Source organism: Hemiscyllium ocellatum, chromosome 3, assembly GCF_020745735.1.
Source record: "Hemiscyllium ocellatum isolate sHemOce1 chromosome 3, sHemOce1.pat.X.cur, whole genome shotgun sequence".
Taxonomy (NCBI): domain Eukaryota; kingdom Metazoa; phylum Chordata; class Chondrichthyes; order Orectolobiformes; family Hemiscylliidae; genus Hemiscyllium; species Hemiscyllium ocellatum.
In genome coordinates, this window is record NC_083403.1 from 109,495,152 (window position 1) to 109,783,509 (window position 288,358).

The following is a 288,358-nucleotide window of genomic DNA, read 5'->3' on the forward strand; positions in this document are numbered from 1 at the left end:
CATATGGCGGCCAGGGCAACAGCAAATATACTGGTCTAGGCCATAATGTAGTGGGGTGTTTTGCATTTTCAGTTATCGTTTTCTGCATTCATTTTTGTCTCACACTCCTGTGTGCAAGTTGATGTTATAATTGACTATTGCTAAACTCAATTGGCTGTTTGGTTCATTGTCTATTTCACATTTGACCATTTTATAATTATTTGCCACCAGAAGTTAAAAACAAAATGTTAGACTAAGAGAACTGTTGCTTTAATCACAACCAGGGTTTCTACTCCAAACTTCATAAAGAACATAGCTTTTGTTTTGCAAATGAACCTGGAAAGATACTGAACAAACTGTGGTTGGATTGCCAGAAAATTCAGGCTATTTCTCCTCACCTTACAGTACAGTTTATACATTGCTTCACTGTATCAAATGGTACATTAGCCTCCAGTGCAAGACGGTTGGTGTACTGGATCAGGGAACTCCTATTCTAGTATACAGTGCCTTGGTGAGAGCACATCTGAAATATTACGCTCAGTTTTGGGTCTCCTTTCCAAAAAAGAGATTTACTTCATTTAGAGAATGCGGAGGAAAGGTTCACCAAAATGATTCCTGGCATGGCAGGTTTGTCAAATGAGGAGAGGTTGGGTTGACTGGGCTTGTATTCACTGGAGTTTGGAAGAATGAGAGGGAATCACACTATAACATACAAAATCGATACTTGACTGAGCACGGTCAGGTAAATTGGCCATGCTAAATTGCCCGTAGTGTTAGGTAAAGGGGTTATGTAGGGGAATGGATGGGTTGCACTTCGGCGGGTCGGTGTGGACTTGTTGGGCCGAAGGGCCTGTTTCCACACTGTAAGTAATCTAATCTAAGTAATATTGGATGCAACAACGGATGGTGCTTCCTCTGGCCAGAGGAAGGGGTCACAGCTTCAGGATCCATGGTAAGCCACTTCAGACTGACAGCAGGAGAACTTTCTTCACTCAGAGGGTGATGAACCAGCGGCATTCTCTATCACAAAAAGGCTATGGAGGTAAATATGCGTAAGAAAGACATCAATAGATTTCTAGATGCTAAAAATGTGAAGGAGTGTGGGAAGAACACTGAAGTATGGCACAGAGATGGAGGACATGTTGAAAGACAGAGCAGACTCAGTGGGTTCACTGGCCTTCCCTTGTATCTATTTTCCATATTCTCTTCATTTCAATGTTTGATGTTCCATCAAATTAGAAAGCAAATATAACTACTCTATTCAAGAAGGGAGGCAAGCAGAAAAGAAGAAGTTAAAGGCTAGTTATCTTAATGTCTGCTGTGGGGAAGGTGTTAGAGTTGTTCATTAAGGAGGGTATAACTCAGGGCAAATGGGAATATTAATTATGTGAAACAGAAATCATGTTTAACTAATTTGATGGAATTCTTTATGTACTGTGGGTAAAAGGGAACCTGTAGACTAGATCCTGTATTTGGAATTCAAGAAGACATTTGATAAGGTTTCATATAAAAATTCATTGTGCAAAGTAGGAGGTCAAGGTGTACAGGATAACCCACAGGCATAGAGAGAAGATTTATTGACTGGTAGGAAACTGAGCTGTACATGAATGGGTCTTTTTCAGATTGGCTGACAGTGATAATTGGGGTCCTAATTAGGTCTGTGTTGGCCTCCCAAATGTGTACAATTTAAGGTGTGGTTGTTAAATTTCCAAATGACACAAAGAAAATGAGAAAAGTCTGTTATGAGGATGACATAACAAAGCTGCAGACAGATGTCTATAGTCGGAGTGAGTGGACAAAAGCCTGGAGTGGAGAATAATGTGGCAAAATACAAAATTATTCAGCAGAAAGAATTTTAAAAAGCGGAGCGTTATTTAAATGGTGAATAACTGTAGAAGAGACCAGAGCAGTCTAGGTGTTCCAGTCCATGAGTTACAAAATGTATGCACACAAAGCAAGTGATTAGGAAGACAAATGATAATGACAAATGACAAATAATCTTTTATTAAGAGACAAAGTGAACATGTAAGTAAGATTATGCTCCAGTTACACAGGTCATTGGTGAGCCTGTATCTTAAATACTATATGTAGTTTGATCTCATTATTTAAGGAATTATGTGAATACATTGGAGAAAGTTATCTGGATTGATATCTGGAATGAACATATTGTTTCATAAGCAACGATTAGACCAACTGGCCTTGTTTCATTGGTGTTTAGAAGAGTTTGGGTGATTTGTTTGAAGTGGTTAAGATCTTGAATGGTCTCGACAAGATGAACATGAAAAGGATGTTTCCTCTTGTGGGTGAGTCCAGGACTAGGGTACACCATTTTAAAATTAATGGTCTCCCCTTTCAGACCAGAATGATGTCATTTTTGTTCTCTCAGAGTCGGGAGCGAATTTGGAATTCTGTGTCAGGAGATGGTCGAGGTGGGATCAGTGTGGTATTCAAAATACAAACAGATCAACCAGGAACAGGCTTGAGCAACTGATGCCCCAACATCTTTGCTTGTTTGTTTATATTATTGTTGTCCTGTATGAAGCAATTGCTGGTTTCCTTTCTCTCAAAAATGCCATAAAACAAATTTATGTAACTTCACAATACTTTAGTTCAATGTGGGAGATGTGAAGTTACAAACCATTAGATTTCATTAAATATATACATTCTCTTTAAATAGCTGGTGCATGATGGAAAATTAAATTCATAATGTCAGTTAGTGACATATTGAAATAGTTACACTGAAATAGTGTAATTATTTGCTGATCTGCTCTGAGAGGCTTCTACATACCTTCAAAGATCCTCTGGATAAAACATCACTTTCAAGGTACTTTAGCACGATTTACATACCCAAGGTATTGCAGTTGATGTTCTGTATATGGACTTTCAAAAGGTTTTTGCTAATCTGCAATGAAATCAACGTTTAGCAAAATTAAAGCACTTGGAATCGAAGAGCTGCATATATTTTGGCACGGTGGCTCAGTGGTTAGCATTGCTGCCGCACAGCACCAGGGTCCTGGGTTCAATTCCTGCCTATCTGTGTGGAGTTTGCACATTCTCCCTGTGTCTGCGTGGGGGTGCTCCGGTTTCCTCCCACAATCCAAAGACGTACAGGTCAGGTGTATTGGCCATGCTAAATTGCCCACATTGTTAGATGCATTAGTCAGGGGTAAATATAAGGTAGGGAAATGGGTTGGGGTGGGTTTCTCTTCGGAGGGGCGGTGTGGACTTGTTGGTCCGACTGGCCTGTTTTCATACTGTAGAGAATCTAATCTAATCTCATACGCCATATTGGATAAGGGACAGGAAGTTGAAATGAACAGTTGTACTATATGCTGAAGTGGAGTTTGGAGTGTTGTCCTCTTGGGTATCAATATGAGAACCTATTGCAATATGAATGCTCACCACTGCTCACTGTGTTGCATGAGCTAGCTGGTCTTTTTTTTTGCCACCATCCTCTTTGCTGGTAAGACCTATAAGGTCTATTTTTTGTGTGCTAGAGGAAAATCAGTTAGTTGTTTAATGAGAAGAGACTCTTGTCTTAAATAAAATATGGTTTACTGCATAAGACCACCTAGGTACAAGCCACATGAATGTAATGGATGTTATTGCAGAGACTTTGAAGATGAACAGGATGGTGGGGCTTACTCTTTCAAAATCCTTAGTTGTTCACTCACAAAGTAATGGGAGGTGTTTAATGTGCTGCTGTGCATTAACCCTTTCAGATCTTACACCCTTATGCCACATGCTACCAAGCTTTTTCCCCATTATTAATATTTATATATTTATGTATGTAATTAGTTTTACTGCTATCATATCTCCTCCTAAGCCTCTGAGTTTACAAATCTGGGTGGTTTGGAGGTACCACTATTTCCCCAGAATGTGTTCTGTTCAGATTTGGAAGACTGATTGATCTCTTGGTGAACATAGCTGAATTTGACTTAGTTCTTGACTAAGTCTATAGGTCCCTTTAAATTGGAGCACCTTTTATCTCTTGAATTTCCTTCATGGAGGATGTATTTTCTGCTGAACCAGCCAATTACACTATTGCAATATCTGAAGGATCTTTCATCTCATGAATTTCCTTTGCAGAGTACCTCTGCCTTACTGAAACAGGAAATTTCTGTTGTATTCTGCAGTTCTGGATCAGGCAATTTCTTCTTGACCAGTTCCTCAATCTTTGGACAGTGGTCTTCCCATCTCAGCAGTGGCTTCCATGGAGTTATATCTTTGATTAACACTTACAGATTTATAAACTTAATCTGCTGGTATCTGTGCTAAAGTATGTAGCTTCTTTACTGCAATCTACTCGTTTGGTTTGGATGCTGTAATTTGCCCACCATAGTTCCATTATTGGTGAAAGCAATGTGTTCATTTCCTCAGTCATACCACTTGAGGATTGCTTCCTGATGAACATGACCTCCGTCTGTCGTTCGGATGATTCTTCCTGGGAAGGTAAAGAATGAAATGTTCTCCTTGAATCTTACACATTCTCAGCATTTGACTTCAGACTGAAATCTGCCACGACAGTTTGTTGGCCAGGCTATGTTAAAGTCTGAACAACTTCAGTTCATGATTTATCCATCAGCTTCAGTGCGATATATGGCTAATTTGTTGCCTCATCATTCCTGTTTCCTCACAGGCTTTGCAGGTTATTACAATCTGAACACTTTTCAATAATGAGAGAAATGGAAGAGCTTTTCTGGCAGCCCTATATAGTCACAGGTTTCCATTCAGCTAACGCCATAAAACATCACTAAGCTCAATTGATTTTACCTTCTGTTTGAATTTCACCAGGAAACTAGGGAGCCCTTCAAAATCTTCTGCCAGTTGTCCTTTCTTGTTGCCCCACTGCCAAATGTTCAATAAACAAATATTTTTAACCTTTTGTTTCACGACTAACTGTTCTTTGTCCACTGGCTTCCTGTCTTCAACTAATTTCATTATTTCCACCATTTAAAGAAGATTCAGATCAAAACATGCATTCATGTTCAAGAGCAAGAATTCTTTCTTGTGAAGTACACATAAATTCTGTGCTATCTGACACTCCCTGTGTTGCAGAATCATTTATAATGTATCTTTAACCTTCAAAGTTATATTTCCTGCACTGTATGGTTCCATTACTATAGATGACATTGATGGAACAGCAATACATTTTCAAGTCAGGACAGTGAGTGACCTGGAGGGGAATTTGCAGCTTTTGATGTTTTCATGTAACTGTTGCTCGTGCCCTCCAAGATGGCAGAGGCCATGGGTTTGGAATTTATGCACTTATTAGATTGCACAATTGCTGCTATTGTGCGTCAGGGAGTAGGAATGAATATTTGAGGATATGATGCCAATCAAGCGGCTGCTTTGAGGATATGATGTCAATCAAGTGGCTATTTTGAGGATATGATGTCAGTCAAGTGGTTACTTTGAGGATATGATGCCAGTCAAGTGGTTACTTTGTATTGGATGTACTGAATGATACAAAGCTCTGAGTTTCATGGCAGTGCACTCATCTGGCAGGTGATGGCATAATGATGTTATCACTGCTTATCTAGACAAACCAGGTAATGTTCTGAGGACCTCGGCTCAAATCCTGCAATGGCAAATGGTTTAATTTAAAATTAGTAAGCATATGGAATTAAGAGTTTAACGATGACTGTTTTGTCAATTCTTGGAAAAGCTCATCTGGTTCACAAATATCCTTTGAAGAAGGAAACTGGTGTCCTTGTCTGGTCTACATATGATTCCAGAACCACAGCAATGTGGTTGATTCTTAACTTTGGGCAATAAATGCTGGCCTGGACAGTGACACCCCCGTCCCATGAATGAATTTAATAATATGGGAGTATTCCATTGCTCTTGTGACTTGTGCTAAAAGCCTTGTAGATGGTGGACAGACTTTGGCGAGTCAGGAGTGTGTTACTCGCAGCAAGATTCCTGGCTCCTGCCCTTTTTTTGTAGCCATAGTATTTATATAGTTTACCTGCTTTATTCAATAGTAACCTGCAGGGTGTTGATAATGGGGAATACAGTGATTGTAATGCCAATGAATGTCAAGGAGCAATAATTAGTTTCTCTCTTATTAGAATGAGAGAGAAAGAGAATGAAAGAGAGTGAGAGAGAGGGATAGAGTGTGTGAGAGGATCTGTAAACATGGGGGTGCCTAGTGGGCATTCTGCAGCTGTGACCTTTACAAAACACACCAGCCCTGTAAGAACAGGTATGGTAGCTGTGCATTATTCTAAGTGTTTGAAAGCCTGGAATATTATCGAGATTAAGGAGGCTGTGGAAATGATTTTGCTTTATTTGCCAATTGGTGTGAAGTGTTTGAAGTGTCAGGTTTGAAGAGACTGAGTTTGAAGTTGTGGAGAGCAAGGGAAAGACATTCACTGGGTTTAAAAAATAAGATAACTACACAGCCAAATAATGCTCTGTTTACATGGATTTCTTACAGCAAAGTAAAATTCTAGATGGTATGTTTTGAAGTTCAGCACATTAAAACATATTTAGGAGTCAAAGTAAGCTTTAATTTCAGAAGTGAATTAGTGTAAAGGAACAATTGCATGGTGTGACGAATGCAATTCTGTAAAATCATTTTGTGAGTGATTTAAAAAGTGTGCAGTACAGTTGGATGTGGATAATACTGGGAGATAAGCAACCGTCAGCCAACGCCACGTGCAGTAGGATTCTTGTACCACTAGAGGGTAGTGTTGTCTCTGTATTTTATTTTATACTGCCTTCATTCAGTCACTGTACTCACACATCCTCTCACTTTCTTCCACCCCATTCTCCTGCAGTCACAAGATTGTCAAGTGAGAAAGGAAAACAGAACTTGGTTGCATAAAAGAGGCAAAACGGGATGTATTTGAGTAAAAAGAATGAAACCAAGCAATCATCTAATTCATGGTGTCTGATAACAACTAACATAGGAAAACAAACAGCAATTCTCAGGTAGGAAATATCAAGGTCAATAGGCTTTTGTTGCCATGACAGAAAGATCTTACCTCTGTGTTTTGATGTAGCCTTCAGCAATTATTGATCTGAAGAGATTGCAGGTGTAAGTAACAAAGATGCCCCACAGTGTCAGTAACTTGCAAAAACATTTAAGTCAGACTGAAGGAGTGTTGGGATGGAGCGGTGGGGGTAGGGAAATCTCCAGTGGGCTGTTGGGTGTGGTAACCGACTCTTCATGAAAACATTCTAATTTTCTCCAAACATTATTAGGAATACAATCAACCCTTCCTGGAGATCGTGAGGCACAGTCCTCACTGGAAGTGCTCAACATAGAGTTAACGTAAACTGAATGAAGTTTTCAAAATCAAATAAAGCCAGAAGGTGAAGGTATACCCAATGCACACCTACAGGTTCTGTGAATGAGAGACGGGAAGCATCAACATTGTGTTTTAAAGAATGGGCTAATGAAAACATTGGCTGCAGTCGCTAAGTGTTTATAGAATCCCTAAGTGGAAAAAAGAGTCCATTCAGCCCACTGAGTCCACACTGACTCTCTGAAGAGTATTTACCCACACCCACCTACCCTACCCTATAATCCTCCACTCCCCATGGCTACTCCACATAGCCTGCACACTACGGGCAATTGAGCATGGCCAATCCACTTAACCTGCACATCTTTGGACCGTGGGAGGAAACTGGAGCACCCGGGGGGAAACCCACGCAGACAAGGGGAGAGTGTGCAAACTCCACACAGACAGTCACCCGAGACTGGAATTGAACCTGAGAGCAGTGAGGCAGCAGTGCTAACTACTGAACCATCGTGCTTTTTCTGGTGTTACTGCTACATCAGCTCGATGCTGTGTGTACCCAACATAGGAAAACTTTCAGAGCAGACACAGAGGAATAGGATACATTTCATAATGGAAAAGAAGGACCAGCTACCATATACATCATGAATGACCTGTCAAATTGTTCCATGTTCATTAGTAGAACATACTGAGTTCATAGAAACACACAACAACAAAGGTGCAATTGCATAGAAGGAGGCTGTTGAGCCCATCATGTTTGCACAGGTTCTTTAAATGTGTATCATTGCCAATCTCCTTCTTTTTTCCCACATCCTTGCACATTATTTGTATCTAAATAATCATCCAATGCCTACCTGAATGATTCAACTGAACCTACCTCCACCACATTTCCATGTAATGCATTCCATATCCAGACTATTTGCTGTGTGAAAAAAGTTGTCTTGTCACAGTTCCCTCGTTTCTATTGCACATTGCTTTAAATTTATGGACTCCTTCATGTTCATCTTATAAGGGGAACAATTGCACCCTATCTACCCTAGTACATGAATCTGAAACTCTTCCTCTACATCTCGTGAATACTCTTGTATCAGGACAGCACAGCTTCGAGGTGCAAGCCAACTCTGTATTATTGAGACTCCTTGGTCTGACAATCAAAATCAAACTGTTTCATTATCATATTGCCCAATATCACATGCTAATCTCCAAATCAACAATGTCAACATAAAAGAAAATATTGCATTTATATAGCCCCTTTCACAATCACTGAATATCTCAAATCACTTTACTGCAAAGTAAATACTTTTGAATTGCAGCCATCTGTGTAACAGCAGTAACACGGCAACCAATCAGCATATAGTAAGCTCCACAGTGAGCAATGTGGTATTGACCAGATCACTGTGTGTTTGGAATGTGGATTGAGGTAAACTCGAAATAAATCCCCTACTTTTTTTTATATAGTGCAGGAGCATGTTTTACATCTAAAGCCAAAAAGGGCTCCCGTTTAAGATCTCAGTTGAAAAACAACACAGCATTCACTAAGTACTGTACCAGCAGCATTGACTGCTATGCACTAGTCCTGGAGTTGAACTTGAACTCAGTAACTTGAGTAAGCATGTTTCCTCACTCTCTCAGCGGAGCAGGTAAGGGCTGTTTGGCAGTGGCTGCTTGAAGGCTCGGTGATATTTGTTTAACGGTTTAAATTTGAAAGTTTTTTTTAAACAAAGCGCGGAGCGGACCTGGAAGCTGGTGTAGTGCAAGCTTACCTGGGTAAGTTGTTTTCCTATAAAGGCGCGCAGGCGAGGAACCCGAGGCACTACAGAGGTAGAGCCTCCCACCCGCCCTCCTCCTCTCACCTAATAATAAGACCCGTTGTGGTAAGCAGGTAAGTGCTGCATTTTGCTTGTTCTATTGTTTAGATCTAGTTTTTTTTTAAAGGTTACTTTTAGAGGGATGGCAGTGAAGGCAGTGCAATGTTCCTCTTGCAACATGTTTGAGGTGAGGGATGCCATGGTCGTCCCTGCTGATTACACTCGCAGGAAGTGCACCCATCTCCAGCTCCTCCAAGACCGTGTTAGGGACTGGAGTTGGAGTTGGATGAACTTAGGATCATTCGGGAGGCAGAGGGGGGTCATAGATCAGAGCTTTAGGGAAGTAGTAACTCCAAAGATTGCAGTCAGATGGGTGACAGTGAGGGGGAGTGGGAGGAAGCAGCCAGTGCAGGGACCCTCTGTGGCTCTTCCCCTCAAGAACAAGTATACCGTTTTGGATACTTGTGGGGGGGACGACTTACCAGGGGTAAGCAATGGGGTTCAGGCCTCTGGCACGGAGCCTATCCCCGTTGCTCAGAAGGGAAGGGTGGAGAAGAGCAGAGCAATAGTTATTGGGGACTCGATAGTTCGGGGCACAGATAGGCGGTTTTGTGGGGCGAGAGAGACTCACGTTTGGTATGTTGCATCACAGGTGCAAGGGTACGTGATGTCTCTGATCGTGTTTTCCGGGTCATTAAGGGGGAGGGGGAGCAGCCCGAAGTTGTGGTCCCCATTGGCACCAACGACATAGGTAGGAAGAGGGATGAGGATGTTAGGCAGGCTTTCAGGGAGCTAGGTTGGAAGCTCAGAGTTAGAACAAACAGAGTTGTTGTCTCTGGTTTGTTACCCATGCCACGTGATAGAGAGTTGAGGAATAGGGAGAGAGGGCAGTTAAATGCGTGGCTACAGGGATGGTGCAGGAGGGAGGGATTCCGGTTTCTGGATAACTGGGGTTCTTTGTTGGGAAGGTGGGACCTCTATAAACAGGATGGTCCACACCTGAACCTGAGGGGCACCAGTATCCTTGGGGGGAGGTTTGCTAGTGCTCTTTGGGGGGGTTTAAACTAACTCTGCAGGGGCATGGGAACCTAGACTGTAGCTTTAGGGTGCAGGACCTGGAGTGTAGGGAGGTTAGGAACATGGCATCGATCTCGAAGGAGGGTGCCTATGAACAGGAAGGTGGCTTGAAGTGTGTATACTTCAATGCGAGAAGTATACAAAATAACGTATGTGAACTTGCAGCGTGCATTGGTACCTGGGATTTCGATGTTGTGGCTATTACGGAGACATGGGTAGAACAGGGACAGGATTGGCTGTTTCAGGTTCCAGGGTTTAAATGTTTTAGTAGGGTCAGAGGTGGGGGTAAAAGAGGGGGAGGTGTGGCATTGCTTGTCAAAGATGGTATTACGGCGGTGGAAAGGGCGATGGATGAAGACTCGCCATCTGAGGTAGTTTGGGCTGAGCTTAGAAACAGGAAAGGTTAGGTCACCCTGTTAAGAGTTTTCTACAGGCCTCCTAATAGTCCTAGAGATGTAGAAGAAAGGATTGCGAGGATGATTCAGGAGAAGAGTGAAAGTAATAGGGTGGTTGTTATGGGGGGCTTTAACTTTCCAGATATTGACTGGGAAAGCTATAGCTTGAGTACGTTAGACGGGTCGGTGTTTGTCCAATGTGTGCAGGAGGGTTTCCTGACACAATATGTAGACAGGCCAACAAGAGGTGAGGCCATACTGGATTTGGTTCTGGGTAATGAACCAGGCCAGGTGTTAGAATTGGAGGTAGGTGAGCATTTTGGGGACAGTGACCACAATTCGGTGACTTTTACTCTAGTGATGGAGAGGGATAAGTGTGCACTACAGGGCAAGAGTTATAGCTGGGGGCAGGGAAATTATGATGCGGTGAGGCATGACTTAGGATGCGTGGCTTGGAAAAGAAGGCTTCAAGGGAAGGATGCAATCGATATGTGGAACTTATTCAAGGAGCAACTATTGAGTGTCCTTGGTAAGTACGTACCTGTCAGGCAGGGAGGAAAGGGTCGTGTGAGGAAGCCGTGGTTTAATAAGGAATTGGAATCCCTTGTTAAAGGGAAGAGGGCGGCCTATGTAAAGATGAGGCGTGAAGGTTCAATTGGGGCGATTGAGAGTTATAAGGTAGCCAGGAAGGATCTAAAGAGAGAGCTAAGAGCAGCAAGGAGGAGACATGAAAAGTCCTTGGTTGGTAGGATTAGGGAAAACCCAAAGGCTTTCGATAGGTATGTCAGGAATAAAAGAATGACTAGGGTAGGAATAGGTCCAGTCAAGGATAGTAGGGGAGGTTGCGTGTGGAGGCTGAAGAGATTGGGGAGACAATGAATGAATACTTTTCGTCAGTATTCACTCAGGAACAGGACATTGTTGCTGATGTGAATATGATTAATTAGAATGAATGGCTTTGAGGTATGTAGGGAAGAGGTGTTGGAAATTCTGGAAAGGGTGAATGTAGATAAGTCCCCTGGGCCTGATGGCATTTATCCTAGGATTCTCTGGGAAGCAAGAGAGGAGATTGCAGAGCCATTGGCCTTGATTTTGATGTCCTCGTTGTCTACAGGCATAATGCCAGAAGACTGGAGGATGGCAAATGTGGTTCCCTTGTTCAAGAAGGGGAGTAGGGATAATCCTAGTAACTATAGGCTGGTGAGTCTCACTTCTGTTGTGGGCAAAGTCTTAGAGAGAATTGTAAGGGATAGGATTTATGAACATCTGGATAGGAATAATGTGATCAAGGATAATCAGCATGGTTTTGTGAAGGGCAGGTCGTGCCTCACAAACCTTATTGAATTCTTTGAGAAGGTGACTAAGGAGGTAGACGAGGGTACACCGGTAGATGTGGTGTATATGGATTTTAGTAAGGCATTTGATAAGGTTCCCCATGGTAGGCTACTGCAAAAAATACGGAGGTATGGCATTGAGGGTGCATTAGAGGTTTGGATTAGGAATTGACTGGCTGGAAGAAGACAGAGGGTAGTAGTTGATGGTAAAGGTTCATCTTGGAGTGCAGTTATTAGCGGTGTTCCACAAGGATCTATTTTGGGACCATTGCTGTTTGTCATTTTTATCAATGACCTGGAGGAGGGGCTAGAAGGTTGGGTGAGCAAGTTTGCTGATGATACGAAAGTCGGTGGAATTGTTGACAGTGAGGAAGGATGTGGCAAGTTACAGCGGGATATAGATAAGCTGCAGAGCTGGGCAGGAAGGTGGCAAATGGAGTTCAATGTAGCTAAGTGTGAAGTGATTCACTTTGGTAAGAGTAACAAGAAGATGGGGTACTGGGCTAATGGTCGGATATTTGGTCGTGTGGATGAGCAGAGGGATCTTGGTGTCCATGTACACAGATCTCTGAAAGTTGCCACCCAGGTAAATAGTGCTGTGAAGAAGGCTTAAGGCGTACTGGCTTTTATTGGTAGAGGAATTGAGTTCTGAAGTCCTGAGGTCATGTTGCAGTTGTATAAGACTCTGGTCCGGCCACATCTGAAGTATTGTGTGCAGTTTTGGTCGCCATACTATAGGAAGGATGTGGAGGCACTGGAACGTATGCAGAGGAGGATTACCAGGATGTTGCCTGGTATGGTAGGAAGATCGTATGAGGAAAGGCTGAGGCACTTAGGGCTGTTTTCATTGGAGAAAAGAAGGTTTAGAGGTGACTTGATAGAGGTGTACAAGATGATTAGGGGTTTAGATAGGGTTGACCATGAGAACTTTTTTCCACGTATGGAGTCAGCTATTACGAGGGGGCCTAGCTTTAAATTAAGGGGTGCTAGGTATAGGACAGATGTTAGGGGTAGATTCTTTACTCAGCGAGTCGTGAGTTCATGGAATGCCCTGCCAATAGCAGTGGTGGACTCTCCCTCTTTATGGGCATTTAAACGGGCATGGAATAGACATATGGAGGATAGTGAGCTAGTGTAGGTTAGGTGGGCTTGGATCGGCGCAACATCGAGGGCCGAAGGGCCTGTACTGCGCTGTATTTTTCTATGTTCCATGTTCTAACTGAGCCACACGTACCACGCAAGTAGAAAGTATAAAACAGTCTGGTGACTTCACAAATCAATGCTCAGTATGTGTTCTTTTCTGGATAGGCAGTGAATAATTCTCAAAATGGGCATAAAATGTTCCATGGACCATAGCATAGAGTCATAGAGTCATAGAGATGTGCAGCACGGAAACAGACCCTTCAGCCCAACTCATCCATGTCGACCAGATATCCTAAATTAATCTAATTCCATTTGCCAGCACTTGACCCATGTCCTTCCTAATCATATACCCATCCAAAAGCCTTTTAAATGTTGCAATTGTACCAGCCTCCACCACTTCCTCTGGCAGCTTATTCCATACACGCACCACCCTCTGTGTGAAAAGGTTGCCCCTTAGGTCCCTTTTAAATTTTTCCCCTCTCACCCTAAACCCATGCTGTCTAATTCTGGACTCCTCCATCCCAGATGTAGCAGTTTAATCCCACTGGCAGTGCTGCCTCTGTTTGGGTATGAAAGAGAGAATAATAATTATTCTTTTCTTCTGTGATGCTGAACATTACACTATTTGCTTATCCATTGTCCTTCGTGATTTGCTTATTCTACCGTGCCATTTATTATTAATGCTTTTCTATAAATCGCCGTCCTGAGGGCGCCATCTTGCTCACTCCAACGTTGCACGAAAAAGAAACATCAAGTACAGGATGCCCTTTCTCATAATAAATCACCAAATTGTTAAATAGTCAGTTGGTGCCTATGAGGAGTGATCCTTAAAAATCGATTTTTTTTTCTCTGTGAAGCTGCGTGCTTTTCATTCAGAATGTTTTGCCGAATAGCAGTTTAAGAATGCATGCCTGGGTTTCCAGTAAAGGTTCTGTAACCATTTTCGAAGGTGAAGAACGGCAATGATATGTTTGAAGTGTATAAGATTCTGAGTGGTCTTGACAAGGTGGAAATGGTAAGGGACGTTTCCTCTTGTGGTCCAGTTTAGAAATGCGGGCTGCTGTCTCAAAATCAGAGGTCACTCTTGTAAGACAGAGGCGAGAAGCAATTTTTTTTTTCCCCAGAGGGCTGTGTGCCTTTGGAACTCACAATCTCAGGAGGCATTGGAGATAGGGTCACTGAGTATTTTGATGACAGAAGTGGATTGGTTCTTGTTAGGCGATGGGTCAGAGGTTATCAGGGAAGGTGGAATTGGAAACACCAGCCAAATGCTCTACTTCTGCTCTTGCTTAATTTCTTCAGATGTTTAGTGGTTGTCAAAGCATGATTTTTAATGCCATATCGTTTGTTAAGTTCAGATGGATTGGAATATGCAGTAATTACTCTACCTGCTAGGGCAGTCAGGATAAGGTGTAGTAGATTCTGTCAAGGGGAAGGGACCAGATGTTGTGTATATGTTGGTGCCATCAACTGAAAAAGGACAGGTATTGGGATCCTGTCTTCAGATTTTCAGGAGCTTGGGATGACATTAATAAGTAGGAATTTAATGCTAATAAATTACTAAATACTGCCAGAACAATGGAATAGCAAGGGTAAAGTTAGAGAGACAGGAAAGCTGAAGGATCATTTGAGGCACAGTGCAGGACAGAGTGCTTCAGACTCTGGGACTTTGGGACCAGTTCTGTAGCGAGTGAAACTTATTAAAAAAGGTTAGGTTATACCTCAATTGGATTAGAATGAAGTCCCCATGGATTGTTCAATCAAGGAAATTTGCTGTGCAATGGGAACCAACATAAAAGAAACAGAATAAAGAGATCATGTGGCTCATGCCCGAAACGTCGATTTTCCTGCTCTTTTGATGCTGCCTGACCTTCTGCGCTTTTCCAGCAACACATTTTCAGCTGCTGTGCTTTTCCAATGCCACACTTTTTGATAGAGAATGTATTCCTACCTCTAAGCTAGGATACCCAGATTCAAGTCCCACTTGCTCCAGAGATGTATAATAACATGAACAGGTTGATTAGAAAGAATCTGTTAAGGTAAACAAAAAGCTTTATGCTATTCAGAGAAGTGAGCATCATGGTTGGCAGTAGAGGTGGGAGTAGAATCATAGAGTCATAGAGATGTACAGCCTGGAAACAGACCCTTTGGTCCAACCCGTCCATGCCGACCAGATATTCCAACCCAATCTAGTCCCACCTGCCAGCACCCGGCCCATATCCCTCCAAACCCTTCCTATCCATATACCCATCCAAATGCCTCTAAAATGTTGCAATTGTACCAGCCTCCCCAACACTTCCTCAGACAGCTCATTCCATACACATACCACCCTCTGCATGAAAGAGTTGCCCCTTAGGTCTCTTTTATTTCTTTTGCCTCTCACCCTAAACCTATGCCCTCTAGTTTTTTTTAGATTACTTACAGTGTGGAAACAGGCCCTTTGGCCCAACAAGTCCACACCGACCCGCCGAAACGCAACCCACCCATACCCCTACATTTACCCCTTACCTAACACTACGGGCAATTTAGCATGGCCAATTCACCTGACCCGCACATCTTTGAACTGTGGGAGGAAACCGGAGCACCCGGAGGAAACCCACGCAGACACGGGGAGAACGTGCAAACTCCACACAGTCTGTCGCCTGAGTCGGGAATTGAACCCGGGTCTCAGCCGCTGTGAGGCAGCAGTGCTAACCACTGTGCCACCGTGCCGCCCCTAGTTCTGGACTCCCCCACCCCAGGGAAAAGACTTTGCCTATTTATCCTATCCATGCCCCTCTATAAGGTTACCCCTCAGCCTCCGATGCTCCAGGGAAAACAGCCCCAGTCTATTCAGCCTCTCCCTATAGCTCAAATCCTCCAACCCTGGCAACATCCTAGTAGATCTTTTCTGAACCCTTTCAAGTTTCACAACATCTTTCCGATAGAAAGGAGACCAGAATTGCACACAATATTCCAACAGTGGCCTAACCAATGTCCTGTACAGCCGCAATATGACCTCCCAACTCGCTCCGACTCAATACTCCGACCAATAAAGGAAAGCATACCAAACACCTTCTTCACTATGCTATCTACCTGTGACTCCACTTTCAAGAAGCTATGAACCTCCACTCCAAGGTCTCTTTGTTCAGCAACACTCCCTAGGACCTTAACATTAAGTGTATCAGTCCTGCTAAGATTTGCTTTCCCAAAATGCAGCACCTCACATTTATCTGAATTAAACTCCATCTGCCACTCCTCAACCCATTGGCCCATCTGGTCAAGATCTTGTTGTAATCTGAGGTAACCCTCTTCGCTGTCCACTATACCTCCAATTTTGGTATCATCTCCAAACTTACTAACTGTACCTCTTATGCTCACATCCAAATCATTTATGTAAATGACAAAAAGTAGAGGACCCAGCATTGATCCTTGTGGCACTCCACTGGTCACAGGCCTCCAGTCTGAAAAACAACCCTTCACCACTACCCTCTGTCTTCTACCTTTGAGCCAGTTCTGTATCCAAATGGCTAGTTCTCTCTGTATTCCATGAGATCTAACCTTGCTAATCAGTCTCCCATGGGGAGACTTGTTGAATGCCTTACTGAAGTTCATATGGATCACATCTACCACTTTACCCTCATCAATCTTCTTTGTTACTTCATCAAAAAACTCAATCAAGTTTGTGATACATGATTTCCCATGCACAAAACCATGCTGACTATCCTTAATCAGTCCTTGCCTTTCCAAATACATATACATCCTATCCCTCAGGATTCCCTCCAACAACTTGCCCACCACTAATGTCAGGCTCACTGGTCTATAGTTCCCTGGTTTGTCCTTACTACCCTTCTTAAACAGTGGCACCGCGTTAGTCAACCTCCAGTCTTCTGGCACCTCACCTGTGACTATCGATGATACAAATATCTCAGCGAGAGGCCCAGCAACCACTTCTTGAGCTTCCCACAGAGTTCTAGGGTACACCTGATCAGGTCCTGGTGATTTATCCACTTTTATGTATTTCAGTTTACAATGCATGAATGCAAATAAATAAAGTATGGTCCACTGTCTGACTTGAGCTCCAACGACAAATAGTCACGTAGACATATGATATAGTGACAACAATAGGAATTTGGCTTAAAGTGAGGATTGGCCACTTAAAATTCAAGGACATGAAGTGATCAGAAAAACAGAAAGGGAAGAGAGGGAGGTGGGTCAGCAATGCTTGTTAGGAAAGACATTATAGTGTTTGAAAGAGAGGATTTCCTTGAGGGGACAAATACATAATTTATTTGGTTACAGTTTGTAATCAAGAAAGGGCATCAGTACAGTATTCTGTAGGCTCCCAAAAGGTGCAGGGTGACAGAGAGAGAGATTTCGAAGAGCACATCTGCAGGGAATTCACAGAAGTATGCAAGAATGGTGATACTGGGAATTCGGCTTCCCCAAAATTTGATTGGGGCAACATTAGAGTGAGGAGTAAGGATAGTGAGGAATTTATGAAATATTTTCAGAAGAATTTGCTTGACCAGTTTATCCTCAGTTTAACTAACTAGGTTTCAGGGAGGAAGGGCTTGGCTAAGAGTGTTTGTTGTTTCGCAAAGTTTAGATTAGTCATGGAGAAGATCAAGGAATCATCTAAAGTATAGTTTCTTAATGAAAAGGATAACTTCAATGGACCAAGTGACCTCGCCAGTGATGGAAGGATCCAAAGATTGATTGAAAACAGTGTAACAGAATAATTGGCAATGTTTAAGCTAGAAATGTTACAGATCCAGGCTACCTCAATGCCAAGAAGGACAAGGGGTAAGGAAACCAAACTAGGGCTTCTTGATTAATGAGGGAGATTGAGAATGTAATGAAAGAAAAAAGAAGTGTACACAATGGAATAAAATGGGTGGCATATGCTTAGAAGCACAGACCAATGCTTTATGAGCAAATTGTATCAGTATTTACTAGGAAAGGGACTGATGCCATAATAATCAATTGAACTGTAGTTTGTAGAATTATTGGATGGGGTCAAAGTTGAGAGGCAGGATGTACTGGCACGGCTGGCGATGTATACAGCAGATATGTCACCAGGTCCACAGTTGCTAAAGAAAATGGGAGGAGAGATAATGAAAGGGCTTTTCTGAATCTTTCAATCTCCCCTCGATACAGGGTGGTACCAGATGTTTGGAGAATGCTAAATGTGAAACCTTTATTTAAGGAAAGGTTTAAGGACAGTTCTAGTATGAACAGGCTGGTTGGTTTATTGTCTGTGCTGGGTAAGATTACAAAAACAATAATTAGGGTAAAATTACCAGGCACTAGAGTTAATTAATAGACAATAGGTGCAGGAGTATGCCATTCTGCCCTTCGAGCCTGCACCACCAATTAATGTGATCATGGCTGATCATTCTTAATTAGTATCCTGTTCCTGCCTTATCTCCATAACCCTTGATTCCACTATCCTTGAGACCTCTATCCAACTCTTTCTTAAATGAATCCAGAGACTGGGCCTCCACTCCCTCTGGGATAGAGTTTTCCACACAGCCACCACTCTCTGGGTGAAGAAGTTTCTTCTCATCTCTATCCAAAATGGTCTACCCCGTATTTTTAAGCTGCGTCCTCTGGTTCAGCACTCACCCATCAGCAGAAACATGTTTCCTGCCTCCAGAGTGTCCAATCCTTTAATAATCTTATATGTCTCAATCAGACCCCCTCTCAGTCTTCTAAACTCAAGGGTATACAAGCCCAGTCGCTCCTGACATTCAGCGTAAGGTAGTCCTGCCATTCCAGGAATTGACCTCGTGAACCTACGCTGCACTCCCTCAATAGCCAGAATGTCTTTCCTCAAATTTGGAGACCAGAACTGCACACAGTACTCCAGGTGTGGTCTCACCAGGGCCCTGTACAGTTGCAGAAAAATCTCTTTGTTTCTATATTCAATCCCTCTTGTTATGAAGGCCAGCATGCTATTAGCCTTCTTCACTATCTGTTGTACCTGCATGCTTACCTTCATTGACCGGTGTACAAGAACACCCAGATCTCTTTGTACTTTCCCTTTACCTAAATTAATTCCATTTAAGTAGTAATCTGCCTTTCTGTTCTTGCCACCAAAGTGGATAACCATATATTTATCCACATTAAACTGCATCTGCCATGCATCTGACCACTCACCTAACCTGTCCAGGTCACCCTGTAATCTCCTAACATCCTCCTCACATTTCACCCTGCCACCCAGCTTAGTATCATCAGCAAATTTGCAAACGTTATTACTAATACCATCTTCTATATCATTAACATATATTGTAAAAAGCTGCGGTCCCAGCACTGATGTCTGCACTACCCCACTGGTCACTGCCTGCCATTCTGAAATGGAGCCGTTTATCACTACTCTTTGTTTCCTATCAACCAACCAACTTTCAATCCAAGCTAGTACTTTGCCCCCAGTACCATGAGCCCTAATTTTGCTCACTAACTTTGTATGTGGGACTTTATCAAAAGCTTTCTGAAAGTTCAGATAGTAAAAAATGAGGTCTGCAGATGCTGGAGATCACAGCTGAAAATGTGTTGCTGGTCAAAGCACAGCAGGCCAGGCAGCATCTCAGGAATAAGGAATTCGACGTTTCGAGCATAAGCCGCTTATGCTCGAAACATCGAATTCCTTATTCCTGAGATGCTGCCTGGCCTGCTGTGCTTTGACCAGCAATACATTTTCAGCTGAAAGTTCAGATACACTACATCAACTGGATCTCCCTCATCCATCTTCAGAGTTACATCCTCAAAAAATTCCAGAAGATTAGTCAAGCATGATTTCCCCTTCATAAATCCATGCTGACTCTGACCTATCCTGTTACTACTATCCAGATGTGTTGTAATTTCATCCTTTATAATCGACTCCAGCATCTTTCCCACCATTGAGGTCAGACTAACTTGTCTATAATTTCCTGCTTTCTCTCTCCCACCTTTCTTAAAAAGTGGTACAACATTAGCCACCCTCCAATCCGCAGGAACTGATCCTGAATCCATCGAACTCTGGAAAATAATCACCAATGCATCCATGATTTCTCGAGCACCTCCTTCAGTACCCTGGGATGTAAACCATCAGGCCCCGGGGACTTATCAACTTATTAAGGAGTCATTGTGGGTTTGGAAGAGCAGATCATGCTTGCCTAATTGAATTAAATCTAATTAAATTTTGGATGAATTTCAGAGAAAGTTGCTGAAGAGAATGCAATAGATGTCATCTATGTGGACTTCAAAAGAAAAGTTTTTTGACAAAGTTTCAATACAAAAGGCTGGTTAATAAAATTGAGGCTCATGGAATACAGAGGTCAGTGTCAGTTCCAGGACTGGATACAGCGTTCTGAGGTGAATGGTTCTTTGTCAGACTCTAGGATGGTACATAATGGTTTTGTCTCAGGTTTGGTGCCAGGACAGTTTTTTTTATGATAGATATAAATGACATGATTATTGAACACAAAGTAAAATATCAACATTTGCTGATGACACCAAACTGTGGCAGATAGTGAGGAGGATACTACTCAGACACAATAAGACATAGATAGATGAGCAGAATGTGAAGGCAAGTGGCAAGTGGAATTTAATCAAGAGGAATACATAGTCGTGCATTGTTGGACAAGAGCCATTGAGAAGCAAGATAGATTTAATAGCAGAGTTCTAGCAGGGACAGAGCTACCTGTGAATTCATTTGCATATATATTTGAATATGGCAGGATATATTGAGAGAGCAGTTAGCAGAGTATAGAGGACCTTGGGCTTCATAAATACAGATGTTTAGTTCAACAGCAGGCAGGTACTCCTGAACCTGTATAATGTATTTGAGAGGTCATAATTAGAATATGTGTTCAATTCTGATCACCATGCCTTCAGGAAATATGTGGCTCTTTGAGGGACCCAAGAGGAGATTTACCACAATGATTCCAGGGATGACGGATTTTAGTGAGAACATTAGGTTGTAGGAAATTGGAACATGGGATGTTGAATTGAGATGTGACAAATGTGTGCAAAATCACCTTTAGAGAAAAGTAATAGTCGTATAATGGAAATTTCCTGGCCAATTAGCTGATTCAGCAATTGCTGCTTGAGATTCCTGGTCAGGATTCTGTTTGGTTGATTGGATTTGGCTATGGCATCAACAATGTCCTGCATTTCAGGGGATTTCACAATAGATGGTAATTATGCCTTTGCTCTCTCAGAGGGTTGAGTGTTTTTGGAGTTAACTTCTTCATAAGGCAGTGGATGCAGAATCTTTAAATACTTTTAAGGCACAGGTAAATATTACAATGAGGATGAAAGATTATCAGGGATATAGAGGAATGTAGAGCTGAGGATAAAATCAGATTAACCACAATGTTATTGAATGGTGGAACAGGCTTGAAGGGCCGAGTGGACTGTCTTGCTCCTTGTACAGTTCAGAATTCCCATTTTTGGCTGGTTTCCATGGAAACTTATTGAAATTCCTGGCCCAGCATCTGTGGCCTACATACTGAAGCTGAGCTCTGTTGGTTGCTGGATTTGATTGGCATCTCATATTGGTGCTTGGTTGAGGGTGGAGGTGGGGAGGGGGGGAGAATGTACTAAAAGAATTCAAGGCAGCAATGACCTTTTATGAACTTTCTTGCTATATTGAAGTGCTTGCAAGGCTTGGTCCCTGGAGACACAGAACATCTTTTGTGAATTATGCCTATTGTGAGGTGGTCATCCAGTTTTGATTGCATTGGTAAGGCCACTTTTAGAATACTGTGTTTTAATTCTGGTCTCCCTGATAAAGGAAAGATGTTGTGAAATGTGAAAGGATTCAGAAAAGATTCACAAGGATGTTGCCAAGATTGGAAGGTTTGAGCTATAGGGAGAGGCTGAATAGGCTGGGGCAGTTTTCCCTGGAGTGTCTGATGTTGAGGGATGACCTGATAGAGGTTTATAAAATCATGAGCAGCATGCTCAGGGTGGATAGTCAAGGACTTTTCCCCAAGTTGGGGAGTCCAAAACTAGAGGGCAATGGCTTAAGGCGAGAGAGGAAAGATTTAGAAGTGTCCTAAGGGGCAACTTTTTCATGCAGAGGGTGGTGCATGTGTGGAAAGAGCTGCCAGAGAAAGTGATAGAGGCTGATACAATTGCAACATTTAAAAGGCATCTGGATCGGAATATGAATAGGGTGGGTTTAGGGGAACGTGAACCAAATGCTACTAGATTAATGCAGAATATCTGGTCAACATGGACGAGTTGGGCCGAAGGGTCTGTTTCAGTGCTGTACATCTCTATGACTCTAAGTCATGCTGTCAGGGAACCAAAGAGGCAGTCCAGAACAGAAAGCGGCCATTCTGCTGGTGTAAAGCAACACAATCCATTCCATTGTCCTCTCTTGAGTGCCCACTCAAATTTCTTTTGAAATCATTCATTACCTCCTCTACTTAAGCCCTGTGAGTCCTAGGTCATTGCCACTTACCGATTGATGCGTTCTTACGTGCATCTCTTGTCCAAAACCTTAATGCTGTGTGCCTGGCTCTTGTACTATCAACTAATGGGAATGCCATACGTGCAGCTGGTCCATGAACACCAGGATAGAGTTAGTCCCCACTACCTGAATGGAAATCGCAATCCATACATTTTACCTCAACTGATGGTAGCTCCATTACTTTTTGATGGAGCAGCCAAGTAGAATTTAGAGGCAAACATTCAGGTGCTGGGACTGATCAGGTGAAGTACTGCAGTACAACTTAGCAAAGGAATGGTAATTCATCAGCACCAGCTGCCAGATTTATACCTTTATACTGCAAAGAGGAATTACCACAGAGTAGGTGGAGGAGCAAAGGTAGCGCAGGCTGAAGAGAATCTTGGCCATGAATCTAAAGCAGCGATTTATGAATCAGCTAATGAACCAGACAAAGTCTTCAGGCATTCTCCACCCTCAGACTATGGAGAGAGAGCTTCTCCGATTGGTGCTGTCACTTGGTAGATGATGAGTGGAAAACCTGAGGAAATTGTTTCAGAGACTTTTTTATTTCGAACTGATGAACAGTCAGAGGAATCCTTGCAAAAATTCCGTCTTGGCATATTTTGAGAACTGCTGGTACTCTGCCAACACATTGTAAAAGACATCGACTGATAGTGGCTCCATTACTTTTTGCCTCCCATCTTGCTGACCCTCTGCCCCTGTTGAAATCAACATGAAACTTCCTGAGGCAAAAGTGAGGACTGCAGATGCTGGAGATCAGAGTCAAGATTAGAGTGGTGGTGGAAAAGCACAGCAGGTCAGGCAGCATCCGAGGAGCAGGAAAATTGACATTGCAGGCAAAAGCCCTTCATCAGGAATGATGTCTCCAATGTTTCAATTTTTGGATTTGGGATAGTCATTCTTAGGAGCCCTACAGTGTGGAAACAGGCCCTTCGGCTGAACAAGTCCACACTGACCCTCCGAAGAGTCTCCCATCCAAACCCATTCCCCTATATTTACCCCTGACTAATGCACCTAACCATCACATCCCTGAACATTATGAACAATTTAGCGTGGCCAACTAACCTAACCTGCACATCTTTTGGATTGTGAAAGGTTACCGGAGCAGAGGAAACCCAAGCAGACACAGGGAGAATGTGCAAACTCCTCAGAGACAGTTGCCTAAGGCTGGAATCAAACCCAGGTTCCTGGCACTGTGACGCAGCAGTGCTAACCACTGAGCCACCCTCAGTGCTCTTCTGAAAGATTCATGTGCTGGTTTAAGTAGATGACAGCATTTTGCTCACTTCTAAGGCTGTCTATAGTTAAATCGCTAGTAAACTTTTATGGTTGAGTTTCAGGATTAAGTTTGGTGTAGGTGTGAGATACTGAAAGCCAATGTTGCCTGTGGTGATGTATCTCAATACGAGGACTGCAGTTAAAATAGAAAGTTTTACAATATTACATCTGACAAACTATTTGTAGTCTGTGTACCTTGACTTGAAGCACGCCATGTGCTGAGTGTATGCAATGTTGCAACTCTGTCTGACAGTAAGTCTAAAACGTGTTTGCAAGTTGCTTACAGGTGGTTTTTGTAATGTCTGCTTCATAACTTGTAATGTGCACTGCTGTATTAAATAAACTAACCCACAGAGTTAATCAGCCCGTGGTAAGAAATTAATTGTTAAGCAATTCATCCATAATGTTATAAGGATGAAACACCAGCAACCATCAAAAGAGAAAGTATGAATTTGGAGCAAACAACAAACCAGAAAATTCCATCCTGGGAGAAGTATCAGAATGTCTTTTCATCTCAAAGTAAAGAGCCCTGGAGATTCTTAGAGGGTCCAGCAGCATCTGTGAAGAGAGACGGAGATCTAACAGCTCAAGTTCTGCCTTCTTCTTCAAAAGGATCAAACTTCTTATGTTCTGAATGAGAGTCAAAATCAGTTCAAACAAAAACTCTGTTTGTCTTTCCACAACTGTTGCCAGACATGCTGATATTTTCCAGCATTTTCAGCTTTTATTTCAGATTTCCATTATCTGCGGTATTTTGTTTTTATTTTAATTTGGAAAGCTTACTTATAAAAAAATTGTTTTGACAATTAAATATACAACATTCGTCATTTTAAACCAATGGCTCAGCTTAATGTTTTGGTAACCGAACTAACATTTTTGTGGTTTATTAAAACCTCTTATGGTCAACCACTGAACACAAATTATGTTTTTCTTGTGGCTAGCAATGACACGTTTTCCTTTGACCTATGCACTACATAATAAAGATCTGGTCAAAAACTATTTTATGTTAAGACATGTCTAATATGAAGTCTCAATCGCATTTTGGAATTTTTGTTTGCAAGAAATTCATAACTCTACTGTAAAGCTTTTAAAATGCGAGGTCAGCACTGAGAGCAGAATGTGAATCGCACAGTTAAAATCTACAGGTGACTGAATAATTCTACCTTCTGTCAGGCATGGTCAAGACATTCCTGTTGAAAATTGGATACATCACAAGGCCAATGAGGATTGAGCTGAGGCAAGAAGTTTAGCTCCTGTTCCATGTGTTTCCAGGTAATTTACAAAAGGTGTTAGGTTCAAATAAATTCCTTACATTTGCAGAGAATAACCTTCCGGGTATAAACGTACATCATGTCTAGCAGATATAATGAGTTTGACTGATTATCTTAAATTCTGTGTTGGTGAACCTATTGGAGCAGTCAGGATTGTACAGCAAATACCTCCAAATTGCAGAATTGCTGGCATCTCACTGGCAATTCAATATATACACAGCTCAGTTGTGTGTTGGGCACAATACTGTTTTGGACCATTAGTGGAATGTAATACTCATGCTGTCACTTCAAAGCAGCATCATACAGGTGTTATTGACTTTCGTGAGATATCTTGCCTTTCTATAAATTGTCGGGTGAGGCAACCTTGGCATACTCATGAGTTTGTAAAATACAGAACAATAATGATTGAATCAGGACCATTCGGATGCCTATTTCTGTGTCAAGTTTGCAAGGTGAATAAATGGCTAGAGTCTTATTCACAAGATTACTAACAAAGGCAATGTTAAATTGCAGTGAGCTAAATGAGTTCCAAATTATGCATTGGCCAATGAAGGTCAGTTTGCTGTGCATGGTATTGGGAAACCATTAGTTGAGACCCATTAAAGTGTTGACCAAAGGGAGAACGTGACATTCCTCCATTACAAAGATGAATTGGAGCACAGGGTAGACCCTTTAGAGTCTAAGGAATGCCCTACAGTTTGTGACAGTTACCTGAATCTGCTGCATGCATGAGAAATACTAATGACGGCTGGGGGAGCTCAACTCATCACTGCCATAAAATGAATGTACCTTTTCAAAACCAGCAGCTGAGACCGTTCTTAAATACCATCATTGAAGTTTCGATCAAAAGCAGAGAGGCAACCGAAAAATTCGTTCCCAGAGTGAGGAAACTTAATCCTGCTCCTTTGCATCATTCCCTCTGCCTTAGTAAGGTCTTCAGGAGGTTACAATTCTGATTTCTCTTTTCAATCATGGGCTACCGGATTGTGAGAAAACTACTGTGTACAGTAAGGAGGCACGATTGCCAGGTGCATGAAAATTCCAGATGCTTGGGTATCAGATAATGGGGAGAAAGTGAGGACTGCAGATGCTGGAGATCAGAGCTGAAAATGTGTTGTTGGAAAAGCGCAGCAGGTCAGGCAGCATCCAAGGAACAGGAGAATCAACGTTTCGGGCATGAGCCCTTCCTGAAGAAGGGCTCATGCCCGAAACGTCGATTCTCCTGCTCTTTGGATGCTGCCTGACCTGCTGTGCTTTTCCAGCAACACATTTTCAGCTCAGTATCAGATAATGGGGACTTCCCTGAATCAGAAATAATCACTGAGTTGGAAGGAAGGTCACATTCCACCAAAAACACCTTTTCTCATTGAAACCTAGGAAAGTTCTCATGGGCGCTCAACATGGAGTTGCCCTGCTTATTCTCCTGTGATGAAAAGTATTGTATTAATTTGAAATCTGGCATTCTTGCATTTGTCCTGATGCGTGAAAGATGAAAAGCTTTGACTATATGCCTCTCTTTTCAAGTTCTGTACTACCAAGACACTGCTTATGGATATCCTTGATTTCTATTGACTGTGAAGTTTATTTTGGGATCTCGCAAGACTGTGATAGTTATTATTTAAATACAAAATGAAGCAAAAACTTGCAGATGTGGAAATCTGGAATTAAAAAGCAAAAGATTGGAAAACCTCAGTTGATCTGGTGGCATGTATGGAGAGAAACAGAATTAATATTTCAAGTCTAGTAATACTCTTCTTCATTTAAATGTAAATGTATTTTTATAATTTCTATTCTGATGTCAGAACATTGACCGTTTTGACATTGTACCGCTTCATTAATAACGTTGCCAATTGTCTCATCTATTCACATAAAGTCATAAAGTGTAAAGCGTAGGAACAGACTCTTCAGTCCATGCCAACCAGGTATCCTAAGTTAATCTCATTCCAATTGCCAGCATTTGGCTCATGTCCCTCTCAATCCTTCCTAATCATATACCCATCCAGATGCCTTTTAAATGTTGTAATTGTAGCAGCCTCCCCAACACTTCCTCTGACAGCTCATTCCATACACACGCCACCATCTGTGTGAAAATGTTGACCTTGGTCACTTTTAAATCTTTCTCCTCTCACCTTAAACCTATTTCCTCTAGGTTTGAACTCCTCCGTTCTGGCAAAAAAGACCTTGGCTATTCACCCTATCCATGCCCCTCATGATTTTATAAACCTCTATAAGGTCACCCCAGAGCCTCTGATGCTCCAGGGAAAACAGCCCCAGCCTATTCAGCCTCTCCCTACAGCTCAAACCCTCTAACACTGGCAACATCCTTGTAAATCTTTTCTCATGGTTTTTTTTAAAAAAAGTTGTGAAGCAAAAGAATGTGCAGAGAATATATGCTCTGGAAATAATCTCATGAATAATCTCTTGAAATATACATTGACATCAGCACATAATTATACATGCCCCTGTATAGTTTAAGAACTGACCAAATCCTCTCTGCCGACCCACAGAGGTTAGCTCACATGTAACATGGTACAATCTAAGTTACGTGGCATATGAGAAACGTATAATAAAGACCACCGTTATGCAGAAAAAGAAAGTATTCCATTTATATACTATCTTTCATGTCTAGCCAATGAAGTACTTTTGAAGTATACTCACTGTTGTAATATCGGAAAGGAGACAGCCAATGTGTGCACAGCAAACTCCCACAAACAACAATGTGGTAATGACAAGATCATCTGTTTTAGTGATGTTGGTTGAGGGGTAAATATTAGTCAGGACACTAAGGAGACCTTACTTGCCTATCTTCAAACATTGCCACGGGATGTTTTATGTTTGTCTGAGAGGTGAGGTGAGGTCTCTGTTTAATGTCTCGTCTGAAAGGCAACAACTCCAATAGTGCAGCACTACTTTTATATTATAGTGCAGTGTCAGCCTGAATCTTGCATGCAGGTCTTTAGAGTTAAGCTTGAACCTACAATCTTCAGATTCAGAGGCAGAAGTATAACCCAATGACGTGTGCCTGATACTGTAGCAGAGTTAGACTGCAATTCATACAAATATTTTCGTTCCAAAGCTTTAGTCTGCTATTAAATAACTTACCCTAAAATGAATCATTATCACAGAATTGTAATTCTGCCATTGGTAAATATTATCACATGACACTCAAAATATTTGTTCCAACTGCTATCCTGCCACTGAAAACTAACCCTCTTAAAAATGTTGTATCGTGACTGGGTAGGATTTCAGTGTTACATAATGGTTGCAGTGTAAAGTTTCATAGTGTGAGAACTGCGTTGTGAACTCTCAGTAGAATTATTCACCTAGAGATTCATGCTGTTGCTGGTTATAATAACCCAGGCACAATCTACTGGAAGAAGGACATCAGACATCTGTGACTTCACTTGAGGACAGCCTGGAATTCTCAAAGTGAAGCTTGCGAACAACAGGGAGACTGCCCAGAGTGGACACATTATTGGGGAACATTCAGAAAGGGCACCCAGATTCTCCAATTCAGTGTTGGATGTAATGGCCTGCATTGTGGGAAAGGAGAAAGGACATTTTATCCCCACACAAGGACAGGAAGCCCCCTTGGCATCAACCCTGACAGCATTAAGAGGAGTTTGCACAAGCTGACAATGCCCAGAGTTTAGTGCACAGAACATGCTGCAACAAATCACAATTGTTTGATGCAATACTGCTCTCACCTTGCACACAACTCGCGCCCCTTCTAGCTTTACTACTCTTAATATATCCACCCAGCACTTTCCTTCAGTTCCTCCAATCAGGTCACTGAAAAAAAATCACTAAACCTTCTAACTCCTCCTAATTGCTCAGCATCTCTTTTCAATTCCTCGCTTAATCACAACTCACATCAGATACACTACCAGCCACCTCACAACACTGCCAATAGCCATTTCTCTCTCCTGCCTCCCTTCACACTAAACATTGACATGTGTCCCTCCCTTTCATTTCAGGTTCTGAAGATGTGAAGATTCCTCTGCAGTACAAGGAGAGGAGACTAACATCCCTGAAGATGTTCAATCGTTTAATCTCACTGTCAGAAGTACCAACCTGAATATTGGTTATTTGTGTACTTTCAAGGCTATGCTAAAGTGGGAGTTCTCACATGGCAAATTGCTGGACACAGTTATGTATGAGCTAGGGCAATGGGTACATGAGCAGAGGAGCCTGGAAGAGGGCAAGATCACATATTAGCTCCACTGCAGAGATTGCAGTTCTGACTCAGAGTTCCAAGTTTAATGAAGAATGCAAATAGACATACACCAAGAGATTTGTGACTCCGGAGAACCTGCCAACTCCAACTTGTGTCAGGGCTTCATGATGTACTTCATGGGACGACTCTGTACAAGGACGATTGGCCAGCTTCATTAACTCTATAGTAAAGTGCACATACAAAAATCGAGCAGCTCCTTCAGCCTCTTATAGTTATCAAAGAAACATGGACAGTTACCATTTTGCTACAAAAGGGGTTCCTGGAGCATCCCCTGACACCTGACCTCTGATATCGAGCAGACCCGTAGGAATATTTAAGTACAGTAGACTTGGTAGAGACATGTTATCACTCTCAAGGCACCTGCTACCCTTCATTATAATCCAGCAATGTCCATATAGTGCCACATAGCTAACCAGATTGTTCCTGTCCAGAGGAAATTGCTTAATTCAAGTCCCTCAGGCCCAGAAGTCAGAGATTGTCAACCAGGTTCATTTTAAAGGTAGTACCAAGTTGCTGCAGAAGCTGGAATCTGTACTGAAAGCAAAACATCCTGGAGTTCACAGTGGATGAGACAGTATCCATAGAGAGCAAGCAAATTAATGTTTTGAGTCTAGATGACTCTTCATCAGAGCTGACGTGATCTCTAGCATTTTTGTTTTCAGTAATTTTAAAGGTCATCCTTTTGAAACTTCACATCTATCCACTTCCCAAGTAAAACCACAAGGGAAATGCATCATAGGAGAATAAACATAGAAAAATAAAAACATGAGACCATAATTGGTCATGCTTAATTTGTGTTTATCAACAGTGTGACAGATTTGTTTTATTTTAGTTTTGGATTTGATGTTGGTCCTTTTTTTTTGCTTGAAGTGAGGGCAAGATCCATGAGGCTATTCTGCAAGAATGTATGGTTAGGATAGTGGCCAGGGTTGCAGGACTGTTGATGTATTGTGGATAGAGGAGACGATTAGGTTAAATCCTCCTTGATGAGCTGGTCTCAGAACTTCTGCTCCTCACCTCGTTTCTTCCCAAATAATGTCAAACATTCATCCTTCATAGGAGGACAAATATCAGGGTCATGAGCAGGCCAACTCTGTCAGGATCACAAACCAGCCAACTCTAAGGTTCAATGACTATTCGTACAACAGATTGCAAATCTATTTCAGAACAGTTTAGAACAGAGGCATTGTGAAGACACCAATCACTCACTGAATAGTGTTTCTCATGGTGCTAACTCGCATGATATCCAGCTCTGAAGAGGTGTCATGATGCACCTCAAGAGAACACAAAGTCTATTGATAGCTTGAAACTTTATGGTCTGATTGGGATTATGGAATGCCTAGTGGCTCACTGGTTAGCACTGCTACCTCATGTTGTCAGGGATTCAGGTTTGATTCCAACCTTGGCTGACTACTTGCGTGGGATTCCTCCTGGGTGCTCTGATTTCCTATCACAGTCCAAAGGTGTGCAGGTTAGGTGGATTGACCATGCTAAATTGCCCTTTAGTGTCCAGAGAGGTGCAGGCAGGGTGGATTAGCCAAGATCAATGTAGGGTTATGGGGATAGGGTGGGGGTCTGTCTCTCAGTAGGATGACCTTTGGAAAGTTGGTGCAGACTCAATGGACTGAATGGCCTCTTCCTGCACTATCAGATCCTCGGGTGAGGGGACCAATACAGGATGAATCACAAACACTACCAGGTTAAGTGGTTCAAACCTGAATGATACCCTGCTTAAATTTGCGAACTAGGTCTACATTGATAGAGTAGAATCCCTTTGTACTGGCAAAGATTCCAGGTTCTGTGTTTCAGCCCTCAGTACAGTGTGGGCGAGCCTATGGCACATAGGTCTGCCATGTGGCTGAAACCTACTGTTCCTTTGTCTTGTTTCATTTTGCCCATAGAGAATGTGCTGTAGATGTTACTGTTGGTAGAGAGCTTTGGTCCTCCCTCCTCACCAGTCCGGTTACATTTGTGCATTGTAAACTGCGGAAAGGCGAAATTCACTTGCTTCACCTTGGAAGGTGCCTGCTGCAGAAGTCACTGTGACTCTTGATTCAAATTGGAACAGTTTCATCTCATTCCCACTGGCTGGGGACTAAGGTGGAGTGTGCAGAAGGGTTTTCAGGTTGCAGGCTTCCCTGAGTGCCATTTTGTTTTGTTATAGAACACAAGTGTGACTGGCAGAGGTCAGCATTTGTTGGCCATTTTCAATTACCCTGGAGGAAGTGGTGATGACAAGGGGCACCTAGAGTATTGTTAGGGAGGGACTTCCAGGATTCTGACTTAACAGCACTAAAGGAATGGCGATACGATTTCAAGTCAGGATGGTATTTGACTTGAAGGGGACCTTGTAAGTGGTCATGTTCTCATGTATCTGTTCCTCTTGATGACAGTGGTCATGGATTTGTAAGCTGCTGTAATAATGGCCTAGCTGTGTTACTTCAGCACATCCTGATGCCATTGTCTATCCATAGTAGAGGGAATGAATGTTTATGGTTTATTAGAAGGAGTGCTGATCTTTCAGGCTGCTTTCTCCTGGATTGTGTGGAGCTTATTAAGCTAGCAAATGGAGATTGTTCAACACAGACCTGACTTGTGCCTTGTCGATACTGGATAGAATTCTGAAACTCTGATCTGTTTTTGTAAGCACTACATTTAAACTTTTGGTCCAATTCAGTTTCTATCTATGCTAACCCCCAGGACTTTGATACTGAGGGATTTAACAATAGCAATCCCATTGAATATCAAGGGGTAATGATTATATTTTCCAATCCCTTAACTCTGGCACTGAGCAGGCAACATGGCCTTCAGGATGCAAACTCCCAGTTGGGTGAAGTAGCATCTATCCCTCTATTAAATCAATGTACCTTTTAACTCCCCCACTGGAACAGATCCTTATACCACAGCCATGGTCAGTTTGCTCATCTCCTGTGTGGACCCTTCTCTTGACCCCATAGATTGTTAGAACCACAAATCTTATGAATAATTGCAGAACTTGAATCTCCTTCATTGCTAACTCTTGGGTTCCCACACCATCACTTACAGTCATGCCTTCCAGTCCCCAGAGTACACACCAAACCAGATGTACCTAGTCCAAGAGTGCGACTATATCTTGGAACAACCTGTCCAAGTAACTTACTCCCAACAACCCACCCCCACTCCTTACCTCCCCACCCACCGCCTCCAGTAGATTAACTCGGAGCTGATTTCCTCAATCAGTTGCCATGGATGTGGTGGCTGTGGTTTTACAATGTTCACTAGTTCATACATCCTAAAGCTGCAACACATCACCTGGCCTGCCATCCTTACTGTATTTTATTATAGTAATTACATGTCAAGGTCAGAAATAACACGGAACTGTTATTTATTATGGGTGTCCCTGAAAGAGACCATCCACCATCAGCTTCATTTGGTATCTCCTGTAGTTCAGACATCAGATACCAGGCTTCCAAAGGATGAAGCCTTCCTGAAGAAGGATTTATGCCCGAAACATCGAATCTCCTGTTCCTTGGATGCTGCCTGACCTGCTGCACTTTTCCAGCAACACATTTTCAGTTCCAAAGGATGTGACAAACATACCAGAGGCAGACAGAAGGACCGCCTTAAGGATGTGCTGAAAGTTGACATGAAGAAGTGCAACATTAACATCTGTTCCTGCAGAGAGCATTGTTCTGGACTGACCCAGGTGCAGGCAGAGTCAGTGTAAAAGATCCCAGAGTCTTCAGACCAAGCAAGAACACTGAGAGGAAGTAAATGACAGACAAAAGGAGAATGACTTTAATGACAAAGTTAAAAAAATCCCACAATACCACGTTATAGTCCAAAAGGCTTAATTGAAAGTACAAGCTTTCTGAGCACTGCTCCTTCATCAGGTAGCTACTGGAGCAAGATCATAGGACACATAGTAAAAGATCAAAGTGTCATAAAACTGATGTGATATATCAAACAAACCGAGATTGCTGTTAAGTCTTTAATCACTTAGAAAGGGGATGCAAGTTTTGAGTGATTAATATGTAAAACCCAGAATTTCTTTCAAGTCACAGCTCTGAGATAACTTAAGGTTTTATCAGTATATAAGAAAAAGTGACATATCAGCTCAAACAATGCATTAAAGGTGTGAAGTTAGAGTCTGTCTGTTTCCCAAACTTGAATCAGACTGGTTCTATTCCCAAAGTAGGAAATTATAGAATGTCACTTGGACTGACTGCCCACAGATTGTGTGCTTTTTGTACAAAATGGAATGTATCTGCAAATACAAATCTGAAAATGCAAATACGCCCCATTGACTTATGTACGTGTGTCTGCACGTGTGTGTGAGAGAGGGGGAAAAGGTATGTGGGGGGGAGAGTGTGTGTGTGTGTGTGTGTGGGAGACAGGGACAGTGTATGGGGAACTGTCTGATAGATATGTGCGCAAGTGTGACAAAGTACAGTATATGCCTGTGAGAGGATGTGCACTTGAGTGTGTGTGTTTGTGCGTGTGTGTGCATATGAGAGAGGGTCTATCTGAGTGTGGGTGTGTGTGTAGTGTAGTGGGGTCACCTGTAGTGGGACATGAACCCAAGATCCCAGTTAGACTATGCTCAGCAACTCTGCATTGTTGGGTATCCCAAAGTCAGCCATCTAAAACAGTCACCTGAAGATCCGAGGCCGAAAGTAACTAGACATCCTACATGACAACAAATAGCTATTGGTGCCATATAAATTTGTAGGTCTTAAATCAGACATTTTCAGATTATGGAGGGCAGTAAGCTGTGAGAGATAACCGAGATAAGGAGTTACATTAAGAGAGTTTAACGAATGAAACTCTGAATTTAATGAAATGCTCATCACCCTATTACAGCTTTAACCTACTGTGCTTACATGTTTAAACTCACCACCTGCTCACCTAAATAATGCCTTTTGAATACTGGTCAGCTATTGAATTAAATAAAGGGACTTTAAAAGGCAACAACTTCTCCCCACTTCTGTATCAAAATCCAAGATTAACAATCAGTCTTCAGCAAGGAACACGCGGTATTTTTGTTAAAAATCCGCTTTTGTTTTGTTTATCTCTTCCATCCACAGAGAGGTAAAAATAATTACAGCCAAATTGGAACAAGCCATTTTCAATCGATTGACGGAGAAAGCTTTGTAGCTAGCTTGTAGTTTGGGATTTCTGAATCAGATCTCTGTGGCAGCTTGACATGAAGTCAAACACCAAGCAGAGATATCCCGCCCGAATCCAAGTCCCACTCCGCTCTCTTTCCCCATAGTCTTGGTGCCTCTGTGCCCTCACAGTCACGATCCAGAGAAACAGGTGGGAAACTGCACCCTGACTGATGGTTTGGCTGTCACTCAGTTTCCCAACTGAATGAATTTGCCGTGTTCCGCGCAGATTTAAAAATCACACAACACCAGGTTCTGGTTCGACAAGTTTATTTGGAAGCACTAGCTTTCGGAGAGCTGCTCCCAGTGATTCCAAGAAAAAAACTGTTGGGCTATAACCTGGTATTGTGCGATGTTTAACTTTGTTCATCCCAGTCCAACAACACCGTCTCCTCCACATTAGCGCAGATTGACAGTGTAATAGGATGTGATTAAACCTTTCACATTGTTCAACAGGGTTTATTCCTTCCTGTATTTAACCTGACGCGGGTTTACTAAGCGGTTAACCGCCAACATAAAGCATATTCCATAAGCGCGTCCACTCCTCCAAGTGACACTGGAAAAACAGGACCCAACCGTGTCAAGTTTTGGTTTTTATTTGATTTGGGAAACAGTGCATCAAACATGCCTTGAATTAGCGTCCCTTGTGTTGAGTGAAGAAAGGCAGTCTTCCTCCAACCAGCAGTAGGCAGAATCTCCCAGGGGACCGGACAGTTTAAATGCACTTTGAAACTTGCTCAGCAATTGTCAATGGGCAGGTCGATTCTCCCCTGGTCTCCACAGTTTCTGGAGGGGTTTTTTCTCCCGTAGTGTTAGCCCATAATCCGCCGGTCATAGCGGCACCAACAGTAATTCGAACTCTATCCCAAAGATTCCCATGTGGGGAGGAATGGTTGGGAGCAGGAATGATACACAAGTTCCTCCCAATTTCAGACGGCGTCCGTCCACACCCCCCTGCCCGTCACTGTCCCGAATAGGTCCCACCTTTACCGAGGTGAGAGATGTGGACCAGGTGGGAGAATACGGATGGTGCCCGCTGGATTTGGAGACAGACAGTGCCCAGGGATGGGGGTAGGGAGGGATATGGGCAGCACCGACACTGTCCCAGTCCCTTAGGGGACCACAGCCCTTGATTCCTGGGGTCTCTAGTTCCCCCCGGGCGAGCTACGCCAATCTGAAAGCTTACAGTGTTCCACTCTGTTGATCAGACCATCAATCATCAGGACGAGCTGGTCAGATACAGCCCTCCCCCTGAGTGTACAGCTGCAAAGCCAGGTATCACTTTGGAAAGAACTGAACAAAATGATTTGGACAGGATGTGAAATGGGAAGAGGGATATTTGAGAGATTGCGGAGATGCTGTATGTCCTGATGGGAAAAGGGAGAGAGAGGGAGAGAGCGCCAGCTAAAGGCGGAGAGAGTTAGAGAGAGAGAGAGAGAGAAAGCTTCACTCACTCACACGCTCACACAGACAGACAGGGGCTGTAACACGTTCAGTCCCGCAGTTCTCCTTCTCCACTTTATCTTCCAGGACAGGGCACCAGAGGACAAGACTTCCAGACTGAGGGCTTCTGCTTAAAGGAGGAAACGGACGGGGAGACCAGCAATTTCGAAAGCTTTAACTAAAAGCAAAAAAAATCCGACCAATGCACAGTGTCCCAGCGGCGACATGAACACGTTACTTGCCTGGGGCTGTTGACAGTTCAGTTCCGGAGTTGCCCTGGACCTGACCATCAGGAAAACTGGGAATTACTGACCGGCAGAAAGCTCTAACTGGGAGAGAAGGTGCCCCCAGAGTAGGAGGGAAGTGCAATGGACAGCCTGGGAGCTTGGTGGAGAGTGGCGGGGGGACTGTTGGCGATCTGGACCGTGTTACTGGGACCTGGCCAGGGACACTTCGCCGACCAGCACGTCCACTCCAGCTTCATCTACCGGCGCCTGCGGAACCACGAGAGGAGGGAGATCCAGAGAGAGATCCTGTCAATCCTGGGGCTCCCTCACCGGCCCAGGCCATTCTCGGTGGGGAAGCACAGCTCGTCCGCCCCGCTCTTCATGCTCGACCTGTACAACGCGATGGCGAGTGAGCAGGAGCCGGAGCGTGGTGCGGCCCGGGGCTCGGTGCCTTACCGAAGCGGTCTGAGCACCCAGCGGCCTCCCCTCGCCAGCCTGCACGACACCAACTTCCTCAACGACGCCGATATGGTCATGAGCTTCGTTAACCTGGGTAAGCGCTCGCTTTCTGACTGGGAACTCCGCGATGCCTCCCCTAAACCAACGTGCTTCTTTCAAAGAGGCTTATAATTAACAGGAGAGAATAATTTTAAGTCTTGGACTCGCTCCTGATGCTGGGCTGAGCTTTATCTAACTACCTCCCTCCTGAAACCCCTCTCCCCGTTCCCAGGTCGAGAGAATCCCCTCCAATTTTGGCCGAATGTTGACCCGCTAACCAACTCCAAACACCAAGGGACAACGTGAAGGTACATTCCCCAGTTTGGAAGGAACTGTTCCCCCTCCCACCAAAAAAAAGTAACCCATATCTACGGGATCATGAAAACTGCATCAGGGTACCCTTGACCCTGCACCCAATCCATCCAAGAGTAGAGATTTGCCACAGAAACTGGGAATAGATGAGCTTTCTCGGTGACTATTAATTTCGACTTTCAACTCCTTCCCCTGTCCCCTCACTCCCCCCCCCCCCCCCCAGTTTCGGAGCGACAGTTTCAGCCCAGGTTTGGCAGATCCGTTGCCTAAACCTGCTCATTGTTTTAATTCTTTTCAAAGTTCAGCGCGAATCGCTAAATCCTGCAAAAAAAATCCCCCTCCCACCGGGATATTCCCGTGTCAAAAGGGAGGTGCAAAACATTCCTTTCAACAAGAAGCCTAAAGCCTGTGTTAAAGGTGTTTTTGTTTTGTAAGTGACATTTTAGCCAGCTGGTTTGAACGGTAAACAAACGGTGTTGCAGGGAGACTGAATGAACTGTACCGGCTCCTGTATTGAGCTGCAGCTCTTAACGAGCTGCCATTCAAACGGCGATCCCCCTGTTTCTCATCCTGAGCAAACACGGAGTCGACAGCTTGAGGGAAGTTGGTAAACGCTGCCATTTCATTCGAGCCAGTGTCTAATAACATCCCTTTCCCTCGGCGTGCGCTGCTGTCATTCGCTCAGCCGGATTGCACGGAGGATCAAAGGCCGTGAACCGCCTGCGGCAGATGGCTGACAGAGCATCCCAGATACTCCTGCCTTTTAGTTTCGGAGGCAGAACGACTTTCCACCCCCCCCCCCCCCCACCTCTGCCCAAGTGAGCACACTGCACCGAGCTCAAGAGTTCATGTCACCAGCCAGCTCCCTGCACATAAGCGCCAGGGACAATAATTCAAGGTGGAAACACAAAGCTTAAAACTAAGCTCCCCTTTTCACCCCCACCAAAAGCAAATTCCCTCCCTTCGCCTAGACACCATGCTTGGGTGTAATAATGAATGAGAGAAATCCACTTTCATCTAATCTTTGGTCCGCTTTGAAACAACAGCCTTTAAATTAACAACAACATTAATTCATTCCCAGTCCATGTATATTAAATTACAGGCATAACTTGGCACAGGGTTGCTATTTTCTGTGGTAACATATGTTAGAATATCGTGTCTATACAACTTAGTTCAATTAGCAACTTCACTCCCAGCAAAATTGTTATAAACCTACTGTGCACGAAACGTTTTGTTTTAACATCAGGATGACTGCAGCCAGTTCCGAGTCAATCGGATGCTGCTTTATAATGCGTTTAATCCCGTTTTGTAAACGTACCCTTTTCGTCATTTGGTCCCTGTATTAGTTTTAAAATTAAAACAACTCGCTAAGGTGTCAATTATGAAGCACGGACAAAGGCTCCCCGGGAGGTTTCAGGGCAGCCGTGACCCTTTGAATCCTTTCTAATTATTTCCCATGAATCCTCCAGAGAAGGCGGAGGCTGGATGTTTAAGGAAAGTTTAATTTTGCTGCTGCTTCATTAGCCCTGCAGCTACAGGAGGTTAAGCCTTTGTACATCGGCAGGTGGAGGGAAACATTCCACATTCTTTATTGTCACTCGTTCGATCTCAGAGTATCGAATTCTGCAGAGACGAACAGTTCAATAGCACTTGGCAGGAACTGATTACACCCTGAATATTGAAACTCCTGCAACCAGCCCTTGCTTCTCACGGAAGTTAAACCCCCGTAATTATCTCAGAGTTTTGAAATGGAACGTTCAAAGTGGGCGAATTGCACATTTTATTGAAGGGTTATGTTCCAGTGCGATTTTGGTTTCTTGTTCTGCAGATAATTCGATTGTTTGTACAGTCACAGAAGCAGGTCGTTCGGCCCAAACAGTCCATGCTGGCATTTCTCCTCCCATCCATCCTCATGAAACTCCGGCAGTAAAACCTCTCCCTCTAAATTTACTCAACTGGCATGAATACTGCTGGGCTCAAGTACCCCCCCCCCCTTTCTTTTCCACCAGCTGGCTGAGGAGGTTCCTTCTGAATTTCTTATTTGATTTATTGGGGACTTCATAACATCGTTTTGCTTATTCTCACAGTTAAACAATTTTGTGTCTGACTACGCTGTCAAAGCCTGACATAAAACTGCTGTTAACTGCTGTAAGATGATATAATGTACCTCCAGGAAATTTGCTCACTACCTTCAGCAAATTGTTCACGTGAAGTTTCTTAGTAGCTTGGCAAAAAATATAACTGCATGTAGTTTACTCACGACACTATTAACACCTTTACTTTGGATATAGTTAATTGCACTTTCGGATGGCGTGTTGGGCAATGCCATGAAAATCTAGGGAGTTTTTTTTATTGAAAAGAATTATTTATGGGATACCGGTGTTGCTGTAGTTTTGTCTAGTATCATGATTACAGATACGTAAAATAAGAAACACATTTTGCTCAGTTTTATACTGTCAGAAATATAAATCGCAACAGTTCCACAACAAGCTGTTTGCTTAGTAATACATTTCCAAAACTAAATGTCATATTCCCAAGCTCGCAGTTGAATGAATGCTGATGAAATGAGTTGTTAATGCAGTGTTACATGTATGTTATTTGTAGCTGACTAACTCCAAATCAAACATTCCTGTTGACTAGAGCTGTCTCATCTCTGTTGCTTCACCATCAGAACGTTATATTGAAAATTGTTTTTTACTATTAAGAACTTAATCAATACTGAAAAAAAGGCTGTGTGACAAAGCAGCTACATTTGATTATCAGAAATGGTCCTTAAGTCAGATCTTGTTATATTGGTGAAGAGGTAATCATACCTTGATTGAGTTTATAACTTTTAGTAGTTATTTGCATGTAAGCATAGAAAAACTAATTACAGTTACTGAAGACAACGAGACAATTATTAAACAGGAGCTGTAATCCAATAGCTAATGTACTGTTTCTGTGATTCCACATATTATATTTAATGAGCTTTATTATTTCTCAAGTTTTTATGCAGAGATCATTTCCATTACAGAAGTTTTGAGGCCAGTGTTGATTTAGTAAGTGTCAAATGAACTGCAGCCTTGATATTAACCCACCTTTAATGAATGAAAGGACATTAAGGTGTTAAGTTGTGACAGTTAAGCCTTTGAAAATGTGAAAAGTAATGTTAAATTAAGGGGTTCTAGCAATAGTTAGTGCACTGCATGAGTGCCCCAACTTGGAGTTTTGCCACACTACATTGTGATTGTACTGTTTCGATCGGGAGTCCAATTTAAATTGAACGGTTGCATGTGCGTTCCTTTTCTAACCTGCAGCTAATGTGGCTGACTGACCCTCTTCTGCTCTGTAGCCCATTCTCCTGCCAAATTTCTGGCTTGGCTCCCCAACGATCTCTGGCAGTTCCCTTGTCATTTTTGTTTTCTCACCTAACAGCAGGTGAGAAAGAGAAGTAATTATGTTCTTGAAGTTAAATTCATCAGGACCTCAATATTCCTGGACTTGCTGCAAACGGTAAAGCTCATACAACCGTCCCCCAAAAATTATAAGTTTGTACAGTTTTGTTTGCACAGATACATGCACACAAGCTGGCTTACATTTCAAAGATTGATTACCCATTTGGCAATGACATCCAAACTACAGTAAATATTTGGTCTTGCAATCAAAATTGTTGCAAATATAATGAATTTTATACTATAATGACAGTAACATATTAAATTTACAACTAACTGTTGAGTTATTTAGCTCCTAATCATGAAATAAGGCCAGTGCGAGTTATTTATATTGTATGCAACATTGAAACGGTTATTTAGCTTTTAAGGCTGATTTATTGACTTAGTGTGTGGATGCATAGGTCGAGAAACTCAGTGAGTTTGTACCTAATCTACATAAGGCAAAGAGCATTGGGCACATTTTCTAAACTAGAAGCGTGTTACCTGCTTCACTGACAAAGGATGCAGCGTAAGTGACCATAGCCGGCGGCAAAGATGTGTATGAGGTACTTTCCGCATGTACATGCAGGACTTTAAGTCTGTTTATGGATCCTTTCCAAAGGTTGGGCTCCCCAGCTCCACCTGAACAGTATTAGTTGCTATGTCTGTTGCTTTTAACATCACTAAGTCTGCATGTGACCTTATCAATCATTCTTAAGGGGCCTAAACAAAAGCTTTGTTCATTATAGTTTTCCAATGTGGAACTGGAAGGAGCAGGCCTGATCATGTCTTGGGTAATATGTTTCCCTAAACTGACCACGTTTGGCAGATTATCTGATGATTATCACATTGCTGTTTGTGGCAACTTGCTATGTGCATATTAGTTGCTGCATAACGACATTATAATAATGGCTATACTTCAACAGTACTTTGTAATCTGATAGAGACTGATATTTAAAAAGAAATTCAAACTAACAGTTAATAACTGAAAAGGATGACATGGCAAAATTTCACTTCTTGGATTTTTCCTGTAATTATCAACCAATAACAATATCATAAACTCTAACTTTGCAGTCAATTTATGTACTTAAGGAAGGGAATGTTCCTCTTTTATACTTACCATGTTCTCCACAGAATTACATTTCACAGCCGTTCACAGACACTTCAAGCTTCCAATGGATTCATTTGTTTTGCCATTGCACCAAGTAAGAAATTCGCATGAATACTTCCAGGCATTTCACTCAGATTTCAGAGTTTCCAAAATCCACAGCCAGCAGGAAAGCCCCCTCAGATGGCTATGCTTAACCCCACCCATGCCAGGACAAATGCAGCAGATTCCATAAATAGCTCTGCATTACATCTCATCATTACAAGGAGGAGATGGCCTCTATTGTCTTTGGAAATTTGCAGACTCTGCAGCCTGTTCTCTCTGTTGACCATACCAATAGCTGTTCTTTTCCACTCTGTTTTCTCCTCTGTCCAAAAGCCTTGAGTTGGTAAGTCTACTTATTGTTAGCACAGCCGCCCTTGCCTGTTGTTCCCACATGTGAGAACCTTACACCTTGCTCAGCAGGCCCTTTAGCTCGCCAGGTTTCTTGCCAGGCAGAATTTGGAACAGTCACATGATCCCTACATTCTAGCCTGGACTTAAAGGCACAGTCCAAGACAGCATAATCATTCAAATCTCAACTATATTGAATGTAAAGTACCTTGAGGCATCTTAGAATCCCGACAGAGTGGATGCAGGCCATTCAGCTCATCGAGTCCACACTGACCCCTCAAAGAGCATCCTCCCCCACCCCCCTCCCAGACCTACCACTGCACCCCATGTCTGCAACACTACATTTTCCATGGCTAAGCTACCTAGCCTGCAACCTTCAGACTGTGGGAGGAAGCCAGAGAACTCAGAGAGAACTCACGCAGATGCAGGGAGAAAGTGGAAACTCCACACAGACAATCACCTAAGGTTTGAATCGAACCTGGATCCCTGGCACTGTGAAGCAGCAGTGCTAACCAGTGAGCTATTGTGCTACCACTGTGAGGATGGGTAAGATGTTATGTAAATGCAAATCCGTTTCCTCTTTATTTCAGCATTGTTTTAAATTCAGACCACAAGGTTTTGTTGCAAAGAGCATTGGTGTTTAATCCAAATGCTCAAGATTGTAGTTTTAAAATTACATCATTGGATATTAGTAAATCAAGGCAAAAATGTGTCATCATAAATTCTTCAGTTCTTTTATCCATAACAAAAACCTGATAGAATTTGCATAATAGCACTGCTACAAGAATGTACGTCAAATTTCGGGTTGATTCTTTCACCTTTTAACATTATCTAGAGAATACTTTTGTTGATGAACATCGTTGACTCAGATACTGGGGGAAAGCAAATCTCTGATGTTGATGGAGACCAGAGTCCTCCTGCTCCATTGATGCTGCATCAACAGCACTTCAGCTTTGCAGCCTTTGTGATAGACACACTTTCTTACCAGTACCTGGCTGGGCTCTGGCCAGCATCTCCAGAGAGACAACCTGCATACTCTATCCCTCCACGTTATCTCCTTCTCGGAATGTGAATCCAGGGTTATGGGCCTGAGAGTCCACTATGGTGGCAGACTTCTAGTCAATAGGTCACCAATCAGTTTCATTCATTTGAGCAAGGCCATTTCAATATCTTCTCAGCTTTGGACAGATTTTAACTGTGGGACAACAATCAAATGGTTCAATGCCTCTGCCTCCTTCCCAAACACAAGGACTCGGTTATCTGGGAGCTGATCAACCACTTCTGCTTTTACTGTATCTCATCCAAAGGGGCCGACATGTTAAACATTTATTTTCGGGTCTTATCTCATCAATCGGTCATCTGTGAAGGGGAAGAAACTAGAGATATTTTAGACTCTGAGAGCTGAGAGATTTAACAAAGCTAGAGGACACAGAGATGTCTTTTGCTTGTACTGGCGAGATTCATTCCAATGGAGATCATTTTTCATTCCAAGATTTATACTTTTCCACTTGAGTACCTTGAAGTCTATTTCTCTGCTTCAATTGCGTTTGAACCATTTTGGACAACAAAATTACCCTATTCTTAAGGTGAGGAGTGTTTAAGTGTGGATACTTGGGTGCAATTTGCCCACAGAGCAATCTTCAGGCCCAAATATGATAGATTCTGTTGCTTCCATTTGAAGTCTCTTTGTTGTTTTCTTTTACATTCTGAGTCCAATCACTTGTTGATCTTGGCCACCTTTTTATTTTCGAACATTTGGTGCCAGTTCATTTTTTCAACTTGAACATCCACTGGTCCGTTGGTTTGTTGAGTAGTTTCTTTTCTTACTGGCTGACTGTTTAATGAGTTCGACACTTGATGACTTTTCATATCGCGTGCAATCCAGAAGTTAAAGGAATCAAGGAAATTGATAACCAGATAGACTCATGCCAGTCCTTTACTCCTTCAACATCTGCAAATGTTGTAATAATCAAAGACATAATTAATAGTGACTTAAGAAAATCTTGGCTGAGATGTATATGTAATATATGTGCTGTTTACTTTTGAAACCATGCTATTTGTGACCTCTGTGACCTTGTCAGCAGAATTCTGCAAGATTTTCACCTTTGGGGCTTAATATAAAATGAATTCTTTGTTCTCAATTTGTTGATGTGTTTTAATGCCAGTTGTTCACTAGGGACCTTGGTTAACAGTAAAGGTAACATCACATTGCTTAATATGACTGAGGGTGTATCTGTGCTATGCGTCCTATTTATCCTAACAGAACTATACTTGTGTTAATACACCATGTGAGCCTCATCCCACAGCTCATCTATGCCTACCAGCATATCTTTCCATTCCCTTCTCCTTCATGTGTTTGCCTAGATTTCCCTTAAATACATCTGGCACAGGGAAAACAAAATTACTGTAGGTTACTGCTATTTTCGGAAGTTTTCATTGAACTTTATGGACCATTTAAAATATGTTGATTTGATATTACTGTTTGACTATGTGAAAAGATTTAAACTGCAGATCTTTGCTATTTTAGCATTTGTCAGTTGACGTTTTGAAGTGATGTGGAGCAGTTAAAATAATTATTATTATTTCTGAGACCTTTAGCAGCTACATGCAAATGCATCATTAACTACAAGAAAGAGTACACAGGATAAATAGCAATGAATACAAAGTTTACAATTTGGTTATGATACAACACTTTGATCATGCTGTCTCATTGCAAAATGCTCTAAACAGCCAATAACCTTATTACATTAATATTCAGACAGTTTTGTTGGTGTGAGAATAGGACAAGGATGAATAACCTTTCTGCTAAATCTTGAGAATTGTATAATCAGTCTTCATAAAAAGACTTATTACTTCCACATAACACAGCATATCAATTTCTTTTTGCATTCGTAACTGTTTTTCTGAACCTCTGAATTTTGGATTTACTGAAGCAGCAATTCATAGCAATGCTGTGAATAAGTTACTAAACGTAGAACGAGCTTCACAAACTGAGTTTAATAAAGGAAAGATTAATCTTCACAGGGCTGCACTGAATGAGTTTTTCAGCTTTCTTGAATTTGGATCTTTTTATAGAATGAAAGTCTTCTTTCTGTACTGGAAGTTAGAGGCCCAACTGTAGGGGGATTGGGCAATTGCTAAGTGTCTCCTGGTGACACAAAAGTCCATAGCAAAAAGGGAACTATTCAAGGTTTATTCTACTGGCTCAGAGAGAGCTTTGCTGATCTGGGATAGTTTGACTGAGAGCCTGAAGTGGAAAATATTCCATTCCCCTCATATTGACTCAGTCACAAGAGTGGCTTCTGTATGAAAGGAAAATGTCCTGCTCGTGCCATGTTGAACACTCACCTGATGGTTTTAAATTCTGAGAGGGCAAATATTCCCCAGACTATTGTGAATTGTTCGAATGTAAATCTGTTTGACTTCCCCTTCAAATGTCTCCTCTGACAGAGTTTTAAGGCAGTTCTGAAAGGAAGTTGATGATCTCAATGAAAACATCAAGCATAGGAAACTCAGCGTAATCATTTTTAAGATGTGGTTTTATGTATTGACCAGAGGAATATTACACCATTGTTGGTAGGGTGGAGACAGCTCGAATCATCCAGGATAGCTTGACCGGGTGCCAATTTGGAGAATATTCCACTTTCTTGATACATTTTAAAATTCATTCAGAGGATGTAGATTTAACTGGCTCTGCCAGCATTTATTACTCATTCCCTGTGGCTTTAAGAAGGTTGTGATGGACTGCTGTCTTCAGTCCATGTGGTGTAGGTACACCTACAAAACTGTGGGCAGGGACTTCCAGGATTTTGACACCCTGCTGTGAAGGAGCAGCAACACAATTTCAAGTCAGGAAAGTGTGTGCCTTGGAGGGAAATTTTCTGTCCTGCTGTTCCATGCATCTTTCACCTTTGTCCTTCTAGGTGGCAAAGGTTTTGGGTTTGGAAGGTGTTGGGAGAGCCTCAGCAAATCATTGCTGTAAATGCTGCTAATGTATCAATGAGTGGAGTGAATATTCAAGGTTATGGATGGAATGACAATAAAATAGGTTGCTTTGTCTAGGATGGTATTGAGCTTCTTAAGTCCATTGCCATCTCTGAGTTCCTCATTATCAATATCCTGGAGGTTGTCATTGACCAGAAACTGAACTGGATGAGCCATATAAACACCATGGCTACAAGAGCAGGTCAGAGGCTAAGAATACTGCTGGGAGTAACCCAGCTTCTGACTCCTCAAAGTATGTTCACCATCTGCAAGGCACAGGTCAGGAGTGTGATGGAATATTTCCCACTTGCCTGGGTAAGTGTAGTTATCACAATCAAGGAGAAAGCAGCCCGCTTGAATGATACTCCATTCACCACTTTAATGTTCATTGTCTTCAACAGTATTAGCAGTGTGTAATGTCAACCAAATACATTGCAAAAACTATCAAGGCTGCTCCCACAGCACCTTCCCATCCTGGGACCTCGTCTACCATGAAGGAAAGAGGCAACAGATACATGGGAATGCCATGATCCACAAGTTGTCACTGAGTCATACACCATCCTAATTTGGAATTAGACCACCATTCCTTAAGTATCAAAATCCTCAAATTTCCCTCCTAACAATGCCCAAGGGCAATAGTGGAATAAGAAAGCAGCTTTGGAGGTTAATTAGGGATTGCCAATAAATGCTGGCTTAACCAACAATGCCCATATTCCAGGAATGAATAGAAATAACCAAACTTTGTGCTAGATATGACACCAACTAATGGAATGTTTTCTCCCTGATTCCCATTGACTCCAGTTGTACTGGGAATCTTGATGGTACAGTCAGTGTAATGGTACCTTGATGTCAAAGATAATCATTCTGAACTGACCTTGAGTTCAGCTGTTTTGTTTATGTTTGGAGTAGGGCTGTAATGAGGTCAGGAGCTGAGTGGCCTGAGAATCTGACAGCAAGGCAAGAAGCATTCTAAACAAATATCATTGGTTTACAATTGGCTTTTGGTGTTAGAGAGCTACATATCTGTTACTTAATGAGCACAAAACAATTTTACGAAATTTCTGAGCTTTATTACAGCAAATTAATGAAGAGGTAACAAATATTTGGAAGATTGGATAGCTTAGCGCACAATTTTGGAAGGTTTAAATTCACACCTGGATTTTCTTTTCTTTTTAATTTAACTGTTAATGTTAGCATAGTCATAATACAATATTATGGAGTTATATTTTACTGAAATATTTCATAAAAATATTGGCTGCGAAATGGTAACTGAAAGAAAGAACAGGAAAGAACAAAATCTCAAACGTGAATGACATTTTTGACAGATCTGAGCAAATTCTTCCTCACCCAAGCAACGATGAATAGATTTTGGGGTGGAGTGGTGGAGGACATTGGAATAATTTGAGAAACAACTGGATGATGTCTGAGCTGGAGTGTTTTAGGTTTGAAGAGAGATTGAAGAGAGAGGTTGTTTTCCTTAATGCAGAGGAGATTGAGAGGGGACATAATTTGAGATGTAGATAATTGAGGAGCACAGACTGGGAGACAGGAAGAAACCTCTCCCCTGAAAGGAGGAATCAATGACTGGGGGGCATAAATTTAAGGGAGGGGACAAAATGTTTAGAAGATGTGAGGTCAAGTTTTCTTACTTGGAGGGTGGTATGAATCTGTCTGAAAAGGTGTCAGAGGAAGAAACCCATAACATTTAAGTACTCAGATGTACATTTATGATGTCAAAGCCAACAAGGCTATGTGCCAAATGCTGAAAAATGGGATTAAAATAATTAGGTGGTTGTTTTTGATTGGAGCAGACTTGATGGGCTGAAGGGCCTTTTTCTGTACTGTAGATCTTTGACTCCATATTAAAATGGGGAAGGTCATAGATCATAGAATCCCTACAGTGTGGAAGCAGGCCCTTCAGCCCAACAAGTCCACATTGACCCTCCATGGAGTAACTCCCCCAGACCCATTCCCCTACTATCCCATATTTACCCTGAATGATGCACCTAACCTGCACATCTCTGAACACTATGGGCAATTTAGTATGGTCAGTTCACCTAACCTGCATATCATTGGATTGTTGGAGGAAACCGGAGCACCCAGAATAAACCCATGCAGACACAGGGAGAATGTGCAAACTCCACACAGATAGTTGCCCGAGGCTGGAATCAAGCCACCATGCTGCCCCACGTCTTTTGGATCCTTTTGGATAAATGAACTAAAATGGACTGAATGGTCTATGTAATTATCTGGTCAAAGGTTTTCTCATCATCTTGAAGATCTTTGGAAAATTGCAGATGTCTGGGCAGAAACGAGTTGTTTTCATAGCTACATCCTTTCGTACAGATGTTGCCAGCCATCTGGGAGAATCAGATGACCTGGAGTCAAAGGGTCATTCTTGCAACACTGTTGACTATTACACCAGTTTGACACCAGGCCAGCACGTCTGTATTGTCATTAGTTGGGCATAGGGCACTTGAGTCTCTTTGTTCCCTCACCAGATACGTCTTCATGCCTGCAGCAGACAACTCCTGTCCTGCTGACTGCCTGGCTTCATAGCTGCTTTCTTTGCACAATTTCCTGATTGTATTTCTGGAGGAGAGTGCAAACCACAGCATTCAGTACAGGATCCAGAAACCCTTCCCCATTGTAATATTGTTTTCTTGTTGCAGTTTTGTTTTTTTTGGAATTTGACCATTTGTTTTTCTGGTTTAGCATTCGTTTTGCTCACCTTTCAATTATGTGTTCATGACTCTCAATCCTTGACTTTGAATGTATGTAATGATTAATGCTACAATTATTAGAAACTTGTGCTAGATGAGATGGGCAGAATGGCCTGTTTCTTTGCTGTAAATTCAATATCTTAGACCAGAGAAGTTCCAGCTTTGTTCACTGATCTCTTCCACTGGATGTGATCTCAGACTGGTATGGATTCTACAGACAAGCTGAGGGCACAGAAAGTGAGCCAGTGTTCCTTGCTTGTAGGTACGTGTGTATTGATATCTCTGGACTACAGGAGAGAAAACAAACCTGGCAAATTAAGTGATTATCAAAGCAAATAATGGAAAACATTTATGTTTTAGAGAGGAACAAAATCAGTCATCACTGGAATTCAACTGTTTCTGCACTGGAGAGGATGCAGGGGAGATTCACAAAGATATTGCCTGGAATGAAGTGCCAGTTGTGAGGAAAGAATGGACAGGCTGGGTCTGTTTTCCTTGGAGCAGAGGAAGCTGAGGGAGTGTATACAAGTGTAGACCAGAGAAGTTCCAGTTTTGTTCACTGATCTCTTCCACTGGATGTGATCTCAGAATGGTGTTGGTACTGCAGACAAGCTGAGAGCACAGAAAGTGAGCCAGTGTTCACTTTCAGTGGCTATAGGTTTGTGTGCATTGATATCTCAGGACAGAAAACAAATCTGGTGAATTAAGTGATTATTAAAGCAAAAACTAGAAAGGCACACTCAGGGCATGGTGGCTTAGTGGTTAGCACTGCTGCCTCACAACGCCAGGGATCTGGGTTCAATTCCTGCCTTGGGCAACTGTCTGTGTGGAGTTTGCATATTCTCCCTGTGTCTGTGTAGGTTTCCTCCGGGTGCTCCAGTTTCCTCCCACAGTCCACAGATGTGCAGGTTAGGGGAATTGGCCATGCTAAATTGCCCGTAGTGTTAGGTGGATTAGTGAGGGGTAAATATAGGGGGGTGGGTTTCTCTTTAGAGGGTCGGTGTGGACTTGTTGGGCCGAAGGGCCTGTTTCCACACTGTAGGTAATCTAATCTAATCCAATATGAGAACAAAAAAAGTTGGATTCATAGTTTGACAATAGATTTCCAGCATTTGTGGATTTATTATTTAAAGAAAAGACACTTTTTCTGCCTTTCAACTCATTATTTATTCATTATTTTGTTCATATTAGTTGTGTTTTAAGCAACAATTTTAAAAGGCTCACTGAATTCTTTGTAATTTGTGGTTATGTTATTTTTTTTTGGTTCCTAATTTACTCTGGTTACAATACGTGCTGATGATTGAAAACCCTTGCAATCAGCAGTAGGTTAAGAACGGCTAATCTCTTTCTGTGAGCATCATATGTATGTTTGTATATATGCTGCCAAACCTTCAGCTCATTCATGAAATAAGAAGCCTAGAAAGCAGATAATATAAGACAGAACTAAAAGAAAATAAGCATTCATGAGAGGGAGTGAGTGTAAAGCTGAAATCTAACCCAATCTTACAGATGGAGGCAATAAACCATTAAGCTTTGTCCATTGAAATTTATGATGCCATCTATACTCTTTGATTAGATTACAGCTTTGTAACACTCTCTCATGTATTCTTTATTCCCTTTTTATTAAACAGCTTTATAAACTGGAAAGAAGAAGTAACATCAAACAGTCATCTTTGTTTTCAATCACATTTTAGCAGAACATTATGTGGTGAAGACTTTGGTTCTGAACAATTCCCTGCAAGCACTATTTTCTAATGACTGCTGATGGGAGGCATCTCCTACCATTTACTTTGCTTAACATCCCATGAGCTCAGCAGTACTGACCTTCCTGACTATTTGATCTTGGCTATTCTTATCAGATGACCATTTGACCTGCTGGTAATTGCCCTTGATTACTTCCTGTTGTAAATTTAAGAAATTAGGAGGTGTGCTGTGTGATTTAGGGACATGGGAACTTTTTGTCCCCCCAGAAGTTTACATTGTTAATCCCACAGGTAGTATATCTTGAACAGTGTCACTATTGAGCTTCTAAAATAGCACCAAATAGTTGACAGTCCTCTCAGAAAGCGACCCGACGTTTTTAGGGATGAACACATTTTTTTCTTTGTAGCAGTACTGAAGAAAGCTCTAAATACTTACAGATGCAATGGTAATCATGGGAAAAAAGATATGCTGGAGTAAGTGTGAATCTTAAGAAAAGTCAAGCTTAGCATTCAAAACTGATTATTCTGTAACCCTGTTGGTACATTAATGTATAGAATTATAAAATAGTGGGCGGCACGGTGGCACAGTGGTTAGCACTGCTGTCTCACAACGCCAGAGACCTGGGTTCAATTCCCACCTCAGGCGACTGTGTGGAGTTTGCACGTTCTCCCCGTGTCTGCGTGGGTTTCCTCCGGGTGCTCCGGTTTCCTCCCACAGTCCAAAGATGTGCAGGTCAGGTGAATTGGACATGCTAAATTGCCCGTAGTGTTAGGTAAGGGGTAAATGTAGGGGTATGGGTGGGTTGCGCTTTGGCGGGTCGGTGTGGACCTGTTGGGCCGAAGGACCTGTTTCCACACTGTAAGTAATCTAACCTAATTAATGTGTACTTTGCAGTCCCTTGACGTGATGAACTCTCAAGTTATTAGAAGGAGCTGGAAGAGGCCATTTGCAGTGTTGAGTATGACAGAGGGGAAGGGTTACTGAAGAACAAGCTCAGGGTTATTTTGGATCTCCCAGCAGTTCAGTCACAAAGCAATATAGACAAAGAGCGAGGAACATGTCACCAGACTGACTTCTATCGGGCTGGATGTGCAATAATTCTCTCACCAAACATGGAAAAACACAGATTTTTCTCTCTCTTTAATGAGTCCCAAACAAAATAATGAGAATCAGAAATGAGATTTTCCAAAAATGTAATTTCATTCTCCACATTCCTACATTTTTCTCTGCTCATCGGAGACTCAGTGGCTAGCACTGCTGCCTCACAGCGCCAGGGATCCAGGTATGATTCCAGACTCGGATGACTGTCTGTGTAGAGTTTGCACATTCTTTCTGTGTCTGTGTGGGTTTCCTCCAGGTGCTCCAGTTTCCTCCCACAGTCACATTATGTGCATGTTAGGTGAATTAGCCAAGCTAAATTGCCCATAGTGTTCAGGAATGTGTAGGTGAGGTGCATTCATCAGTGGTAAATGTAGAGTAATAGGGTAGTAGAAAGGGTCTAAGTGGGTAACTCTTCGGAAGGTCGGTGTGGACTTTTGAGGCGAAGGGCCTGTTTCCACACTGTAGGGATTCCATGATTTGTTAATGAAGCACTTTATAACCTACCTCTTTCATCAAGCCTTTGGTCTCTTGCCTTTATATTTCCATATTGCCTCAGCCGGAGTCAGATTTTGTTACAATGAAACATCTTGCAACATTTCACTTCATTTTAAGGTGCTATATAAACTCAAGTTGTTGCTGGTAAGTGTTACTTTGCAGATCAGTATAAGATTGGGTTTACCATTGCTTCCCCACAATCTTGTTCAGGATCACAAGTTACTTGTATGAATTGTCAGAAATGAAAAACTAATTGTGGAACTGTAGTTTGATTGTAGTACCCCTGCTTGAAATTACTTGAATGAAAAATGAAATGATGGTTGGAACCATCCAACCGAATGAGGTTTTAATGAAGTCATTATCTCCTTTTTAGTTGAAGTTTGAGTGGTAACCTTTGAACCTCAAAGAGCAGTGGAATGTGTCCCACAATCAAGGTGCTTCCAGGCACACATTGTTTATGCTTTATCTGCACTTTGAATCTCTGACGGTCTTGTTCTATAACAAATACTGGTCCCAGTCGTCAAAGGACAAATAGTCTAAAGGTATGCTGTTAACTCTGCATCACCCCTTGTTCAGTGAACACAAACTTGTGTGAATGTGTGTTTTAAACTTTAGAGTTCATGGAATACCAATTTTGGTTTTGGTAGAAGGCAGATGAGTTAAATGTGTTTCTACCAACCACATATGTGCAAGTCAGGCTGATGGATCAAGTGTACAGTGGTTTTGCAACCAGTCTCTCTAAGGGTATGCAATTGAAAAATGAGGATTTCTGGCCTTTTGAATCACTTTCAAGGACACAGTGTCTTCAAACACAGTGAATATAATGTGACTGATTGCAGACTTCCTCCTTATTTTGACAGGCTAACACCCTGAAATGTTTAAAACATTTATTCTTGATACTTTGAACTCTTTCTTTGGTGAATCTTTGCCATTTCCTTTTATTGCTGGTATTTATTCAGAACGATCTTTTTTAGAAAGTAGTTTTGTACATTTCAGTTTCTCTGTTTATTTACATTGCTGCGCAGGAATCACGCATTTACATTTAGGGCGGCATGATGGCTCAGTGGTTAGCACTGATGCCTCACAGCGCCAGGGACCCGGGTTCAATTCCCGCCTCAGATAACTGTGTGGAGTTTGCATGTTCTCCCTGTGTCTGTGCGGGTTTCCTCCGGGTGCTCCGGTTTCCTCCCACAGTCCAAAGATGTGCAGGTTAGGTGAATTGGCCATGCTAATTTGCCCGTAGTGTTAGGTGCATTAATCATGGGTAAATGTAGGTCTGGGTGGGTTACTTTTCAGAGGGTTGGTGTGGACTTGTTGGGCCAAATGGCCTGTCTCCATACAGTATGGAATCTAATCTAATTTGAAAAGTGGGGTGGCTTCTTGAACTAAGAATGCACTGAACCCTGCTCCATGGATAGTGAGACAATGCTGACAGTTCAGTGGGAATGAAGACAGCCTTTGGTAGTAGAGGTAGTCTTAAGCAATTGGCATCTAGGTTTGAATCTCAACCAAAATCACTGGTGCATTAGTCAGGGTGAATGTAGGGGAATGGGCTTGGGTGGGTTGCTCTTCGGAGGGTCAGTGTGGACGTGTTGGGCCGAAGGCCTGTTTCCACACTATAGTGAATCTAATCTAATTTCACATCGATCTATAAGAATCACAGATTCCCTACATGCGTGGAAGTAGGCCATTTGGCCCATCTAACCCATACCAACCCTCTGAAGGGCATTCCAACCAGACTCATCCCCCTATAACACTGCATTTCCCATGGATAATCCAACTAATCTGTACATTTCTGGACACTATGGACAATATAGCATGGCAAATCCACCTAACCTGCACATCTTTGGACCGGGGGAGGAAGTCAGAGCACCTGAAGGAAACCCGCACAATGTGCAAACTCCACACTGACAGTTTTCTGAGGCTGGAATTGAACCTGGGTTCCTGGCGCTGAGAGATAGCAGTGCAACACTGAGTCACAGTACTGCTTGCAAAATAAGGTCTTTTTTTGAAATGTCCGTTCTTGATATGAGGCCATCATTGAGAGGCAAAAGAAAGTTACATGTAACAGACTTGTGATTTCCCAACATGTGATCCTGGCTGGAATGACCTCCTGCTGGATTCAAAAATATTAAAGCTTTCACTGACTTCCCAGTAAAACAAAGTCCATTTTAGAAGAGAAGTCTAACATTTTGAACATTCCCATGTCAGGCATTGTGAAGGTATCTCTGAGGCTGCTGATATAATGCACCATCCGGCTTTGACTCCGAAAGATAGGTTGGCTGCAAATTGCACTTTTTCCATTCTCACATCCTAGTACGAGACAGACAAGGTGTTCTGTTGACGAGCAGCAAACATTTATTATTTAAGAGAGTGAACGAAAATGTGTGCATTCATATTAAGTTGAAGAGATTTGGCTTTTTTTTACAAAATGTCCAAGAAGTCTTGTGGTTTATTGAACACATTTCAAATACAGCTTCACCACAGGATTGGTATGTCTTCTCTCAGAGCCTGACATCACTGTATTCCAATTGATGGCTGTGTCTTCAGTTTTCTCAGCATCAAATGCTACGTTATTTTTATGAAACCGTTTGTTCTTTAAGACATTCTTTAAAATTTACTTCTATAATGAAGCTAGACATTATCCATTTTATCATTCTATTAGTTGATGTCAAATGTGCTTATACTCATGCAAGGTGCCTTTATAAATTAATGTAGTGTAGGCATAATATAAATACGATTGTTGTTGGTTGAGGAATAGGCCCTGACTTTGATTTTTAACTTTATTCTGACTGATAGTGTCAATTTTATCAAACAAGCAACAGCCTGAGACTGGTGGGCAACAGTTTGTAGTTGCGTTGAGACATCCTAAGTGCTTGACATGAGAATTCTACCCTTTGTCGATGGGACGCCAATTGGAATAGTTAATGAACCATTTAAAATCAATTATCCCCAAGTCAAATAGCATTAGGTGATCGCTCAGGGATTTAGCAGAACATTCAAAGTTCTGATTTCCTCCCTGTGATCTCACATATCTGTCTCCAGGATTCTTCAATGACAATGCATAAAGGTTGTAGATAGTAACTGCAATAGGCACTGCTCCCAGTGGCACTGTGAGTAATGGGAGTTGCCCCTCTCCATTTAGCTATGGGGTGATTCATCCTCCAGTCTAGATTAGAGTGGTGCTGGAAAAGCACAGCAGGTTAGGCAGCATCCGAGGAGCAGGAAAATCGGCGTTTCGGGCAAAAGCCCTTCATCCTCCAGGCTGCCAAGCCACCAGCAGGAAATTGATTAGATCAAGTGAAGTCTTATGGGAAGCTTTTATTCCAGTACTGTAGATACTTGAGTAATAGTCGATGTCATGTAAAGGTCGACCCCTATTGTTGGCCAAATAATCTGGAATTTTCCATATATCTTGTCTAAAAGTTTACCCTAGTACAGTTTTGGTCACCTTGTTTAAGGAAGGATAAACATACTTTGGAGAAAGTTAAGAGGAGTTTACCAGACTGATACCTGGAGTTACCAAGTTGTCTTATGAAGAAGGTTTGGCCAAGCTGGGCTTGGTTCTACTGGAGTGTAGTAGAGTGAGGGGGTGACTTGACTGAAGAAGTGTCAAGTCTAACCACTGTCTTTCATATTAACTAAGACATAATATTGTTACTTCTGTGTTCTTTATGTAATAAATGATAGCATTCTATTTGCTGCCTTAATCACTTGTACCTGCGTACTAAAGTTTTATCACTTTTGCATTGCAACATGAAAAATGCTGCTGCCCCTCAGAATTCTGTGACATCCATCCCTTGTATGTCAACACAGTTTACAGCCTATTGATGACTGGCACTTGTCTCTCTATTTTTAACTTGGCTTTCTTTGACAGCAATGTCCAATATTAATTGCAATATGTTAACTTTATTGTTTAATGTCAGAGTGGATTAACAGTGCAGCAGATTCTTTGCCCCAGACTGTAAGACTTGTATGATGGATTGAAGTAGAGAAATGAAGCAATTGGTACTGGCGAAAGTGCAATAAAGATTGAACTTGACTATTGTAGACAGCACTCCTTTTTCATTAATTTCCACAAATCCCAATTAAGAATTGCTTTGCTGCTGGGTATCTGAATTATAAGGCTAAGATGGGCTTGACAGTGCTTATGTCTTAATATAAAGGCTGGCAATGAGATTGGTGTTTCAGTGTTTCCTTTGCCTGTGATGAAGAATATTCCATTGGAAATTTCCCTACTCTGCTTTAAAAGGCAGCCAAGGCAGCCCTCCATGGATTTAATGTTGCCTTTTACATCCAGTAGAATGATGGAAGTAAAGGCTTCCTTGCTTCAATTTGGTAGCATGGGTTGGAATGCTGGAATCTGCTGGTAAAAGGAATCAAACGGCTAAATTCTTCTCAAGAGCTAGGTTCTTTTATGAGCTTCAGTGTTGGACGAGCAATCTGGCTTTACCATGCTGGAGTAAATCGGTGATATATTATCAGATGCTTCAGAATGCAGTTGTCCAGTTGGATAGCCCAGAAATGCATCATGGGAATGATTGGGTAACCATTGACCATGAGCCTGCTGGTCACTTGCATAGCTGGTTTCACTTTGGTCTGTGTAAATCTAGAGGTTATACACCTTTCCATGTTCTCCACATTTCTGGTATGCTAACATTACTCTCTGGCACTTTTCCTGAAGCTTTGAAATTCTGAATGCGATGGATATGGATGAAACATTAAAATCCATTCAAACTGACTAATGCTTGCCTTAGTTGGTGTGCTGCTGACTTTTCAAAAAGACAGCCTAAAGTTGTCCTACTCAGCCCTCTCTTTTGGTGTAATTGGATGATGGGCTGTTGTTTTTCTCAATATTGATTTCCAGTGATTTTGGTTGGTTCAAACCTATCTGCCAATTGCTTAGGACTACCTCTACTACAGCTAACCACTGTCTTCACTCCCACTGAACTGTCAGCATTGTCTCACTTTCTGTGGGACAGGGTTTAGTGCATTCTTAGTTCAAAAGGCCACCCCAATTTTCAAATTAGATTAGATTCCACACAGTATGGAGACAGGCCATTTGGCCCAACAAGTCCACACCTCTGAAAAGTAACCCACCCAGACCTACATTTACCCTATTTTACCCCTGACTAATGCACTGAACACTATAGGCAATTTAGCATGGACAATTCACCTGACCTGCACATCTTTGGATGGTGGGAGGAAACCAGAACACCTAGAGGAAGCCCACACAGACACAGGGAAAATGTGCAAACTCCACACAGACAGTCGCCCAAGGGTAGAATTGAACCTGGGTCCTTGGTGCTTTGAGGCAACGGTGCTAACTACTGAGCATTTGCCGCCCACCACCCTTACTCAATTTATTCTTAAGTTAAATGTGCCAAATAGATTTAATGATAAAGTGACCTGCAGAAGAAATGATTTCATATTTGCTTGTTTGCAAACTTTTCTTCTTATAATGGTGACCCTTGTTTTCAGAACTCCCCATGGCCTTTCCATTCCCTTTCTTTTCTGCCATGTCCCACAGCTTACAATCCTCTGAGCTATCTGCTTCCATCTCTTGGACATTCAGAGCAACCCCATATCCGATTTGGAGCAAGAGCAACATCCTTTTTTGATTAACACTTCCATAAATAGGAGCCATTACTCATCTAAAACATGTTTTTTTTGTGAGTTGTTGTTGAGTAAAGCAAGCTGCTGTTTGCCTGTATATAAGCGTCACTGTCCTTTGAATTAATTTCATCCATGGTGGAGGGGCTTATGTGGTCTAGAGAAGGATAGCAAGTTTTGGCCTACTGACTCGTGTGTTGTAGCGTAAACCATATGTGACTTATTGCATATGTGGCCAATTTACAGGCGATAAGAATAGGCTGTACATTACTACAATGACTATTGGGCATAGCTTTGTGTGTATAACCCTCCAAGATTCTATTTTACCCTCCCACCAAGGTCCTCTTGATCTTATTACACTCAATGAAACATTAATCCATTCAGATCCTTCCAAGCCCGTTTACAGCAGGGCAAATTCCTGCCACCTCAACAAAAGATTCTGCTGGATAGTGGGGATCGATGGAGTGGGACTTCACTCAGACTGGGGATCAGTAAGCACCAATGCTCAGCTTATTCTTAAATTAAACGTGCCAGATATATTCTATGATAAAGTGATCTGCAGAAAGAATGATTTCATATTTGCTTCTTTGCAAATTTTTCTCCTTATAGAATATTCATTTACATTTTAAATAAGAAGGGAGATATGTAACAGCAAAACTTGCACCAAATAATTAAGTGAAATGTTCCCTGAAGGCACTGAGTCGATCCCTGTGATTTTATGAGTACCTCCTCTCTTCTTTTTCCTCCATCTCTGAAGTTCAGCCCAATGCCACACCGTTGATGAAAATCAGGAGGGGAAGGGTGGGTGGAGGCAGCTTGAATTAATTGCTTCGCACTAACTTCTTCCTGTCATTCTATTTTGGTTCTCTAGTTCTTTCAATGATGTTTTGATCAACAGACCCAATGCTGACAGTTGTTTTGAATTCGTCGTTGATGGGCTGGTAGAGATGTACATAAACAAAAAAAGAGAATTCAAATTTCTTTTAACTCTGGGAATATTATGCAACTAGCCGAATACACAATAAAAAACATGCACAAACCTTGAAATATCTCTTTCATGGATGTGGACGGAAATCTTTTTCTATTTGGAAGTGGTGTGCGAAGGGGCCATTGGTTTTAGAATTCCTAACATGGAGCACTTTGCTTTTCCAGCACTCCCCTCCATCAGAATCGTTCTGAAACCAAGCGTTTGATGTCCAGTCATTATTACCTTTTTGTGGACTGTTGTTCTTGATTACTTGTTATTAATTATCTTGGGATGTTTTTCTACATTATTGGAATTAAATGTGAGCTGTTGTTGTCCCTCAAGCAATGACATTGTAAAAAGAACACTGTTTTTATAATTCCAGTCACAATAATTTAGCTTCCACACCACTTCCCCACAAATATGGATAGGTAGTGGTTACCACTGCGACAGCAATGTCTTCAAAGTCAGGCTTCACAGCATTGATTGCCAAATAAAGTTTAATGCCAAGTCACACTTTACAATATTAGGTTCATGTGATCAAAAGCTTTGATAAGGACATAGGTTTTAAGCAGCAGCTTAAATGATATGAGAGAATAAACTTGTGAGGGAGCAGAAAAGATTTGCAAGGATGTTGCCAGGGCTGGAGGATTCGAGTTATAGGGAGAAGCTGAATAGACTGGGGCACTTTTCCTTGGAGCATCAGAGACAGAAACCTTAATTGACGTTTTACAAAATCATGAAGAGGGTGGATAGGGTGAATAGCCAATGTCTTTTTTCAAGGATGGGGAATCCAAAACCAGAAGCATAGGTTTAAGATGAGGGGGAAAGGTTTAAAAAGGACTTGAGGGGTAACCTTTTCAGGCAGAGAGTGGTGCATGGATGGAACGAGCTGCCAAAGAAAGTGGAGGAGGCAGTTACAATTACAACATTTAAAAGGCATCTGGATGGGTATATGACTAGGAAGGGTTTGGAGGGATATAGGCCGGGTGCTGGCAGGTGGGAATAGATTGGGTTGGTATATCTGGTCAGCATGACCAGAAGGGTTAGACCGAAGGGTCTATTTTCATGCTGTACATCTCTATGACTCTATGACTAAATGCTGGCAAATGGGACTACATCAGATTGGGATGATTGGTTAGCATGGGCGAGTTGGACTGAACTGTCCATTTCCGTGCTGTATGACTCTATGATTCCAAATACAGAGTGAGAAAGTTTAGCACAAAAATGCAACAGCCTTGAGTCTGGACAGCTAAATATGGGGATTCAAAGAAAACAATGGGCAAGAGGTCAGTATTGAAGGAATGCCTTTGATAGGCTATAGAGATGGAGGAGGTGTAAGAGACAGAGAGCTGGGTACCTTGGAGGAGTTTGAAAACCAGAATAAGTCCTGGGAGTTAATTGATGACAACAGACATAGGGAAGTAGGTAAACCTGATGCTGGATTCAGTATGGGTTCAGGAGCTTAGCCCAGGATCAAATAAGATAACCTTTTGAATCAGAGCAGTGCAGTAAGGAGAACTTGTAATTTGATTAACGTAGAAATGCTAGTCCATGTGAGCTGGTCATGTGATCTGAGAGCAATTTCAGCAGGAAGGAAGATAAGAGACCAGAAGCCACCTGTGTAGAGGTGGTAGACAGTGGCAACTGAACAAGAATGGACAAGGTGTATTTACAGAGAGCTGCAATTTAGTGTGGTTAACAAAGACTAAAAACTGAAGAAAGGTTTGGACAGCAAATGTGAATTAGATAATCATAGTCAACCAGTGATTAAAGGAGATTAGAGTCATAGAGATATACAGCACAGAAACAGATCCTTAGGTCCAAATCCTCCTTGCCAACCAGATATCCTAAATTAATCTAGTTCCATTTTCCAACATTTGGCCTAAATCCTTCTAAACCCTTCCTATTCATACACCCATCCAGATGCCTTTTAAATGTTGTAATTGTACCAGCCCTCCCCCCACTTCCTCTGGTAGCTCATTCCATACACGCACCACTCTTTGTGTGAATAAGTTACCCCTTAGGTCCCTTTTATATCCTTCCCCTCCCACCTTAAACCTATGTCCTCTAGTTTTGGACTCCCCCACCCTTGGGGAAAAGACCTTGTATATCCACCCTATTCATACTTCTCATTCTATTAGATCACCCCCCAGCCTCTGATACTCTAGTAAAAACGGACCCAGGCTATTCAGCCTCTCCCTGTTGCTCAAACTCTCCAACCTGGTAACATCCTTGTAAATCTTTTTGGAAACCTTTCAAGTTTCAGACCATGCTCAAGATGATTAAATAAGTCATGTAAAGGAGTCTCTGGGGAATTGGTACCATGAAGACTGTCAGGAACCTAGTGAAGGAAGTTCTGCTGTGGTTAGGTATTGTTTAGGTGATGATTGCCCGTGGATGCCTCAGATGAAATGAAGCTACTGTTCTGGTGACTTTGAGGATTATGATGGAAAGACGAGAGAGTACAAGTGGTGCCACATTTATGTAGAAAATGATGTGCTTGTGTGTAATCTTCTGGCGTAGTCTTTGTTCTATCTCCTATTCCATGTGCAATCTATAGTTTGTAGTGACTGTAATTTGCCTGTGAAATACAATGTTTGATTTACTTGGATCCTGGCTTTTGTTTAAGTAAAGCGAAAGAAAATGAAATCTTGTTCATTTCTTCCTTTGGGGATCATTCAGTAAATTTGGTTAGTTTGATTCAAGTTGCTCAACAGGAATGGTAACAGTTGTGAGCAATGAGGTTTCATCTTGCACAGGGCGAGGTTGGAGGCAAGTGACAGAGATGGAAAACCGTGGCTTTGAGTCTTCTAATGTTTAATTGGATGGAATTTCTGCTCATTCATCACGAAGTTGGACAAACAACGTTGGAGGGAAGTAATAGAGAAGGAGAATTGGGTGTCTTCAATACACGTGTGGATGTCTTTGAAAGATGTCACTGAGCATGCATATGAGGAATAGGAGAGGGAAGTGAGGATAAATTCTTGAAGAACTCCAGAAGTAGCATTGGAGGAGTCAGAAGACAAGCCTGTGTGGGTGATTCTCTGGCCATGAGTGGATAGCTAAGTTCTGATCCAGCTGAGGCCAGTTGTGTCCAACTGGATAATAATAGATGGTGATGGGAGGGGAAAATATGGTTAATCATGCAAATGGTTGCAGACTGGTTGAATGATACAGGTTGATAGTTTACAATCAAATCATCTCTAGTGACATTCACACCGAATGGGGAAATGAAAAATTTTGAGAAGATCAACAAGAAAATGAAACACATTGATCCTTTTCACTCTATAAATTTTACTATATATTTTGTACTTTATTCATCTGTATTTCAGTGTATGTGCCTGTGTAATTTGCAATCCAAATGGGGGTGGAATGAAAGAGCTGTTTCATTGCACACTTGGTATCTCCTCTCTGTTCTGCATCCATACTGTGTATTCCTTAAATCTGGATTTGTAAGATGTCTAGAGAAGAGCATTGACTTTGCTTCATCATCTCCTTTGAGTTAGAAAGTTGTGTTCAAATGTCTCCTTGGAGAAATTGGCTTTGAAATCAGACTTGATGTTCACACAGAGCCGGGCAATAACGAATTAGCAGCTTGTCATCCACCCTGCCCAACTGGAAATGGGGACGTGAGTAAAAGAGAGCATTAAATCATTACAGGTAGTCCCCAGGTTATGAACAGGTTCCATTTTTGTGTCTGTTCACAAGCCGATTATTGCACAAGTTGGAATGTAATGCAGGACAATATAAAATAGCAGCTCACAAAAATGAGGAAATATATGTGTCAGATCTTTAAAATTAATTTTTATTTACCACTGTGTGGGAGCTCAGTCATATGTACAAGTGTTTGTAAGTGGATAATTGTAAGTCAACCAGCACCTGTGTTGTTCAATTTACAATATTTTGCTCATAATGCCACTGCACTGACACTCCAGTGTTGTACTAAAAGTATTGCGCTATGCTGGATCATTCCCATTGTTCGGAAGAAATGTTCAGCTTGGACATTTGGGAAATATTATTTCATCGACCTTGTCTTGGAGCTTTGGTGCACCAGAAATTTACCAAAGAGCAATATCTGGAATGAAGGAAGGGAATCAGCAAACTATTTGCCATGTGGATGATATCCTAGTGTCTGGTAAACTGGAGGATCATGATCAGAAGGTCAGGGCTGTGTTAAGGGAACCACAGATTATAGATCTTGCATTTGATGAGAAATGAAATTCTAGAATATTGATTACATTTCTCAGAGACACAATTTGAGGAAAGGCATCGAAGTAGATTCAAGGAAGGTCAGAGACAAAGCTGAATTTCCAGTCCACAAAAATATGTACATTTCTTGGGCATGCTGAATCAAAAGGAAAAAGTTTATCCCTAATTTAGTCAGTCTTTCTCAATTCATAAGTCAGCTTTTGAAGAAAGGCCAGCAGTGATATTTGAATCAGGAACAGACTGCGCTTTTGAAAGGCTTGAGGGGAAATTATTTTCTGCTGATGAGCCAGCGCATTACAATTTGTGTGTATTGATGGTATTAGCTGTGAATACCTCTTGTGCAGGACTAGGTATCATCCAGTGATGGAATCAAAAATCCCTGCATTTTTCACATCAAGAGCTTTGACTGAAACTGAACAGTGGTACTCATCTGTAGAGAAAGGAATATTTATAATTCCATGGAGACCATATCTTGGGACTGAAATTCAGGATGAGAAAGACCATAAAGCTTTGGAAATGTTCTTGGCATCAAAAAACCCTCAAATGCCTCCATGCATCAGGTGTAAGCTGATGAGATATAACGATGCCGTAATCCCTGTTCCATGCAAGGCACAAGTAAAGGTGAATACACTCCTGGACGGCAGTGGATTGAGCAATAAATCAAGATCTTTATTCTTGTAGAAGAAACAGAAGTTTATTGTACAACTGCAGCCAACACCTTATTGGGATTAAGCCTGAGCAAACTGATGCAGCTGAAAAATCTGACAAGTAGTGCGCAAACGTTGGAAAACTATCTGCAAGGATGTGCAGATGATATTAATGACTGCAAAGATTATGTATGTAAAAGTAAATTATTGGAATAATGTCGACCAAGGAAAGGAAAGCTTGGGGGTTGATTTCCTATAATCATACATCTCTGCAAATGATGTAATTAATCATGTGACTGACATGAGTCAGAGAGATCAAGGGAAGACATCAGACGAGGTCTCTGACACTGAGCTAGAGTTCACTTTTTCAACTTAAATAGTCTTCCAGTACATCAGAAATGGAACAGCCTCATTCTAGGATGAAGGGGTCAAAAGTCTAAGGTAATGTGCAGACACCAATGGCTGAGACATATTAAGGGCCAGTATGTATTATTCACTTAAAGAACATAATCAAAAACAGAAAGTACAGGTATGTGGGGAGATTTGTTCTTAGCGAAGATGATTTAATGGGTTTTCAAATGATGAAGAGCTTGATTGAGTAAATACAGGAGAAGCTGTATACTGAATACTGGTTTTAAAATTCAAGCAATCTGCTGACCCCAGTTGCAGTTTGCTCCTTCCTGCTAACATTCTCATAAAGTAAATGGAATAATACCTCACTCTATAACTAGTGAGCATGTGCAAAAGCAGCAGTAACATTGTGATGTGAGACCGCATAGAGCTGGACCTTTGACTTTGTAGGGCTCCAGATAAGATCTTTCATTGCTCGTCTTCTTTGAAGAGCTCTTTACACCAGGCCCTTTCCTTTTAATGTCTCAACAGAGTCAACCTTCTGAAATCATATGTTGCATAGTCAGTTGCTGGCGCTAATCACGTCCGTCTTCTCCAATTGATCTTGAAAACCGGAAACTAAGTGATGATTTGCTGGCAGAGTTAAACAATCATGGCAAAACCTGACCTATTGATGACCTCTGAGGCGATGTGCAGAACCAGAGTTTAAAATGCTGCCCAATGAATCCAGACAGCAACTTGCACTGAGATTCGCACATCTAGGATGTTACTGCAACGTGCTCTTTGAGATGCTCACTGTTGGCTTATTTGCATCATAATTTATTTTGCATTCTAGACTCTAAAACAAAAAAAAATCTGGTTTCGATGAAATGTGCACTTCCCTTGTAAATATTTGCAGCAGATAACGTTCATTCCAGTAATGACAGCTTCGAAGGAATAGCAGAGTTCTGAGTAAGTGATGTGTCCAGAGAAAAGAATTCTCACTTGCATCGTCCTTTTGTAATTTTTAAATTTACTATCAGCAGTGCTGCAAATGATAGTTTAATGTTCTTGCTCTTGAGGAATCCATCCCCCTAACACCAATAGTTAGGTGTTAATAAAGATTTTGGAATCTTTGCCTTAACAACCCTAGCTGGAATGAAAAAGCCAGCAGGTTGTCTGAACTCATATAACAAATTAATTGTTAGGTGCATTAGTCAGAGGGAAATGGGTTTGGGTGGGTTGCTCTTCGGAGGGTCAGTGTAGACTGGTTGGGCCGAAGGACCTGTTGCCACACTGTAGGGAATCTAATCTAAAATGCTTCAGGGGACTGGGGACAGAATGGGTATTAGGACTGAATTAATTGATCTCCTGACAGAGCTGATATAAGCCTGCTGGCCCAATGGCCTGCCTTTAAACTGCACTATTTGATGATTGCATATTGAAGTTATCTGAAGCTTTAGTGTGACTTGCTTATTTCTCACTGCACTTCCACCCAACTTGAAACATGTTACTTAGCTTGTGTTCAATACAATTGTCATATTGTTAGGCTGGTTGGTCAATTTTGATAAGCTTTTAGTTCGCATGTTTGCAGTGTGAATTAAGAAATACAATTCTTTGCCGACTCTGTATTTTAACTGTCCTATCAGTTATTGTTGTCTTATAAAATATTTAGATGATCACATTCTGAATTCAATTTGAAATGAAATGGAACATTTTGTCAATTACCTGGTCTAGGCCACGAGTTACTCCACTTTAGGATTGATCATATATTGTTTCCAATATAGTGTCAAGCACTTTGGGACATTTCAGTGTGCTCAAAGTGCTATGCAAATACAAGTTACCAAAAATGTGTTGCTGGAAAAGCGCAGCAGGTCAGGCAGCATCCAAGGAGCAGGAGATTCTCCTGCTCCTTGGATGCTGCCTGACCTGCTGCTCTTTTCCAGCAACACATTTCCAGCTCTGATCTCCAGCATCTGCAGACCTCACTTTCTCCTCGAAAATACAAGTTACCATTTACCATAAATTACGCAACAATTGTATGTCTGGTTGAAAATACAAAACTGCATCATATTTGTCTGCCTGTCCCTCTCTCTCTCTCTTCTGCTCCCACCACTCAGCCATAAGACATAGGAACAGAAGTAAGCCATTCAGCCCTTTGTGTCTGCTATGCCATTCAATGGAATCACAGCTGATCTGATACTCCTCAATCCTGCCTTCCTGCCTTTTCCGTATAGACCTTGATTGCTTTACTGATTAAAAATCTGTCTAACTCAGCCTTGAATATACTTAGTTACCCAGTAATAGAGTTATAGAGATGCACAGCACAAAAACACTCCCTTCAGTCCAACTAGTCCATTGCTGACCAGATATCCTAAATTAATCTAGTCCATTTGCCAGCATTTGGCCCATATTCTTCTAAACCCTTCTTATACATGTACCCATCCAAATACCTATTAAGTGTTGTCATTGTACCAGCCTCCACCACTCGCTCTGGCAGCTCATCCAACACACGCAACACCCTTTGCACAAAAAAGTTGTCCCTTTTAAGTCTTTTCTCTCTCATCCCAAACCTACGCCTCGAATTTTGGACTCCCTCACCCCAGGGAAAAGACGTGTCTGTTTACCCTATCCATGCCCTTCATGATTTTGTAAACCTCTATAAGTTCACCCCTCAGCCTCCGACGCTCCAGTGAAAACAGCCCCAGACTGTTCAGCCTCTCCCTATAGCTCAAATCCTCCAACCCTGGCAACAGCCTTGTAAATCTTTTCTGAACCCTTTCAGCGTTCACAACATCCCTCCAATAGGAGGGAGATGAGTATTACACACAATATTCCAAAAGTGGCCTAACCAATGTTACATTACACCCCAACTCTTATACTTAATTGTCTGACCAATAAAGGAAAGCATACCAAATGCCTTTTTCATTATCCTACCACCTGCATCTCCACTTTCAAGGAACTATGAACCTGCACTCCAAGGTCTCTTTGTTCAGTCACACTCCCCATGACATTACCATTAATTGTATAAGTCCTGCCCTGATTTGCCTTTCCAAAATGCAACACCTCATATTTATCTAAATTAAACTCCATCTGCTACTCCTTGGCCCATTGGCCCATCGGATCAAGATCCCACTGTACTCTGAGGTAACCTTCTTTGCTGTCCACTACACCTCCAATTTTGGTGTCATCTGCAAAATTACTAACTATACCTCCCCTGTTCATATCCAAATCATTTATATAAATTATGAAAATCAGTGGACAAAGCACCAATCCTTCTGGCACACTACTGGTCACAGGCCTCCAGTCGGAAAACCAACCATTCACCACCATCCTCTGTGTTCTACCTTCAAGCCAGTCCTTTATCCAAATGGCTAGTTCTCCCTGCATTCCATGAGATCTAACCTTGCTAATCAGTCTACCATGAGGAACTTTATTAAAAGTCCATATAGGTCACATCCATTATTCTACCCTCATCAATCCTCTTTGTTACTCCTTTAAAAAACTCAATCAAGTTAGTGAGATATGGTTTCCCACGCACAAAACCTATCCCTAATCAGTCATTGCCTATCCAAATACATATAAATCCTGTCCCTCAGGATTCCTTCCAACAACTTGCCCACCACCAATGTCAGGCTCACTGGTCTGTAGTTCCACGGCTTTTCCTTACCACCTTTCTTAAATAGTGGCATCACAATTAGCCAAACCTGCAGTCTTCTGGCGCCTCACCAGTGACTATTGATGATTCAAATATTGTACCAAAGGACCCAGCAATCACTTCCCTAGCTTCCCACAGAATTCTCTCCATACATGAAGAATTCCTCAGATTCACAACCTTCTGAGAAAATAAATTCCCCCTCATGTCTGTCTTAAATGTGTTACCCCTTATTCTGACATAATGCCCTTTGTCCTAGACTGTTCCACAACCATCCTGCATTTACCTTGTCAAGTCCTCTCAGAATATTTATATGTTTAAGTGAGGTATTCTCTCAGACTTCTAAATTCCAACAAGCGCAGGACCACCTTACTGAACCTCTTTTCATAAGCGAGTCCCTCTGTACCTTCTTTTTTGAGGATGTAACTCTGAAGATGGACGAGGGAGATCCAGTAGATGTAGTGTACCTGGACTTTCAGAAAACTTTTGATAAAGTCCCACATACGAGGTTAGTGAGCAAAATTAGGGTGCATGGTATTGGGGGCAAGGTACTAAATTGGGTTGAAAGTTGATTGGCTGATAGGAAACAAAAAGTAGTGATAAACGGCTCCATTTTGGAATGGCAGGCAGTGACCAGTGGGGTACTGCAGGGATCAGTGCTGGGACCGCAGCTTTTTACAATATATGTTAATGATATAGAAGATGGTATTAGTAATAACATTAGCAAATTTGCTGATGACACTAAGCTGGGTGGCAGGGTGAAATGTGAGGAGGATGTTAGGAGATTACAGGGTGATCTGGACAGGTTAGGTGAGTGGTCAGATGCATGGCAGATGCAGTTAAAGTGGATAAATGTATGGTTATCCACTTTGGTGGCAAGAATAGGAAGGCAGATTACTACCTAAATGGAATCAATTTAGGTAAAGGGGCAGTACAAAGAGATTTGGGTGTTCTTGTACACCAGTCAATGAAGGCAAGCATGCAGGTACAGCAGGTAGTGAAGAAGGCTAATAGCATGCCAGCCTTCATAACAAGAGGGATTGAGTATAGAAACAAAGAGGTTCTTCTGCAGCTGTACAGGGCCCTGGTGAGACCACACCTGGAGTACTGTGTGCAGTTCTGGGTTTCCAAATTTGAGGAAAGACATTCTGGCTATTGAAGGAGTGCAGCGTAGGTTCACGAGGTCAATTCCTGGAATGGCGGGATTACCTTATGCTGAAAGACTGGAGTGACTGGGCTTGTATATCCTTGAGTTTAGAAGACTGAGAGGGGATCTGATTGAGACATATAAGGTTATTAAAGGATTGGACACTCTGGAGGCAGGAAACATGTTTCCGCTGATGGGTGAATGCCGAACCAGAGGACACAGCTTAAAAATACGGGGTAGACCATTTAGGACAGAGATGAAGAGAAACTTTTTCACCCAGAGAGTGGTGGCTGTGCCCCAGAGGGCAGTGGAGGCCCAGTCTTTGGATTCATTTAAGAAAGAGTTGGATAGAGCTCTCAAGGATAGTGGAATCAAGGGTTATAGAGATAAGGTAGGAACAGGATACTGATTAAGGATGATCAACCATGACCATATTGAATGGTGGTACAGGCTCGAAGGGAAGAATGGCCTACTCCTGCACCTATTGTCTATTGTCTTCTCTCAGCCGTGTGTGACTTCTCTGGACTGTCTCCAATACTAATACATATTTCCTTAATTCAGGGATCCAAAACTGTTCACAGTACTCCACTTGTGGGCTGACTAGTGCACTACATGGCTTAGTAAAACCTCCCTACTTTTATATTCCATTCCCTTTGAAATAAAGACCAACATTCCATTTGGCTTCCCCGTTACCCATCGAACTTGGATGCTATTTATTGTGATTCATTTCTGTTCCATTTTGTGAATCAATTCCATTCTTCAGTAGTTGCGAAAGGAGCATCAAGTTGATTGTGAATGTCATGTCATATAGTCCCTCAGAGGGAGATGCAACATGATAAGTCAAGTAATGCAATTTTTCAGAACTACATCATAAAATATCATTACTTCTTATTGCATCAAGTTAATAGTGATTCCAACTTGAGGCAATGCATTTTTTTCTTCACCACTATCTGAAACCTTAATCCTAACCTAAAGGGAGCCAACTTGCTCCTTGAAAAAAAAATTCAGAAAATGTTGTTTCCATCCAAGTTCAAACTTGAAAATGGAATTTATTGAAGAAAAATTGGAAGAACGGCGGATGTTTGAAAACTGTGATGCTGGAAAAGCTCAGCAGGTCTGGCACCATCTGTGGAGAGAAATCAGAATTAATATTTCAAACCTAGTGACCCATTCTCAGAACTGGGTTATTTTCCCTGGAGTGTCAGAGACTGAGGGGCGACCTTATAGAGGTTTATAAAATCATGAGGGGCATAGATAGCCGAGGTCTTTTTCCAAGTGCAGGGGAGTCCAAAGCTAGGCGGCGTTGATTTAAGGTGAGGGGGAGAGATTTAAAAGGAACCTGAGAGGCAACTTTTTCTCGCAGAGAGTGGTACATGTATGGAATGAGCTGCCAGAGGAAGTGGTGGAGGCTGGTACAATTGCAACATTTAAAAGGCATCTGAATGGGCATGTGAATAGGAAGGAATTAGAGGGATATGGGCCAAATGCTGGCAAATGGGACTAGTTTAATTTAGGATATCTGGTTGGCATGGATATGTTGGACTGAAGGGTCTGTTTCCATGCTAAGCTCCTCTATGACTCTATATGGTTTAAAAGGACACTATCTCCTGTAGAAACATACAAGGTAAAGTTTTACAGTGGGGTTGGGGTCAGAGGATTTTATCGCTATCACAGTGAAGTGAACATTAGCTGCTTTTCAATGAGATTACACTCATTGTGTGTGAATCTTGACACTGTCTTACATACTTCCTCTGAGATGCATGTTCCATCACTATACTGCCTTTGAATAACCAAAACTGGCATCAGTTGATCAGTTGGTAGTGCTGTCCTTTCAGAAGGTTACAAGCCCATCCCCCTCCCACTCAGAAACACAAGATCAATGGAGAGGGAATGCTGCTGACAGAGGTGCAATCTTCTGAATGGAATTAAGAATTTCTTTACTTTAAATGATTCATGGGAGGAACTGAAAAGGTGAAGAGCAATTTTTTTTCCTCTAGGCTGGGGGCATTCAAAAACTAGGGAGGCATATGTAAGGTGAGAGGAGAAAGAGTTAAAAGAGATCTGAGGGGAAACTTTTTCACACAGAGGATAGTTTGTATGCGGAATGAACTGCTAGAGGAAGTGGTAGAGATGCAGGTACAGTTACAATGTTTAAAAAACATTTGGACAAGTACATGGATAGGAAAAGTTTGGAGGGATATAAGCCAAATGCAGGCAAGGGCAACTAGTTTAGTTTGGGAAATTTGGTCAGCATGAACAAGTTGTGCCAAAGGATCTATTTCTGAGCCTATGACTCTATAACTGATGATAGTTAGGAAAAAGTTGCTTTTCTTGTATGGATGATAGGGTGAGGGAAGGGATAAGGAGTAAACGATAGGTGGAGATAGAGCTCAAAGAGAGAAAAGAACAGTTGGACAGAAAAGGAAGTGGATAACAATCCCAACGAAAATGAATAGCTACTAATGGAGACCATTAGTAGTCAACAATAGGATCAGTGCAGTAGCAGATCATGTGATAACAAGACCTTGTGTATGGGGATTGGGTAAGGTGCCTCACGCCCTAAAATTGTTGAATTTGATATTGAATCCAGAAGGCTGTAAGGGTTCCCTGGCGGCAAATGAGGTGCTGTTCTTCCAGCTTGTGCTGAGCTTTCATGGAGCATGGCCACAAGCCTGAGACAGAGATATTGGTCAGGGAACACAGTGGTGGGTTGCAGTGACAGACAACTGGAAGCTCAAGGTTTTCTTTGCAGACAGCATGTAGGTGTTCTGTGAAGTGGTTACCCAGTCTGCACTTCATTTACCCAATGTAGAGGAGACCAATTTGTGAGCAGTGAATACAGTAGACTAGATTGAGTCAAGATACATGAAGTACACAGATTGAGAAATTTAAATATTATGAGACCTTCTTATTCTTCTGAATAATCATATTATTAGGGAGATTCACATGTTATAATGCTTCATAAGCCCCTCTGTACTTCATATTTATTTAGTCTTCATGATGCCTGAAATGGTTTTCAACCATCGCTTGGTACGACTATTTTTATTTTATAGTTATTTTGTTTAAGCTGGTGCTGATTAAAGAATGCACAAAGTTTGTTTGCCAAAAGTGTTGATGGCAGAATGTGATGTGATATTTCCAAAAACCACCTCCACCAGTTGACTGTCAGCAGCATAAACTGATTAACAATGCGGACAGTCTGCGGCTGGTTTTACTGGATACTTTCACCTCCATCACGCGAGTCTTCACGAGTTAATAACTGCTTTGTGGAGACACTCATTGTAAGTACTGTTTACCCAGCTGCTTGGTCAAGCAATAGTGGAAGCCTAGTTTGCCAATGAGCTGGAGCCAAGGGAAGCATATGAACGGGGATTTGGCTCGCAACAATTGGCTGATTGAACTGTGGATTTGTGACCAATGGTGAACAGCCTGTCAATAACTATGTGATTGGCTCCCCAGTAGCAGAGCAGCTTGGGTGTGGGAACGATTCAAGACCTCTGGAGGACTAGGTGCTATTTTTCCTTTCCAATTTAAAAAAAATCTTGAGTGAAAATGGCCGGTTTATTTCCTCTTTCCAGTTGCTGTAAACTGTGACTTTTAATTGATAAGTCAAACAAATGTGAACCAGTCACCTTGTACTTCCTGCAAACAAGTCAAAATATTGAGAGAGTGAGAGTGAGAAGCCATGGTCTGAGCAGCAGTTAACAATCATCGCCACAATAAGGATCACTGAACTGTCTTTCACTCCACCCAAAACACCTATTTGTTATTTCTGTTTGCGTGTTTATAGAGGAGAAGTTTATAACTGGGTTAGAATTTTAACTAGTCGAGTTATATGCCAACTGTTCATAATTGTTTATCTGTAGCAAGAGTCATTGATTGTAATAAATAGTAATTCTATTTAAATACAGAAAGCTGCTCCATGCTTTCTGTCAACAATGTCTAAAAGACCAGTAAGTTGTGTACTTTTAAGAACATAACAACTAGGAGCAGGAATAAGTAATTCAGCCCTTTGAGCCTGATCTGACATTTGATATGACCAAGGCTGATCTCCTTTGGCCTCAACTCCCCTCTCCTGCCTCTTCAACCCATTTTCTTTGAAAATCTATCTATTTTAAATGTATTCAATGTCCCAGCATCCACCACACTCTGGGATAGTGAATTCCATAAATTCATGAGCCTTTGAGAGTAATTTCTCCTCTGTCATAGAGTCATAGAGATGTACAGCATGGAAACAGACCCTTCGGTCCAACTGAAACTATGACATCTCGTTCTTGATTACCCTACATGAGGAAACATAATTTCTGCATCTACTTTGACAATCCTTTTTAGCATCCGATCTATCTCTTTTAGATCACCTTTCACTCTAAACTCCAGAGAATAATATTCCTTCATAAGACTTTTATATGAAAGCTTTCACTTTTCTGATGAGTCTGCAAATAGTGGGGCTTGATTTTTCAGTATGCTACCCCAGTAAAATGTACACCTTACTGACACTGAGAATTCCTCCACATCTCCCCTCCTTTGTGGTGAATGGTCTTAAATCTGTGTACTCTGATAGCTGACTTCAATGCTACTGAAAGTGATACACATTATCAATTTTACAAGCTCTTTTTACAATTTGAACCTATCCATTTAAATCAATCTTTAATCTTCTTTGCTGTAAAGTGAAGCAGTCCAGCTTCTCTAGTCTTTCAGTGTAACAAACCATTCACCTGTGATACAACATGAGTAAATGGCCTTGGCACCTCTCGGAGGCCTTGACATCCTTCCTAAGACATGGCATCCAAATTGGGTACAATGCTCCAGTTGAGGCCAGCACAAATGGAATAATATGTATGTTCCTGTTAGCAAGACTGTCTTCTACTGTCACACACTCCATTCACTCAGTTTAAAATCACACAACACCAGGTTATAGTCCAACAGGTTTAATTGGAAGCTCCAATCCATTCACTCAGCCACTTTTTTTTGCCAGAACCAGATTCAGCAATTGCTTCCAATTGCTGGATGAGAGACATATTGATTAAATTGTTCTTTTGCATACATCTTCTCTTCTCTACATCCCTTATATTTTTTATGCATTATGTTTTTCTTAATCTGTATTAGAGCAATTACATTCTTTTAATATTCCTTTTCCATTTTTGTTCCAAATCTTCAAAATTTATGGGAAAATTTACTTTCCAATATCCTGCTTACTCAATGAGCTGTATAAAAGCTTCCAGCAATGTAATTGCTCTCAGCCTGTTCCTCGAGTCAAATAAAATAGATTTAGTCGAGAGCCATGTACTAAAATACTTATAGTTTAGAACTGTAATGTTATCCTTAAATGATAGTGCAACACTTTACCTTCTCTTTCCTGAATACTTGATACCCAGGAATGTTAATATGTAGTTTCTAAACTTGTCTGAGCCACATTCTGTTGATGAATAATAATCATAAGTGGCAATGTGTCCATCTAATTTATTAATCCCATTACATTATGGGGATTCACATTTTTAGAGTTTAACTCTTCCTATGTCATGTTTGCTATTATCCTCTGGTTCCTGCAATTTTTGAAACACTGTAGATCACAGTATGAGTTGCCCCAGCGTATAAGGTGACCCCAGTGCCAAAAGGCATATTTAGATCTGTGTACACCATAAGTATGTTAATTGTCCATTTTCCAGCACATTAGTGCATGATTACAGCTAAACTTTAAATTTGGCTGAGATTTTGAGATTTCAGGTTATACTTGCCTAATGAGATCAGGTGATACTGGCTGTGATTTAATTTAATTAGAATCCCTACTGTGAGGAAACAGGCTGTGCCTGATGTATGGGAGTTGCCCCCCCCCCCCCCCCCCCCCTACACAGACTGCGCATGGAGACTAATGAAAAACATGGGCCTTCCTGCAAAAACAATGAGCCAAACTGGTTGCTTCTTAGAAGATCTTACATTTGCTAGCTGGTGAATTAACATCTTCAGTGAGGAAATTCATTGGTAAGGAATTGCTGCAAAAATAGGAAGAGGAGGAATCTGCTCTGAAGAAAATTCCCATGGCCAAAGGGAAGAGGGACCAATCGCTGGTCCAGACCTGAGAAGCATGTATCAGAATTGGTTCTTCCAAATCCTCCAGTCATTACATTGTTGCTGAAAATAATGTGTTTAATCACTAAATGGGTTGAATCAAACATAGAGGCCTGCAAAGATTTCAGAGCAACAGCTAATTGATGGACTCTCTCGATTGAACATAAAATGTCTCATATTATAGTAACAAACCTAGGTCATTCAGAAACCACCAGATGACCTCACCCGCAAATTTACAGCTCGCACATTTTCATTGTCGTCTGGTCAATGAGCACCCATTAGGTCACATTGGTAACATGGATGAAACATCTATGAATCTCGACATGGTCAGCAACAGAGTGGAAAGGTTTGGAAACAGTTCTCATGAAAATTATAAAACATGTAAAGGCAATTTTATGGTGAATGGCCAACAGGACAAAATTAAAGCCCTGTGAAAATCAGGTTGCTCTCTGAAGTTTTTGTGCACATCTGTAGTGACATTGGATGATTGAAGATAGAGTGGAATGATGGATTGACAATGTGTGGAATAAGAGTCCCAATGGCTGAAGTAAAGAACACAACTTATTAATGTGGGATGTGTTCATGTCACATATAACTGATGATCAAGAGGAGACTGCAAGCAATTACAGCTTCTTATCAGGGCATCTAATGTCCAAAGTTCACCTTTGAAAGTGACACCAAGTCATGGGATGCTATCAATTCACACTGTCAGTGTGTGGAAAAGGTGATTTGTTATGATAGTGAGACCATAAAATCAGATTGAGTGGGATCTTTACGAAGATGCCATAGCCAAAGTGACATGGAATGAATTTGACTCAAATACCGAAGGTGATGAATATGCTGGTCTTTACATATCACGAATGTGATTTAAACAATCTTAGCAGAATTGTCATTTAGGAAAAAAACAGCGCTTTTGCCTAGATCTTCCAGCTGCAGATGATCAAAGACCAGGCATACCTGAAAAGCTGCGCTAGAACACTGTGGAAATTCAGGACTGCAGAAATTGTTCATGCAACTTGAACTTCCAGTTAGAAACTCCCCTGCTTTGCTCTCTAAGAAGAGTCTTTTCCATCCTTTGACAGTGGGCGGCACGGTGGCACAGTGGTTAACATGCTGCCTCACAGCGCCAGAGACTTGCATTCAATTCCTGCCTCAGGCAACTGACTGTGTGGAGTTTGCACATTGTGTCTGCATGAGTTTCCTCCGGGTGTTCCGGTTTCCTCCCACAGTCCAAAAATGTGCAGGTGAGGTGAATTGGCCATGCTAAATTGCTTGTAGTGTTAGGTGAAGGGGTAAATGTAGGGGAATGGGTTTGGGTGGGTTGCGCTTCAGCAGGTCAGTGTGGACCTGTAGGGCTGAAGGGCCTGTTTCCACACTGTAAGTAATCTAATCAAAAAGCATTGAATTAGAGTCAGAGTTTGCACAGTTTTGGTTTACTTACCTAGATTATTGTCAAATCGTAGGTAGATTAAATCCTAATTTAATTCCTGATATAATTTGACACCTTCCCCAGGAATCTCTCTCCTTGACTGTCTGACCACTCTCCCTGTAAAATCCCCTGATGCCCTGGTTATCTTCATGAAATGTGGGCACCTGGATTCACTGCACTGACTGCCTACTGATCAAGCTCTTCACAGCTTGAGCAACTTACCGCATGTGCTCTGAGCTACTGACTGCATTTTGCATTGTCAAGATTGATAATGTCATCCTGTTATTGGTGGAATGTGTCAGAGAATTGCCAAGCTTTTGCAAATTTAACATATTTCCCAACTAAGCAACAAGATGACAGATAGGCCTTCGAATATTTTTCCATATTCAAAAATTTCTCTTACTTTTGTGATGTAAGTGTGAGATTATGGGGTCAGACTTTCCATGTTTTTGATGTCTTTATGCTGATGATTATATCACCCAAACGCTCCAGCATTTGTTTTTTGATTTGCTGCTTCTTTCCTCTGAGCACGCACTTGTAAATTTACTTTCTTGAGCTTTCTGTTTCTTTTCTTTCCTGGTCTGTTGGAACAGAATAAATCACCAGTATGCAGGCTGTATTTGAGCTGCATTTGCTGGGAGGAAGGAAATGACTCCTGAGGATACTTTGCCATCTACTACACAAACAAACAAATACCCCATCTCTTTACTTTCTCCTTAGTCATTCCAACAATTTATTCCTGTAAATACAGCCACATCTTCACCTCCGCACATGCATGCAACCCTTACATCCTCACTTCTGCTTTTTCCCCTTTGTTTCAACGTCAACTGGCAATGACCAGGCTGGTATCCTTGAATACAAAAGGACGTGCTAAAATCTGTGCTCTATTTATGTTACTTTTGTTTCTACTTCTAGGCTTGTGTTTCATCACATATAATTGCGATATATCGTAATCATCCCTGATTACACAAATTCTCCAACTGAAAAGGTCTTCCAAGTTGGAAAATTTGAATTTAATGGAAAATGCAAGCTAGGCACATATATTATCCATTTCCAATCCTTGAATTTACTGTTTCCACTACTTCCTTAATGCTGGAGTATTCCTTTGGTAAATGACCTATTTCTCTCCGCAGATGCTGCCAGACCTGCTGAGCTTTTCCAGCAATTTCTATGTTTGTCTGTTTCTAAATTCACTAAAGGGGCATGGGTGTTGTTGGCTGGGCCAGCAAGATTGCCCGAGTTGCCCTTACAAAGGTGGTTTTGAGGTGTCTTATTCAATTGTTGCACTCTGTGTACTACAGGTAGACCCACAAAACTGTTAGGGAGGGAATTCCAGGATTTTGGTCCAACGTTAGTGAAATACGTGGTAATAGATTCCCAAGACAGTGTGGTGGGTGACTTGGAGGGCAACTTGCAGATGGTGGTGTTCCCATTGTATTGGCTGCCCTTGTCCATCTAGATGGAAGCGGTTGTGGGTTTGGAAGATGATATTTAAGCACCGTTAGTGAATTTCTCTTGTACATCATTGTAGATGGTGCACACTACTGGTACTGAGCATTGATGATTGAATGACTGAATGAATATCTGTGGATGTGGTACCAATCAAGTGTAAAGCTTTGTCTTGGATGGTGTCAAGTTTCTTGAGTGTTGCTGGAGCAGCACCCACCCAAGCAAGTGGAGAGTACTCAATTACTCCCGTGACTTTTACCTTGAAGATGGTGGACCACCATCTCACAAGAAGTGAGTTACCTGCTGCAGGATTCCTAGCTTCTGGCCTGCTCTTGTAGTCACTATATTTATACGGCTAGACCAGTTGACTTTCAAGTCAATGATAACTCCTAGAATGTTGATAGTCGGAGATTCAATGATGATACATTGAATATCATAGGGCAGTGGTTAGATTGTCTCTTGCTGGAAATGGTTATTGTCTGGCAATTGTATGCACAATATGTTTTAAAGAGACATGAGGGGCAATTTTATTTTTACATAGAGTAGTTCATGTGTAGAATGAAGTTTCAGAGGAAGTGGTGGAAGCAAGTACAGTTACAATATTTAAAAAGACATTGAGATAAGAACTGTTTGGAAGGATATGGATTAAGTACAGACTGGTGGGATTAGTTTACCCTGGGATTATGGTTGGCATGGACTGGTTGGACTGAAAGGTCTGTTTCTAAGCTATTCGACTATGTATGATTCTGTGTGATAATCCAGGATGCTCGAAATGTACTTAAATTTCCAAATAGAACAGGATATGCATGGAACAGGTACCATGATAGTCCATTCATTGCCTTCTAGATTATTGGCCATTAGAAAACCTGGAAATGCAAGAAAATGATGCTTCAGGCACTGAGACACCTATAAAATTTGAAGAGGTTCACCGGTGAAAGATTAAAATAATGAAAGGTCAATTGAGACATTGCAAAATATACCGACAAATTTAAAACATCACGAAAACTATCATCAAGTGAATTTCAACAGTGCACTTTGAGCAACTTAACTAAAAAAAACCTGTTGCTCATCATGTTGTATGGGCAGACGGGTGCACTGCACTGTCAATGCTACTGTTCATGAAGAAAGTTGCAACCACTATTCTCTTGAATTGTCGGAAACTACATGATCTGTTCAGTGTGGTTGGTTGGGGAAAAAAAAACACTTTCTGGTTTAACAAAGAGCCCATTTATTTCTTGTTAGTAACCTTTTACAGATTAGATTAGTGTGATAAATATTGTTACAGGGATTCTGAGGTGGGCCGAATGTGCAGTCTCTCTCCTTCGAGATCCTGACAAGTCCTATCCATAAAACCATGTCATAGAGTCACAGAGATGTACAGCACAGAAACAGACCCTTCGATCCAACTCGTCCATGCCGACCAGATATCTTAACCTAATTTATTCCCACTTGCCAGCACCTGGCCCATATCCCTCCAAATCCTGTCTATCCATATACCCATCCAGGTGCCTTTTAAATGTTGCAATTATACTAGCCTCCACCACTTCCTCAGGCAGCTCATTCCAAACATATACCACCCTCTGCATGAAAGAAATGCCCCTTGGGTCTCTTTTATATCTTCCCCCCTCACCCTAAACCTATGCCCTCTAGTTCTGGGCTCGCCCACCCCAGGGAAAAGACTTTGACTATTTACCCTATCCATGCCCCTCATGATTTTATAAACCTCTATAAGGTCACTCTCAGCCTCCGACGCTCCAGGGAAAACAGCCCCAGCCTGTTCAGCCTGTCCCGATAGCTCAAGTCCTCCAAATCTGGCAACATCCTTGTAAATCTTTTCTGAACCCTTTCAAGTTTCACAACATCTTTCCGATAAGAAGGAGACCAGAACTGCATGCAATATTCCAACAGTGGCCTAACCAAAGTCCTGTATAGCCGCAAAATGACCTCCCAACTCCAGTACTCAATACTCTGACCAATAAAGGAAAGCATACCAAACATCTTCTTCACTATCCTATCTACCTGCGACTCCACTTTCAAAGAACTATGAACCTGCACTCCAAGGTCTCTGTTCAGCAACAATCCCTTACCATTTAATGTATATGTCCTGCTAAGATTTGATTTCCCAAAATGCACCATCCCACATTTATCTGAATTTAACTGCATCTGCCACTTCTCAGCCCATTGGCCCATCTGATAAAGATCCTGTTGTAATCTGAGATAACCTTCTTCACTGTCCACTACACCTCCAATTTTGGTGTCATCTGCAAATTTACTAATTGTACCTCTTATGCTCACATCCAAATCATTTATGTAAATGACAAAAAGTAGAGGACCCAGCACTAATCCTTGTGGCACTCCACTGGTCACAGGCCTCCAGTCTGAAAAACAACTCTCCACCACCACCCTCTGTCTTCTACCTTTGAGTCAGTTCTGTATCCAAATGGCTAGTTCTCCCTGTATTCCATGAGATCTAACCTTGTTTATCAGCCTCCTATGGGGAACCTTGTCGAATGCCTTACTGAAGTCCATATAGATCACACCTACTGCTCTGCCCTCATCAATCTTCTTTGTTACTTCTTCAAAAAACTCAATCAAATTTGTGAGACATGATTTCCCATGCACAAAGTCCCATTGCCTATCCCTAATCAGTCCTTGCCTTTCCAAATACATGTACATCCTGTCCCTCAGGATTTCCTCCAACAACTTGCCTACCGCCGACATCAGGCTCACTGATCTATAGTTTCCTGGCTTGTACTTCCCACCTTTCTTAAATAGTGGCACCACGTTTGCCAACCTCCAGTCTTCTAGCATCTCACATGTGACTATCGATGATACAAATATCTCAGCAAGAGGCCCAGCAATCACTTCCCTAGCTTCGCACAGAGTTCTAGGGTACACCTGATCAGGTCCTGGGAACTTATCCATTTTTATGCATTTCAAGACATCCAGCACTTCCTCCTCTGTAATATGGACATTTTTCAAGACGTCACCATCTATTTCTCTGCATTCTATATCTTCCATGTCTTTTTCCAAAGTAAACACTGATGCAAAATACTTGTTTAATATCTTACCCATCTCCTGCAAGACCACACATAGGCTGCCTTACTGATCTTTGAGGGGCCCTATTCTCTCCCTAGTGACTCTTTTGTCCTTAATGTATTTGTAAAAACCCTTTGGATTCTCCATAACTCTGTTTGCCAAAGCTATCTCAAGTCCCCTTTTTGCTCTACTGATTTCCATCTTAAGTATAATCCTACTGCCTTTGTACTCTACTAAGGATTCACTCGATCTATCCTGTCTATACCTGACATATGCTTCCTTCCTTTTCTTAACCAAACCCTCAATTTCTCTAGTCATCCAGCATTCCCTACACCTACCAGCCTTCCCTTTCACCCTGACAGGAATATACTTTCTCTGGATTCTTGTTATCTCATTTCTGAAGGCTTCCCATTTTCCAGCCGTCCCTTTACCTGCGAACGTCTGCCCCAATCAGCTTTTGAAAGTTCTTGCCTAATACCATCAAAATTTGCCTTTCTCCAATTTAGAATTTTAACTTTTAGATGAGGTCTATCCTTTCCCAACACTATTTTAAAACTAATAGAATTATGGTCGCTGGCCGAAGTGCTCCCCCAGTGACTCCTCAGTCACTTGCCCTTCCTTCTTTTCCAAGAGTAAGTTAAGTTTTGCACCTTCTGTAGTAGGTACATCCACATACTGAATCAGAAAAGTTTCTTGTAAATTCCTCTCCATCTAAACCTTTAATACTCTAGCAGTCACAGTCTATGTTTGGAAAGTTAAAATTCCCTATCACAACCACCCTATTATTCTAACAAATAACTGAGATCTCCTTAAAAATTTATTTCTCAATTTCCTGCTAGCTATTAGAGGGTCTATAATACAATCCCAATAAGGTGATCATCCCTTTCTTATTTCTCAGTTCCACCCAAATGACTTCCCTGGATGTATTTGCAGGAATATCCTCCCTCAGTACAGCTATAATGCTATCTCTTATCAAAAACACCACTCCCCCTCCTCTCTTGCCTCCCTTTCTGTCCTTCTTGAGGTGTTTGTATCCTGGAACATTAAGCTTCCAGTTCTGTCCACCCCTGAGCCATGTTTCTGTAATTGCTATGATATCCCAGTCCCATGTTCCTAACCATGTGTGATGTTATCATAATGACTGGTGCTTATGGCACCCCTCTGTACTAATGCTTAAGGCCCTCGTACAACATATATTAGATACCAGTATGCCCATACATCACAGTCATGATTTGATGTCAATTGCAATTCTATTATGGTTTCTGGATTTACCTCTGATTGACTTCTGCCATCAGTTTCTCTCTAGTCTTCTTGCACCATTTCCCCGCAGGCATGGTCACTCTCTCAAAAATCTTCAAGCATTATCTTCAACACCTTCATCAGCCTTTGTTTAGTTTGTATGGCGCTTGTTAGTTAGAGTTGCTCTTGATCTTTTCATGCTTCTGAAGATGTGTCATTGTGATCTCCACAATAGAAAGGATACATTTTAAGTACGTGATTCTATATCTTTAAAACTGGTCACTGTATTCAAGGTTAAGAAAACTGAACAAAAATGTTTTTCTCTCTCTAGTCGAGTGATGACTGGGGAAGGAGATTGACAATGAAAGGAAGGTCACAAGTTCCATTCCAGGGTGTCTGAATGGCTGAACTGCGATAAGAAGTTATACAATACAGGCAAATGTAAAATGATAAACAGAGCAATCCTTTCGACTGGTAATTAATTCCAATCAATGTGATTCTCACCTTTGCGATTAAAAATGATCTACTGTCATGTTTTGCAATTTTAAAAGCTATTCCTTTGCTGACATGTCTAGTGCAACTAAAGATTGCTCACAACTCTTTCATATTTTTTCTTGGTAAGTTGAAGATTTTGTGTTCGGAAACCAAGTTTTATTTTCGGTTTGACAATTAGAAATTATTTTCAGCAGTAGTTTCTTTCAAAATAACATGAGATTCTTTTGACCTCTGCCCAATATGTGTCCTGCAGTGCGACATCTGCAATTATCTGTAGCTTCTCTGTCTCTCGGCGCATTTTGTGTTTCTGTTTCTAATTAACAGTCATTGCTGGAATTTTAGTAACTTCAGTTTAAAAATAAATGTGACCGCTGACCTCACTTTGAGAAGAAGACCAATGTTTTTATTTCTTGTGGAATGGGGGTTGGGGGTGGGAAGGGAAGTGGCAATGGAGGTTGATAGTGCAATGTTATTGAATTCTCCAGTTAAACTGCATCACTTGTCACTGTATAGTGTGAGCAAGGAAGCAACCCTGTTGACCCATAGATAAGCAAAAAATGGCGACAAAATAATAAGTGTTACATTTTTGCATGACAGTGATCAGCTACTTCAGCTTGAGGTTGTTGCATCTGAGCTCTCAAATATAGCCTGAAGTTTTCATTGGCGGTAAAAGGGCCTACTTCCAACATAAAATTTAAAAGGACAGAGATGCAAAGAATTGGATAATTAATTTAAACAGGCCATGAAATGTTTCCACAAGGTTTAGCAATTCTAGTTAGTCATCGTTATAGATGTCTGCAAAAGTCGATGTGTAATGTTGAGACAGCTAGTGATGTAGTCACGTCTAGCGGTGTGAATTTGTTCTTGGACGATGTGGAGACAAATGATCCCTTTCGGAGATATGAGCACATAACACACACGTATTTGTGGTTACAATAAATCTGGAGATTGTTTTAGGAAAGTTTGACCAGGGAAATATACTTGTGCTCAAGCGAACCTCCATCTTCTGTACGACTTAAAACTCAAGACTTATTTAAAACCTGGTCCTCCTGAAAATAATCCACATTTAATTGTTTCTCAGAATGTAAGGGCTGTCATTTTGATCTGCATATTAAGATGACGAGCTAGCACAATGTAAACATAATTTGTACACGTATAAAAATGATTTCTATGCATTAATTCCCAAATCTGTCAATTTTGAGATGTTTTAATGTATATTTATGATGTATGAAATAAAGAAGACACAATACAATAAATGTTTACTCTTGGTGACCAAGCAATTACTGGATCAGTTTTTGTCCATTTTGTCCAAACGAAGGTGTTTTTACTTTGCTCACATTGTGAACTTTCTAGCATGCCATTTCCAGTAACACTTTTTTTTTAATGTATATCTGTCCTGCGTTAAGTGTAATATTTAACAACAATCACTTTATGAACCAACTGGCAAATCATTCACAGAAATTGAAAAGGCAAGGCTTGCTGGGTAAAAAGAACAAAATGACATAATTTCAAAGCCAGTGCATACTATTAATGAACAAAATCTCAAGATCCTTGACTAAAGTTTATCTCTCTGCTATTAAATAACACTCCTATTTGCTTTCCCTGATGTGTTGGTTATTACATTGAGTGGTCTAGATCAGGCTGCTTGTCTTTCATCTGGCTCTTCTGAACCAGTCATAAGCCTCCTCTAACCAGTTCAATCAAAGCCAATACTTTGGATAAGGTTTGTGCCCTTTGCAAAGTCTGTCAACTCTATTTCTTCTTGGTTAGTCATTCATAGAATTCAGAGTCTTTAGAGGACAGAATCTCATGTCATCAGCAAAGAATTGGAAGAAAGCCGACAAGAAACAAATTGTCTGTGATCTGGACTGGTGCCAGAACTGTTCTTCCCTCTCACTATAATATGCATGTCGTGTCTCTGTACCTGTTTGTATGCAGAAATCTGTGAAGAGTGGTAGAGTTTAAGTTATAGAGTTATATTTCTTTTTTGCCATTGATTAAAAACTGTTTGATTAGAATATATAATTGTTAATGATAAATCTGGTGTACATATTCTTTTAATCTACAATAGACAGGTAGATAAAATGGGGCAGTTTGATGATTTCATCAAATTTACATTTTCTTTTGACAATTCTGGGAATATTGAGGCTTGATTTCCAGAACACTACACCAGTGAGCCATGACAACACATATTAAAACTGTAGGCGTTGGATTAGGAAGTGTTTGCTTGTAATCTGCAACTCTAAATAAATATAGAAGTGTGTCAAAATTGGTTCCCATCCGACTGGCTTCATCAACTGGTTTCGAACAATATGGAACTTTGGTTTGTCTAAGTAACCCAAGGTCATCACCAGGCTTTATTTCTGGTTAAAAACTACAAATAAAAATATGAAAGTCTGTAACAATTATTGGAATTTATAATTGTTGGTTATGTTTTAAACTGGCATCTTTAATTTGAGATAAAAATCAAATAATAAGGAGGGGACAGTACATCCTTCAATAAATGTGACCAAATTGTTATGGGGACGGGGGTCCAGAACAAAACGTTCTGGAAAATAATATGAAAGTTGTATACCTGAACAGAAAGGCGGAGATGACTGGGGCTTAGAGGTTCTCAGAATGTTGGGACTGAATTTTCAACCACCCGTCAGGTAAGTAGGGTTGGAAAAATGCCTGACTCTCCAAATCACACTTGGGTGAAACTTCCCTAAATGGCTGGATTTCCCTTCTGAGTGATGTAGGTGCTAACAAGAGTCAGGTCCTCCACCCAGAAATAGTGCAGCAGCAGTCAGTGTTTGCTGAGGTGTGCTGTTTAAAAGGCCCTCCTTTTGTGTGCTCTGGGACTTTGTCCTGATAGTAACAAAAGCAGTAAAATTAGAAATAGGCATCTAGCCCTTGCCACTCATCCATTCACCCCCAGGCATTGTGCATGTACCATCCATGCCAAGTCATGACTCCCACCCTCCATGGCACTTCAACCTCCATAGCAGGTCATGACATTCTGCCAACTCTCACATGATCCTTCATAACCATCCAAACCAGTTTTGTGCCAGCACATGGTGATAATTGATCCCTGATCATCCTCATTGCCATATACAGCTCATATGACAAATTAGTGTTAACACTTGCCAATCTTACTCACTCTTGTTCCATGACAACTTGCCTTGCATCTATTATAATTAGATCTCAGGAGCCATACCGTAGTGAAATAACATGAAATTCTAGGTACCTAAATACAGAATAAAACTAGTGCTGCTGTGCCAGAAGTAAGAAAGTATTCTTGAGTTAACAAATAAGCAGGATACTGGTGCGGACAGATCTACTGCTCAAAGAAGAGAGTTAAAGACCAACGGGTCACCAGAGGTTCACCTGCTATTGGAACCCCATTCGATTATGCTGAGAAAATTGATGAGGATTGTGTTTAAGAGGGCATTGGCAAATATACCCTGGTTAGGCAGCTCAAGAAGGACCTGTTAAAACTGGGATGAGCTTGAGACTTCAAGCAGAAGACTCTTTCTGCCAAGGCTGTAATATCTAAATGTGGCATGTTCTTTTTGATTGTTCTCAATGAGTTAAAATTGAAAGTTTACAAAATTACACATAAAAATTTGCTAATATTTAATTGATATTGACTTTGGTTTGTTATAGTAAAAATTTTGATTTGTAACCATAACCTTTCCATTGGCCGTTGGGAAATTCATATCGCTTTTTAATACTCAGTCTGCACAGGGATTGTAGCAAGGGTTAACAGGGAGGTGTAAACCTTTTGAAGTGATTCTGTAATTTTAAATGATTATTTCATATCTTACATCATTAAAGCAACTGGTGTTAAAACTGTCTCAGCAGTGTGTATATTTGGGTGCAAGAGCAGTGTTTGAGGCCTTTGAGACTTGCACTGAATAAGCTAATGAATGAAGAGGCATAGCTTTACAGCAAGTTAGTACCTACCCAGAGTGAATAGATGGGTGCAACCTCAGCTTCATATTTTTTCAGAGTCATGTGCAAATTGAAGAAGGCATGCCAACATTGAAATATAAGTAATGCACAGCAAATTTTCTTCAAGACAATAAAAATATGTTGAGTAAATTCTTGTCAAATGACCACCTTAATAGACTAATGTTATTTTGGCATAAGTAGCATTCACCTGAGTATTAGAAAGATAGAAGGTGGATCATATACTTTATATTTGTTCTGAAAGTTGTCATGTATCTAAAATCTAAAATATCAGTGAGGCACTGACTATAATGAGAGTTGGTTGTAATTAACTGCCTATGTAATTGAGACAATTTTCAATGACACTTTTATTTTACCAGCTGGTTATGAAACTAGTATTGAGGGTCCATGACCTGCTGAAGATACATTGAGATTCCTGGCTTTTGTACTGCTTACATAGGAATAAGGAATCTCTCAAGCCTCTTTTGCCGTTTAATAAGATCATGGCTGATCTGATTTCTCCATATTCCTACTTCCCTTTGATAACCCTTCACTCCCTTGCTTATTAAGAATCTATATCCCTCTGGCTTACAAAATTCAAAGATCCTGCTTCCACCGCCTATTGAGGAAGTGTTCCAACAATTCATGACACTCTGAGGAAAAAAAAACTGTCTCCTTTCCTCAGCCCACCTAACATGTCCTCATCAGAAAACCCACTCATTCCAGGGGTATCTTTCTTGTAAGCTTTCTCCAAACCACCTGCAATGCATTTGCATTAATTAAATATGGAGAACCAAAACTGAGCAGACTATTCAAGATATGTTCTGACTAAATCCCTGTATGACTGAAGCATAACACCCTAAATCTGTGTTCAATTCCTCTCATCATAAAAGTTAGCATCCTATTAGCCTTCCTGATAATGTGCTGTACCTGCATACTAACATTTTGTGACTTCTGTACTCAAACACCTAAATTCCTCCTCAGCTTGGAATTGTACAGTCATTTTCCATTTATGTAATACTCTGCTTTTTAATTCTGTCTGCAAAAGTGCACAACCTCATGTTTTTTCATATTATACTCTGCCAGATTTTTGCCCACTCACTTAACCGACATATATCTGTTTGTTGCTTCCTTATTTCCTGTTCACGACATACTTTCCTACTCTTCTTGGTGTGGTCTGTGAATATAGCTACTCTGCTTTTGTTCCTTTCACTAAGTCATTGATGTAAGTTCTAAAAATTCAAGGTGCAAGCACAGATTCCTGAGGGACTCTACTCGTCACACCCTGCCGATCAGCCAGAACCCCACTTCCTGAAGAAGGGCTCATGCCCGAAACGTCGATTCTCCTGCTCCTTGGATGCTGCCTGACCTGCTGCGCTTTTCCAGCAACACATTTTCAGCTCAGAACCCCACTTCTGCATGCTGTTTCTTGCCAAACAGCCAAGGTTCGATCAATTCTAATGTTTTACTCTCTCTATCATGAGCTCTTATTTTCCAAAATGAGCTTTAATGTAGCACTTTATCAGCTGCCTTCTGCAAATCCAAGTGTAATACATCTGCTGCCTCTCTTTTATCCACAGCTCATGTTACTCCTTCGAACAGCTCCAACAAATTGATTAAGGATGGTTTCCCTTTGATTGCATTTTGATACTTTCTGATTTATCTTGAGTATTTTGAAGTTTATGACTCTGCATTGATTCTAACAGCCTTTCCCTGTTCAACTCTTACTTAAGTTCCCGGTTGACTGGCCTGTAGATTGCTGTTTATTCTCTTTCACCTCTTCTTGAATAGAAAGATTATATTTGCTAATTTCTAGTTGATAAAATCTTTTCTGAATCTAGGAAATATTGAAAAATTAACACTGACATGGCACAAGGTGGCTCAGTGGTTAGCACTGCTGCCTCACAGCGTCAGGGACCCGGGTTTGATTCCAACCTCAGGTGACTATCTGTGTGGAGTTTGCAGATTCTCCCCGTGTCTGCGTGGGTTTCCTCTGGGTGCTCTGGTTTCCTCCCACAATCCAAAGATGTATAGGTGGATTGGCCAAGCTAAATAGCCCATAGTGTTCAGGGATGTGTAGGTTAGGTGCTTTAGTCCAGGGTAAATATAGGGTAGGGGTCTGGGTGGGTTACTCTTTGGAGGGTCAGTGTGGAATTGTTAGGCTAAAGGGCCTGTTTCCACACTGTAGTGATTCTAAGTTCAAAGAAACATCTGCTATCTCATTAGCAACCTGTTAAAACCCTTGGATAAAGTTTTAATCTGGACTTGGAGGTTTTGTCAACCCATAGCTCCATCAGTTTGCTCAGTGCCACTTCCCTTGGGATTGTAACTTCACTAAGTACTTCATGAACTTTGTTAATCAAATGTAAACAGTCACATCTTGGGGATTTGTTACTGTCTAATGTCCTTTTATATTGTTCTCTGTTTTGTTACTTGCATTAACTTCAGTGAGTTTAAATCCTTGATCCATTGTTAACTCCCTTGGAACCTTGGGTATATTATCCCCTTCTGGGAGATGCATGGAGGGGTTGTTGAGGGAACTAAATTGATATGAAAATCAAAGTGTTGAATTTTATGAGGCAAGCTGACCACTGTCAGCAGGACTTGGACAAGCACATACCAACCATGGCCAATCAAGTAACCAACGACCTTTACATGGCTGCTTTAACCAGAAAGCTGGCAGCTTAGCAGGGCTCTGCTAGTGATGGCCATTGATGGAGCTGCAGTGGTCACTATAGGTCCTTGAGGGATCGGACAGACAAGTTTGAGTAATAAGGCTGGGGGATGGGGTGACGTGTAGTCCCTTCCTGGCAAAGTGCCAGCAAAGGGGGGAAGGGCATCAACTGGGTAATTAAAAGGTCCAATTAGCCTCCTGGCAGGCAGCACATCTGTTAACTTACCCATAAAATGGAATGGAGCTCGGAAAATGTCAGGACAAATCCTCTGATGCCACTTTTCCACCTTGCCCCACCACTCAGCCCATCGCTAAAGGCTTGGTGAAATTGCAAGCAATAGAACCTCCTATCGAAGCGACTTTACTTTGCTGCAGTGTTCTTGAATATTTGAATTGATATATTCCTTCAATATTGTTGCTATCCAGAGTCCTGTAGACAACTTTTACTACAAAGTTAAGTATTCTGTCATTCTTCCTTTGTAATGATAGAGTCGAAACTGATTGCATTTTCTAGTGTCTAGCTGTTCCTATTTACACTGTCTTAGCCTCTCTAATCAATCAGGACAAACCTCCTCCATTTCCAGTTTCCTAATCCTTTCTAGGCTTAGAAATTGGAATAGTTAACATCAGTTCATAATCAGTTTCGTACCCCTGTATTTGGAATGTCATCATGTCATATCCTCTAAGCTATATTTGAGTTTCTAATTCACTCAACTTATGTGCTTTGTGTTGGTACATAAGAAATAAGACATATTTAGTCAAGATACGCTCACTGAATCTTGCTGCTTTGATAAGGTCTTTCTCATAGTTGACATTTTCATTTGTCATTGGTGCGGTAAGTAAATTAGTTATTTTTGCATTACCTTCAACTGATCTATTCACATCTTTGTTTATGACTGAACTCTATTTTTTATCCATTTTAAAATAAAAATCATTGAACCATAACTGTTCCTATTATGTTGACTGAGCACCACCCCTCCCCAATTTATTGGTAACAATTTTTTCTTACTGGGCTATTTATCTTTCCTGTCAGAACATTCATCCCAGGTTGGTTCAGGTACAGTCATGTTCCCTTCTCTCTCAGCCTTTCTACCAGTATCCCACAAAATGGGACCATTGTTCATACTTTACTCTTGTAGTCATTTGTTTACCTTCCAGATGTGTGTGTGTGTGTGTGTGTGTGTGTGTGTGTGTGCGCGTGCGTGCGCCTATGTGTTAATGAGTATATGGTTTGGGCATTACCCTGGGATTACCACCCTCAATGTCCTGCTTTTTAATTTAAATCGTGTGCTGCTTCCTTCACAAGGCATCTCTTTACTTCCCCATGTCATTGATCTTAACATGGGACACAACAACTGGATCTTCACCCCCTGACTTCAAGCGTCTTCACAAAATTATTTTTCTGATATGTTGAAATACCCCTCATTCTGCCACCAGTCAAACAATGCATCCTTCAACTTCTCAGTTCTGGCTGCAGAGAATGTAATCTGTCATCCTAATTGTTGAAAGGCCTTTCCTACAACATACCTGTTTTGCTCCTCTCAAATGTGGAAGGCCTCCTACTCCACAATGCCTGTCTGTGTCTGTGCTGTGTCTGTGCTGTCTGTGGTCTTCTTTCTAATCCTTAGACATATCAATACGATATACATATTGGACAGGACTGGTATCTGAAGGACCACCTCCTTTTTCTCCCTTCAGTTCCCCCCTAAGCTGTTGACTGACAATTCTATCTCTCTTCTTCCACTGAAGTAGAAGAGTCTCTGGGGAAAACTATTGAAATTCTTCAGGTGTGTAACTGAAGATGTTTGACCTAGAATGTCTTGATGCAGAGAGGTTTCCTGCAGTTCAGGACAGTCTCATTGTTCACAAACTGACTCATAACACACAGGTTGTATGTCAAGTGCTGCTTTCATTTCCTTACCAATTTAGTCATGGAGTCATAGAGTGATACAGCATAGAAACAGACCCTTGGTCCAACCCATCCATGCCGACCAGATATCCCAACCCAATCTAGTCCCACCTGCCAGCACCTGGCCCATATCCCTCCAAACCCATCCAAATGCCTCTTAAATGTTGCAATTGTACCAGCCTCCACCACATCCTCTGGCAGCTCATTCCATACACATACCACCCTCTACATGAAAAAGTTGCCCCTTAGGTATCTTTTATATCTTTCCCTTTCACCCTAAACCTATGCCCTCTTGTTCTGGACTCCCCGACCCCAGAGAAAAGACTTTGCCTATTTATCCTATCCATGTCTCTCATAATTTTGGAAACGTCTATAAGGTCACCACTCAGCCTCCGACGCTCCAGGGAAAACAGCCCCAGCCTGTTCAGCCTCTCCCTGTAGCACAGATCCTCCAACCCTGGCAACATCCTTGTAAATCTTTTCTGAACCCTTTCAAGTTTCACAACATCTTTCCGATAAGAAGGAGATCAGAATTGCACACAATATTCCAACAGTGGCCGAATCAATGTCCTGTACAGCTGCAACATGGCCTCCCAATTCCTGTACTCAATACTCTGACCAATAAAGGAAAGCATACCAAACGCCTTCTTCACTATCGTATCTACCTGCAATTCCACTTTCAAGGAGCTATGACCCTGCAATCCAAGGTCTCTTAGTTCAGCAACACTCCCTAGGACCTTACCATTAAGTGTATCAATCCTGCTAAGATTTGCTTTCCCAAAATGCAGCACCTCGTATTTATCTGAATTAAACTCCATCTGCCACTTCTCAGCCCATTGGCCCATCTGGTCCAGGTCCTGTTGTAATCTGAGGTAACCCTCTTCGCTGTCCAATACATCTCCAATTTTGGTGTCATCTGCAAACTTACTAACTGTACCTCTTATGCTCGCATCCAAATCATTTATGTAAATGGCAAAAAGTAGAGGGCCCAGCACTGATCCTTGTGGCACTCCACTGGTCACAGGCCTCCAGTTTGAAAAACAACCCTCCACCCCCACCCTCTGTGTTAAGCAATAATTTAGTTAGCAACTAAAATACATTCAAACTAGTGTATATTTATATTTGATGGATTTCACTTGCTTTCAGATTGGTTTCTAAATAATTGGTCTTGTTTATAATTTTTTATAACTCCTTGCCCCTATTTATTCTACATTAACAGGGTTCGGATAAACTTAGTCTGAATCCTTGTAATGTGGGCATCTCCTGTTTAGTATCTTTTAATTCTATCATGTAATTTAATTAAGAACTGATCATTTGTATGTTGACATAATTATTGTTGCCTTTGATTTAAGTCACTTAACTCCTCCTTTCACTAACTTTACCCCAACTTTTCGGAAGGAAGTCATCCATAGCAACTTCCGTCAGCCCTGCACAAAAGGAATGAGCTGGAGAAGTTGGCTGGTGAAAGGAGAAATCCTCAGAGAGTTAGTGAATGGAAAGACTGAATAATGTGGTCTTTAGGGTTTGGTTTGTAAAGTTAATCTGATATTGGTGCATGATCTGTAGTTGGAGTATTGATACAGAATCATGCATTACCACCTCCCCACTCTTGTTTTCACCAGCTCTTTCAAACACTAATCCAGGTATGCCCACTGCTCCACTCTTCTCTCATGTCCATGCAATTTTTTTCCTATTCATCCAAATTAATTTGAATGCTCTTTTGGAATCAGTATCCACTGCTCTACCAAAGCAGTGTATTTGAAATCTTGACCACTGATCATATGAGGGAGTTTTCTCCATCATCACCTGTTCCACATTGAATCTGTTTCTTCTGCCATCCTTCAACCATTGGAAAATATTTTAAATTGATTTATACTATCTAAGGCCTTTGTGATTTTAAGTGACAGTTAGCTGTTCCAGCTGTCTCTGGGTAGCTATTTGGGTGGCATGGTGGCACAGTGGTTAGCACTGCTGCCTCACAGTGCCAGAGACCTGGGTTCAATTCCCGCTTAAGGCGACTCTCTGTGTGGAGTTTGCACATTCTCCCTGTGTCTGCATGGGTTTCCTCCAGGTGCTGCGGTTTCCTCCCACAATCCAAAAATGTGCAGGTTAGGTGAATTGGCCATGCTAAATTGCCCGTAGTGTTAGGTGAAGGGGTAAATGTATGGGTCTGGGTGGTATGCGGGTCGATGTGGACTTGTTGGGCCAAAGGGCCTGTTTCTGCACTGTAAGTAATCTAATCTTATTCCCAGTAAAGATTTCAACTCTATTACCAACATGGGATCCTGCATTGAGGTGAAGATCCTGTTTGGATACATCTTAGCCACCTCTTTAGCCTATAAAATGTTTTGTGAAAATCACTTCCTTCACTTTTTTTATAAAAAGCTGAGCAACCTGTGTGCTTTATCAATTTCTTTTTTACCTGTCCCACCACTTATGCTCAAACAGCCCCATATTCCTCTTCCTCCATCACCTTTACAATTTGACCATCCATTTTGCTGTTGTCCTTCCTCAGTCTACCCATCAAACAAGTCGCATGTCTGGGAATTAAATTTCATCTACCATTTATCTGCTCATTCCACCAGCCTGTCTATATCCTTATGAAATCTGTTATTATCTTTCTGACACTGTATTACACACCCATCTGCAAATATCAAAACTGTGCCCTGTACCACAAAGATCAAGCGATCAATTTGAGATGAGCTGGAAATACAGAGTACAGTATACTCTGTAAGGGTATAATAATTACTTTGTCCCAGGGACCTACAATGCAGATAGGACATTGTTTTACCATTTATATCAATGACCAGCTGAAGGACCAGCTGTCAATGCATTCTTATGCGGATCTTTACATCATCCCACAGTGTCTCATGGTAACATTAATAAAAACAAACCTAGCTAATGGGATGTTAATCTTGCTACCAGATGTTTGCTTGAAGATGTTTTACGTAACGTCCCAAAGGAGGTCAGCAGGGTAGAGAGGTGAAAAATTTTCTCAGAGGAAGTTTCCAAGTTAAAGGGGATAAAGAGGAGGAATTGGAGGGATTTGAAAATGAGAATTTAGATGTTCCATTCGAGGTCAGCAAGTGTTGGGATAATACTGTAAGTTAGGCTATAGACAATAGTGTGACCTTGTGTTAACAGAGGATGCAGCCTGGCAAACCAGCCAGGAAAAAAATATGAGAACATCTAAGTCTAGGGGTAACAAAGGTTTAGGTGAGGGTTTTGCTACAGACACATATTACAGCACTAGGTTCCATAGCAACAGTTTACATGTATTTGGAAAGGCAAAGACTGATTAGAGATATTTAACATGGCTTTGTGTATAGAAAATCATGTCTGCCTAATTTGATTGAGTTTTTTGAAGAACAAAGAGGATTTGATTAGGGCAGAGCGGTAGATGTGATTTATATGGACTTCAGTAAAGTGTTCAACAAGGTTCCTCAAGGTATACTGGTTAGCAAGGTTAGTTTACATGGAATACAGGGAGAACTATTACAGAACTGGCTCGAGGGTAGAAAACCTGGTGGTAGTGAGGGTTGTCTTCCACATTGGAGGCCTGTGACCAGTAGTGTTCCACAATGATAGGTGTTGGGTTCACTGCTTTTCATCATTTCTATAAATGATTTGGATGCGAACATAGGAGATATAGCTAGTAAGTTTACAGATGATACCAAAATTGGAGGTGTAGCAGACAGCAAAGAAGGTTACCTCAGATTACAACGGGATCTTGATCAGATGGGCCAATGGACCAAGGAATGGCAGATGGAGTTTCATTTAGATAAATGTGAGGTTCCACATTTTGGAAAAGCAAATCAGGGTGGGAGTTATACACTTAATGATAACGTCCTGGGGTGTACTCCTAAACAAAGAGGCCTTGGAGTGCAGGTTCATAGTTCCTTGAAAGTGGAGTTGCAGGTAGATAGCATAGTGAAGAAGGCATTTGATATACTTCCGTTTATTGGTCAGAGCATTGAGTATGGGAGCTGGCATTGTCATGTTGCAGCTGTACAGAACATTCGTTAGACAACTTTTGGAATATTGTGTGCAGTTCTAGTCTCCCTGCTGTAGGAAGAATGTTGTGAAACTTGAAAGGGTTCAGGAAAGATTTGAAAGGATGTTGCCAGGGTTGGAGCGTTTGAACCATAAGGAGAGGTTGAATAGGCCGGGGCTGTTTTTCTTGGAGCATTGGAGGGTGAGGGGTGACTTTATAGAGGTTTATAAAATCATAAGGGGCATATCATGTCATGCCAATGAGAATGTAACACCAATTTGATACTTGTACTGCTCTTTTCAATCTTAATTGTCCAGTTGATGATCTGTCTTCACTTTACACTATTGAACACTTGTTCAGCAGCAGAAAGGACCCTCCATTCAGGGAGTCAGGTAGGTTGAGGGCATGAACAAAACCTTGGTAGATGAAATTTAAAGTAGCATTTTCATAGGAAGAATGAAAAGGCAGACTATTATTTAAATGGAAAGAAACTCCAAACATAGTGGAGCAGGGGACAATTTGGATGTTCTTGTGCATCAAAAACAAAGTTAGTAAGCAGGTGCAGCAAGTAGTTAAGAAAGCAAATGGAATGTTGAGCTTTATTGTTCAAGGTTTGGAGTTTAAAAGCTGGAAAGTTTTGTTGCAACTGTACAAGTTGTTTGTGAGATTGCACATGGATGAATATGTACAGTTCTGGTCCCTGGATTTTAAAAGGTATTGGAGGTCACTCAAAAGAGATTCATTAGGCTGATTACTGGGATGAAGGAGTTGGCTGCTTCCATTAGCTTCCATCTAGATAGGAATGCTGCAGGTACATTTCTGTTGACCAGCAGTATGATATGGTGACTGAGCAGTGGTCATGTAGATCAGAACAGGATGCTGTGAGAGGGAGGCGGTGGTGATGTAGGGCTCTCACCAGTGGGTCATATATACTCAAGGAGATGAGGAATTGATTCTCCCATGTAAACCACAACAGAAAATGGTGTGTCAAACACCTCCGTCTCACGAAAGGAATGCTGACTGAAAGCCACCAGTTGTAGCAGCCTCCATGTAGGGTGAGAATAGTATAGCCGGTGAAATTGAAGGTGGTCATTGCTATAAACTTCAACATATTTGACACCTTTCAGATTGGATCAAGCAATATTTGACCATCTTCCAGTTTGCTGTCTGATGTTGGGTAAGGATGGTCACTCAGGCTGTATATTCCCAAATAACAGAACGTACTAAATTCGCTCTTGATGATGAGAACAGGCAAAGCAAATTTATAGCATTGCAAAAACCCTTGGCTTTCTGAGAGATGAAGGTGCCATTGACTTCAGATACACGGTATGTAATACCCACAAAGTGAAGTTGGAGACGTTCCAGAGCCATCACAGGTTTCACTCACTGAACATCCAGCTGCTGTTTGACCACTGGCAATCAGCCATACAGATTGTATTGTCCTGAAGAGGGGTTACAACAGCTCAAAGGTAACAAATTACATTAAAGATGTAAGATCAGAAATATGCAAAAGCATGAATTTGTGTTTATCGATAAGGGTCTCCCTGCTACAGGAAGGATGTTGTGAAACTTGAAAGGATTCAGAAAAGATCTACAAAGATGTCGCCAGGGTTGTAGGATTTGAGATATAGGGAGAGGCTGAGTAGGCTGGGGCTTTTTCCGTGGAGCTTTGGAGGCTGAGGGGTGATCTTATAAAAGTTTATAAAATCATGAGCGGCATGGAGTGACTAGACAAGGTCTTTTCCCCGGGGTGGAGGAGTCCAAAACTAGAAGGCACAGGATTAAGATGAGAGGGGAGATTTAAAAGGGACCTAAGGGGCAACTTTTTTACACAGAGGGTGGTGCGTGTATGGAATGAGCTGCAAGAGGAAATGGCAGAGGCTGGTACAATTACAACATTTAAAAGGCATCTGAATGGGTAAGTGAATAGGAAGGGTTTAGAGGGATATGGGCGAAATGCGAGCAAATGGGACTAGATTAATTTAGAGTATCGGGTCAGCATGGGTGAGTTGGACCGAAGTTGTGCTGTATGACTCTATGACAGCAACAGTCTATTTAAGGGTACTTGTACACGAAGACTAACACCTCTCCTGATCTTTCAATCGTTTATACCAAAACATTCATGCACCAAAACATTTTGGAAGTTCTGTGCTGGAGGGAGAGCCTGTGGCAGCAGCACAACTGAATTCTAAAAGTGTAACTTATCTGCCAAGAAATGTTGCCCTCGGATTAGGATTGTCGAGACTGCAGATAACAACAAGCCAATTTGAAAACCTTTGCATTGTAGTCCACTTAATCATTCGATCAGTGTAAAGTTGATTGAAATAAACTCACTGGGAAATGTTTCAGAAAAACACATTTTGGGCATAAGCGATTGGATTTACAAAAATTGTGCTGCTACCTCTCTGTGAAATTTTGGCAGCGAATTTGCTGTGTTTAATGGACCGACCACTGTAAATCTGTTAATTGAGGAATTTTTTTTCCCCCTTGGATTGAGATGTTATATTTAAATATTATGCTTGGACCCGACTTCTCTCACAAAGGGACTGACTGGGAAGTGGTTTTGTTCATTGAAATTCCAAGCTTTTGAGCTGGTATGCATTTTCAGCAGTTGATTTTAATGGGTGAAGGATCAGTCCAATGAAACCATGAAAAAATGAATGGGCTGTGTCAAGAACTCAAAGTTAGTAAGCACATAGGCAGAGGGAAACATTCACACGTATACATGTGGAACGATTCCAACTGAGAATGAGACAATCACACTCTGGAGGAGGACTGAACCGAACCTAGCTTTTATTTGAAAGAGTGTCAGTTGAGACAGCGCAATTTATTAAAAACCAGTTGGAGGTCCCGATCGTCTCCTCAACATCTTCACAGGAAAGGATGGTATGAGCGGAAAGCAGAACTTCGACAAATGGAACTTCATCCTCAAGGCAACAAAATAGAAATTGCTGGAAAAGCTCAGCAGGACCAGCAGCATCTGCGGAGAGAAATCAGAGTTAACATTTAAGGTCGGGTGACCTTTGATTTCTCTCCACAGATGCTGCAGGACCTGCTGAGCTTTTTCAGCAATTTCTGTTTTTGTTTTTGGTTTACAGCATCCGCAGTTCTTTCAGTTTTCATCCTCAAGGAAGCAGATTAACACATAAGGGAATACATTTAAGAAGGAAAGAGACCTAAAACATTTCACAATCTCCATTCAGGCCCATAAGGGGCACTTAGTTTCTGAGAATCTAAATTAATTTAATACAGTAATGAGGTGCACAGGATGTGATTGAAGGTATTGAAAATTAATGTCTAAATGCTTACAAATTAAAAAATATATTAATGTCTAAATGCTTACAAACTGTGGGCAGCACGGTGGCACAGTGGTTAGCACAGCTGTCTCACAGCGACTGAGACCCGGGTTCAATTCCCAACTCAGGCGACTGGCTGTGTGGAGTTTGCACGTTCTCCCCGTGTCTGCGTGGGTTTCCTCCGGGTGCTCCGGTTTCCTCACACAGTCCAAAGATGTGCGGGTCAGGTGAATTGGCCATGCTAAATTGCCCGTAGTGTTAGGTAAGGGGTAAATGTAGGGTATGGGTGGGTTGCGCTTCGGCGGGTCGGTGTGGACTTGTTGGGCCGAAGGGCCTGTTTCCACACTGTAAGTAATCTAATCTAATCTAAAACTCCTTTCCGTTCAGAACTTGTAAAGAACATGCAAACAATAGGGGCAGGTAAAAATACTAATAATGTATGAAAAAGAAATATAACAACATGTGCTATGGCATTTTAATATTGATGTAACATAGAAACATTGCAGTGGAAGGATTTGATGGAAAAAAGGAAATAGGGTGAATTATAGTGTTGAAATATTTAACTAATTTTAAACAGATTATATAATTCTCCACAAATTTGACCAAGAAACACACACAGTGTTGACAGATTGCTGACTCGTCTATCAGAAAAACCTGAATTCCATGTAAAACAATTGTTGGCTTATGATCCCTTCACAGGCTCAGTACTGTTCTATTTGGATTGCACTAAAGAAATTCTTAAAATACAAACTGCTTAATTACAGTTTAGGAGCATGCCAAGGTACTGGATTGTAAAATAACACTTATATTTTGTGTAGAATGATTTGACTTAAAAAAGGGGTTTCCTCCAACAGCCCATTAACATTCCAATGTGATGGTACGTGGTGGGAGAAACCCATTGGTGAAAGCTCCCGGCTGTGTGCCTGACTTTGCTCCATTGCACAATGGTTGCATGCATAATGAGATGAGTTTCAGAGAATGGTATGAGAAATCTTCCCCAGGACTCACTGAGGGAAACCCTGCATGAAACTCCTCGAAATTGACACATAGCTGATTTCTGACAAAATTTAACACACAATCCCTTTGTGTAAATAGTCATAACATTGTGACAAGAATACATTATGCTGCAAACAACTTTCAAACAGTGTTTGATGCACTAATCTCTTATATGTATGCTAACAGAATTGAAACTCTTCTGATAAAAGGGACAGTAACAGCTTGAACAAAAAAAATTGATGAAGGGTTAGAAAAGAGAGTTACGAATGGGTGTTTTTATAGACTTAAGTTGTTGAAGTTTACTGCCAGAACCCAAGGTGTTTTTGATAGATTTTGATGATTTGGATTTTGGGGGGATACAAACCACAATTTTCAAATTTTCAAATGACTCAAAACTCAGAAGTATCATATACAATGAGAAGAAAGTCCTACACTTGAATAAAACATGTACAGGCTGTTAGAATAGGCAGTCACATTTTAGATTAAGAGAAATTGGGGACTGCAGTTGCTGGAGATCAGAGTCAAAAAGTATGGTACTGGAAAAGTACAGCAGGTCAGGCAGAATTTGAGGAGCAGGAGAATTGACGATTCGGGCATAAGCCCATCATCAGCAATTCCTGATGAACGGCTTATGCCCACAACATGGGCTGTCCTACTCCTCAGTTGCTGCCTGACCTGCTCTGCTTGTCCAGCACCACAGTTTTTGATGCACATTAGATTAAGATCAGTTAAGAAAGGTGAGTAATATATTTTGGTAATGAAGATTGAGAAGAGACCACAATGGCACAATTTTGAGAGAGAGACTTGACGTGTTTATACACAAATGTTTGAAGGTGCCAACAGACATTAACAAAGCACACAATCTCATCAGCAAGTACATTGTGCCCATATTAGATGAACCACTATTTAAGATGGATGTGAAGACTTTGGAGAGAGTTCAGAGGAGGTTTATGAGAATGGTTCCAGGTTTGAGGGATTATAGTTCTGTAGATAGACTAGTGAAACCGCACTTATTTTCCATGAAGCACAGTGGGCTAAGAGGAGATTTAATTGAGGCATTTCAAATCATGGAAGGTTCATAATAGAGTAAGTACAAATAATCCTAGATTAATGCAATAGTTAGGTTCCTAAAAATCACTATTGTTCAAAACGCATATTCCCATGGAAACAAATATAAAACACCACATAGACATGACAATATGTTAAAAGTAATCTTTTTATTTCAAACAAGGTTTTTTTTATATAGTGATGGAAATTTGTGAACAACTTTTAAAAAAAAAATATCCAGCCTTTGTCAAAACAGGCAACAGCCAAAATGAGCAGAGTGAATGGGAACCTGTCCAGGAAAGCTAAGTTTTGGCACTATTATTCCTTCACTCTGCTGGGGGTCAGCTGATGTCTGTGATATCATGAATCAGGAGCACATTACTGGAATTGTGGGTAGTAAAGACCCTGTTATGGTGAAACATTGTTACCAAAGACTACCTATAAAGTGAACGTTTCCAATGGATGGAGGGTTGAGAACCAGAGAGCACCAATTTCAGGTGAATGGCAAAAAGATGTTGATATGGAGAAAGGCCTTTTCATTTGACTCTGAGTTAAATCCTTTGATGCCTCTCTGAGTTTACAGTGTTGCGTTACCCCAATGGAATGAAACTATATTCTCCACTGCACTCAGGAGGGTGACATATCATCCCTTTAGCAGGACTGTTGATTGTATTTAATTAATGTCTAACCAAAAGGCTTTTGTTGCAAAATCCTAACATTTACTCATTCCATCTATCCCCTCCCTTTTTTAGGCACTGGCTCACTGGTAGAATACAAACTGATCTACTATCCTAATACTTCTGTTATTTTCTGCATTTGGTCAATAAAATGCATGTGCATACATTTGGCGTTACAGATGATATGATTTTGGATCAGCATCAAGTGTAAATGCTAAGTGTTTGACTAAAGTGCTGCTTTTCTTTAAAAAAAATCAGGATCTTACCATGAAAACAATCTTATTTTGGGAAATTCTGACAATGTCTCGCAGCTCTAACTCTTGTCAGTGTTATGCAAGTGTCGACAGGGCCAGTTGTTATTTATTTGGTATATGCAGAAGTAGTGAATAAATCCAGTTGCCTAAAAACATTACCTTTAGCATGGTTTGTGTTCTACACCAAAGATACTTCAGTTAGTGGACACATTTCAAAGATGAAGGACGTGCTTTATGTTATTCTACAAAAGCATTTCTCTTTGCCGTAAAGACCGTGTCAGCAGACTTGAGCACCTCTGTCTAGTTTGGAAACTGTTGGGAAGCACCGTGAAATGACTAGGTAAATCCGGTGGATTGATGGTCTGTAAAATTGGATATGCCAGCCCCTCGTCAAAAAGTGAGTTGGAAAGAAGAATTGAGAGGAGTCAGGAATGTTTGTTCAACTGAGACATTCAGAAGGGCATTTCATAATTATTTGGAAAAAGGTAATGTGCAAAGGTATGGGGAAAAAGCAGGAGATTGGATCTAGGTAATGATGCTCATTTTATGAGCCTATGCAGGTACACTAGGCTGAATGACCTCCCTCTGTGCCATAGCATTTCTGTGATTCTGCAAGTTTGATGTCACTGGGTGTTTCAAAGTACTATATTTAGCGATATGAGGCCAGTTAGCCCCTTATTTCTGCTCTATCATTCGGTTAGATCATATTCGATCTGCAGTCTAACTCAACACACAGCCCTTGATTTAAAGTTTACATTTGAGTTAGTATTAATTGCTGTTTTAAGTACATTCCATACTTCAGTCACCCTTTGTGTGTTTCCTAATTTTAAGGCTGCACCTGTTGGGTGGACCACACAAAATTGCAGAGAATTAATCATTACCTTCTTATGTTGTAAAGTGATGTGATCTCGAGGGAAATCTGAAGACTGTTGTGCCATAGGTTTAATAGATTATTCATTGACTCTGCAAATGGGAATAATCAAAGCCTGCTTTACCCAAATTGGAATTCTCGCTTGTTCCAAACCAGCAAGTCCAAAACTCACGTTTTGGTAATGGAATCCATTTCTTGTTCTGATTTTGTGCAATTGAGGTTTATGAGATATTAAATATCAGCAAATTAAATGGCTGAGAGTCAAGTTCAAGTGTAGTTCTATTCACTGGCACTGCCTGACACTGCTAGGGATGCTCAAGAACACAACTGATCATCACCAAGTAATACTTGAAATTCCCAAGAATGAATGAAAAAGAAAAATTGTACCTTCTACATTAAAGGGATTGATGTGGGATTTATTGGATAATATGTAGAAAGAGCACTGATCTCTACATTTCAATTTTGGCATAAATTGTATCTGATATATGGCACAGAATTAGACATTTGGCTCATATATGCCAGTCAATCCTCCTCCCATCATTTCTTTTCTCTAGATCTACCACGATCACTCTCTATTCCCATTCCCTGCAAATTTTTGTCCTTCTTTAAAACTGTGTCTATGGTATTGCCTTCCTCCAGGGGCTCTGTGGTAGTGAATTTCACATTCTTAGCACATTTTGGATAAAGGAGCTTGTTTTAAATTTCCTGTTTGGCGATAATCCTATTATGATGACCTCCAGTCATGTTATTCCCTGCAAACTGGAATAAAGTCCAATAGAACCATGACCAATAACCTACAACAATCCTTGGGACTGTTTCCAATCCACATCCTGGGGCAGTGAGCCCAACTATGTCTCCTGGCCATCTCCACAGAACGAAGATCAGACTATTCAGGGGAAGCTTCTCCTGAGAAGGGGACAACAAGTTAGGAAATCTCCTGATTAGGCACAGAAGTAAAAATCCCAGATTTGCCAAAATTGCTGAGATCACCAAACTGACAGTGGGATGTGGATTGCATTAACTTACAGGAGAGCATTAGTAAACTTGTAGAATGGGTAACCAATTGTCAAATGAGGTTCCTTACAGAAATACGAGGTGGTACATTTTGGTCAGGAAGTCACTTGTTTCTTGGAAGATGGAAATTCAGGTGAGGAACAACAAATGAATCTTTGAGTAAAAGTACACTAGTCACTAAATATTGTCCCTGAGGTTAGCAAGGTCGTGAACAAAACAAATTAAGCACAGCTTCATTTTTCTTGAGCTAGAATTGAAATCTAGGAAAGTTAACCTGAATTGGTTGAACTGCATTGTCAAGACTTTACAGAAAGGATTTGGAGACATTGTAGACTGTGTAGAGAAAATTACATAGATAAAATCAAAAATGTGTGGATATACATATTAAGAAAGGATTGGTAGGGTGTGTCTCTTATTCATTGAGCAAGACTTTCTTTTATCACATCATTTGTATTTTATGGTAGACTCCTGGTGAAACCTGTTATAACAAACGATAAAATGTATCCCAATCTGCTTTGGGGCTTCTTTCCAATTGTTTTGTCCCTTCAGCCCTCACTCCATCACCCCCACCCATTTCCCACAGCACTTATATGACCCTTGCCAGCTTAATGCCAACCAATCCTCATCATCCAGCTCCATGGCCTCTTATAGCTTCACGCCAACTTAAGACAAATTCTTGACAACCCATTCCATCCACCCACCAGCCTTTGCTCTTACACCCCCCATGTCAACTTAGACAAGCTGATGTAAAATAAAGGTATTAAATCCATTGCCACAAGTCAAACAGAAATTTCCCACTGATGAAAGTCCATTCAAAAATATATATGTCCTTAAACATTAAATAATTTTATAAAAACAAACATCAAAGACCACTAATCCTTTAGTAAGGTCTGTAAGCTGTCAATCCAACTCTGAATTCAGGATCCATCGCTGATTTAATGATAGCAAGTGGAAAGCAACCAAGCTTTAACGTAATATAACATAATATAATGAACAATAATATGACAAATCTTGAGACAATACTAATGTGCAGCCATTGTACCCATCGGAAACATATATCTTTTCAAATCTCTTAGACAAAGACTACTTATTTTAAAGTAAACTTCTAAAGAACTGGATATTTTTTAGAAAAAGCAATGCTTTAAGTTTTCTTTTATTTTTCACTGATAGAGGCTTTTCTAAAAAAGAATTACAGGGTCTTATGGAACACCACCTGCCATCCTTTTTACTCTGAAAAACCCTTACTCCCATGCTATGCTTTCTTGATGTCAAGAGATATTAAAGACCTTCTGCAATGCATTTTTGCATCTACTGCATATAAATATAAGTAGGTACTGCACCTCTTTCCAAAGTGTGAATTAAATCCCATTGCATATGAATTATATAGTTCAATCAAACTGCTTTACAGCACTGTTTCCTCTTCCAACAGGCTGTGTTTGCAGAGGTTCCATAAAGATTCCCTGATTGATGATCTGTGAGATTAATAAATTAGTGTGAAGTATCAAGGTTGATGTTACTTGATTGAACTATGGCTTTGCTGCTTCAGTGGAGAAAGCTATTAACCAGTTTTTGCCCGAATAGGATTTCTTGACTCGAATTCTCTTGGCCTGGTCTCTGGAGCTGAATTCGGCCCACTAGAGGGAGCCAGAATGTTCACACTCCACCAGTTGGATAGCACTCTCACAATCTGAGGGGTGTTTGCTGAATGTGACTATTTATTGGAAATATTTAAAAAGCATATATGCATTGCAATCGGAATGGCCGGGAAGGTCTACGGGAATTATCTTTTTGCAGTGGATCAATGATTTCATAAGAAAGTTAGATGAGGACTTGAAGGAAATGAATGCAGGAGCTAAGAGGACTGAGTGGGGATGGAACTGACTTGATTGTTCTGCAAGGTGCAGCATGGATTTAATAAGTTAAATGGCCTCCTCCTGTGCCATAAATGAGCCTGCCACAGACACAAACCTTTCCTTTACATACTTTTGTGTTTGTTTTGGCACTGCTCCTCGAGATGGCTACTTGTCAACAATGTATACTATTATCAGAGGAGACAATGAACGAGCAGGTCATCAAAGGGGGTTATTGCTAGATTATTTCCACTGCCAATGGGGAGAGGGACAACCAGGTGAAGTACAGAAATGAGAGGCTGGAGAAAAGCTGCACGAGTGAGACTTGCAAACGCCTGAAGTGTTGAGTTCCATTTAAGTAGGGCTAAGATCTATGTTCTGAGATGGAGGTTGGCCAGTACTGTGCAGAAATGAGATGAAGCATTAGAGAAAAGAAGCAAAAGTAACATGCTAATGAGTAATAGAGATTGTATAGGGAAGAATTGTGAGACTAATTTTGTGTGTGTGTGTGTGATGGAAATTTGGTATCTCTGATTATATTATGGGGAAGTTCAGCCACTTCTTGGCTTTGCAAGTCATTCACCTGATGTCTGCAGCTTTGGTAATATCCTTGAGAGATTTTGATTGCCCTTTTGTGGCAGCAGAGGCCTTTGATTTTCTATTCTCCTGATGGTCATTGGGGGCAATACTGTCAGGTTGATTTACTACGATCACCTAGCATGGCAGTTCTGTGCTGCTCAATTAGATCCTAACTAGGTTTCCAGTCCTCGACGTTCTCTCAGCATTTGTGAGAAACAATATCCTATTTGAGTTTTGCACTCAACAAGCATCAATGACAGTTAAAAATGGTAATGGTGAATTTGTGACCCATGTGAGACAGAGATTAAAAATACCCTTGAAGCTGGTGTCTTTCCATTTTATCTCTCACCATAATTGCTGCAGAAATCCCATATATTCCTTGTGATGTCACAGCAGAAGAGTGGAACAAGCTTTGAGATTGAATAAAAATGAACTGTTAGTGGCTATGTGACAGCGGAGAGCGAGAGAGAGATGTATACTGTGGTGTGGGGGAGCATGAAAACAAGCATGAAAGAAAGATGGATGTTGAATTTGTCACAGAAGAGAATCTGGAACAGGGTCTGTGTTTAGGTCAGAAAGCTGCCTTTAAACAGAAACTGAACAAAGCCATGATTTTCACAGGATTAGCCCTTAATTATCATAGAATCATAGAATCACTGCAGGCCAATCAGCCCATCAAGTCCATGCCGACCCTCAATGGATTCTTTGTCTGCTTGGAGCCAGATGGGCTGAGCGTGGAGGTAGGTCAGATGAAGTGTGGAATTGATGCAATTTTCCTCTCCCCTGCTTATCTAAAGGGCCAAAGCTGGTGATTGTACTCAGGTCATGTACTGCAACCACAGGATAGCCTGTCACTTCATTGATCCCAGTCTGAGTCTAACCCTGATGGAAGTGAGGGAGAGAAAGGAAGCCCTGTTCCAGGACGGTGGCAAACAGAGGTCCTCCTGTTGTGTGCAAGGACAGCTCCTGGTTTAGCATTACCATCTTCGGTCTCCAATTCCTCTATCTGTTTCACCAGGTGCTCCTTCCCCTCTCCCTATGAGTTGCTTCTGCACATCTCTTCCTTGTCCCCAACAGCATCACCAGAATTGAAACTTGTAAAGTATTGGAAGGTACCATCTAATCAGTCCCAGGCTCCAGTATCACGCCTTCAGGAACCTGATTTTTCTTAATTTCGAAAATATACTTTATTCATAAAATTATTTTGATATCTATACAATTGGTCATGCCATGCATATGTATACATTCCATTTCTTTACGTACAGAGATCGGAATTAGTCATTCGTATATACAGGTCTGTATATTGACCATTCAGGTATTTTGCTGAGGCGTCAGGGGGCCCAATTATTGAGTGGGCACCCTGTTCTTCCTAGGCAGGCAGACCTTACACGGTCGTCTTTCCCCACCGCGCCTTGGCAGCAGCTGCCCCAGGCTTCAGCGCATCCCTCAACACGTAGTCCTGGACCTGGGAATGTGCCAGTCCGCACCACTCAGTCAGGGTCAGCTCCTTCAGCTGGAAGATCAACAGGTTTTGGACAGACCAAAGAGCGTCCTTTACCGAGTTGATGATCCTCCAGGCACAGTTGATGTTCGTCTTGGTGTGCGTCCCGGGGAACAGACCGGAGAGCACGGAGTCCGCGTCACGGAGCTGCTCGGGACGAACCTCAACAAACACCACTGCATTCGTCTCCAGACTTCTTTTGTGTAGGCACATTCCAGAAGGAGGTGTGTGACAGTCTCACCCCACCGCCCCCCCCCCAGCCACTTCGAGGGCAGTGTGTGGTGCGGCAGAGAGTCCGGGCGTGCATAAATGATCTCACAGGCAGAGCTGTTCTCACCACCAGCCAAGCCATGTCTTGGTGCTTGTTGGAAAGTTCTGGCGATGAGGCATTCTGCCAGTGGAAGATGGCACGGGGGACTGCGGCGGCACAGGTTCTGGGAATAGGCCAGAGCCGTGACACATATAACAACACTGACAGTGCCTCACAGTTGATGGCCAAGGTTTTACCCGCGATGGAGAGCGACCGTTGTTTCCATCTGCCCAGTTTCTGCCTCACTTTCCTGATACGCTCCTCCCAAGACTTGGCGCACCCCCCAGCCCCTCTGAACCAAATACCCAGCACCTTCAGTGGTCAGTCCCCCGCTGCCAGGAATAGTCACCCCTCTCAGGCTCGCATCCTTCCTGATGGACTCAGCAAATGGTTCTATGCAGCACACAAACAAGGCAGGCAAGAGAGGGCAGCCCTGTCTTACTCCAGATCTGACTGGGAAGCTATTCAGGAACTCAGTGTGCTGATCAATGGCTGGCCTGCTGAGCAGGTGAGATCGCATTACAATAGGTAATCCCAATAGGGACCCAAACCCCATAGGGTCCACCCCCATGCTTTTCTCACAGTTAGACTTATGATCCATGGACTGGTAGATGATGAAGGAGTCATGGCAGCTGCTGGGAAAATGACCCCACAGATGGAGAAGGGTCATGTTGTGGTTTCAGATCAGTTCGATGTTGAAGCAGTGGGAACTCTTCCTCTCGGTCTATTTCATTGGCTGCCTCGATGGATGCAGTTCATGGTTTTTTGCAGCTGGGGATTCCTGCTCTCTGCCACTGTGAGGCAGTGTCCATCATTAAATGAACGCACAGGCTAGCAGGGCATTAGTGACCAGTGGAGGCAGTGTTGTGTCGCAAGGTTTTGAGATGCCATCAAAGTCCAGAGTTGATCCTTGGGAAGGCAACAGAAATGAAGACATTCCAGGCCTCGGTGACTTTGACTGCTCCGGCACTGTGAGAGGTGCAAGGTCTGCACAACCAGTTTGCAAACGTCTATGATCATCTCTAGTAGTAGGGTGCTTTGGCACGAATCTTGGTCATCTCTGGGAAACTCAGTCGATCCTTTGTTGATGGGGTGGCATTCCTGGCCTTCCTTTCCTCTTTTGTGCCCTCCTGCTGCTTGTGGATTGACCCCTCCTTTAAGCTGTACCCCAGCTCCCACTTTGTGTCTCCCTCTGGCCTTTAAAACAGGTCCCTTTACACTCTGTTTGCCCCCTTCAGAGGGCACCTAATTGCTTCCTGCTTTAGATGCCCAGAATTTGCTTTAATCTAGGATACTAAACTGTTCTTTTCAGGTCTGTGAGTCCCAGCTGAGCCCATGGCTTTGTTCTGGTGTTGGTACAACTGCTAGGCCAGTAGTTCACTAAAGTGTTCTACTGAGGGTATGGAGTCTGATCCTTCCATTGTTGCGAGATAAACAAACTGTAGGTGATGGAATCCAAAGTAGACAGGCAGGAAACTAGAAGAACACATCAAGCCAGGCAGCATCAGGAGGTGCAGAAGTCGATGTTTCAAGTGTAAGTCTTCTTCAGGACTGGGGGTGGGTCTTGGGGGGAGCTGCAGATAAAAGGGGTGGTGGGGGCGGGGTGGTGAAGTGGGGATAGGTGAAGATGGGTAGAGGAATGGCTCAACGAGCATCGCAGCTTGAGTCCACAGGAGCCGACTGGACCTCCCGGTCACCGCCCATTTCAATTCCTCTAACTACTCACTTTCCACCATGACCATTCTTGGCCTACTGCATTGCCAAAACAAACCACAGCTCCTATTGGAGGAACAACACCGTATCTTCTGCCTGGGCACCGTACAGCCTGGAGGACTCAACATTGAGTTCTCCAGTTTCAAATAGCCTCCCTTCAATCCCCCAATTCCCTTCCTCGCCCCTCCCTTCCCCTGCTCCCTGCCACCAACAGGATTCGTTCCTCCCACTGACCAACCAGGTTTTACCCTCTCCCTGTCTTCACCTATCCCCCACATCACCACCCTTCCCCAGCCACCCCCTTTATCGGCAGCACCCCCAACACCCACCCCCCCAGTCCTGAAGAAGGGTTACCCTCGAAATGTTGACCTCTCCACCTCCTGATGCTACCTGGCTTGCTGTCTTCCAATGTTGAGGCTGTCCAATGTACATGAGAGGTGCAGGGCTGCCTTGTTTAAAGTCCATTAGGTTTTGGGACTATCTTTTGTAACAGTTGGGTGGGAATAATGAGCAGGAGATGGGGAACAAGTGGTGTTATTGGACAAATCTTGCTGGAGGAAGGCATCACAGTGTTTTCCATTTGGGTCATCTTTCTGCTGGATCTTTCAACTCGAAAACAAACCGCAGTGCTGTAACTTGCTGGGAGTGGGAGCTGCACTTAATAGAGCCTCTGGGACAATAATGAATAGAACAGTCTAGTTCCGAGAGATATAAATATTGAGAAGAAGACAGAGCACAAGGGAAACTAAAGTGAAATTGTGCCTGGAAAGAGAATTAAAGAGAGGGAAGGAAATATTTTAGTAAAAGAGAAAAGGAAAAAAAGGAACAGCTTCCTTTTTTAAGTAAATTGTCACTTGAAAAAACTCTGAAGAATTTACTTCCTGCAGGTATGAGATTGAATGCTTTTCATTCTGACCCACAGAAATTGTTGTTGCATTAAGAATGTCCTGTCTTTGTCATTTGCCCTAACTTCCTGTGGTGAGGTTCATAAACAATTAATGCGTCAATCCAGAAGCTGCTTAAAAATAACTGGAAGGTTAAAGGCCTTTGTTATGAAATAAGTGGCAAACCAGAGTAAAACAACTATATGTTTGGAGCAAAGCTCAAAGCTACCTCCCAGTTATCTGTTAACTCCAGGAGCTGTTAAACCTCCTGCGCATCACTGATCGGAGGAATTATCAAAAGGAAGAATGTACTCACACAGAAAGTGGCTGAATGGTGCAATTACTTACACTGACCTCTGGAAGGAGGAGAATAGTGGGAGCTACTATGGAACAGATCGCCTCTTTATGCCCTCACACATGGCGTTTAATGCATATCCTGTATTCTGAAACCTTGTTCCTCCTTCTCTGACCACTGTGAGGTTGAAGGTGTGGGCTGGACATCATGGTAGCATCGGAATGAAAGAGGTTTTCGCCAGTCCATGACTTAATGTGGAACTATACATCAGAAATAAATGAAACAAAGAGAAGTAAAACAACAGTATTTTGATGACAGATACGTATGGATTTATTCATAAGCAATTGAGTAAAGGAAAAGAACACATTGGTCTTTTTTGCAAGACGTGCTCAATGATAAGAGTTACATTTGTGATAAGACAACCAGGAAACATAGAATAAAAGTATCAGAATAATTTCAAGGTGTTCAGCCATTATTTCTCAGAACTATTACTACCCCTTTTTTAAAACAAAACTATAAAAGGAATGTGACTGATGTGAAATTGGGAGTGCAAGCGTGCAAGACTTTTCAAAACATTTGCAAATTCTTTAATAGCAACATTTACAGAATTGATTTATTGAGTATTAATTAACATGTGTGAATTAATAAGTACATCCTCGCCTTACTGCATCAGTGCCCTTTTGCAGCAACCTTTGATATGCAATTAACTCAACAAGTTATTCTTGAGATATGAGGAAAACTTCTATTGTGCTCTGCTCTGGTAGAAAGAAGTTACAAAACCAAAATTGCCTAAGATTTTCAAAACCATAACATTAATTAAAGTAGCATCTTTGTCTCCATCAATTCCAATGAGTATGTGTTTTGAAAACAAGCTGCAAAAAGTTAATACAATTAATAAAAAGAATGTGTATGTTCTCTCATGAGTTGCAAATTCACAGAGATTGCATATTGCTTAATTTATTGGATCCTGAGGTTAGTGGGCTGAAGAGTGGCAGATAAGAGTTTAATTTGGATAAATGCAAGGTTTTACATTTTCTTATGTCGGACAGGACTTATACAATTAAAAGTAGTGTCTAGGGTAATGTTGTAGAACAGAGAGGGTAAGGGTTTGGGGAAATAAATCTTTGAAATTTATATCACATATAGATGGAGTTGTTAAGAAGGCATTTAGTATGTTTGATTCTAGGAGTTGGGATGTTATATTGAGGTTTACAGGATGTTGGTGAGGCCTGTTCTAAAGTACTATGTTCAGTTCTGGTTGCCCTCCTATAGGAAGGATATTATTAAGGTGGAGAAGGTTCAGACGAGATTAACCAGGCCTGGAGGGTTTGAGTTGTAAGGAGAGACTGGATAGGCTAGGACATTTTGCACTGGAGCATGGGAAGCTGAGGGGTGACTTTATAGAGGTTTGTAAAATGATGAGGGGTATAGATAAGGTGAATGGCAGGTGCTTTCTTTTCCCTAGGGTGGGCAATTCAAGACTAGGGAGCATATTTTTAAGCTGAAAGACTCAAAAGATGCATATGGGGCAACTTTTTTCCACATAGAGTGGATTGTCTATGGAATAAACTTCCAGAGGAAGTGGTGAAACTGGATACAGTTAGAGCATTAAAAAGAAGTTAAATAAGTACATGAATAAGAAATGTTTGGAGGGATATGGGCTAAGTGTTTGCAGGAGATACTAGTTTAATTTGAGATTGTGATCGGCATGGACTTGTGGCCCCTGTTTCTGTGCTGTATGACTCTATGAATCTATGGTTGAAAATGATTTCCTATCACCATCATTATGTCTCTGTCTAAAATGTCTGGATTGAGAACCATCAGTCTGTTACCACAAGTCCTTGGCAACATTTCATCTGAAGTGATTTACAATGTTTTTAATTGTCTTGGTTCTCATTATTGTCCTGTTCCCTTCAATAACAAGCATGCACAGATGGGTGTAAACTATTTACAATAAATGCTCAATGGCATTTTCACCAAAATTAATGAGTAAATCTCAAGCCTGGAAATTATTGTATAACATCATCAAGCATGCTTACTGAGTTTTGTAATCTCTCATTTTAATTGAAGCATCAGCCTGAGTACAAGGTTATCACCTACGTTAAAATACCAGAGATGGGAATTTGATCTGAATTGTGTGGTAACATCATTGACAGCAATGTTCAAGCTCTTGGCAATCAGACTGATGGTTTATGTTTAAATAGACTAACTGAAAAGAAATGCCACAAATGCTGTTTAAGAGCTAGCAATCTGGTATGCTCTGCTTATAAGGGAAGAATGATCAGATTCATTCAAAAACGTAAAATGCAGAATTCGATCAAACGCGAGACAAGGAGAAAATTTAGCAAAGAGCGGGGGAAAGGAGATTGCCAGATCTCTGAATTTCCCTTTGTTCCTACTTCAGATCTCCGGCATTTGCTTCTGGTAAAACAGAAAAAACAGAAATGAATATATTTTTTTACAGAGGACATTAATGGGTCAAAGGGTTATTTTCTGCAATCAGACCTGTGATTCTGTGTGCAAACTGAATTACTTCGAGAAACGTACCTTGATAGCAAGATATTAAAACAGGCCACAGTGCAACTCAGAATTTCTGGTTAGATGCAGTTAGCATCATGGCTGCTGCAGCTGGCTTTTCTTCCATTGCAAAACATTTGGCTTTTGACTCATAAAGAAGCAATCCAGAAAAGTAACCTGCAAAATTACTTTTATTGCATCAGCCACAGATGTGGCAATAGTGTACTGGAGTTGTTTTTCGATGTTTTGTTATGTTTCTGTCAGGGAAGTGCTGAAAACTACCACACATGGACCTTAGCATTTTTAGAGTGAATTTGAAACAGCTATGGGAATATTTACCAGCTCCTGTCACTTGTGGAATTGAAAGGGGAAAGGTGTAGAAAGGTGATTAATGTTAAAGTGGAATTCCCATCCTGCAGTAATCGTAAACTTTATCTTATCACAAAAAATCAATTGAAATGAAGTGTTTATTGTATCCAATGCATGTTCATAGAATCCCTACATTTCGTAGAAACAGGCCATTTGGTGTATCGGGTCCACACTGACCCTCCAAAAATCAAGACACCCAGCCCCACCTCCCATAGCCAATCCATCTCGCCTGCACATCGTTGGACTGTGGGAGGAAACCAGAGCTCCCAGAGGAGAAGCAGGCAGAGACTGGGAGAATGTGCAAACTTCACACACACAATCACCCGAGGGCTGAATTGAACATAGGCTCCTGGCACTGTGAGGCAGCAGTGCCCACCACTGAGCCACCCCAGTGAATCCTGCAATCCTCAGCAAGAACACACTGTGCCTTAGCTTCAGCAGCAACAGTCTGATCTTGTGATCACTTTGTGCGAACAGGAGTCAGAAAGTAAAAGAGAATTAAATTGTAGCTTTGCAGTTTCTGTACATATCAGCTTTATGTGTTGTTTTCAGTTTCTGATCGGAAGAATTTTATTTGCTCCAATTACATGCTAGTAAATGGGATTTTGTTTTAAATGAGTGGATGAAAAAGTAAAGCAGGTCAGATTACGAGATGGCTTCTCACACTTTATGTTTGGAAAGTAGCTGGCATTGTCAGCTGTATATGTATGTTGGGGTAGTTCAGTGCATGCTACACAAGCTGCCTATTACATGGGATCAATCCATCCAAAGCTGCCAAGTGAGAAACTGAGGGGCAAGAGGATGAGGAAGGGAGGCTGCAATGGAGAAGCCCCCTCCAGTCTTTTTGTTATCACATTAAGACACGCTCGATGTGTCAATTCTGTCTCAGATGCTTCACTTCCTGTGGTAAGGGCCCAGGCTAATGTAAGAGATATGGATTTGAAGTTAGCTGGAACTGAAAGCATGTCTTGTGGTCACTGATTTTAGTAAAACTCCATCTAATTCACTAATGTTCTTATTTTGTCTGACCTACATGTGACTCCTGGCCCACACCAATGTGGTTAACCATCAACACCCTTCTGGAATGGCTAAGCAAGCCCCTCTGTTCAAAGGATGAGCAGCAAATGCTGACCTAGCCAGCATCTTCCATGACAGAATATAAATCCTTCCTATTCATCTACCCATCCAGATGCCTTTTAAATATTGTAATTGTACCAGCCTTCACCACTTCTTCCAGCAACTCATTCCATACATACTCCACCATCTGTAAGAAAAGATTGACCTTTAGGTTCCTTTTAAATCTTTCCCGTCTCACCTTAAACCTATGCTCTTTTGTTTTTGACTACCCTATCCTGGGGGAAAAAAACCTTAGCTATTCACCCTATCCATGCCTGTCATGATTTTTTAAACGTCTATAAGGTTACCTCTCCCCCCAACCTCCAATGCTTGAGCGAAAATTGCCCCAGCCTGTTAAAGATATCGGCTAAAAGTTTTGCCAGTGGGCAGTGCCTCCTTGCCACCAAGTTGTTAGCTCTCCATCCACAGCAAGGGCATGGAGCTACGGCAATACCCAACGCAGTGGAATCCTGGATCTGGTGACCCAGGTATGCCAAGGGTTTTCACTAGAGTTGGACCTTGGTGAGGGGGTGTATTGTTGGGTTTGAAAGGGCTGGAGGAATACCTATGCTGGAAGATGTCCAAATGGGAGATACTCCCCACCACACCTCCAACTCCTACATGCAAAAAGGTCACCAGATTTCATTCAGCAGCCTTGTTGTACCACACAGAATCAGCCACCTGGTAAGATGACAATGGCAATATTAGATGCCTTATAGAGCCAATCAATTAGCCACTTCATGTTGTCATTGATCCAAACCATCCAATGCTGCCTCCACTGTAAATTACCAATGTCAGCATGTAGGCAGTTGGCTTGACACCTCTGTCATTGTAACCAATTTGATGCTCAGCCCCAACCCATCTCCTTGTCAGCCCATTCCCAAGGAAGGATATCATAAAATTCCAGCCATGGTCTTGTCTACACTGAAGACCAAATACAGATTGCTCAATCACTTTGCCGAATCTCTTCACTTGGTCCATACGTAAGACCAATATGTATGACAAAAAGGTTGAAAATGACAAAAACCTATTTCTCTTTATTGAAAGCCTATCTGTTACTTCAAATGAAATGTAGCAAGAGAAATGTGTTGCTATTCCTTATATGATTTTCATTCTCCATCCTACCATCACCCTAACCTGCCTGTCCTCTGTCCCCTGTTCTTTTACTTTTGTCATTTAGAGCTTCTCTGGATTTTGTTACTCATTCCCGTTTGTGTCTCATTTAGGAGTGTTGTCATCCTTTTTGTTAATTAATCACTCGTGCCTTCCCTTCTGTTTTGCCTCTCACTTGCACTCCATTTTATCCCTGGCTCTGCATTTGATTATAAACCGTTAAATCTCCGACTTCTTTCAGCTCTGACTAAAAGGTCATTGATCTGAAACGTGAAATCTGTTTCTCTCTCCCAAGATGCAACCGAAACCAGTTGAGTGTTTCCATGTTTTCTGCTTCAATGTCAGAACCCAGTCTTATTACATTGAATTAACCGTATTTGATTAGGTATCTGTACTGTGGATTCATTGTTCTGTTCCCAGGCTTAAAACTCGAGATATTATTTCATTTTTATTATTGACACAAGAGAACATTTACTTTTGAACCAGTTTTGCGCTTGAGTTCAGATTCTCAATTGTTTTTAGGTTTTAATTAAATTTGGCCTTACATTCACAAAGGTTCAGGAATCCTCTATGTCATTGAGATTACTTTATTTTATTCCAAACTGGTCACACAATTGTACCCCAGACGTTTCACCTCGAGGTGAATACTGAAAATCAGTTGAAAAAAACAGAAGCACATTGGCTTTTGAGCCAACCCGAAGAATGAAATAGGGCACATTTACTGGCAAATTTACAGTCTGTAAAGAAGACTGAAATGACATTGTGTGTTTGGGCTTGGTTCATGCACCTGGTAATGATGGAGAACTGTCATTCATGCCTCCAGTGTTATCCATTGAACAGAAAGTGAGTACACTTGTTTCAGATTACGTTACTTCATGCAAAGCCAAATACCATGGTTATTCTTGAAATTACATCGCCTTTTGTTAAAAATAAATAAATGGAATGAAATGTAGCCACTGGCCATTTTTGTGTTTTGGCACAGTGCACTGTCAGTTTGATTGTCTTATTCCCAGATGATTATAACGAATTTATTTTCATTGAAAAATCTGCTGGGCATGCTGAAAAACCAAGGATAAGCTTTTCAGTTTGATGGTCACCTTTTGCCCTGTTTATTAAAGAATGCCACTAATTTTATTTGGAAGTATTTTACAAAATGACAAAAAGCTTGAAAATGATAGAAACCTCTTCCTCTTTATTGAAAGCCTATCTGTTACTTCAAATGAAATGTAGCGAGAGAAGTGTGTTGCTAATCCTTATTTGATTTTTTGCTCTTTGTATTTAGCTATGTTTTGGTGAGATTTTCTTAAATAGCACAAATAGCTTGAATGGAGTTTGAAGTGAATTAATTTAGCAGTTAAAAAGAAAAGATTTTGCTTCCACAACATGTAGATAAGGTCAAAAGTGACACTTTTTTTTCTTTTCTTGTTCCTTACCTCAGTTGAAAGAGACAAGTATTTTTCTCACCAACGAAGGCACTACAAGGAATTCCGATTTGATCTCACACAGATTCCTGAAGGAGAGGCAGTAACAGCAGCAGAATTCCGAATTTACAAAGATCGAAGCAACAGTAGATATGAAAATGACACCTTTAGGATTACTATATACCAGGTTCTTAAAGAGTATTCTAATAGGTATGTATACAATTAGTAAAGTCATATTATTAAGGTGTCATTCTCAGACAAGATTGCTCGCCTATTGGGAAAACTGCAGGAGAGTGGGACTAAGTGTGTACAAGACATTGGTTAGGCCACTGTTGGAATATTGCGTGCAATTCTGGTCTCCTTCCAATCGGAAAGATGTTGTGAAACTTGAAAGGGTTCAGAAAAGATTTACAAGGATGTTGCCAGTGTTGGAGGATTTGAGCTATAGGGAGAGGTTGAATAGGCTAGGGCTGTTTTCCCTGGAACGTCTGAGGCTGGGGGGGTGGAGGCTGACCTTATTAGAGGTTTATAAAATAATGATGGGCATGGATAGGACAAATAGACAAAGTCTTTTCCCTGGGGTGGGGAAGTCCAGAACTAGACGGCATAGATTTAGGGTGAGAGGTGAAAGATATAAAAGAGACCCAAGGGACAACTTTCTCACACAGAGGGTGGTACGTGTATGGAATCAGTTGCCAGAGGAAGTGGTGGAGGATGGTACAATTGCAACATTAAAAAGACATCTGGATGGGTAAATGAATAGGGAGGGTTCGGAGGGATATGGTGCTGGCAGGTGGGACTAGATTGGGTTGGGATATCTGGTCAGCATGGACGAGTTGGACCGAAGGGTCTGTTTCTGTGCTGTACAAATCTGTGACTCTATGATTCTAATTGGATTGTGTCACAATTGTAGAGACAGAATGAGCTGATTTCCTTCTTGGTGTAGTACATGTAGTTTTTTTATTCATGTTATAAACCTGATTTGAAAATGATGTACGTTTGACCAACTACAATGCAATTTATTTTGTTCTCTTACATAGTATTAGACCAATGGCTTGTACTCGTTGAAATGTAGAAGAATGAGAAGTGATCTTATTGAAACATTCAGGATTCTTAGAGGGCTTGACAGGATAGATGTAAGGAAGTTGTTTCTCGTAGTGGGAGAGTCTAAGACCAGAGGGTGTAAAGAATTGTTCTTTTAAGATGGAGGTGAGGGTACATTTCTTCTCTCGGGGTAGTGAATCTATATAAATCTTCATCGCAGAGGGCTGTAGAGGTTGGGTTGTTAAGTTTATTGAAGAGATACATAAAATTTTAATCAGTAAAAGAATTGGGGGGATATGGGGAAAAGTGAAGTTGAGGATGATCAGATCAGCCATGATCCCATTGAATAGTAGCCTTGATGGGCTAAATGACCTAATTCTGCTCCTACATTTCATGGTCTTATCGTAATAATTGGAAAGAACATGACAGTATCTTGCAAATATAGATTCAACCAACAATTAAAAATATTATTATTAAAAATATTAAAAACAATTCTGGCTTTTCTGAATGGTGACCATTTAATACTGGAAGATTCATAAAATAATTTCTTGAATAACACTTCTGTGTGTGATCAAAGATACAAAATAGTGAAGGGACTGTGTTGTCAACTGTGTCAATTGGTAATAATTCTTGAAAAGCTGAGTAATATTTTGTTTTGTTTAGTCATCTTATGATATGGTTACCAAAGGAGAAACAGGAGCCATGGAAAATGAATGGTTGCTACCTCACTAGAATGTGCAGTGTTCAACCCCATATATCAGTAGAATTATTTGATTCATTCACATCTCAATTTGAAATGCCAAAGCATGAATGAAAAAAAGGAATTATATCAAGTACTGTAAAATGAAATAGTTGCAAACTGAGCTGCCATTATAAGACAGTCACACAGTCCGCAGTGGTGAGTATTTGGCACTTTTATTGTCAGGTTGTTCTTCATGCAGCTTCATACGCACGGGCTTATTTATGAAGCACTAGACAAAGATAAATTGGCTGTGGTGTTTTACTATATCTTTGAAAAACAGTGAGGTTTTTAGCTCGAATTGACTTTTACACAACAGGCCCCACAGTACTCAATGATTTCTTGCTACATGTTTTAAGCTGTTTACCATCTATTGTTGGTCTTATTGTACCATTATTTCTAACTCTCACTGTGTTACTCTGACAGTCCTGTTGTAAGGAGGTATGACGAGAGTACTCCAATCTCCTCAATCTTGGTGCACAATCACAAAATATCACCTCTCCCTGGAGTTGCAAATCAACACATGTTTGGAGGGACAAGAAGTTATGCTTCATTTAATTAACTCCTGCATAATTGAGCTAGTGAGGACTTTCAAGGTTGGGGAGACAGGAGTGTCTGATACTGGCAATGGAGTAGAGTGAGGGTGTGGGGGGAGAGAAGGGGTAGGTTTATCCACTCCTTGAGTGCGGGATCTGAATTCTGCAGTGGTACAGGCTGGGGTGTTTGGGTGAAGGTTTTTTGAAGGCGGTGGTGGTGAAAGAGCTAGGGGAATGTGGAGAAATAAACAACAAACACACAAAGACAAACAACACAAATTAGGCCAGCATTTTGTCAATTCCTGAAGGTCATCTTAAATTATTATTGTTGTACATTAGTGTTCTTTCCAGCCCCCTCTTGTCTGAGCATCTTTCCCTTCCGTGGGATCAGCCTGTTGACTCAGGTTAGGATCATGCAGGCAGCTGTACGATCCCGTATCCTTCTTGTTTCAGTGTGTTTCCCTAACTTGGGATCAGCCTGTGGATTCCGGGTAGGATCTTTTATAATTTTAGGTTCACCTAGGATCCTGTAAACAAGGGATCCTGCTGACTACACCAAATTGTTGAAATAAATCGATCCATTCTTGAGTAGTGGTCTCTCTCTCTCTCTCTCCCCATTATATCATGTTTTAGTGAAATTTGTCAATGCTCAAGGTCTGAGCATTGGGAAATGCTCAAGGTCTGGGGAATTTCTTCATCAGGGCATTAATGCAGAAACCTCTGGGTGGAGAGGTCGCAGTTGTCATGGAGAAATCAGACAGGTTGTACCAAGTGGGAGTAGAGTGAGGTGGAATCCGATCGCAGGATTTGAGGAGCAAGTGTACTGGATCCTGTAGGTTATTGAAAAGATATTTTGCTCTGATAATTTTCCCCTATTTGTAACTGCTGCTTTCCAATGCCCAGCAAGTCCAGAGTTAAGTTGGAACGGTAGGGAGTGGGAGGCCTGCAGCATGGTAGATTAATTAAACTTAAGACTCTTGTGATGCAGTGCTATCGTCCTTACCTCTGAGCCAGGAGGTCCTGGTTCAAGTCCGACCTGTACCACAGGTGGGTACTAAACTCTCTAAACAGGTAGACTAGAAAGACCAAATGGATTCTTCAAGAAGTTGATGTTCCTGCAGTTGTTGGTACATTTTGTCTATTTTCACTTATATTTGTTTCAATTAAATAGCCTCAACAAGCAAAACAATTTCTGTAATATCCAAACTATCAACCTGCCTGACAGCAGGGAGGGTGGAGTGGGGGATCATTATCCTGATTTATTTCAAAGTTTAGATTAGATTAGATTACTTACAGTGTGGAAACACTGTAAGTACTGGATCCTGTAGGTTATTGAATTTACTGTGTTTAACTTCCTATTCTGACTTAAACCCACATGTTTTATTGGGGCTAAAATTTCCTTCTAAAATTTCAGCACCTTGTTGAGGGTTTCATGGGATCAATAATTTATTTTCTGTATCAATGTTAATAACAAGTCTAATGAAAAGACATTCATTCTGTGAGTCATTGGTTATCGGTTGATGCTGTGGTTATTTATTATTGAGTGTTCCTTTATATCTACGTTTTTCCTTTCAATGAGGTTTAATTTATTAATCAAGATTACTTTTTTCTCTCTGTTGGACATTTCCCTATCTCCTGGCCTATGTCATCCCATTTTAAGGCACCCCTTTTGAGTATATTTAAGCTTATCACTGCAACTAGCTCCACAGACCCAAAAGGCCATCTTGGGGGTCCCCCACTTTCCTGTGTTTTGCCCCACACTGTTTCAGTTCAGTGCACTTGGCAATCAAACTGGTACCCGACTTGTAAGTTATACCACTCCTGTGTCAATGTGCACATGAGACTGGTGACGTCAAAATGGCAATGGCAGCATCACTGCCCCTGCAGCCTTTCATTTCCGTTCAGTGTTAGCATCAGACACACTGACGTTATTCAATGGCAGCAGTTTGATGCAGAGCAGAGCATTCACGCCATCTGCGTGGCTTACCCACAGATTCATCAGGGCACCCCCAGTTGCATGAGTGAGAGCCCCTCCACTTCCTACAACCTCAATACGGGACAAAACTATAATTCCACAGCTCGCCTTGGGAAAGGAAACTGCTGGAGTGTCTGGAATATGCAGAGCTGGAACGTCTTGTATTGTGAACGAGTGACCTGAACCATTTTGTGCATTTCAACAGATAGCTTCATCAAAGAGTTCTTCAAGAAGTTGATGTTCCTGCAGTTGTCGGTACATTTTGTCTATTTTCACTTATATTTGTTTCAATTAAATAGCCTCAACAAACAAAACAATCTCTAATATTGAAGCAAATAACTGAGAATTTTAAGCTTGTACCACTTGTCAAGGGTGGCGTATTAAGGGGAAGGAACAAATACAATAGAATCAGAAATTCTGCCAATCTAATGGCAAATCCACTTACCTAAACATAAGTAACAAAACTATCATACTTTGGACATTTTTGCTGTCTTTACAGTTCACAGTAAATGTGACACAATTTTATTTATTGACAGTTAACTGTAAAATCAGAAACCTTATACTAAACAGCCCATTCGTCACTCCTGATCAGGATTGTTTGTTTTAGGTGGTTACACGTGAAAAACCATCTGAGGAGACATGTCTAATTAATTACAGCTTTTCCAGCAGTTCAAAGAACACACTGGCCATTAGTCAGACATTTCACATTTCAGACTCCAGAAAGAGTAGTAAATATAATTTATTAGGTAGTGCTCCTTTTCATTTGACCACTTTGGGAGAGGTAGGTCAAGGTCACTCCAATTATCTGATTGTTACCATCTTTGGTGCATCCAGGGGAGGTGAGAAATGTTCTCCTTGTGTGGCCACTTTAGTATTTGTAGCTTTGCAGAATTACAGGGTGACAAGGCTTGAAGCTGCTCAATTAACAGCATTGGCTGCCTGGGAGTAATGTGTTGCTGGAAAAGCGCAGCAGCTCAGGCAGCATCCAAGGAGCAGGAGAATCGACATTTTGGGCATAAGCCCTTCATTCCTGAAGAAGGGCTTATGCCTGAAATGTCGATTCTCCTGCTCCTTGGATGCTGCCTGACCTGCTACGCTTTTCCAGGAACACATTTTTCAGCTCTGATCTCCAGCATCTGCAGTCCTCACTTTCTCCTGCCTGGGAGTAACACCAGGATTGATAACATTGTCAAATGATTTGCTTCCCTTGGCTATGATATGCTCTCAACTTTAGTGGAGGTTGCATTGTAGGTTTCTGACATTATCCTGGGGGTACCACACACCAAGAAAACCTTTTATGGACTGCTTTTATGGACTGCTATGTAGAAACTTTGGGCTTGTAATTGCTGGTAGATGTGATGGGGAATGGGAGTGGATACAGAAATTGGGACAGAACCAGAAAGTGATTGATTAGTGACACACATACAGCACTTTGCCAATTCCGTTTGGGGAAGGATTACGTTTCTACATGCCTTTCTGAGCACTGCGAGATTATTCTTTGGGGTGGGGGCACAGTGTGAGAGGCACTTTTGAAGCTGTCCCCACCTCAAGAACCCCACCACCTTTCAGCTTACCAGAAATGATTTCTGATGATGTCATGGGGGTCAATATTTCCAATCCACCATTGCATTTTGTAACTGTTGTATACCCATTCATTTATTGAAATAAATATTTACTCACGCACCACACTTTCTGCAATATTTATTGTATGAAAGGTTCTTTGGTGTATTAGCTTGGCTGAGTGTGAAGTGTTCTTGTCTGCAAGTAAGGAGGCAGTGGATTCGAACCCCACTCTGAAAACTACTGTAAACTGAGTTTCTGTCTTTTAACTGAGATATTGAATTGGGACACAATTTGCCCATTTAAATTAATGCAAAAGATTCTGTGACCTCACTTGAAATGAGTCTGATGTCCGAGGAAATATTTACCTCTCAACCTGATTTTCCAAACAGATTGCCCTGTGACTTAATGCATGGCCATCGTCATTAATAATTGTGAACTGTGTTGAAATGCACAAGGATGTGAAATATGTTCTATAAATGTGACCTCTTATTGCTATCTGTTGATAGACAATAAAACTCATGCCTGGTTATATTTCCCATCCTCTAGGGATGCTGACCTCTTTCTGCTGGATGACAAGAAAATCCGCGCGTCTGATGGAGGATGGCTTGTCTTTGATATCACTGCTACCAGCAATCACTGGGTTGTAAACCCACACCATAATCTGGGCTTGCAACTTTGTGTGGAAATAATGGATGGTAGGTTATCCATTGAGCTAATCAATAGAGGGTAATTCTTAGAATTTCGATCTGGGAGAGATCACCTTTAAAAGTGTTACTATTTTAGATGCTTTGTGTAAATTGCACTCCTGGTGTCCTAGCCAATATGCTCTTTGTCTGTCATTGTCTTATGATGGACAATCTGGTTTTCATCACTCTGCTGTTTGTGGGAACTTACTGTGAGTGAATTAGTTTCTGAAATTACAGAAGCGACTACTCTTCAAAAGTACTTTTTTGATTGTGAAGAATGTTGTGATGCGGTGTAGGACATCAGGAAGAAGGTTAGATAGATCACCTCAGGCTGGAGATAGTTGAACACACTTGATCCTTATCACTCACTGGTCTGGGGTTGTCATCGTTGAGGGGTGGGGGATGGGATGGTGTTTGTGGAGCCTCATCATTTTGTTGATTGTTCAATTCTCCACTCCTGGTTGTGCTGAAGGTTTAGTCTAGGTAACAGCGTGATTAGCAGCACCCACGTGATGGTGTCTCAGGACATATTAGAGGTAGTGAGAAGGGAAGGTAATGGGGCAACTTAACCCCAGAAGGCTCTCACACTTCTTGCCATCTCAGCGATTGGGTACTGGATGAGAAGGTTCATTGGCAATTTGTCGCCGATTAAAGTCAGCAAGTGGTCACTTAAGATGCTTAACTTGCCACTTGCCTTTCCCTGTCATTGAGAAAAGTGACTAGTTTTCCAACTAGAAAACCAGTGTAATCTGCCTGTTACATTGTGGGGGAATGGGGTCTCCATTTGCCCCAGTCTGGGGGCCAGTCTCAGGCAGGGATGAGGGAAATAGGTCAGCCTCTCTGTCCTTAACTCCAAGTCCTTCTTCCTCTTTGCCATTTAAATGGCTCAAGCCAAGGCCTTCTGCCACAGTATCTAAGGAACACAGACCGTAACCACTGCTGATTGTTAGGACTACCCGTCTGGTTCACTAATGTCCTTCGGGGAAGGAAACTGCCATCCTTACCTGTTCTATACTACATGTGACTCCAGAGCTCCACTGTTATGATTGACTCTCAAATGCCTTGTGGACAATTACAAATGGGCAATAAATGCTGGACCAGCCAGTGATGCCCACATCCCATGAATGACAACATTACATCTTTCTGATGAAAGATCATTGATCAGAAATTTTTGTCTCCACAGAATTCTCCCAGACTGCTGATTGTTTTTAGCATTTTCATTTTCTGTTTCCTGCTTCTGGTACGCATGTCATTCTGTAGCATCACCAGGTTGGCAGCTCGATCATCGGAGTGTTAATTGAACCTGACTTGGTTGCATGCCTTGCTTGTATTGGATGGAGTCAGAAGTCACACGACACTGGGTTCTTGTCCAACAGGTGACCTGATGAAGGAGTGGCGCTCCAAAAGCTTGTGACTTCAAATAAACCTGGTGGACTATAACCTTGGTGTCATGTGACTTCTGATTTTGTTCACTCCAGTCCATCACCAGCACCTTCTTATCATGGTAATGGGTGGGTAGGGAAGGTACAATTATAAAGTAAAATGCTGTCAACTCTGCATGAGTTCTGTCCATGATGGATACTAATGAGCTGGTATGGCAGTTGTAAAAAGTAGTATGTGTGGCATTATTGGCATTAAGTTAGTATGGGCTGAAAATGTGTTGCTGGTTAAAGCACAGCAGGTTAGGCAGCATCCAAGGAATAGGAAATTCGACGTTTCGGGCATAAGCCCTTCAGTTAGTATGGGGTCTATTGGGTTGATGGATTAGGTAGAGTGACATAACATGGCATGTGTGTGAGGGGTGAGTCTTCGAGGGATTTATTTTGTTTTCTGATTTTTCTTTAATTAAACAGAAACACCGTGCTGGTGTACCAAGACAGGCATTCTGCACAGCCCACCTCCACACTTTCCACCCTTTGCTCTCATCCCAGGATTTTCCAGCCTGGGATGGAAAATGTCAAGAAATCCCAGTGCAACATAATTAAGATCCAACTTTCTGAGCCACCTTTTTGTGCGAAATGAGGAAATGCCAGGTTCCTCCAAATCTGCAATCAGGTCTTTAGTCATCCAATAACATAATCACCGTGCTAACATATACACCTCTCAAGTTTTAAAAGCAGTACTTAAGTTTGCGACTTGAGGTCACTAGAAAATAGAAGAGTTCTTGGGAATGTTCCTTGATAAAATATTGTTCTTGAGGTGCTCCCAGAATTGAAGTGTAGATTCTGGGGTATTGACCCAAAGATATGGAGGAAAGGTGGCACAGTGGTTAGCACTGCTGCCTCACAGCACCAGAGACCTGGGTTCAATTCCGCCTCAGGCGACTGTGTGGAGTCTCCTCGTGACTGCGTGGGTTTCCTCTGGGTGCTCTGGTTTCCTCCCACAGCCCAAAAGTGTGCAGGTTAGGTGAATTAGCTGTGCTAAATTGCCCGTAGTGTTAGGTGTAAGGGACTGGGTCTGGATGGGTTGTTCTTCGGAGGGTCAGTGTGAACCTGTTGGGCCGAAGGGCCTATTTCCACACTGTAAGTAATCTAAAAAAAAGGATGCAAATGAGGAAATGTCCAAATAACATTCAGGCCTTTCTTTAACAATGCAAGTAAAACAACACAATGCAGTTTTGATCGTGTCCATGTCTATGCTAGTGCTGCCATTAACTTCTTTGTGGTATTTAATATTTACATAACTTGCCCACTCTGTGAGTAATTCAGTGGGTGCAGCCATTGTTGTCTAGGTCTCAGGACCTCACTGCCTATTGAAAAGTTAATTGTTAGAATTTGTTCAATCTCATTCATTGAGCAACCCAGATGGCCTCCTTCTTCAAAGACAGCAATTTCCCCTCAGACGTGGTTGACGATACTCTCCACCGCATCTGCTCCACTTCCCGCTCCTCCGTCCTTGAACCTTGTCCCTCCAATCCCCACCAGGACAGAACCCCACTGGTCCTCACCTACCACCCCACCGACCTCCATATACAACGTATCATCCTTTGTCATTTCCATCACCTCCAAACAGACCCCACCAAGGGTATATTTCCCACCCCTCCCCTATCAGTGTTCCAGAAAGACCACTCCCTCTGCGACTCCCTCGTCAGGTCCACACCCCCCACCAACCCAACCTCCACTCCCGGCACCTTCCCCTGCAACCGCAAGAAATGCAAAGCTTGTGCCCACATCTCTTCCCTTACCTCCCTCCAAGGCCCCAAGGGATCCTTCCATATCCGCCACAAATTCACCTGCACCTCCACACTCATCATTTACTGTATCCACTGCACCCAATGTGGCCTCCTCTACATTGGGGAGACAGGCCGCCTAGTTGCGGAACGTTTCAGAGAACACCTCTGGGACACCTGGACCAACTAACCCAACCACCCCGTGGCTGAACACTTTAATTCCCCCTCCCACTCCACCAAGGACATGCAGGTCCTTGGCCTCCTCCATCGCCAGACCATGGCAACACGATGCCTGGAGGAAGAGCGCCTCATCTTCTGCCTAGGAACCCTGCAACCACAAGGGGTGAATGTAGATTTCTCCAGCTTCCTCATTTCCCCTCCCCCCACCTTATCTCAGTCCCAACCCTCGGACTCAGCACCGCCTTCTTGACCTGCAATCTTCTTCCCGACCTCTCCACCCCCATCCCCTCTCCGGCCTATCACCCTCACCTTAACCTCATTTCACCTATCGCATTCCCAATGCCCTTCCCCCAATTCCCTCCTCCCTACCTTTTATCTTAGCCTGCTTGGCACACCCTCCTCATTCCTGAAGAAGGGCTTATGCCCAAAACGTTGATTCTCCTGCTCCTTGGATGCTGCCTGACCTGCTGCGCTTTTCCAGCAACACATTTTTCAGCTCTGATCTCCAGCATTTGCAGTCCTCACTTTCTCCCAATCTCATTCATTACCAACTAATGCCTGATGGTAAAGTGCATTTTGGCTGAAGAGAACTTCAGATCAGTCACTTAGGTAAGGTATTATGGGGACAGCTGTCAGTTCTCATGGATACAGTGCAGCCTTTTAAATAGGTCGCTCTGGGAGTGGGGGTGGAGTACAATGCTGGCATGGAGGGGGATTTTAATTGGAGTGGTTTTCAAACAAGTGTTGGATTAAAATCAAATGCAAATACTCAGCAATTCTAGGAAAGAAATATCTTAGAACTATATTTACTTATTGTTTTAAAAAGGAATTCATTGCATAGTTACAATGCACATTCCATAGATAGATTTCTTGTGGATTGCACTTTAGCTTCTTGGAATGATTTTTAGGGCTATCAGCATCATTTAATGGGACTATTCTTAAATCTACAGCCAACAACCAGCCAAGGGAACGAGGGGAAAACACAAACTCAGACGTCCATGCTCTGTCATTATAATTACATCCTTCACTCCGACCTGCTCAAACTCTTACTAATTTCCTTGTGTCCCTGAGCTCTTTTTGCATGTCTGTGCCTCTATTGAGTCTGTGTTTTGCGACTGTTTGTTTGTTTTATTTCAATGTTCAAAGCCTTTTTCATACAGTAACGTTCAATGAACATTTATTTTCCCACTTCTTGGCCACCAAGTTCATATTATTGGCCATTTTATATGTATATAATTAACGATGTCATTCTGTCTGGTTTGTTAATAATTCAAGGATATTTTCCAGTTAAACCTGCCTATACAGTGTTCTGGCCAAAACAACAGAGAGTGGTACAAGATACAGAAATAAAAGTATAGGTTTTGTGTTCTACCATTTTCTTCTTTCACAGCTGACAGGAATGATACCAGTTCTTGTAATAATACCAAGACAAACTCTGGCGACAGTAAACTATTTCGCTCCAAGATAAATGCAACAATAAGCTGAACTAATTAAATACTTAGATCAATGAAAGCCAGATTTCAGGATGCATGGCGGTGAGAGTAATGGATAAGAGGTATGTGTTTTGTTTCTACAACTGATAGATTCAATCTTCCAGAGGGTTAGACATATTTATGGAGCAGTATTTCACCACTCTCTCAAACTTGTCAAATACTTTGCAGGCATTATTTTGTATTGCCATGTTACTGAGGCAAACATGGTAGATGTTTTAGACACCACAGTAGCACTGGCACGAATGATAAATTAACATATTTTCACTTGGCCCCAGACATCAGTAACCTTGTTCTCTACCTCTGATCACAGTAGGAGACCTTTAACCTCTGTTTGAATAGGTCAGCAGTAGCTGAGTTTAACGTTTCATCCAAAAGGATAGAAACACCAACATCACAGCACTACACTCCGGCCCCTCACCAGATCATGTTGAAGCCCTGGACTATGGTTTCAAGCCATGGTTTTTAAATGCAAGATCAGAGAATTGCCATAGAGAGAGTCCAGCTGACAATCTTCAGTCAATGTAAAGCTGTTAGTAGCAGGCTATTCAGGATCTTAAAGAATTTTCAAGAACTTGATAACAAGTCAAAACAAGTTAATCAGCTTGAATATAGCACACTGAAATAAGCGCAGATTTGGGCATCTTTTCTGCTGAAGGACGTTATTGAATTAGTTGAGTTTTCAGACATTGATAAGGTGAATAGCAAAGGTCTTTTTCTGAGAGTTGGGGAGTTCAAATCTAGTGTGCATAGGTTTAAGGCAGGAGGAGAAAGATATAAAAGGGATCTGAGGGGCAATGTTTTCATATAAAGGGTGGTGCATGTATGGAGTAAACTGCCAGTGGAAGTGATAGATGCAGGTACAGTTACAATATTTAAAAGACATTTGGACAGTTGCATGGCTAGGGAAGGTTTAGAGGGATATTGGACAAAAACAGGCAAATAGGACTAGTTTAACATGACATAACAGTGAAGAAATAAATTCTATTTGACATTCATATGCAACGCATCAAAAGGAACTGGATTCATAGATGTAGGTGCCTCAGCAAGAGACCACACAGCTCTTGTGCTTGTGTTGCCTCTTTGAAACAATACTCCAGTGGGTACCATTCCCTTACTCTTTCCATACAGCCCAGAAAGGTTCTCCTTGTCAACATTTATGCCGCTGTATGGAATGTACTAATGAGTCTGTTTCGACCACTCTTTCTGACTGAATGTTTTAGATCATATCAATTAGAATTATAAAATGTATTATGTAATAATAAAAAAAACCTCTCATCATCTCCCCTCTTTTTTTGCCAATTATCTTGTATCTGCCTCCTCTGGAAAATTTACCCTCCTGGGGGTGGAAACAATTTTCCCTTTTGCATTCTGTTAGAACCATTCAAACTTTGCACTTATCCTGTTGTCCACTGCCAGGGGAATACTCCCAAATTCTCCAGTTTGTCTGCATAACCCGAGCCCCTGATACCAGGTACAATTTTCTCCTATAATGTCTCTAACTTTGTGACAAATGACTTTGGTACTGACCACACAGAGACTGTTGAGGCCCTCTTTATATCTAAAGCAGAGGATGTTTTTGATCATTTTAATTATTTTGGTAAATTGCACTTTGACTGAGTGAGGGAACCAAGTTACATTTAGGGTTGACATATATATCTGAAGCCATTGAAGTGCTGTACATTGGCTCCACTGAAATCATTCTAAAAGTGATTTTGAACTGTGGAGCCCTCAATAACAGCACAACATGACAAAGCATGGACTTTCATATTTCCTAAAGTGCACAAAGGTCATGGTACAGTGCAGGAGAAGAGGAGAGACGGCATCCATTCATAGAGATAATTCTATGACAAACTAGAAAAAGGTGATAAAACCAGATAATGCCACGAGAAAGATAACCAAAATCTGTTAATTCTAACCCTCAGGGCATGGATTCATGCCTCAAGAAATTCATTGACTTCACCTGAGTGCTAAACGTCAGTGAATACATTGTCAAAGGCTGCATCGCATTAACTGCACCACTAACCTTAGATATTGCTCAGTACAACACATCCCCAGCACTCAACAAAGTCACAAGTCGGACTTCTGTAACTTCTCCTTGCCCTCAGACGGTCGTGTTGCTGCAAACACCATGCTCCGAATTCTCAACTTGTAAACAATATTAATTCTTCAACTGTCGCAGTCAAACATTCTGCATAAAAATGTGCTGGCTCAGGAACAGGTTGGTGCACAACAGGGGAATGACAGCACCTTTCCAATGAGTGGCACCTCCAGCTAAACACGCCCATGAGGGAGCTGTTCCCTACTACCTGAGCAGTCAGAATGGAGTCTGTGACTAGCACAGGATCTGATACTGTAAAAAAGGTGCTAGAATCTCCTAGTTCTGCTTCTTAATCCCACTCCCCCCCGCAACCCTCAATCCATAATCTCTTCTGGTTGACAAGATTACATACAGTGTGGAAACAGGCCCCTCGGCCCAACAAGTCCACATCGACCTGCCGACGCGCAACCCACCCGTACCCCTACATTACCTAACACTATGGGCAATTTACCATGGCCAATTCACCTGACCTGCACATCTTTGTGACTGTGGGAGGAAACCAGAGCACCCGGAGGAAACCCACACAGACACGGGGAGAATGTGCAAACTCCACACAGTCAGTCGCCTGAGTTGGGAATTGAACCAGGGTCTCTGGTGCTGTGAGGCAGCTGTGCTAACCACTGTGCCAAGTTGAACATGGTATTAATATACTCCTCCACTCATTAGGAAAACCCTTCTCTTCTGCCTCTCTGCTCTGAGATGTACAAGATCTGTAGCCTGGTCAGGCCCTGGTAGAAGAGCAGGAGGACAGTGATGAAGAAGAAACACTGTTGCTCCCTTCCCCCCTCCAGCTGAGACACCAACACCATTTGTATTTCAGAGGATAGCTCAAAGGTAGGTCTGTGACTGGGCCTCAGTAGCATAGAGTCAGTCAGGGAGACAAGAGTCAATTAGATGCCAAGATCACAACATGAATTCTGCTGTTGATGACACAGATGAACAGCTTGAGTCAGCCTACAGAAGAAGGAGGCTGAATACATGTCATGAAAGGCTTGGTGTATTGATAGGCTGCCAAGGAGTATTGAGGAGGTTGGTATCAGCTTGGGATAGCTTTGAGCTCATTCTCTGAATCATGGAAGTAATGGCCAGCTCATTTAGCTCTCTTGCAGAGCCATCTTGATGCAGTGCCTGAAAACTGATGCCTCATTTTCTATTGCCCTGCAAGTGCAGGCCAGTGTCTGAAGGCTGCCATAGAAGCTCTGATTTCAGTCATTCAAGCTCATGGTGCTGAGTTACCAGCCCAGACTGTTTCCATTCTAGCTACAGAAGAGTGAGTTCATAGGCATCATCGGGTCTGCTAACAGCTTGGCCTTCAGTCTACGGGGTGGTGTCAGTGGCAGTACAGAGCACAGACTCACTCCCCTTTTACACAGTGACAGCATTTGCTCTCCTGCCAATGTCATTCCGCTGGTGCCTTTGCCAGTCAGACAGCTCAGACTGCTGCCACCTAATCAAAAACCTAGGCCTCTTGACTCAGGGTGGCTCCAGGTACTGCTACAGGGGCCTACTGTTGTCTTCCCCCACTGAAAATTTACAGCCTTCCACCAACCATGTGACAACTACTAGGGTGGCACAGCAGTGGACACACTCAGGAAGGCAAATGAAAGACATGAACTAAAGGAATTTGGAGTGATTAGTTGAGTTAAAGTGGAATATTGAGGGTTTATAAGTGTGGCTTGGAATCTCATTTTATAATGTCTTTCATTTTTACATTACGGCCAGGCAGAATTCAGAGGGTTAGGGTGGCATTGATGATTGAGGTCATGGGTTCTGGTTATTAATATTGCAACCAAGTGAGTTGATCACAGACAGCCTGATCAGTATGGTGCATCTCCTCCAACATTCTCCCTCTTCTTTAGCTGCCCACAAGATAGCTGGTGCCAAGGACAATGCCTACATGGTTGAGAGGTTGTGCAGCATGCATCACATCAAGACATCTCTCTGTGAAGCTCCACCATTCTGATCCCAGCAGCACCATACTGGGATCAAGTTGATTCCACAGGATCTTTTGAACTTGGGACAACGTCCTTCAATACATGCCACATCACTTCAGCAGGTTTGAAGGCCTCCTGAAACCACTGACTGTCACTACAAAACACAGCAAATGCCTGTAGAAAGAGGTCAACAGCTGACCTGAAAGTAGTTGGTGGTTCCTTGAAGGAACATTGTTGATGTGGCCTTCCTGCCTTTAACTTCAGTTCAGCTCTGCAATGTTAGCGGAGGAAAGGAGCAAGTTAGCTGGAGTACTGTGCTCTCAAGTTCAAGTTTGGCTAAAAAAGTCTTCCTCTGGCTTCGTTTTGCCATGAGACTGCAAGAGAGAGAGCAAGATTATGTAACATTGCCTCACTTACTGTCTCACTAACCTATTACACAGTCACACTAAATCTTTATGGTACAGATTGAGGTGGCAGACTGGTCACTCTACATTATTTTGGTTGTGCTCCCTGCCGTGTGATTATCAACATGGCTTCTGCCTTATCTAGCACTGGAAGGGCGCACGTATGATTTGGAAGCAAACTGACACCTTGAGAAATGTAAGAACTTGCCGATCTTTGGTTTGTGAATTTTCTGTAATTTGGAATCTAAGCCACAGTCTGGTCCAATGTTTATTTAACTGCTTTGTGAATTTTAGGAGATTTTGTTTGTGTTTATGTTACATTTAGTAAACTGAATGAAAAAACAAGAAATTTACTCCTGCTGTTTACTTGTCAGGGTGTAAGATAAATATATTCTCATTTCTGGGAGCAATACTCACATTCAAAAGTTGTCTTTGAATCTTTGCTTTCTTGTGCCATTTTCTGCTTGACCTGCTGAGCTAAGACTGATACAATGAACAATGTAAATTGTTGTGGTTCTGTTCGCCGAGCTGGGAATTTGTGTTGCAGACATTTCGTCCCCTGTCTAGGTGACATCCTCAGTCCTTGGGAGACTCCTGTGAAGGCTTCTGTGATGTTTCCTCCGGCTACATCACAGAAGCGCTTCACAAGAGGCTCCCAAGCACTGAGGATGTCATCTAGACAGGGGATGGAACGTCTGCAACACAAATTCCCAGCTCGGCCGACAGAACCACAACAACGAGCACCCGAGCTACAAATCTTCTCACAAACTTTGAACAATGTAAGTCCTGCCAGAGATTCATTCTGTTTCCTACCAATGGTAGCATATAGAAAAGGAACAGCTATCCATGTTCTAAGGGAAAAAGTGAGGATTGCAGATGCTGGAGATCAGAGTTAAGAGTGTGATGCTGGAAAAGCACAGCAGGTCAGGTAGTGTCCAAGGAGCAGGAGAATCGATGTTTCAGGCATAAGTCCTTCATCAGGAATATTCATGTACTACAACCAGTAGTATTTGAATTGGAATTAAATAGGATTGTGGCTAATTCTTCAAACAAGAGGAGTGATATGGTAGAATTGGCGACAACCTAAACTTAAAGCACATTGGAGATGAGAACGAAGATTGGACCAAGGAATAAAATAGGGCTAAACATAAATGGTCACGGGAAATGGCTACAATTATAGAATCAATGTTTAAATTAACTGCCGGTGAGGTGCCAGAAGACTGGAGGGTGGCTAACATGGTGCTACTGTTTATGAAAGGTGGTAAGGACAAGTCAGGAAATTATAGACCAGTGAGCCTGACGTTGGTGGCGGACAAGTTGATGGTGGGAATCCTGAGGGACAGGATGTACATGTATTTGGAAGGGCAAGGACTGATTAGGGATAGTCAACATGGCTTTGTGTGTGGGAAATCATGTCTGGCAAACTTGATTGAGTTTTTTGAAGAAGTAACAAAGAGGATTGATGAGGGCAGAGCAGTGGACGGGATCTATATGAACTTCAGTAAGGTATTTGACAAGGTTTCCCATGGGAGACTGGTTAGCAAAGTTAGATCTCATGAAATACAGGGAGAACTAGCCATTTGGATACAGAACTGACTCAAAGGTAGATGACAGAGGGCAGTGGTGCAGGGTTGTTTTTCAGACTAGAGGCCTGTGACCAGTGGAGTGCCACAAGGATCGGTGCTGGGTCCATACTTTTCATCATTTATATAAATGATTTGGATATGAGCATAAGAGGTATAGTTAGTAAGTTTGGAGATGACGCCAAAATTGGAGGTGTAGTGGACAGCGAAGAAGATTACCTCTGGTCACAATAGGATATTGAACAGATGGGCCAATGGGCTGAGAAGTGGCAGATGGAGTTTAATTTAGATAAATGCGAGGTGCTGCATTTTGGGAAAGCAAATCTTAGCAGGACGTATGCACTTAATGGTAAGGTCCTCGGGAGTGTTGCTGAACAAAGAGACATTGGAGTGCAGGTAGATAGGATAGCGAAGAAGGCATTTGGTATGCTTTCCTTTATTAGTCAGAGTATTGAACACAGGAGTTGGGAGGTCATGTTGCGGCTGTACAGGACATTGGTTAGGCCACTGTTGGAATATTGCATGCAATCCTGGTCTCCTTCCTATCAGAATGATGTTATGAAACTTGAAAGGGTTCAGAAAAGATTTACAAGGATGTTGCCAGGGTTGGAGCATTTGAGCTATAGGGAGAGGTTGAATAGGCCAGGGCTATTTTCCTTGGAGCATCGAAGGCTGAGGGGTTATCTTATCGAGCTTTACAAAATCATGAGGGTCATGGATAGGACAAATAAACAAAGTCTTTTCCCTGGGGTGGGGGAGTTCAGAATAAGAGGGCATAGATTTAGGGCGAGAGGGGAAAGATATAAAAGAGACCTAAGGGGCATCGTTTTCACACAGAGGGTGGTATGTGTATGGAATGAGCTGCCAAATGAAGTGGTGGAGGCTAGTACAATTGCAACATTTAAAAGGAATCTGGATGGGTAAATGAATTGGATGAGTTTCCAGGGATATGGGCCAGCTGCTGGGTTGAGATATCTAGTCAGCATGGACGGGTTGGACTGAAGGGTTTGTTTCCGTGCTGTACATCTCTGTGACTCTATGACTCTATAACTGCCAAAACAAAACAAAGCCAATTTCAAATGTTGTAGAGCAGCATGTATAGCATCAAAAATTAAGACAAAGTCGAATGGTTAAGCCAGTTATAGTAATGATGATTGAAATATTGCTACATGAAGAATAGGACTGGCCATTAATTATTCAAGATTTAATGTATTTGGCAAAAAGTGGCATTGGAGTAAAGCAAATGAGTAACTACTGAGTCGGCATAAAGCTAGTAACTAGTAAAACGGACAAAGCTAACAGGATGATAAATACAAAATATGCATGGATTGCACTAAGGAGGGATTGATCTCGACAAATACAGTTATCATCACATTCTGATCATGTTAGGAAATGTAGACAACACTGTAGACTTGGTGAAATATGCAGAGGCAGCATCCAAGGAGCAGGAAAATCAACATTTCGGGCAAAAGCCCTTCATCAGCCTCATTCCTGATGAAGGGCTTTTGCCCGAAATGTTGATTTCCCTGCTGCTCGGCTGCTGCCTGACCTGCTGTGCTTTTCCAGCACCACTCTAATCTTGACTCTGATCTCTAACATCTGCAGTCCTCACTTTTGCCTTGGTGGAGTATATAGTCAGTTCTATGGGAAGCTTGCTAAGAATGTGAGGTGTAAAACTTAAACGATCTTCACAGTTTGAATCAACAGAGTTGGAGTGATGAAGGAACAGGTAAGCAACAGGTAGGCTCACAGTGACACCAAACATCCTGGTGCTAATGAGAAAATGCAAGGGACGTCTTCAAAGCAGGCATAGCCCTGTTTATTGATAAAAATAGGTGATTATGTGCTAAGATAGCAAATGAAAAGTGAACATTGTAATGAAATGTGAGAGTTAAGACTATAAATTGTCATTCTGACTCTATATCAGAGACTTTGGTAGAATTTTCCAAGGGTGGGTCCCAGCACATACTTATAAAATAGCCTCTGATAGCTGTGCTTGTTGAAACCAACATGACAAAAGCAATTGGCCTGAAACTAGTGAGATATATGTAGACACCTTTTTTGGCATTTGCATAATGCCATCTTGTTTAAATGAGGTCTAGGCACCCCAGCCCTTCTTTAGCTCCTAGGAGATTTGGTGTAGCCCATGAGTTGGCTAAACATTGGATAAAAACCCTTCTGAAGGAAACAAAAAGTAGTAAAAATAATATTGGATTTAATTGTCTCCTTTCAAAGTTTACTGTCCACATCTCCGTGGGGTATTTGCAAGAGGTCACTGGAGAAGGGTTGAGAAGGAAATGATAATGGATGGAGTAGATTGCTGATAGAGGCTGATTACAGGGAGGGAAGCGGATCACAGCAGGTTAGCTGTGGACTGGCAGTATCCTTAACCCATAAGTAATGTCAGAAGAAATCACTAGCAGTTGGACCTGACAGTCCTCCCTTAAACTGTTGGGGTTCCCAAATCTTGTGGAAACCCAGCCATTAAAAGGTGACATGTGGCCTCATGTACATGTTACAATCCAATGGGATTATTTGATTCGATTCCCCAGCTATCCCATGATTCAACTAGTAGTTGGCAAGTTCATGGTGGTCTGGGTTTAAGTTTACCAATTTCCAGAATTCAATCCTGTGCCATCTTGTCTCCTAGCTGTCCTGGATGTTAACATTCACCTTATTGTGTCATTAATGTGTTATGATCTTTGTATTTTCAATTTTTTACCAGGACAATGACTAATGTGAAACATCAACCACGCTAATATTACCACACATCCTGTTAATGTCTTAGGCCCAGAATGGTGCAAGACAGATCAAGAGTTATTGGAGTCATCTGCAGCGCAGAAGGAGTCCACTTTATCCATTATATTCATACTGGCCACATCATACACAGAATAACATCCTTGGAATCTTTGTCCAAATGCAGAATTGGCTCTAATATATTCAGCTCTCTGGTTGTTGATTAAACAAAACTGGACTCCCATGGGACAGAGGTAGTAACCATTGCTGTTTAAGAAACCAAATCCCTAATGTTTGGTACAAGACTGTAGTTGTGAAGAATTCTTTTATTTATGTTTCAAAAGGATTGTGCAGCTTTTCACAAACAGAATCCCTGGACAGTGTGGTTTGGTCTTATGCATCTATATTTCCTCAGTGTTGCAGTGACCATTAATAGGAACAAGATTGTGACCTTTGCTTTGCATTTTGCTTGTTGTTTACATCACTTGAGTTAAACTGTTCCAACTCCTACAGGGCCTCAAAAACTAATTCATAACAGCCCTGCGTTGTGAGGCCTGTCTCCATTGCAGTCATAGAAAGAAGGGAAACACACTATTCACTAATTGTAGCATTTGGAAAGAGTTTCTTCTGTTTGCTAAATGCCTCATTGGCCAAGTGGAGATAATGAGGGATAGAGAAGGCCCAGAGAATGGAGATATCAAAGGTCATACATTGTCCAGATTTGAACCTGGAGGGATCGGAGGCAGAAAAAGTCAGAAGGCTTGGACTGGATGAGATCAGGGAACAGAAGAGACAGGGAGCAATCAGAAAGATCTGAGGTAGATTGGAAGGTTTGTGGGAGAGATTGAAGGTCACAACTGGTATGCGCAGAGGAGAGGGGGATGATGGAATTGATAAACTTGTATTGTTTGGTGGCATATGGTTTTCTTCTTTTGGGGGGGTGACTAGGCTTTACGTAGGTTCAACCATTGATTAGTGATTTTATGATTGATGATTTTATTGCCATGTGTATTTTACAGTGTGAGAAACGGTAAAACACAGTGAAAAGCTTTTCCACTGACTCCATGATCAGGCACCATTTTGAATAGTTTTAGGAATAAGGACAAAATGGAAAATAAAGCTTAACACAGATTCCACCAATTCTAACCCAGCCCATCATCAACAACGCCTGCATTGCCATCCCTCCTCCACCATTGACACCCAAACCAACCAGTGTTGAAGTCACCTCTCTTCAGGCACCATCGTTTGCTGCTAGGTCAATTCTCCTCCACCACACCTTGTCACCACCTGCTTTGGACCCACCAACATCACCGTCACATCTCTTGCCGCTGTGCCCACCTTGATGATGCTGTTGTGATGCCCTTACGCCGCGGCCAGCACCAGATCCAACCAAGGTCAGAGACACCGATCCTCAGGCACCATGTTTCACTGCTGGGTCTACCTCGTCGATGTAGCAGCCATCAATTCCTATGCCAGGTCCTGTGCTTGGCACGGAAAAGTAAGGGCTCATTTGCTGCTGCTCACTCAGGTCCGCACTGGGCCCACTCACTGATGTCAGAAGGTCCACAATGGAATTCCTCACCGCTGCTAATTGTTAGTAAAAGGAAGTCAGTAACAAAAGTTAAAAAAGAAGTATTGGGAAAAGAAAGAATAGCATTTGGAATTGACGAGCTGTGACTCAGGAGCCCTACTCCACCACTATCTTGATGTTATGAACATTGGGACTGATTGATTGTGAGATGAGAAGCAGATTAGCTCATGCCTGTACCTGGCTCGATACCAAACTCTCCCATTCCTTTGTTGAGCTGCCAGCTCTCTTGAGGCCCTGCAGAAATTTGTCCAGCAGGAAACCATGTGATGATGGATGAGGACACGTTGGAGGTGGCCAGTTTTCAGGTTTGAGATATTTAAATTTCAGCATCCATGCTCAGCCAAACTCACCTTCAGCCGAGAGACATTTTGAAAAAGCAACATGTCGCCGATGGGAATGTTTGCAGGTTGTTTTGCGATGATTTCAAAATCAAAATATGGCTCATAAATTGCTGTGCTTACTTTCTAACTGTTAAAGCATCAGGGTGAAAATTGTGGCAGAATTCAAGAGGAATCAAGTAATCTTTAGAATTTGAATTTAGCTCCCATTGAGTTAATTTTCAGAACTGAGAAGGTGAAAATTGAAAATTGAGTATTTGAAAATTGGTGACGCATTCCCCAAAACATGTGGCAGGATAATCTTTTATGCTTTTAATCCAGGATTGAAAACGCCACAGAGGTTGACACTTGACCTCAATAATCATAGCTCCATGGTGGGTTTGCTAACACTCCATGCTGGAATTAGGTCACCCTTGGACAGAGAAAGCTGACCCCTTCCTCCTAATCCCAGCCAAATCTGCTCTGTATCAGCACTAATGCCAGTATTAGATTTGGAAAGTTCCAGCTACCATGCCTGCTTGGTGTTTAATTGCCTGGTTTCACCCAAAGTAGCAGCACTAGCACTGCTACTGGCTTAGCGAATAAAAGTCAGAATATACAAAATCTGTCCATTGCCATCTCTTGATTTCCCACATGGGATGGAAGCTGATGTCAAAATCACATGTGGCTGGCGATGTCCTATAGTTCAAACAATGTGTCGATCCTTACTGCTGAGTTTCATGGTGATGTTAATGGTGCAAGTGATGAATGTTAAGTGATTCAATGGCAATAATGATAACTAAACCAAGAAACAGAGTGTGCGCCATTGTCTGTGGAAAAGGATGGTCTGCTAAGATGAAAAGAAAATGGAAAACAGGCAAGAAAAGATGTGTCCTGAAATAAGGAAATGGGACTTTGTTTTGCATTTGTTTCTGGGACTAAAGTTCCAAAATGCCAGAAACTAAACCGAGTATCATAAACCATGTACAAGAGATTAAGTGCTGACTGAGTCCAACAGATAGAGCATTATTATCGACTAAAAATGTCTGTACTTTTGTTTTAAAAACGTGCATTAGGTCATTTGTTGATGTTGGATTAAGTAGAATGAAATGAAAGTAATCTAATTTATTTTTTAAAGTCTATGCTAAAACTTGTTAAAACATCTCATCACACGGTGTTGACTATGACTTACAAAGACATTTAGTTATGTCATCTGACTTTTTTAAAAACAGTAGTTTGGTGTGGACACACGCATGATACAGCTGCATTGACTCATTAAAGTGTTCCCTTTTTTTGCTTTAGCTGTGCTTTTCATTAGAAACATCTTAAACTAATTTAAAGTCAAACATCTGAATAAACATGTTGTAAAAGTGTTTATGTATTGAAGTGGGCCATTTCAAGGTATGATATTTGGATGGAATTTGTAATTTCTCTTTTACAACACAAACAGGCTGCCAGAGAGAGGAAGTTCGATCTGAATTAATATATTTGTTACAGTGGAAATAGAATGGAAATGGCTGAAACCACAAATAAAACTGTTCCATTCATATGTGCCAGGACAGAACGTTTTCTTGCAAAATACAGACTTTGGCTTTTGGCCACCTTAGGCTTTCCCTTTAAAAGTACCTTAACAGATTATTTGTTTAAGGTTGGCTCGTATGAATAGATCCAAGTTCTTTCAAAATTAAGATTAATCTAATTGCACATTTGGGAGGCAGATGATTTTACTATACATCATTTGGAGCATTTCCATGTTGCAAAGTTACTTGTTGGAAGCTTTTTTTGTGTCAAGAAGTAAACTGTTTGATCATACAAAGCTAACAACAAAAAGAGGGGAGAAATTACGTGGGCAACAGAGGGAAGCTTACTTCAATATGAGCAAGTTCAAAGAGCATAGGCCCTTGATTCTAGCTTGCAAAGCAGTTGGTGTGGGCAGCTGTTCAGTTTCATATAACAGGTCAATGTTTGTCACTGAGAGCGCCTTACATTTTACAAAATAAACTGTTTACACTGCCAGAATAAATATCCGCAGATACAACCGGTACACTTGTCATTACAATAATATTACTTCTAATAAGAATATTACTAAATCACAGTTACCTGAGGGAAAACTAAAATGCACTCACCAGCAGATCTCTAGATGCTGTTACAAACTTAGTGGTGAAAATCTCCAGCTCAAATTGATTTTTGGATTGTTGTGAATGGCTGTGACTTGTTCTGTAAGCTGCTTGATTTGTAAATGATGAGCAACAAAGCTCAGAGGCCTATATCTGGCAGAGCTCAGGAGCAGGTCACACTCTACCCACTGGTAATGGTGTTCTGGGAGCAAGGTTCTGTGTTCTGTGGTGTGGGTGCTATTGGATAAGGGAATAGTGCTAAAATAAATCACAAATGGAATGGAAACTAATTTTGGTGCAGGTTGTTGACTTTTTTTAGAAACCCATTTAACAGCTCAACAAAGATGGCTGCTATAACCATGTGACTCTACTGAGCAATAACTTTCCAGAAACTTCTCCGAGGTCAATGTCAGGAAGCCAATCAAAACTCACATACTTGCTGATGGGTGTGTAATGTTATCTGTTCTAATCTGCTTTAAAGGCAGTTACACTTAATTGCAAATTATACCTATCCTAAAAGATGCATAATTTCTTCATATTTTATCATTCTTGGGATGGTGTTGAGCTTGTATTTATTTTTCAGAGCACTTAGAATCAACCAAATTACTATGGATCTGGAGTCACATACCAGACCAGTTTAGCAACATCAGTTTCCTTCTCTAAAGGGACATAGTGAACCAGATGGGTTTTTCCACCAACAATTTTGTGGTTAATTCCATTTTCAAGTTCATCTGCTATGGTCAGATTTGAACCCAGATCTGCAGAACATTACCACTCGGCCATTACGTTTCTTAGTCAGTTGTCTATGGTCATTCTATCTGCAATACAAACCTTGTGTTGATGGTAACTGCTTTGTGCCCTGTGGGAGGATTGACTCTCAAGTACTGAATCCAATTGCTTTTTTAACCATAGCTGTTCAGGGGGTCAGCAATGTTCCTTACAGCATTGACTGATACGAAGAGCTTTAACTCCAGGTTACAAAGGAAAAGCCTCTGACCTGTACAAAGGAGCTAACAAGTAATTGTACTCTCTGCAAAACCTTCTTTTCACAAAACAGAAGTTCACTTCCTCAGAAGACTTATGAAGAGAGTTTTAAAGAGAAACAGTCTAGATATCCTGAACTGATGGCTAGCCAATTTGCCACCCCAACAAAACAATTTGAGATTGCTAATTCTAGGAGTTTTGGACTTTCGGACTACATCTTAAAAGCAACAATATTGTTAAACTGACATCCCTCAACTGTTTTGTGCTTAAATTGTTATTAGCTGAATAATCTCTTTATCCTTTCTGATGCTATTTCTTTGTGTGTGTTCATTTGTCTGTGTTGGGCAATGTCTGAGGGTGTGTGGTTCTACTTCTGGTTTTAACTTTATCACAGTGTTGTATAGAACGGGTTGGCAATCAAATTTCAAGCACACTGGACACAGGAATGACAATGAGAAGTGAAATGGTTAATACAAGACTGAAGGTGTTATATCTGAATGTACACAGTATAAGGAATAAGGTAAATGAGCTTGAAGCACAGATCAAAATTGGCAGGTATGACATGATAGACATCACAGAGACGGGGCTGTGAGAGGATCAGGATTGCTAGCTGAGTATGCAAGGATATATATTCTATCAAAAAGATGGACAGAGGGGGTGGGGTTGTTTTATTAGTAAGAAATGGAATTAAATCAGTGGTAAGAAACAAAGTAGAGTCATGGGTGTAGAATCTGTGTGGGTAGAATTGAAGAACCACAAAGGTTAAAAAAAACATGGCTAGAGTTATGTACAGGCCTCCACATAGTAATCAGGAGCTGGGGTGCAAGATACCCAGGAGACAGAAAAGATGTGTGGAAAAGGCAAAGTTAAAGTGATCATGGGGGATTTCAAAATGCAGGGAGACTGGGAAAATTAGGTTGGTAGTGGATTGAAAGAAAAGGAATTTGTGGAATGTCTATGAGATGGCTCTTTGGATCAGCTTGTGGTATGACCCACCAGGGAACAGGCAGTACTGGATTTTGTGCTGTGCAATGAGGCAGACTTGATAAGGGAGCTTAAGGTGAAGGAGCCTTTCAGAGGCAGTTGTCATAATATGATTGAATTTATTCTGCAATTTGAGACAGAGAAGATACAATTAGAGGTAACAGTATGACAATTGGATAAAGGCAACTTCACATACATGAGGAAGGAGCTGGGTAGAATTGACTGGGAGAGGAGCCTAGTAGGAAAGACAGTGGAACAGCAATGGCAGAAGTTTCTGGGAGTAATTCAGGAGACACAGCAAGATTCATCCCGAGGAAAAAGAAGCATGGTACAGGGAGGATAAGGCAACCATGGTTTATTAGGGAAGTCAGGGATAGCATAAAAGCAAAAGAGGTGGAACAGTGGCTCAGTGGTTAGCACTGCTGCCTCACAGCGCCAGGGACCCAGATTCAATTCCCGCCTCGGGCAGCTGTCTGTGTGGAGTTTGTACATTCTCCCTGTGTCTGTGTGGGTTTCCTCTCATAGTCCGAAGATGTGCAGTTTAGGTGAATTGGCCATGCTAACTTCCCTGTAGTGTTGGGTGGATTAATCAATGGTAAATGTAGGGGAATGGGTCTGGATGGGTTGCTCTTCAGAGGGTTGGTGTGGACCTGTTGGGCCGAAGGGTCTGTTTCTACACTATAGGGAATCTAATCTACTGGCATATAATGTGGTGAAGGGCAGTGGGAAGCTTACGAAGACCAACAGAGGGCAGCAAAAAAAGAAATAAGGAAGGAAAATATTAAATATGAGGGTAACCTAGCCAACAATATAAAGGGACACAGTAAAAGTTTATTTAGATTATATAAATAGCAAAAGAGGGCGAAAGTTGACATTGGGTCACTGAACAATGATGCTGGAGAGGTTGTAGTGGGGAACAAGGAAATGGCTGAGGAAGTGAATGATTACTTCGTGTCAGTCTTCATGGTGGAAGGTACGAGTAATATTCCCAAAATTCAAGAGATGAAGGGGCAGAGCTGAGTATGGTGGCTATCACTAAGGAGAAGGTGCTAGAAAACACTGAATAGCCCGAAGGTGGATTAATCATCTGGGCCAGATGGACCCTACCCCAGAGTTCTAAGCGAGATAGGTGAAGAGGTAGTGGAAACGTTAGTGGTGATCTTTCAGGAATCACTAGAATCAGGGAAGGTCCCAGAGGCCTGGAAAATCGTTAACGTGTTACCATTGTTAAAAAGGGAGTAAGGCAAAAGGTGGAAAATTACAAATCGATTAGCCTAACCTCAGTCATAGGTAAGGACATGGAATCCATTGTGAAGGAAGCGATTTGTGAATACTTGGGAAGTGTATGGTAAAATAGGACAAAACCAGCACGGTTTAATCAAAGGTAGGTCATGCCTGACAAATCTGCTGGAATTCTTTGGGGAAGTAATGAGCAGGTTAGACCAAGCAGAGCCAATTGATATTATCTACCTGGACTTCAAGAACGCCTTTGTGAAGGTGCCACACAGGAGGTTACTGAGTAAGATAAAGGCCCATTGTGTCAGAACTAAGGTGCTAGCATGTATAGAAGCTTGGCTGTCTGACAGAAAGCAGAGAGTAGGGGTAAAGGGTTCTTCTCAGGATAGTGGATGGTGACAAGTAGTATTCTACAAGTTGGGACCACAACTTTTCACTTTAAGCATTAACAATCTAGATGAAGGAACTGAGGGCACTCTGGCTATGTTTGCAGACAACACAAAGATAGGTAGATTGCCAGGTACCATTGCGGAGGCAGGGAGGCTGCAGAAGGATTTGGACAGGTTAGGAGAGTGGGCAAAGAAGTGGCAGATGGAGTACACCATGGGAAAGTATGAGGTCATGCACTTCGGTTGGAAGAGTATTGGCATGGACTATCTTCTGAATAGGAGAAAATTCAGAAATCTGAAGTGCAAAGAGACTTGTGAGTTCTCGTCCAGGATCCTCTCAAGGTAAATTTGCAGGTTGAGTAAGTAGTTAGGAAGGCAAATGCAATGATGACATTTATTTTGAAAGGACTTGAATATAAAAGCAGGGATGTACTTCTGAGGCTCTATAAGGCTCTGGTCAGACCATATTTGGAATATTGTGCGCAGGTTTGGGCTCCATATCTCAGGAAGGATGTACCTGGAGCAGGTTCAGAGGAAGTTCACAAGAATGATCCCAGAAATGAAAGGCTTAACATTCAAGGAACGTTTGAGGTCTCAGGATTTATACTCGATGGAGTTTAGAAAGATGAGGGGGGGTTCTAATTGAAACATACAGAATACTAAATGGCCTGGACAGAGTAGATGTTGGGAAAATGTTTCCATTGGTAGGAGGGACTAGGACCCGAGGGCACAGCCTTCTTTAGTAAAGGGAAGACCTTTTAGAACAGAGATAAGAAGAAATCTCTTCAGCCGGAGAGTGGTGAATCTATGGAATCCATTGCCAGAGAAGGCTGTGGAGGCCAGGTCATTGAATATATTTAAGAATGAGATGAATGGTTCTTGAGTATCAGGGGGATCAAGGGTTACAGGGAGAAAGCAGGAGAATGGGGTTGAGAAACCTAACAGTCATGATTGAATGGCGGAGCAGATCTGATGGGCTGAGTGGCCTAATGTCTTATGTTCTTATGGTTCTGAGAAAGTCTGCACCCACAAAACCAAAAGAGTGGGGGAAATAAACACCCACTGTTTCAGGAAAATTTAAGTCACAATGTGTTTAAGGGCAGGTTATGAAATTAGGGAGAGAGATTTGTTTTAAAAACTGCAATCCGCCTGTGATAAAGAATTAGCATAGAAGTTGCAATAGATGAGATAATGCCTGACATGAGGTTTGGGTGGTGACAGAGTTCTGTTGAAGAAGAAAATGCATTCGGTACATTTTCCAAGGATCCTTAAAAATCATACCTGAATAATAATAATATAAACTGGAATTATTCATATCATGCATTCATTTTGTTATATCTTGTTAACTGTGTTTATGTAATGCTCATAATTGAGACAAATGTCTTTTCCATTCAAACTCACTAGTGCTGTATCCTCTACAGTTGATAATTAGATGGGTCCTAGGTACTCAATAACGCAAGCCCTAGTGAAACTACCTCAAACAACCATTACACTGCCACAGCCACAGCAATGTGGGTGATATCCTGGGACGGTAATCAGGGCAAGTCTTGCAATAAGGCAGTCTGAATTGTAGCCCTTTGCAGAAATTAAAATCATCTGACATCAGGTAATAGATATATTTGCTTTTAAGACTGGAGTGAAACAACTATATTTGGTGAGACACTTCAGTAATGAGAGAATATTTCCTGGATATGGCCTCCCATCTCATTGCTCTCATGTTGCTGGAATCTCAGATTGCTGACATTTGTGTTGTACAATTAGACTTCATGATGACTCAAAAATGATAATACAACCACATGGTAAGTGACAAAAGAGAGCTGAAAGCTTTATTGATTGGAATTTGAGTGCATTGGAATATGTACAGGAAATTGCTTATAGATACTTTTAAACTGAAAATTTGTGAATCTTCAGACATTAACTCTGAGTTTATTGTAGGTCGGACCATCAATATTAGATCAGCTGGCCTCATAGGAAGACATGGACCACAATCTAAGCAGCCCTTTATGGTGGCATTTTTCAAAGCCAGCGAAGTTCTGTTACGTTCCGTGAGGGCTGCCAATAGTAAACGGAAAAACCAAAATCGAAACAAATCCAGCAGCTCTCAAGATTCTTCAAGATTATCCAGCCCTGGAGGTATGAAAACATAACTTGGCACCTTAAATAAAAGAGTAAAATTTCCTCAGCGCGTTACTATGGTAAATTGGCCAGTATGTTCCTTCAGATTATCTTTACCATTTAGTTTACATATATCCCATTAAAAGAAGTTCCTCTCAAGTTTGTTGTTGTGTTTCCCCTTTATATGTTTTCACACAGTCTTTCAAAATGTCCTGTTTAAAGTACATTGGGAATTGTGCCTGTATTTCGAGATACGTTTATCTCCTACTCAGTTTGATTCACTTGTGCCTTTATTAATGTTGCTTTATCATGTAAATTTGAAAACTTCAATTAGGACCTGTTCATCTATCTGTCATAAAGCTGCCCCAACCCCTTTTTTAACGTGTGACCCAGTTCATCGCCAATTGAAACAGTTCCCTATTACTTATTGCAGGATGTTATGTCTAGTATGATGCAAACGTCATGTGGAAAGCTTTGATCTTCCAGAACCTTTTCTTTTCTGTCATGGTTCTGACATCCCTAATTTCTGCCTGTTCACTGTGGATAGTCCAATTCCTGCCCATTATGTTAGAACCATGATGTGGCCACACTGTCACTCATTTGTGTTTCTTTTTAAATGTTTTAATCAGTTGTCTTTTACCAGAGGGTTTGAGAAATATAATTAAAGAGCTAGCTGACAACAGGAATGACTTCTTACTTCCTGCCTGTGTGAGTATATATTTGTGGTCTGGTTTGCTGGTATTTCATGCTATCACCCCCTTAGGGCACAGCTGGTTATCAGATCAACCGGTTTAAAATGATGAAATGAATCTTGTAGGATTGAGAATCCAACTCTTGTCTGTCCACACATATCATTTTACAAAATAATTTAGATACACTTAGTACTTAAGGATTAGCTTTGAGAGGGCCAAATAAAATGTAATTAATGCAAAGTTGAAATCTGGTCACTAATCCCGAATCCTTGCAGAGCTTAAAAACATTGTGTTCCTCATAGTTCAAAAAACTTAGAAGAAATGAAAGAACCACCGCTGACATTGTGCTGTTTATGTAATTCTGGGTTCAAAAACCTGTGTCGGCAGCTGTAGCATTGAAGTTTTGAAACTTCTGTAGGAGCTTCAGGGCTATGTATGATTCTCTGTCGAGCACATGGTCGAGTCAATATTCTGTTTTGTTTTCCCTTGCTCCCCTAAATAGTAATGACATCTGTTCCTTGATAATGAGTGTGATTATGTTTGACACCGTGTAAAACTGATTCTGAATGCCTTAAATACTGTTCTTAAAGCTCAATTTGAAGCAGTATGACAAAAATGTCATTTTTAATTGCGATAATTAAAACCACATTTAAACAAAACAGTGTAATGCACACTCTGCATTTCACGGTTGGGTGAGGCTTCAGTCGTGTGCTGTAATTGCCAGCTTTCTCATCAAACTCTGCATTGGAAACAAAGCACCTGCTTGAAACTGACACCCACCACTCAACATGTCAAGGTGTTTCTCTGAACTGTTAAAACGCAATTCAACTCATGGAAGAATCTCGGAGATTTCTTTACCTTCCACTTTGGCTTCAGATACATCAAATCATAGAATCCCTATAGTGTGGAAGCAGGCCATTTGGCCAATTGAGTCCACACCTACTCTCCAAAGAGCATCCCACTCAGATCTACCCTCTACCCTATCCCTGTAACCTTGCATTTCCCATGGCTAACCCACCTAGTCTGCACATACTTGGACACTGTGGGTAACTTAGCATAATCAGTCACTGGTTTGTGCTGTGGTCATGGAATTTGCCAGCCAATGGAGGCCACTTAGTTATCATGAGGGCGGGGTGGCATGAGTTTGGGAGTGAACCTGGATCCACATTCCTGTTTGCAGTTGAATTTCTGTTCTGCTGGAGGCCCCCGCAAGTTAACGTTCATTGTAAATCGGATCTAATGCAAACACAAAAGCTTCTGCAATTGAATAACTTGTCAAATTATTCAGTCCAAATGGCACAAGCAAACCCATATGGCAATAAGAAGCCCAAACTATCAGGACAGAAAACTGGGGACAGATTTTTGTGGAAACATCTGAAAGGTCCATTTTATGTTTTAATCTGAATTTTGATTTTACTGGCAAGATCTGGATTTCAGCTTCTTTCCTCATTTTACTGGTACAGATGCAGATCTCTCAGATACAAAGGACAAAACGTTCCTTGCCTTTCTGTTCTTACAAACCAAGTGGATATGATGAAAAGGTCAGAGGTTAGGCGCAGTCTCACATGCACTACATCTTGACTTTGTCAACAACCATTCCCACAGGGTTAAACTTCCACCACCCTGTTCTGACAAAGTGCAGTGAGAGGACCATGCTCTCACCCTGGGGGTTTTCTTACCCTCTGCTTGGTGCAGGGACTGCCAGGCCAAGCACCTTGTGCATAAGCCTGTGTTTGTAGGTCTGGCGATTAAAACATTTTCCAACTCTTTTATAAAAAGGAGGGTGTGGGTTGGGGCAAATACAAACTCCCAGCTTGGAAATTTTCTGCTCGAATCCCTTTCAACAGGCACCAAAGAAACACCTTCTGGGTTCTGGGGACAGGTCAAAGCTTCAGGTGACCCTAACTAATCCTGCTATATTCCATGTTGAAGGGGGATGAAAACTGGTGCCAATAATTGCACGAATATTAAAACTGGTATTTAATGTATGTATTTTGTTCAAAAGAAAATCTAAAACATTTCCTTTTGATCTTCATTGGCCATTATCGTCATTCCCCTACTATCGACATCATGAGGTTTACCATTGACCAGAAACAGATCTAGACCAGCTGTACAAGGATAGTGCTTGGAAGAGAAAGTTTTAGACTTGGAATTCTGTGCTGAATGACTTGTCTTCTGATTCCCAAAAGCCGTTCTGCCACCTACTAGGGGCCAATCAGGAATTTGATGGAATGCTCTGTGTTTGCCTAGGTAATTGCAACTCCAACAACATTCTAGAATGATTGGCACAGCATCCATCATCTTCAATATTCAATCCCTACACAGTGGCAGCAGTGTATACCATCTACAACAGGCACTGCAACAAAGCATCAAGACATCTTGGACAGCATCATCCAAATGTGCAATCTGTACCATCTGGAAGGGCAAGGGCAAAAGATGCCTGGCATCACAACCACCTACAAGATCCCTTCCAAGCCATATGCTGTTCTGATTTGGAAAATTACTGTTTCTTCATGGTCTGTTGGTCAAAATCTTGGAACTGTCTATCTAACAGCATTGTGAGCGTGCCTCCATTCTAAATACTGTAGCTGTTCAAGAAGGCAGCTCACCACCAACTTCTCAAAGGCAACTATGGATAGATAATAAACGCTGGTCTGACCAATGACACCCACATCTCATGATCAAATAAAGAAAACTTCTCACCCAACTGTTCACCAATTCAAATTATAAATATTTTTGCTTTGTCTTCTTACTTCACACACTAAGTCTCATTGAAACTGCTGTTACTATAACACTACCAAGCAAGACATTTCCCACGAACCATCAGTGATGATCAGACAATCATTTGTTTTGGTTTGAACTTATGTAATTATCTGCAATATTCAGATTAGGAAGCCCAGTCACTATCCCAGGATGGATATAGTGCAATATCAGCTTCTCAGTAAAATGTCATCCCAATCAGCACCTTCTACTCACATTTTTAATTTAGTATTTAAAACCTGTGAAAAGCTCTTTTTAAAAAAAATTTAAGCTATTTACACCAGGCCATTTTTACTTGAAAATACTTTTTGTCTGGCTGCAATGTTGATATTTTCCAAAGAGACAGTGAGTAATGGTGACATTTCCATTCAGTCTTGGAGTACAGAGCCCAGTCAGTAAGCCTGTGATATGTCACAATTAGTTTGAAGGATCTGGATTGGGAAGTGCAGGAGGGTTCATGTTGTTTTAGGAGGCTGGCGTATGATATACCAAGCAGAAGGAGTGGGGGCAGGGAAATGGGTTGAGGGCAGGCAGAAAATTAACCCCGGTAGACAAATCTGTTCATATAAATTGTTGCTGATTTCTCACAATAAATATAATTAAACCAGACATTATAATAAACAATCATGAATGGACTCTTTAACTGTTCTTATTTTAACAGCCCTTGAAGGGATAGGATTTAATTGTTTTAGTTTTAAAAATCAGTAAAAAATAGAGACGTTCATGCGATTTTTAATATGCATTATCTCACGTTCAAAAACTCATTTCTAAATAGCAACACAAATTTTTCAACTGCAGAATGCTGCAAATTCTGGAAATCTGAAATTAAAATGGAAAATACCGTAAATACTTAGCAGTATTAATGGAGAGATGCTGTGTCTGTTATTTCAGAAGGATAATATAAGTCGTCTCAAGTCACATTCCATTATGCAAAGCTGGGGTGAAATGTTTTAGTTATTCCAATTACAGGATCCCAGCGGTAGGTTTAATTAATGTTCGAGTAAGATACAATGATACAACCCATTTCAAACCATTGGTTGCAGCTAGAGGGACCAGTGCCCCTGGCATAAGGATTTGGACAGTGGGCAAAGAAGTGGCAGATGGAACACATCATGGGAAAGTGTGAGGTCATGCACTTTAGTAGGAAGAATAGAGGCATGGACTATTTTCTAAATTAGAAAATTCAAAAGTCTGAAATGCAAAAAGACTTGGGTGTTCTAGTCCAGAATTCTCACAAGGTAAATTTACACGTTGAGTCAGTAGTTAGGAAGGCAAATGCAAGGGCGGCATTTATTTTGAGAGGATTTGAATATAAAAGCAGGGATGCACTTCTGAGGCTGTATAAGATTCTAGTCAGACCACATTTGGAGTATTGTGTGCGGTTTTGAGCCCATTACTCTGGAAGGTTGTACTGGCTCTGAAGTGTGTTCAGCGGAGATGCATGAGAATAGTCCCAGAAATGAACAGCTTAGTGTATGAGGAACTTTTGAAGACTTTTGAAGAAGCCTATACTCGATGATGTTTAGAAGGATGAGGGTGGACATCTAATTGAAACTTACAGAATATTGAGTGGCCAGGATAGAGTGAATGTTGGGAAGATGTTTCCATTGGTAGGAGAGACTAGGACCTAAGGGCACAGCCTGAGAGTAAAGAGAAGACCATTTAAAACAGAGAAAAGGAGAAACCTGTTCAGTCAGAGAGTGGTGAATCCATGGAATTCACTGCCACAGAAGGCTGTGGAGGCCAGGCTATTGAGTATATTTAAGATGGAGATAGATAGGTCCTTGATCTTAAAAGGGATCAAGGGTTACAGGGAGAAAGCAGGAGAAAGAGTTAAGAAACTTATCAGGCATGATTGAATGGTCGAGCAGACTCAATGGGCTGAATGGCCTAATTTCTACTCCTAGGTCTTATGGTCTTATGGTTCAAGCCAATGGAAATGAAAGAAGTACACTTAAGTTGGGTTGAGTTATTTACAGCTGGGATTAGGATGAATGTGTCTGTCATTGAGGAAATACTCAGAGGGTAGAAGATGTATTTTGAGCAGCAAGGACTGAATGATAAGATGAGCCCTCAGTGTCCTATTAACTAACAGACGTCAGCAGATCCTGCGAATTTGATTTTTTTTTCCAAAATTTTGCATGTAGACTGATTTATTTTAAACATTGATTGATAACTTTTTGTTAAGCAAAAATATTAAGGGATATGGACTATAGGCCGGTTATGTGGAGTTAGGCCATGGAGAGATAAATGGGAGGGGCTGGGGGTAAGGTACCTGAGAGTGCAAAAGGTGCATGGAGGTGGGGTAAAGGTGATAGGTCGGAGGAGAGGGTGAAGCAGATAGGTGGGAAGGAAGATTGGCAGGTAGGACAGGTCATGAGGACGGTGTTGAGCTGGAAGGTTGGAACTGGGATAATGTGGGGGGAGGGGAAATGAGGAAACTGGTGAGATCTGCATTGATGCTGTGGGGTTGGAGGATCCCGGGGCGCAAGGTGAGGCGTTCTTCCTCTAGGCGTTGGGTAGCAAGGGAGTAGCGATGGAGAAGGCCCAAGGGCCTGCATATCCTTGGCAGAGTGGGAGGGGGATTTTAAGTGTTCTACCACAGGGAGCTGGAAGGTTGGAACTGAGATAAGATGGGGGAAGAGGAAGTGAGGAAACTGGTGAAATACGTATTGATGCCAAGAGGTTGGAGGGTCCCAAGGCGGAAGATGAGGCATTAGCTGCAAGGTTGGAACTGGGATAGGGATCTCTCCAACTCCGAGGCTCCCAGTCTCATTCCTTTTGAAGGGCTTTTGCCTGAAATGTCGATTTTCCTGCTCCTCAACTCTAATCTCCAGCATCTGCAGTCCTCACTTTTGCCATAGATCAGCCATAACCTCATTGAATGGTGGGATAGGCTTAGGGGCTGAATGACCTAACACTGTTCCTATGTACCTATCTTACTGAGCAACCAAGTTATCCATGATTACTTTCTGTACACAAGAGACTTTGCAGAGTTTTTCTGATAAACGAATGAATCAGCTCTCAATGCAGTGTTCAGTAAAAAGGCTAAATTATATTATGAATAGCAGGCCGAGACACTATAATAGTGAGAAATTTTAGGGTAAAAGTGAGTGTCAATTAAGGCACAACCATCTTCATCAATGACCTTGCCTCCATCATAAGGTCAGAGGTGGGGATGGTCTCTGATTGTATAACATTCAGAACATATATTGATGACTCAAAATCTGAAACAGTCCATTTCCAAATGCAGGAAAGCTTGGACAATTTCCCAGTTTGGTCTGATAAGTGACAAATAACATCATGCTACACAAGTGCCAGGCAATAACCACCTCCAACAAATAGACTAACCGTTCCCCATGGCATTCAATGCCTTTACCATGACTGAATCCTCCATTACTAACAACTGGAGTGTTAGTATTGACAGGAATTGAGCAGGACCAGCCCTTCTGCAATAGCAGGTCAGAGACTAGGAATTCTATGGCGATTAACTATTCTCCCACCACCCCAATGCCTATCTACAATTTACAAGGCACGAGTCAAAGGAGTGATGGAATATTTCCTATTTGCCTGAATGATTACAGCTCCAGAAGCTTGACACCATCTAGGACAAAGCAGCACATTTGATTGTTATGATGCTCTCTGACAGTAATTGGGAGAGGTCAGTTCCCAGAGTTAAACATGATTTTGATTGATGATAAGTTTAATTTTTAGAATTGGTCACTATAATGGTTATTCAATGAACATATTCACATAAGGATGCCAATGTTCTTTAACACAAGAACGTAAGTTTGTTCCAGAAAAGAAAATAAATAAACAAAACTAAATGAAAGACAATTTAGAAAAGTCTTAAAATAAACAACAAATAGAATTTCACCTTGCTTGCTTGACAAGATTATCTTTAACAGAAACTTAGTCTCAGAGAAATATCAATTCTATCTCAACATCTACATTTCTTTCTTAACTGACTCTGTCTCTGTGGGACTGCTGTGACAGTTTCACAACTTCTTGCCACTTCTGTTGGCCTGAAGCTCCCTTCTGTTCCAACAAGTGAAGACTTTTGTATAAACTTTGACATCTTAGCAAACTTTGCAAACAAATACTTGTGCCAGCATGAAACTCTTCTCCTGAAGCGAAAGCATATTTCTTCTGAACTAAACTCCTGAAGTCATAACTAAACCAATAGGGTCTAGTCTGTTTCCACCTTTCTGTCATAAACCCAGCAGTATAGATGCAAATCAGTTAACAACAAAGCTACCCTGCTCAGAACCTAACAGTATCTTTCTTGTAAATTATGTATTTAGGTCACTGTTCCACGTGACTTGCTGATTTTTTTGCTTAATAATGTTAGCTTGGCAAAGTGAAACCAACTTTCATCTGCCTCTGTTTTAACAATCTAAATTCAACAATTTTATTATCACCCAAATCATCACCTTCAACAGTCGTTCCCTTCAAAACTAATATGCAGTGGCAGCATATATGCCACCTACAAGATGTACTGCAGTAACTCACCAAGCCTCTTTTGTCAAAACTTACCTAACCTCTGCCACCTAGAAGGATAAGGGTAGCAAATATGCTGAAACACCAGCAATTTCCCCTTTGAGTTATATTTCATCCTGCCTTGGGAGTATGTCACCATTTGTTCACTGTCTCTAGGTCAAAATCCTGCAACTCCCTTCCTGACAGTTCAGGAAGGCAGTTCACCACCACCTTCTGAAGAAAATAATACCGGGTGAAATCAGCAACATCCACCTCCCAAGAATAAATAACAGAAAACCGATGTGTTTTAATAAATAATGACCTCTGCAGTTTAAAGAAAAATTGTCAGAGAAACTTCAGAGCAGCATACAAAGATACTCTGTACAAAAACGAGCAAAGCAGTTATTTGGGTAGTTATATCGAGACATTGAATAGTTGATGAAAAGTTGTGATGTTCTTGCTGAGAAATGGTCTATTCAAAGTTCCTTTCATTCCATGGTCAAGCACTAAAAAACTGTGGAATGAGACCATGTTGATTTCATTGAAGTAGATGGGAAAGAGTACTTTGTTTTAGTCAACAGCAAGTAGATAAATGTTGAGTCTATGCCAAAATTCACAAGTGCCAAAAACAGTGAGGTTTTGAGAAGTTGCTTTGTAACTTATTGGTTGCCAGAAGAGTTCCTGTCAGATAATGGTCCATACTAAACGTCAGGAGAATTTGAGATACTTGAGTAAGAATGCAGTTAAACACACTCTAATGCCACCACACCCCGTGACATTGAATGGTATTGTAGAAAGTAATATGAAGTTGTAAAGAGGTCTTAGCAGATATCTTCGTTGGGCGACAAGTTAGACCATGGATTCCATGTTTTTCTTTGACACAACTAGACAAATCTCTTTTCTCTTCCTGAATTACAGTGGTGTTGTTACAGGTTGTTCTCTTTACAGTTTAGTACTTAAAATATTCTCTCAGGGCTAGGTTATTTTTCTGAAGCCCGATGTCAGTAGCAAAGTAAGAGAAAATAATGAGAGTGAAGATGATATACCAGACATGAAATTTGAGATGATTCAGTGCTGGTTAAAGGTCATGATGAAAAAATTACCAAAGTGACGAGGGACAGGATGCACCATCTTTGTTTTTAAATTCCAAAGCCTTAAAAAGATCAATAAGTGAAGGGCATAGATTGACATTTGGAATTGCTGTGTTGCTGCCTTCATGTAGATGTGGTTGAGGGAAGGACAGGGCTGGCAACGCATTGCTCCTGAGCAGAGGATCTTCAGGCAGGACAGAGGAGAGTGTAAGGGAGGAGGCAGGATTGCATTATTTATTAAGGAGCTAGTTACTGTTGTTGTGGACCAGACCAAACACCCTCAAAATGCTATATATCAAGGACACAGCCTAGATCCTAACTTTTTAAAATTTTATTTAAAGATGACTGTAGAGCTCTGGATTGCAGGTGTGATTCAATTGATCCACCACTGGACTTTGAGCAAAACATACGTTATTCTTACAATGCAGTTCAAATACAAACATAGAAAGAATAGGCATAACTTTAATTTTATTGAAATATGTAATAAAATATTCTTTCACAACTAATTATCAGCTGTTTCAATATCCCATAAACATGGCCTTGGCAAAGGTAAATTCAGCAAAACAGATTTTCCTCAGGGTGCTATCTCCTTTCCAGTCCAGGAGAAAAGAACACCGTAAGAAACAATCTAGCAGCAAGAGACAACTCATGCTGTTTGCTACAGCAGAGGGAGAGATGTAGCTATCAACTTCAACAGTCAACTCCAAACCTCAATTGAAAGCAAAACTAAAACCCTTGGCCTGTGGGAGCCTGACTCCACCCATTCATGCTTCTTTTATCTGAAAACAACGCTCGGGGAGTTCAAAGCTGTTTACCCACTGCTTCTGATGTAGATATTCCAGCACACTGTGGCAACACCTCTCTGCAAGAGGAACAGCACAGAACAAATCCCTGCTAAAGGCACAATACCATCACACTATAGTAAGGAGGTGGGGGGGTGGGGGGTGGGGGAGGTGGTGGACAAAATACCTTGAAAGTGTGTTCAAACAAGGCTTTGTGGATCGAATTTAGGAATAAAAACGAGGTGGTCACACTAATAAGAATATGTTATAGACCCCCCAAACAATAATGGGCAATAGAGGAGCAGATATGTAGCAAATTCACTAAAGTGTGTAAAAAATAATAGGGTAATTAGGGGATTTTAACTTCCTCAACATTATGCAGGATAATCATAGTTTAGAGAGGGTAGATTTCTTGAACTATGTTCAGGAGACTTTTTTATATTAACATGTAGAAGCAATATCAAGGGACAGGCAGTGCTAGCCCTAATATTGTAGACTGAAACCAGAGAGGTGTTCAACATGACAGTATTGGACCATTTCAGTGATTAGTGACCATTACACAGTGTGTTTTAAGTTTGTTATGGAAAAGGAGAAACGTGGTTTGCAGTGAAGGGTTTTGGAGTGGGGGAAGGCAGATTTTATTAAAATAAGGTAGGAACAGTAAATACAGACTGTAGACAGTAGATGTCAACTATATAAATAGCAAAATTAGACTGGGAACATGTACCTCTGGGAAGGGAACAGCAGAACAGTGGGATGTGTTTAAGTAGGAAGTGGGGAAAGTATAGACCCAACATGTTCTCTTCAGTGTGAAATGTAAGCACAACAAGCTCAGAGGACCCTTGATATCTCGGGATTTTCAGAACTAGTTGAGAAAGAAAAGAGAGGCTTTTAACAGGTACGATTGCAGATAAATCAATGGAGGCCTTAGAGGAGAATAAAAAAAGCAGGGGTCAACTTGAGAAAGTAAATAGGAGGGCAAAGAAGAGCAAGAAAAGAAATTGACAGGTAAGATTATGAAGAATCCGAATATATTCTATAAGTACATGAAGGGGAAGAGGATAACCAGGGAAAGGGTAGGGTTTACTGGGGACCAAGGGGACAATCTGTGCATAGAGCTGGGGAGTATTCGTAGGTTGTTAAACAAGTGCTTCACATCTATTTTCAATCAGGAGAAGAAAGATGTAGGTACAGAGGTCAGGAAGAGTGACTGAAAGGTTATTGAGCAGATTGACATAAGGAGGGAAGAGATATTGGAGATTTTGTTGGTCTTAAAATGGATAGTTCCCCACAACCAGATGAGTTGTATCCCAGGTTGCTGTGGGAGACGAGGGAGGACATTACAGGGCCTCTGACCTAAAGTTTTAATTCTCTGACCACAGGGGAGATGTCAGTGGACTGGAGACAGCTGATGTGGTTCCACCTTTTAAGAAGGTTTGGAGAAATAAACCAAGGAATTATAGACCAATGAGTCTCACATCAGTGTTAGAGAAATGATTGGAGAAAATTCTGAAGGAGAGAATTAATCTCCACTTGCAAAGACAAGGTTTGACCAGAGATAGACAGCATGGCTTTGTCAGAGGGAGGTCATGGCTAACAAATCTGGAGGAACATCTTGAGGAGGTGACCAGGTGTATGGGCCAGCGCTGGGCAGTTGACATAGTTTATTTGGAGTTCAGCAAAGTCTATGACAAGCTCCCACATGGCTGACTGATAAAGATGTTTAAAGCACATGGGATTCAGGGTAACTTGGCAAGTTGAATCCTAAATTATCTTAGCGGTAGGATGATGGTAGAAGGCTGTATGGGTGATTGAAACTCAATGTATAATGGTGTATCACAGGGATCAGTGCTGGATCCTCTGCTATTTGTGACGCTTATAAACAACATGGAAGAGAATGTGGGTGGTGTGAAAAGTAAGTCTGTGGATGGCATGATGATTGGCTGGGTGGTTGGCAGTGAAGAAGAAGGTCTCAGTTTACAGGAAGATATAAACCAGTTGGTCTGATGGGCAGATCAACAGCAGATGGAATTTAAAATTTATAAGTGTGAGGTGATGCACTTTGGATGAATAACAAGACAAGGGAATACTCAGTGAATGGCACAACACTAGGAAGCACAGAGGAACAGAAGAATCTTGGAGTTCTTGTCCACAAATCCCTGAAGGCACCGGGACAGGTTATTAGGGTAGTTAAGAAAGCATACAGAGTACTTGTCTTTATGGCATAGATTAGAAGGGCAGGGAGCTCTACAGGACTGGGGTTAGGACACAGCTGGAGTACTGTGCGCAGTTCTGGCCAGCACACTATCAGAAGAATATGATTGCACTGGAGGGGTGCAGAGGAGATTCACCAGGATGTTGCCTGAGATGGAGGATTTCAGCTATGAAGAGAGGCTGGATAAGCCTGGGTTATTTCCTTTAGAACACAGAAGACTGAAGGGGCAGTAGGTTGAGATGTAGAAGATTATACGGAGGATGGACTGGGTGGATAGAACGCCGCCGTTCTCCTTAGTTGATAGGTCAGTAACAAGGGGACTTTAGTTTACCGTGAAAGACAGGAGGTTTAGCAGGGATTTGAGGAATTGCTTTTACCCAGCGGATGCTGGGAATCTGGAATGCACTGCCCGGGATAGTAGCTGAGTTAGGAAAATTCACGACCTTCGAAAAGTATGTGGATGTGCAGTTGAAAGATTATAATATTCATGGATATGGGCCAAATACTGGAAAGTCAGATCCATGTAGCTTTAGAGTAATTTAGATTCGATGGGCTGAGGACACAGTTCTGTGCTGTATTATTGTATGACTCTATCAATACTCCCTTGCAGATTCCTTACATCCATATCACAACATGCCCTCCCACCTATTTTTCTATCCTCAGCACTTTTGGATACATTACACTCTGCCCCCTCCAAACCATTCATATAAATAGTCAATAATTGCAGCCCTTGGACTGTTCCTTGTGCACTCCGCTAGTTGCATCTTTCTGATCTGAAAAAAAACCCCATGAATACTGTCTCTCTATCTTCTACATGTTAACCAATTCTCAATCCATGCTAATACATTCCCCCAATACCATGAGCTCCTATGTTGCGCAATGACATTGTATGTGGTACCTTATCAAACATGATTGATTGATTGATTGATTGTTGTCACATGTATCAAGATACACTGAAAAGTGTTGTTTTATGTGCTATACTGGCAGGTCGTAACATAGCACTAGGGTAGCAGAACAGAGTGCAGCATACAGTGTTATAGCTACAGAGAAGGGGCAGAGAGAGACAGAGATCAGAATTAATATTTGAGAGGTCCATTCAAAAGTCTGATAACAGTTGAGAAGAAGGTATTTGTGTTTGAATTCAATCTTTTATGCCTGATTTCTTCCTTAACAATGGATTCTAGCATTTTCTCAATGACAGATGTTAAAGCTAACTGGCCTTTAATTTCCTGCATGCCTCTCTTCTCAATCAGGAGCATCGCATGAATGGTTTTCCACTGGAACCCTCCTAGAATCCAGTAAGATCTGGAATATTGCAACTAATATCTCCATTTCTTTATCTAGGGGCCATTCAGTAACTTTAGGTATTTTAATTTATGGGGACCATAATATTCTGAGTAATAATTTCACTCAGAAGAAGTGCAAGAGGACTGAAGGTGTCAATATTATACCACAAAATAGAAACTGAGGAGAGAAACCAGGAGGTTTCAGGACCTTTAGCCTGACATTAGCAGTGGGAAGGTGGGAAGGTGGTGTAGATTATTAAAGGCAAATTTTGCATGCTTAACTTGATCAAGGTACTGCAGCAGATACAAAAGAAATATATTGCAAACGCTAGAAATCTGATGTAGTAGCTAATGACTGGGACATTAGGTGAAGATTGTGGGCCAGCCTGCCAAACAGAAACTTGAGATCACACCTGTTCCACCAGCTATGCCTCAATGTTATGTAGTTCAGGCAATGGCTTGACAGGAGTATTGTGGTTTCTGCCCCTCTAAGCCAGAAAGATCTGTCTCCAGGAGCTACTGACCAATTAGAGGGCTAGCAGCTCTTCGATCTTAACACTGCCATTGGGCATGGTGGCCAATGCCAGAACTGCAGCAGTCCCACACTGAAATACAGTGACTGGGGTTCACTAGTGTCTATTAGCAAGGTATTGAAGGCAGACAAGCCAGTTGGTTGGGGAAGGTGTATCTTCCAACAGGGGTGGCCCTTACTGCAAGACTAGCCCTCCATGAGCTGTCAGTAACTCAATCAAAGTGGACTCCTCCCTTTCGATCCCATAGGATTGACTTGGATGAGTAACATACCTGTAACGTATCCCCATTTGCTGTTGATATAAAGTTAGATAACAGAGTAAATGGTGAGGCTGCAGATGGACCTAGATTGTATGATGAATGTACAAGAACATGCCAAATGGAATAAAACATGGCAATGTGCAAAGTCTTGGTTTTAAAAAAATAAGAAAAAACAGAAATCTTTTACCAATAGTAAGAGGCAGGGAAATTTTTCCAATTAAAGGAATCTGGGTGGCCTCATATATTCAATACAGAAGGTTAAGATGCAAGTACAGCAAGCAATTAGGAAGGCAGATGGTATGTTAGGTTTTTCTTTGCTAAAGGATTGAATTATAAGAGGAAAGAGTCTTCCTACAATTATACAGGGCTTTGGTGAGGCCACATCTGGAGTACTGTGTGCATTTTTAATCTCCTAAGCAAAGAGGGACATATTAACTTTCAAGAGAGAGCAACAAACACTCACTGGATTGGCCCTATGAATAAGGGGATCGTACAGTGAGGGCGAGATTGAGTAAACTAGGCCTTTTCTTTCAGGAGTTTAAAAGAATGGGAATTGGAATAATGGAGACATTTAAAGTTCTTAAGGGACTTGACGGGATTTTGCTGAGGATATGTTTCCTCTGGAGAAAGGGAGGACTGCAGATGCGGGAGATTAGAATCGAACGTGTGGTGCTGGAAAAGCACAGCAGATCAGGCAACATCTGAGGAGCAGGAGAATCGACATTTCAGGCAAAAGCCTGAGTTGATCTTTCCCTCAGTTGATTCATCTTGTACATGGATGACAACTTTAAAATAAGTGGCCAACCAGTTGGGACTGAGACTGTGAAACTTTAGAATACTCTGCTACAGACAGCTGCTGGTGTTCACTTCTTGATTAGATTGAAGACAGAGATCAAGCCATCTCTTGAAGTTGTGGAGATTACAAGATTTGAGGAATGCAGGATTGTGGAGTTGAGGTGTAAAATCAGCTATGATCTTGTGGTATAGTCGAGCAGACTTCGAAGGCTGAATGGCCTTATGTTGTGCCTGCACTCATTGGGCTGAATATAGCAATACCATTGAGGTATCTATCATGTTGGAGCCTCTTATGATAATTCTGATATCTCACCTTCTATTCTTACCAGGTAGTTTCTTTTGCTCATTGTGTATTCCTCATACCTTCCAAGCATTCTTTATTTCCATTGGACAGCTCTACCCGACCTTCCAGATTTGGAGTTATACCTGAGAAGGCAAATAGCAATGCCAGCGAAAAACCAACAATGCCTCCCCTTTGTGCATTAAAGTGAACTTTCCCGAGTACTAAAGTACTGTAAAAAAATTGCATCCAAATATCAGCCAATAGCCAGAAATAGCAAGCCAGCAATTAACCTGTAATTGTTGTATAATTCCTTAAAATGATGCTGGTAAAAGCATTTTCACATCAGTTAGCATGATAAAGTGGTAATCCATGCTAATCTGTAGCAAGTGAGGTATTTGGCTGATCCAAAATAGAATGTGGATAGTTTAAAACTGAAGCACAATTTTCTGCAGATGTTAACTCCAACGTAGAATGTTGGCAGCATGAGATCCTTACACAAGTGCTAATCATGGGCAGATCTTCTCCAACCAGGAACATATTCTGGGAGAGTAGTAAGCCACTTAATGCCCAATGTGTGGCCCTAGTTTCAGTTTCTAAGCCAATGGGTTGAATTTTATGTTGGGCCGTGATACTACTCTCTTGATTGAAAGTCATGGTTTAAGCTTGTCTTTTCCTGGCTGGCAGGTTCCCCACCTGAGCTCAATTCATGGAAATCAAACTGTTTACTTTCTCAGAGTCCGGCTTTCTGAGGGAGTCACTTCTGGACAATTAACTACCACACCCTGAGAAATTTCAGAACCAACCTGTTTAAATGCTCCACTGACAGAGTGTGAGCAGTAAAGGTTTATAATCTCATGGTGGGATTCCCATGAGTACTGTGATGTTGCTAGTATGGTGTTTGTGTTTATTTTGACTGCACACTAATGCCAGTCTTCCATTCAACAGATTACAACAGCAGTGAGCAGAAGCAAGCTTGCAAGAAGCATGAACTGTATGTGAGTTTTCGAGACTTAGGGTGGCAGGTAATCAATGGCTTTTTTTTGTGCTTTGTTTTGTGAATGATTCAGAATTTTTTTACAGCAGCATTATCCTAGTCACTTCTTAGTGGTGGCAGGCCTAGAGTGATGGACATTTCACAACATACTTCGACTCAGTGCTAAATCCACAGGATTGACCTGTGCCTCAGTGATGGAGAATATTCAGATATTGGGCTTGATGTCATGAGTTTACCAGAGGTAGAAGAGTGAGGGAAGAACAGAAAATTGTGCATTATGAGGTGTGCAATTTATATCCTTTGATAAATGCTGTCCTGATCCAGATCAAACATGGACAATTAAGGGCTGGAGAGAACAGGCAAAGACCATGGAGGGAGGATGATAAAATCTACAGGAGGTGTGCCAGTAGATCACTGGGAAGGGTTGGCTAATTGTGGTGAGCGATTGGAGGGAAGAATTAGATCAGTGGAGACAGAGAGATCAGATGTTGAGAAGCTTAGGAGATCAGCTGACGGGATCAGAAAGATCCTTTGGAGGGGCTTTGGTGCAAGTGATCAGGGGCCCACGGGTGTTTGCTAAGGGGAGAAGATGCAGATAGAGCTGTCGGAAGTATGTGTGGGAGTATCATGGTGTATTTGTGAAGTGGAATGGAGCAATCAGGCGGGAGGTCTTGCAGGGGTTTTGATTTATTGCTGGGGTGTTTTGGGGGTTAGCTTGAGAGACCTGAAAGAGACAACCCCTCTCCCCTCAGCCCTAAGGCAGTGTTGGGAACCCCTTCCCACCTTATTTTAGCTGCCTTTTCTTGAGCCCTCAGACAACCTTCGTGATGAAGCACTTATGCTCGAAAAATCGATTCTCCTGCTCCTCGGATGCTGCCTGACTGGCTGTGCTTTTCCAGCACTGTACTCTGGGCTCCGATCTCCAGCATCTGCAGTCCTCACTTTCTCACACTCAGGCAATTGGTATTGAAAGTAAACCACAGCTAAAATTTGAGTCTCAGTTAAATGTTTAAATTATGGACTTGTTTAAACTTAGGGAGCAGGGTAGTGTCTGTGTTCCAATCATTAAAGCTGAAAATGCAGTTGTTGGGTTCCCAATATCTGAATTTTCAGTTGCCGAAGCCTCTTCATTCGGGCTCATTCTATTTGAGGTTAACCTTCAGCCCCAGTGATTCTGTGCATTTTATGCGGAAATGGTTTGATCTGAAAGACAAATTATAAAAACATTTAAAGTTATGCCCTCCAATATCATAAAACTGGAACCAGTTGACCATTAACATGCATTTTTAATGACAGCTGTATTGCTTGGACGACCTTTGTCTGAAAGTCCACAAGCCTGCAATGTCACGCAGTAGCTATTACACTTTGAATCAGTTAAATAAGTGAAAATGGGTGTGTAATGTGTAATGAGGCCACCTCCAGGCATCATTGCAGCTGGAACCAGGCAGAAGGACTTAGAACCCAATTTCCTGGCCACTACTTGACCAAATGTGCTGACAATACAGTAACACCAGGCAGAGAATCGCCGTTTGAGTCTCTTCACAGATAAAGGTTTGCGCAATCTATGTTAAAAACTGATTCTCATCTTTCAGCATTTTTCCATATTCAGAGCTCAGTAGATCTGGCATCATTAAGGGCAGATGTCTTTTAAAAATAGTTCAAATACCAGAGATCCAAAAACATTACAGTCTTTATTGTTGATGCTTACAAACTGTAACAGTTTCAACAGAGAGACCCTTCTATCTTTGGGGTGCATTGCTGCTATTGCTTAATCTAGAGCAGTTACCCACAGAGCAGTTACACTTTCAGGCTTGTATTTCTAGTTGCTTCCTCTATTCCTGCTCCTTGGTCTAAATGTGTTGCACATATTACTTTGGCTATGCAATGTTTTAAGAGCTCCACATTTTCCCCTGATTTGACTGCAATCTCATTCCATTCAACTATTTAAAGGGAAGAGCCTTTGTTTAAATCTATAGACAGAATATGTTAACTGGACCTTCATTCAGACCTTTAACTTTTCCACATGTACATCTTTCAGCACTGACCTGGAATTAAAGATTAATCTGTTATATGTTGTGACTAGCAACCCTTTAGGAAATGGATTGGTGTATTTTAAAAAGTTTTGTATTTTCTTCAATTTTGGTTTGTTTGGTCTGTAACACATGGAGACTGGGTGGAACCTTCCTCAGGGAGTTGGGAAACTGGTATTCAGCTCCTGAGTCCAGCTCTGCTCTGATGGGAAATTTATTACGGTTAGAATATTCACATGGTGAGCCCTTCATTGGCATGGTGATAAGTATTCATTGCACAGTGTATGCAGGTGGAAGGACTCTTGAACCTGAAAGATGGGTCAGAGGCCTTCTGGTTGTAGTCCAAGCTAAGCTAGGTGCCAGGTGCTCTTCCATCTGCTTGAAGCTAATACTCAATGCGGTGAGATGGTGGAGTCAATCGATAGGGATGCCCTTTTATTCTAGCCTTGCGAACAGATGGAAGAGTGTGCATGTAGGCCCATCACCTTCCAAAACCGGGAGATTCCCAATTGGCCTCCTTTGATGAGTCTCTTAGCAATCCTAATTGTCTGCCTGCCTTGTGTGATTTTGCTGAGCCTTAACTAGCAGCAACTCTTTCCTGAAGCAGGCACTCAACTGCCCTTGAACCTTTTTGGGCCTGTTTTCCTCCATTTCTGATATCGTTCAAAAGTTCAGCCGCAGGAGTTGGGATACTTGGGTCGTGGCTTACTTTCCCTATATTCTGGATTCCAGCACAAATCTACTTAGGAGAACAGCTCGCAATGGAAAATCATTCGTTTCTATCAAAAGAAGGTCATCCCTGTGCAAGAATTGGAAACATTCCTTAAAACTATTCTGACCTTTTCATGTATCCCAGTGAGTCTTTGCAGTTCTGTTCTAATTGTAAATTCACAATCAATGTCAGCACTCTTCCTTTAAGTTAAGTCCAGAGGGTGCTCAGGAAGATGGATATGTTAATGTGAGTAATATCAGCGAGTGTGTCAATGAATTCCAACTATTAAATTGGTTTGATCTTCAATTTCTGTTGCATGGTGCATATTTGTAATATATTCATACCTCTGTGTGTGACATGGGTCTAAATCATCAACAAATCTTTTTAATATATGATAACCTCTTCAGGTATAAGTTATTCCTGAATTTTTAATGTTTTTCGCTTATATAATGACATTGGAACACCTAACCACAAGTGTGTGACTGGAAAATGCTGGAGATTTGGCTGCAGTGCAAAACAGTGCTGAAATCTCCCAAAGCGGTAGCACAAATTTAATCAATAAACTCAATCCTTCCTGTCTCTGCTTCCAAAATACTGGAGTAAAATGATGCCTGGGTCGGCTCAAAAAGTTTCATGACAGTTAGTGTTTTTGAAGAATACATTTTCAGGCTATTTTTGGACAAACTATTCAAAATAATGGGGGGCTGGTGCAAAATGAGAATTATCTTATCGGTTTCGCGTTGACCAGTGAAAGTTTTCTGCAAGGTGTTCAGTACATCTAAAATATGTTAGCACTTTGTAAAATAGCACACAGGATTATTAATTTGAATTGATTTAATCAAGACTATTGACGGTATACCGCACACAAGATGTAGCTAATGGAGTTTTCAGAAAGAATAGATAGTTCTTTTTACATTATTGAGATAACTGGATTATAATTGCCTAATCTGTTTCTAGGATTGGATCATAGCCCCAGAAGGCTATGCAGCTTTCTATTGTGATGGAGAGTGCTCTTTTCCACTCAATGCTCACATGAACGCTACAAACCATGCAATTGTGCAAACACTGGTATGTGCCATAATCTTCTAAATTCATATATATTCATAACTTTTGACTAGATTTTTAAAAATTTGAATATTGAAGGATGAGGAGTGACCTAATAGAAGCTTACAAAATTGTGAGAGGCATGGATAGTTGGAGACTTTTTCTCAGGGTAGAAATGTCAACTACCGATAGGCAAAGGTTTAAGGTAAACAGGAGAACGTTTAAAGGTGATGTGAGAGACAAGTTGTTTTACACAGAGGGTGGCAAGTGCCTGAATGGAAGTGGTGGAGGCAGATACAAAAGCAAAGATTAAGAGCATTTTGCCAGCTATATGAATAGGTGGGGAATGGAGGGATATGGACTGCACGGAGGCAAAAGGTTTTTAGTTTAGAAAGGCATCATGTGTGGGCGTAGTCTTGGTTGTCCAAAGGGCCTGTTTCTGTGCTGTACTGTTCTTTGTTCTAAGTTCATAGTCTCAGATATCAGATAGTGTCAGATCTGGTTTCCATAATTTTCCATGATGCAGATGCAGTTGGAATTTATAACCTTTTTGAGCCAAATTCTCGCAAACCATATTTTATTAAATTGGCTAAAGTTTAATGAATGCATTGTTAGTATGTTGCCAGTGTTATGTTAGAATTGAGCAGCAGTGGTATAGAAGTTGAATTGAGTAACTCTTAACTTTTGAATAGTTTTGACCAGCCAATTATCCTTGAAAGTGATAGCCCTTTAGAGAAGCTATTTCAGTCATATTTTTACTATGGTACAGTGAAGAGGAATATGCAAATATTAAAATATAATTAAAGAAATTCCAATACTAGAATAGTTCCATTCTTTATGGTTAGTATATTGTCACAAAAATATCAATACATAAGCAACTATTGTGTTCTCTTCTCTCTGGTTCAGTGATGGGTCTGGGTTTCTGATAAAAAATAACAGCATTTTTACAACATAAAATGTTCCATTTTGTACACAGTAACTTTTTTTTAACTAAACTTACAAGGAGGTTAAACTTATTTCAATTGTTTCTTCACTCGAACATTGGATATATTTCCATTATAGCAATTTTTGGCAAAAGACTCAGAAATTGATGTACACTCAGCAGCTGTGGATGTAAGTGTGATTCCTGTGTCTTTAAAGTGCGATGAGCAATTGAGTGTAATTGAGCCCTGAGAGACAATTCATCTGATCCTGAAGATGCCACTGGTTCATCATGATCTCATTAAATGGTGGACCAGGATTTAAGGCTGAGTGAATTCTTACATAATATTCTATTGAGCATTAGATAAGTCAGCAATTTTTTTTCATGAGATTTTGTGATCCACAGGTTTGGCCCAACATATCTTAATGGCTTATAAATCAATCCATCAGCAAATAACTCAGGAACTTTTATTTTTCTCGGCCTACACATGTTTGGAACATGTCTGTTTATTTAAGAATTTTATTTCCACTTGCAGGTTCACTTGATGTTCCCTGACAATGTCCCCAAACCTTGCTGTGCACCAACTAAGCTAAATGCAATCTCTGTGCTGTACTTTGACGACAGTTCAAATGTAATATTAAAGAAATACAGAAACATGGTGGTAAGATCATGTGGTTGCCACTAGCTGGGAATTTCAAAGAGGAAGAGGACCCAATTAAAAATCCAATCTTTAGACCATCTTTAAATTTTCACCAAGGGATCCCAAATTGGGTTTGAAGGTGCTTCATGTACAGTGTTATGTATATAGTACTCATTGTGCTTATAATTTATTTCTTTCAATTTAACTACTTTGCTACATGAAAATTAAAACAGATGTTCTCAGTCCTTTCTGGTAGTGCACAAAAAACAACTGTGGTTGACTAAATATTTATTCAGTAGAGCTGAAAACTGGTACATTTTTAGACAAAGCTTTTCTTTATGAAACAAGCATTGCAAAGGTGGTAAATGGTTTATTAACTTATCTGATTTCCTGCTATATATATTTTTTTTATAAACAGAGGAATTTAAAAATATTTTTACACACTTCATCTCTTGCTGAAACTGTGCTATATAAAATATTAGAGATTAAAATATTGTCTAATTATTGTCCTATCCATCATGTACTGTGTATCTACAAACTTGCTGGCCATTATGAAAAAGTATTTGCAATTCTCCTGATGATTCATTCTTAATTTCAGAACCACACAAACTAGTTATTTGTATCTATTTAGTCCATAAATTCAAACTATTGTCATCACGTTGTAGAAACATCTCCCCTTACATTGAAAAAATGTAACGGACAGCTGATGGACATTGAGGTTTTGTCCCAGGGAGTCACACAGTGGAATATGCATTTCCCCAGACAAACTGTCAGTCTTTGCATTCTATCACTAAGTTTCCTCACTGTGAAAACAGTCATTATGAATAAGCTGAATTCAAAGGCGCGGAACTGATGGTTCAGTGGTACAGAACCTTGGACCTATCCCACCTAGAATACTGTGTTTGGTATTGGACACCACTTCTCAGGAAGGATATATTAATCCTTGGTGGTTTGCCAGGAAGTTTACCACAGCTTAACCAGCATAATCCAAGACTTGGGCCAAAAATCTTTGTTATAGGCAAGAAAATTATGGCATCAAAGGCAGGCAAATGTGATTGAGGTGTGAAGCAGCTATGGCAGAATAAACACGGGTGACTGATCTACTCCTGTTCTTGTCTTCCTATGCCCCCATAACCCAGTTTAACTCATGTTTTCTGGACTCACTGAAACTGCCTGTGTTTTATTTCTTTTGATCCGGGATACTTTCCCAAAGCTGATTAATCACGATAATCATTTTCAAAATCATTTGGTATCAGCCTGAAGCTGTGTGTGAAGTCAAAAACAGCATTTTTGGTCATGATGTGCTCTTTTCAAGAAATTGTTACGAGTGCTTTTAAATTGACTTTGAACCTGGATTCTGGAAACTTTCCAACATAAAATACTCATTAGCTGAGATAAAAGAGATCTGTGCAGCCCTGAGCCTAGCAAATCGGTGAAAAGTAGGGTATAAACAAAAGATGCTGATCTTACATTCTCTTCTGGTCTTACAGATGTTATTGTTTTAAATAAATGAGATAATGTAAAGCTCAGTGTGTTTCTTTAAGAGCATCTATTGCAGCTATTCAATCACTGACAGTAGGGTGACTAGTATGTAATCTAAATGATGTCATTAAAGGGGGGTAATTGGAGAAACATGGGCTGAAGCAACTACCCAAGCCTTTAATACAGTGGAATGTAAGTTAAGCAACCATCCACAGTCTCTCCTTTTAATCGAGACTAAATTCTTCACTTCAGCTATGCTGCTGTGAGGAGATGCCACCTTGCAAGTAAGATTAGAGTTAATGTCACTGCCGTCTCATTAGAAAGAGAGGTTTGGTGGTGGGTTCAACCCAAGGGTCACCATGCCGCAGGTGAGGGGAGATCTTGAGAAGGTGGGATTTTCATGATAACCCTCAGCCAGTGCAGGGATCGATGATTTAGTGTTACAGAACCCTGGTGCAGGAATTGATCTTGCACTGTTAATATCGCTCACCAGACATCCAAACAACTGAGCTAACCAACCCCAATGCAAATAAAGAACATCATGACTTCAACAACCTTTCTGACTCCTGTGGTGCACAAAGAGGCCATTTAGCCTGTTGTATCTGTGCTGGATCTTTGGAAGGGTATTATGATTGGGATTACTGACATTGCCAAACTAAAATTCCCTTTGTCTTGCAAATTAGATTAGATTACTTACAGTGTGGAAACAGGCCCTTCAGCCCAACAAGTCCACACCGACCCGCCAAAGCGCAACCCACCCATACCCCTACACCTAACACTACGGGCAATTTAGCATGGCCAATTCACCTGACCTGCATGTCTTTGGACTGTGGGAGGAAACCGGAGCACCCGGAGGAAACCCACACAGACACGGGGAGAATGTGCAAACTCCACACAGTCAGTCGCCTGAGTCGGGAATTGAACCCGGGTCTCTGGTGCTGTGAGGCAGCAGTGCTAAGCACTGTGCCACTAAAGGAAATGTTTTCCTTTCAAATGTATTTATCAAAATACCTTTAGGAAGTTAATATTGTGTCTGCTTCTATCATCTTTTCAAGCAGTACATTCAGATTACACTAACTTTTTGCTTAAAAATAAGAACCATTCTCCCCTTTACCCAATTATTTTTGCCAAACTTTTGTTTAACTTGGTGTCTTTTCATAATTGATTCTTCATGTAGTTTTATCTTCATGTACTCTTATTAAAATCTGTTAAGCTTAACTATTTTTGTTAAATCTCCCTTTAACTTCCAAATTTTGAGATCTATTTAACTGAAGTCAGTATGTTTTAATAAAACCTTCAGTAGGATTGTCTTTTCACATTATTAAATTTGTATTCCTGTATTCATGCAGCACAGCTTATTTTCAACATGAATTCTCAGATTATTTGGCACCGTTCATGAACATAAAAGCGATTTTAATTTACCTATATGTATAATTTATATTGAAAAGGAATCAGAAAATTGTTCTTCATAGTTGATTTTAATATTTCAGACAGGTAGTACACTTCCTGAGTTATCTCTTGGTGTGTTGGGACTTTACATGTGGAATAATTGGTATAAGTACAACTTCCAGAACAATGCAAGAATTGTGAAATTTGGTGTATGATCAGATTGGTTCATATTCTGTACCGATAAGACATACAAGCTAAACTGCTTGAAATGGCTTGTTTACACAGACATGTAGCATTGAATTTTTAATATTCAGAGATAAAGAATAAAATGAAGGTTTGGTTTAATATGGTACCTCTCATGACCTCAGGACATCTTAAGATAATGGTGTACTTTTGCAGTATAGTTACTGTTACAGTAGATGGCTTATGGCGGCAAACTCTTACATACAGCAATTTGATAATGACCACGAAATGGGTTTTTAGGCGATGCTTGAGGGATGCATACTGGCCAAGACACTGGACATAGTTCCTCACCTGTTGTTTGAAATAATACCAATTCAGCTTTTATGCCTTTTTACATTTATCTTTTCATATGAAAGAAGGCACCTCTGACAGTGCTGCTCTGGAACATTGGCAGAGATTTTGTGTGCAAGTCTGTGGAGTGGGACTTTGAACCATCATTCTTCTGACTCAGAGGCACGTCCTTAGTTCCACCTCTCACAGACAGTACTGGATGTAAAGTTTCAATGATTTTATGGCCCTGCTTGAAAGAGTCCTTCACAGATATTGAGGAACAATTGTTCTCATTGGTTATGTTTATTTTTCATATCAGGGAACGTTTAAATTTGTAATATTAACGTTGTCTATTTTAGCAGCATCTTTGTCCAAAATGGCAATTAAATAATGAAAGACTTTGGAGCTATGTTTTGTAAGAAAGTCACATACCAGTATTGTATGTATGTATGTTATACAGGAATATATTTTCTGGAATAAAAATGTCTAAGTGTCAACAGTTGAACTGTGGTTTTCTTTCTGTTCTACCATTAGGGTTCTGTAGTGACAACCTTTGTTCTTTATCAATAACTCATCCTTGATGACAAAGTTAGACACCTGTAAGACAGTTATAGGTTTCTAATGATACTCTAGACTGCAGGCCTGAAGTTTGTGCCACTTATGACCTCATTTCCACTTACTAACACATATGCTTTCTATAATATGTCTCATCACAGTCTTATTGGAAGGCTTTGAAAGTTCAGTTTAATTTTTCTGTCTTATTTATCTGTCCAGGTTTGCTGTCATGAGGCAAAACATTTTCGATTCTTCACTGAAATCAAATATATTTACCAAGAAATGCCATCTAAAAGGTTACTGTTTTCACTCAAAAGGTGTGGGTTTTAAATATGTCCGATGTTGTGGAGATGTTAACACACCTGTTAAATATTCATAGGATGATTTCATGAATCATCTCCAGACGTTGCTGGAAAAACTCAGCACATCTGGCAGCATCTGTGCAGAGAAATCGGAGTTAATATTTCAGGTCCGGTCACCCTCCATCAAAACTGGTCTGAGGATGAGTCATTGGACCTAAAACTTTAACTCTGATTTCTCTTCACAGGTGCAGCCAGACCTGCTGAGCTTTTCCAGCAATTTCAGTTTTTGTTTCTGATTTACTGCATCTGCAATTCTTGGGTTTTCATCAACCATCAACTTTACTAAAATAGAATCAACACACTGTTTCACTCATTGTTCTCACTTTCCGACTGAAAGCATAGCTGGGACAGTTTGGTTACTGGAAATAAAATATTGCTGCCAATGCTGTTTGCTATATAAGGTTGTAAGAGTCGGTGTGAGTTAATACTGCATGAGGAGTGCCTTAATTGCCTTCATTAAGATGAAGTCAAACAGGCTTGTTGAGAGAATAGTTTTGGATCTTGAAAGAATAGGACCTATCATTCAGGTCCCTCAAATAGTCTCTAGAACAATGTCTATCAGATCAATGTAACATATACGAAGTTGCAATCATGCAGGTTAGGAAGGCGGTACTGAGTTCGAGGGATTTGACTGAGAAAAGGTGGGGGGAGGGGAAATGAGGAAACTGGAGAAGTCTCAGTTCATCCCTTGTGGTTGGAGGGTTCCTAGGCGGAAGATGAGGCGCTCTTCCTCCAACCGTCATGTTGTTATTGTCTGGCAATGGAGGAGTCCAAGGACCTGCATGTCCTTGGTGGAGTGGGAGGGGGAGTTAAAGTGTTGAGCCACTGGGTGGTTGGGTTGGTTGGTCCGGGTGTCCCAGAGGTGTTCTCTGAAACGTTCAGCAAGTAGGTGGCCTGTCTCCCCAATATAGAGGAGGCCACATCGGGTGCAGTGGATGCAGTAAATGATGTGTGTGGAGGTGCAGGTGAATTTGTGGTGGATCTGGAAGGATCTCTTGGGGCCTTGGAGAGGAAGCGTGGGTGCAAGTTTTGCATTTCTTGCAGTTGCAAGGGAAGGTGTCAGGAGTGGAGGTTGGGTTGATGGGGAGTGTGGACCTGACGAGGGAGTCACGGAGGGAGTGGTCTTTTCGGAATGCTGATGGAGGGGAGGGAAATATATCCCTGATGGTGGGATCCGTTTGGAGGTGGCGGAAATGATGGCGGATGATACGCTGTATATGGAGGTTGGTGGGGTGGTAGGTGAGAACCAGTGGGATTCTGTCCTGGTGGTGGTTGGAGGGGCGGTGCTCAAGGGCGGAGGAGCGGGAAGTGGAGGAGATGCGGTGGAGGGCATCGTCGATCACGTCTGGGGGGAAACTGCAGCCCTTGAAGAAGGAGCCCATCTGGGCTGTACGGTATTGGAACTGGTCCTCCTGGGAGCAGATGCGGCGGAGACGAAGGAATTGGGAATATGGGATGGCATTTTTACAGGGGGCAGGGTGGGAGGAGGTGTAATCTAGGTAGCTGTGGGAGTCAGTCGGTTTATAGGAAATGTCCGTGTTGATTTGGTCGCCCGAGATAGAAATGGAAAGGTCTAGGAAGGGGAGGGAGGAGTCTGAGAAGGTGCAAGTGAATTTGAGGTCAATAAGGACTGTGCATACAACATGGTGAGCAGCAGTAAGGATTGTGCATACAACATGGTGACCAGCAGTAAGGATTGCACATACACCATGGTGAACAGCAGAAACGATTGCACATACACCATGGTGAACAGCAGTAAGGATTCTGCATATAACATGGTGAACAGCAATAAGGATTGCACATACAACATGGTGAACAGCAGTAAGGAATGCGCAGAAAACAGGGTGAACAGCAGTTAGGATTGCACAAACAACATGGTGAACAGAAGTAAGGGTTGCACATACATCATGGTGAACAGCACTCAGGATTGTGCATACAACATGGTGAATAGCAGTAAGAATTGCGCAAATAACATAGTAAACAGCAGTACGTTTTTCGCAAAAAACATGGGGAACATAGTAAGGATTGCACATACAACATGCTAAACAGCAGTAAGGATTGCACATTCAACATGGTGAACAGCAGTAAGGATTACACATGCAACATGGTGAACAGCAGTATGGATTGTGCATACAACATGGTGAACAGCAGTAAGGATTACACATACAACATGCTAAACAGCAGTAAACATTGCGCAAACAACATGGTGAACACCAGTAAGGATCGGGCATACAACATGGTAAACAGTAGTAAGGATTGTACAGACAACATGGTGAACAGCAGTAAGGATTACACATACAACATGGTGAACAGCAGTAAGGATTGTGCATACAACATGGTGAATAGCAGTAACAATTGCGCAAACAACATGATAAACAGCAGTAAGTTTTGCGCAAACAACATGGTGTACAGCAGTAAAGATTGCACATAAAACATGCTAAACATCCGTAAGGATCGCACATACAACATGGTGAACAGCAGTAAGGATTACACATACAACATGCTGAACAGCAGTAAGTATTGCGCAAACAACATGGTGAACAGCAGTGAGGATCGCACATACAACATGGTGATCAACAGTTAGTATTTTGTATGCAACATGGTGAACAGCAGTAAGGATTGGACATTCAACATGGTGAACAGCAGTGAGGATTGGACATTCAACATGGTGAACAGCAGTGAGGATTGCACACACAACATGGTGAACAGCAGTAAGGATCGCACAGACAACATGACGAACAGCAGTAAGGATTACACATACAACATGCTGAACAGCAGTAAGTATTGCGCAAACAACATGGTGAACAGCAGTGAGGATCTCACATACAACATGGTCATCAGCAGTATGGATTGCTTAAACAACATGGTGAACACCAATAAGTATTGCACATACAACATGGTGAACAGCAGTAAAGATTGCACACATAACATAGTGATGAGCAGTAAGGATTGTACATACAGCATGGTGAACACCAGTAAGGATTGTGCATACAACATGTTGAACAGTAGTAAGGATTATACATACAGCATGGTGAACACCAGTAAGGATTGTGCATACAACATGGTGAACAGTAGTAAGGATTGTGCATGCAACATGGTGAACAGCAGTAAGGATCTCACATACAACATGGTGGACAGCAGGAAGGATTGCACATACAACATGGTGAACACCAATAAGGATTGCACAGACATGTTGACAGCAGTAAAGATTGCACAGACAACATGTTGAACAGCAGTAAGGATTACACATGCAACATGCTAAACAGCAGTAAGGATTGCACATTTAACATGGTGAGCAACAGTAAGGATTGCACAGACAACATGGTGATCAACAGTTAGTATTTTGTATGCAACATGGTGAACTGCAGTAAGGATTGCACATACAACATGGTGAACAGCAGTAAAGATTGAACATACATCATGGTGAACAGCAGTAAGGATTGCACATACAACATGACGAACAGCAGTAAGGATTGCACATACAACATGACGAACAGCAGTAAGGATTACACATTCAACATGGTGAACAGCAGTAAGGATTGCACATACAACATGGTATTCAGCAATAAGGATTGCACAGACAACATGGTGATCAGCAGTAAGTATTTTGTATGCAACATGCTGAACAGCAGTAACGATTGAACATACATCATGGTGAACAGCACTTAGGATTGTGCATACAACATGGTGAATAGCAGTAAGAATTGCGCAAACAACATGGTAAATAGCAGTGAATTTTGCGCAAGCAACATGGGGAACTGCAGTACGGATTGCACATACAACATGCTAAACAGCAGTAAGGATTGGACATTCAACATGGTGAACAGCAGTAAGGATTGGACATTCAACATGGTGAACAGAAGTAAGGATTGTGCATTAAACATGCTGAACAGCAGTAAGGATTGCACATACAACATGCTGAACAGCAGTAAGGATTACACATACAACATGGTGATCAGCAGTAAGTATTGTGCATACAACATGGAGAACAGCAGTATGGATTAGATTAGATTAGACTTACAGTGTGGAAACAGGCCCTTCGGCCCAACAAGTCCACACCGACCCGCCGAAGCGCAACCCACCCATACCCCTACATTTTACCCCTTACCTAACACTACGGGCAATTTAGCCTGGCCAATTCACCTGACCCGCACATCTTTGTGACTGTGGGAGGAAACCGGAGCACCCGGAGGAAACCCACGCAGACACGGGGAGAACGTGCAAACTCCACACAGTCAGTCGCCTGAGTCGGGAATTGAACCCGGGTCTACAGGCGCTGTGAGGCAGCAGTGCTAACCACTGTGCCACCGTGCTGCCCACTAATGGCCGTGATGCCCATTGTGCATACAACATGGTGAACAGCAGTAAGGATCAAACATACAACATGGTGATCAGCAGTAAGGATTACACATACAACATGCTAAACAGCAGTATGGATTGCACATTCAACATGGCGAACAGCAGTAAGGATTGTGCAAACTACATGGTGAAGAGCAGTAAGGATCGCACAGACAACATGAGGAACAGCAGTAAGGATTACACATACAACATGCTGAACAGCAGTAAGCATTGCGCAAACAACATGGTGAACAGCAGGAAGGATTGTGCATACAATAAGGTGAGCAGCAGTAAGCATTGTGCATACAACATGGTGAGCAGCAGTAAGGATTGCACACACAACATGGTGAACACCAGTAAGGATCGGGCATACAACATGGTGAACAGTAGTAAGGATTGCACAGACAACATTTTGAACAGCAGGCAGGATTGCACAGACCACAAGGTGATCAGCAGTAAGGATTGCACATAGAACATGGTGAACAGCACTAAGCATTGTGCATACAACATGGTGAACAGTAGTCAGGATTGCACATACTACATGGTGAACACAAGTAAGGATTGTGCATGCAACATGGTGAACAGCAGCAACGATTGCACATACAACATGGTGAACAGCAGTAAGGATAGCACATACAAAGTGGTGAACAGCAGTAAGGATTCTGCATATAACATGGTGAACAGCAATAAGGATTGCACATACAACATGGTGAACAGCAGTAAGGATTGCACGGACAACTTGTTGAACAGCAGTAAGGATCTCACATACAACATGGTGGACAGCAGGAAGGATTGCACATACAACATGGTGAACACCAATAAGGATTGCACAGACATGTTGAACAGCAGTAAGGATCTCACATACAACATGGTGAACTGCAGTAAGGATTGCACATACAACATGGTAAACAGCAGTAAGGATTGCACATACAACATGGTGAACAGCAGTAAGGATTACACATTCAACATGGTGAACAGCAGTAAGGATTGCACATACAACATGGTATTCAGCAATAAGGATTGCACAGACAACATGGTGATCAGCAGTAAGTATTTTGTATGCAACATGCTGAACAGCAGTAACGATTGAACATACATCATGGTGAACAGCACTTGGGATTGTGCATACAACATGGTGAATAGCAGTAGGAATTGCGCAAACAACATGGTAAACAGCAGTGAATTTTGCGCAAGCAACCTGGGGAACTGCAGTACGGATTGCACATCCAACATGCTAAACAGCAGTAAGGATTGGACATTCAACATGGTGAACAGCAGTAAGGATTGTGCATACAACACGGTGTACAGTAGTAAGGATTGCACATACAACATGCTGAACAGCAGGAAGGATTGCACAGACAACATGGTGAATAGCAGTAAGAATTGCGCAGACAACATGATAAACAGCAGTACGTTATGCGCAAACAGCATGGGGAACTGCAGTACGGATTGCACATACAACATGGTGAACAGCAGTAAGGATTGGACATTCAACATGGTGAATAGCAGTAAGGATTGTTCATACAACATGGTGGACGTAGTAAGGATTGCACATACAACATGCTGAACAGCAGGAAGGATTGCACAGACAACAATGTGAACAGCAGTAAGGATTACACATACAACATGGTGAACAGCAGTAAGGATTACACATACAACATGGTGAACAGCAGTAAGAATTGCGCAAACAACATGATAAACAGCAGTAAGTTTTGCGCAAACAACATGGTGAACAGCAGTAAGGATTGCACATACAACATGCTAAACATCCGTAAGGATTGCACATACAACATGGTGAACAGCAGTAAGGATTGCACATACATAGAACATAGAACATAGAAGGATACAGCGCAGTACAGGCCCATCGGCCCTCGATGTTGCGCCGACCGAATCCTACCTAACCTATACTAGCCCAATAACTTCCAAATGCCTATCCAATGCCCGCTTAAATGACCATAAAGAAGGAGAGTTCACCACTGATACGGGCAGGGCATTCCATGAACTCACAACATGCTAAACATCCGTAAGGATTACACATGCAACATGGTGAACAGTAGTAAGGATTGGACATTCAACATGGTGAACAGCAGTAAGGATTGCGAATACAACATGGTCAACAGCAGTAAGGATCGCACAGACAACATGCTGAACAGCAGTAAGTATTGCGCAAACAACATGGTGAACAGTAGTAAGGATTGTGCATACAACATGGTGAACAGCAGTGAGGATCGCACATACAACATGGTGATCAGCAGTAAGGATTGCATATACAACATGGTGAACACCAATAAGTATTGCACATACAACATGGTGAACAGCAGGAAGGATTGCACATACAACATGGTGAACACCAATAAGGATTGCACAGACATGTTGAACAGCAGTAGATAGCACACATAACATAGTGATGAGCAGTAAGGATTATACATACAGCATGGTGAACACCAGTAAGGATTGTGCATACAACATGGTGAACAGCAGTAAGAATCGTACATAAAACATGTTGAACAGCAGGAAGGATTGCGCATACGACATGGTGATCAGCAGTAAGTATTTTGTATGCAACATGATGAACTGCAGTAAGGATTGCACATACAACATGGTGAATAGCAGTAAGAATTGCACATACAACATGGTGAACAGCAGTAAGGATTGCACATACAACATGGTATTCAAGAGTAAGGATTGCACATACAACATGGAGAACAGCAGTATGGATTGTGCATACAACATGGTGAACAGCAGTAAGGATCGCACATACAACATGGTGGTCAGCAGGAAGGATTGCACACACAACATGGTGAACACCAATAAGGATTGCACAGACATGTTGAACAGCAGTAAAGATTGCACAGACAACATGGTGAACAGCAGTAAGGATTACACATACAACATGCTAAACAGCAGTATGGATTGCACATTCAACATGGTGAACAGCAGTAAGGATTGTGCATACAACATGGTGAACAGCAGTAAAGATTGCACAGACAACATGGTGAACAGCAGTAAGGATTGCACATACAACATGCTGAAAAGCAGTAAGGATTGCACATACCACATGGTGAACAGCAGTAAGAATTGCACATACAACATGGTGAACAGCAGTAAGGATTGTACATACAACATGGTAATCAGCAGTAAGGATTGTGCATACAACATGCTGAACATCTGTAAGTATTGCACATTCAACATGGTGATCAACAGTAGGAATTGCACATACAACATGGTGAACACCAATAAGGATTTCACCGACACCATGTTGAACAGCAGTAAACATTACACAGACAACACGGTGAACAGCAGTAAGGATTGTGCATACAACATGGTGAACAGCAGTAAGAATTGCACATACAACATGGTGAACAGCAGTAAGAATTCAACATGCAACATGGTAATCAGCAGTAAGGATTGCACATACAACATGGTGATCAGCAATTAGTATTGTGCATACAACATGGTGAACAGCAGTAAGGACTGCGCAAACAACATCGGGAACAGCAGTAAATGTTGCACATGCAACATGGGGAACACCAGTAAGGATTACAGAGACAACATGGTGAACAGCAGTAAGGATTGCGCATACAACATGGGGAATAGCAGTAAGAATTGCGCAAACAACATGATAAACAGCAGTAAGTTTTGCGCAAGCAACATGGTGAACAGCAGTAAGGATTGCACATACAACATGCTAAACATCCGTAAGGATTGCACATACAACATGGTGAACAGTAGTAAGGATTACACACACAACATGGTGAACAGCAGTAAGGATTGCGAATACAACATGGTCAACAGCAGTAAGGATCGCACAGACAACATGACGAACAGCAGTAAGGATTACACATACAACATGCTGAACAGCAGTAAGTATTGTGCAAACAACATGGTGAACAGTAGTAAGGATTGTGCATACAACATGGTGAACAGCAGTGAGGATCGCACATACAACATGGCGATCAGCAGTAAGGATTGCATATACAACATGGTGAACACCAATAAGTATTGCACATACAACATGGTGAACAGCAGGAAGGATTGCACATACAACATGGTGAACACCAATAAGGATTGCACAGACATGTTGAACAGCAGTAGATAGCACAGATAACATAGTGATGTGCAGTAAGGATTATACATACAGCATGGTGAACACCAGTAAGGATTGTGCATACAACATGGTGAACAGCAGTAAGAATCGCACATAAAACATGTTGAACAGCAGTAAAGATTGCACCGACAACATGGTGAACAGCAGAAAAGATTACTCATACTACATGGTGAAGAGCAGTAAGGATTGCAAATACACCATGAGGGACAGCAGTAAGGATTGCGCAGACAACATGGTGAACAGCAGGAAGGATTGCACGCACAACATGGTGATCAGCAAATAGGATTGCACATACAACCTGGTGAAGAGCATTAAGGATTGCACATACAACATGGTGAACAGCTAATAGGATTACACATAAAACCTGGTGAACAGCAGTAAGGATTGTACACACAACCTGGTGAACAGCAGTAAGGATTGCACAGAAAACATGGTGAGCAGCAGTAAGGGTGGGCATACGACATTGTGAACAGCAGTAAGGATAGCGCATACAACATGGTCACCAGCAGGAAAGATTGCACATACAACTTGGTGATCAGCAGTAAGGATTGTGCATACAGCATGGTAATAAGCAGTAAGGATTGCATATACAGCATGGTGAACTGCAGCAAGGAATGCGCATACAACATGGTGAACAGCAGTAAGGATTGCCCATACATCATGGTGAACAGTAGCAAGGATTGCTCATACAACATGGTGAACTGCAGTGAGGATTGAGCATTCAACATGATGAACAGCACTAAGGATTGCTCATACAACATGGTGAACAGCAGTAAAAATTGCATAGACAAAAGGGTGAACAGCAATAAGAATTGCACATACAACATGGTGATCAGCAGTAAGGAATGTGCATACAACATGGTAATCAGCAGGAAGGATTGCATATACATCATGGTAATCAGCTGTAAGGATTGCGCATACAACATGGTGAACAACAGTAAGGATTGCGCAGAGAACATGGTGAACAGCAGTAAGGATTGCACATACAACATGGTGAACAGCAAATAGGATTGCACATACAACCTGGTGAACAGCAGTAAGGATTGTGCATACAACATGGTAATCAGCAGTAAGGATTGCACATATAATAAGTTGAACAGCAGTAAAGATTGAACAGACAACATGGTGATCAACAGTAAGGATTGCAGAAACAACATGGGGAAAAGCAGTACGGATTGCACATAGAACATGGTGAACAGCAGTAAGGATTGCAAAAACAACTTGGTGAACAGCAATAAAGAATGCACATTCAACATGGTGAACAGCAGTAAAAAGTGCACAGACAACATGGTGAACAGCAGTAAGGATTGTGCGTATGACATGGTCAACAGAAGTATGGATTTTGCATACAACATGGTTAACAGCAGTAAGGACTGCGCAAACAACATCGGGAACAGCAGTAAATGTTGCACGTGCAACATGGGGAACACCAGGAAGGATTACACAGACAACAGGTTGAACAGCAGGAAGGATTGCACTTATAACATGGTGAACAGCAGTAAATATTGTGCATACAACATGGTGGACAGCAGGAAGGATTGCAAATACAACATGGTGAACACTAATAAGGATTGCACAGGCATGTTGAACAGCAATAAAGATTGCACCGACAACATGGTGAATAGCAGAAAAGATTACTCATACAACATGGTGAACAGCAGTAAGGATTGCACATACAACATGGCGAACAGCAGTAAGGATTGTGCATACTACATGGTGAAGAGCAGTAAGGATTGCACATACAACATGAGGAACAGCAGTAAGGATTGAACAGACAACATGGTGAACAGCAAGAAGGATTGCACGCACAACATGGTGATCAGCAAATAGGATTGCACATACAACCTGGTGAAGAGCATTACGGATTGCACATACAACCTGGTGAACAGCAGTAAGGATTGCACAGAAAACATGGTGAGCAGCAGTAAGGGTGGGCATACGACATTGTGAACAGCAGTAAGGATAGCGCATACAACATGGTCACCAGCAGGAAAGATTGCACATACAACTTGGTGATCAGCGTAAGGATTGTGCATACAGCATGGTAATAAGCAGTAAGGATTGCATATACAACATGGTGAACTGCAGCAAGGAATGCGCATACAACATGGTGAACAGCAGTAAGAATTGCCCATACATCATGGTGAACAGTAGCAAGGATTGCACATACAACATGGTGAACAGCAGTAAGGATTGTGCGTACAACATGGTGAACAGCAGTAAGCATTGCACTTACAACATGGTGATCAGCTGTAAGGATTGCACATTCAACATGGTGAACACCACTACGGATTGTGCATACAACATCGGGAACAGCAGTAAATGTTGCACATGCAACATGGTGAACCGCAGTAAGGATTACACAGACAACTGGTTGAACAGCAGTAAGGATTGCGCATATAACATGGTGATCACCTGTAAGGATTGAACAGACATCATGGTGATCAGCAGTAAGGATAGCACAGACAACATGGTGAACAGCAGTAAGGATTGCAGAAACAACATGGGGAACAGCAGTAAGGACTGCACGTACAACATGGTAAACATCAGTCAGGATTGCACATACAACATGGTGAACAGCAATAACGATTGTGCAAAAAACATAGGGAATAGCGGTAAGGATTGCGCATATAACATGGTGAACAGCAGTAAGGATTGCACATGCAACATGTTAAGCCACAGTAAGTATTGCACAGACAACATGGTAATCAGCAGTAATGATTGCTCAGGCAACATGGTGAACAGCTGTAAGGATTGCACAAACAACATGGTGAAATGCAATAAGGAATCCGCATACAACATGGTGAACAGCAGTAAGGATTGCACAGTCAACATGGTGGGCGGCATTAAAGATTGCATATACAACATGGTGGACACCAGTAAGGATTGTGTATACAACATGGTGAACAGCAGTATAGATTGCACATACAACATGGTGAACTGCAGTAAGGATTGTGCATACAACATGGTGAACAGCAGTAAAAGTTGCACAGACAACATGGTGAACAGCAGAAAGGTTTGCCGAAACAACATGGTGAAAAGTAGTAAGGAATGCGCATACAATATGGTGAACAGCAGTAAGGATTGCACAAACAACATGGTAATCAGCAGTAAGGATTGTGCATGCAACATGATAATCAGCAGTAACGATTGCATATACAACATGGTAATCAGCATTAAGAATTGTGCATACAACATGGTGAACAGCAGTAAGGATTGCACATGCAACATGATAATCAGCAGTGATGATTGCTCAGACAACATGGCGAGCAGCTGTAAGGATTGCACAAACAACATGGTGAAAAGCAATAAGGAATCCGCATACAACATGGTGAACAGCAGTAAGGATGGCACAGACAACATGGTGGACACCAGTAAGGATTGTGCATACAACATGGTGAACAGCAGTGAAGATTGCTCATACAACATGGTGGACACCAGTACGGATTGTGCATAGGATATGGTGATCAGCAGTAAGGAATGTGCATACAACATAGTGATCAGCAGTAAGGATTGCATATACAACGTGGTGAGCAGCAGTAAGGATTGCTCAGACAACATGGTGAACAGCTGTAAGGGTTGCACATACATCATGGTGAAAAGCAGTAAGGAATGCGCATACAACAGGGTAAACAGCAGTAAGTTTTGCGCAAACAACATGGTGAACAGCAGTAAGGATTGCACATACAACATCGTGAACACCAGTAAAGATTGCGCATACAACATGGTGAACAGCAGTGAAGATTGCTCACACAACGTGGTGATCAGAAGGAAGGATTGCTCATAACATGGGGAACAGCAGGAAGGATTCCACATACAACATGGTGATCAGCAGTATAGATTACATATACAACATGGTTAACTGCAGTATGGATTGCACATAAAACATGGCGAACAGCAAATAGGATTGCACATACAACATGGTGAACAGCAGTAAGGATTGTGCAAACAACATGGGGAACAGCAGTAAGGATTGCACAGACAACATGGTGAACAGCAGTAATCATTGAACACACAAAATGGTATTCTCAGGAAGGATTGCATATACAACATGGTAATCAGCAGTAAGGATTGCACAGACAACATGGTGAACAGCAGTAAAGATTGCATATACAACATTGTGAACACCAGTAAGGATTGTGCATACAACATGGTGAACAGCAGTTAAGATTGTTCATGCAACGAGGTGATCAGCAGGAAGGATCGCTGATACAACATGGTGGACACCAAGACGGATTGTGCCTAGGACATGGTGATCAGCAGTAAGGAGTACGCATACAACATTGTGAACAGCTGTAAGGATTGCATATACAACATGGTGAAAAGCAGTAAGGAATGCGCATACAACATGGTGAACAGCAGTAAGGACTGCATAAACAACATTGCGAACAGTAGTAAGGGTTGCACATGCAACATGATGAACAGCAGTAAGGATTGCACATATAATAGGTTGAACGGAAGTAAGGATAGCACAGACAACAGGGTGAACAGCAGTAAGGATTGCGCAAACAACATGGTGTACAGCAGTAAGGATTGTGCAAACAACATGGCGAACAGCAGGAAGGATTGCACAGACAACATGGTGAACAGCAGGTAGGATTGCACGTACAACATGGTGAACACCACTAAGGATTGTGCATACAACATGGTGAACAGCAGTAAGGATTGTGCACACAACATGGTGAATAACAGTGAGGATTGTGAATATAACTTGCTGAACACCAGTAAGGATTTCACAGACAGCAGGTTGTATCGTAGTCAGGATTGCGCATACAACTTGGTGAACAGCAGTAAGGATTGCACATACAACATGCTGAACAGCAGCAAGGATTGCATAATCAACGTGTTGAACAGCAGTAAGGATTGCACATACAACATGGTGAACACCAGTAAGGATTTCACAGACAGCAGGTTGAATAGTAGTCAGGATTGCGCATACAACATGGTGACCAGCTGTAAGGATTGCACATACAACATGGTGAACAGCAGTAAGGATTGTGCGTATAACGTGATGAACAGCAGTAAGGATTGCACATACAACATGGTGAATAACAGTAAGGATTGCACATACAACATGGTGAGCAACAGTAAGGATTGTGCACACAACATGGTGAACAGCAGTAAGCAATGGGAATACAACGTGTTGAACAGCAGTAAGGATTGTGCATACAACTTGCTGAACACCAGTAAGGATTTCACAGACAGCAGGTTGAATAGTAGTCAGGATTGCGCATGCAAAACATTGTGATCAGCAGTAAGGATTACACATCCAACATGGCGAATACCAGTAAGGATTCACAGACAACAGGTTGAAAAGTAATCAGGATTGCGCATACAACATGGTGATGATCAGTAAGGATTGCGCTTACAACATGGTAATCAGCAGTAGGGATTGCATATACAAAATGGTGAACAGCAGTAAACATGGTGAAGAGCAGTAAGGATTGCACATACGACTTGGTGAACAGCAGTAAGGATTGTGCATACAAATGGTGAACACCAGTAAGGATTGCACAGACCAAATGGTGAACAACAGTAAGGATTGCACATACAACATGGTGATCAGCAGTAAGGATTGTACATGCAACATGGTGATCAGCAGTAAGGATTGCGCATGCAACATGGTGAACAGCAGCAAGGATTGCACATATAACATGGTAATCAGCAGTAAGGATTGTGTATACAGCATAGTGAACAGCAGTAATGTTTGTGCACACAATATAGTGAACACCAATAATGATTGCACATACAACATGGTGATCAGCAGTAAGGATTGCACATACAACATGGTGAACAGCAGTAAGGATAGCACACACAACCTGGTGAAAAGCAGTAAGGACTGCGCAAACAACATGGTGAACACGACTAAGGATTGCACAGACAACATGGTGAACAGCAGTAAGGATTGCACAGACAACATGGTGAACAGCATTCATAACAGGCAGACATTGTAAAAGCTTTTCACTGTACTTCTACAATGGTGTACACATGACATTGTAGGATATTCTATTCTATTTCAATGATCTCAACATAGTGGTGGAAAAGTCAAAAATTGTGATGCTGGAAAAGCACAGCTGGTCAGGCAGCATCTGAGGAGCAGGAGAGTCAATGTTTTGAGCATAACGTCTTCATCAGGAATAAGCCTTGTGCATCAAGGGGCTGAGAGATAAATGGGAGGAATTGTTGGGGCTGGGGGGGGGGTAGGTTGCTGGGAGTGCGATAGGTAGATGAAGGTGGGAGTGAAGGTGATAGGTCGGAGAGGAGGGTGGAGCAGATAGGTGGGAAGGAAGATGAACAGGTAGGACAGGTCAAGAGGGTGGTACTGAGTTGGATGGTTGGATCTGGGATAAGGTGGGTGGAGGGGAAATGAGGAATATGGTGAAGTCCACATTAATCCCATGTGGCAGGAGGATCCCAAGGCGGAAGATGAGGCGTTCTTCCTCCAGGCATTGGATGGTTGGAGTTTGGCAGTGGAGAAGGTCCCAAGATTTGCATGTCCTTGGCAGAGTGAGAGGAGGAGTTAAAATGTTTAGCCACAGGGCGGTGGGGTTGTTTCACCAGTTTCCTCATGTCCCCTCCCTCCACCTTATCCTAGATCCAGCCTTCCAACTCGGCACCACCTTCTTGACCTGTCCTACCTGTCCAACTTCCTTCCCATCTATTCGCTCCATCTTCCCATCTGACTTATCACCTTTACCCCCACCTTCATTTACATATCATGCTGTCAGCTACCTTTCCCGTAGCCCCAGCCCCCTCCCATTTAACTCTCAGCCCCCTTGGGCCATGCCCTCATTCCTGGTGAAGAGCTAATGCTGACTGGCTGTGCTTTTCCAGCACTACACTTTTCAACTCTGATCTCCAGCCTATCACTTTCTCATACTGGTGGAAAAGCCTGACAATGGTGATTGAAAGCTAGAATTCATAAGAGGTAGAATCGATGAATTGCTAATGATTCGTTTGACATATTTATGATTGTTAAAAGAAGATTTGACTGTAGAGACAGCCATACAGCAAAGCTAAAATCTAGAACCTGAAATCCATAAATCAATCCTAAGAGAAGAAGATCAACCTTATCACAGGAGTTCAGCAGAATTTATTCATTCAGTTCTTAAAGGGCAAAACCTGTGGTGACACAAGAAACCCATACACTGAGTAGGACAGATACCAAATGTTGCAATGGAGGAGTTACCTGTTTCAGCAGGAAAGATGTCCTCCACCAAACAACTCCAAGAGATTAAAAGTCCTCCTATTTGAAGATATTTTCTGATTTTACACCATTAGGAGCAGAATGGAAATCAACAGTCTTCAACCCAGAGATCTACAATCTTTCCAAGTGCATATTGAATACATTTTATGGGAATACTGAAACCTCCAGGCTGCCTGAATTTGTAAAGTTACAGATTTGCAGAGACGTGTGATAGAAATAATCATATAGGAAGAAAAAGCTTTGGTGGGGAGGGTGCAGTGGTTGAGGATGAGGATGTGGTTGATTAGGGGGAGCAGAAAATATGCAAGAATGGAAGACTGAAGACTTCCTTAAGCATCACCCACTACAGACTTGGTGGGAGGACAGCTTACCAACATAGAAGGAAACCACTATTTGTTTCTTCCCATTGTTTCTGTTACAATGTCTTGTACTTAGTTGCTAGCATCCAATAAAGTTTAAGTTACGATGAACCTCTTCCTGTGTTAATGTCAAGTTTCTCTCTACCACTCCAGACGAAGCAGACCCTGTACATCCCTATGCGGAAAGAGAATGGTTGTAACAAGCCTACCTATTGTGAGCAATGGAACACTCAGCTTTGTACAGTATGTTGGTCAGTAGAGAGGTTTGCTCATACAGCACTATTGTTAAAGAATGGGGTGAACAATTCCAATGGACACATCAGTCATAATGAGAGGAACTTCCATACACACTTGGCCTGTTCGTAACTTACAGGGCTTGGTCTCTGAGTAGTTTGTTCACTGAGAATAGACAAATCTTCTCAGCTCTCAATATTGTTGTTTTAGTCCTATGGGCAGACATTCTATGCGAACTTTAAAGAATTAATATGAGTTAAAATAAGTGATACCAGGGAATGTATCATATATTTTTGTGAGGTCAAAACTAATTATCTGCCTTCTGGACTATAAAGTTTAACTATTCTTCGTAGCTCATTTATATTTGATGCTACCTGTACCTTCCTCGATGCTGTGATGCAAAACTAAACACAATGTTTAGATATCTGGCTGTGCATAACTTATTGTTGAAAATGTGTTGCTGGTTAAAGCACAGCAGGTTAGGCAGCATCCAAGGAATAGGAAATTCGACGTTTCAGGATGAAGGGCTTATGCCCGAAACGTCGAATTTCCTATTCCTTGGATGCTGCCTAACCTGCTGTGCTTTAACCAGCAACACATTTTCAACTTTGATCTCCAGCATCTGCAGACCTCATTTTTTACCTGTGCATAACTTATGTTAGGAATTAATATTGTGTTGAATGACATGAGCATTGTTCAACATTTTCAAGTCATTTTAGGAAGAGGCAAATAACAAAATGGCTTGTTGCCAGATAGTTCAAACAATTGAGCACTTGCTTTGCAATCAGAAGGCTGCAGAATCGTGCCTCAGGGCTGTCTTCCAATGATCCTGATGTGGGGATGTAGTCAGGTTTTAGCTATGCTGATAAGAGTGAGTGCCACACACATATTTTTACTTGAGGATAAACAAAAAGCTAAATTTGTCTGTTTCGCCCTGTTTCAATTAGTAATTGATCTTTGGGACAATAACCTTTGATAGCAGCACATTGTATTCATATGACAGACATCGAATTGTATGTACTTAAAAAAGAGATCGTTTACAAGATGGTTACTATTTTCATTTTGCTGATGAGCTATATTACAATGAATGGTAATAGTGAATATCGAAATTGTACAAGATATTTATAGTTGCCATTTGTTGAATGGTGGATAGACATAACTATTAGCAATATTAATGGCAAATATTTGACAAGTTCATAGGCCATTGCTCTGTTGTCCTTTTTAAGGAAGGTGCAAGCCTGGTTTGATTGGTTCTATTGAAATAGCAGGCAGAGGGATGCTGTACATAATTTTCAATTTACCATCCCTACATCTCAGGGGCAGGCGGGTCTTGAACCCAGGACTCCTGGCTCAGAGACAGGAACATTGCCACTGCACCCCACGAGCTCTCAGGGGCAGGCTGTATTTTTAAAATTCAGTTTCTACCCATCAAGTAGTGGGAAGGCTAAAGCCATGGTTTGTGAACCCAAACTGCATTGGCCAGCTACTGACTCCATCTCCATTCAGCAATAATTCCAGATGAAGCCTGTCCATCCCAAAATTTAGTGTCATTGAAACTGAAACGGTATTCCGGCCATTTTATGCCATCACTGGGAGTACTACTTCATCCTTGTCTCAGTTCACCTGCTGCAGACTGAAACACTCATTGACATCTGTCTCTATGACCTGCAGCATTGGCCATTCTAATGAATTTTGTCTGGAGTCCTACGTTCCAACCTTCAGAAACATGAAGGCCTCCAAACCACAGTCCATATCTTAACTTGCAGGAAGCCCTGTTCCCTTTTACCCTTGTGCCTGATGATTCACATTGGTTCCCAGTCAAGCAAAGTCTTAACTTTAAAATTCTCATCCTCACTTTGAAATACGTCCATGGTCTTGCCCTTACCCTATCTCTGTCATCTTATCCAGCTCTTCAATTTTGGGGATAACTGTGCTTCTCTAGTTTCTGTTATGCATTTCCCAATTTTAATTGCTCCACTATTGGTGGATATACCTTCAGATGTCTAGACACCAAATGTTGGAGTATGCTCATTGCGGCTCTCTGCCCTTCTGCATTGCTCTCCTCCCTTATGATACTTCCTGAAACCTACTTCAATGACCAGGGTTTTAGTCGTCTGACATAATATTTCCTAATATGGTTCAGTGTCGTTATTTCTTGTAAAATATCCTTAGTTAGTTTATTATGGTTAAATCTATACTGATTGTAGTCAAATGAAGAATTGTTTCAAACTTCATATTAATAATGTCTTTAATTTGAGCACCATAAACAACTCAGCTTCTTTGCATTTAAACAGATGCTACAAATTGAATAATGATTAATTTCTAGCAATTTTGAGATAGTATTTAAGCAATTTACACTGAAATCTCACTATAATGTGGTTTATTGTAATGCAGCATTCAGCAACTCACAGTTCCTCTTGGAATCCAAAATTTCCATTTAAATTTATCCACAGAAGTTTGTGAAAAATTGAGCAAATGGTTAAGTAGACCTCAGTATTTGCAGACTGTATCACTCATGTTTGAGCTGAAATTCAGTGCATCGAAATGACTGCTGCCCAATGTATTGGGAACCTCCTATCTGTAATTTTTGTTAATAAGGCAGTGGTGGGGAGGCAATTGCATAGTGGTATTATTGTTCGACTATTAACAGGTACAGAAATTGCATGGTCAAACTCAGTAAGTCTAGCAGCATCTTTGGGAAGAAAGCATGGTTGATGCTTTGAATCCAATTGACTCTTCATCAGAAACCTGCTGGGTTTCTCCAATAATTTCTGTTTTTGTTTCAGATTTCAAGCATCTGCAGCTCCATGTTTTAAGACATAAGACCATAAGACATAGGAGTGGAAGTAAGGCCATTTGGCCCATCGAGTCCTCTCCACCATTCAATCATGGCTGATGGGCATTTCAACGCCACTTACCTGCACTCTCCCAATAGCCCTTAATTCCTTGCAAGATTATAAATTTATCAATCCCTGCCTTGAAGACATATAATGTCCCGGCCTCCACTGTGTTTGTGGTAATGAATTCCACAGGTCCACCATTCTCTGGCTGAAGAAATGTCTCCTCATTTCCATCTTAAATTGACCCTCTCTAATTCTAAGGCTGTGCCCATGGATCCTAGAATCCCCGTTGTATTAATCCAGACTCTCTGTGAATGTTCTGGGGAGCCAGTTTCAAATCCTGCAACTGCAAATGGTGGAACTTGAATTCAATAAAAATATTTGGAATTAAGAATCTCCTGATGACTGTTGTTATTTATCGGGAATCTCATCTGATTCACTAGCATGTGACAGCAATGTGGTGGATTCTCAACTGCCCTCTGAAATGGCCTAGCAAGCCATTCAATTGTATCAATCACCACAGAGTCTCATCAAAGAAATGAAACCAGACATCGACCCAGCACTGAAAATGACAATGGCAAAAACAGCTCACTACCACTTTCTCAAGGGGCAGCTAGGGATGGGCAATAAACATTGGCCAGCCTGCTCCTCCCGCGTCCCGCGAATGATTTAAAAGAATGCTTCTGGCTGCTTTCTCTTATTTATTCCGGCTACTTAACAGATTACAACTTACTTCTGTAGGTTTCCAGTGAAAGTACCCTTGACATGCTTTTAAATTTTTTTTTCTGATTTTGTTCACCTTTCAAATTTAAAAAATAAGTGTCAGATCCATAATTAAATCCAATCTATTGCCTTAATTTTCACATAAAGTTATCATGCAGCTGCACCCTTTCCAAGCTTGATGCAATGAGAGGTGAAAAGTCAGCATCAGAATGAAAAATTAAATTCAGATGCTGGACAGAACAAGTGGGTGGCCTCTTGGGAGGCTGGTTATCATCTTCTGAGGCTGTTTTAATCAATGAATGTGTGGTTCGGTTATATCCTGGTGACTAGCTGGCTCGGAACTTATTTTAATGTGGTTTCATCTGCTATGCAGTTTAGAGTTATTGGGATGAACTGTACAGCTAAAAACCGAAAGAACTGCGGATGTTGTAAATCAGAAACAAGAACAGAAGTTGCGGGAAAAGCTCAGCAGGTCTGGCAGCATCTGTGAATAGAAATCTTTCGGGTTTGGGGACTCTTCATCATAGTTCTGAGAATAGGTCAGTGAATCCAAAATGTTAACTTTGATTTCCTTTCAAAAATATTGCCAGACTTGCTGAGCTTCTCCAGCAACTTCTGTTTTTTCTTTGTTTCTGAATTGCACAGCTCCCTGTCAGCATTTCAAATTGGTGGGGATGTAGCTGTGAGGTAAAATGGAAGGGCCTGTCTGTCACCACCTCCTCATCCTGAGCTGTCTCCCATATGAGAGTTGGAATCATAGAATCCCTACAGCATCTACACAACCGCCTGCAGAGTAACCCACCCAGACCCATTCCCCTGCCCTATATTTACTCTTGACAAATGCACCTAACCTACGCATTCCTGAACACTATGAGCAATGTAGCATGGCCAATTCACCTAACCTGCACATCTGTGGACTATGGGAGGAGACCAGAGCACCCAGAGGGGACCTGCATAGACATGGGGAGAATGTGCAAACTCCACACAGACAATCCCCAGAAGCTGGGATTGAACCCATTGTGTGGCAACAGTGAGTAACCACTGAACCACAGTGCTGGTGGTGATGTTTTGTCAGGCAATCCACCCATCTCCTTTGGGTCTGTTGATAGCCACTGAGGGAAGTCATTCCGCTTCCGCTGTTGTGAAATGTGTGCCAGGGCAAGGCAGAGTCTTGCCAAGGGTAAACTGGCAGGGGCTTCATGGAGTGGATAGGGGAGGAAGGGGACAGCTGGCAGGAAGACCAGAGCAATTTCTGATGAGCACATGAAAGAGTCAGCACACTGCTTCTACCCCGACCCCAAATAGTTTGGTCACTGGACTAAAGAATGAAACTTGCTTGGCATGGGGCTCTTTCACCATGGGTGGAATCACATTACTGGTGGCAAGATGCCTTTGTGGCCTTGAATTTGACTATTTAAGGGCCTCGAGTGACCCATGAGCAGATGGGCATCATGTCACATCCCACTCCTGCTGGTACAGTTGCAGGAATGGCACTTGAAGCATGTCAACCCATTTTATGTTCCTCTACTGCCTCCTCCCCCATCCCTGGTCCTGACCTTGGAACTCAGTCTGGGGACTGTAAAAGGCAGTCTGTTTAGCCGATGATAAACTGATACCAGCACAATATTAATCCAGCTGGAGCCCCCTCAGATTGGAAGGCACGCACATCTGGCTCCAGCTGTTCCACAATTGAAACTGAAATAACTCATCTTGTTTGGAATTGCTTTTTAATTGCTTTAGCTTTCCAACAGACAGTCAAAGGTCATCAGCAGGAAGTTGGAATATTGCAATGAATCTTCCCGATCAGTTAGGAGGAGAATATATGGCCAGCTCCATGGATGACTAGCAAATGGTTCACACATTAACTGAACACTAACCCTATAGATGACAGTGGATATCTAAATAAGCCACATTGGAAAAGATTTACTGGGGTTAATGAAAAAAGAATAAATGCTTAAGGTTACACCATGCTAGTGCAGACAATATTTTAATCCTACGAATTGTCATTTATCTTCATCTCTTGATTCTCTTTGAGTTTGAGACTTAAGTCAGTGCTGGAGGAGGATTTGAGATGTGTATGCCTATGATTTTGTAAATAAAATGAGATATTGTTTAGTGAGAACTCCTATCTAAATAAAACACTTGAATCTGTATTGAACCATGATCTGTACATATAGGATTGGGGTGGAGGGCTCCATTTCTTCCAACTCACTGGGGATGTTGTCAGTGCTTTTTGCTACATGACCCTCAGGACTGTTTAATCACTTCCCAGAGATGTTTTGGGCACTGCAGCTAATACATGTTCTTGATATTGGCAGGGAAGAACAGAGTGTGGCACCGGGGGCATGAAAGAATGAGCATGGGAAGTGGTAGTGGGAAGTGCCCATCATCTTGGGTGTGCTGGGGAGAGTCAGTCAAGCTGAGGAATGGGAGGAGCTTAAAAGGTGGTGTCAATGCTATCCAAATGCAAGTCCATGTTGGGGTGTTGGCTGCAAGTGACCTTGAGGATTGAGTTTCCCAATAACATTCAATTTCAATTGCCCCAGTTGAAATTGAATAATGTTATTCACAAAAAGACAGTGAGAACTGAGTCTCCAAGTTCAGCTATGACCCACACTGCAGTGAGTACAAGACTGGGTGTTAACATAAACATACACGAGAGCAGAAAACCACAGAGTTGTTTCTTCCACAATAAAGGAAATGGCTCTATTTCTTCTGTAACCCCCTACACATGCCAACCTTCAGCTTTGCCCATATGTGATTGAATTAATAAATGATTTAGCTTTATTATTGCATATACTCAATGAGTATAGTGAAAGGTTTATAAGCCGTCACTTACAGCATCATCTTAGATACAAAGGCACCTAGGTACAGCTTTTTTAATTACAAGATCTTAGAAAATAGAGAAATAGAAAATCCAGTGTTGCAGAAATAAAAATTCAGAGCAATGATCTTCCAACCCAGACCACTCTGGTACCTCGCCTCCAGTTTGCACTAGGCCCTGGCTCCACACCACACCAGGCTTCACCTTGAGGATAACGAAGCTTGGAGATTGCTTCAGACTTCCATGCTGGGCCCTGCACTCCATGCTAGGAGGCTGCCCTAGGGCGCTGCTATGATAGGTGGGGGGCCAGTAGGTCACCATGCATGCCAGGATGCTGCTCTCTGATACAGCTAGTGTTAACAAGTAACACTGATGCACACAAATAAAATGAAAGCAATGTAATGTGAATTCTAATGTTAAAAATCCCCAACACCCCCACTGTGTCTTAGAATAACAGAAATAGAGTTCTATAGGAATGTTTTGACCATGATGCAGAGCTTCCCTTTTCGAACATGCAATTGCCCAGAGGTCACCAATAGATGCAGCCTTGTCAGCTAATCATTGGTTTACAGACGCTTTGTATGCATACCACTGGCAATTACAATTTTATTATAATCACGTCGAAAACAGCAAAACTAAAGGAAGTACAGTAGTGCACAGTTCTGGTCATGATATTGAGAATGGCACACTGTTGAAAGGGTCTCAGTCCTGACATTATGTGGGTGGCAACTGTGATTTATGTGTCGTTATTTATTGATGGAACACCATTTTTACTGCTGCTATCTTACTTCCTGATGAATCAAAATAAATTAAATTTGCATTCATTTGCTCGCAATATGCAGAGACTGAATTAACTTTTAACTATTGTGATATTTTTCATCGAGTCAAATGAAAGCACAAGAAAAGAATAATTTTCTTCAATTGGACATAGATTAACAATTAAGGCAAGTCAAAAATTACGTTGTCAGATTGTCCAGTCAGAATTCTCTTTATCCGTATTGTCCTTTTATAACCAGCACAAATAGGAACATCAAGTACCTTTCTTCTTTGAGAGTGTTACTCGTTTTGAGAGTGTTACTTTCAGGCTGATTTATAATCCTGCAATATCCAACCAGAGAATTGCCAGAGTTTCCCCACTAATAGAAGTTAATATAAAAATACTGACAGAATGTAAAGGGAGAGAGGGTATTGAAAAGAAATGAAATGTTCATGTAAAAAGGGTTACTATTGTAAGGCTCGGGTTAAGCTGCACTTTCCTGTCAAAATAACACAGAGAAAATTTCATTTCATATGAAGCGGGTGTGTTTGCTGCCACCTGATATGGTTACTGTTCCATTTCTTAGCTACGACATCATGTCTCCTCATGAATGTTTTCTAAAAGGCCAGAATGGTGCTAACTAATAGTGCCTCACTGTACAAAATCTGCTCTCTTTTTGAGTTCCATTCTTGCTCTCTGTATTTAAATGCAGATATGAGCACTGAATGCTGCATACAGATTGTTGGATACACCAGGAGACCTATGAAGGGGGCCATCATTTCCATCATCACCTTGAGGATCTCAATCTCCAACATTTCACCTTTTTTAGGGGGGTAATATCTTGCATTTTGCTCAGATGGGAAATGAGAGAAATGTTTGCAAATGGAGACAAACAAAGAAGTGAAGAAGTAAAATAAAGTGAAATAAATAAGGAAAACAAAATAATGAAAAAGGGGAAATATCCCACTTGCTCATCCATTGCATCTTAGATCACAGAATATTCCTGTTTTTCCCACCCATTTACAATTGTGCATTGAGCAAAAGGAGATGCACAACCAAGGTGAAGATTAAAAAAAAACAAGGGGGGCCTTACATTTAAGATAGAGATGAGGATGAATTTCATCTTTGGGTTGTTAATAATCTACCTCAGAAATCAGTGAGTTGTTGAATATGTTCGAGACTGAATAAGACTGATCAATGTAAATCTTAAGTGTTGTGAGGGATGTGCAAGAAAATTGAGTTGAAGCTACAATCTGAGCATAGACGTTTTATATGGCTGGGCAGGCTTGAGGAGGCCACTGTTTCTTCTTTTCTTATATTTTCAAAAATGTTATGGAAATCTTGCTTTTCATCAAGATGCTTCCCGTTATTCTGCATTGGTCAAAATCTCTAAAGGCTTTCTGAAGCTTCATCCTTCCATAGCAGTTATCTTGTCAGCTCTATCACTCATCTGGTAACATAACGGGATTTTAGAAACATAGAAATATAGAAAGTAGGAGCAGAAGTTGGCCATTGAAACCCTCTAACCTGCTCTACTATTCAATATAATCATGGCTGATCAATGAATATTTTTCCCTGTTCCTGCTCTCCTCCCATATCCCTTTAGGCACAAGAACTATACCTATCACCTTCTTGAAAACACAATGTTTTGGGCCTCAATGATTTTCTATGGCAGCGAATTCCACCACTCTCTGGGTCAGCAAATGTTTCCTCATCTTGGTCCAAAAAGGTTTGTCCTGTATCCATAAGCTATGACCCTGGTTCTGGACTCCCCCCACCATCAAGAATATCCTTCTTGTATTTACTCTGTTTAGTCCCATTAGAATGTTATAGGTTTCTATAAGGTCCGCCATCATTCTTCCAAACTCTGGAGAATACAATGCTAACCATCTCAAACTGTCCTCATATGTCAGTCTTGCCATCCTAGATATCAATTTAATAAAACTTCACTGCACTCCCTCTTAACAAGAGCATCCTTCCTCAGATAACACGGTCAGAACTGCGCACAACATTCCAGATGTGCACTTACCAATGCCCTGCATAATTGTAGCACGACCTCCTCTTGCAATGAAGGCCAACATACAGTTTGTCTTTGCTACTGCCTGCTTTACCTGTGTGCTCACTTTGAATGAGAGGTGCACGAAGACACGCAGTCCTCATTGAACTTCCCCCTCTCTTGTTTTGCAGCGTTCAAATAATAATCTGCCATCCTATTTTTGCTGCCAAAGTGGGTAACCTCACATTTATCCACACTGTACTGCACCTGCCATGCATTTATCCACTAACTCAACCTGTCCAAATTACACTGCAATATCTCTGCAATCGCTCACCCCTTCACTCAACTTTGTATCATCTGCAAACCCTGTGAAACTATATTCCTTCATCTAAATCATCAATACATATTGTGAAGAGCTGGGGCCCTAGTACCAATACCTGCGGTATTGAGTTACTACATGCCATTCAGAAAAAAGAGCCACTTATTCCTTCTCTTTGCTTCCTGTCCGCTAACCAATATTCTATACATTTCAATGAATAACCCCAAACCAATTTCATTTTACATATTAATCTCTTATGTAGGACTTTGTCAAGTACATACACTGGCTCCCCTGATTAACTCTATGAGCTACATCTTCAAAGAATTCCAGTAGATTTGTCAAGCGTGATTTCCCTTTTGTAAATTCATGCTGACTATGTTTGACTCTAGGATTAGTGGTGCTGAAAGAGCACAGCAGTTCAGGCAGCATCCGAGGAGCAGTAAAATCGACGTTTCAGGCAAAAGCCCTTCATCATGAATAAAGGCAGAGAGCCTGAAGCGTGGAGAGATAAGCTAGAGGAGGGTGGGGGTGGGTTTCCAGCATCTGCAGTCATTGTTTTACCTATGTTTGATTCTACTATGGCTTTCTAAATGCTTTTCCATAAAATTATTGATAATGGAGTCTAGCAGCTTCCTCCCTACTGCGAGATGTCAGACATATGGTCTAGAATTCTCTGTTTTCTCTTTACCTCTCTTTTTAAGTAGTCTGGTTACATTAACTGCCCTCCAACCCATAGGGACTGTTCCAAAGGCTAAAGAATCTTAGAAGATAACCACCAACGTATCCACTATTTCTTGGGCCACTTTATTAAGTAATGTAGATTATCAAGCCCTGGGGAATCTATCAGATGCTGATCCCATCGATTTCTCCAACACCATTTCTCTACTGATACAGATTTGCTTCAGTTCCACCTTCTCACTAAATGCTCTGTTCCCTAAAATTTCTGGTATTTTGTTCATGTTCTCCTTTGTGAGGACAAAGCCAAGTGTGAATTTAGTTCATCAGCCATTTCTTTGTTCCACATTATAAGTTCCCCTGTTTCTGACTATAAGTGATCTACATTTGTTTTCACCAATCTTTATTCTCTTTGCATATGTCCAGCAAGTTTTATAGTCAATTCTTAAGTTCCTCGCATGCTTACTCTCATACTTTATTTCCTCCTTCTTTTTTTTTGTAGATATTTTTATTGAAATTTAACATTTTTGCAAATTTACAAAAATAAACAAAACTCTCAAATACAAACATTGATGTACAAGTAAATCATATATACGATAGTCATAATTTAACAAAGAAAAGAGAAAGAAAGAAAACAAAAAAAGAAAAAAAAAGAAACGAAAAAAGAAAGAAAAAAACTCAACTTTCTACTAATCTAACCTATAACTAACCAGAGTGTATACCTAAGTCTCTTACATGCTCGGAATGTATAAACATCAAATATAATAAAACCCATATTCGCGCAGGATTCCTCTCCCAAGGGGCCCCGGAGCAGCCCGGTCTGAAATCTTCACTAAATAAAAGCCCTTGTTAGGATAGCCGAAATATCTGCATTTATATAATTCAAAAAGGGCTGCCATATTTTATAAAATAATTCAGTCTTTTGGTGCACCATATTTGTGAGGAAGTCAAGGGGGATATATTCCATAATTAATCTGTGCCAATTTGAAAGTCCAGGGGGGCCCTCAGCCACCCAGTTCACCAAAATATTTTTCCTTGCACAGAAAGAGAGAATAGAAAATAGTCTCTTCCCATGCATATCCAGAGATGAGAGGTTCGAAAAGCCCAAAAGGAGAGATACAGGGTCCACCCTAATTTCCGTTCCTAAAATTTCTGTCAGGGTATTTGCCACTTTAGTCCAGTATCTGCAGATTTTCTGACAAGTCCACAGACAATGTACAAGAGCACCCACCTCTATTTTGCATTTGGGACACATTGGAGATGCTCCTGCCTTAAATTTTGCCAGTCGAGCCGGAGCTATATGGGCCCTATGAAGTATCTTTAGTTGGATAGCCTGAGTTCTGTTACAGATAGCAATTCTTCTAGCATTTTCCCAAATGTCATTCCACATATCCTCAGAGATTTCTAGCCCCAAGTCCTGCTCCCATGTTTTAAGCAGGTCATCCATGTCTCCTGAGACTCCATCATGTAGCAAATGGTATATAGTACTAACGGAGGATGCCCCCGCTGGTAGTAAGACATTACGTTCTCTGTCTGATTTATAAAGACTATCTATTAATGTAGTCTTCCTCTGTATATAATCTCGAACTTGGAAGTATCGAAAGAGATCCCCATTAGGTATTCCAAATTTCAGATGCAGCTGCTCAAAGGACATCAGGATCCCATCTTTAAATAGGTCCCCTAAGCATGAGATGCCCCTGGATCTCCAGAGTTTAAAGGTGGCATCTGTAATCCCCGGTTGGAATCCCCATGCGCCTACTATTGGTGCATGGGGGGATGTTTTATGTGAGTTACCCTCATTTTGCCGCATTATATTCCAGGCCTTAATTGTGTTTAATATTATGGGATTTTTACAGTGGTCTGTAATGATTTTCCTCTTATCTGAAAATAAAAGGTTAATAAGTGGGTATTTTACTTGGGAGGCTTCGATATCCAGCCAAATTGATTGTGGATCAGATGAAACCCAATCAGCTATGTAACTTAGTAGGGAGCTTAACTGATATTTCCTAAAGTCTGGGAAGTCCAGTCCTCCCCTTGCCTGTGGAAGCTGTAGCTTCTTCAGCTTAATAAGGGGCCGTCTATGGTTCCAAATAAAGGAGCCCAACCAGCCATATAATTTACATAGGGCTAGCCTTGGCAGCATCAGCGGGAGCATTCTCATAGGATATAAGAGACGGGGCAGAACATTCATTTTAATTAATGCTATTCTCCCTAGCCAGGAAATCGGAAGGTCTCTCCATCGCTGGAGGTCCTGCCTTATCCTTTCCATTAATTGTACAAAATTAGCCCTATACAGCTGATCAAATACTGGCGTGATAAAAATACCTAAATATAAGAAGCCCTCCAGGGACCAACGGAAGGGAAAAGGGGATCCGTCCATTAAGTGGGGTATCATAGCCAGACCACCCATTGGCATGGCTTCCGATTTTGAAAAATTAATTTTATAGCCTGAGAATGCACTAAATGTATTAATAACTTGAATTAGACGAGGCACTGACATTAAAGGATTACTGAGGAATAAGAGAACGTCATCTGCATAGAGGGTAATTTTGTGTTTACCTGTACCAATCCTCGGGGCCATTATATTAGGATCAGTCCGGATGGCTTCTGCTAATGGTTCGATTATCAGTGTAAACAACAATGGTGAGAGAGGACATCCTTGACGGCAGCCCCTACCCACATTGAAGCCATCCGATCTTAACCCATTAGTAATAACAGCTGCTTTGGGGTCATTATACAATGTTGAAACCCATTTGGTAAACACCTGTCCAACGCCAAACCTTTCCAATGTGTAAAATAAATATGACCATTCAACCCTATCAAATGCCTTTTCCGCATCCAATGAAATTACTACTCCTGGTATCTTTCCCTGATGACAGGCTTGGATCATATTCAAGACCCTTCTGATATTATTGGATGATCTGCGGCCCTTAATAAATCCCGTCTGGTCCTCCTTTATAATATATGGCAGTACCCTTTCTAGTCTTAGTGCTAACATTTTTGAGAGAATTTTAAAGTCTACATTTAGTAAGGATATTGGTCTGTAAGATGCACAATCTTCTGGGTCTTTTCCTTTTTTGAGGATAAGAGAAATATTTGCTTCTTTCAGCGTGGGCGGGAGACAGACCTGACTATGCGCAAAATTATACATATCCATAAGTGGGTCAACCAATATTCCTGTAAATTCTTTATAGAATTCAGCTCGAAAACCATCCGGGCCCGGTGCTTTTCCGCTCTGAAGTTGCCTAATTGCCTCAAGTATTTCTTGGACTGTTAAAGGGGTATTTAGGGCCGACACCTGTTCCGGAGTCAGGCCCGGGAAGGTCAAATTTTTTAAAAATGACTGCATCCTCCTAATCCTATCTTCACAATCCTGCGATCTATATAGTTCAGAATAAAATTCTTTAAAGGTCGCATTGATCTTTTTATGATCATGAGTCAGGGTACCTGTACTTTCCTTGATGGTCGGAATAGTTTGAGGGGCTTTCTTTTTCTTTGCAAGAAATGCTAAGTATCTACCCGGTTTGTCGCCATATTCATATAATCTTTGTTTCGCAAATAATATTTCCCTTTTAGCCGTTTGAGTAAGCGCGGTGTTTAAAGCTGTCCTAAGAGCTGTAATCCTCTGCAATTTTGTGATAGAAGGTCTATCAGTGTATGCTGTTTCGGCTGCTTTTAGGCGAGCTTCGAGCAGACGCTGTTGCTCTCCCTTCATTTTCCTCTGGGTCGCTGAATAGGAGATGATCAAACCTCGTGCATAAGCTTTGATGGTCTCCCACATCATTGACGGATTGCTAGCCGTACCAGTATTAATTTCTAAAAAAGTTTTAAGTTCTTGGGAGAAGTACTTTAAAAATTTGCTATCTTTTATCAGGAAGGGGTCCATACGCCAATGCCGAGCAGATGTCCCATTGTTCTTTACCTTAGTTTCCATGTATACAGCGGCATGGTCAGAGATTGCTATAGTACCTATTTTACAGGTTGCCATAGAGTTTAGAAAAATCGATGGGGCAAAAAACATATCAATTCTTGTGTGACATTTATGTGGATTAGAGTAGAAAGAAAAATCTCTACCCTGTGGATGGAGACATCTCCATACATCTACCAATCCTAATTCTTTATTCAGGTCCGCCAGTTGTCTAGATCTGGGAGATACTCCAGCGGCACTCTTGGGAATCCTGTCTATTTCCGGATCCATAATACAATTAAAGTCTCCCCCTATAATTGTATGACGGGCACCAAAGGCCATCAGTTTTGAAAAAGCTTCCGTTATGAATTTAAAGGGGTGTGCCGGGGGGCAGTATACATTTAAGATCCCATATTCCTCTCCATTTATGAGGGCTTTAATCAAAATATATCGTCCAGATTCGTCTTTTATCTGATTTAGAATTTTCAAAGGGAAGTTCTTCCGGACAAGGATAACGACTCCCCTGCTTTTTGAATTAAAAGAGGAAAAAAAGGCCTGATCAAATCCGCCCTGTCGTAATTTTAAGTGTTCTTTATCCGACAGGTGTGTCTCCTGTAGGAGAGCTATATCAACTCTCTCCTTCTTAAGATTTGATAATATTTTCTTCCTTTTAACTGGCGAATTACTCCCCCTGACATTCCAGGTGCACCACTTAACCGACTGTTCAGCCATAATCATCTGGACAGATCCGAGACCCCTCGGGAGGGGAAACCCTATCTAGAACATCCCGAGCATGGAGCATACAAGATTTACAAAAGTAAAGATTCTCTGATACACTCAAAACAATATAACAAAAAACTCTTTCTAAATATAAAAAATATAAAACATTCCGAATTGGAGATTTTCTCCCTTGTTCCCAGGGAGCGTCACTTCCTCTCCCACAGTCCATCTTACCCTCTTCCAACCAGTGCCCCACCCTTGACCCAGGTGTTCCTCAATAAAATGAGGAGAATTCAAATATAATATAAAGCTAGAGTTAACAGTGAACACCCCACCCCCACCCACACCCACATCTAAATATATTTGGGAATATTAATACCATATATAACTATAAGATTACAATCTCAACACGTAATACTTAAATATAATACCACAAAATAACAGGGGAAAGAAAAACAACCCCGCTCCTAAAAACAGAAGTAAAATAGAATAAGGTAACCACCTCCCCCCAACAACATTAACCAAACGCCCCAACATATATATATATACATACACACATAGGGGGAAAGATAAGAAAAGATGAAGGGATGTAAACCAAAATAATGGGAAAGGCAGACCAGCGTCCACAATCTCTTACAGCTTATTTAAGAGAGTCCAAGAATTCCTTAGCCTTCTCCGGTGATCCAAAGATATATATGGATCCTTCGTGGCTAAGGCGTAGCGTCGCTGGATATCGTAAGGAGTACTGGATATTTAAGTCCCTTAAACGCTTCTTCGCCTCATCGAATGCCTTCCTCTTTCGGACCAAAGCTGGGGAGAAGTCCTGGAACAGCATGATCCTGGATCCTTTGTGGGTCATAGCTTGGGGATCTTTTCCCAGATTTCTTGAGGCTTCCAGGAGCATCTGCCTCTCCCTATAGCTCTGCAGCTGGAACAGGACTGGGCGTGGGCGCTGGGTTGAGCCGGGCCCACGTACTGTGACCCGGTAGGCCCATTCTACCCTTACCTGGCCTGATCCATTATGCAGATTTAAAAGTTGTGGCAGCCAATGCTCTAAGAATGCTGTCAGCTGGCCTCCCTCTTCCTGCTCGGGAAGGCCCAACAACCGAATATTTTTTCTACGACATCGATTTTCGAGGTCATCAATGTGGTTTTCTAGGTTCTGGACTCGATTCTCGGGAAAACGGATGTGGTCGGCTGTTGATTTTATCGCAGTCTCTGAGGCTTCGACTCCACCTCTCTGACTTGGCACTCCAATTCCTGAATGTCTCTGCCCTGCTTCTGCAGCTCGGCTGATAGTGCTTCTCTGCTCTGCCGAGACTCATCGATAAAAGCATCAATCTTCGCCTCCCACCTGGCAAACATCTCTTCAAAGCTCATCTTCATTGGTAAATCTCCTGAAGTAGCTGAAGACACCTTTGTTGCAGCTGAAGAGGGAGATGGTGGGGGAGGGGTCCCTGCTTTCTTAGAGCTGCCTGTTCCCTTCCCTTTACTCATTTTCCAGCTAGTATTAGACTATTTAAATGTACTAATAGGTAACTATTTAAGGTTAACAACTATTATAAATGGTTTAGTGAGTGTGGTGGGGGTGGATAGCCCACTTTTCCCAAGTTTTGGGTAGAGCACTGTGGACCCAGTCTTGCTGGGTCGCCGCCATCTTGGATCCCCTTATTTCCTCCTTCTTAATCAATCACTTGATCCTCCTTTGCTGAGTTCTAAACTCTTCCCAATTTTCAGGTCTATTGTTTTTTTTTGCCAATTCGTATTTTTTTTTGCATCTAACACTATTTCTAACTTCCTTCATAAGTCATGGTTTGGCTATTGTTCTCTTTGCACAGACAAGAGTAAACAATTTTTGTAGTTTACTCATTTGCTCTTTGAATGTTTTCCACTGCCTATCTACCGTCATTCCTTTTTAGTAACATTTCCCTATCCATCATAGTCAGCTCACAACATCGTGGCTTCCCTTATTGTGATTCAGCAACCTTGTCTCTGAATCAACCGTCTCACTCTCCATTTTGATGAAGAATTCTATCATATTATGGTCATCTCCAAGGGGCCACTCACAACTACATTAGCAAATATTCCCTTCTGATTGTGTAACATCCAGTTTAAGATGGCTTGTTCTCTAGTTGGTTACTCAATGTATTAGTCCAGAAAAATATCCTTCACACATGAAGGAGTTGTTCCTCTATGGTGTTGTGACTAATTTGAATTGCCCAATCTAAATGCAGATTAACATCACCCATAATTACAGCTGGCCCTTTACTAATCCTTGATTTCCAGTTCAATCCATTCACAACATCACCGCTACAGATTTTTTTGATTTATATCTTTTTAAAACAATAATACAATTCCACGACCTTTTCCTTTTGCTCTGCCCTTCCTAAATACTGAATGCTTCTAGATGTTCAGTTCCCATCTCTGGTCACCTTGCAGCCACGTTTCTGTCATCCCACTATGTCATACCTATTTACATCTATTTGCGCAATTAATTATCCATTTTATTTTGAATGCTCTGCGTTTTTGACACAAAACCTTGAGACTTGTCTTTTTAATGTCCCTTGACCCATTTCTACTATTGTTTACTATGGCCTTGCTTGACTCTGCCCCTTGATTCCTCTGCCTATCACATATTTCCTTCTTTTGTTCTTGTCCTTGATTCCCCTTCCTCTGACTCCATACATAGGTTCCCATACCACTTTCTAATTTAGTTTATCCCTTCCTCAACCACTTGAGCAAATATTCTCCCTGGGAGATTTTACATCTCTCAGTCTAACTCTTTGCTTAGGCTTTCAGATTTTATGTTGGTCATTATCCCATTGGATTCGGTCAGATAAATGACCACATCTACTGAAAGCTACTGAAGAGGTACCAGACAAGCTTTCAACTTTTGTAAATTTGGGATGGATGGGGAGGTGATGGTGTAGAGTTAATGTCACTGAGCTAGAGATCCAGACCCCAGGTTAGTGGTCTGGAGAAATAGAGTCTGAATCCTATTTTCTGGTCAAAATGTCTTTCTGAGGGCCTGAAGGAGCAGTGGAGGCCCACAAAGGAAGCATAGACTACTCCCACCCTTCCTCAATCCAAGTACTCTCCACAATCCAGCCCCTAGGCAACTAATAGTGCTAGCTGGGTGGTCTCTGGACGACATGCTTTTTACCCATCATTAAAATGGACTTGTTCAACCATTGCCTGCCCATCCATTGATTGACAGCCTGGAAAATAAAATCCCACCCTCACTGCATGCATTTACTTCGTGTTTATTTATAGTCAGCCAGTTCTGAGCATACCTTGTACACAGTAGCATTAAATGCATCTCCACGACACTTGGATTAATGTGAAACAGAGCTAGGAATGATCTGAGATTTCTTGTTAACTTGGTAGAGGCTTGGAATGCAGAATGAAATTCATTAGGTATCTCAGCGTCGCTGTGAAAAGTAAGGCACTGGCTTTGATCCTAAGATATCGACTGCAATACAACAACTTGATTTCATATCAATAGGTATATCAGCAAGCAGTTACAGTTGGAGCCTGTTAACCTTGCTTCCAAGAGCTAGAGAAAATAGTTTGTCACTTTTCTCAGGGAAAGGGACTTCATATATGCAGCAGTAAAGATGTTGAATGAGCAAGTTTAAATAGGAAACACTTGAACTTTAATTGAGCGATATTGCAAAAGATTATTTTTCAGTTAAAATAGAGATGCAAGTGTATCATATGGATCAGTCTGTTTTAATTGATAACACCCGCACTGCTGAGCAGCATGATGTTGAATTAAAGCCAATGAGCTGAGCACAAAACTCAGGGAACCACTTTAATGCAGAGCTGAGCAAGAGACACAACATTGGAAATGCTGTCTCATATTCCACCTGCCTGTAATGGGCATAAGGGACCCAATGACTTCTTTTAATAAGAGCTTGGTATGCTCCCAGTACCTTGCTCAGCATCCCAAAGTCCATCATTTGAAAGAATATTCAATTTTTTTCTGTTTGTAGGATCTTGTTACAATTAAACCAGCTAAAATATTTGGATACATAAAAACAGTGACCACCCACCCAAGTTTATCCAATCTGTGGACGTCAGTTGTGTGACATTGACCTGGACATCCAGGCTACAGAGGTGCAGGTTGCATACCTTGAAGACAATTAACTTGTTATGTTCAAACCATGGTTATATTGTGAACATTTTATTTTGCAGTGAATTGACTGCCAAATGGAAAAGGATGACAGAGCCCCATTTAAAGTGGCCAGTGGCAAGCAATAATTTCCCCTTCAATGTTGTAATCCTGCACAGGTTACACTTAAACCAAAGAGATGTCTTCACGATGCTTTCTAGATAGGCAAACTCACACATGAATGCATATTGAAGGAAAGCATTCAGTGCAAAATGCTGATTAGGAGTTCTAATTTTTTAAACAACTGTCTTGTGTCATAATAAACTCTTTGATATTGCATGATAGGGTTAATGTGTCTCTCACAGCAGTTGCATGCATCATTTAGCTCTTGAATGAACAATTAGGTAACAATTACCCTTTTGTCTACTTTTCTTTTTCTGCCAAGAAATGCCTATAATGTCTTGTGAATAAGACACACCCTTTTTGCAAGAATGTCCTTATCATTACTGACACGCAAAAATAAACTTATATATTTGCGAAATCTATGAAGGCTCCAAATTAAACTTACAACCTGGAATCATGATGTTCCTATTATGCAGCAGTTTACCCAAAGCAGGTAGATTCATGAACATAGTAAAAATTTTGCTGACTTTTAAAGATAAGCAATCTATTGTCAAAGTGGAGACAAACATTCGTTGCAAATGTGCTACTTATTTTGAGCTGCACCTGGGATGCATGATTTCACTTCTTCAAGTTAGGTTCATGCATGGGTCTCACTTTAAAGTTTTAAGCAACTCGAAGGAACAATTTTGAAAATAAAGTTGTTTGGATCTTTATATAAAAAAAATCTGAATGCATATTGCAGAGCAGGAAGGTTCTCAGCGAGCTAAATTTACTTGTGTGAATGCGGTCAGTTTAAAGCTGTTTTTGTTCAGCAATCCTCCACTTTCTTTTCCCTCATCACCTGTGATCTACTGATAACAGGTCAAGTTACGTTCCTTTGCTTTATGGCATTTACGCCCTTAGATCTTTTGAAATAATAAGAAAAAAGACTTTTTTTTATCAGATCACGTTGAGATTTCTGATTACTGTGGACTTTCTTGTCATTGACAGTGGGGGTGCCTTTCACAGAGGGCAACCCTTACGTTTACAAAGTGTTTCATCCCTGGCCCCGCTGCCTCCCTGTTGAAAGCTACGGCCACCAAATTCAAAGGTCAGCATTGTAGCAAAGCAGATAATTAAGGGAGCTTTTCACTTTTTATTTTCAGGAAAAGAATGTATGATGAATAATTTTATTTATTCATCACCCTCGTTGTTTCGGTGAATGAAAAGCAGGCGGCCTGCAGCCTTCCTGAGTCCTCACTGGTCTCAATGCCTTTGAGAACTGTCACCACCCACACTCCCAATGGGAAAGCCTTCATATTAACCATGTCTAAGTATATGCTTGGGGATAAAAAAAGTGGTTAATAATCACAGACATGCTGCATCAGTGAAAAGTGGTTTTGGCTTTCCAGCAACACAAAATGAGTACTGAAGCTCCTGTGTGAAGGTAGTGGAAATGAATCTAAGCCAGTGATGTGAATTTGCTCTTTACTAGTTTCACACGAGACACTGTATCGATTGCCCTTCTGAACAGAAAGAAGAGTTCTGGTCATGAAATAGAAACTGGGGACAGCAGTAGGCTATTCAGCCCTTTGTCTTGCTCCGCCATTTAATACGATCTTGCTTATCCGTTATCTCAATGTCATATTCTCACTTCTCTCCATAACTCTTGATGTTTTTCATATCCAAAGAATGATCCACTTCTTGAATATACTGAATTGGACAGTGCAGTTGACCTCAAATATATCTAACTAGTTATCCTGGTCTTGAATGGCTGATAACCAGTCAACATAAACCAATCTCTGTGGCAGAGACAACTACAGCACAAACTGCTGGAAATAACAGTGGAGGAAATGAGCCCCTTCATTTGCTGCATGACAGGGAGTAACAGGAAAGAAACTGTCCTCAGCAAATTGCATTTGGGAATTGTTTGAACTGTTTCTCAGCTTTTTAATCTTGCAGTGGACTAAACCTTAATCGGCATTTAAATATGAGTGATTGAAGGTTTTAAACCACAACTTTTCTTTACTGTAGTTTCAATTTGACTGAGAATTCCTGCCAAGTTGCTATAAAATGCAAAAAGAAAACACAGCTGGTGGCCACAAGACTGAAAAACAAACTTTACACTGACCCTTGCACTACACACAAATCTGATATGAATCCACAACTGAAGATCCTCTGACCAACTAGTTGTCTATGAAAGAGGAGTAGTCCCAACCTCAAAGGTCTCCTACATGGCTGTCAATTAAATATGTGACCTCAGGTTACACTTGGTGCCGTGATCTGTGTCAATTTGCTTCAAAATATCATTATGGATATGCTTACCTTTTAGTATATGGTCTAATATCATTTAAGGCCATTATCATTGGACAACTGTCATATTAGATTCCAAGAATAGTGTGTCAGTAACCTCTAATGTCTACTCCTCCTCCTTCAGCATATTACATTGGGCTGACACACTGAAGCTGCTGACGTCTTTTCCAATCACTCCTACTCTGCTTGGATGTCAGCTAATTTCTTCCATGATTTTCAAGATGATCTTAAGGGAGCTGTCAGTTTTTTTAAAAAATCCATTCTTAGCGAGACCAGCATTTGTTTCCCATCCTTAATTACAGTTGACAAGGAAGTGATGAACCATCTTTTGACCTACTGTGATCCTGGGCTGCAGGAACACCCTCAGTGCTTTCGTGAAGTTCGTTCCAGGGTTTTGACAGTGAAGACACAGCAACTTAATGTTCCAAGTCAAGATGTTACGTAGCTTAGACATAGACATAGAACATTGCAGTGCAGTACAGGCCCTTCGGCCCTTGATGTTTCGCCAACCTCTGAAGGCCATCTAATCTTGGAGGGATGAATATTATTCTGAAGCATCTACAGTGATCAAAGGCTTTGGCCCTGGATCAAAGACCTCAGACTTGGCTGTCAGTTAAATTCATGCTGCATGTCTGAGACATGATAGAGGTTGTAGACTTGGAAAATGCTGGCAATGAGTCTGGGGGAGTGGCTGCTTTACATCTGGGGGTAAATGCTCCACATTGTAGCCACAGTGCATTGGTGGTGGAGAGAATGACTCGCTAATGTGGATGATGAGGTACTCAAGCACACAGTGGCTTTGGCCTGAAAATTGGAGGCAGCCTGTCTTGTTGAAGATGATCATGTCATGACCTCTGGTACAGTGGCCATTAGAGCCAGAATTCTGAGTTCAGTCTTGTTGGGGGATTAACTGCCCCAACCCCATGAGTGCTCCCTGTTTGCCTGCCAACTTTAAATCTGGAAGAGTGCAGGATTATGTCAGCTCTCCCATCTGATGCTACCTTCTTTGTATATTAAATCCCCTGGCAGAATCTAAACCCAACTCCATTTAGCAGTTTAAAATTCTGCCCATTGAGTTCAAAGCAAGGAAGTTTTCATGAGCCTTTAGAAATCACTAGTCCGCTCAAAGGTGGAATATCTTGCGTTCAGCTCTGGGCATCACATTTTAGAAATAATGTTAAAGATGGCAAGAATAAGTTACAGATAGTCTTCAAAGTTTGTGAGAAGATTTGTAGCTCGGGTGCTCGTTGTTGTGGTTCTGTTCGCCGAGCTGGGAGTTTTTGTTGCAAACGTTTCGTCCCCTTTCTAGGTGACATCCTCAGTGCTTGGGAGCCTCCTGTGAAGCGCTTCTGTGCTGATTCCTCCGGCAGATTCAAACCACTATAAATGCTGGAGGAATCAGCACAGAAGCGCTTCACAGGAGGCTCCCAAGCACTGAGGATGTCACCTAGAAAGGGGACGAAACATTTGCAACAAAAACTCCCAGCTCGGCGAACAGAACTACAATTACAGATAGTCTGATTAATGTGGTGATTAATGTGGTGAATACATTCCTGAAAAGCACAGTGTCACAGGGAACCATCTTTGAAACACATAATCACATCAAAACCAATGTAACTGTTCAGGTTATGTCCTCAAATAAGTACAGAATGCAAACAGAAAGTGAATATAGAACACCAAAATTAATATAATGGCCAAAATGAGCTGAATGAACAGGAACTTGCCCAGGAACGCTGAGTTTTGGCATTTTAGTTCTTCTTTTCTGTTAGCACTCAGGTAAGGACTGAGTTGTTATGGAGCAGGAGCACATTTTTGTAAGCATGGGCAGTAAAGTATTGGATGTGTTATAGTGAACCCGTGTTGAAGAGCTACCTATTCTTGAATGGTTGCAGAGTGAAGGACATCACTTATGTGGGTGGTTAGAGACATTGATATTGTTCTCCTTTGAGCAGAAAGGTGTTTAAGTTATAATTGATGGAGTTTGATACAGTGAATAAGGAGAAACTATTTGAATCATAGGAAAATTGGTAATCAGAGAACATGCATTTAAGATGATTTACAAAAAAAAGCTAAGGGAAATGTATGTGGATAGTTTGTTTTTACACAGTAACGTTTGATAGAAATAGATTCAATAGTAGCTTTCTGAAGGGCTCAGATAAGTACCACAGAAGGAAAGGGATTGTACCTCCCTATTTAAGTCAGCATATTGTATACAATTGGAAAATGATGACATGTCAGAGTAAGCTGTATTTGAAAGAATAAGAAGCTCAGCACTAAAGGTAAGATGCTTCTCTGAAGATAGCAATCGTGATATAGAGCCTTTCAAATCCTCAGGAGGACTCCATATCATTCAAAGCCAGGGAATTAATTTTTGAAGTGTAATCTTTATTCATTTGTTGGTACTGAATGCCCTAAGATAGATGGCCAGTTAATAATGGTGTTGACTAATTACTGTGGGGCTGGACAGCAAAATAATTTCCCCAATTATCTTCAAAACCATGGAATTTCTTTGCACCCAGTGAAACGGGGAAATAAGGGGAGCAACAAAAATAAAATCGATCGCACCGGGGGAGAGTGGAGGATATCAACAGAAACAGAATCACATTAAGGTGGTTTTCCCTGGAATGTTGGAGGCTGAGGGGTGACGTTATAGAGGTTTATAAAATCATGAGGGGCATGGATAGGATCAATAGACAAAGTCTTTTTCCTGGGGTGGGGAAGTCCAGAACTAGAGGGCACAGATTTAGGGTGAGAGGGGAAAGATAGAAAAGAGAGCTAAGATGCAACTTTTTCACGCAGACCATGGTACGTGTATGGAATGAGCCAGAGGATGTGGTGGAGGCTGGTACAATTGCAACATTTAAAAGGCACCTGGATGGGCATATGAATGGGAAGGATTTGGAGGGATCTGGGCTGGGTGCTGGCAGGTGGGACTGGATTAGGTTGGGATATCTGGTTGACATGGACAAGTTGGACTGAAGAGTCTGTTTCCATGCTGTACATCTCCATGACTATGTCTCTAAATAATTTATACTTTCCACAAGAAGTCTGAATTGACATTTTGAGAATGATTTTCCATTTTGTTTTCTAGCTGTGGTTCTGGTGGGGTATGTTCCTTTACACCAATAAGCACCTCATTGCTGGTGGATTGAGATAGCTGGGCCTTCTCATCCAGAACTTAACTGCAGATGGAGTGAGAAGGAGGCAAGTTTCTCTTAAGGACAAAATTGCACACTTATTTCCCCTTCTCTCCATCTCACTTACCAGCTCCAGGGGTGGGAAAATCACCCCCAAAGGAATCACTTCTACTGTGTTATCCTGGTTGGAAAATTGTGAGCTATATTTTTAAATGCACTGTTGGTAGGTGAGGAACTCAATCAGGAATAGAAGTCATAACATTACACCGTGAATCTTTATATTCCTGGAAGTAGTTTGCTTAATCAAAATTGACTGGGAAAGTTACATACTTTGAAAAAAAGACTAAATTACTCAACAGAAAATTTGAGAAACAACTTATTGTCATTTGAAATATAGTCATAGAATCGTAGAGTCTTAGAGTCATACAGCATGGACACAGACCGTTCGGTCCAACCAGTCTCTACTATCCATAATTCCAAACTAAACCAGTCCTATCTGCTTGCACTTGGTCTGTATCCCTCCAAATCTTTCCTGTTATTGTGCTTATCCATGTTTCTTTCAAATGTTGTAACTGTACCTGCATCTACTACTTTATCTGGAAGTTCATTCCACACATGAACAACTGTCTCCTCATGTCTTTTTTGAATCTTTCTCCTTTTACCTTAAGAATATACCGCCTAGTCTTGAAGTCTCCCAACCTGCTATTCACTTTATCTATACCCTGCATAATCGTATTAACCTCTACAAGGTCACTCTTAAACCTCCTGTGCTCTTAAACCTAAAAATCACACGACACCAGGTTATAGTCCAACAGGTTTAATTGGAAGCACACTAGCTTTTGGAGCGACACTCGTTCATCAGGTGGTTGTGGACTACACAATTGTAAGACATCGAACTTATGGCAAAAGTTTACAGTGTGATGGAACTGAAATTATACATTGAAAATAACTTGATTGTTTGTTAAGTCTGAGCTGAAAATGTGCTGCTGGAAAAGCGCAGCAGGTCAGGCAGCATCCAAGGAGCAGGAGAATCGACATTTCGGGCATGAGCCCTTCTTCAGGAATGAGGAAAGTGTGCCAAGCAGGCTAAGATAAAAGGTAGAGAGGAGGGACTTGGGGGAGGGGCGTGGGAAATGCAATAGGGAGGGGAAATGAGGAAACTGGAGAAATCTGAGTTCATCCCTTATAGTTGGAGGATTGTTCGGTATTGGAACAACCCAGAATACCTCCTTCTTCAAAGACCACAATTTCCCCCCAGATGTGGTCGACGATGCTCTCTACCACATCTCCTCCACTTCCTGCTCCACCCCCCTTGAGCCCCGCCCCTCCAAACGCCACCAGGACAGAACCCCACTGGTCCTCACCTACCACCCCACCAACCTCCATATACATTGTATCATCCGTTGACATTTCTGCCACCTCCAAACAGACCCCATCACCATGGATATATTTCCCTCCCCTCCCCTATCAGCGTTCCAAAAGGTCCACTCCCTCCGTGACTCCCTCGTCAGGTCCATACCCGCCACCAACCCAACCCACTCCCGGCACCTTCTCCTGCAACCGCAAGAAATGCAAAACTTGGTGCCCACACCTCCCCCCTTACTTCCCTCCAAGGCCCCAAGGGATCCTTCCATATCCACCACAAATTCACCTGCACCTCTACACACATCATTTACTACATCCGCTGCACCCAATGTGGCCTCTTCTATATTGGGGAGACAGGCCGCCTACTTGTGGAACATTTCAGAAAACACCTCTGGGACACCTGGACCAACCAACCCAACCACCCCGTGGCTCAACACTTCAACTCCCCCTCCCACTCCACCAAGGACATGCAGGTCCTTGGACTCCTCCATCGCCAGACCATAGCAACATGATGACTGGAGGAAGAGCCCCTCATCTTCTGCCTAGGAACCCTCCAACCACAAGGGATGAACTCAGATTTCTTCAGTTTCCTCATTTCCCCTCCCCCACTTTGTCTCAGTCCCAACCCTCGAACTCAGCACCACTTTCCTAACATTAAATCTTCTTCCTGACCTCACCGCCCCCACTCCCACTACGGCCTATCACCCTCACCTTATCACACTCACCTTAACCTCCTTCCACCTATTGCATTTCCAACACCCCTCCCCCAAGTCCATCCTCCCTACCTTCTATCTTAGGCTGCTTGGCACACTTTCCTCATTCCTGAAGAAGGACTCATGCCCGCAATGCCGATTCTCCTGCTCCTTGGATGCTACCTGACCTGCTGCGCTTTTCCAGCAACACATTTTCAACAGATCTCCAGCATCTGCAGTCCTCACTTTCTCCTGTTTGTTAAGTCTCTCATCTATCAGAATGACCATGTTCATTTCACTTCTTTCATATGTAAATCACAAACTGTTTTTTAAAAGTTACATTCTCTGGTTAACTTTAACAATTGCTGTCAGCCAGATAATGTGTTGAAGGTGTTAGCCCCCTGTGTGCTGTTGTCTGTGCCATAATGTTTAGACTGAGTCTAATCTAAAAATAATGAGTTAACAGGGTCTTACATGGATTTAAGCAGTTTTTGAGCAAAGCACAATGTAACTCTGCAAGTACAAATTCACCCCACTAACGTATATGTGTATGTGTGCATGTGGGTTTGTGTGTGTGTGTGGGTTGGGGGGGGGGGTGAAGTGTGGTGGGAGGTGGGTAGGGGGAGTTGGGAGGTTGTGAGTGTCTGTGAGAGAGAGCGTATGTGTGTTGTGTGTGTGAGTGTAAAGGGGTCTAAGTCTGAGAGGGGGTGCATGTGTGTGCGTGTGTATAGGTGTGTGTGTGTGTGTGTGTGTGTGTGTGTGTGTGTAGGAGTATCTGTGTGTGTATATAGTGCAATGATGGTCACCTGTAGTGTGACATGAAGCCAAAGTCCCGGTTGAGGCCCTCCCTACGGGTACCAAACTTAACTCGGTCTCTGCTCAACCATTTCTCACTGCTGTCTGTCCTGAAGGCTGCCTTGGAGGATTCCCAGCAACACCCTGATAAATATTTTCTCCAATTTAATAACATCCTTCCTATAACAAGAAGGTCAGTTGAACAAATGATACTTGACACATGAATGGCATTCTGTGTGGTTCTGTGGATGTTGGAATAGTGTTATCAGAAAACTTGAACATTCAATGTCTGTGAAACCCCAGCCATATTTGCATACCAGCTGACGTCCCCAGTTTAAATACATCTAGCTGAGTGGGAGTTGTAAATAAGTTGAGTATTCATAGATAATTTCTGGATGTGCATATGAACATAAATTAGGAGAAGTGCCCTGCACTGCCATTCAATAGGATCTGTTTATGTTCCAAATTCCGCATTCCTATCTCCCCTCAGGAAAAAGCGATAAGATTTTCCTGCTGCAAATTCTTGTATTCATGTTCATTCTATCTCCGTTGTGATGATCTTTGCTCATTTCTCCCCATTGCACTGCCACAGATGGAATTCCCTCCCTAATGGCATCGTGGGTCTACGCACATCAAGTGCATTGGAGCAGTTCAAGATGGCAGCTCACTTTCACCTTCTCAAGTGAAAGTAGGGAAAGGCAATAAATATTGATCCTTGCCCGTGATGCCCATTTGCCAAGAAGTAACAAGAAAGAAAATTACTTACCCCGACTTCTTTTTTGTATTTTCATTAGCTGTGCTCTTAGGATCTGAAATAATGTACCACTCTCATTTGAAATTTCCACCCAAATTTTGACTCTTAAAATACAAAGGTATCTCTAGAAGTGAATTTCAGTGACTTGAATGCATGGTGCAATTTGCGTTTCATTTGATTTGCTATTTCACTATCACTGCTCTTTTCATAATATTGGACTGTGAACACTGCATTGAACAGAACGGTAGCAATAGTGCAATTGACATATTATAAAGCAGGGTACAGCTGCATATTATTGTTAGCCTTGTTATGGACTTGGGAGTGGTGCAATGGTGGTGTCCCTCTGAGCTAAGAGACCTAGGTTCAAGTTCCACCTGCCCCAGAGATGCATAATACGACACTTGAACAGATTGTTGCATATTACCTAGCCTTGGGGTGACTCTTCTTGTCAATTTACAGAAAAGCCTGCTGTTTAGATACCAATTATTCCAGGTATTTGCAGAAAAATGGGTTATGATATATCTTCTACTTTCTCTTTAACAGGATTGCTTCATCTGGGAACATGCTTCTAGTTATATAACTCCTTCAAGCTTGCTCTTGTTGTTCTCAGCATGTGGGTGGGCAGGCATTGGTCAGGCTGGACATTGTAGTTGATGGCAGTCAATTTTGTTATGTCGCCCCCTCCATCAGTCCTGGAGCAGCATGCAGGTAACACATTTCATAAAGGGGGGTTTACTGGAAACCCAACAGAGGTAGGGCTTGTCAGGTCTGTAGGTGCACTTTAGAGAGGTGAGGTTGTTGTATCAGAAATGAAAGGCAGATGTGGTTGCTAAATTAACTGAATTGCACAATGTGCAACATGCTGGATAATGTTCATCTGGTGAAAGCCTATGGGTTAATACAGCTAGCACAGAGTTTCTTCGACAAGCAGCAGATATCTGTTGTTCATTTCAGTGAAACCAATAACACTTTGCACGCCAGGCAGAAACTTCTGTGGATCCTGCACTTAGCATCCTGACATACACTTCTTGTAGCAGGAGAATGAATTTATAAGCTCTGTCCCTTTCTGTACAACGCTTTCTGTTTGACTCCACCAACTCTTACTGACACATTCTAGTGCACTCAAATTCTTGAGATGCTTGAAAATTTGAGAATGCCATGTTTCTGGTTGGGCAATTTGCCCACTGAAAGGCACAGCAGAAATTCCTTGGTTTTCTAGCCATTTAAAGTAACAGTTGGAGAACCATGACATTATGTGCCAGAATTTGCCATTTATGGCTTTAAGAGCCAAGTGTCCTAACTGGAAGGCCAGTATTGGAAAATTAACACTTTATCCCTTTTAAAAATTGAATTAGGAATAATCATGTTCTTCAATCATTGTGATGCCTTTGACTGCAGGCAGATGGTTCAAGGTCACTTCAGGATTTGAGAATATAATCCAAGCACTTGCACTGGGGCAATGCAGACTTGTGTGAGGTGTTTGAAGAGGTGTTTGACCTACCACATTTTTTGAAGTGGTGTTTGACCTACCTGCTTTGTTGGATGCTTTTGCACCACGTTATTTAGCAAGGAAAGAGAGTTAGTAACCCCAGGCCGATATTATCTTTTAATCAGCACCATCACAATCAAATGAATTGTTTACTCATCTCATCGTTGCTTTTGGTGCCCTACAATGCAGAAAGCAGCAAGCACATTCATCTGCACAAACGTATAGGCTATCCTGGTATAATGCGATGATTGCATTCGTCTGTAACCCTGTGCTACAGAGATCACACTGTGTAAAATTGCTATGGAAGATCTCTATACCAGTTCAGTAGAAAGGTTGCGTTATCCAAACATCGTCCACAATTTGTCAATTGTAGAATAGCCTATTCACATTGATGGATCACGCGTTACACCAGAACAACGTGTACTAATAATGCTTTCAAGTAGTTATTTGGGTCCAATTTTAACTACTCTCTCCCAGTATATATCTGGGGAAGAGGCAGATGACATAAGGGGTTTTAGTCACCTGCACTGGTTCAGCTTCCTTCCCTGATAGTCTGTGTGCTAATCTGCTCTGAGTAGATAGAAAATTGCCCAGGGCAGAATATATTCAACCTGGGCAATTACCAGCTGGCTTTATCTACTCCTGATCATCAGCAATGTGAATTGCTGATTGCAGAAGGTGTCATCAGTACTACCATCAAATAGCACTTGTTTTTCAACAAGCTGCTTATTGATGGTCACTTTGAGTTCTGCCAGGGCCACTCAGCTTCTGACCTCATTACATGGATCAAAAGGCAGAATTCCAGAGGTGAGGTGAAGTGGGAGTGACAGCCTTAATGTCAACAATGGAGCCCTAGCAAAAGTGGAATCAATGGGAATCGGGGGAATCTCTCTGCTGGTTGGAGTCATAACCTAGTCCTCAATGGCAGTCACTCACTAATGAGAATGATTATCCACTTAGGAAATTCCATGTCATTGGTCATAGGCTCTGTGTATTCTTGTGTCACTCATCAGTGTGACCTTAGAGCTGCTGTCTAACCACACATTTGCAGGTGTTTCCTGAAGGTGGAAGTGGTTCATGATCTTAAGATCGCCGACATTCCTTTCTCCAGTTACTTTTCTGTTCTTCCTCTTGCCGATAGGTGATCTCAAAGGATTGCGCCCCTTCATATAGGAGCTTCCTCCGAGTCTGTTTCTTCTGAACGAGAATTTCTTATGTGTTTCTGATACTGAAGCATCCTGTATCCATGTGCAATGAGAACAGTTTGAGCTTCTAAGTGGCAAAGAACAATCGCAGAATGCAAGTAACAGGCAATATTTATCTCTCACATAGAGAATCAACCAATCTCCTCTTGAACACCAATAGCATTAACATCACTGAATCAACATTCAGTGATTTTCATTGACCAGAAACTCATCTCCTTTCCCCTAAAGCCTGTCCATCAACTAAAAGGCACAAGTCAGGAGTATGATGGAAGATTTCCCACTTAGCTGGATTAGTGCAGCTTCAGCAACATTCAAGAAGCTTGGAAACATTCAGGACACATCACCACATCAACAAGCATTCAACCCTTCCACCACTAACACTTAGTGGCAGCAGGATGTAAAATTTACAAAATGTATGCAGAAGTCCACAAAGCCTCCTTAAACAGCACCTTCAAAATCCAAAACGAGTACCATCAAGAAAGCAGGAGCAGTAGATATATGGGAGCACCAGCACCTACAATTTCCCTCCAAGCCACACACCATCCAGACTTAGGAATATATCACTGTTCCTTCAGTGGAATGGGACAAAATCCCGGAATGTTCTTCCTAACAGCACAGTTGGTGCCCATTGATTGGACTGTAGCTTTTCTAAAGGTAGCTTGCCACTACTTTCTCAAAGGCAAATTGAAATGGGTAATAATTGCTGACCCAGCCAGAGGTATCCATATCTTATCACCATTTTTTTTAATGCAAAAGTTGCTCTGTTTTTTGTGATCTGAGTTCATCGTTATTTAGAACTTGATTCAGAAAGTTTAAATGAATTCTATTCACTTATATCTGTCTGGACTGATCCCAGTGTACAAGATAGATTTTTAAAAATGTATTAAACATGTTATTAGAATCATGAAGTACTGTTTTCTGATATAATGCAGTTCTAAGTATTTTTTTTAGGAAGTGATACAACCTTGAAGTAATTTAAAGAGTTATTTCTTGGCAAGAATAGGAGGGAAAAGATTTAGTTGTATTCCTGGAATTTGACCTGGAATCAAAAGCTTATCACTGCTGTGAACTAAATTGCAAAGTTCAAGTGCTCAATCATTGGCCTACTAATCTCAAAACGCCATCTAAAACTACAACATACAGCTCAAGTTATATTTTCATGGCTTCAAGTTCAGATGTTTTCCTAATCCGTGGCACTGGGGTTTGAGATCCACTTTATACCACACCACACTCATTTCCAGAGAACCTTTCTGAAGTTATGAATACCTATCTACTAACTGAGGCCCTTTTCCTTGATCAAAGTAAAGCCTTTGATATTCTTGACCACAGTATCCTGTTGAATTAGCGTAATGTTTCTGGTTTGAGAAATGAAGCAGTAAATTGAGTTTCAGTATATTTACCAGAAAGAGCATAAAATGTGTTTCTCATTGCCACATTTCACAGTGTGCCCTTTGTATTGACTTCCCTCAAGGTTCACGTTTTACGACATATGACCTTTTTTCTAATATACATCATAGTGGTGGGTAAACAGACAGGATAGATAACTGCCATATTCCCTTCATGATTGGAACAAACTAACAAACATCAACTGCTCCCAGTTCTGGTGAACGTTTCTCTTCTCCTTTTTACCACAAGACTTAGCCATAGAGTCATACAGATGTACAGCACGGAAACAGACCCTTCGGTCCAATCCATTCATGCCGACCAGACATTTCAACCCAAGCTAGTCCCACCTGCCAGCATATCCCTCCAAACCCTTCCTATGCATATACCCATTAATTTCTTGTGGGTCAGAAGAAAGCACTGGGTGCTGGAATACCCAAATAAGACCAGAAGTTCTAAAGAAGGTCAACAAGTATCTGAAGGAGAATGACAAGATATCTGTTTTTGCTGACCTGGACGTATTGGCCTAGGAATTGCAATTTTCTCCAGTTGTAGACAGCCCAGCAACAAATGAAGGCCCAAGCTTAGTCTAAATTGGTTGATGGTCATTTGTGATTTGGAGACGCCAGTGTTGGACTGGACTGGACTGGACAAAGTTAAAAATCACACAATACCAGGTTATAGTCCAACTGGTTTATTTGGAAACATGAACTTTTGAAGCAGTCCTTCTTCATCAGGTGGTTTGCTCTGTTATGGCTGATTTTTCAGCCTGCCTCTGCATCATCTGGGATGATCTGAAATTGGCTCAAGGATATAAGTGAGATGGAGGTCGGAGACCTTCTCAGATGCTATTTGTTTCTGTGCTCACCTTGCCTTCATTTCTGATCACTTGTGAGGGCAACTAAAAAGATCTGGATACACTCTTTGGAAAGATTTACACCCTGTTCTAGGAGAATCTATGGGACAAAATGACACTGCATTGGGAGTTAGCCATGAACCTCCCAGGCCAGTTCTGCCATTCATTTTGGCTATGATGGATTTGTATGTGAAAAATCCATTCTGTTCTCTTAACTCCATTAAGCCTAATATCATCAAAAAAACACTATCAATCTCAGTTCTGAAGATATTCTGTTGACAATTAGTGTCACAGTTCTGAGGGGCGTGGGGGGTGGGGGGGGAGGGGGAGTAAGAGAGTTTCTGGATTCCTGCGAGTGCAGAAGTGTTTTTTTTAAAATTGACATTACCCCTGACATGCATTGCTCTAATGTGTGAGGGTATGACCCCTCATTCTGAACTTCCGAGCCTGCTGAGGAAATAGTTTCTCAGTCTTTGACATCAAACTCTTTATTTTCTATAGTCGAGGCTAAAATGATGCAGCCTGTCCTCATATATAAATCTTTTAGTCTTGAAACAACCCTTGTGGCTGCAAATGTGAAGGACTGGAGTTTACGGGGTTGCAGTACGAGTTTTCCACACCCTCCACAGAAATGTCTATCAATAACCAGGGAGCCTACAGTGAAACACCCCGAGCCAGCCTTAACAGTGACCGAATCAGGCTTCAGCCCCTGTCTGGGAGGAAGTCCCACCCCAGGGAGCTGCTGGCCAATCTGATTGGCCGGCGGTCTGTTATCCCAGTAGATCTATGAAATTTCGTTCATCGGATGCGCATGTCAATGATTAAACCAGTATTTATTGCCCATCCCAATTGCTGAGAAGGCAGATCAGAATCAATCGCATTGGAGTGACATGTAGGTCAGACCAGGTAACAACAATCGCCAGTGGTTGCCATTGGGCTAGATTTCTTTTTATCTCAGATTTCACAGGAGGTGGAATGAGTCCTGTTAGTGGCCATTGACTGCTCCCAGAATGCCTCCAGTAAACCCAGGGGCTGGATGCCTTACCTGTCCAGTGCAATAAGGGAGACAAGTCGTGGGCTACCTCGAGGGGAGGAAGCAAGTAAGCAAGCCAGCGCAGGTGAGTTTTGTTTTGATAGTGCCCTCCCCCACCTTTCAAATATGTCTGTGGGCCTTTGTAAAATGCAGCCTGAAGGAAAACAAAGCATCTTTGTATTTCCTGGAAGGTTCCAGTTGTTACCAGTCCAAACACTGACTTTTGAAACCCCCCGAGTATTTTCATAGACAACTGAGGAAGCTTCAAAATTTGTGTTTTGCCAAAAGAATGGCAAGAGGAATGCTACAGGACACTGACTCAGTGCATGGCTTAAAGCAGCCTCTCCAGAGCGGTAAAAATTACCACTGCATTAAACCTCTTTGAATTGGGGTACAGGTAAACAGTTTCTTTCTTAAATCAGATCTCATACACATCAAGGAAGTGACAGATGGTTGATTTCTTCTGGTTAGCATTTAACTCAGTCTAGAAATGCTTCACATCTGACAATTGCTGGTTTCAAAGATCATAATTCAAGGTGGAAAAATCTCCTAGTCTGGTTGGGATCTACCTTTGGTTGCTGAGGGAAGAGATGGAGGATGCAGCAAAGACTCAGGCCACAATTGTTTAATCTTGCTGTGATATAGGAATGGTGCTAGATGAAACAGACTATTGGATGGTAGCTTCTGAGCAGAGGGTCACACAAAATGGGTAGCACGGTGGCTCAGTGATTGGCACTGCTGCCTCTCAGCACTAGGGACCAGGGTTTGATTCCACGCAAGTCTGTGTGGAGTTTGCACGTTCTCCCCATGTCTGCATGGGTTTCCTCCAAGTGCTCCAGTTTCCTCCCACAATCCAAAGATGTGCAGGTTAGGTGAATTGGCCATGCTAATTGCCCATAGTGTTCAGGGATGTGTAGGTTGGGTGCATTAGTCAGGGGGAAGTGTGGGGAAATGGGTCTGGGTGTTACTCTTCAGTGTAGACTTTTTGAATCAAATGACCTGTTTCCACACTGTAGGGATTCTATAATTGTAGGACAATTAGTTTCCCGCTTTCATTAGGATTAGGCCAGTGGGTGTGCTGAGAGTGCTAACTACAGCTGAAAGGGCAATGTGCTGCATCCAAGGAAGCCTGAAATTGCGAGGCGGAAATGCCTAGCTGAGAATCTGTTGTATGTTTAATGGATGTGGAAGGTGTTAATGTAGAGAATTGACAATGTACATCTGTAGTGATTGGAATGAGGTCAGTTATAGAAGGAAACTCTTAAAACCTGGTTAACCTGGTCCAATCGGGGAGTCCTGGCTGACAGGTATTAACAGGAATGTTAGGGGTTCTGCTCAATCGAGGACTCGACTCTGAGCTGGGTGAGTCAGTATCATGTACTGTGCATGTATAAATAAAGGGTGATTTAATTACTGGCCTTCATGGCGTTATTTGAATACTTGTGATGTGTATGTTTACCGTTAATGAACTGAGGCTAACTGGGAGTCAAGTGAATCATTCACACTCCTTCTGACCCCACCTTCAAGGAACATTTTTTTTTCTCACCTATTCAGTGGTAGTCTCCAAATGGAGTCAATTGTCAACATGCAAACGTACTCTTATAAAATAAATCCATCCCCAGTAGCTTTGTAAAATCCAACTTGAAGAACCCTGCTTCTCATCATTTAATTGGAAATAAATTAATGAGAGAATTTATTCTGCGTTATTATTTTGGTACAGGTTCTGGTGCTGTTTTCAGCCATAATGATTTCACCAAACAACATCTGTTCCTCTTTTGGGATTTAGCATCGACTTCCCTAATCATGGCAGGCCAATGGAATCAAGCCTCTGCATTGTTCCAAAGTGTGGAACATTCAGTATATTGGAATGGGGTTGCATGCATCATGGGTTGCACATAGACGTGCACACCAGCATCCCCCACTACCTCCACAACTGATCCACTCTCGCAGGAACTTCCATTCAAAGTCCTGGCCAATTTGATTGTAATCTCTCCAGTTCAAGACAACAGTGGTGGCCATTGCTGGAACTACAACCAGTTTCTATGATGAAGGGAAGATGTCTCCTGCGCTTCATGGAAATCCAGGAATGGCTTGGCTTGGAGATCCCAGTGAGTGGGGAAATGGGTGGAGTTGTTGATCTCAGAAGCAGGGAGGAAAGAGTCAAGAAGAGAATTACCACCTTAGGAAAAGGAGCAGGAGCCCTTGATACTCCCATAGCTCTTCCAAAGTCTGAAAGTCTGGCCTGTTCAGATAACAGTGCTGAATTTAGTAGGGTGTGCCTTTCTAGAGTGGGTTTTGATGGCATAGATCAAGCACTTTTCTATAGAAACTAGCTAAATTGATAATGGCCAAAGTAGATTGCGGGTCCTCAGTGTATCTACTAAATTAGGGAGTGAGTATTCTTTATTCATTCGTGAGATGTGGCCATCACTGATTGGACCAATGTTTATTGCCCATCCCTGGTTGCCCTTGAGTAGGTGCTGGTGAACTGCCTTCTTCAACCACTGCAGTCCATGTGTTGTAGGTACACCTGCAGGGATGAAATTCCAGGATTTTGATCCAATGGCATTGAAGAAATAGTAATATATTTCCAAGTCAGGATGGTGAGTGCCTTAGAGATGAAGTTGGGAGTGTTTGCATGTACCTACTACCCCTGTCTTTCTAGATGCTCGTGATCATGAGTTTGGAAATTGCCATCATAGGAGCCTGAGTGAATTAATAAACCGAATAAGAAACAGGGGAGTAATTAAGAAAGAATGTGATTTGAATGGATAAAATCAGATACATAAAGATGAAAAAAGAAAGGGATGAAAAAAGAAAGAGTGATTGCTTGTTGTAAAGGAGATTTAAAAAGGAAATGTAGGAAACATAAGGAAAGCATTTTTAAAAATTAGACTTAAACCTTGAAGGACATGCAGCACCTGAAGGCATGGGCCTTTGCAGTTTAAACTGTTCCAAGTGTTGGAGAGTTGAATGGCTTTGCAGTAGCCATTATCATTGATACAAAGTGTTCCAAGGTTGTTAAATTCTAGCTCTAACTTCCTCATTCTATTTCATAGGCAATTAATGTGCAAATCCAGTAAATCCCAGGAAGGCTAAGAGTGAGATACAAAGCAAGTGGGAGAGCAATACATGTAGACCAGTCACTTTTGAAGTTTGACAGAGTCTCTGAATTGCGCTAACCCTAATTTGCACATTAGTAGTTAATATGCATTTAATTTTCCTATGAGATCTGATTCAATGTGTTGGATTATATTTTTGAATTGTGTCATTACATGTACTGGAGCTACTATGGCTTTCTGGGAAAGTTGCATCACTGGAAATTTTCCTGAATATAGCATTCCAAGGTCCCTTAACAGGAGTCACACAGAAAATATAAACTTGTCATACTCAATGCCCACACCTGTGATCCTGCTCCAGGGCCTTCTGCCTTTCAGCTGCATTTCTGTGTCTGAAGTAGATTCTGGAAAATAGAATAACGAGTTTATGACATCATGAAGACCAATGAACTGACGTTCTATTTTTACAACTGTGCTAGCTACTGTCACGGCTATCTTCACCCTGTGCTGTAACTTCAGGGAGAACTCCTCAATAAATGTCTAAGTAGAAAGTAAAGTTCAGGGCGGTATGTTTGGAGCACTGTTTTCATTTGATTTATTATTCTCACATGTACCTAGGTACAGTGAGAAGTTTTGTTTTGCGTGCAGTGCAGGCATACCATAGCATACAAAGATCATAGAGCGATTGAACAGAGCGAGGAATCTTAAGTTAACTCTGCAAAAAAGTAGAGTTAAAAGCAAGATCAACATTGGTTTTGAAGTTTGAGATGTCCATTCAGGCGTCTAATAACAGCAGGAAAGAAGCTGTTTATAAACCAATAAGAATACAGTTACAGACAAACTTTGCTTTGTTGAAAATATTTCCTTTTGATATCATGAGCATAAGAAACGATTCAGAAATGTGAATAAATTAATCAAAATAATTGGGAGAAGATTAAACTTAAATTAACTTCAATATAACCAATTACAAAGTATTGTGCTTTAGATGGGGGGGGGGGGGGGGGCGCTAAAAGTGAGCTAACTCTTTGTGATGTAGAAATAGTTATCAAGCAGTCATGTTCCTAATCCAGAATTTTCAAATTTATTCCTTTATCCATTTCACAATTTATATCGCACTGATGAGAGATCCTGGAAGTAAGTTGCATTGACACTATCCCTCTCCCTGGCAAATTCTAGGGTTTGATGCAATTGTTTTTAACCCCTTCCTGCTCTCTGGTCCTGGTCAGTTTCAGTGCATACATTGCCAAAATTCTCACATTTCTTCATAAAGGCATCCTGCAGAACTTACACGGTAGCTGCCGGTTAATCGTTTTAGCAGTCGATTAACCTCTGACATGCCTTGGTGTGTTTGATCACTTCAACTGGTGTACCTTCTCAAAAGATAGTAAAAATTGACTCTACAACTGATTTTATAAGTAAGTTAGATATGTGTTTGGAACTTACAAGGTTATAAACACAAAGCAAGGATGTAGACTAAGATCACTGCTCCCAGGACATAGCACTGGCATGTTGGGTCAAGTGGCTTCATTCTGTGCTCTACATTTCAATAAAAGCATATTGCACAGAATCACTATCCAATGGAAAAAGATAAACTGCTGAACCATCAGTTTGCCCTTGCCCTTATTTGGTTTCAACCCTCATTTCCAGCTTCTCACAAATCATAGAATCCCTACAATATGGAAACAGGCCTTTTGGACCAACAAGTCTACACCAACCCTCCAAACAGTAACCCACCTAGACTCAATCTACAACTACTCTACATTTCCCCTGACGAATGCATCTAACCTACACATCCCTGAACGCTATGGATAATTTAGCACAGCCAATTCACCTGACCTGCACACCTTTGGACAGTGGGTGGAAACCAGAACAGCCGGAGGAAACCCATGCAGACACAGGGAGAATGTGCAAACTCCACATAGATAGCCATCCAAGGTGGGAATCGAACGCAGATCCATGTCACTGTGAGGCTAACCATTGAGTCACCATGCCTCCCCAAAGCTGTTAATCTGGGTTAATTTATCAGGATGTTAAAAACAATGACTGCAGATGCTGGAAACCAGATTCTGGATTAGTGGAATTCTGGAAAAGCACAGCAGTTCAGGCAACATCCGAAGAGCAGTAAAATCGACATTTCGGGCAAAAGCCCCTCATCAGGAATACAGGCAGAGTGCCTGAAGGGTGGAGAGATAAATGAGAGGAGGGTGGGGGTGGGAAGAAAGAGTACAATAGGTGAGTGGGGGAGGGGACGAAGGTGATAGGTCAGGGAGGAGGGTGGAGTCGATAGGTGGAAAAGAAGATAGGCAGGTAGGACAAGTCATGGGGACAGTGCTGAGCTGGAAGTTTGACACTGGGGTGAGGTGGGGGAAGGAGAAATGAGGAAACTGTTGAAGTCCACATTGATGCCCTGGGGTTGAAGTGTTCCAAGGCAGAAGATGAGGTGTTCTTCCTCCAGGCATCTCGTGGTGAGGGAGCGGCGGTGAAGGAGGCCCATGGCCTCCATGTCCTCGGCAGAGTGGGAGGGGGAATTGAAATGTTGGGCCACAGGGTGGTGGGGTTGATTGGTGCGGGTGTCCCGGAGATGTTCCCTAAAGCACTCTGCTAGATGGCGTCCAATCTCCCCAATGTAGAAGAGACTGCATCGAGAGCAACGGATACAATAAATGATATTGGTGGATGTGCAGGTAAAACTTTGATGGATGTGGAAGGCTCCATTAGTGTCTTGGATGAAGGTGAGGGAGGAGGGGTGGGCACAGGTTTTACAATTCCTGCGGTGGCAGGGGAAGTTGCCAGGATGGGAGGGTGGGTTGTAGTGGGGGCATGGACCTGACCAGGTAGTCACAGAGGGAACAGTCTTTGCAGAAGGCAGAAAGGGGTGAGGAGGGAAATATATCCCTGGTGGTGGGGTCCGTTTGGAGCTGGCGGAAATGTTGGCAGATGATTTGGTTTATGCGAAGGTTGGTAGGGTGGAAGGTGAGCACCAGGGGCATTCTGTCCTTGTTACGGTTGGATGGGTGGGGTCTGAGGGCGGAGGTGCGGTATGTGGTCGAGATATGTTGGAGGGCATCTTTAATCACGTGGGAAGGGAAATTGCAGTCTCTAAAGAAGGAGGCCATCTGGTATGTTCTCTGGTGGAACTGGTCCTCCTGGGAGCAGGTACAGTGGAGGCGGGGGAATTGGGAAGAATTTATCAATAAGGACACCATCCAACTCTTATTTATATGTATCTGCCAAAGTGTTTCTAAGTCAACGCCAATCTAAAATAAATGAAACAAGGTTCTGGAGCCAATCTGAGTAGCAGGGGTCCAAGCTAGGAATCATGTTTATAGGTCTCAACTGAATTATTTTCAACATCACTATATCACCCGGTACATGGGAGGACCAAAACTAGGCACAACTATAATCTGACCTGGACCTGTATAATGCTAACTTGGTCATTCTGTGGTGTGTGCACATAAATGATTAAGTATTGTCCCCTCTTAAACTCTGTTAGTATTGTCCTATCCAAGATATGTATATCCTATGTTGGCTCTACTGACATGTGTGATACTCCATTTATCAAAACCAGATATTAATTGCCATAGAAGGGAAATAAGGAGGACATTATTTTACTTGGAGAGTGTTGGTATGAGGGTTGCTGAAACTGAAAAGATGAGGGAAGTGGATTCCGTTAATAACTTTTTGAGGAAGTTGGACTAGTTTTTTTTTGAGGATGAGGAACTTACAAGGTTGTGAATAAAAAAAATGTGAGAATAAATACGAGTGCTCTTTCTCCAGACCAGCAATGGCTCAGTGAGTGACTTAGATGTCCTTCTGTGCCCTTTGTTTCAATAATTCTTTGATATTGAAAACCAGTTTGGACTAGATCAAGCAGAATGCAAGCTTAGCCACTTTGCTCAGGTGTTAGACAGATGCTGCTAGCCTGTGATTGATATTCCTTGTGTCTGGGAAAAGGGTTAGCAACACTTGCCTAATTGGAAGCCTGAGAATATTGCAACTGTGGCACAAGCTGCGAATTTCGGGGGCCTTCAGGCTGATCTCCTTTTCTTAAACCATTTGATGGATGTCAATACTTAGGGCTATTTATAGTTGGTCTTATATCCGTTGCCCAGGCTTCCTACATTTAAGAACTGAGAAATGGACTGGGAGCAAAATCTGAAATTCATGAGACTTCATTTCATTGAATGGGCAAGACATGGAGTCAAGAGCTTGATGAAATTCTTCCTCATGTGAACCATAGACCAAGAGATTGAATACTTGTCAAAATTTTGACTCATTTTAATGTACAGGCTGTGAACTAAGAAAAATGTCACTCATTTAGAGGCTAACAGTAAATCTCATGTTCTATTGTGAAGGATCAGTTTTGTTTGAGGATATTCATATTTAATCTACATGTACATAATACAAATATCCTCCCCTTATGCTGACAGGCAAAACGTGTGTGTTTTTAATTTTAGCCAACTGAATTTGAGAATTAAGCCTATGGGTATAATAAAGCAAATTAGCACACTATTACAATCTTAACACAACTAGCGTATTCCCATGTTAAAAATAGTTTTAATATGCCTGTTAACTCAGCAGGCAGCAGTCTTAAGCCAGAGAAATGAGAGTGAAATACTGCACTCCTCACCTGCCATGTAACTTGTGTAATATTATTGCACAATTAGGCTCAAGTCATGAACTTTGAATGTTGGTTCTCCAGTTTGTGTAAGTCAGCTGCACTGCTATCTTCATATCAGTGCAAACTTTTGAGTACAACTCAGATGTGAAATTACTTAAAGATTGATTCTCAGAATTCCTGCTCCTGATTAGAGCCTTGTCCATCGGAAATACAAGTCTCAAAATCACAGAGCAAAGATTTTCCATCTGTTAAAATGTGCCAGCTACCTTTCGGTATGCATCCTGACCAGGCAATCTGTGTGCTGAGTTTGTGCCTTTGGAAACGCCGCTCTCCAGAGGATATGTAGGCGTAAGATTAACCTCATGAAGGAAAGTAACTTATATGTGTGTTGCAGCCAGGAGCAATGTCAAGTTGCCAAGGAAATGAAAGTGTGCAATGGGGAAATAATGGTTGACATTGAAGTTAAATAACTTTTACGAGTTCGTATTGGTAACACACTGACTGGACAGGAAACTTTTAAAATTGTATTTCTTAATTGTTTAGCAATAAGCTGATGGATCATTTGGAGACTTCAGTCACACTCCCTGGAATGGAAACAATTCTTATTGATGTAGAGTAGTGGAAATGTTCTGATGAAAGACTGCAGACCTAAAACATTAACTCTTTTTCTCTTTCCACACAGATGCTGCCAGACCTGCTGACTATTGTTTTTAGCACTTTTTGGTTTAGTTTCTGATTTCCAGCATCCCTAGCATTCTGCCTTTCTATAAGGTTACTTCTTCAAGTTGCCTATGGTCAGATTGAGGTGGGACAGCAGGACTGATGGTTCTTTTCTTGTAATACAGTGAATCTCTGGAAAAGGCAGCTGCTCATGTGGTAGGCGCTGACTTTTGAATTCCTTAAGCAAGGACTTGGTTTGTTTCTCTTGGCTTGGGCAACCACTCCATCCAAACTGTTTGAGATTCAGGGCCTGAGTAATCTTCTGTATTAGGAGATTCTCCTGCTCCTTGGATGCTGCCTGACCTGCCGGGCTTTTCCAGCAACACATTTTCAGCTCTAATCTTCTGTATTAGTTTTCCTTCACGTAAGGATATTGGAGAGGAATCTTCACAATAGGTATCCTCAAATTTTCCTGTTTTGCCCAACAATATTTCTGTCTCTCTCTTGAGATCACACGCCTTAATTGCAGGGTGGAATCATGAGGCCAAATGCATTAGAATGTCTTTTCCACACAGCAGCCATTATTCAGGTACTACATCACTTCCTGAAGGCTCAATATAATGGGCAGAAAGGATCTGCCCTCCTTCGATTGGAAGAATGCCACCTGGTACATTGGGTGAGGGCAAATCGAGATATTCTTTACCTGTAGCTGGCAAACCTTGGCTGTACATAACTTGAGTATTATTGAAGAAAAGATAGAGACATTGCCAAACTGCCTGGTTTACAACCAAACAAAGCTCGGCAGTTAACCATAATGTCATCTCACTGATGCATTCTCCATTAAAGCACTTATCAGTCACTCTCTTCTCATAAAATAACATTGTCATTCCTGTGAACATTCTAATATACGCAGACGAAGATTTTCAATTTCATCAAGATATTGGTTCCTTTTCATACAATCTCTACTTTAGCGGCTGCTTATGGGCGGCACGGTGGCACAATGGTTAGCACTGTTGCCTCACAGTGCCAGAGACCTGGGTTCCATTCCCGCCTCAGGCGACTGACTGTGTGGAGTTTGCACATTCTCCCTGTGTCTGCATGGGTTTCCTCTGGGTGCTCCGGTTTCCTCCCACAGTCCAAAGATTGCGGGTCAGGTGAGGAGGCCATGCTAAATTGCCCGTAGTGTTAGGTAAGGGGTATGGGTGGGTTGCACTTCGGCGGGTCGGTGTGGACTTGTTGGGCCAAAGGGCCTGTTTCCACACTGTAAATAATCTAATCTAATGCAGTGCTTGATAGTTTATGCACGAGATGCATCTCTTTAACTCTTCACTTACTTTGGAATGCCACGCATTCGAGGGTATACAACTGAGTCAGTGTCAGAAACAGACTGAACATAATAGATTTTGATGCAAAATTTGAAAAGAGTTTTGATAGTAGAACATTATGCCTTCATATTGAGTCTTTTTTTGATGATAGGAAGCAATTCAAACTATACAGGGCTGTTCCATTTGGAATAGGTTACCATTCTACGAGAAATAATACAGCGTGCAAATATTTCTATATGTAAGTGAGAAGTATGATTTGACATTATCTCAAATGTGGTTTATATTGGGAACGATAAGGAGTTAAATATACTTATAATTGTTATGGAGAATCACATTATTTCAAATAGCATGGTTTTGTAACCAGTCTCGACAGGTAAATTTAACTAATAATGCATAACACCATGAGGACTCTTGAGGTACAGTCATAGTGTCTCTACCTCTGGGCTAGACGAACTGTGTCCACATCTCACTTGCTCCAGGGATGTATCATACTACCTCTGAACTGATTGATTAGAAAATATTTATAAAGAATCATGATATTGAAATTAGGCTCTTAGAAAGTTAATTTATAAATATTTATACCATGGTAAGGAATTTCTCTGTTATTCTTTTCCTGAGAGTATTCACAGAGTTAAAAGAAAGAAATGAATTGTGTAAGAATCTGGTCAGCATTGTTCAGCCAGTATCTAAAATGAAAACACATGTTTTTTGAACTTTGTTTTCCATTTAAAAAATATTAGGGGTGGGGTTACTAAATTCAAAAGCAGGTGCAAGGATAATTGATGCTTGTAGACTGCAAGGTAGGCAGCATGCCAACATTACACTGCCCACTGTTTTAAATGATTTCAGCATCGAGCCAAGACTAACCATATTGTTGATTGGCTGGATGTGGGCGCAAGGGGCCATTATCGTGAATGGTTAGCATCTGCTTAAACTCAACAACAGCGCTGAAAGCTAGCCTACACCTTTGAAAGGGGATGTGTGTTGAGGTGCGGGAGCAGGTGTTGGCTGTCATTCAGGAAAGAAATCTGGCCTGGCAGCCATCGATGAATGGAACAAATTGGAGGAGGCCAGGCACTGTTCACAGACTGCTTTCAGCCTGTGAAAGGGGAGGAGGTAGAATGTAGGAGTGATGTACCGTAATTCCAGGTCCAAACACACACTGAGGAAGCAGTCAGGGTAGATAGCTGTGGAGACCAATTCTAGGCACCAAACCTGATGATCTCAATACACTTCACAATAAATTCAGTTCCATCATAAGAGAAGTAAAACTCAATCCATCTTTAAATACTTTATTCCTCTCCCCAAATACCCACTCAACTAAAGCACAAACACAGCTTTGGTCTTGTGCTTTTCTTCCTTTCAGATACCCAATAAGTGAAGTTGGTGTGCAATTGGCACAATAGACTGTGCCGAATGAAGACATCATGCCAGGATGATTCATGACATATGATCATAGACCAGCTGGAAGCTACGGGAATGAAATTCCTATAATGCCTGGTATTACACGGGTGAGTTGGTATGTGGCACCACATGACTGTGGTTGTTGTACAAAATTCTGAATGAATTATTGTTGATTAGCTCCACCCAATCTGATGCTGTCACATTTTATGGGAGTTCTGCATTAACCTTAGCAGAGAGCAGATGTATTCTGCACAGCCCCCAGGAGTTCTACAAATCATGCCGATATAGTGTTATAAACTGGGCTGATTGCTATTGTATAATAAACTATCTTGTTAACTCATCAGTGGTCTATCCTTCACCACTGATAATTTGACCAACCCTGGACACCGCATAGACAAAGCAGGCCTGGGGCAGTGAACTACTTCAAACAACCTTTCCTCTGAGCCACATACTGCCAGAGATGGCAGAGATATCACAAGGTGCCAGAGGGACAAGCAGGGGACAAATACCACATGGTCGCATTGATACAGACTCAAACACCAAACTAAACCCCACTAACGGCGCAATTTTCAGAAGAATCAGAAGGAAATGTCTTACGAAGAAGCAGTAATTTATAACTTTATGAGTATTACTGCTTAAAGAAGGTACAGACAATCATAAATGATGCTTTATTAGACATCATCAATGCATTTACTGACAGAGAGAGAGAGAGATTAACAGAGGTGGCAGGTCCTATGAGTTGCCAGCAGGGGCAATCAGGGTCAATACCATCACCATAATTGTAGAGGGAGGCATTCCTGTGGGGGAATATGTAAAGCATAGATGGGAGCAGGAGAATAAGGGAGGGGAATTCATCAAAGGTCAGAGGCACCAAAGGTGGGGTGTGACAGTGAATGATCAGACTTGGCATAGTCACTTTATATGCCAGGGGCTCAGTGAAAGGTGAGAAAGTGCAGAATAATGTATATTTGTTGGGGAGGGACTTGGGGATGTGTGAAGATGATAGGGTTCACAGGAAGGGCCATTAGGAAGGAGATTTGGATGTGGGGACCTCACCAACATGTAGAGGTGGAGGTTGGAAACCACTGCCTGAATATATTTCGCCGTCATCTTCCACCATGTTGGAAATTAAAACTACACAATGTGAAAGAAAACGGCTGTCATCACATCAGGATTGGGTGGGGTATCTCAATCTGTGAGGGAATGGGCTACAAGACCAAATTATGGGAGCCCGTTAAAGGGCTTTGATAGTACATGTAGACTCATACACTATACAGGGCCCATCCCTGTGGGCTACAAACAGCCCAGTGATCCCAATGTATTGGTTCTCTGTGTGCTCTCTCTGATATAGATATTGCTGTCCATTTCAGTGAGCACACAGAGACAAGGGACAAAATAGGGTTGTTTGACCAAGAGGGCAATGGTGCCAACAGAATCCGTTGCCCTACAAGTCCTGCAGTTAGGAAACCCTCGGGAGGTGTGGGGTGGCAGTTGGGGGGGGTGGCGGTGGGGGTGGGAGTTGGTTGGTGTTGTGCCTGGATAGACCTAACATAGCGAGGGTCTTCTTCCCAGAGGCAAGTGGACCCTCCTCACCTTCACTTTCCAAGCAAGAGGTAGTGAGGTAGGAAATGGAACACTAGGCCATCTTTGGAGTGCCCTGAGAGGAGACTTCAGGAAGGACTGTGCTTGTGGTTCCTCCTCTGGTTGGGTGGCTTCTGCAATAGGGTTAGGGTTAGGTGCATCCTTGGGGCACCTGGAGTGCCTGTCTAATTGTCACCATGTCTTTGTTCCTGAGAACCAATGGCTGGGGCGATGGAATGTAGGTGGGTACATCTTTCCAACAGACCCTGAGACTACTGGATCCAGCTCTCTAACATGTCCATGGAGTCAGCCAGATGATTGCTTACTTTTAGTGATTGGGCCCCCACGGTGTAGCTGAACTCCTGCAGCATCCCACATACCCATTCGCTGCTTTCTGCTCCTCCCTGTGCATGTGGACAAATTCTCTGAGTACCCACACCACAAGGTCCTCTCCTGCCTGGCACTGAGCAGCTACCCGACCTGCAGTGGAGTTGTTGAAGTGAGGTGCTCACCAGCTTGTTCTCCCAAACTTTCAAAATGTGACATTCTCCCCGAGGTGTCGGTATCTGAGCTGGTCGGGGATGTAGAATGTAGCCATGTCAATGCTTTCACTGAGCCCTTGATACTTCCCTCCTCACAGGTTGAGGAGATGGCTTCTCCTGGTCCAGGCCATTTCTCCATCAGGACCATGGTCATCCCACTGGTACCTGCAAGACACAAGGGAGTGAAGGTGACACAGTAAATGGTTAGAAGTGGTGTGCAATGGATGATACTGACAGTGGGGTTAACACGAGTGCTGCAGTGGAATGAAAAATGGCACTTACTTGCAGGACATTGTAGATCATTCCTGATGAAGAGTTGATGTTGAAAATGTCAACTGACCTGCCCTTTGGATGCTGCCTGATCTGTTGTGCTTTTCCAACACTACACGTTTTGACTGATCTCCAGCATTTGCAGTTCTCACTTTCTCCTTAGACATTGTGAATGACTTGGTACTCTTGCTGGAGTGTCTTGGTCTTCTCTTGTGAGGAACTGGAATCTGTCCTGTTAGTGGTAAGGAGACTGATGTCAGGAATTACTCCACTTGCCCAGGCTCTTTCCAACCTGCTAAGGACTGTTTTCCCCTGGAATGAGAGAAAGGGAGGGATTGAGAGAGATGGAAGTGAAGGCACAGCCGTTAGTGCCGGCGCCAGGTCTGCTAAGAGGTGTGCTGACCTTAAAGAAGCTACAGGCAATCATAAATGATGCTTCATTATACAACATCAATGCATTTACTGACAGAGAGAGAGATTAACAGAGGTGGCAGGTCCCATGAGTTGCCAGCAGAGGCAATCAGGGTCAATACCATCACCATAACTGTGGAGGGAGGCATTGCTTAGGCCACATGGATCTAGTGATCTGGGAGGTTGGTGGGCGGGGGAAATGAGAGCAAGCGAGGGAAGATTTTGCAGGCAACAGAGAGAGTGGCAGAACATGATCCTTAATGGGGAGTGGGTGTCTTGGCACAGTGTGTGAGCATGCAGAGGGAAGAGTGCGGCATTTGCCCTGGCAGAGGAGGGAAGGTTATTCAAATCCTTTTGATAATGCTGACCATTCTTTGAACCAAGGAGATTGTTCTGATCCAGGTTATGATCTTGGAACAGGCAGCAAGGTTGAGTGATGCAGCTTCCTCCACTTGCTCCCCTGGGGAGGGTGCGCCTGCTCATTGAGACCTGTTACCTCCTCCATGTTTTACTGCATTACAAGGAATATGTTTCTGTGAGCAGCTCATTTGATTATAATCCTTCAAATGATCAAATAGAGCATCCACTACCCATCTCTAGACATTTGCAACTTCTGACTACTTTAGAAAGCAAGAAATGCTTGTTAGAATTGAAATAACCTCCACCAGAAATCCATCAGTAACTAATCAAGAGACTGTTTAAATAGCACTGATGAAGGTGGGGCCACAGAGACAATTACCAGCCTATCATCTCAACTGACGGAAGGGGTCATTGACAACATTATCGAGCAACACTTGCTCATCTACAATCTGCTCACTGACATTCAGTTAGGTTCCATCAGGCTTCCTTTCTGTTCCTGATCTCAATGCAGCACTGGTCCAAACATCAACTCAAACAAAACTAAAGAACTGCAGGTGCTGAAAGTCAGAAACAAAAACAGAAATTGCTGAAAGAATTCAGCAGATCTGGCAGTGCCTGTGGAGAGAAAGCAGAGTTAACATTTCAGCTCCAGCAACCCTTCTTCAGAACTGATCGTAGCTAGGAATAAGTTGGGGGGAGTAAACGATAAGTGGAGATGGAGCCCAGAGAGAAAAAGAGAGAGAGAAACATTTGGACAGACAAAGGAATGAGTAAAAGTCCATAAGACCAGAAAAGACATAGGTACAGAAATTAGGCCATTCAGCCCATCACGTCTGCTCCACCATTCAATCATGACTGATAAGTCTGTTAACCCCATTCTCCTGCTTTCTCCCTGTAACCCTTGATACCCCGGGAGAATCAATAGCTGCTAATGGAGACATTAGGAGCTGACAGTGGGTTGTGTGTGGTAGCAGCCTATATGATGACAAAGCCTGGTGTGTGGGGCTTGGGGTAAGGACATGGGAGATGGTACCCAGGCAATAAAACTATCGGAATTGATATTGAGAGCAGATGGCTGCAGGGTCCTCAGTCAGAAAATGAGATGCTGTTCTTCCAATATGTGCTGAACTTCACTGGAGAACTGCAGCAAGACTGAGAGAGGGAGAGAGATACTGGCCAGGGAACACTGTAGTATGTTGAAGTGACAAGCACCTGGAAGCTCAGGATCATTTTAAAGACAAAATGTAGGTGGTCTGCAGAGCAGTAGTCCAGTCTGTGCTTCGTCTCTCCAATGTCGAGGAGACCAGATAGTGAGTAGTGGATGCAATAGACAAGATTGAGTGAACTACAGGTGAATCACTGCATCAACTACAAGGTATGTAAAGGGCCTTGGATTGTGAGAAGGGAGGAAGAAAATGGGCAGGTATACCTTCTGCAGTTGCAGAGTAAGGTATCGTGGGGGCAGGGGGAGAGGGGGAGGAGGAGTGGACTCAGGTATCCCAGAGGGAACAGTCCCAGCGGAAGGCTAATAGGGGAAGGGAGGGGAATATGTGTCTTGTAGCAGCATCCCACTGTAGGTGGTGAAAATGGCAGCTAATGACTCTTTGGACGTGGGTGCTGACGGAATGGTAGTTGAGGATGAGAGGGAACCTATCGCTGTTGTGAGCTAAGGGCCGAAGTGTGAGAGATGAGTCAGAGATGGCTGAGGGCACTGTCATCTTCGGTGCTGGTCAAGTCTCAGTTGAGGAAAAAGGTGGACATTTTGGAGGTGCGCTTGACAAACATGGCATCATCAATACAGAGGCGATGGACACAGAGGAGCTGGGAGAATGGAATGGAGGCTTTACAGGAAGCAAGATTTTAGGATGTAGACTCATTGAATCATACAATCCCTATAAAGCCTTCAGCCCATTGAGTTACATCAATCCTCCGAAGAGCATCTCACCCTATGCCTGTAGCCCTACATTTCCCATGGCTAACCCACCTAGCCTGCACATCCCAGGACACTAAGGGCGATTTAGCATGACCAATCCACCTAACCTGCTCATTTTTGGATGGTGGGAGGAAACTCAAGCACCCAGAAAAAATGTACGCAGATACTGGGAGAACGTGCAAACTCCCACAGACAGTTGACTGAGGGTGGAATACAACCCGAGTCCTTGGCATTGTGAGGCAACTGTGCCAACCACAGTGCCAACCTATGAAATTGAAATGACAAATGTGACAAGATAACTATGAGAGTTGGTAGGTTTCTGGTGGATAAAAGTCCATTTGGAATGTACAAAAGAGCTGAATTCTAGAGGTGAAGTAGAGGTGACTGTCCCATGAAGGTAGAATTTAACTGAGTGTGGCATCAACGAACTCTGGAAAGATTGGAGTAAATAGGAGGTGTAGGAAAACTGCCCCCTAGTTGGAGTCATACCTACCACTAAGGACTGTGGTTGTTGGAAGTGAATTGTCCTTGCCCCAAGGCATCACTGCTGCAGTTCCTCAGAGTAATGTCCTGGACCCAACCATCTTCAGCTCATTCATCAACAATCTTTCTTCGAATCGAGGGTCAGTGATAGGGATGTACACTTGTTATTACACAATGTTTAACACCATTTGTAAATTTTCAGATACCGAAGCAGTCCATCTCCGAATGAGGAAAGCAATGGACAACACTCAGGCTTCAGTTGATAAGTGACCTGTTATGTTTGCACCACATAAGTGCCAGGCAGTGACCACTTCTAACAAGAGGGAATCTATCTATCATTCCTTGAATTTCAGTTGCATTCCATCACTAAATCCCACCTTACCAACATCTTGGATATTAATCAGCTATATAAATACTGTGGGTATGAGAGCGTGCCAGAGCCTAGGAACATTGCAATGATCTCCTGACTCTTTAAGGTTTATTTACCATCTACAAAACACAAGTCCGGAGAGTGATGGAATACTCTCTACTTGTGTGGCTGAGTGCAGCTCCATCACAACCCAGAAGCTTGACATCATCAGGCTGAAGCAGACTGGTTACCTTCAACACCACCACCTTCAACATTCACCCCCTTCACCACCAATGTACAGTGGCACCAGTTTGTACTACCTACAAGAGGTATTATAACACCAAGGAAGCTTCTAAGCCCACACCATCTTCTATCAAGAAGGACATGTGCAGCAGATACAAAGAATAAATCTTACAGTATAGTAGTAGGCCATTCAAACCATCAAGTCCACACTAACCCTCCAAAGAGCACCTCACCTAAACCCACTCCCCTGTGCCATAACCCTTCATTTCCCATGGCTAATCCACTTAGCCTGTACATTACAGGACAATTGAGTATGGCCACTCCACCAAACCTGCACATCTCTGAGAAGGAACCAGAGCACCTGGAGGAAATCCGGTCAGCCACAAAGAGAATGGCAAACTTCATGCAGACAGTCTCCTGGGGCTGGAATTGAACCCAGGTCCCTGGTGCTCTGAGGCAGGAATGATAACCAGTGTGCCACCGTGCCACCCATATATGGGCACACCACCACGTACAACTTCCCTTCCAAGCCACACACATCCTGATTTGGAATTATATCACAGTTTGTTCACTCTTGCTGGGTTAATATCCTAGAATTCCTCTTGATTAGTGTTACGGGTGACCCTACAGCCCAAAGACTGCAGCAGTTCCAGAAAGAAGCTCAACACTTTTTTTTAATTCACTCACAGAGCATTCCATTGCACTACTGATTTGTGTCTTCCAGATGGTAAACAAACTTTGAAGAGTCAGGAGACCATTGAAGAATTCCCAGGCTCTGGCACACTCTCATACCCACAGTATTTATTTCGCTGACTAATGATAACATCCAATATATTGGTAATGTGGGATTTAGTGATGGAATGCAATTGAAATTCAAGGAATGATAACCAGATTCCTTCTTGTTGGAAATGGTCATTGCCTGGCACTTGTGTGATGCAAACATAACATTTATTGCCCATCCCTAATTGCTCAGAGGGTAATGAGGGTCAACCACATTGCTCTGGGTCTGGAGTGACACATAATTCAGACCAGGTGAGGATGAATTTCCTTCAGTAAAGGGCATTAGTGAACAAGATGGGTTTGTCATGACAATCAATATGGTCATCATTAGACTCTTAATTCCAGATTTTCGTTCAATTCAAATTCCACCATCTTCTGGGGCAAGATTCAAACCCAGCTGCCGAGACTATGACCTGGGTCACCAGATTAATGTCTCTCAGCCATCACCTTCCCTCTTCTCCAGGACAATTAGGAGTGGGCAGTAAATGCTGACCTAGATTGAGAAACCTATATCCTGTGAAGGAATCAAATAAAAGTACGAACTTCAAGCATTTTTGAATTTGGAATGAAATTATCTGGATTTGAAGGTGTTATTTGCTTCTAATACTCAAGTGAGCAGACAGATAAAAACATGTACCAGAGCTACTAGAATTTGAGTTTAATAAGAATGGTAAGCAGTTCATTACTGCACTTTTAATTGACTGTACTTGTCCTTTGGGAACAATACTGTTGCTCACCCTACTTTAGTGTGGTCATTTAACTAAAAATTACATTAAACACTTAACTTGCATTAGCTGCCTAACCAGCAAAGTGGTGGCTATGGCAGGAGTAGATGCTGGTATAAATTTTTAAACTCCACATGAACAAATACACCCAAGGCAATCTGTAGCATTCCTTTCCAACATGCTCTCCAGATAGTTCAAATGTTTACAGTCCTTCTGCAACTTTACACCAGAACTAATAGAATTTAATTTAATACTTAGAGCTCCTGCAGTGCTAAGAGCAAATCTCCTCAGAGCAAACAAATTACATAACTCTACTTGCCAGAATAGAGCTTCAGCATATTGTGTTCGACATCACTCATCAATTAAGTTAGGTTGTTTTCAAAGTTTCTGGATTGATTGTCAGATAATTTTATTTTACCTTTAACAGAACATTAACTACAGGGAGTGAATGTTAAAAGTAATCTTTGCTAGGGTACAAATGGTTGCCAACTGGATTATAAATGAGCCACACACAGTTGAGCTGTGATAGTTTGATTTGTCACCACATTTTTTAAAAAATAAAAACAATCACTTTTCAACAGTTAAGTAACTACACACTGTGGTAGCAATCTCTGAACACTGCTTGATAATAAACATGGGGCTAGATTTCCCACAAGTGTCAATCTCATGCCCTTCTTTGTTTACAAAAGAAAGGATTTCCACATTTCTGATTCTGTGCAAGGGTTCCTTGGAAATGTGTAGAAGCACTTCCGTTCTGGCGGTTCTTTCGTAACATAGTAATGTCAGAGAACGGCAAAACACTATTATGGCAGTCAGCTGCTATGTTCTGAAATCCTGTCAGCTACTTTGACAACTGCTGCTCAAGTTTAAGGATATAAGGTTTCAGTGCTGGGACAGTAGGGTGCCGGGTGGGTAGCAGAGTAGAGTTCCAGGTATGCAGGGTGCCAAATGGCTACAGAGTAGGTTGCCAGTGAGGGACCATCTTGGAAATGGTAAGTCCAGGTGGTAGGATGCCACATGAGTAGGATGCCAATTGGGTGTGGTGCCAGAGAAGTAGGGTCCTAACTGGGTTGGGGTAAGATGCCAGCTGGAGTGGGGATGTTTGGTTGCCAGGTAAATGCTTAGGATAAATTGAGGTGCTCTGGAGAAATTGGGTCTGGTGGGGTCTCTGTACTTTCTCTGCAGCTGTAACACTATATTCTGCACTTTGTTCTGCTACCTTATTGTACTGTGTATGGATTGATCTACCAGTGTACCACACAAAACAACACTTTTCACTATATCTCAGTAAATGAGACAATAGTAAGTCAAAATAAAAACATAACAAAAATTAATTTGGGGGTTATTGTGGGGAGATTGAGTTTGGGTCTGAGAAGTTGGCAGTTGTGGTTTTTGCCACAAAGTGTGTGTGGTGGGAGGGGAAGGGGATCAGTGTGCAGACTGAGTCCAGGCCAGTGAGGAGAGTGTCAGTGGTTGCTGAGGTGGGGTGTTGATGCTAGATTTGGAGGCATTTCTGATGGATTGGTGGTGGTATGATGGGTGTGGGATAACAGGAAATCAGGTCTGGTAGAGTTTGTAGGGGAGGGGAGCAGGTATGCATTGGGAGGAAGGGATTTTGTTTATTTATTCGTTTTTGTGGGATGTGAGTGTTGCTGGCTAGCCAGCATTTATTGCCAATCCCTATTTGCCCTCGAGAAGGTGGTGATGAACTGCCTTCTTGAACTACTGCAGTCCATTTGCTGTGGGTTGACCCACAATGCCATTAGGGAGGGAATTCCAGATTTTGGCCCATTAATAGTGAAGGAGCAGCAACATATTTCCAAGTCAGGGTGATGAGTGGCTTGGAGGGAAACATAAAGGTGGTGGTGTTCCCATGTATCTGCTGCCATTGAGCTTCTAGATGGAAGTGGTCATGGGTTTGGTACCTGCCGTTGGAAGATCTTTGGTGAATATCTGCTGTGCATCTTGTAGATAATACACACTGCTGTTACTGACAGTCAGTGGTGAAGGGAATGGATGCTTGTGGATGTGGTGCCACTTTGTTCTGGATGATGTCAAATGTCTTGAGTGTTGTTGGGACTGCACTCATCCAGGCAAGTGCAGAGTGTTCCATCATATTTCTGATGTACCTTGTAGATGGTGGGCAGGCTTTGGGGAATGAGGAGCTGAGTTACTCACTGCAGTATTCCTCACCTCTGACCTGCTCCTGTAGCCACTGCACTTATGTGTTGAGTCCAGTTGAGTTTTTGATCAACGATAACTCCCAGGATGTTATTAGTGGGGGATTCAGTGATGGTAACACCATTGAATGCCAAGGGGCGGAGGTTAGATTGTTATTGTTGATGGTCATAACCTGGTATTTGTGTGACGTGAATGTTACTTGCCACTTGTCAGCCCAAGACTGGATAATGTCCAGGTCTTGTTGCATTTGGACACAGACTATTTCAGTGTCTGAGGAGTCACTAATGGCGCTGAACAGTATGCAATCATTAGCGAACATCCCTACTTCTGATCTTATGATGGAGGGAAGGTAACTGATGAAGCAGCTGAAGATGGTTAGGCCTAGGACACTACCCTGAAAAGCTCCTGCAGGGATATCCCAGAGATGAGGTGACTGATCTCCAAAACCACAACCGTCTTCCAATGTATCAGGTATAACTCTAACCAGCGGAGAGTTTTCCCCCAATATCCATTGATTCCAGGGTTGCTAGGGCTCCGTGATGTCATACTCAGTCGAATACAGCCTTGATGTCAAGGGCTGTCACTCTCACCTCCCTTCTAGAGTTCCGCTCTTTTGTCCATGTTTGAATCAAGGCTGTAATGAGGTCAGAATTTGAGTGGCCCTGGCGGAACCCAAGTTGGACGTCACTGAGCAGGGTATTGCTGAGCTGGTGCTGCTTGACGGCACTGGTGATGACATTATCCTTCACTTTACTGATGATCAACAGTAGACTGATGGGGCAGTAATTGGTCGGGTTGGATTTGTCCTGCTTTTTATGTCCAAACCATACCTGGGTAATTGTCCACATTGTCGAGTAGGTATCAGTGTACTGGAACAGCTTGGCTAGGGGAACAGCAAGTTCTAGAGCACAAGTCTTCAGTCCTATTGACGGAATATTATCAGGGACATTAGCCCCTGCAGTATCCAGTGCCTCCAGCCATTTTTTGATATTAGGTGGGGCGAATTGAATTGGCTGAAGACTGTGATGGTGAGGATTACTGGAGGAGGCTGAGATGGATCATCCATTCGGCATGTCTGGTTAAAGATTGCTGCAAAAACTTCAACCTTATCTTTTGCACAAATGTGCTGGGCGCTTCCATCATTGATAATTGGGATATTTGTGGAGTCTCTTCCTCCAGTGTGTTGCTTAGTTGTCCACCACCATTCACAACCAGATGTGGCAGGACTGCAGAGCTTAGATCTAACCTGTTGGTTGCAGGATCACTTAGCCCTATCCATCACTTGCTACTTACATTGTTTGGTATGTATGTTTTCCTCTCTGGTAGCTTCACCAGGTTGACACCCCATTTTCAGGTATGCCTGGTGCTGTTCCTGGCAAGCCCTCCATCACTCTCCATTGAACTGGGGTTGATCCTCTGACTTCATGGTAATGGTTGAGTGAGGGATATGCCAGGCTATGAGGTTACAGATTGTGCTGAAGTATAATTCTGCTGCTGTTGATGACCCACAGCACATCATGGGAGGCCCAGTCTTAAGTTATGAGATCAGTTCGAAGTCTGTCCCATTTAGCCCAGTGATAGTGTCCCACAACACGATGGAGGTTATTCTCAATATAAAGGTGGAGGTTCGTCTCCACAAAGACTGTACAGTGGTCACTCTTACCCACACTCTCAAGGACAGATGCATCTGCAGCTGGCAGTTTGGTAAGGATGAGGTCAAGTATATTTTTCCCTCTTGTTGGTCCCCTCACTGATTGCTGCAGACCCAGTCTAGCAGTTATATCTTTTAGGACCTGACCAGCTCAAACAATAGCATGGCTGCCAACCCACTCTTGAGGGTGAACATTCAAGTCACCCACCCAGAACATATTTGGTGCCTTTGCCATCCTCAGTGCATCCCCCAAGTGTAGTTCAACATGGAGGAGTACCAATTCATCAGCTGAGGGAGGGTGGTACATGGTAATCTGCAGGAGGTTCCCTTGCCCATGTTTAACCTGAAGCCATGAGACTTGATGGGATCCAGAGTGAATGTTAAGGCTTGCCAGACCAACCACCTCCCACTGTGCCACACCTCTGCTGGGTCTGTCCTGCTTGTGCGACAGGACTTTCCCAGGGATGGTGATGGTGGTGTCTGCAACATTGTCTGTAAGGCATGGTTCCGTGAGTATGCCTATGTCAGGCTGTTGCTTGACTGGTCTGTGAGACAGCTCCCCCAATTTTGGCACTAGCCCTGAGGTGTTAGTGGGGTCAACAGGGCTGTTTCTGCCATTGTATTTTCCGGTGCCTAGGTCAATGGCAGATGATCCAGCTGGTTTCATTTCTTTCTGATTTCGTAGCAATTGGTACAAATGAACAGCTTGCTCGGCCATATCAGGGGGCAATTAAGAGACAACCACATTACTGTGAGTCAGGAGTCACATGTAGGCCTGACCAGGTGAAGATGGCAGGTTTCCATCTCTGAAAGGCATGTGAACCACATGGGTTTTTCCAACAATGGTTTTATGGTCATCAGTAGACTCTTGTTTTTTTTTGATTGAATTCAAATTCCACCATCTGCTGTGGCGAGACTCAGAACTGTGTTCCCAGAACAATCTCTGAGTCTCTGGATTAATAGCTGAAAACGTGTTGCTGGAAAAGCGCAGCAAGCCAGGCAGCATCCAAGGAGCAGGAGAATCGACGTTTCGGGCGTGAACCCTTCTTCAGGAATGAGGAAAGTGTGTCCAGCAGGCTGAGATAAAAGGTGGGGAGGAGCCACTTGGGGGAGGGGTGTTGGAAATACGATAGGTGGAAGGAGGTCAAGGTGAGGGTGATAGGCCGGAGTGGGGGTGGGGGCGGAGAGGTCAGGAAGAAGATTGCAGGTTAGGAAGGCGGTGCTGAGTTCAAGGGATTTAACTGAGACAAGGTGGGGGGAGGGGAAATTAGGAAACTGGAGAAATCTGAGTTCATCCGTTGTGGTTGGAGGGTTCCTAGGCAGAAGATGAGGTGCTCTTCCTCCAGCCGTCATGTTGCTATGGTCTGGCGATGGAGGAGCCCAAGGACTTGCATGTCCTTGGTGGAGTGGGAGGGGGAGTTAAAGTGTTGAGCCACGGGGTGGTTGGGTTGGTTGGTCCGGGTGTCCCAGAGGTGTTCTCTGAAACGTTCTGCAAGTAGGCGGCCTGTCTCCCAATATAGAGGAGGTCACATCGGGTGCAGCGGATGTAGTAAATGATGTGTGTGGAGTTGCAGGTAAATTTGTGATGGATATGGAAGGATCCCTTGGGGCCTTGGAGGGAAGTAAGGGGGGAGGTGTGGGCGCAAGTTTTACATTTCTTGCGGTTGCAGGGGAAGGTGCCGGGAGTGGAGGTTGGGTTGGTGGGCGGTGTGGACCTGACGAGGGAGTCACGGAGGGAGTGGTCTTTTCAGAACGCTGATAGGGGAGGGGAGGCTCATGCCCGAAACGTCGATTCTCCTGCTCCTTGGATGGTGCCTGACCTGCTGCGCTTTTCCAGCAACACATTTTCAGCTCTGATCTCCAGCATCTGCAGTCCTCACTTTCTCCTCTCTGGATTAATAGTCTAATGATAATACCATGAGGCCATTGCCTTCCCACTAACATTGGAGCTGAACATATACTGCTCCCACTGTGCAAATATGAAGTAAAATTGATTCCCTTTGTCCATGTGTGGAAAGATTCTATTTATCATTTTATGTGAGTGCTAGTGAGACAGCAGGGTTGATTTTGGTTTTTAGATTTTAGGCACTTCGTTTTTTTTTAAACACAAATAAAACACATATGTCTACATGCTCAGCTCCATTATGTGTTAGCATGTATTCAGACAAATGTTTTGCTAGCAAGGTCCACTGATTTCTGATTATATCAACTTAGGTCTTCATGTACTTGCATCTTTCCATGAAGTTGATTTATAAGCCTTTGCATATTCTGCACATTCTCTTATTAGTTTTGGAAATATAATATTTAGGTTGGAGGGGTGGGTGGGTTGTTAACATAATCTGTGCTGACTTCCAAAGTCCTTGTCTTGAAACAATTTGGGTCTCAATTTCTCAAATTGCCACTCTTTTAAAGCAACATCTGCACTCTCGCTTGCTCCCCCATATCACTGCAACTTTTATCCCTCAAGCATTTATTTAAATTTTCCTGTAATCCTGCACTTTGAGCCTATATCCATCACTGTATAGGGAGATGATGATCTTGTAATATTATCACTGGACTGTAAACCCAGAGAGCCAGGTAATGTTCGGAGGACCTGGATTTGAATCCTGTCATGACAGATGGTGCAATTTGAATTCTGTTAAAAAAAAACCTGGAATTAAGAATCTAATGATGACTTTGAATCCATTCCCAGTTATTGGGAAAACCATCTGGTTCACTGATGCCTTTAGGGAAGGAAACTGCCATCCATACCTGGTCTGGCCTACATGTGACTCCAGACCCACAGCAATGTGGTTGACTCTTAACTGCCCTCTAGGCAATAAAAGATGGACAATAAATGCTGCCTAGCCAGTGATGCCCTCCTCCTGTGAACAATTAAAGGAGAAAAAAAAAAGACTTTATTGGGCAACACATTCAAGATGCTAACCACTCATTGCTTGAAGAAGCATGTTGCCTCCAGTACTTTTGTTAATCATCTTATATCAGCGACCACTCAATATTGACTCTTCAGCCATTGCAAACAGCTCTCCTATTTTCGGAACTCCTCTTAGCCTACCTACCTTAAGAAGAGTAACTTCAGTCCATCCATATAATCGTGATCTTTCTTTTCTGGCATCATTTCATAGAACTCTTCTGTGTGCTCTCAGAATCCTTGACTGCCTCCCTAAAGTACAGTGGCATTTGGACACATCTGGGCTGCATCTTACCAGGAATTGGCTAACTATCCCTTTCATTAAGTTTTCTGGAGAGCTTCTCCCTGGGAGGTTTAGCAAGCAATACTGTGCATAAGACTATAAAATCAGAAGAAATAGGAACAGGAGTGGGTGTTTGTCCCCACAAGCCATTCAGTAGGATCATGGCTGATCTAATCCCGAACTCACCTCATTAACTAGACTCCATGCTCCTATGGTGCTGTCTTCTCTGATGTTAGCCCAATTCCCTCACTGTTCATAGGTGGAAATATTTGTCACTGATGAGATCTCCCAGGATACCCTGTACTGTTGCCATCTTTACAAGGTCATTGCACATCTGGTCAAGTGCTGGCAGTCTGGAGCTGCCCTATATGTTTCGCAGACATATGCCCTAGACCTGACAGACCAGGGTAAATTGGTATCTACATTGTGAACAGGGATATTGATGGATGGGTAATGCAGAGGAGAGGTGTCCTGTACCCCTGTACAGGACCAGCAGAGGAGGCCCCAAAAACCAAACCCTGCTCCTTGAGAAGGCTGACCTCCCAGCCATTTGCAGTTTGGGTGGATTGGAGGCAAAGGTAAATCAGGAAACGGATTCCTTATATTTTTAACCCTTTCCCCATTTACCCACAACCCGACTCAAGCCTACCCAGTTTTGAAGGTTTCTGTTCTGCCAATAACTCTATTTCTTTTGTCACATGTTGTTTGACACAGCTGAGTATTTCTAATACTTTATGTTTATATTACAAATTCCCAACATGAACAGGATTGTGCAGTCTATACTGAGCTACGAGAGGATAACAGAGGAATGGAACTGTGCACACTGTTATTATGCCACTGTTATTTTTTTCATGTGAGAGGATTTGTGTGGGTTGAACCTTCTCCACAGATAGTCTCGTTCCTTACATTGTTTGCGTGCGTATATTGTGACTGTGTGCGTGTGCATGTGTGCACATGCGTTTGTGTGTGTGTGCGTGTGTGCACATGCGTTTGTGTGTGTGTATGGGTGTCTGTGTGTGCGTGTGTGCACATGTGTTTGTGTGTGTGTATGGGTGTCTGTGTGTGTGTTGTGACTGTGTGTGTGCGCACGTGTGCACATGTGCGTGCGTGCACATGCATTTGTGTGTGCCTATGTTTGCCTGAGTGCGTGTGTCTGTGTGCGTGTGTGTGTCTGTGTGTGCGTGTGCACGTGCACATGTGAGTAAATGAGCAGATGGAGGTGCCATAATGGATGGACCTATGATTGCAGGAGAGTGTAGGGAACCCAAACAGAGTAGGGTGCGTCTACCAAGGCAAAGCGGATGAGGCCCCAGAATGAAATGAACGTTGTGCCTGCAATCCCGTGGAGGAGAGACCTCCACAAACAGTGTCCAACTGAATGTTTAGGACATGTATCTGCATTACAAATCAAATCTATAAAATATATCAACTGCATAACAAATTCATAAACTTTGAAACAAAATTTAGGAATGAAGTGACATTACTGTTCCAATGTTGGAACGTTTTGTGAATGCTCTAACTTCCAGCTGTTGATCGCATATCCCTCCTGGTAATCCACCATGTCAGCAAAAGATCCACAAATGATGCACGTTCACAAATCCAATCCTTTGTTTGAAACTTTCAAGGTCAGAGCAGTGAATGTTGCATGACATAAACAGATGCTGTAATAAGAGTTAACCAAAATTTCACTGATATTCATTAAGAACCAGTCAATTGAGTTATGGCTTTGTGACTCCCTGCACAATGTCTATGTGTCTGTTTGTGCCATTTTAATGGATTCTAAAGCTAAACAGTTTTCCCTCTGCCATCTTTTAATTCTATCATTAGTTCAATGGGAAGCACATGTGGTGCACGACTCCAAGAAAGCACTGTAATTTATGCAGCAAGCATGATTGCACAAAAGAAACATAAACCCTTTCCACCAAAGTTAGAAAACTGCCTGCAGCTTTACTGCAACAGAACGTAAGATATTTGCACATACTATTCCTTTTCTTAAAAAAAAACTGTGTGGTTTCATTGCACAAAAATGTATTGATTGACTGTTTCATTTAATTGAGAGTAGCCATCAGTCTTGCCAGATGTGCTGATGGCCGTAACTGAGAAGGGTATTGACATCAGATGACTGGGGCAGGCCACCTGCTAGTTTGCTATGAGCTCGGTGGATGGTTTACATTCCTGTGGCCTACTGCACTGCATGATCATTTCTAACACTTCACAGTCCTGTGTTCTGTTTGATATTATGAACACATTCCGATTGTGCCGAGTTAAGTTCCACATTATATCATTAATAATGACTTGTATGAGGCTTTCGGTCTCCCTGCGATTCCTTCAAGGCAGACCTTAACCACAGAAAAGAAAAGAAACTTCATCTTACTTATGGCTGGACCAATGGAAGCTCATATGTTCCCAACAAGATTAATAAAGATGTAACTAAAACCAACATTTTTGCTTCCTAAAAAAACATTTGACCTTCTTTTGTCTCCTATTTCAAAGCACAGAAAGTACATTTCTCCCACCTCCCAAAGACACAAGTTGCTATTTTAAAGATGTGATTTTCATTTTTGTAAATTGTTAAATATTTTACGGGTACAAATGCAAAGAACAGCGGATGCTGGAAATCTGAAATATAAAGAGTAAAGGCTGGAAGTACTTAACATCTGAGTGTGGCAGCATCTGTGAAAAAGGAAGCAAAGTGGACAACGTTTCAGTTTGTCACCTTAATACTTGAATCAAGTTATACCATAACAACTATTTCCCTATTACAGCAAAAATGACTTCAGAAGATCCCAAAGCCAAACCATATTGTCTGACCATATCAGGGCTTGTCAAGGTGATGGTCTAGATCCGAAATGGCATCATATGCTGAAAGTTTAGATTTGTGAGCTCCGAGACAGTTATGGGTGACCTCCTCCTTTGTTCTGCTCTAAATGGGCTTCAGTGCCTCCCTTACTGCTCACTGAAGGCTTGTGACAGTTTCCAAGCCTTAAAATGGAGTCACAAATGGGATGGACTGTACTAAATGCATACAATACCTCACACATGCTATTTCTTTCCTTCTTTTGAGTCTTTTTTACATTCTAGATTTATTTTATATTTCTTTTTCTCTTCAGGTACAATACTCAGATTGCTTATGTGACCTCTTCCAGTTAGTGTGTAATTCACTCCAGTCTAATGGCTCCATTCTGCTGGTATTGCTACATATCCATGTGTCCATCAGCAAATGTTTTCGACTATTTTAACCAGGTCAGTAACTCACAAAACAGGTAACTGCATAACTCCATGTAATTCATTCATCTAATCTTCAATAGATTAACGAGGGATTTAGTTAAAATCACACAGTCCAGTGTGGGTTTCAGTTCATGAGGCACTGGCACTCAGAAACATAGGATTTGTATCAATGGAAAGGCCTGCACCTCAACCATGTTCGGGCTGTTGCTCTTGCTAACTTGATAATTAGTTAAGTAGAGAGGATTTAAAATGAAATAGTGGGAAGCAAGGAGTCAGATTTGGAAACACGTGGTAAATCAAAAAAATGGAGTCAAATCAAAAAGAGTAATACTATATGGGAAATGATAAATAAACTATGCAGTAAGAGGTAGACAGAACAATAACTAAACCAACAGATAAGATTAGAATTTAATAAAAGGGTAAAAGCATAAAACAAAAACTCTGTATCTGAATGCTCACAGTGTTCAAAACAAAATGAATGAAATGAAACACAAATGTTAAGAAATAAATATGGTCATGACAGAAACATGGCTGAAGAGGACATGGATTGGGAGCAGATTCTAGAAGAGTATAGGATATATAGAAAGTTCAGGCAGATAGGAAAAGATGAAGGGACGGCTTTGTTTGTTCATGAATATATTGGCACACTAGAGAGGAATGACCTAAGTTCAAAAGCCAGGATGTAGAACATGGGTAGAGATGAAAAAGGGCAAAGGCAAGAAGTCACTTGTGGAAGTGGTATACAAACAGGAAGGACATGGAATAATGGAGCATAACAGAAGAAATAATGCAAGGTTGTCTGAAAGACTTGGAAGGCCATGTAGCGTCTGTACAGGACACTGATGAGACCACTTTTGGAATACTGCATGCAATTCTGGTCTCCTTCCTATCGGAACGATGTTGTGGAACTTGAAAGGGTTCAGAAAAGATTGGCAAGGATGTTGCCAGTGTTGGAGGGTTTGAGCTATGGGGGGGGGGCGGGGGGGGGGGGGGGGGGGGGGGGGGGGGGCTAAGTAGGCTGGAGCTGTTTTCCCTGGAGTGATGGAGGCTGAGGGGTGACCTTATAGAGGTTTATAAAATCATGAGGGGTATGGATAGGGTAAATAGACGTCTTTTCCCTGGGGTTGTGGAGTCCAGAACTAGAGGGCAAAGGTTTAGGGTGAAAGGGGAAAGATTTAAAAGGGACTAAGGGGCAACTTTCTCATGCAGTGGGTGGTACATGTATAAAACGAGCTGCCAGAGGAAGTGGTGGAGGCTGGTACAATTGCAACATTTAAAAGGCATTTGGATGAGTATATGAATGAGAAGGGTTTAGAGGGATATGGGCTAGGTGCTGGGAAATGGGACTAGATTAGGTTAGGATATGCTGTCAGCATGGATAAGTTGGACCGAACGTTATATTTCTGTGCTGTACATCTCTATGACTCTATGACTCCATCTTCCCTGCATTTAAGCTGTCTTGTTCTGTTTGAATTTTATAGGTTGGTACGAGACTTCCACCGCACCTCCATTCCTCTCAACCCCAGTCATGACAGTGCTAACCGGTCCAGCCTCTCCCTATATGTTTCTGCCATCGCAGAAATCAGTTTGATCAAACCTCGTTGCACTCCCTCCTTAGCCAGAACAGGTAAAGAAACTAAAACTGTACTCTGGGGCATGCATCACCAAGGCCCTTTACAATTGCAACAATACGTCCTTGCTCCAAGACTCAAATCCTTTCGCTATGAAGCCAACCTTTCATTTACCTTCTTCACCACCTGCTACACCAGTGACTGGTATATGAAGACACCCAGGCCTTGCTGCATATGCCCCTTTCCCAATCTATCACCACTCATATAATAATTTACCTTCTTGCCTTTGCTGCCAAAGTGGGTGCCCTGATATTTATCACATTATACTTCATCTGTCCATCCCATGAAGTGTTGAAAAGAGCAGCGGAAGCAAAACTGCTTCCAGTTACAGAAGGTCAGTAACAGTAAGTCAGGGACAGAGATTTAGAGGTCAGTGAGCAAAAGGTGGCAGAAATTCATGCAATTTAGAAACAAATTATGACAATTCCACAGATGCAAATAATACCCAACAATTGCCCTCTTCAGGTGAGCTGCAGTCAATTAATTAATCTTCACTTTTAAATTTTCTACTTGATCTAAGTTCTCTCTGTCGCAAACTTATTGCAGCCTCATAACAGATTCTGTGTTCAAAGTTTGTGAGAAGAGTTGTAGCTCGGGTGCTCGTTGTTGTGGTTCTGTTCGCCGAGCTGGGAGGTTTTCTTGCAAACGTTTCGTCCCCTTTCTAGGTGACATCTTCAGTGCTTGGGAGCCTCCTGTGTGTGTTTGCAGATCTTTGACTTCAATTTTTCCATTTGTGGCCTTCAGTTGCGTGCCTCTGATTACTGAAATTTCTTGTAAGCCTCTCACTCCTTCTTTAAAACCTAACTCAAACACCAGGTCACCAGTTCTTGTCCTAATTCACCTAAGTGGCACAGTGTCAAATTTTGTTTGACTCTTCTGTGAAGCCTGCTGGGAAGTTTGATTTTGTTGAATGCTATATCAATGCATGTGGTTATTAATTTCCGATAAACTATAAATGTGAGATGAATTGGAATTTTATTACCATCATCATTATCAGTATCTTGTGTCCACTGGTCTTAAGTGTTTTTGAAAGGGGTCTGATGGTTTGAAGCTACCTAAGCATTTATGAGGTTTTGGAAAGGCATGCATTCGGTCTAGCTTTATCTTCTGAATATTCTGTGCTCTTGATTGGCCTTTAACAAGGTCTTAACAAATTTTAAAAGCGAAGATTTTAACTTGCTAAATTGTTGAACACATTTAAGAATGGAAGCAAGAGTTACAATAGCATGTGGCATGAAAAATCTTACTGATTTCCACCAGTCTTATTTCCTGGTTTCTTTCAGTCTTACTTCCTGGTTCACACCAGTCTAAGACTCATTCAAAATTAGAATAATGGAAAATTTGCCCCAAAGAAAATTAGAGCACCGGAGCTATTATATCATTCTCTCCTTCCACTCAAACATAAAAGATTGGCTTTGTGTTTCATATCCAGGTGGGAATACTTTGAAATAAAAACAGGTGCATGTAAGGAACTGGACACCACTCTGTGTGGCATGATAATTCTTCAATGAGCTACTTGATTGCACATTTTGTTCTGATATTATTTGGCTGTACTACAAACAAGCTTGGTTGCAGCTGCAAAATGTGTGACCCCCACAACGTCATTTAAAGTAAAATCCAAGAAAAGCAAAAGTCCTTTGAAAGTAATACATTAATGATATGGTTCAGGCTTGAATAATTCAGAAATTACAGTATTACAATAATACAGTGCGGTATGTCATTTAATGTGAACGAAATATCAATCCTCTCATTTAATCAAATTAATTAGTGACTTTATTTTCATTAATGACACACATTACTAAGATTGATTCATCATTCATTAACTTTTTCATTTCAATTAAAATGGAATGGAATTGCCATGTACCTGTCTTCATGACTCCTTCGATAAGATTTAGGTTTAACTCTTTGTTATGTGTCCATTTCAAGTGGAGTAATAACTAGTTTGACAACACCAAGGCTAGCTAACTGCAATCCTATAGAGATAATTATGGATTAATTATGATTCATGTTGTTATTTTACCTGATGACTGGACTGGTCAGATTACAGTCTGAAATCTGTCTTAAGTCTGGCTTAACTCTGGCTTAATTTAATAATACCATTGTCCATCATGAACTTAATATCTTTACTTACTTGAGCTAATTGTATTTCTTTTTGGTTTTAAAGAGCTGTTCATCCACTAAAATAGAAGTATAAACTATTGCAGATTTGCAGTCTTAAGAATTAAACTGCATGGAAGCAGTCAAACTTCTTATCCTGAATTTTTAATAAGAAAATCAATGGATAGTGGTCTATATGGATTAGATTCGCCACAGTGTGGAAATAGGCCCTTTGGCCCAACAAATCTACACCAACCCTCTGAAGAGTATCCCACCCAGACCCATTTCCCTCTGACTAATATACCTAACACTATGGGCAATTCAACTGACTGGCACATCTTTGGACAGTGCAAGGAAACTTACACAGACACAGGGACAATGTGCAAACTCCACACAGACAGTTGCCCAAGGCTGGAACCGAACCTGGGACCCTGGTGGTGTGAGACAGCAGTGCGAACCACTGAGCCACCATGCCATCCCAATATCAACAATAATTTCTAACACATTGTTGATGATGTATATTTTGAAATATTTTGTCCCATCATGTGGCCCAAATAGTTCACCTTGCTTTGGAAGATTCAGTCTTAGCCAGATTTATAACAAAATTGGTACTTTGTAGCCAATCAGACAGCTCACTAAATTGGTGTAAATGTTTTTCTCAGATTAGTCATTGATACATTGCTGGTGAATATTTCATTCCAAACTGCATGATTTTGCACTGATAAAGTCCAGCTGGAGCTACAAAAGCTAATATTTTTTGGCTGTCTCCATCAATAAAACTTGACAATATTCCTTTCACTTGCCAACGTCTGTTTCAAATCATACTAGTCCAAATTATTCAGTGCAGCCCTCCAATCTCAGAATAGGATATTAGTCCACTTTTATTTTAACCACATTGACTTTCTGCTTTTCAATACCGAATCCATTTGGATTTGGCTTCATGATGGTAAATGAACTTTAATACACTCTCACTTAGTTTAGTAATACCATTGTCCACCATGAACTTAATATCCTCACTTATTTGAGCTAATTGAACTCAACTGAATCTGTAAGGGTGTTGTTTTATAGGTAATGCATCTCCATATTAACATCATAAACAATCAAAATCATTTTTCACGATGGTTTCTGTCAAATTTTGAATTAGCCTACGTAAATTACTTTGATGGTTTTCTGGAAGATCAAATATGAACTAATCTGATTTATTAAGCATCTCTGTGTTTTGTAATTTGATTGTTGGAAGGTCAATTTTTGAATTTGCAATTTCTGATTTGTTCTATATTTGTTCTGATCCACCACTGTGAATATTCTTTTCTCCTGCCTACCATTGCTGTTATAATGTTTTTCCACATATTAATGTGACCCATTTGTTGACTCTTTCTCCTGTCGAGAGTACTCACCACATAATTCACATCATTGAGTTTATTTTTTATTTGATAAAGTCCAGTGAGCCTTCCTTTTGCTGACTCCACAGATATCATTAACAGCACTGACAACTTTACAGTGAAGTTTTGAACTTCAGCCTTTGTATCAGCTCTAGTTTTCATTTGTGTTGAGCACCTTTGAAATGCATTTTCATCAACTCATATGTTTTGGTCAAGTTCTCTCCGAAACTCAAAACATTGATTAGAAGAATAGTTGCTAAACCATGCCTTCTAAATTTCTCTTTATTTAGTATACACTGAATCCATACTTTGTGGCCATATATTAGTCAAAAAGTCTAAACCCTGTGGACACATGAGGAGCATCCTTCATGGCAAATAGTATCAAGATAATGCTATTAACACAATCATTGGCAATGAACTCTAATCATTATCTTCAAAGTGTGATACCATCTTTCCAATGCACCTTGAGTTTGTGGGTGATAGGCAAAGATGGAAATCGTTTTCTTCCCAGACAAATTTATTAAAATAGTTGTGACATAAAAAATTCATCCTTGATCTGAATGCAATTCTTTGGGTAATATTTCATAAAATTTGAGCTAATGTTTTCACTACTACTTCTGTAGTAATTTTCCCTAAAGGTACTGCTTTAGGAAATCCAGTGGAAGCATCAATTACTGTTAAAGATACTGATTCCTATTCCTTGGTTTTAGGTAGGGGTCCTGTATATTCTATTGAAATCCTGCTAAATTGTCCTTCAATAGCTGGTATTGGAAAGAAAGGTATAGATTTCATTGAGAGTTGGGGCTTTCCCACTACCTGACATGTGTGAAATGTTTGGCATAACTTAACTATATCTTTATGAAATCCTGGCCAATAAAAATATTTTACTATTTTAGCCAGTGATTTCCTTAAACCTAAGTGACCTCTTATAATTTTTGAACAATTTGGAACATTTCATGAATAGGCTCAGATGGAACTATTACTATTAACTGCCTGTTCCTCACCTTCTGTCATTTGAGGTGGCCTCCATTTTCTCCTTAATGTTTTATGTTTTAAAAAATACTCAAGTATTGGTCCCTATTCAATTTCTGAATCAGCAATTTGGTATAGTTTTTCTAATTCTGCATCTATTTGTTATACTCCTGTAAGGGAAGTTGGGCTAAAGATATTGATAGAACCCTCATTGAGTGTTCATCACTTTTACTTTTATAATTTTGGTCAGGAATTGTGACCTGGGAATCGTGAGCTGGAAATGACTTGTGGATTTTGGAACAGCTTTTGGTAAAAAGGGAAAGAACAAATTAAGCAAGCTCCATTTGTTTGGGTAGCCTGTCCTGGAGGCTACTTTTAGGCTGAGCCTTGATCAAAAGGTTTCAGAATGCTGCTAGTACTTCCAATTAAACCTATTGGACTTTAACCTGGTGTTGTCTGATTTTTAGAGTGATGCTTGTCCAGCACCACTCTAATCTAAACTCTGGTTTCCAGCATCTGCCGTCTTCACTTTTGCCTAGTTGATTTTTAACTTTGTCCACCCAGTTCAGCATCTCCAAATCAAGAAACAATCAAGGATGCTCCTCCTGTAATAATTCAGTCCTTTTTTCATTCCACTGTTGTTTCACCATCAATATTATTGTCCAATATTTCCCAAAATAAGGTAAATTCCTTCCACAGAAATTTCTTCCACTACTCCAATTGCAAATTCTCCATTTAGCAAGTCAGTTCTTAACCTAACTCGGTATAGGAAAATCAATTTGTAACCTCCATGTATATCTCCAAATAATATTTTTTCCTTTATTCACTCCTGTGGAAGAGGAATAGTATTACTAGCTGCATCTGTGACTGACTTGCTCCAGTATCTCTTAATATGTTAATCAAGGTATGTTCAATTTGAAGCCAATAAAGTTGTTTGTCTCCTTTAGAAAAAGAAATGCTTATAATCTTCAACAGTCTGATTCTTCTCATCAATATTCAAAAGAAGAATTTCCATTATAATCCAGTGCATCTCTCGCTTTTAGTACATTCTAAGGAAATATGATACTTTGTATTACTGCTATAGTTTTAGCATCTACTTACTTTCGTGATGCCTCATTTCTTGAAAATTCCTTAGGCATTCTGACCACTGCAATCAGACGCCTATTTAACTTCAAGCAATTGGCTTTTGTATGTTCAATCATATTAGAATGCATGCATGTTACTTTCTTTATCTCACTTCCTGGTTCTACACTTTTTCCTTTATTACCTTTGTATCCCTTTATTTGTTCTGTAAACTAGTATCTCTTTGATTCTTCTTCACTCATAGCTCATGGCTAATTTAGTAGGGAATGCTGTTCCAATAAAACAATATCCCTACAGACTGAATCATTTCAAAGTCACACAGGTTCAGAAGTAAGTGGATGTGATGCTCAATGAAGATATCATCGAACCGAGTCAGAGTGAATGGAGTTCACCAATCATGTTAGTTCCCAAACCTGACGGTACTCATCAATTTTGTATGGACTATCGGAAGGTCAATGCTGTAAGAATATCAAAGTCATACCCAATACCAAGATTGGAGGATGATACAGAGAAAGTTGAACAAGCCAATTACATCACAAAGTTGGAGTTACTGCATGGTTATTGACAGGAACCTTTATTAGAGAAACCAAAAAATGTTTCTGCATTTGTAAACCCAAATGGACTATATCAATTCAAAATTATTGCTTTTGGAATGAAAAATACACCAGCCACATTCCAAAGACTCATGAACAGAGTTGTGGCTGAATTAACAAACTGTGCAGTTTATCTGGATGACGTAGTGATCTTTAGAGAGTCATGGAAAGATCACATGGTATGTTGGCAGAGCTGTTTGAACAATTATGACAAGCAAAACTGGTAATAAACTTAAAGAAAACAGAATTCGCAAAGGCAGAGTGACGTTCTTGGGACATAACGTTGGCCATGGAAGGTTGACCCCAAGTCACGCCATGACAAAGGCCATTGAGGAATTTCCATGACCAACTACAAAGAAAGGGTTGCTTCGACTTTTGGGACTAAGCAGATTTTACTAGAAGTTTGTTCCAACCTTTAGCAACATGGTGACATCGTTAACAGATTTACTAAAAAAGAACACAACATTTTGGTGGACAAACAATGCCAGGAGGCATTTGAGAATTTAAAAGCAGTATTAACCACCATACCAGTTTTAGCTTCACCAAGTTTTTTGAAACCCTTTAAAGTTGTAATCGATGTTAGTAACATAGGAATTGGTGCTGTACTGCCATAGAAAGATGATTACGGAATTGAAAGGCCAATTGCCTACTTTTCAAAGAAACTTAACATCCACCAGAGAAAATACTCTACCATTGAAAAAGAATTATTGAGTTTGGTATAGGCCTTACACTATTTTAATGCTTATGTGATGAACAATGTATCTGAGACAGTTGTGTACATGGACCACAATCTTCTTACATTCTTGAAATGATTTAGAGACAAAAGTATGAGTCTATTTTGTTGGAGTTTATGTTACAGACTTCTAATTTACAAATTGTACATGTTGTTGTTTTGATAAAAATTCTAATTTAACTAACCAATTTAAATTATGCTCCAGGATACTACAAACCAATCAAGTTTGAATTTATTGTTTTGCCAATATTGAACCGATGCGATTATCTGATGTTTGGGGATATAAAAAAGGCAGGCATTTTAAAATTTTAGACAGAGTAACTGCCATCGAGAGAGACCCAAGACATTGAAACACTCTCTATCAAAGGTACCTTTTCATATGAAACATCTTCACAGTAAAAAGAAAGACAATGACCCAGAGAGATCTTCAGCTGGAAGACGACAAACCCCAAAGACAACAGACTCTATGTGGTTTTGCAATAAAGTGGATGCAATTTTAATAAGTGCTTTATTGGAACAGCATATTGTTATAGCGTTGGAGGCACATAATAAGCAGTTAAGAGAAAGGGGGGCTTAGAGTTGTAATAGTTGTTGTTTAATGGTCATTGTTAGAGTTATAGAATAAATGATTTTTTTTAAATAGTGGAATTTGGGAGTGCTCTGTCACTCATATTTCAACAGATTACGAGGTGAGGTGAGCTTTTCTGCGTGTTTATTTTAATTAATAGAGGGGTTCATCACCATGTTGTAATAGTTGAAACAAAGGAATAATGACAACCAACTTTCCAAGATGCTGATTCACTTCTGTTATACTTATATGTTTTGTGCTCTTCCAGTATTATATCCGTGTAACTAACTTTGTGAATAAATTTGCAAACATCTTAGGAAAGATAAAATAGTATTGACAATACTACACCAAATTTTGCTGTAACCATGCTGATACCACGTTCGTTCCTTTGATTTGATCTTATGCTTTTGAGTTCAGAATACCTTTCGAACAAAAATGCAAGATGATCACAGCGCAACAAAACAAGAACAACCCACCCTGAACCTGAGTGAACAGGGCAAACAAATAATAAAAATAGTGAAGGAGAGAGAAATAAAGAGAGAAAGGACTACAAAGGAAGGTGAAGTAGACGGGGACAACTAAACATCAAATCAGACACTGAAAGAGAAATGGAGTGTGGAAATTTGATTAGGTTAAGATAGAAAAAGTAAATTTAACAGAAGTACAATTGACATTTTTAAAATGTCACTGTGGCAGCACGGTGGCTCAGTAGTTAGCATTGTTGCCTCAAAGTGCCAGAGACTCAGGGACTGTCTGTGTGAAGTTTGCACATTCCCCCCATGCCTATGCGGGTTTCCTCCCGAGTCCAAAGATGTGCAGGTTAGGTGGATTGGCAATGTTAAATTGCCCATTGCGTCCAGGAATGTGTAGATGAGTCGGGGTAAATTTAGAGTAATAGGGTACGGTAATAGGTCTGGATGAGTTACTCTTTGATGGTTGTTTGGTGTGGGCTTATTGGACTAAATGGCCTGTTTCCACACTGTAGGGGTTCTGTGATTCTATTCTATGATGATAAAACCTCCCAATAATTAATAGCTAAGGTAATAAGACTCTGGGACATGATGAAGTTAATATTTAGCCATGTCAAGACAAACACACTGCCTCTTCATGCATTCATGTAAGATGGCTGCTCATGATACCATCACATGTCTCTTTTTTAACTTGCTCACAGAGAACCATAAGAACATAAGAACTAGGAGCAGGAGTAGGCCGTCCAGCCCTTCGAGCCTGCTCTGCCACTCAATAAAATCATGGCTAAGCTTATCATGTACTCAGCTCCATTCACCCCCATTTTCACCATATCCATTACTGCCTTTATTTTTCAAAGAAATATATACCTTAGCTTTAACAGTGATTACTGAAGTAGCATCAACTACTTCCCAGGAAGAGAGAACATTACAAATGGTACTGCTGACAAGGGCTGGAGGAACATCTGCCATATACACCTTAATTTTTCGAAATGAGGGTCTTGGATACTCTGACTATGGAATCATGATGAAAGAGGGAAAGGGTGAGGTCTGAGATATCTCCTAAGGTCAAGAGTGGGGGAGAGGAGGATCCAGCAACAGGCAGCAGCACCAGTCTTGTTCTAGTCCATTCCAGTCTAATCATCTGGTCCAGTCCATTCTTGTCCAGTCCAATCTAATCCAGTCCAGTCCAATCTAATCTATTCTAGTCCACCAATTCAATCCAGTTCAATTCATCTCTCCATTGCAGTCCAGTATAGTACAAGTCTAATCAATTCTATTCTTCTAATCCAGTCCTCCAGTTAATGCCCAGTCCAGTCCAATCCATTCTAGCCTACCAATCCACTCACTTCAGTCAGGTCTGGTCTAATATATTCTAGTCCTCCAATCTAATTTATTTCAATCATCTAGTCCAGACTCATCAATCCAATCTAATTCTCCGATCCAGAGCAGACCAGCCTTCAGCGTGGGCTGACTGTTCTGAGAACAATTAGTGTGACATCACTGAAAAATAGGTTGGTGAACATTTTTCGCTTTCAGTCTCACAAAACTCAGATAACTTTAGTATTTCGGTAAGATTTCATTAGTAGTTAAATGTTTACTAACAGCAGTAAAGCTGATTAGATTGGCTGGTGAGTATTTTCTTTCTATTATAATGAGGCATCTGCTCATGGTTATGATGTTTGGGCCCAAATTCCAGTGTGGGGGTCCATTTAAAAGCCTCAATAAAGCAAAGCACACAGGGGGCATTAGAGGATGTTCATAGAAGTTGTATCCTTTTATAGCAACAGCAGATGGATACAGAAAGGAAGCATAATTTAAAGGTCCCTAACTCTCTATGACAAGCTGTTCAGAGAAGATAAGTAGGTGAAGTGTTAAGGTGAGGTCAAGTACTGGCAGGGGTCAGGTTGAGCAAGTGGGGTGTGGATCAGGTGCCCAGAGATGGTGGGGGTAGTTGAGGGATTGGGGAGGGAAGGTGTTGGGAAGAGGGAGGTGGAGAGTTGAACAACATTCGTGGGAGTGAGTGAGTTCAGTTACAGTTTTATAATTTGCCAAGAATTACAACAGACCTCAGATATCTCTAATCTTCCAGGGTAACTATTGAGGTAAGATGGTTAAAAGCATCCAAAGCTTCCAATCTAATTCAGAGTTGAGTCTTTTCTGGAGGGTTCCAGATGTCAGGTAATTGTCCATCAGAAGTTTAAACTTTCCAAGCAACTCCTGTAAAGACTTCTCAGGGGTCTACATCTCTCAGGGAATATCTATCTCCAACTATCGACACATCAGGATCTGGACTATTCATTTAAACCACAAATATGTACATGCAGGCAGGCATAGAGGCATTTAGTTAAAATGTCATCAGTAGATTAATAATGAATTAAACACAATGAGGATGGTAGAGTAGGCGACATATGATGATCACTGAAAATAGGAGTCCGTTTGATCCAAGGCAGACATGTCTGCTGCAAGTGTCTACTGCTCAAAGAATCTCAGCTCTGACACGTTGAACTGCAGACTGAACCACATCAGAGAGAGAGAGGACACTTTGTTCCAGGAGGTAGTTACAATGGATAGGGTTTGTCAGACTTTACTCACAGTCAAGGGACAGGACCGTGGGACTGAGAGTGAACCAACTAAGAAGAATCGGAGTTGGACAAGGCTCAAACTTTGCAATTTTAAGCAAACTTCGAGATTCTTGCACCTTGTACCAAAGCAGGAGTGACTGGGTGGGTAAGCAAACTGACCATGAATCAGACAGCTATTCAAGAAAGGGGAATTCATAGGAATGTAGTGGTAATAAGGGACAGTAGGGTCACAGTTCTCTGCAGCTGAGAGCAAGGGTCCAGAAGGCTGTGTTCACTGCATAGTGCCAGGGATTGGGAGTTTTTTTTTGGACAGGAGAGGAACTTGAAGAATTGGGTCTTGACCAATGGGAGGACCAGGAAAGAGACTCTGCTAAGGAAATATGAGCACTGGAAGCTAAATCAAAAAGCCGAACGTCAAAGGTAATAAATTCTGGTTTGCAACCTCAGGCATGAGCAAATTACAGTAGGGTAAACATGATTGGAGAGTTAAATGCATATTCAAACATGGCTGCAGGAAAAATGAGTTGGAATTCGTGAGGCACTCACATCAATTCTGAAGAAATTAGAAGCTGTACTGTTAACTCAAACTTCACCTGACCTGTTTTAGAATTAGAATCCCTACTGTGTGGAAACAGGCCTTTCAACCCAAACCTCCGAGGAATATCCTACCCAGACCCATTCCTGTAAATTTACCCCTGACTCATGCACCTAACCTACACATCCCTGAACACTAGAGGTAATTTTGCACAGCCAGTGCACCTAGCCTGCACATCTTTGCATTGGGAGAGGAAACCCATGCAGACACTGAGAGAATGTGCAAACTCCACACAGACAGTCGCCCAAGGCTGAAATTGAACCCAGGTCCCCTGGTGCTGTGAGGCAGCAGTACTAGCCACTGAGCCACTGATAGTATCAATGAGCGGCCAGTATTTTGTTGAGTTGTATAACTATGATATTGGAAAGAGCTTTAATCTAAAGAATGGAAGTGAGGGATCAATTGAGGGAAAAGAGGATAAATTAAAGAGAGAGGGCAAAACATACATCAAGGTAGTAATAAAGGAATTGACAATCGAATATGAGAAGACAGGACAGAGAATACAAAGACGTGTGGAATCTGTTGATCAACGCCAATCTGTGAAGGACTGGACACAGGGCAGAGGGTTTCCATTTGTAGTTACCTTCCTGTGATCTCTGACTTCTGCCACAAAAAAACTTACTTTTCTCCTGAAACCTCTGATCCTGGGCTCCAGGCTGGGATGTACTTCCCACATCAGCCAGCGCTCCTGCATGGCACTAGTGAGTGCTAGAGCTATGGCCTCTGATTGGTCAGCAGAGCTCACCTTTCCCCAGGCACCTGATTTCAGAGGCAGAATTGCTGGTGGCCTCACTACTGCCTGATCCTCCTGTGGATCAGTGGTCCTTTCCAGCAGAAGGTGACATAGGTCTCTTGCCAACTCTCTCCAGTTAGCTGCTGAGACCGCTGATGCCTCAAGGAGATTCCACCCTAAGTGTGGTCTAACCAAGGTTTGGTACTGGGTTAACATAACATCCCAAATTTTCAATTCTATCCCTCTAGAAATAACATCAGTGCTGGGTTTGTTTATTCTGCTATGGCCTTGTGAACCTGTGGTACAACTGTGCTATAGCTTTTCTCCGTCAGTGGAACTTCTTACCATAATTTATTTTTCATGGATATTGTACTGCCAACATTCTAAAATCTAATCTCCTTGGATTCTGGAGTTTGGTTAGTATAGAAGGGAGGACTGGCTGAAACGAAGAGTGTGACAAAATGTACATGGACTTAAAGGAAATAGATCAAGCTAACTGGTGGTGGGCTTGAGAACATGGACAGAATATTGAGCTCAGGGGTTTTGCTTCCAAGTCTGCCTCCTATAAAACAGTTTCATAACTCGGTTGTTCCAAAATGGCATTGTTTTTGAGTGTGTTTAGCTGGTCTTCCAGTTACAGGCTGCCTCTTGTGGAGTTTTATGTGACTTTTTGAGCTGCAGACCATTGCAGATAATCCACAACCAACTGCAGGGAAGCCCCTTTCAGTAGTCCGTCAAACTTGCAATTCCTCACCTGGGGACCTGAAGCATCTTGGATGCATTTTGGAACAAACTGCCTCCTTTGTATTTATCATATGGTAACAACTGTTTTATAACTCAATGCAGGAGTTCCATGCAAGTGTTTGTTATGAAGATGCCTCATGGTAAGATAACAGAGATTGGTGGAGTTGTGGATAGTGCAGAAGGTTATCAAAGGATACAATGGGTTATAGATCAGTTGCAGGTCTGGATGGAGAAATGGAAGATGGAGTTTAATCTGGCCAAGTGTGACATGTTGCACTTTGTGAGATCAAATTAAGGGAAAGTATACAGTTAATGGTAGGACCCTTAAGAGTATTGATGTACAAAGGAATCTTGGGGCCCCAGTCCATAGCTCCCTGAAAGTGGCTGCTCAAGTAGACAAGATGGTAAGGGAGGTGTATGGCATGCTTGCCTTTATTGGTTGGGGCACTGAGTACAAGAAATAATGTTGCAGTTTTATAAAAGTTTGGTTAGCCGCACTTAGAGTATTGCATTCAATTCTGGTTGTCACACTGCAGGAAGGATGTGGAAGCTTTGGAGAGAGTGTAGACGAGCTTTACAGGATGCCTGGAAGAGAGTATGAGCTATAAGGAGAGGCTGGACAAACTAGGCTTGTTTTCTCTAGAGCAGCAGAGGCTGAAGGGAGACCTGATAGAAGTCTATAAAATCATAAATAGCACAGATAGACTGGAACACACTGTCAAGGGTAGTGGTGGAGGCACATATATTTGGGGCATTTAAGCAACTTTCAGATAAGCACATGAATAAGCAAAGAATGGAGGGTTCTGGACCATGGGCAGGCAGAAGGGATACTCAGCACACCATTGTGGGCCGAAGGGCACATTACCATGCTGCACTGTTCTATGTTTTATGTTCTAACGTCACACTTGTATCACAGATTCTTTGTAACTGAGTGCCCACAAAAATGTTACATGCATAGAGACTTGGGCACTTACATCACGACATGCTGGGTGGCACGGTGGCACAGTGGTTAGCACTGCTGCCTCACAGCGCCAGAGACCTGGGTTCAATTCCTGCCTCAGGCGACTGACTGTGTGGAGTTTGCACGTTCTCCCCGTGTCTGCGTGGGTTTCCTCCGGGTGCTCCGGTTTCCTCCCACGGTCCAAAGACGTGCAGGTCAGGTGAATTGGCCATGCTAAGTTGCCCGTAGTGTTAGGTAAGGGGTATATGCAGTGGTATGGGTGGGTTGCGCTTCGGCGGGTCAGTGTGGACTTGTTGGGCCGAAGGGCCTGTTTCCACACTGTAAGTAATCTAATCTAGAATGCTGTCTGTCTGCGGTTCAATGTCATTACAGGCATTAAGGGCTGGTCAAAGTCGAGCTTGGTTATGAGATGTGTTATGAGAGTTGTATTTGCATGAAGAAGGTTACTATATTTGAGAAAAGTCATGCTATGTTAACGGATTTTAGACTGAGGTTAGTATCAATGGCAGCTTCTCTATTATTTGGCAAAGACCAGTGGCTATTTCACAGACTCACACATGGTTTTTGTCTGTCGTGTCTTTATGAAAATGTCAATTTCTCCAGCTTGACATGTGGGATGGCTTGTGAAATATTTTGGTCAGGATTATTTTCTGCCTTTGTAGTCTTCCACCTGCTCTGTGACAATGTGTCTTTCGAAGGAGGAATTATTTAAATCATAAAGGCTGCTATTAGAATGAACATCATGTACAAAAGGAAGATATTAGAACATAGAACATAGAACATAGAAGGATACAGCGCAGTACAGGCCCTTCAGCCCTCGATGTTGCGCCGACCGAGTCCTACCTAACCTATACTAGCCCAATAACTTCCAAATGCCTATCTAATGCCCGCTTAAATGAACATAAAGAAGGAGAGTTCACCACTGATACAGGCAGGGCATTCCATGAACTCACAACCCGCTGTGTGAAGAATCTACCCCTAACATCTGTCCTATACCTACCACCCCTTAATTTAAAGCTATGTCCCCTAGTAACACCTGACTCCATTAGCAGTAAAAGGTTCTTAGTATCTACCCTATCTAAACCCCTAATCATCTTATACACTTCTATCAGATCTCCCCTAAACCTTCTCTTCTCCAATGAGATCAAATTCTGAGATCAAAAGCCAATATGTAACTGATTGGGAAATTGCAATCACTGCATTTGATTTGAAATACCTCCCCTTACCATTCATTTCCTTATTCAGTCATGAGATGTCAGTATCATGGTTAAGGTCATCATTTGTTGCTGATCCTTAGTTGCCTTAAACTGCTGGAATCCATGTGGTGTAGCTACACCCACAGTGCTATTAGGAAGGAAGTTCCTAGATTTTAATCTAGTGGCATTGAGAAACATGTTTCCATGTCAGGATAGTGTATGGCATGAGCGATAATGGAGGGAAACCTCCAATAGTGGTCATGCTTCTGCTGTTCTTGTTCTTCTGGCTGGTGGTGGTTGCAGGTTTGAAAGTGTTGCTGAAGGAGCCTTGGTAAGTTGTTTCAATTCATCTTGTAGATGGCGTATACTGTTGCTACTGTGCATCAATGATGAAGAGGGTGGAAATTAAGATCTAGAATGGGGTTCTGGATTAGTAGTGCTGGAAGAGTACAGCAGTTCAGGCAGCATTCGAGGAGCAGTTAAATCGACGTTTCGGGCAAAAGCCCTTCATCAGGAATACAGGCAGAGAGCCTGAAGGGTGGAGAAATAAGCTAGAGGAGGGTGGGAGTGGGGAGAAAGTAGCATAGAGTACAATAGGTGAGTGGGAGAGGGGATGAAGGTGATAGGTCAGGGAGGAGGGTGGAGTAGATAGGTGGAAAGGAAGATAGGCAGGTAGGACAAGTCATGGGGACAGTGCTGAGCTGGAAGTTTGGAACTGGAGTGAGGTGAGGGAAGGGGAAATGAGGAAACTGTTGAAGTCCACAGTGATCAGGGTGGAATGGGGTGCCAATTAAGTGGGCTGTTGGTAGCTTAAAGTTTCTTAAATGCTGTATTAGATTTATCCAAGCAAGTTAGTGGTATTCCATTTCACTCCTGATTTGTACCTCATTAATTGTGAGCAGGTTTTGTAGGGTCAGGAGCTGATTTACTCTTTAGAATTCTCAGTGTCTGACCTGTTCATGAAACCACAATGTTAATATGGTATATCCAATTTAGACTCTGGTCAATAATAATCTCCTAAGATATTGTTGGTGGAGGATGTAGAAATGTGGTGCTGTTGATCGAAAAGGTGATGGTCATTGCCTAAGACTTCTGTGATGTTAATATTACTTTCCATTTATCAGCCCATAACCAGATAATCTCCAGAACTTGCAGCAGATGGACATGCTTAAGATCTGAGGAATTGTAAATTGAATGAAACATGATGCAGACATCAGTGAATATCACCAGTGCTAACCAGAAATTGGGAAGGTCATTGTTGAAGCAGCTGAAGATGGTTAGGCCTAGGACACAGCTGCGAAAGTTATTCAAAGTAAAGTCTCTGGGTTTTTGGCCTTCAATAGACAAGATTATTTTCCTTTTGGATAGATATGACTGCAACTAGTGGAGGACTTGCCCTCAATTCCCATTGCCTTTGATTCTATTACAGTTCCTTCAAATTAGAAGATCAGAAGACCATAAGACTTAGGAGCAGAAATTAGTCCATTAAGCCCATCAAATCTGATCTGCCATTCAATCATGGATGATAAGTTTCTCATTCCCATTCTCCTACTCCCCCCACCCCACCCCACCCCACCCCAATCCACCCCACCCCAATAACCCTTGATCTCCTTGACAATCAAGAACCTTTATCGCCATCTTAAATATGCTCAATGGCCTCCACAGCCTTCTGTGGCAGTGAATTCCATTGATTCATCACTGTTTGGCTAAAGAAGTTTCTTCTTATCTCAGCTCTAAAAGATCTTCCCTTTACTGTAGTCCTGTGCCCTTGGATCCTAGTCTCTCCTAACAATGGAAACATCTTCCCAGCATCCACTCTGACCAGGCCATTCAGTATTCTGCATGTTTCAATTAGATCCCCCCTCATCCTTATAAACTCCATCGAGTATAGACCCAGAGTCCTCAAACATTCCTCATATGTTAAGCCTTTAATTCCTGGGACCATTCTCATAAGTATAAAGTAGGCAAGGAGAAATCATTTGCAGAAAAATGATCACATTTATTGCTTCTTAGTTTCAATACTTGGTGCTAATGTGTATAATTCTTGTGCATAAATCGGATAGTGAGATATTTGTTCTTTATCATTTATGGCTTTCCATTAAATAAAAGGTCAGGATTATTTATGAAAACACCTTGAACCAACTGTGATTCAACAAAAGGGTTTCTTCCTAGGGTAGAAGCTGATTTCATAACAACTTTCAAAAGAGGACTGGAATTTGACAAGGAGGTTTCTGCATGTCTATGAAGAAAGGATAGGTGAATGGGATTAATTAGATGGATCGCTAAAGATCCAGAAGAGACATGGTGAATTGAATGGTCCCATTCTGTCCTGCCTGATTTCATAATTCCATAAGCAATAAATGAAGACCGAGTTGGGAGTGGGGTGTATGTTAGATGTATAATAGCAAAACAAGTTATTCAGCTCAACCAGGTTTATTCTCTACTTGAGCCATCTTCCACCTTTCCTTAGCTCGGTGTCCTACTAGGAGTTCCCTTCTCCCACGTGTTTGTTTAGCTTTCCCTCCAATGCATTTGCATTATTCACTTTAACCATTCCCTGTTGTGATGAGTTATACATTCTCATTGGGTATTGAAGTTTCATCTCAAGTCTATGTTGGATTTGTTGCTGTTAATCTCATACTGATGGCCCTTAGTTCTGCTCTTCCCACATAAGAAAACATTCTCTCTGTATCTACTTCGTCAAATCCTTTCATAATTTATAAGGACCACTATTAGATCACTCTCTTTTCCCAACAGAGAAGAGTCCCAGACTGCTCAGGCTATCCTGATATGAATTCCATTAATTTCTGATATAATCTTTGTAATTCTCAGCATTGTTTCCGACCAGTCTTATCATGAAGATGTGGAAATAATGGTCTAACCAAGCTTTGATGCAGGTTTGGCATAACTTCCCTACTTTTCAATTCTATCCATCTCTATAAACATAACCTAATGTTGGTTTTCTTTGCTATGGCCTTGCTGACATGTGCTTGGTGTATTTGTACACTCAGATTCATTATCCAATCTAGAATGCCATCTTCTAATTAACGTGTGCCCCCTTTATTCTTTCTACCAATATGTACCACCTCATATTTGTGCTGAAATTCATTTGGCAATGATTTGCCTGTTCTTTATGAAGACAATTTGGAGGACAAATAGGAACAATGGAATTTAGTTATCAAGGAACTTGTTCTCTCTTGTCATGCACTCCCCTGTTGTCCATGTACTTATAAACTTATTTCCTAAGCCTCAATTGTTCCATCATGTCTTTTCTTTTCCTCCATGGAGTCCCACAGGAGTTTAATTTTCTCGTTCCTTATAAAAAAACGAAAAGGATTTGTGGGAGTGAAAATGCTTGGAGAAATGCTTTCCAGAAGATTGTGAAAGCTGGGACGGAGGCAACTGTGTCTGACAGGGGGCGATTGCTGAAATGTTCTTCCAATAGTCTAAAAACAGTCCTTTTCAGAATCTGAGGTCCTTGTCACCCTCTTCAAGTGAGCTGTCTCAATGATGTCCTGATGACTCATTTGAGAAATATTTTAAAATCAACAGAAATTAAACAGAAACTACATGTCACTATTAATAATACTATTGCCCGTTTATGAAAATGAGGTTCTTTGTCTTTAAGGATTAGCGTCTTGCATGCTATATTTCAGGAAACTTTGTTTTTGAAGCAGCAAAGCCACAAAATGTGGCGCAATGAGTCTGCACCAGCACCAGGAGGAGGAGGAGGCTGGCTAGCCATTGTTTACAAACTGCAGACAAGGCTGGTTAGAGAAACCATACTTTTGCGTAATTTTCAGCTGGTATTCCATAATATTGTATTTATTTTTCCAGGCAACATACTTTGCATGCACTCTGGGGAACTCTGATGCAACAGAAAAAAAAAACTGCCTTCTTTTTTAAGAAATGGTTTATATTTACTATAGAACATTGGAGGCTCATTTTCAACCACAAAAATAATGTTCTGTTCTGATGTTCAGTTGGACGAATGTGGCCAATTTACAAAGAGTTTACAAAAACCAGAAAGAAAGTTGATGGGTGGAATCTCTGTAGAGGCCCGAGTGTTGTAGGCGATGATGAGATTTGGGGCAGAATTGTGTGGGAAATCTGGCGAAGTCCATCTCAAGGTCAGGAACAATTCGCTCCCTTCACCAAGTGGTGCGGCAATCTTCTCATTAAGCCCACAAAGCCAATTAGACAAGATTATTGTTTGTTAAAAGCTCCATTAACAGCACAGCTCTCCTCATTAATAGTCAGCTTCCCAAATGATATGACCAAACTAAATGTCGAGAATTCTTGCCATGGATGTCAGAGCAGATACCTGGAGACTTCAGCTCATGTTGCTGAGCATCAAATGCCATCTCCAGGGATGAGCCATGGGCTCCAGCCTCATGGTCCCCTTGTTCAAGAACATTGACATCCGATAATTGCTTACTGCTCATGGAACCTCTTCAATCCACTTGCAAGTTGCTTAGGAAGCACAGACCAGCATTTGAAGGATGGACCAGCAACAAGTATTGAAAGGATGCTACAGAGACAAGACCAAGCTCATTGAGCAAGGCTGCATCTCAGAGCTGCTTGCTTGTTCTCTCAGAGCTCTCTCACTTAACATCTACCTGCATGCTCTCAGTATCTATGCCTTCCCTATTCATATATTTGCAAAACTGGACAGTTTATGTCCTGAATGAAGAGCACGTCCCATACTGGCAAATATTTGAAATTGCTGAGAGATTGGGGGATTCTCCCTGAAGTGTATGTGGTTTAATGTCTCATCTGATGTCTTCAGGACCAAATGTGGTGTTCGTCCTCACCAATGGCTTGCACACCTGAGCAGCACTTAAAATGGGATACATGATAACCTAGTCTTGGCTGTGCATTGTCAACTAATCTGCAGTGAGGTGTTCTCCAGAACGTTGCCAGCAGGGAAGTCTAGGTGGATCATGAGAGAGAAGAAAGGAAAAGGGGATGGGGAAATGTCCAATGCACTTCTTTTCCTTGCTTGTTGCATGCCACTCCTCAGTCAGTACCCCAAAGCTGCCTCATGACCTGATGATTAAAAACTGTTATTATCCAGATGATCCTGGGCATCCTATACTTAAACCCATGGGAGACTGGCCAAGAAAGTTTTAACAGCTAGAACAGACACTAGAGTTTACCATGTGGAAATGCTTGGAAGACTGAGGTTCACATGTAGACAAGATGGTTAAAAAGGCACTTAGCACACTTCCCTTCATTGATCAGTCCTTTGAATTGAGAAGTCATTTTGTGGTTGTACAGGACATTGGTGAAGCCTGTTCTGGAATACTGTATCCAATCTGGTCACCCAGTTATAGGAAGGCAATTACTAAGCCAGAGAGGGGTCAAGGGAGATTTACCTGGATGCTGCCAAATATGGAAGGTTTGAGTCATAAAGAAAGGCCAGGACATTTTTTCACAGGAGAGTAGGAGGTTGAGAGGTGACTTTATAGAAGTTTATAATATACTGAGGGGTATTAAGAGTTAATGGTAGTTGTCTTTTCCCTAGGATGGGAGAATTCAAGACTAGAGGGCATGTTTTTAAAGTGAGAGGAGAAAGATTGAAAAACAAAATGAGGGGCAAATTTTTTACACAAAGGGTGGTTCATGTATAGAATGAACTTCATGAGGTAGTGGTGGATATAGATACATTTACAACATTTAAGAGACATTTGGATAAGTACATAAATAGAAAAGAATTGAAAGGATATGGGCCAGGAGCAGGCAGGTGGGACTAATTTAGTTTAAGATTATGTTTAAGACTGGTTGGACTGAAGGGTCTGTTTCTGTGCCATACAACTGTCTCTATAAGAACGTGTGAGACAATCACTGACATGATGTTAGATTCTTATGTTCCTATCTTACCCTTCAGTCACACTAGTCACATTAGTTCTGTCCACTAATTCCTGTATACTCATTCAGTTTCTGCCTGAACAGCAACTTGTGGTTAGTGTAGTTGATATTACGGAGAATAGCAGCAGACATTGGGATAAACAGTCATTGGCATGAAGTTCAGTGCAGAGAAGTGTGAAAGGGAAAATGAGGAGAGCTAATATAATTTAAATGGTACTGTTTCATGGGAACATAGTGATGTGGGTGGAGAAATGAAGTAACAGGAACAGGACTGTCATGAGCAGAAGTGTTTGAAAATGACAGCACAAGCTGATTATGATGTAAAAAAAAATAGAGGAGTTAGTTTTAACATAATTAGAGTGGGCGAAACACTTTTTGGCAAGGTATCGTATTATAATGGCCTGGAATGCAACAAATTCAATCATAACTTTCAAAAGGGAATTAGGGAAGGCAGCTTGAAAAGGGAATAAGTTGCAGTGAATTGGGACTAATTGGATTGTTTCTTCAAAATGTCAGTGTATTGAACAAAAACCGAATGAACGGTGAATGCTATAAATCAGAAACAAAAACAGAAGTTGCTGGAAAAGCTCAGCAGGTCTGGCAGTATCTGTGAAGAGAAATCACAGTTAATGTTTTGACTCTGGTGACCCTTCTGAGGAAATTTGATTTCTTTTCACAGATGCTGCCAGGCCTGCTGAGGTTTTCCAGCAACTTGTGTTTTTGTTTCTCAGTACATAGGATAATATCCAATGATATACTGGAGGGAAGAGATGCAGGCTCTGATTCCCAAATTCAGATTGCTGAAGATTGCCCATGGGCCTTCCCATCGAGAAATCTGGGGTGGACTGGCAGCAGAGTTCGAGCAAGCAGCCAGCCCACCCAGTGAAGTGTCTTTCCCATCCCCAAACTCCCTCCCTCCAGATGATTCTGGCAATTGTTATTGTGTAGTGCCTCAAATAAGTTCCCTTAAACGAATAAATCAACATTGCTTATCTGAAAGAAACATACATTTGTTCAGCATTTTTCATAGGTTGGGATGTCCTATCGCTATGTTACAACCAAGGAGGCTCACTTTTTTGAAGTGTGGTCACTATGGCAACATAGGAAATGCTGCAGTCGATTTTCACATAGCAAGGGCATAGAAACATAGAAAATAGGCACGGGAGTGTGGGAGAAAGATCTACTACCTGCTCACCTACGGTGTGACCACATAAGAAATACAGAAGCAGGTTGCGAAACACAGAAATCAAGCTTGCCAACAGAACACTCCCACAATGCCCCAGTCTTAGCCAAACAGGCTAACAAAGAAACTAGACATGGCCAAGCTACTTCCAGACCAGAGAATACACTTCCTAAACAATTCTCACAGGAAAGCTCCCAGCTCCAATTAGCACCAGACTCGCTTCCTGTAGAAACCGATACCACATAAACAAACAGACAGACCGAGAGGCTCCAGCCGACTTCGCTCACAGGAGGAACACAATGGACACACCTGGATGCCAGGAAAAGGGAGATTTGCCCATATTTGCGCAGACAGGGAATACAGTGAAGAATCCTCTAAAAGATGTTCTCATCTACTCAGAGATGGCTGGAATCTCCTGTGTCAATTACAAATGGATTGCTGCTGCTGGACACATGATTAATTTCCATTCAGTTTATTCATGTTTTAATCGATTTACCATTTTCACCATTATACTGTAACTGCTTTACAATTATCACCTTTGTGTTGCACCCCTATAAAATGTACCAGCACCTGCCGCTCGGAGAAAAGCATTCTGGCCATCTGTGCAGAGAATCAGTTCTGCATCAGCCTGGTCGATTTCTCTTCCACAATACCGATTTGTTGAATAAGCCACTTGTCAATTTCACTGCGATCCTCGTTTGTGGTCTCTGATTCATTGGGCTGAATTTCTTCGACATGGAGTAAGCCCTAAGAGCCTGTCCCTCCATTTAATATGACCTTGGCAGATGATCCAACTCAGTCCCTGTTTCCCACTTTTGTCCCATACTCTTTGGTCATTTAGCCCTATGACATCTATCTATTTTCTTCTTCAAAACATTCAATATTTTGGCTTAAATTGCTTTCTGTGACAAAAAAATTTCCATACGCTCACTACTCTCTGGATGAAGAAATTCCTCCTTATTTAAGTCGTAAATAAACCACCTGGCCTGTTCCTCCTGGTTCTAGCCTCCCTAGTCATTTTGGAACATCCTACCTGAACATCCTATGTAGCCCTGTTAGATTTTATAGATTTTGGTGAAATCTCTCCCCACTACTACTTCTTCTAAATTCCAGTAAATATAATCTTAATTGATTCAGTCTCTCCTCATACTTCACAGGTCTCACAAGTGGCAATGTGAAAACTGCTCGTTATCTCTTATGATGTCAGTTAAGCAATAAGTACTGGCTAGAACATTTCTGACCTTCTTTACAATGATGCCATAGGATCTTTCAAATCTACCTAACAGGATCTCTGACAGATTCTCTGACAATAGAGCACCTTCTCAGCACCTGGAGAGTCAACAAAGAGTTTGGAATAAGATCTCTCAAGTGGGACTTGAATGCACCATCTGTGATAATGAACAAGAATCCTACCAACTGAGTACGACAGTCAGTACTTAAATATGCTGGATAATGTTGCACAAACTATTTCAAAGCTGCAGCAAACATAGCCAAAAAAGAGTAATATTTATGATTGTCTCTGACATAGGGAAATAAACAGTAAATTGTGGGATTTTGTGTTCTACTATATAATAGGAATTTAAGGCAAATGAAGCTGCATGATGTATTTGCTATTAATATAACATATTCATGCTACTTGGCATGAGAAGGCACAAATATAAAGAAAAAAAATTAAAATATTCCTGTAAGAATAGTTGAAGTTACCACCTGGGGTTAGAGATGATTAATTAGTTTGGATACAGGATTTGCGAATCCACAGAATGCAGAGAGTCAGGATGAATGGCTCTTTTTTTCTAGTTGGCAAGTCGTAACTAGTGGGGTATCATAGAGTTCAGTCCTTAGGCCCCAACTATTAACAATCTAATGAATGACTTGGATGGAGGGATAGAATGTTCTGGAACTAAATTTGCAGATGACACTGTAGTAAGCAGGAAACTTAGTTAGAATCCCTATAGTGTGGAAACAGACCATTCACCGCACCTCCATAGAGTAACCCACCCAGATCCATTTCCCTCCCCCTTCCCAGCACCACACTTTTTGACAACAATTTGAAGCTGTTGAATAGACACGTCAGATTATCTACACTGTCAACTAGGGTGATCTTTAGGTTTTAGCACCCTCCATCTAGTTATTCAGAGTTCGTATCTAATTTCTAACTGGGTTGTATTCTAACAAGCTAATTGTTAGATTCAAAATTGTTTTATGTCACTTTGCAGGATCAAAAACAAGTTTTAACCAGTCCTGGAAAAAATGCTCTGAAGTGTCTTTCAGTTGAATTATCTACTGAGTTGCAATGAAGAAATTAGAAATTTACAAATAGGTAGGTGAATGGACCAAATTTGGCAGGTGGAGTTTAATGTGGTTAAGTGAGAGGTTGTCCATTTTGGCTGGAGAAATAGAAAAGCAAATTATTATTAAAACAGAGAGAAACTTCAGAGTGCTTTGATGCAGAGGAATCCAGGTGTCCTTGTGTGTGAATCTTAGAAAACTGGTATGCAGGTACAGCAGGTCGAAGGAAGGCAAATTGAATTTTTGTATTTATTGCTGAAGGAGTAGAGTATGAAAATAGGAAAGGCTTAATGCAAGTGTACAATTCATTCGTGAGTGCGCACCTGGAGTACTGTGTTCAATTTCCGTTCCCTTACTCGAGGAGGGACATAATTGTATAGGAGCCCGTTCAGAGGAAGTTCATATGATTGATTCCAGAGAAAAGGGTTTGTCTTATGAAGAGAGATTGAGCAGTTTAGACCTATCATCTCAGAGGTTTAGTAAGATGAGAGGAAATCTAATTGAGGTATATAAGATTGTATATAAAGGAGGTAGAAAAATGTATATAAAGAGGGTTGACAAAACGGACGTAGAAAGGTCATCATTCTCGGATGAGGGGGAGCCAATTTAAAACAGATGAGGAGAAGTTATTTAGAGTCATAGAGATGTACAGCATGGAAACAGACCCTTCGGTCCAACCCATCCATGCCGATCAGATATCCCACCCCAATCTAGTCTCACCTGCCAGCGCCTGGCCCATATCCCTCCAAACCCTTTCTATTCATATACACATCCAAATGCCTCTTTAATGTTGCAATTGTACCAGCCTCCACCACATCCTCTGGCAGCTCATTCCATAAACGCACTACCCTCTGCATGAAAACGTTGCCCCTTATGTCTCTTTTATATCTTGCCCCCCTCACCCTAAACCTATGCCCTCTTGTTCTGTACTCCCCGACCCCAGGGAATAGACTTTGTCTATTTATCCTATCCATGCCCCCCACAATTTTGTAAACCTCTATAAAGTCACCCCTCAGCCTCCGATGCTCCAGAGAAAACAGTCCCAGCCTGTTCAGCTTCTTCCTGTAGCTCAAATCCTCCAACCCTGGCAACATCCTTGTAAATCTTTTATGAACCCTTTCAAGTTTCACAACATCTTTCTGATAGGAAGGAGACCAGAATTGCACGCAATATTCCAACAGTGGCCTAACCAATGTCCTGTACAGCTGTAACATGACCTCCCAACTTCTGTACTCAATACTCTGACCAATAAAGGAAAACATACCAAACACCACCTTCACTATCCTATCTACCTGCGATTCCACTTTCAAGGAGCTATGAACCTGCACTCCAAGGTCTCTTTGTTCAGCAACACTCCCTCAGAACTTACCATTAAGTGTATAAGTCCTGCTAAGATTTGCTTTCCCAAAATGCAGCACCTCGCATTTATCTGAATTAAACTCCATCTGCCACTTTTCAGCCCATTGGCCCATCTGGTCCAGATCATGTTGTAATCTGAGGTAACCCTCTTCGCTGTCCACTACACCTCCAATTTTGGTGTCATCTGCAAACTTACTAACTCTACCTCTTATGCTCGCATTCAAATCATTTATGTAAATGACAAAAAGTAGAGGGCCCAGCACCAATCCTTGTGGCATTCCACTGGTCACAGGCCTCCAGTCTGAAAAACAACCCTCCACCACCACCCTCTGTCTTCCACCTTTGAGCCAGTTCTGTATCCAAATGGCTAGTTCTCCCTGTATTTCATGAGATCTAATCTTGCTAATCAGTCTCCTAATAGGAAACCTTGTCGAACGCCTTACTGAAGTCCATATAGATCACATCTACTGCTCTGCCCTCAATCTTCTTTGTTACTCCTTCAAAAAACTCAATCAAGTTTGTGAGACATGATTTCCCACGCACAAAGCCATGTTGACTATCCCTAATCAGCCCTTGCCTTTCCAAATACATGTACATCCCGTCCCTCAGAATTCCCTCCAACAACTTGCCCACCATCGAGGTCAGGTTCACCGGTCTATAGTTCCCTGGCTTGTCTTTACTGTCCTTCTTAAACAGTGGCACCACGTTTGCCAATCTCCAGTCTTCCAGCATCTCACCTGTGACTGTCGATGATACAAATATCTCAGCAAGAGGCCCAGCGATCACTTCTCTATCTTCCCACAGAGTTCTCGGTGTACACCTGATCAGGTCCTGGGGATTTATCCACCTTTAACCATTTCAAGACATCCAGCACTTCCTCATCTGTAATCTGGACATTTTGAAAGATGTCACCATCTATTTCCCTACAGTCTATATCTTCCATATCCTTTTCCACAGTAAATGCTAATGTAAAATACTCATTTAGTATCTCTTCCATTTTCTGTGGCTCCACACAAAGGCCGCCTTGCTGATCTTTGACTGGCCCTATTCTCTCCCTAGTTACGCTTTTGTCCATAACATATTTGTGAAAACCCTTTGGATTCTCCTTAATTCTGTTTGCCAAAGCTATCTCATGTCCCCATTTTGCCCTCCTAATTTCCCTCTTAAGTATACTCCTACTTTCTTTATACTCTTCTAAGGATTCACTCGATCTATCCTGTCTATACCCGACATATGCTTCCTTCTTTTTCTTAACCAAACCCTCAATTTCTTTAGTCATCCAGCATTCCCTATATCTACCAGCCTTCCCTTTCACCCTAACAGGAATATACTTTCTCTGGATTCTTGTTATCTCATTTCTAAAGGCTTCCCATTTTCAGGCCGTCCCTTTACCTGCGAACATCTGCCTCCAATCAGCTTTCGAAAGTTCTTGCCTAATACTGTCAAAATTGGCCTTTCTCCAATTGAGAACTTCAACTTTTAGATCTGGTCTATCCTCTTCCATCACTATTTTAAAACGAATAGAATTATGGTCGCTGGCCCCAAAGTGCTCCCCCACTGACACCTCAGTCACCTGCCCTGCCTTAGTTCCCAAGAGTAGGTCTAGTTTTGCACATTCTCTAGTAGGTATATCCACATACTGAATCAGAAAATTGTCTTGTACACTCTCAAGAAATTTGTCTCCATCTAAACCTTTAACTTTATGGCAGTCCCAGTGGATGTTTGGAAAGTTAAAATTCCCTACCATAACTACCCTATTATTCTTACGTTAGGTGAGATCTCCTTGCAAGTTTGTTTCTCGATTTCCCTCTGACTATTGGGGGTCTATATTACAATCCCAATAAGGTGATCATCCCTTTCTTTTTTCTCTGTTCCACCCAAATAACTTCCCTGGATGTATTTCCGGGAATATCCTCCCTCAGCACAGCTGTAATGCTATCCCTTATCAAAAATGCCACTCCCCCTCCTCTCTTGCCTCCCTTTCTATCCTTCCTGTAGCATTTGTATCCTGGAACAGTCCTGCCCATCCCTGAGCCATGTTTCCATAATTGCTATGATATTCTAGTCCCATGTTCCTAACCATGTCCTGAGTTCATCTGCCTTCCCTGTTTGGCCCCTTGCATTGAAATAAATGCAGTTTAATTTATTAGTCCTACCTTGTCCCTGCCTGCCCTGACTGCTTGACTCACTTCTGTTCTCAGCTGTACCCGTCTCAGATCAATCTCTTTCCTCATTATCTCCCTGGGTCCCACCCCCCTACCTTACTAATTTAAATCCTCCCAAGCAGTTCTAGCAAATTTCTGTGCCAGTATATTAGTCTCCTTCCAATTTAGATGCAATCCGTCCTTCTTGTACAGGTTACTTCTACCCCAAAAGAGATTCCAATGATCCAAAAATGTGAATCCTTCTCCCATACCACATCTCCTCAGCCATGCATTCATCTGCTCTATCCTCCTATTCCTGCTCTCACTAGCTCATAGCACTGGGAATAATCCAGATATTACTACCCTTGAGGACCTCCTTTTTAAATTTCTGCCTAGCTCTCTAATCTGCTGTCAGAATCTCAACCTTTTCCCTTCCAATATCGTTGGTTCCAATGTGGACAATGACCTCTTGCTGGCCCCTCTCCCCCATGAGAACATTCTGCACCCTCTCTGAGACAACCTTGATCTTGGCACCAGGGAAACAACACACCATTCTGCTTTTTCTCTGCTGGCCACAGAAATGTTTGTCTGTACCTCTGACTGCAGAATGCCCTAATACAATTGATCTCTTGGAAGCCGACGTACCCCTCGTTGCATTAGAGCCAGTCTCAATACCAGAAACTTGGCTGTTCGTGCTACTTTCTCCTGAGAATCCATCACCCCCTACATTTTCCAAAACAGTATACTTGTTTGAAATGGGTATATCCACAAAAGACTCCAGCCTTAGGTGCCGACCTCTCTCACCCTGGAGTTCTCAGAGTCATGAACCTATGGAATTCACTACCCCAGACTGTGGTAGATGCTGGGACATTGAGGTAAATTTAAGGAGGAATCAGACACATTTTTAATGAGTAATGGGTTGAAGGGTTATGGAGAGTAGGTAGGAATATGCAGTTGAGGCTGAGATGAGATCAGCTGTGATTGCATCAATCTGCAGAGCAGGCTTGAGGGGTTAAAGTTGCTTATTCCTGCTCCTAGTTGTTCAGCCCTTATGAATAAGTTATTTAATGGAGATAATTAAAATAATTAAGGAATAGGAAAGATTCGCTAAATATAACCAGTTTCCAGCAATTTCTGCATGAATTCTCTCCATGTCCTGTTACAACTTTGGCAGAAATTAATCAAAAGCCTGTAGACAGGGTCCAAACCAATACTTCTGCTGCTTTTCAGGATCATCTCAATGGAAATCCTACCTCATACTGTTCTCAGGGACTGTGAGCAAAGACGAATGGATATAAGGTCAAACTAAGTGCAGGCAAAAATGTTTATTTTCCACAGAGAAGAGGCAGTTGGCGATTGGAAAAAAGACTGTATCAACATATTTAAATAAAAGCAAAGTACCACAGATGCAGGAGATTTGGAACAAAAATAGAGTGTTGGAGAAACTCAACAGGTCCGGCAGTAGCTGTGGAGGGAAAGACAAAGTTAATGTTTTGAGTTCCAAGCAAATTACAATATACATGAACACTCTTGCATGCAGCTGGATTTGGCAGGGTATTTAATCAAGTTGAAAGGTGGCAGGGGCACATGCCATGTTGGGAACTTAACCAAACCCTGTCAGACTTGCCTGCAGGCTTCTGAGGGCGGAGTGGCTACTGGAGGCTTAGAGGGGGTATTGGAAAGGTGGTGGGGGGTTGAAGGGGTAGAGAGGTGGACAGAAGATATTGGAGGTGTAGGTGGCACGGAAACTGTGGACTCTTGTTCAAAAACATTCTGCCTGATTGCAGGAGACACAAATAGAAGAGGGTCCCCATTGAGAGAGACCTCTTTGCTTGTTGCTGACCTGCCCACCCCAAAGTTACTGTACGTATTGTGTTCACTTTCACAGGTCACATCAGAGAATCCAGTAAAATGGTATTCTTTTCAGGAAGTCTGAACCCGGTCTAAAAGCATTAATCCAATTTAATTTTGTCCTTTATAACACAGCAATTACCTTGAAGAATTTCTTTTACTGCCTTCAAAATGAACTTGCGTTTTTATCAACATCTGTGAAAATAGTTTAGAGTATGTTTCTTCCATTTCTCCTCTTAATATTTTGGGAAGTTATTCTCCAGTTGACCTCTCCAGTCTCTCTCTCTCTCGGATAACATTTCAGTTCCTGAGCGTGAGGATTGCAGGAGGCCCATCCTCAGCTCTTGCCAATGCCACACATGACCCACCAATATGTGCATATGAGCAATGCAGATTGATCCCCTCCGTTTTTCCCTGAAGGTGTCTTATCTCCTACTGCTACCTCCACAGACAACTTGGCTGTGACTAGGAGCTCTCAACATATGGGATATCCATGGTAGATGTTGTACGTAGTGGGAACATTACATATATACAAAAGGTGTTTAACTCTTGTATAAATGCCTTCTGTAAGGGTGATGTCAGCTTATAATTCAGTAACTTTAAATTCCAAAATTTAGATTGTGGATTAATTAGCTGGATCCAATGTCTGGTTCTTTACTCAAAGCGTGCTTGTTACCACATACAGTGCTTTTATAATCTAAGGTTTTTTTTTCATGTAAGCTGAGTGCTACCCAGAGTATCATCATGACCGACTGAAAGGGAAAAGCAGGAGATGAGTGTTCTTGCAGACCCAACATGATCTTTCATTGACTGTTAGCTTTTACTGGATTGGAGATAGTTTATGAAAGACTTGGGTTTGTAAATTTTCCTGCACTGTTTCCAATCTAATGCGATACTTTCACTTTGATATCTCTGGCAAAATCCATGATATCAATTGCCTCACATAAGATTGTAAGTTAGGACAGAAAAACATGCAAGCAATTTATGTATAGCTGAAACTCTATGACACAGATTAAACTGCTAATTAAACAAAAACTTTGGGTGTGGTGTCGGGATTACAAATGAATAAAATCCATATAGTTCAGAATATTCTCATTGCATATTTTGCAAATCCTCTAATGACACAACCTTTGAAATAAACCTGATCTTTTTAAGCTGTCGGGGGTGCAATGATGATGGATCTGTAGATCAATGGAGTGAATGTTTTAGCTGAGGTCTACAGTTCTATTGAACTATCATTTGAGCCAAAGTTTTTGAATATCCACCCACTATCCATTTCTCTAATTTCTGGTCTTCCTTATAAACTCCCCACAAATCTGATTTGCTTCTTGACATCACTTCCAGCAGCGAAAAATCACTCAAAATCATGCCCTCTGTTTATGGTATGCACAAATAAACAGCAGATACTGCTGGCTGCAAGCCAAAATCATGGAAATCAGTAAGTAGCAAGATGATCGAGTATAGATTAATTGTGGACTGCAATCCTCGGTCCGTTCTCATGAATTTTCTTATTTTAACTCCCGTCCAAGTGAGTTTAGATCAGTGTGGTGCTGGAAAAGCACAGCAGGTCAGGCAGCATCTGAGGAGCAGGAAAATCGACATTTCGGGCAAAAGCCCTTTTCATTACTAATTAAAGGTTCCTGCCCGAAACGTTGATTTTCCTGCTCCTCGGATGCTGCCTGACCTGCTGTGCTTTTCCAGCACCACTCTGACCTAAAACCGGTTTTCCAGTGTCTGCAGTCCTCACTTTTGCTTAATGTGTCCAAGTGATGTAAACAAGATGTGTGCTGGGAATGTTCCATTGGCCATTAATCTCTATCCATTACCAATGCCATCAAATCTGTTGTTCAGTCCCACTCTTACGGAAACCATCATCCCTGCTTTCATTACTCCCCAGCTTGAAAGCTCTAATATTCTACTACCAATCTCTTGACATTCCAACAGCTCTTTTAAAACTCTGCTGAACTTATCCTGCCCTATATTAAATCCTAGTTCCCTATTGCTCGTGTCCTCTTAAATCTCCATTGTTCTCTGTCCATTGTCATTGTAAATTCAAAACTCCAGACTGGGTCAATAAATTCTCTCAGGTTTTACTTTGATGACTGCTTCCAGCTCTACATGCCAGCATGTAACATTTCTTCTGATTTCAATTTCCTTTTCATCCTTCCCTTTCTCTGTTTCACTTTGAACTTTCAACTCCTTTGGCTTCAAACCCTTGACACATTCTCTCTGTCAATCATTCTATTCTTTTGCCTTTCGCTCCGCCTTCTGAATGCTCCTCAAACTCTACTCTCCCGACTCTGGCTGTCCGCATGTCCTTGAATTCCAGCTATTGTTTTTGATATTGTGAAGTGGTTTGGCATATATTGGGATATGTTAAAATAAAAATGCAAGTTGTAGTTAGAATTAGAACTGGGTTCACATATATTGAAGTACAAGGATAGATAGGTACAGTGAAAAGTGAACAACTTTGCCATTTCCAATGCCATCTTAGGTGCAAAGATACCGAGGTACAAAATCTCAGATATAAATTAGAAAAAGAATAAATAAAGGTAAATGTTCAGCATTACAATCTTTAAGGCCGGGAGCCCGCGCTGGACTGCACTTCGAGGTCGGGAGCCCGTGCTGGACTGTCCTAACATCAACAAACATTGTCATTTCCAAACATGCCTCATGTTAATTATGATGAAGTATGTGCTGTTTATCACCTTTGGAATTTTCCAGCCTTCTATTAAGGATTACATACATAAAGGTCTTGAATCAATTGTTCAAGATCTAAAGTTTCCTTTCAACAACAGCAGACACAGATTCAGTAGTAACTTTTTCAAGAGGAATTGGGTAAACTTCTAAACAGGAGAAATTTGTCAGCATATTGGAAAAGAGCAAGGCAGTGAGATGCGTTGGGAAGCTCTTCTGAAGACCCATTACAGGTTTAATGGGCAGAATGGTCTCTTCCTGTTCCGTATGATGCTATGAGTTTGTAACTGGCTCACTTTCCTTTTTGGATACTATTGTCTATGCTCTATGGTCATCGATGATCAGGATCCTCTCCTCCATACCAGAGTTCTACATTATTGTGCCATGCTCATCTTAACTGCCCAGACATTAGGGACATATGCAAATATACGTGCTGACCTATTAGCTCAACATACTTTAAGTGATCCACCATAAGAAACTTGCCTAGCTTCTGCAGCTCATAAGTTGCCACATCTTGCAGACTTTTTCTTTTGTTTTTGACAAGGTATTCAATCAAGTGGATCGGTTTTAATCTAATTAAGCAATATCTTGTCATGTTAAGGGAGGGTGAATGAATGATACTTTCAAATGACTTTTCAGAATTGTCACCACAAATTTTCATTGATCTTGCTTTGTAGTAGGCAGTTAAACTAAGTGACTAAATTAGTACACTTAAGTACATTTTAAGATGTTGCAAACCCAATAACTTGGTTTTAAAAAAAGTGTCTGAAGTTAGCAACAAAATTGCAGGAGCTGGACAGAGGACAAATGGAGCAAGAATTAATCTTTATTGCATATGGAGCCCCTCAAGAGGAATGGAAACTGGAAAGTTGGATGAACAATGTTTGCTTTGAAAGAACTGAGTGCAGGTTAGTGACTGTGTTTTTATAAATGCTGTTAACATTTATAAAAATAGTAAGAGTACCTTGTGCTACAATGCAGCTATTAAGAACCAGAAGTGTACAAGGTACAGGGTCAAACGAGGTATGCATACAAAACTAATTGGGGGATTTAAAATATACTTAAAACAGTTTATGATATAATGTGATATTAACAATTTTGTTAATATCATCATGTTCTGTTAGCAATCTTGAATTTGGAATATTAAACATTTGTCAATGGAATATCCACTAATCTATAAGAATACACAACTAAAAAGTATTTGCACCAGATTGAGAGCAAAAATAATGCTTACCATTAAACATGTTGTTTAAGCAGATCTTTAAAATAAAATCTATATTTTAACTTTCACTGTGTTGTAAATATGCCAGGTTTTATACATGAAAACAAAACATTTTAATCTTTACATCTTTAACACATTATTGTATCACATTATATGAAACCAACATATTCAGAAATAATTAACAATGTTTTACTTTGTATTTATTCTTTTCAAAGTTTATACTTTTAACGTGGGAGGAAATTATTTCACCTGACTGGTTACAATAGTTATTTTCTTCTGTCCTATAATAACAGCTGTTTGCTGATTCGGATTAGCTGGAATAACTGGCAGAAGACCGGAACAAGCATTTTAAGATTATTGTTATGCTTCTAAAGCAGTTAAAATTTCAACTTGTCTTAATTAAAGTTAACTTTTGTACAAGTGAACAAAAGGAAAATAATAACTTGTAAAAAATGATAGTCTGAAAAACCTGAATTTCTTGCTCTGAATGCAACCGGAGTGACACCTGGAGAATCTTGAAGAGAATTTGCAAATAATTCTCTTGCTGCGGTTGAAAAAAAAACACATTTGAGAAAGGCATTGGGGGCATGCCCCTTTTATGGTAATAATCCAAACGGAGTTACAGTTTCTAAAGATCATTATGGTCTTGATAATCATTGGAGCAAGGAGGCCAGGGAGACAGCTTCTGATTACCAATGTTTCTACATGTAAAAAAGTTTCTCCTTCTTTACTATATTGAGATCCTTCCTAATTCTGCAAATCCTCACTGAGTGTTCATGGAGGTGCTGGCATAGCAACAGTAAAAGGTATTGCCGTGATCCAATTGGATGACCCTATTGGCCAAAAACCATCGAATATTGTGGAAGGTCTAGGGTGTGGTGGGGATGAAAACAAAAGCTTCGAGGAGAAAGTGAGGACTGCATATGCTGGAGATCAGAGCTGAAAATGTGTTGCTGGAAAAGGCTTCCCGTTTCCTGAAGAAGGGCTCATGCCCGAAACGTCGATTCTCCTGCTCTTTGGATGCTGCCTGACCTGCTGCGCTTTTCCAGCAACACATTTTCAGCTATGAAAACAAAAGCACCTAGAAGCCAGCACCCCAGTGAAAACTGTGAGATTCGTGGCAGAATACCATGTAGCACCCAAGGACACTCAGGAGAAGATTTACTCTGATCTGCAAGACCCACCTTCATGAAAGAAGCCAGTCCTACATGGAGAGAAAGGAGATTCCATGGCATGAAGTTTATATCTTGATCCCTTTAAACAGAATGGACGATGGGTGCTCCCAGCAGTTATTGCCTGGCTTGACAGGCACTGGGGCATACTAAAATCTAAAGAGGATTGTTGGAAATGTGCACAAGATTGACTTACATAAAATATTTCGCCTCTTGTTCTGTGAGTGATCTCACCACCAAACATCAACACTTCTGGCTGGAAATGTCAGCTGGCCAAATTGGGATGTGAGGGGCAAATGTCAGACAATCTGCCATTTATCAAAAATGAAAGGAAAGACTTACATTTAGATACAGTACTTTGCATGGCCACCTGACACTTCATAATCAGTGGAGCACTTCTTAAAGTGTGGTGGATTTTGCAATAAAGGAAACACAGCAACAAATTTGCTCGTTCTAAACTCCCAAATACAGCAATGTGAGAAGAGTCAGCTAATCTGCTTTAGTTATGTGGATGTCGGAACAAATATTAACCAGGGCTGTAGTGAGTGTAATGAGGTCAGACAGTTGAACCTCATAGAACACGAGTTCCCTGATTCAGGCTGTTAATCCAGTCCAATCAGGGATCCTACCTGTCAGATAAGAATAGAAGTGGGGTCACAGGCCACTCGGGTGTTTCCTTTCTTCCTGGTGGTGGAAATTAAATAAAGATTTGTGCACTTTGTGTCTCTCACTGTGTCTCACACCTGCACACACACACCATGGGTGCTGGGGTTAAAAACAATAAGCACTACCGCAGTTAGGCGTAGTGTGGGGGTTAATAATAAAAAAAGAAAAAAAAAGAAAAAAAAATAATCAGGAGTGTTTGATGTGAAGGGCACTGCTTGTCACTAAAAAAAGAAAAAAAAAAGAATAGAAGT

At 41.6% G+C, this 288,358-nt stretch overlaps 1 protein-coding gene across 1 annotated transcript; it reads left to right on the top strand.

Annotated features, from left to right (window-relative positions):
* Positions 1-35,756: 35,756 nt before the first annotated feature.
* bmp5 (bone morphogenetic protein 5) lies at positions 35,757-168,221 on the top strand. The gene is made up of 7 exons (XM_060852788.1): positions 35,757-36,584; positions 116,395-116,587; positions 122,781-122,929; positions 146,071-146,268; positions 162,371-162,447; positions 166,119-166,229; positions 167,663-168,221. The coding sequence occupies exons 1-7, from the start codon at positions 36,173-36,175 to the stop codon at positions 167,810-167,812; spliced, it is 1,290 nt and encodes a 429-aa protein (XP_060708771.1). The 5' UTR covers positions 35,757-36,172; the 3' UTR covers positions 167,813-168,221.
* The last annotated feature ends 120,137 nt before the right edge of the window (positions 168,222-288,358 follow it).

What these genes read in the sequence shown, in the direction of transcription:
- bmp5 (XM_060852788.1), top strand. Translation starts at nt 36,173, where the DNA reads ATGGACAGCCTGGGAGCTTGGTGGAGAGTGGCGGGGGGACTGTTGGCG. An exon ending in AAGATTATCCAGCCCTGGAG is followed by an intron (nt 146,269 to 162,370) that starts GTATGAAAACAT and finishes TCCATTCAACAG; the next exon opens with ATTACAACAGCAGTGAGCAG. An exon ending in ATGCAATTGTGCAAACACTG is followed by an intron (nt 166,230 to 167,662) that starts GTATGTGCCATA and finishes TTCCACTTGCAG; the next exon opens with GTTCACTTGATGTTCCCTGA.